Source organism: Streptopelia decaocto (genome assembly GCF_964273445.1).
Source record: "Streptopelia decaocto genome assembly, chromosome: 1".
NCBI lineage: Eukaryota > Metazoa > Chordata > Aves > Columbiformes > Columbidae > Streptopelia > Streptopelia decaocto.
Genome location: NC_138663.1, coordinates 85,444,718 through 85,683,341, shown reverse-complemented (window position 1 = coordinate 85,683,341; position 238,624 = coordinate 85,444,718). Strand labels below are relative to the sequence as shown.

Below are 238,624 nucleotides of genomic sequence, written 5' to 3'. Positions count from 1 at the left end.
AAAAAAAACACGTTCAGAATTATCTTTGCCTAACTCTGATTTGCTCAGGTTACTGAGTATACTGGTAACATGGGTAGTCTCACTGCACTTTTTGTAAGGCATTTGCTGCAAATCCAGTTATGTTTCAAATAAGACTGACACTTAAGCTCTTTCCTTCCAGGAATGCCAAATTGGTGTTCAAGTCAGTCCTTGCACTCCTTGGACAGCCATGTGAACGCGAAGTGCCCTGAATTTGAGTTAATCACGTAAACAACCTTTAACCTCCTGTCTCACAGGCAAATTGGCATTTGTCCCAGAACTATTAGTACAGAATTATTTCCTCTTACCTGTCAGTTACCTAGAAAGCAGACTAGTCACTAGCTGGGCAGGCATCAGAAGGGTCTTCCTGTCAGCAGGTTCCTGCAGATCTTCCGTGTTCTCAGTCTCCGGGATCTACCAAGTTCCTGCAGTTGTCATGGTCACCCTTGGTTCTCCAGCATGTAGAACCTGCGGCTCAGTTCTGTGGGCTGGCTGCATGAGTAGTGACAAAAGACTGCTGTAGCTTATTTTGGTCTCTATTAAAAAAAAAAAAGAAAAAAAGGCATTAGGAATTGCATTGCTTTGCATTGGCCTTAATAATATTTTTTTTTTTAAATGCCAACATATGAATAGACATAAACATGTTAGATGCTGTAGAAACAAGTAGACTAGGGAATGATGGGATGACAGGTGTATTTATTGGGCTGGGACATGGGGATCAAATCCCACATCTGAGTCCCACAGTTCACTGGAACGATGTGCCCTCTTGCAGCCACTGGTGTAAACTAGCCAGATACCAATATAGACACGCTCCCCAGCTCCAGAGCACCCTGGTGAGAACCGGAAAATCACATGAAATACAAAGGTCAGAAGCTATAGCAATATTGTCCCTCTTGCCTGTCCTCCCTGCTATAATACTCACTGAAGGTTACAGGAGACAGAGGCAGCAGCTACGGCATTAACAGTAAATATGACGTGCAGTCATGCATACTGTACGTGATTCCCCCGCCACCACTCACAGGTATGTCACTCACAAATGAGAATGGAAAGAAAAAAACATAAACGGATTTCTACGCAGGCTCAAGGCTTTACAAGTCTGCAGTAAATCTTGCAAATATATAAGATAATATGTTGATAATACTGCAGTTAAAGAGATATGAATGAGTGAATGGAGGAAACAAGGTGGCCATAAAACTGTCTAAGTACTGTTTTACCTTCAGGCCATGCTTTTCCACTACAAGCGGTTAAACTTTTTCCTTTGGGAGAGACACGCAGCCACCTTTCTGAGCCAGAAGGTTTGGCAGTCAATGACTGGGCTGATATGGTGGCTCCTTCAGTGCATTGCAGCCTGTCTTCTGCTCTTTCCTGGCCACAGCACTGCCTGGTCAAGTGAGCGTGGAAGGTCAGTGAGTGGGGGTCTGCAGAAGGATGCAGCAAAAACTAAGAGGGGTTAAAACAGCTACACAGTGGCTGCTGCCTTAAGCAGCTGGTTGCTGCTCTTCTATTCCTGGCAAGCAACTATTTTGGTGGCTGCCATGATGACCAGGCTGAGAGAGTAACCCCGCTCCCTCGCTTCTGAGGCAGTGGGATTGCTCAGTGCCGAGATCAGTGGAGTTTCCATTCTCTAAGGGACTGCCAGCCACAGGAGGCTCCAGGCTCCTACACATGGTGCTAGTGGAGTGACATGAGTATAGTTCTTGCTTCTAGAGCCTGCAGCACCCATCAGCCCTTTGCATCACCACAGGCCAGGGGCTGTTGCCCCAGGCTACTTCACACAGGGTATTGCTCCTTGCCTTTGTAAGCAACAGGTTGTAAATATCTGTGATTCAACAGGAGACCACTTTTCTGGTGGTGTCGCAAGCTCTAGAATTGGTGTGCCAGCATCAGAGGGGGAAGGGTTTTTACAGAGGAAACTTGTTAGCACCAGAGAGGAAAGAAGGACAATAACCTATTTGAGTCTGAGAAAACTGGGGCAATCGGGGACTCGTCTGCCAAAGCCTTTTCACTCCACAGTCATTGCCAGGATGTATCAGAGCAACTATTCAGTTCTACTGCAGACCCAGCAAGGATCTGGGACACAGCAGCTGCAACTTCACAGCACCTGAGTCATTAAGCACCTGCAATTTATCCAGACTTTGCTGGATTTTCAAGAAAATTTGCAAATCTTCTGCAGACCCCAATGTTTCTTGCTTGATATGGGACAATGATGACTCCTCCCCTCCTGCTAGCCCCAGGTTTTGCTGGACCCAAAGCAGGGACCTGTCACTTGAGAGCTCAGAGCCTGCCCATCCCTGCAGAGCTCAGTCTGTGTGCAAGTGGGCTGGAATTCAGGGAAGTTGCAAACACATTTCTGGCATTCGTCTTGCAGTATGGGGTACACCACATTTAAGGGACGTCAGATCAAACCACCACTACATTTCTTATAAAAAAAAAAGTGTTGTTGCTTTGGTGCTTACCTTGTGTTCAGGGACAAGCTGACTCCCAGAACCAGTGCATTCAACTTGAGATGCATCTGCCTGCAGCTGTCTTGCCAGGAGCATGAATACCCTAGCAGACTGACTCAGCTGCTTCTGGATGGTTGAATGTGACCAGAAAGTGCAGAACAACATCCTCTGAGACATCTTGCATGTGGGATGGACACGTGCTCACTTCCCATCCTCCTTCTCTTTCCCACCCCTCTGAAACATTCACAAACGCAAAGCTCCATACCCTATCACATCCAGCACACGGAGGGGCTGGCTGTGCACACACATCCCGCACTCCATTTGTACACAGGCAGCCCATCTGAAAGCCCACACGAACAGCGCATCCCGTGACTCTTCAGCAGTCACCTGTGCTTTGTGGTTTAAAAGGCTGGTACCAAAGTAATCCCATTCCCCATGAAATGTGTCACTCAAGGCCATAAACCAGGGGAGACTCTCCATTTGCTGGCATGCCCCAGAGAGCTGGCCCAGGTACAGGGGTGATGGGACTGCCAGGCAGGATCACCAGAGCATTGCCCTCGAATCAGCACCACCCCTGGGTTGCAGGTATCAGGTGGAACTAACATACTTGGGTAACCTTACCTCTCCTGCTTCCAGCATCAGTGCTCCATGCTGAAGCCCCATGCCCTCTTTTCATGGACTGGATGTAAAATGGTTTGTAAAGCTTTCTGGCTTCTTAGGTAGGGAAGAAAGGGAGGAAGGGAGGAAAGGGAAGGAAAGGGAAGGAAAAGGAAGGAAAAGGAAGGAAGGAAGGAAAGGGAAGGAAGGAAGGAAAAGGAAGGAAGGAAGGAAGGAAAAGGAAGGAAGGAAAAGGAAGGAAGGAAGGAAGGAAGGAAAAGGAAGGAAGGAAAAGGAAGGAAGGAAGGAAGGAAAAGGAAGGAAGGAAAAGGAAGGAAGGAAGGAAGGAAGGAAGGAAAAGGAAGGAAGGAAGGAAAAGGAAGGAAAAGGAAGGAAGGAAGGAAGGAAGGAAGGAAGGAAGGAAGGAAGGAAGGAAGGAAGGAAGGAAGGAAGGAAGGAAGGAAGGAAGGAAGGAAGGAAGGAAGGAAGGAAGGAAGGAAGGAAGGAAGGAAGGAAGGAAGGAAGGAAGGAAGGAAGGAAGGAAGGAAGGAGCAAATATTTGAACTGTGACTTTTGTTATTTCTGCAAAACACTTTTCTTCTTCTAATTTTCTTCTTTCCTCAAAAAACAAGCAAACAAACACACACCACACAAAACCAACCAACGAACCAACAGCAGGCAGCAGAACACTATCAAGTTTTGACCCAATTGTTTTGTGCAACAGTAATGAAGAAAGGGAAGTTTAAGGTGTTATTAAACTCACCCAGCACACTCACAACTAATCCTGTACTGGGGTACAATCCCTCCATTCCTCTCCCCTGACAAACTTTCCTGATTAGTTTCTGTCTTCACACCCAGGCTGACTTCTGCACCCTGGTCTCCAAACAGTGACCTCATTGCCTTGTTCAGCTGGTGAGAAACTACAGTAAAATGGGAGAGGCAAACAAAGGTGGGGGGAACTAACGGCCAGAAGATTTAGGAGGAATGAATCTGCTCCTTGCCATCTCACTTCCATTGTGCGCCTGAGCTTGAGAAAGTGCAAGCTGAGCCTCGATGAGCTCTTTTCTGTGTCGGTTCCTCTGGAAACTCAGCCCAGCCCTCCAGATGGTGCCTCAGGACAACCAGCCTGCAAGTTATATGCCTGCCTAGTACTAGACCCACACTCCCACTGCAAATCCCATAGAGTTAGTGCTGGAATTCACACACCTTCTGCAGCAAGAGCTCTTCATTCCCAGGCCAACCAGCACACCAAGATATAAATATGAAAAACAAAAGCCTGTATTGTCACCGAGCTGAATTTGTGTCAGCCAGCAGTGTGGCTACTGCTAGTTCATCCTCATGCTGATTAGAGGAATAGTGTTAACAGCACTCTGCCTACAAGGAGTATGTTCAATATCACTATAGAATGCAGCCTTCAATACCCTCCTTTGGGATGTGTTTCAAAGTGTCACCCTGTTTCTGACCCTGACAGATACCTCCAGGTCCTGGCCAGCAGCAGCTCAACTCACATTTATCTTCCAAGACACTCAGTAAACACCTTTGTGTCCCTTTTCTTTAGAGGAAGGGGTCTTGCTGAGCTCACCCTGAAATATATCACCCTGGACAAAAGGGCTGAAAGGTTAAGAAGCTCCAGGGGGTGGTTCAGCAGAGAGCTGGGGGCCCTGTGCCTGCCAGAACAAACACTATAAAGGCAAAGAGGGGCTACAGACTGCATCTGACACAGATGCTGCAGGTTCTGCCTCGCCTCCCACAAGCCCTGGGATAAAAAGAAGATGCTGAGGTTCCAGTCGTGGCCTTGCTCGCTTTTCCTCCTCTTAGTTCTGCTCTCTGCCAGAGTTCAGACTGTGTCCTTACCAGCACAGAGGCTACAGGTAGGAAGGACTGGGAGAGCACTGAGGGAGGTTTCAGGAGTAGCGGGGCAATTTGGGAAGGTCATGGTCAAACCTAGAATAAGTGGGGGACCCAAATTCCAGCTACCGGAAGCTACTGTTTATTCTCACTGCTCCCTCACCTCCACTCCAACAGCTTCAGCTCTTGGATGACTGTGTCTTTATAACCCAGCTCCTAAGAAGCACCAGTATTACAAGGGAGCAGACACACAAAAGCTTTTTAGTGAGCTCTGGTCTGGGGCAGGCTGTCTGTGGGGCTCCCCATGTTGCCTGCAGAGGCTTTAACGGTGAAGAGACTAGTGCTATCTAACTCTGCCCTGTGTCAGCAGCCACCAGAAATTATGGTTGTCTCCCTCATCGTGTGCAGTGTTCTGGTTCTGACGTCTCAGAGGGCAGGCTCATCCTGCTAGGTCAGGATTTTCACTCCTAAGTCAGTACTACCCTCCAGTAGCCCCTCTTTAAGGCCAAGAGCCTGTCAGGATGCCAGCTAAGGGTTTCTTCACTTGGGTAAATCATTAACCCTCAGCAATTACAGCAAAAATATTTTGGCTTTCAAATCTATCAAGCTCTCTCTTACCCAAATCCTAACCTGAGCTCCAACACCTTGCTTTATGTCATCCTGGGAAAGCTACAGGGAAGTAGTTAGGACGTGAACTAAAATCACAAGACTGATGCTGCTATGACTCACCACTTTCTACTCCTTGCTGAGGATGCCCGTGTCCGCTTCAATTAACTCGTTACCGGAAAGAGCTGCACAAAGGCATCTTCAGCCTTAGCTCAGCACCCACGTGAGGGACAGATGTGGAACGGCTATTGCAGGCTGCTTCCCTGGGCAGCCACGCCATGCCTCTGCTGTGCCCAATGCACCCGCCGACCCTCGCCTCCCTACAGCCAGAGGCTGCCAGGGGTGTGTGATCAGCATGTGCCCGCCTGCACAGATACCCTAGAGGATTCCCAGTAGATGGAGAGCCCCCCTTCCTCACACCTGCATCCTCAATGCTGCTGCTCCTGTATCCCACTCATCTTCAGAGGCAGGTATTTGTGCAGGTCTGTCCTCCCCACCACCCCTCTGGACAAACAGAAATGCCACACAGCAGCACACAGAGGTGCTCAGCATCAGCAAAAGGAGCAAGGACTGAAGTCTGTTACCTTTCACGTTTGAGGGGGTACGGTTTGACAAGACCATGGCAATCTGCACACAGGCAGAGGCTCATAGCAGCTGCCTCCCTGCTCTTTTGGACTGCAAAATCATTTCAGACTGCAGGAGCTGCTGGTCTAGCCATTCCCTCTGTCTGGACGCAACATCACGCGCACAAAGCCTGTGTGTATTGGCACCATTTTATGTCCTGCCAGAGCCTGAGGGAAGGTGTAGGGCAGAAGAGTACAAGGGGGTACAAAGCTTATCACCAGGAGCACAGGCAACTCTACTCTCACCCCTCTCTCCTCTCCATCCCGCTTTCCCAGATGCTCCTTTCCCAGTTGCTGCCCCTGGAGCCTGAGCCCACACTGGCTGAAGAGGACACGAAGGAGGGGTCCAGCTTTGGCCCTCGGTTGCTCTCCTCCACGCTCCCGTTCCTCCCGTCTGGGGCTAGAGCTGCCCGTCCCTCTCTCTGGCGCAAGACCCTCACCAGTCGCAAGTGGGCACTGCCTGGAGATTGGGCCTGGAAGGCCATACCCAGGGGCTGCTTTGGGCTGAAACTGGACCGGATCGGGACCTTCAGTGGTTTAGGGTGTTAGCTCTGGAGGGGTTCTGAGGTGAGACAGCCAGCTGTGCGGGCTTGGCCAGGCGGGCAGCAAAGAACTAAGGGGAGATGTGAGAGCACGGATGGGGGGGAGTGATGTGGGAGCGAGGGTCGGGTCAGACGGGCAGGCTGTGGAGCCCCCACCTGCCTGCAGCCGGGGCGAAGGCTGCGACGCGGGACCCTACGTGCTAGCGGGGCCCGGCCGCGGTGCCAAAGCGGGCGGGCTGCACGCCGCTGGGCGGCTCACCGGCCCTGCTTCTCCGCAGCCGGAGGAGGATACCCAGGCGCCCGCAGGACCGGATTGAGAACCAGCACGGCGTGCCGGCGGCTGAAACCGGGAAGCTCCTGCCCCGAAGGAGCACGGCGGCGGCGGGGAAGCAGCGCGGCGCTACGAGGAGGAGCTGCCCGGCTCCGCGGCTGCCCCTAGGCCGCAGGACCCCTGCTCTGCCGGCAGCCCCCTCGCCGTGAATGAGGACTCGCTTGCTAATTAAACGGAGCTGTACTAATTGCTGCGTGCGAGCTCGGCGGCAGCGCCCCCGCGGGAGGCCATGGCTGCCCCCAGGCCGGCGGGCTGTGCGGGGCCGAGGGGCTGGCAGCGAGGAGAGGCCGGACCCGGCGGCAGCGCCCGCCGCCCCCGGCCTGCAGGCGCTGGGCCATGTTGGGTACGCGCCGCCATTGCGGGTGGGCCGGGCGGCACGCGCGGCTGCAGCGCGGCGCTGCCGGGGCCGCGGGGGGGGGCGGCGGGTGAGGGATCGACCGCGGGCCGGGGCGGAAGGGCCGCGTTGGCTCATCCCAGCCGCACTCTGCCCCCCGGCGCTGCGGTGTTTGCCGAGCAAACACAGGGGCCTCCTGTTTGCGCAGAAGCTGTCCCCGAGAGCCCCCCGCGGCGTGCTGCGGCTGGGGCACCACGAACCCCGGTAGGGGCTTGCACCCCTTCAGCCCTGCACTGGACCATGAGAGCCGTCATCCCCTGGCCTTTAAGAAAAGGTCGTAACCTCAGCTGGGGCTAAACTTAGACACCAGCCCCTCAGTGGCACCGGGAATAGCAGTGGTATAAGGAGAGTTGGGTTACGTTCAAGCTGTGTGACCCATCTCTGGACCCCCTTCCCGGTGCCCCTGTGGCTCCCCCAGCCAGCTCCTCCTTCCTCATCCTGGAGCCCAGCTCAGCTGGGGGGACAGGCCTGTACCCATCACCCCCTGACAGCCTGGATCTGCATCCCCACCACTCCCACGCTTTCCTCTGGGACCCCCTCCCCAAGAGATGGAAGCTTTCCAGTGTGCTCTGTGCCTTGTGCCTAACATGGCTTTGTCCCAGCACACCTGGGCTGGCAAAGCCAGGGGGATGCAGCCTGGCGTGGCTCAGGGAGTGAGCGTGGCACGGGGGAGAGCAGGATGGGCAGCAGCAGCGGCCATACAGGGAGCGCTTCTCCCTCGCAGGTGGCCGGGGAAGGCGGGCCGAGGCGGCAGACGGGCAGGATTTCCGCCGTCACGTCCCGCGGGTAGCGGCAGTGCCGCAGTGCCTCATTAAGATGGTGCTCACGCTGCGGCGCGTGGCCTGCCGGCCCCAACCAAAGCACGCGTGGCTAAATCCCCACCAGGGGAGCCAAAGACAGGCAGGGAGTCCCCAGCCTGGGGGCAAGAGAGCTCCTAGCCAGCACCCGCTGCCTCCTAGCGCTGGGGGAATGGGAGATGCTTGGGGAGCTGCTGCTCCCTCAGGGTGTCTCCAGCATCTCTGCAGCCCCTTTGCCCTTGCTGCCATGCTGGGGGAACGGGTCGGGCTGGGGAGGCGTGCAGGGCGCAGGCTGCAGCTGGGGGGGGGTCTCTCCTCCGTGAAACAGCACGCACCACTGCCCCGGTCGCTGGCGGCAGCCAACCCCTCACCGGAATGGGAGCCTTTCCCGCCTCCCCAAACAGGGGCCCGGCCGCCCTTCCCTGTCCTGGGGACACCTCCCAGCCGCAGAGCGGGGACCCGGCGTCCTCCGGGACCAGAGCATCTTTCACCAGCACCACCATCACCCTCACCCCCCCGCCCAGGGGTGGCTCGGAGGGAAAGTGCAGCGCTCACCCCCGCCCCGCGGGGACCTTTCCGGACCTCCCCTACCCGGCGCGGGGCCTTTGTTCGAAGGGGGGGTCGCTCGGGGGGACCGAGGCAGCCGCACCCGCAGCGCGGGCGCACGTAGCCCGGCCCGGCCCCCGCGCTCCCATTCGGCGCCGGCCCGGCGGGGCGGGCCCCAGACCTTCCCTGCGCGGCTATAAAGGGCGATGAAGCGCCACTGCGCCACCTTCTCACTGCGCGCCGGGCCGGCTTAGAGGCAGCAGGTAACGGGCGGGGGAAGCAGATGCGCGGGGGCGGAGAGAGGGGGTGGGGAGGACCCCCACCACACACCAGCCCCCACCCATCGCCCACCCGGGGCTGGCGCCGCGGGGGTGGGCCGGGCTGGAGGGGGGTGCGGCGGGCGGCAGCCCCCGGGCGCAGCGGCGCCGCGTGGCGGCGGGGCCTGCGGGCGCAAAGGCGTTGCGAAGCGGAGCGCCGTAAGATGGAGGCGGCGTGGGGCGACTGAGGGGGCGTTGGGGGGGAGACACACACACACACACACACACACACAGACCGCCTTGGGGGGAGCGGGGGTGGGTAGGCGTCGCGGGTGGGGGGGAAGATCGCCCCGGGCGGGGGGCGGTTCGGAGCGCGTCCACCTCTCCCTCCCTCTCCCCCCGGCGGTGGGCGAGCCGTTAACGGTGCGTGGGGCGGGGATGCGAGGCGCGGCTGCCGCGGGCGGTGGCCGGTGACCCGCCCCCCCCCCGCCCATCCACGCTCTGGGCGCCTCACCGGCCGTCTGTGCCCGCAGGAACATCCCGAGGAAGCAAAGATGGTGAAAGTCGGAGTCAACGGGTGAGCGCCGGCGCTGGGCTGCCACAGCGGGAGGCGCGGGGGGGGCAAGGTCGCTTCAAGGGCGGGACGGGGGGGTGGAGGATCTGTATGCCCCCCGATCTTTCTCAATCGTCGCCCCCATGCCGGGCTGAGGGGCCGGGGCAGGGCGGGCTGCTGAGTCACTTCCCCCTGCAGATTCGGGGTGACTCACCCCGGAAGCGCTGCTGTTCCCCGCTTGCTCTGTCCCCCCCCGGGGGTCTCTGCACCCCTCCGGCGGGCTGTGGCCCCCCACCAAAAGGTCACCGGGTGGATCGTGTGTCGGCATCGGCCCGGGGGGATGTGACCTTCTCCCGCCGGGCTGAGGAGTAACCAGATCCCCAGGGCCCTCAGTAAATTTAGCTTGACCTTTCCGGTGCAGGGTCACTCTTAATCTTTAACTGAGGCACCTCGGCCTTTGAACACGGCTGCTGGGCTCCCTCCCAGCCCCCTGGGCAGGGAGTGGTGGATGCTCTGGAGGGGAAGGCAGAAGGACCTGCCCAGCCTAGCAGGTTCCCTGTTGCTCCTCCTCACCCATGTGTCTCTCCCCAGATTTGGCCGCATCGGCCGCCTGGTCACCCGGGCTGCTATTCTCTCTGGCAAAGTCCAAGTGGTGGCCATCAACGATCCCTTCATTGATCTGAACTACATGGTGAGTTGCCTTACAGTGCCCCCTTGGGGCCTCTCCAAGTAGGTCTCCTCTGGCTCTGTTCTAGTAGCTTCTGAGGAAAAACAGGTATAGGATGGAGGCACAGGGATGAGAGGTTCAGCAGAACCAAGTATAGCGCAGCAGTTGGACAAGGTCACTGAGGAGGTGGGGAGCTGGGACTGGGTGTAGGTAGAACAAGGGTTGGAGAGATGGCAACTGAGGTGACTGATCTTCCTCTCTCCCTTTCATTGCTAGGTTTACATGTTCAAATATGACTCTACTCATGGTCACTTCCGGGGCACTGTCAAGGCTGAGAATGGGAAACTCGTGATTAATGGGAATGCTATCACCATCTTCCAGGAGTAAGTATCTCTTTGCCCCTTTGGAGGATGAAAGCAGGCTTCTTACAGAGCAGCTCTTACAGTTTTGTCGTTCTGCAGGCGTGATCCCAGCAACATAAAGTGGGCAGATGCTGGTGCTGAATATGTTGTGGAGTCCACTGGTGTCTTTACCACCATGGAGAAGGCTGGGGTGAGTATGCTACAGTGGCACACAGGAGAAGGGACCACTGCTCCTGTCTGTCAGGTGCATCATCATGTACAGAGTTGCTCAAGCTGGGAAAGAGATGGGGCTGGGAGGGAGAACAGCTTGTCTGAAGAAGTGAGCTGTTGGATGGATTCGGAGTTAATTTAATGTTCTGTTTTTCCAGGCTCACCTGAAGGGTGGTGCTAAGCGTGTTATCATCTCTGCCCCCTCAGCTGATGCTCCCATGTTTGTGATGGGTGTCAACCATGAAAAGTATGACAAGTCCCTGAAAATTGTCAGGTGAGGAGAAAGGAAGATGTGTGGGGGTCTCATATCACCTCTGTAGATGCCTCTGGCTGATAAGCCTTCCTCTTTCTCTTCCACAGCAATGCCTCTTGCACTACCAACTGCCTGGCGCCCTTGGCCAAGGTCATCCATGACAACTTCGGCATCGTGGAGGGTCTTATGGTAGGTCTGGAACTTCCTGCTCAGGAGGGGCCCATGTGAGAGGAGGAGCATTTTTATTCCCTGTGTCCCTTGGGGTGGGGGAAGGTGCTTGGGATGCTTCTTCTGGAGAGTATTGGCTACGTTCTTACACCAGTGCTCTCTTCCTGCAGACCACTGTCCATGCTATCACAGCCACACAGAAGACAGTGGATGGGCCCTCTGGGAAGCTGTGGAGGGATGGCAGAGGTGCTGCCCAGAACATTATTCCAGCATCTACTGGAGCTGCTAAGGCTGTGGGAAAAGTCATCCCTGAGCTCAATGGGTGAGTGTTGTCCCTTCTTGGGTGTCAGGAGGTGGCAGCCAGTGCCTCGCCAGCTCTGACCTGTTCCCAGCAGAATGGAGGGCTGGCAGAGGGGTGCTGGATGCTGTTCCGTGCTGACTCATGTCTTGTACAGGAAACTTACTGGAATGGCTTTCCGTGTGCCAACCCCCAATGTCTCTGTTGTGGACCTGACCTGCCGTCTGGAAAAACCAGTAAGTGTTACAAACAAGACCCAACAGCCTCCAGATCTGCCCCTGCTTCGTCTAAACTCTTTTCACCTGGAATTGCCATCTCTGTATTTATCTCTTCCCTAAGAAGATTTGATCTTGGTGAAAATAGCACCTGCCATGGTGCTCCCATGTGTCTCCTCCCCTTCCCCGGCAGACATTTTGTGTGACTTGGCATCTGACCATCTTAAATTTATTTCTGCTTAGGCCAAGTATGATGACATTAAGAGGGTAGTGAAGGCTGCTGCTGATGGGCCCCTGAAGGGCATCCTGGCATACACAGAGGACCAGGTAGGTAACTCGTAGTCTCTTGGCCTGTGGCTACTGTTGCTTACCTTTTTTTTTTTTTTTTTTTTTCCCTGATGGTAGCAGCTTTGTATCCTCATTTCTGGATCAACCATATGTATTACAATTTCCTCTCTGTTCCAGGTTGTCTCATGTGACTTCAACGGTGACAGCCATTCCTCCACCTTTGATGCCGGTGCTGGCATTGCACTGAATGACCACTTTGTCAAGCTGGTTTCCTGGTAGGCACTGCCTTGAGGGTGGTTGGGGAGGCTGACACAGACAAGTTACAGACTTGTATCCTGTTCATCACTGTCAGCTGGCCATATGGGGTGATACATAAACCCCTGCCAAGCAGGGTGGCTCCAACAGTAACAGTCTTTTGTGGAGCAAGATTGCTTTTTATCTGAAGTTACTGTAGCCTTGTCCTTACCCTACTGGAGGGCATATGGGGTGCTTGCAGCTTGCTTTCCTGGAAGTGGATGGGAAGTTGCCTAGTTCAGTTGTGTGGGATGGGGCAGAGGAGCAGGAACAATTGAGGAAGGAGATGCAAGGAATGGGTCAGTCCTGACAGCACTTCTCTTCCTGTCTGCAGGTACGATAACGAGTATGGATACAGCAACCGTGTTGTGGACTTGATGGTCCACATGGCGTCCAAGGAGTGAGCCGAGCACACAGCCCCCCCTGCTGCCTAGGGAAGCAGGACTCTCCTTTGTTGGAGCCCCTGCCCTTCTTCACCACCGCTTAGCTCTGCATCCTGCAGTGAGAGGCCAGTTCTGTTCCCTTGTCTCCCCCACTCCTCCAACTTCTCCCCGAGCCTGGGGGAGGTGGAGAGGCTGATAGAAACTGATCTGTTTGTGTACCACCTTACATCAATAAAAGTGATCACCATCTGAAATGCCTTATCTGTCAGTGGGAAATGGGAGAAAGTGGGGGGTAACAAGCAAATGTAGGTGCCTGTTTAAGATGGGCTCTGCCAACCTGGCTGCAACTGCTGGGCCAGGTCTTCTAAGCAGTGGCACATGGACACGGGCTGTGAACTCAGGTGGCAGAGACATGGGAAATGCTGTAGGAGCTCTTAGGACAGCTGGGGTCATCATGCACAGGCATGGCACAGCCCTGGACACCTGACTTGCAGGAGCAGTGAGTGCCCATCTTTGGGCTGCAGTGAGCAGAGCTGTGGCATGCAGACTGGTGAGCAACCTGTGCTGGATGCAAGAAGCAAGATTCCTGCCCGTGAGCCAAAGTAAGGTGTGGTGCAGGGCTGCACTTGAAAGACTACTGCATGGTGAAATCGAAAGCAGCTCTGCTGCTCCATCTGCCTTGTGGCTCTCTGGATTTGTTTGATGTAGGCAGAATGAAGTGCCAAGCAGCTGACTTCTTTTGCATTTGGTTTGGCAAAGGGGCACAAGAAACTAATTATTTCTTCTCATTCCCCTGCCTTAGCATAAATGTTACAAGGAGGATTTTTCATTTGCTTTTACCTCTTGGAATGAATCAGCTTGCCCTAGAGGAAATGGCTGCCTAGGGACGTGTGGGAGGCCAGTGGTAGCATGGTGGTAGCTGGTCTTAATTCTGGATTAATTCTCTGCAGAAGGAGGGGCCGTTGCAGTTAAGCTCCCTGAGCAGCAGATCTCTGCAAGGTGAGTGTCAGCCCTATGTCAGGGACGTGTTACCTTCTGGAAACTGAAATGCTGCTGGCGAGTGACCAAGTCTTCTATAATCCATGAGTACTTGGGTAGAGAGAAGATGCACTGCACAGAAACATGTAGCCCTCCATTTTTGGCAGCTCAGTTTACTCTCTTGGTGTGTCATCCCCACCCTGACAGGCAGGGTTGCAGCTTCAGACTCTGATCTGGAGCAAGGACTTGAAGCTAAAGGACTTAAAACTCCCAGGACTGGGGTACATTGGACACAGTTTCTTGGAGCTGCTTATTTCCAGTGATAGGGCTGTGTAAAAATTAAATGTTTACTGGGCTAGAGGGCAATGACTCAAACCTGCTCTGCAAGGACAAACAGGTTGAATAACCTGGGCCTGGCTAGGAGCTGGGACTCTGAGCAGGTTGTTAGCTCTGGGACAGCAGCAACACCTGCCTTATCCCACAAATGGCCCCAGGGGAGATCTGGCAACTCTGGGGTTAAATGGGAGCTGCCTGATGCTTGTGCTATCTGGTGATAGCCCTCCTGCAGAGTTGGGTTTCTGCTGGGGAGAGGTGCAGCCTGTGGGCTGTCGGGCTTACAGCGTCTTGGGTTGGTCCTATCCTGTCCTCAACTGCTGTGCTTGGGTGCTTTGAGCGACTGTCCTGTGCGCTGCTGCTGCCTGCACATTTGTGTGTGAGCCAGCGAGTGCCTTGTTTGATAATCTGGAAGTGCAGAGAGGCTACTGGAACTCCTCATTGTGGGGGAAGCCTGTTTTTCCATGTAAAGAGATTTATGAACTGAGTTTGAAGTAGGAGCAGTTCACCAAGACACCTTTTTCCTCTAAAAAGCCTTGTTTCCTGAGAAAGATAAGGCTGCCTGGAAATTCACCTAGAGCAAAGAACTCAAGAGCGCTTGTTATTTAACAAGAGCCCTATGTAACTGGAGATCAAATTGCTGTGAGAACAAGCAAATTCATACAGCCTGGGGGGTTAGCTGGCAGAAGAGTATGTCATCTCAGACGAACAATTGTTGAGAACATCTCAGACAAAGGTTCACTGTGTTTTAAAATGCTATTTCAACTGGTTTACAATCTTGAAATTCCTGGAAAAATGATAATGGTATCTAGGTGATGCAAGCCAGGAATCACAAAATTTAAAACATGGTTGCTTTTATACAGAAACAGGGTAAGCACACACAGCAAACAAGTCGTGCAGCCTTTGGACTCCCTGGAGGGCTTGGTTTCCTCTCTCATAGGCTTCCAAAAAAAGCACAGCTCTTCTCAATCCCCATTTTGTGTCCAGACACTGTGCCTGCAGATGGCACCACAGCAAGGCCTCTCCAGACAGATGGAAAAGCCAGCTCAGTGGCCAGCCTGTCCAAAAACTGCAACCCTGTCCTAATTTTTTTTTTGACATGCATGGCTGCGGATGGCACTGGGATAAAGATGGGAGATTTGCTGTGGCAGCTGCTTCTCTCCCTGGAGAAGTTTTTCCCTAATGAAGGAGCTTTGCTCTTAGAGTATTTTTAAGGAAAACTGATAGAAGTGCTTGGTCAGGGAAGGCAGACGTTCAGGCAGTCATAAAGAGGCTCTTGTTCAGCAAAGGAGCTAAAACCACTCATGCTACTCTGCTGGGATGAACTGGCCCTAAGAGCAGCTGGGACAAGCCAGAATCCATCCTGGTTTATGAACGCCTTGCAAGGGGAAGATACAGAAAGATGTTGACCTTGCCAAGTGCTCGACTCTGCCTTCCTCAACTGGCCTGGCACCAGGGCTGGCTGCATTGGGCCTTTGGGGGAGAGGGATGCACCTGAGAGGCTGCACCCCATTGCAAGGCTGTGCCAACACAAAGGTTTCCAGGCAACCCAAGGGACAACTTCTCTGATGGGAAGCCAACCACTTCTAGGGGTGGTAAGCTGCACCTCTTGTTTTCTTTTTTAAGACAAAAAGAAAATTCAAGTGATGCTGCTTTTTAACAGATGCCATTCAAAAAATGCAGGTTCCTGACTTGAACTCGGGGTATGCAAATACTCATAGAAAGCAGGCATTGAAAACAAGCTGCCTACCTTTGGGCAATTGTACTGTATACACTCTGCAAAACCCAATAAATTGTTACTTACTCTTCTGAGCTGAATGTAATTTCTTACTACAAGACAGCTAGCTTACCTCCATATATTATATCTTGCTATAAAAGTGTCCTCTTCTTGAGGGAGTTATTCTCAATTAAATGTTTCTAGAAGAAAGAGTAGTACTGGATTATACTTTACTGAATACAATTTGCAAAGGCAGCATTCAAAAAGCTGAAGCTGTAGTCGAATATAGAAGAAAAACTTATGAATACTAGCAAATTAGAGACTAAAAAGGACAGAGGAGCTTTGGGGTATTGCTAGACAAGAGAATTTTTTTCCTCAGCAGCAATAAGACAAAGCCACCGTTGCAAACTGAAGTGTCAGGACTTGAGAAGATGTCCATGACCCAAAGGGCAGGCACACCCTCAGTACCAGGTGGCCAGACTTGGTCTCCAGCACAAAATGGGTGAACAGGTAGCCATGCTATAAGTAATTAATGACTCACATCAGCTCCCCTGTGATGAAAAACAACTGGATTTAGGGGAAAAAAAAAAAACAGACTGGCAAAAACCTTCAAAGAACCTGAACTGCCATGGGACAACTCTCCATGCTGAAACCTTGCGGCTGGTGGTGACTGAGAGAGAAGGTGCAAGTAACCAGCATCTGAGGACACTGCCCGAGGGTCATTTCCATTCAACGCCTTCAGAACAATTTGCTTTGTTGATTATGAAAAATGATGTAGGCACACAATACTGAATCAGCCTTGTAGAAAGGTGCAGAAAGATCTTGTGACCGGGTTATTAAAAATTATGGGTAAAATTCAAGGTTGCTAAGTGAAAAGTAATACATGCTGGGGTGGGGGGGGGAACTCTGACATTGCAGGTCTCAAAGCCCCCCCCACGTAATGTTGCCCCAACTCCCCACCAAAAGAGCAACCTTTGTTGGCCTTGCTCTCGAGTCCTGGGACAGAAAAAATATAGGTGGTTTGTAATCTCTGTAATCAGCTTTTCAGTTACGAACGTGGGTACTGATTTAGGTGCTGGACCCTAAGCAGACACTGAAATCTCACTGAATTCATGTGGCCCCCAGCTCCTAGTATGCCTTCCTCAGCCTGACTACACTGCCATCTAGACCATCATCATGAAGTGACTTTAGACAGTGGGCAAAAATGCTCACTCACCTTCCTCTTTTAAAGACCAAAAATAACTATACTTTTCACTCTCAGAACATTTTTCTCCAGCCTGGAATCATGGCTAGGAGTGTTTTTTCCACCTACTCCAATTTGTGATGCAAAGCAGGACAAAGCACACCAATGTCACATGGGCACGAAAGATGTTTAGATACCGTCAGCTTCAGCATCTGGCTGGGAACTTGCATGAGTTTGCTTGTGAGCTCTGCTCTCTAAGTCTTTCCAAACCTCTAGTTGCCCTGAGGATGATGAGTCACTAGTATTTCTTGCTCTTAGACGTATCTATACATAGCTTAAATATTGGTTATATATGTATGGCAATATAACCTATCCTTTGACTCTATTTTAAAATACATTTTAATTTCTCTTGGCATTTTTGACTGAGATATTTACTCCTTTTGAGAATCTATATAATTCCTACATATCAAAAAATGGTATCAGTTTTGGCTGTCAATTCCTTGTCCCTCCATAAATCTGTGCAGCTTTTTTCTATTCCTCCATGATTTCTACTCTCCTCCCTTCTCCACTGATTTCTCATTGGTTTTCGTACATGGCTTGTCAGACTAACCACTGACCTCATTTGTTCACCTGCCTGCCTTTTTTAAATGTTTTCCCCAATGCATTTAAAAATTGACATCAGCAGACCACAGATTTCAGCAGCCAACACTTCTTCATCACCACTCAGGGTCAGAGTGCTTTGCAAAACACCGTTTACAGGAACGCAGCTGCAGCGCTGTGCTCATTCCCAGCACCACTCACTCCCTCTCCCCATGCAGCCTCAGGCTCTGTGCGGTGGCTCCTTCGCTGCTGCGGCACCCCGTGCACCTCTCTGCTGCTCTAGGTCATCTGTGCCTGGAAATGTAGAAGTGTTTATTCTGAGAGGATCCTGTCAGGGATCCTCCTTAATTGCTAACGGCCTGGAAAGTGCTTCATCATTCCTCTCTGACCACATTCTGCTCTTTCTAAATGCAGAACAGACATATCTGGTGAGTATATTTTTTTTCCCCCTCATTTTCATTTTTTTTTTTCCAATTTCAGCCAAGAAGAAAGCTTTATATTACTGCTAGTATTGATTTTTCTTTAAATATATCAACTTGTTAGTGTCCTTAGACATCCAGCTATTGTTACTTCTTGCTTGAGGTGATAGGAGTAGCTGAAGATCTTTTTTATACAGCTGAATTATTTTGTTGTCCCTCTATTCCTTTTCCTGCACCCACAGTTGCTGCAGTTGTTACAAGGTTTATTTTAATTAATTAAGGTCAGGCTTAATTATTTTTTTATTATTATTTCTAAGTACTGTTGTCACATGGCCACCTATTCAAGGAAGTAGTTTACTGAAAGCTATTTTCTCATGCCTACTAAATCACAGCTTTTTGGATAACTGGGAAAACTCTCTTATTTCCAAAGGTCTCCCACTTGATCACACTTTTTTAATACTTCCCCCAAACAATTTTGTAGTAGGAAAAGGCTACATGACACCACGCAGTTCTTTGTTATGGCATTTTTGTCCTGGGTAATATCTTGATTTGTTTCTCAGTTGATCCATTGTCTTTAGGCAACCATCAATCCTAACCCAGTCTTCATCTGTCATAAGGACATCTAAGATCATTGCCTTACATGGGCATGCCATCATTTGTAAATTGATGAGAAACTCTACATGGCACAGCATATTCTTCAGTATCTCCAGCCAAGGTCTCCCATGACAACATAATTTTCCTTTTCACACAAAGCAGAGAGGTACTTAACAAATAAATCACTGTGTTTTGTTTGGTGATTCAGGAATATATAAAAGATCCTTCAAGGCCTTGACAAAGTTGTGTATCAAATCATGTTGTTTTGCTGTTAGTTCTAGAGTGAATGTGATTTTTAGCACAACTTGCAACCCCAATTCACAATTGTTCTTGCCTATTCCACTTTTACCAATATGGTGAGCTAGCAGTTCTACAATGTATCTGTGAACATTAAAAATGTCAATTAAACGCATTTCTTCCTTCCCTAAGAACTTCTGTTTTCTCTTGCACCTTGCCCAGATGCAGTCTGCCATGGAAGGTGAGAATGCTACCTCTTCCCATCTGTTGTGATACTGGTTTGACTTGGTCACAATACTTTTAGTAGCCACTTGAGCTCATTTTCCATAGTGTTGCCTTAGTACTTTCCCAGCTCAAGCAGCAGCTCTCCCACCTCCGAAATCTATACTCCCCTCTGCCAGAGGACTACGACATCCTCTCCTTATTCCTGTCCCAAGACAAAGTGGCCTAAGCATTTAGAAAATTCACATGTAAAAACACAGTCTCATACACCCAGTGGAAGATTGCCAGTGGTGACTGCACTTCCCTAAAGCTGTCTGTAGCCCACCCCTTTCTCCATGCTGTTTTACTATCACTCCCAGCGTTTACCACTGTGCATAGGGTCTTGCAAGATGTCCAAGGAGACAGCACTCCACTGTGTTCTGCGTTAATTCTGACATATCCTCTCAAAAGGAAGTTTTTTACCCTCAACCAGAGCATTTGACATCCTTGATCATCATCAAGTTCTGAGACACACTGTGCCACAGGTACCCAAGACAGCAACAACCATAAACATATAAAGAGTATAGCCTTTCGAGAACAATCAAAGCTTTTGTGGTAGATGTAGGAGTCTTAGGAGAGCCAATCTCCTCGTGCAAATCTAGAAACAAGAACATCTTGCTATGCAGCTTTGATCTCTCCTACTTCTTGGCTAAGAAACAAGATAATCAGGTTATCAGGGAATCAAAAGTTGCTCCAGCAAAAGCTGTCAGCATCACATTTAGGTCCACCTAAAGAATCCTGAAAGGGGAAAAAAGCTAACTCAGACAAAGCAGAGTCCTGTGGGACAGATGACTAAGTGTCTTCAGCAAAAGGGTGCTGGGTGGAAAATACAGGACCTTAGCTGAATGGAGTGGCAAATCAGATTCTTTCAGTTCTGAGATATGATCTAAAATAGATGGGATCCAGGAATGAGAGATGGGAGGAAGCAGGCTTGCTTAACACAGGGAAGAAGAACTGGACTACTTAATGCTGATGGAACCCTCTCTAGAGCCAGTAAGAACATCCCACATCCACATAGTGAGGTGCAATGAGGGCGATGCTCTCTGTCCTCTGTGTGGGAAAATCTGCTATTCATCAGGAAACTCAAGGGGCCTGGTCTCAGAGTTAGCTTGCCATACAGTGTCATCTCTGAAGATGAGGGCTCACCTTTCAAATGAGTCCTAGGCGACTTCATTAGAGAAGGGACAGGGGAGGCCACTCTGCATGCCACAAGATCAGAAACACATTCAGCAGGGAACCAGGGCTCACTTCTGCAACATGCCTGGCACCGCCTGTTCTGATCGCTTGCCAAGAGGCTGATCTCAGCACATGGAGCATGCAGAACTGCATCTCCCACCCCAGCTCAAAGGCTGATCGTGCCCCTTATCACCTCATCGAGGTGGGATGATGACAAGAGGATCTGTCCCAGCCTGGGGACAGCTCTTGCCTCAAGGGAGGGTTTTTGTGCCACTCCTATTGTCGATATACAAGTTGTGCCAGTCCAGATGTTGGGGAGTAAGAAGCCAGAGCAACTACTAGTATGTTCTCAGACTGCCCAAGTAAGTTTCAACCAACACAGACTTATGTAGGGTGGGGAAGCTGAAGCAGCCTGCCTAAATGTTAAGTGGGAGGACCTCACTGCCAATCCAGAGAGACATAATCCTAAAAGGATGGTCTTGGAGAGATGTTCATGGAGGTGAACAAAGAGCAGCCACCTCCGAAGAGTCCCGAGATGGCTGCTGACAGAGAGACTACCCAGATGCATCCTGTCATGAGACTCCATTCAGTAAGAGACATCTGTGCTTGGGCTGTACTTGGGCAATAAACATTGCTATTAATCCACGGACGCCAAGTGAGACAGGACATGCCAAGGTATGCTCTAGTGCACCAAGGACCACAACAAGCTCAGCTGCAACATGCTCATGGCTAAGCATGGTCAGCTGGAAAGGGGAACTGACCTGTTCCTCCAAAGTTCATTTCATCATCATCATCATTTCAACTCATCAGCTGGGTCAAGAATAGGAAAAGGCCTCTTCCATCCTTGGCCAAGCTGCCCCTGCAACCAAGACTTGGAGAAAGTTTACGCCAAACAAAGATTTTTTTAATAGGCTGGGGTCTAAGGGTGAATAAGATACACAATTATTTCCTGTGAGATGAATACAGATGAATACAGTAGGTGTTCAAAAGATCAAGCAGCTGAGGCCCAGGTCTTCACTAGTCAATTTCTTCTGGTATTGCTTCCTGAGCCTGGTGTCTTAGGAAAGGGCTGAGGCTAGGGAAGTGAGAAGAAACACAGCACTGAACAATTCCCAGATACCACAGTTCCCAGCAGGGCTCATGGTGGAGAAAAGCAGTCTAGATACTCCCCAAAGAACTGAGAGTAGCCCAGAGAAGACTTGGATAAATGGAAGGTCCACATCTCTTCATATTCAGCTTCAAGGATATGGGGTCACCACTGATGGATGGAGAGATGCAGGGGAGATGGTCCAGCTAACACTGGAGGTCTTGGGCTGTGGTTTCCATGCCAAGAAACTGCTGAGGCAAAATATTGGTGCTGTGTGTTCTGCCTTTGAGATCTCACGGGCTTTCACACTGGTTGGAGAATGGACCTTACTGCTGGCAATACAGTTCACCAGAGAACTGTATCTTGCACATGTGGGCAGAGGAGATCTTGGTTTCACTGTAAATGAAGTCCTGACAAGCAATGTGGGACTGGGGTACCCACATGTCCTGGGACACGGGCGTCTGGCAGCACTAGCTGCTCCTCTGGGCATCTCTGCTTGAGGCAGAGGTGATTGGTCCTTCTGTGCTTCATGTTTGAAATTTCTCAGCGTACATGCTCTACAGTCCTGTGAATTTCTTAAGCAGTACTGAGAGGCCAAGATATGCATGTCATGGACCACACACAGGGGAAGCCAGACTTATCCAGCCACTCAGAGAGATCTCCACAGCAGAGAAAGAACAAAGTGTTGCAAAGAAATGTATGGGAAAGAGGATTTGCATCAACCAAAAGAGCCTCCAGGCAGGATATAAAGTGATCCCTGAGCTACTGCATGTGAGGCATCATCACTAGAAAGAAAAAGCCCAGATTAAAATATTTCTTCTGACTTTGGCCCTTTTAGGAAGAAAAATAGGGAAGAGGGGAAAAAAACTGAGGCAATTGGGCAAGGCTTGGAGGTGAGGTGCATGGAGAAGGCCCTGTCCCAGGGCAGGCAACAAGGCACAGGTCCTGTGCAGCCCCATGCTGCTGGAGCAGGGGAAGCACCCCTCTGCTGTTGTCCCACACCTGCTGCTCCCATGAGGCACTCATGAGTCAGAGCCTAGGCACAGCAGACCATTGTCTGATTAACTGCAATTTCCCTGAGCCAGCAGCAAAGCCCCAGCTGTGCCCTGGCCTGGAGGGTTTCCTCGGCTGCTGACTTCTCCTGCCATTTGCAGGGTCTTGCCTCACCACCCTTAGCTCAGCCTTTGCTGAAACGCCAACACGTGCCTCAACACGTCTTGCAGGCACCAGCAGAGGACCTCACCTTGCACAAACAATGACCCCCTGCACTGCGCTGTGAGGATGTGCCCGTGCTCACAGCTCAAGTGCATGGCAGCGTTAGCTACCCAAGCCAAACCGACGGAGACAAAGTGTTGCATCCCCCAGTCCCCATTTTATCTACCTTACCTAATCTTAGAGATGATCCAAAAACTCTACTTGCCATCTACTTTATCCTTCCTTCAGGAACGTTAATTAGGAGCATTTTTCTCCGGAGCTTCACCTGCCTTGGCTGTGCAGCCTGGATCCACTGGTCAGCAGATGGTGCCAGAAGACAATTCCTCTCAGCAGGCTGCTCGCCCCATCTTGCGACCCTGCCAGGCAGCAGCCTCCCATCACTGGAGAAGCAAGTGCAACAGCCACCCAAGCAAATGCTAGAAGAGATGACAGGACAGGGGAACCCCTGCTGTGGTTATGCCAAGGTTGGATGTGGGACTGGAGGCAGGCAAGAAGATGCTCTGGGATGTCCTGGTAAAAAGCTGACGTGGCAGAGGAGGCCAGGCTCTGGGAGAGGAAAGTCCGCAGGTGTGAGCCGCGTTCAGCTTCGTTTTCCCCACAGGAGCCAAGACCTTTCCAATCCCTGAGCCTCAGCATCGGTGCTGCTCCATGGTCAAGAACAAGGCAGCTCACACAGCACCAGTGTTACACATGGACAGCCAGTGGCTCCCAGAACAGGGATCTTGCCACTGTCCCATCTGCCAGCCCCATCTGGCACATCCAAGGGATGGGAGTGTCCCATGGGAGGTCCCCATTGATGTGGGGTTGAGGGTCCAGCAAAGGACACCCCCTGCCTTGAGCCGCACGGCGCCCGCGGCAGCACAGGGAGAGCCCACACCTGGCGAAGCTGTAGAAAAGGAAACTGTCCCATTTAATGACCCCTCACCCCCGTAACACAGAAAGTGAGCGTGCCGCCAACGCACGGCAAAGCAAAGTGCACAGTGAGCGGGACTCGGCCCCCACCCCAGAGGAGGCAGGGGGGCTCGGGGTGCCCTGTGCGGCATGGGGACTCCAAGCTGGGTGCCCAGCCAGCAGCAAGGACGGAGAAAGCCCGGGGCTCGGTCCAGTTGGCACCAGTGTCAGGTCCAGTTTGCAGGGAGGTACGGCTCTCGCTCGGCTCCGTGTGGTGCAGGGAGGGCAGGGGGTGGGTCAAGCGTACCAGGATGGAGACCGGACGAGATGGGTCTGGGGGGCTCAGGGAGAGGTCCTGGAGAATGCCACCATGGCAGGTTTGGAGCCTCCCTGCCCAAACCACGGTTTAACCAAAGCAGGGGAAGGGAATAGAGAAGGAGCTGGGGGCTGAGCAGCCCCAGCAAGGGCCCTCAGGTCTATCTAGCTATTCCCATGTGCAGAATATCCGGCAGCAGGGGGGCATGGGGTCTGCCAAGCACCCCAAAACAGGAGTGAGCCTGGGCAAGAGATGTTTACCAGTGGCTCCACATCCCTGACAGTCTCTCTCAGGTGCAGCTCAGGCACCCCTGTGCCAGGAGGGGGGTCCAAGGGAGCAGGGCGTGCCCTCATTATCTGATGGAAGCATCGCTGGGGGGGTCACGGTCGGACTCCTCGCTCTCCTCGTTCGGGGCTGACTCGCTGTTGGAGGCCGGGGTGAAGGCAGGAGACTTTCTGCAGAGAAGAGTAAAGGGCAGCAGTCACAGCACTGGCCAGGGGAGGGAAAGCACCCAGTTTGGTGTGGGCAGTGGGCACCAGAACAAGGAGAAGAGAAGCTGAAGTGTCCCTCTTACTCCCTTGAGACATGTGTGGGTCCATGGGAATCCTTGTATGCCAAAAAGGGTGTCCCAGAGAACACTAGCCAAGAGGTCCAGAGCATGAAGCTAGGGGAGGTGGAAGAGGGAGCAGGGCTCAGAGCAGGACACTGTCAAGGCAGGTGAGGCTAGGGGTCAGTGAAAGCCCACCACCGAGGTCCCCAGCCTGGAGCCACCCTGTTTTCACACACCTGTGGGGACTTGTACAACATCCCTGCACAACAGCAGCCCCTCTCTCCATTGGGGATGTCTGGCTTCACCTATCAAAACCGACTCCTGCACACAGTCCACCTTCTGCCGAGGTGGCACCATGGAGTCTGGTCACCACGAGTCCAACAGCCTACAGGAACTCTCTTCTCCCCAGACCACAGCAGGGCAGGGCTACTACCCTGTGCTTCAGCTCCCACCCACCACCACACTGGCTCTGGTCCTTGCCCAGGGAGCCCTCATGCTGAAGCTCACCTGTCCCCAGACTGGGTGATGAGCCGCCGGCAAGTCTCCATCTGCACGTCCAAACCTCGCTTCATGCTGCACATTTCCATGTACTCATGCAGGTGCCGGTTCATATCGTTCTTGGCTGTGGCCAGCTCCAGCTGCACAAGGAAAACAGTGCAGAGATGAGCCCGGGGCACAGTGCAGTGCAGGGCAGAGGGCACGGCCAGACCTGAGCCTGCTGTCCCCCATTACCAACTACCTGCTCCAGCACGATGTCTCCATCCCCTGGGGACCCACTCCCTCACTTCCCATCCTTCTGTGCCATGTCCTCCTCATCTCCTCCTCCTCTCACCTCTATTTGGTCGATGGTTTCCTGATACTCCTTCTCACGGCTCTTGAACAGCGACTCCGTGTCCTTGATCACCTTCTCCAGACTGTCGTCCTGCTGTTGGGGAGAGCAGATGGCATGTTTAGAAGCATTCAACATGAGGAACCAAAGGCAGAAGAGAGAGAAATCAGAGAAAGAACTAGCAGCAGTTGGAAAAGGGGAAGAAAGAAGAGCAACGTAGTATAAATAACGCACGCGTCAGCCCTGCCAACACAGGGTAGAGACTCAGGATTCCCCATGCTGGGCACTGAGCACATCAGCCCAGAACAAGCCCAGCTAGTGCACAGAAGCTCTGGAGAGCACAGACTGTCCCCAAGCATGATACATCCGCAGGGGATGGCAGAGGGCCAAAGATGTGGGACAGTGAGGGCTTTGGCCAGACATTGAGGTCACTGTTTGGGCTGTGCTGCTGCATAGTGGCCAGGTGGGCTGGAGAGCCTGAGCAAGGGACCACCAGCCAGAGAAGGTCTCCTTTTATGAGAGGGCTACAGCTCTCCCTGCATGTGTGGGCTGTGCCCTCAGCACATCTTTCAGGCTACACGTCCCTGGTCTGTCTAACAAAGAGACCTTCATAAGGATGCAGTAATGTATTCATGTAGAGGAGATGGGGTGTGGTGGGGAAGCATCTGTACAGATTTACAAAGGATGGAGGGGCTGAAGTCTGGTCTTCGAGGGAGCACCTTCCCAGTTTCAGGCAGAACCAAAGTGTCTCAATGCAGGGCTGGATCCCTGCAGGGATCTGACACCACCGTTACCTCCCCCTGCACCTCTGCAGCTGCAATGGCGTATCCAGAGAAGTCCTCCCAGAGGAGCAGCGTTTCTTCTGTCTCCTCCCACGTGAGGCTGTCACAGTCATCCTCAAAGTCATATTCCCTCCTAGGGGCAAGGGAACAACACATCAGCACCCAGCAGGAAAACCATCGGTGCTGAAAGCCTTGCCCCAGTCACAGACAGGGCTGCAGCACTTGGAGGTCTGGCCAGGGTGAGCACAAGTGTGCCCAAACCCAAGAGCTGACAGAGAAGGGGCTGGCTTCATGGTCAGGAGCCCCAGCAAATTCAGGTAGGGACTCCTGAAAGGCAAGAAGGGGGGCAAGAGGAGGGGAGCTGGACCAGCTCACATCCATTGCACAGGTGGGCTCAGGTCTCCTGGGAGGTCAGTCCCACCGCACCACAGAGCACACGGTGTATGTACCCCATGGCAGCACCTCCCATTTCACCCTCCCCCAGGCACAGGGCCCACAGCCCACCCCAATCCTGGGCACTGGTGGGGAGCCCAGTGCCAGAGCCTCGCTCAATACTGGTGGCAGAAATGTGAAGCAGCCGCACTCACAGCTGGTTCAACATCCTCTGCATTTCCTCATTGATACTCATGGCCGTGGTCTCGTCCTCCTCTTCCTCGTCAGGCTTTCGGGAGGCATCGCTCTCCGACAGCGAGGTGTCTTCGTCACTGACCTGCTTGCGCTCCCGCTTCCGCCCCACCGAGGCTGGGACCTTAACGGGAGACAAGTGCAGAGACTACAGAAACGAGGCCGGGTCCGAGGTCGGGAGCAGGTAGTTGGGAGGAGATGGAGGGGAAAGGAATGGTGGAGGGACAGAAAGGCAGGGAAAGAGAGAGAGAAAGAAAGAAAGGAAGGAAGGAAGAAAAGCGAGAGAGAGAGAGAGAGATGGGCTCATTATGATCAGGTTAAAGATGGTGCAATGGATAAAACATGGTTTTAGCATTTTCTAAAATTAAAACTAAGCAACTAAAGATGGAATCTATGAACCTGATGAGAAAAAACAATGTGGTTTTACTGCAGAAAAACTCAAATTGCCCACCACCCCAGTCCACAGACAGGGAAACACAGTGACAGAAACAGGAAAAAAGAGACAGAGTCTGAAAAAGGTGACATATGTCAATATTTACAATCCGACCTTATTTAAAGAAAGTTTAAAATTTGTATGCTTTCTCAACTGAATGGAACTAACCAGTTGCTTCTGTAGGGACAAAGAGAGCGGGACAGAAAGGCAGCAACATCCAGAAAGAGAGAAGAGACAGAGATAGAAAAGAGAGACAGAGAGAAGATGACGGAGAGGGGAAGGGGAAGGAGAGAGATGGAGTTAGAGACAGACACTCAAGCAACTCATCTCCCTCCTGCAGCTGCTGCCCTATCACTGAGGGGTCCCTGAGCCCAACACAACAGGTCAGCAAGAGGTTGAGGGGACTTGTGATGCCCAAAGCAACATCTGGAGCTTTCCACCTCCTCTCCATGCCCTTTTGCCTGGTCCTCCCAAGAGAGGCAGAGAGCGAGGGACCGCAAGGAGTAAGGGTGAGGGTGACCAAACGTCTCCCCTGGCAGGGAGCTGGTGTTGTCTCTTCTACCTCCTTTGGGAACTCTCCTCCCCAGAACCGGTGGCTGAGCCTGGAACAGCAGCAGGTGCTTCTCACCTGAAACATCTTGATCATGTCCTCACAGTTCCGCTGCTGCGCCACGTCGCACAGCTTGGCAGTGATGTCAATGCGCCGGCAGATGTCCATGTCCACCTTCATGGCCTTCTCCTGGATCTTGGTGTCCAGCTCTGTGATGTTCTGAACCCATGGCGCCACAGAAGGGGGACAAAGAAGGAAGATTGGGCAATGCAAACAGCAATCAGAGCCCCCAGGCTCTCCCCCGTGCTGCATGACTGCACCTGGACCAACTCTGCCAGACCACCTCTGTGCTGGATGTGCCCCATCAAGGAACTGCTTTTCTACGCATCCCCACTGCTCTGGTAGAATGCTGCTGCTGGGTTGGAGAGGGGTTAGGGACTCACATTGCTCATCAGTCCTTTGAAGACAACAAGTTCTGCCTTGAGCTGCTCCACCTTCATGGCCAGCTCCTCCTGGCAGGCTTCAGCCTCTTGGGCTTCCTGTCCCGGGCAGAGGGAGATGTGCAGATCAGCATCAATCAGTGTGGGGCAGCTGGGGTGCAGGGGTCAGGGAGGACAGTGATGCTCACCTCCTGCAGCTCAGTCACCCGGTCCTGAAGCTGGACACGCACCGTGTACTCCTCTTCCCATCTAGGGAGACAAACGCTCTGGTCGGATCCCACCAGCCTCGCCTCGCTGGCTGCCAGAAAGGACGGAGCAGCAGCTGCTCACCCCAAAGCTATCTGAGAGGGGGTGATGACGGCACCGGGGTGGGAAGGACAACATGCCCAGGAATGCATCTCTGCTTGTTTCCAGACGACAGCAGCTGTCAAACACCTGTCAGCCCCACCCACACCCAGCCATGAACCCCTTCCCCGCCATGCTTTCCGTTGTCCCTACCATGGGCTGGCCCACAGCTGCCTGCTCCACAACAGGGAAGCTGGGGACACCAACTGCAGGCTCTGTTTAGCAGCTGCACTGCATGGCCTGCCATGCTGGTGCTGGCCCGTGGCCCAATGTAGCCCACCGGCCTCTCCATCTACTCCCAAACCCCTTGGCCTCAGGTCACATTCTGTTCAGCTCCCACACTCAAGAACAGGCTTGCAGACGTTGGACAGCTGCCCCCACCTGCATCATATAAAAACACAGAATCATGGAATCATAGAATAGTTTGGGTTGGAAGGGACCTTCAAAGGTCATCTAGTCCAACCCCCTGCAATGAGCAGGGACATCTTCAACTAGATCACGTTGCTCAGAGCCCCATCCAGCCTGGCCTGGAATGTCTCCAGGGATGGAGCATCTACCATCTCTCATGGGCAACGTGTGCCAGTGTTTCACCACCCTCATTGTAAAAAATTTCTTCCTCCTGTCTCACCTGACTCTCCCCTCCTTTAGTTTTAAACCATTACCCCTTGTCCTATCACAACAGGCCCTGCTAAAAAGTCTATCCCCATCTTTCTTGTAAGCCCCCTTTATATTGAACAGCTGCAATAAGGTCTCCCTGGAGCCTTCTCTTCTCTCAGCCTGCCTTCTCAGCAGAGGTGTTCCAGCCCTCTGATCATTTTCATGACTCTCCACTGGCCTATCTCCAGCAGGTCCACATCTTTCTTGTGCTGAGGGCTCCAGAGCTGGACACAGTGTTCCAGGTGGGGTCTCACCAGAGCAGAGGGGCAGAATCACCTGCGTCATATTTGTGACCACATTTGTGTGTCTGCAGTCTTGCAGTTCAGGCTGTCCCGAAGCACAAAACCCCAACCTAATACCAAACCATGTTACAGTGTGAGTGGCCATGATGTGTTTCATGATGTGATCTTCTGCCTGTACTAGTGCAGGGGGCTGCCCTGCACTGGGCCAAGCTACCTGGGCAGGGGCACAAGTCTCCTTGGCAGTACTGCCACATAACATGCTTGATTAAATAACACTGTTTCATCCTACAAGGAAACAGGATGGATTGTTCCAATTTATGCCAGGTTGGCCAGTGGGTACTGTATCAGGCTCTGCAGCTTTGCAAGACTGAGCTGCAAGGTGCCCAGCCTTGCTATACAAAGACACATCGCCTAGCAATTATTATATTGTGTTTCACTGCATGAGATCATCATTTTGGGCCATGCTGCGGTGTTGGCTCCATCCACAGTCTGTTGGGAGGCCACCACGCTGTACTGCTCTTTGCTAAATGACTATCCCATAGAGCAGACGGGTTGGCATGCTCTGCGATGCGGAACGGGGCAGGGCTGCTGCAGTCTTACCCAGCTCCTGGCTCTTCTGGGAGAGCCAGATTTCTCTGAGAAAGCAGGATTTCTCTGGGAAAGCAACCAGAGATGGGCCCTGCCTGGTGCTGTGATCTCCAATTTCTATTTAATGCTTTCAAGCAATGACACAGGCACTGCAATCCTGCATGAGGAGGTGAAAAATGTCTCGCTTACATCAAGTTTGAAAAATAAATCCTAAGTTCTAGGAGACCAGAAAGCATATGAAAAGCCCTCACACTTGTTATCTTGGGGTATCAGGACAATCTGGTGACGTAGGAGAGTCCCGCCTTATGAATTTCCAAGTTCTTAAGGCTGGCAACGCTGCTGCTTACTCAAACAAGGAGAAAGTGTGCAGTCCTCGTACTGGTGTTGGCTCCATCCAGCAGCTACAGAAAGGGAGTCAAAGGGGGTTCCCATCCCTTTAGGGGAAGAGGAAGATGAAGAAAGAGGGAAGGAGAAAGTTAAAAGGTAGAACTGCCCTTATATGGGAACTGTTCAAACAAAGCCTCCCTCCCCGGGGATAAAAACGCCTTCCACCACATGAAAAAATTGTCAGCATCTTTCTCAGCGTGGCACTTCCTCTCTCTTTTTTGGTCCCCGCCTCCCTCCGGGTCTCTATATAGCCTGGACTTACTGGGGAAGTAAAGCACAGCTGCAAATCCTTGGAAGAATTCATTTCACACGAGTCCTACAGAACATGTGTGTGAATCAGACAGACGCCAATTTAAAGGCAGGAGGCAACAGCGATTTGCCCCACAAGCAACAAATCTGCACGCCCATCCCTTACGAGCCTCTCTCCCGATCACCTCCTGCCTGGCTCCTTCTTCCCTGCTCCCTCCTGCAATGCACCACTCCTAATAATAACCCGCCTGCAGCACTGTGCCCGCAGCCCTGCACGGCCACAGCCGCTGCCAGGTCGCTGCCAGCTGGAAGCAACGCTGCCCCACACAACCCCATGGCCACTGGCGCACGCCAAGGGGAGACTCACGTTCTTCCTGCACTGCTGCAAGGCAGCAACCTGCCCAAAGGCTGAAATACAGGAGAAGGTAGAGAGTGAGGACAGGAGGGTGCCAGCAGCAAACAGACCCGGACATCTCCTTGCCAGTGACAAGCGAGCCCTCCCCAAGCTGGGGAGGTGATCAGATGCAGTGCTGTCCCTCCTCCAGGTGTGGCACCTCAAGAAGTTCACTTAGCAAAATAAACAGCCCCCTACATCTTTAAAAATCCTGTTCACTGCAAAAGGCACTGGGGTGCCTTACCCTGCGCTGCACAGCTAGTGCACACCGGTGCTGCGGGGCACCCTTTGGGCTGCTTGGGGCTTGAAGCTGCACGTTTTCCACTCTCACCCTGTTTGAACTTCAGTCTTAATGGTGAATGCCCTGACACCCTGCACACCTCCTTGGAGGGCAATTACAACAACAAAAGACCTTCTTGTGGCCTTTCAATATAGAAAGGAGGCTTATAAGAAAGATGGAGAGAGACTTTGTACCAGGGCCTGTAGTGACAGGACAAGGGGCAAAGGTTTTAAACTGAAAGACAACAGATTTACATTGGACATAAAGAAGAATATTTTTAGTTTGAGGGTGATGTGATACTGGAGCAGGTTGCCCAGAGAAGTTGTGGATGCCCCATCATCGGAAGTGTTCAAGGTCGGGGCTTTGAGCAACCTGATCTAATGAAACCTCACAGCAGGGACTTGGACTTAAAGGTCCCTTCCAACCCAAACCATTCTGTGACTCTAACACACTGTGCCATAACACTACTCAACCCACACCTCCAGTATGTCCTTGCAGCATCCAAGATAAAAACTACTTGGGAATACAGATGTAGCAGACAGCACAAACCTGATGAAACTCTCGGATCCCCAGCACTTGATGGGTCTGCATGATACTCACAGGCACCCTTTGCCCCCCACAGGCCACCTAGCCTCAGTCTGCTCTCCCAAGTGGGGCTCGTGTGAGCCCCTCTCCTGCCGCTGCATCTCTTCTGGTCCTGCACTATTGCCCCTTCACCCCTCCTAGAGCCCAGACTTGAATTTCAGGCCCGGCACATCTCCTGCTGCACCGCTCTGAGCACTATGGGGTGCATAGTGGCAATGCTGCCCTGAAAAAAGCGCAAGCTCAAGCACCCAAGCTGTGGGCCAGAGAACCGGGAAGTCCTCTGTTAACATGATCTCTTCCCTCTGCCCCTAGGCAGGTGGCAAAGGGATGATACCAGCCACACTGTCCCCACAGCAGATAAGAGCCTGCCATAGCAGGGAAGTCTCCACTGCTGGGGGATGTCGGTATCTGCCCGCAGCATGGAAATGGGATCCTCCTGTCCCGTTCCCCTGTTTGGGACCTGGCTGCACCCGTCAGAAAGTTCCGGTGCTGGAAAGGGTCTGGGGGTGGGGTCTGCTTTTCCCCAGCTCCTGGTAACACAGTCCAAAAATAGATCCCACCAACAACATTGGCCCACAGCAGCTCATGGTGTCCCCCTGCCTGCCCCCAGGGTGCCCGCTCCCTCCATCATCACCCCCCTGCAGCCTTCCCCAAAGTCCGCTTCCCAGAGCAGGACAACCCCCAAAAGCTCTCCTCTGTCCCAAAGTTACAGCAGCAACAAAGCCAACTTGTTCCCCACTGGCTGACCTGCTTTGAATAGGTGAGGCTTGAGCCCCCTGTACCAAATAAGGTGCCTCCAGCTACCCGATATCTGACCTGAACACAAGGCAAGGAGGCCCAACCCTGAAGAAGGAGCCTGACCCCTGGCTTAATAATAAAAGTCCTTAGGTACACACAGCAATCGGTGGGAAAGAAGAGATGCCAACTCCTCCTTTCCATGTGCCTTGTCCAGTGCATTCAGAGCATCTGACAGGCAAGTCTGCTCAACTTGGCCTTATAAATCCAAAAACATAAGGTGTCATATTGGATTCCCAACCTTGATCTTGGCACCAGAGCCCACCAGGTCAGTGGCATGGCCCCTGTGGCTAGAGTACACTCTTTTGCCCCTTTGGGGTACATAATCAGTTACTTTCTAAGTGCTTCTAAAGCATCATAAAGTGACTTTTGAAAAAAAAAAAACAACAAACAGTCACTACGGTGGTGTCAGTTGCCAGTGGTGGTCTCACCCAGCCCTGTTCTCTGCCCCGCACCCTGCCCAACTTCATCCTATGTGCAGATCTGGGAGCAGCCTCGGAAACTGGCTTAAAACAAAAGCGCCGCCAGTATGATGCGAGACCAGAGACTGCCCCACATGGGAAAGAAGAACCAGCCAAGAGATTAGCTTTGCATTTTGTTTCGCCCTTCTCCCAGGCACATGCCAAGCCGCAGCTATTTTGGGTTGGGAGGAAAGCCCCAGAGGAGTAGGGTGCTCCTGCACAGTTTGCTCCTGTTGAGGCACCAGCTGGGAGACCACTAGGGAGGGAACAGGCCCGGAGAGTCAGTCATCCTGCTGAGGGGCTTCTCAGTGCCATCTGACATACCCAGAGCACCATCCTCCTCCCAGCAGCCTTTTCCAACCCACCCGGCTCACTGCTGCACATCCACCTTCCTCACCTACTTTCTTGCTGCTCCTCCTTCCCGAGTGTTTCCAGATCCCCTCCCTTTTAAAACGCTGCTCCTGGAGTCACGTTATTTCTTCCCCACTTGGAAAGGCATTTCTAGTCCCTTGCACCAGGTTGATAAGATTGAAAAAGGCACAGTGAGCATCCCACGGGGGTTCAACCACCAGGAGGCAAGTGAGGAGACCCAGGCATAGGCAGATGCTTTCAGGAGTCCACATTTTTGCCTTACAAACTCCCTCACCTCAAACTGCTGCCTGGAGCCCACACTCACAGGCAGTCAGACCAGGGCTGCCTCTCCACCCCTGCCTGCTTCTCCCGCACCGGTACCCGTTGTACAGAGCCCCGCAGCTTCTCCAGCGATGGTTACGGTCCCTCGGGGGACGCGAGTCCGTCCCCCTGGCTCCCGCCGCCCCTTCTCACCTGCGCTTGTACTCGTCGCGCTCCCTCTTCACCTTGGCCAGCACGTTGTAGAGGGCCCGGATCTCCGGGGTGATGGTGTCGATCTGCACGCCCACCCCGTCCGGGTGGACCCAGGAGACCCCCGGTCCCTGCACCAGGGTGGTCTCCGGTCCCGGGCCCAGCCGCCGGGCTTGCGAGAAGGACCAGATGGTGCCGGGCATGAAGCGGGAGGCGGCCGAGAAGGGAGGAGACGGCTGGGCGGGGGCGCTGAGGCGGCAGCCGGGGGAACCCAGCGCCCGGGCCGGCGACAGCCCAAGCCCCAGCCCCAGCCCCAGGGTGCGGATGGGGCCCACAAAGCCGGTTTGCACCGCCTGGTCGCGGCGCGGGGGTCCGCGGCCCCGGCTCCCCCCGCCGCCGCCCCCCTCCTCCAGCGCTTGCTGCAGCTGCTTCTCCAGCTGCCGGTTGCGCCGCTCCAGCTCATGGACCTTGGCCAGGAAGCAGCGGAACCGCAGGTTCAGCGTCTTCAGGACGCTGATGTTGGAGCCCAGGTCGTTGCGGAGGGCCATGGCGGCGGGCGGTGCGGGGAAAGGGCCGGGGGGCGGCGGGGCGGCCAGGTCCCCCGCCAGGGGCTCGGCGGGGCGCGGGGCGGGCGGCGGCGGCGGCAGCTCGGGGCCCGGCAGCCCCTGCTGCTCCTGCGGCAGGAGGAAGAGGTTGGGGCCGAAGAGCGGGTTCATGGCGGCGGCGGGACGGGGAGCGGGGCGCGGGGGGGAGCCGAGCCCGCCGGCGCCAATCAGGGGCCCGGCGGGGGCGGGATGCGCCGGGGGGCTGCGCCCGGCCGGCCCCGGCGGCGGGGGTGCGGCTTCCGCTGCGGCGGGGATGCGGCGGCAGCGGCGGGGCCGGAGAGCCGCTCCCCCGCCCGGCCCCGCGCCCCGCCGGCCAGCCCCGGGCGGAGCGAGCAGAGGAGGGGACGAGGCAGAAACAGGAGGGGACAAAGCGGAATCCTCCCTTTTCTTTCCCGTCCCGTCCCCCCGCCCTGGGGGGCGCGGCTCGGCTTCCCGGCGCTCCGCTCCGGCGGGTTTCGGGACTCCGCAGGGGAAAAGGATGGGGAACAGGCGGGCAGCGCGGCCACGTCTAGCGGGACTCCGGCCGCAGCCCCCGGTGGGCACCGTCCGGCCTCCGCGCTGGCAGCCCCGGCGGCAGCAGGGAGGGACCCCGCTCCAGCACCGCAAGCTGAAGTCCCACCGGGCACTGATTCCCGTCATCAGCCCAGCATCAACCCAGTGTGTCTGTGCTTTCCTGGGTTTGAATAATTATTGGTTTTTGCATAGCCTTTAGTGCTTTCCCTTATGCCCCCCCCCCCTAAAAACGGCATAACTTTCCCTCTTGCACTCTTGAAGCCCCCCTTGTTACCATCACTCAAGCCCCCCTCTAAAAGCAGTACTGCTCCACCAGCAGCACGCCTACCAAGAGCTGCCACCAGACAATGGCGAGCCAGAGGGCAGAGGAGGTTGTGTGGAGGCAGCCAGCCTCTCAAATATCATGTTTGGCTTGTGACTGGCTTTCTTCTTCGTTGTTCTCAAAGCAGCCTCAGGTCTTGTTTCCTGCCTGCTATTTTAGCCTTCTTTAGGTCTTTTCCTATAGTGTCTTCCTGCTCAGCCTGACCTCAACCCTAGGTCAATGTTGCAAAAAGCACTGGCATGGTCCCTCACCCCATTTTCTGGTGGGAGGAGATGGCACACAAATTGATCAATACATAAACATTTATGGACATGGGCACCTGTGTGTCTGTGTGCTCCTGGCCCATTCCCCCAGGACTTCCCCTGCGCAGCTGAGCATGGCACTTGCGCAAGCTGGCCTCTGAGATCTCAGCCGAGCTTTTACCAAAGGATGAGCGAGCAATGGGTTTGAATTAAAAGGAGAAGCCCGGTGTTGCACTACATTGAACTCTGTGGCAGAAGGCAGACAGGTTCCAGTGGGGTAGTGTGCTGCAGCCCTTCCTTTGGGATCTGAGGTTTGGCTCATTCCACACTTCCAGAAACTTCCTGGACCCACTGAGGATAGCCAGCTTTGCTAGTCTTGGCTGGAAGTCTGCCTATTGCATTTTTCCTGCTGCTTCTCCTCCAGGCCTGCAGGGCTTCTCCATCCCTCCATTATTCTTCTGCTTTCCTTGCCTGGGAGCAGACTGAATGAAATTGGGTCCCCTCACCTGCTTTGCTGTGTCCAGCATCAGTTTTGTCCTGTGACCTGCCTGTCTCCCCTGTCCTGCCCACAACTCTGGGCTCCCTGCAGCAGTTCCCACTTGCATTTATAACACCTCCTCTCCTGCCAGTAACCTGGCTGCATCCTCTCTGGCACACCTGTGACTGCTGGAAGTCATAACTGGATTTCAGTCCCTCCTATATGGGCTTAAAGTGGGCAATGGAGTGAGTTTTCCTTCTCCTGTCACCTCCTTTTTAATGTTTTTTCCTCTTCTTAAGTGGCTGTTACCTTGCTCTGCCTCTGAGCAGAGAGGCCAAGCCATGTCAAACAGTGCTTTTGTCAAGGGAGAGGAGGGCACAAAGGCTTTTCTCACAGGGGCTGCAGGAGATCCGTGTCTTCCAAAAACCCTTGCTGAAACAGCAGCTGGTAAGGAGCCATGCTCCCAGCAGCATTACTACCAAATCAACAGTCAGGGAAAAGGGAAGGACAGATGGACAAGAGAGATCCTGGTCTAGAAGGTTGCTTTGAAGCAGTGGTGGCAGCTCTGGACCTCCCAGCACATGCCCTGGAAATTGTCACTGACTCCCTCCTGCTTGTTGCCACGTCCCTTCACCTTCCCCCCATGCTATTGCATGCACAGCAACCCGTGTTTCCTACCAGCATCCTCCCTGCTTGCATACCCCTGATTTTACTCCCACCTGTTTGCAATCCCCTCCTATCGCAGGCAGGCAAGCAGGGTCAGGCAGCGGGTGATCTGCTGCCGTGTGCAGCCAGTGGGGAGCATGGGCGAGAGCAATGCCAAAAAACATGGGGCAAGCCCTTCCTTAAGCTCTGCTTGGCCTGCTTCTGTCCTGCTGGGGAAACTTGGCAAGCAGAGCTGATTAATGAAATGCCAGTGGAGGAAGACATTGCCATCCATCAGGACAAGCTTTTTCACCAGGAGGCCAGCGCAGCACTGGAGCAGGTGGTGGGGATCTCCATCCTTGGTGGTTCTCGGGACTTAGCTACACAAAGCCACAGTGATGTGACCTAGTGACAGTCCTGCTTACAACAGCAGGCTGGGCTACAGACCTGCAGTGCCTCTTCCTGCTAACACTCCTGCCGTCTCCTGGAGATGACAGGACAGCGTGGAGCCTTTTCTTTTTTCCCCCTATCTTCCCTTGCTCAGGTTACTCGCTGGGAGGGAGAGTTCAGCGGCGGGCTGTGAAGATGATTAGGGGCTTAAAGCATCTTTCTTATGAGGAGTGACTGAGAGAACTGGGTCTGTTCAGCCTGGAGAAGGCTGAGAGGGGATCTTACCAGATTTCTGTAGCTCAGGTCAGGTACCTGTGTGTCTCCAGTTACTGACAGCACAGTAAGAAGAGATAGAGCCTCTACCATTACCCTTCATATCAAGCCAGATTCCCCAGGTGGCCAATCACCTATCAAAATCATGAGCCTTGCCTAGTTTTAACATCCATTGCGAGTTTGATGCTCAACTCCTCCCAGATCACAGAACCTCTTACTAGCTAATGCATCTTCCTTGCAAAGGTGTGTCATAGGTGAAACCTGTTCAAATTCGCTCCACAGCTTTCTTTGAGGATCTTTTTTTAAGGCATAGGTCACATTAGTGTGACCCACCTCCCTGCTTTTCTTCTGTCTGAGTACCCCAGTGCTACCTTCTGCTTTGCTAAGCTGGTAGCCCAGAGTTAGCTGCCTAGATTTGGGTGCAAATGGGGAGAAACTGGCACAGTGGAGCAGCTGCCAAGCGAGGCTCGGTGATCACCACACTAACCAACGCACAAAAATATCCCTGTGTAACAATAAAGGAGGCAATGGATTTTCTTTTACAAAACCCCTAAACACCAGTCCAGGAGGGAGATTTGTAGCCAGGTCATGTGTGTGAAAGCAGTTCTACGTACTACAGCCAAGAGCCAGGGACCTAACTGGCCTTACTTGGCAATTCCCCATTGACTGCAACAGGCAGGTAGGACTTGCAGACATCCTCTTTGGGGCCTCTCCACACCCTCCCTAGTGGGGATGGACAGCTTGGAGGAGCAAAACGTACTTGCGGGAGCATGGTCATTTGTGGACTCAACCCCTACAAAAGCATATATATCTATGGGATGATGTGCAACAGAGTGTGTACTCAAGGATTTAAATTTTATACCCAAGACCCTGAAGTGTGCAGTGCAGGACTTCAGTCCCTTCCTCTGGATACAGCCTGACAAGGGACAACACAACCACAGGCTGCGGAAAAGACCCTGACGTGAGACAACACAACCCAGCACGGAACAGACATTACAGCATATGACATCACTGGAATTAGTGACTGACTCGTATTGGAGTCTCTTCTCTTTCCATTATGCACTGTTGTCCCCAGAAGTCTTCGGTTTCCTTCCTCTGCCACGCCAAGGGTGCAGCAGCGCAGCACCCTACCCCTGCCTCTCGCTCCCGCTTTGCAGAGGTGAACTGGAAGCACTCTAGAGCCCGGCTGGTAGGAGCTGCCAGCTGGCCATCTTAATTGCATTCTGATAAGGATTCTCTGATAGACTCATTCCTCTCTGTTTGGGGAGAACGGTTTGAAGAAACTACATCTAATTCAAGATCTTACTGTGTGCATGATATTTCTCCCACTGTGCCAGCAGTCATTAACACAGATCCTCACCTCTTCCACGCACCTGGTTTGTTTTGCACACTTCTGGCCTTGTTTAGTCTAAAATAACTTTACACCATGTGGCAACTCTATTACAGAATTGCTTACCCATTTTTTTTTTCCCTCCAAGTTATTAAATGCCACTCGGGTAACATTTGTGCACAGCACAGTGGAACAGGTATCACAACATATTACACCAATTTCTCTCAACTATCTTTTTATTTATTATGGCATTTTTACTCCTCAGATCTGCTTTCAACCCCTGCTTTGCCTCAGTTCTTGCTTTGCTCTGCCTTTCAGATATTCAGATAATGTAAGGCTGAGAGAGCTGGGGTTGTTGAGCCTGGAGAAGAGAAGGCTCCAGGGAAACCTTATTGCAGCCTTTCAGTACTTAAAAGGGGCCGATAAGAAGGATGGGGACAGACTTCTTAGCGGGGCCTGTTGCAATAGGACAAGGGGTAATCATTTTAAACTAAAGCAGGGGAGATTCAGGGTAGACGTGAGGAAGAAATTTTTTACAATGATGGTGGTGAAACACTGGCACGTTGCCCAGAGAGGTGGTAGATGCCCCATCCCTGGAGACATTCCAGGCCAGGCTGGATGGGGCTCTGAGCAACCTGATCTAGTTGAAGATGTCCCCGCTCATTGCAGGGGGCTGGACTAGATGACCTTTGAAGGTCCCTTCCAACCCAAACTATTCCATGATTCAAATACATTAAAGAAAGGTACTGAAAGCTGCTCCAGTACTCACATTTTCTCAAAGTCTCAGCTTTTAGGTAACAGAAGATTCCCAGAGTAAGAAGGCAGCTGCAAACACAAGTCTAGTGTGACCAGGAGCCTCGTACCAGAACACAGAGGGAAGCCACCACCCTTCATCCCCAGCTGCCGCACACCCAGTACTGTCCCCAAAGCTCCGCTGCAGCATTTCAACGTCACACTCAACACTATCTCTGAGCAGTGATAACTGCAATGGCTGAAATAAAGAGCAAAAGAAGAGTGAACCGCCTAAGAGAGCTGAAAGTTTCCTCTGTCTCTCCCCACCTAGAACAAAAGGTCTGCAGGCAAGCCAAGTGAGTGGGATGATGTTTGGTAAGAAAGAAAAGTTTGACTCACATGGTTAAAGCAGCATCTGTTCCCACCTTGCAGAGGGGACTGACATAATTTGCAGATCCACTAGGAACCAGACATTGGGATCGTGACCAAGAACTTTCTATCCCTGCCACTAGGGTTATCAAGATAAACTGGTTATCAAGCTGAGACTAAACACTAGTGTAGGAACCTCGATAGGTGGCAAAGCGGGACAGGTCAGCAATCACTCCTGAAATGACAAGCTTATGGCTTGCCAGAGGTAAAGACCCTTCTAGATACAAGTCACCCTGTAGGTGGAAGGTTAGCATGTGGCTCCAGGTTTGAGATTTATCCTAAAATCTTGCATTTCATCACTCCTGAGGAAATCTGCTAGGACTGGAACAGCAATAAGGCTGGAGGAGCAGAGGCAGGGCTCAGCCTACCTGGAAGCTGGTGTTGCCACAAGCAGTGCAAGCCTTGTACAGTGAGGACGCAGCTGAGGGATACGAGGTGCTTGGCAGAGCTCATGACTCACCTTGGAAGAACTAAGGGCCAATGCAGCAGCCACCTCCTAAGCTGGGTCTGACCGATGGTCCATCTAAGCCCAGGACTCATTTTCCAGGGTATGATGAGGACAGAGGGGTCTGTGACAAGGGCACGTGAGCAGGAATTCCTCCTCACAGTGCTCTTCCAGCCTCTTGCAGTTCACAGCTCACAGATCTTCTGAGTCTGTTGGGCTTACCAGCCCTTACAAAACAAGTTTTTCCCTTGTGCATACAGCTGGGTTTTCAACCTGCATGAGCTTCGAGCATCCACCATGCCCTGCAGAAAGGAGTTTCACAGCTACCTTTGCCTTTGGTGCATTTAGGGTTTGGGGTTTTCCTGTTTATTGGGAATGAGCAAGCAGTTGTTTTCCATTCATATCCATGCCACTAACAGTTTTACACACCATTATATACCATTACATCACTTCTTTCCCCATGGTCTCTTTTACAGGCTTAAAGAGAGCTAGACTCTAGCTGTTCCTCTCACAGAAACCCTTCTGTAACTTTAGTTGTATCTGTCATCCCTGAACGTTTCCCAGTTTTACAACTCTTATTCAGATGGAGGGCACTAGAAATGCAGCATTGAAGTGTATGTACAGGGAGGCAATTTTATAGAGGGAGGCAATAATTTTCTTGATTTTGCTATCTAATAGTTCCTTTCCTAATAGCACCTAGCACTTATTTAATTTTTCTGAATGACCCCAGAAAACTTCCCTCTGATCCTGTATGTTAGGCAACCCAGAGACCTCACCACACAAACCTGGAGTAAGACAGTCGCATACAGAGGCTCCTCCTTGTCCTAATTCACTGGAGAAGTATGAGGAAAAAGTAATTTTCAACTATAAGGATATTTGGCTAATGGCTATTGAACACAGAAAGACAAAGTCTTTATTTATAACAAGAGTTATAATAAATTAAACAGATAGATACATAAGCCCTAAAAAGCAGATGATAACACAGGCTGTAACAAAGACCAGGACTCCTGAGGCACTGACAGATTGAATGACTACAGAAACCACTCAAGTGCAACCTCAAAGAGTTTCAGGCAGAAACTTCACAACTGATAAGAAAGCAAAATTATTGCGGGCTTCATGGGAAAGAGCGAATTTATTGCGGGATGCTTGAGGGGAATTGTGGGAGTGTGTGAAGTTTATCATGCAATGTTTTAAGGAAGATTGTGGGAGTAAGACTTGCTACAGGATGTTTAGGGGAAGAATTAAAGAAGGGGAAAAGGAGGCAACAGACTAGATCAGGGAGAAGAGAGCACAGGAAGTGGAAAGGAGGAATAAATAGACAGGGCCAGGCACAGGGACTGGCTGTTGGTCAGTGTGCCTGTCTGGCTGAGCCCTTCACCTGATTATCACCATCTGTCCCGGCCTGGTATTAAACTAATCCCAGCCATTTCCTCTGCACGCACACACATTTGTGATCTGCTTGCAAACTGCAAGCTGGGCAAGCCCTAAGTAGGAAAAGAGGTCTGAGAGCCTCTGGACAGAACACAAGTCTGAGGACAAGCCAGCAGTTATTCCTGAAAGTGCACGTATGCAACCAACAAGCACACTCCAGATCTGATGGGACAGGGAGCAAGAATAGAATTTGATCTATTTTGCCATTCATGTTTTGCAACTGCTGTTTGTGTTTTCCTGGGCACCTGCCACGGCATTTTCTTCATTTTTTGCTAATCAGTCTGCATCTGGTTGCATCTCTGTCATCTGTGCCTGTGTCTGAGGGAGTTCTGGAGTTCACACTCAGCCTCGCCACTTGCTGAGCCTGGGAAAGCAGCAGCCTCACATGTAGCAGACCAGGACAGAAAGGACTCCCTAGATCCTACAGTCCACTGCATTCAGCTGTCCTTAGCACATCAATTCTGCCACAAACCCAAAGATTGGTGAGGAAAACGAATCAATGGAAAGCTTCATGTGAGCTAAGACACGTGGCAATTACACAGAAAGGAGTTATACCTCAGGTCTGTTACACACCCAGCTCCACGCACACTTGGTAGAAAGCTCACTAATGAATTATCTCCAGAAAAATGTTTATTCACTGGAGAGTATAACCAAATAAGAGAATATCATCTCACAGTGATAAGGGAAAGGGACCTTGGGCTAACACTTAAAATAGAAACAGCCCAGAATGCTGCTTGTTATGTCTCAAGGAAAAGCAACCACATCTAGGTGAACAAAAAAGGAAAAAAAAAAGGAGGTGATCATACAGCTCCAGGACCAGCAGCAACCTCTGCTGCAGTCTGGGAGGCCAAGAACCAAGAGAGCAGTGACCTGGATTAGCACACAGCGACAATCAGGAATAGGGGCCCGCAGAGCACTGGCCTAGGAGCTCCAGCACTGCCCTGCTGAAGCGCTCTGCTGGCAGGCACCACACAATACAGCCCCCACCCAGGCAGCCAGGATTTCAGCTCCCGCTGCTTCTTCACAAACATCCACATTGCAGAGCGCAAGAACAGCCACCAGAAACGCCAGAACATTGGATGGGAGTGGAAGAACCAGACTTGTACAAGAGTATAAAACTTTTAATGGGTCAGCGCATCAGTCCTTGATGCGGAGGGGAAGCAGCAAACGGGGCCATCACTGTTGCAGGCACTCAGAGCTGCAGAGATGATCTGCAAAGAGCAGTTCACAGTGGTACCTGTGCAGCTGCAGCAGCCCCTGGCCTTTGCTCTCCAAGGAGGGGACCAACACGTGGAAAAACAGTTCCTCTCACTGTCCATTCGATTTCACTTTGTGCTTCTTCCTGGTAGGGACTTGAGAACGCATCATTTTGGGAGAAGGCCGGCTAGCCTTCAAGGGCCTCTTCTGTGCCTGCAATGAATGCCTCTTCTTCAAAGCAGGCTGTGGCAGCTTCTGCTCCTTGTCAACTTTTGATCCCTCAACTTTCTTCTTTTTTGGCTGAGGCTCTGGGACAGTATCAGGGACAGTGGATGGAGTTGCTGCTTCCACAGCAGGTTCTTCATCTAAAACGAGAGAGAAAAGTGCTGTAAGAAGAACCCACAAGACTTCTGCCGGGGAAGCAGCACATGAGAGCAGGTCCAGGCAGCTGAGCTGAGCTCCAGCACTAGGTTACCTTTTTGTGCCTGGGGAATGGCATTAGAGAATTTCTTGAACTTGGCAATGAAGAACCCATCCATATTGTGTGTGTGGGGATAGAAACGCCGTGTAGACTTGAGGGAGGGGTGGAAGCGACGTTCCTTGAACCTGGAGAACAAAGTGGGGAGAGAAGTGATAAAATGCCTCTACTCAAAACAGCCCACCAAGTCACCTGTGCAGCTTGGGACCTGGCACACACCTGGTGAAGCCTTCCTTGCCAAAGTCCAAGCCTGTGGCCACCAACCGAACATTGCGTTTCTTCAGGGCATAATCCACAACCCACTCATTCTCCTCCACCTGCCAGAGACTAAGCATTAGGATATGAAGCTCACCGGTCCCCTGAGCAGGGGATGACCACAGCAGAGCATGAAAGGGACCTACCATGATGGAACAAGTGCAGTAGACAATGTAGCCCCCTGTCTCTGAGGCAGCATTGACCGAATCTATAGCACTAAGAATCAGCTCCTTCTGCAGGTGAGCACAGCGCAGGATGTCTTTCTCATCCTGAAAGAGAACAATAGGTTAGGATGCCAGAGGCACAGGGAAGCACCCTAGGCCTCTGTTGTGGGTGAAGGGATGACAGGAGAGAAAAGCACAAATGATACAGAAGATTCTGGAGTCTTCTGCAGAACTAAGCTCAAATAAACTAGCTCTGGTACAACATTCTGAATAGGAAAGAGAACGAAAAAAATCAGAGTCCGTATTACAGGCATCTCTCAAGAATAAAGCTGCTCTAAAGTCCTTCCTCTTGACTCATACTTGAATCTCCACCTTGTGTCCCCACTCATCACTTACCTTGTTGGTTTTGACAGCAGGATCCTTGGAAATGACACCTGTTCCACTACAAGGAGCATCAAGCAGGACACGGTCAAACCCTCCAAGCACCTACAGGCAGATATATATTTGGAATTATGCTCACAGATGAAGACTCAGAACAAGATCAAAACTACAAGGGGAACCAGAGGACCGGGAAGGCAGGAAAGATCCCTCACTACTCCCTGTCCACCCTCCTGTCACCATATCAAATAACTAACTCTCCCCAGCAGCTCTGCTCATCCTCCCTGTGACAAGTGGCTCTGGAGAACACAGCTTCACTAAAGGTTCAGCACAGCATCTCTAGGTAAGAACACCCTGGTGAGCCAGCACAAACGTACCTTGGGGAACTGGCGTCCATCGCAGTTACTCACTACAGTGTTGGTGACCCCCAGCCGGTGCAAGTTCCCTACCACACTACGTAGCCGCTCGGCATTGCTGTCATTGGCCAAGATCATACCCGTGTTCTTCATAAGCTGAGCTGTCAGAAGGTAAAACACACCAGCAAGGGGCTGAAAACCTCCTACGCTTTTGCTCGTAGGGACAGCCACCCAGCTCCTTTCCCCAAGGTCAGTTCCCCTCTGTTCCCCCTTTCTGTACAGACCAGTGAAAACTCAGCACTTCCCCGAACATCCCTCCCAAGCCTCCCACCTATGGCTCCGGGGTGGTACCTATGTAGCTGGTTTTGCCTCCTGGGGCACAACACATATCCAGGATGCGTTCGTTCTCCTGTGGAGCCAGAGCCATGACAGGGAGGAGACTGGAGGCACCTTGCAGCATGTAGTGCCCAGCCAGATACTCAGGGGTGGCACCTGGGCAGGGAAAGCAGAACAAAAGATGATGACACATGAAAGAAAGGGAGCCACCAAGAGCAGGTCAGCTCAGCCCTATAACAGCAAGGGTGATCTCACCGATGGGCACAGAGGAGTCATAAATAACAAGTCCTGTTTTCGACCACTTCCCCAAGGGGTCAAGATTCACACCACGGTTGATTAGAGCCTGCAAGACAAGGAGATGGGACTGAGACAACCTGCCCCAAGTGATAAGTAGTGCAAGAGGCAACCACAGGTTCCTGCTCACCTGTGCCAGGTCCCGTCGCCGTGTCTTGAGTGTGTTGGTGCGAATGGTCACAGGACGCGGAACCTCATTGGCTTCCAGGAAGTTTATCAGCTGGATGAAAGAAGGGACAGAGAACAGAGATGAAAACGAAGACCCAGAGAGGCAACCAAATCCTCATCAGTCAGCAAAGACATGGACAGGACAAGAGCCTACCTCAGGGAGTGGGAAGATGTCCATGAGCTTCGTGAGCAAGAAGTCACTGTAGGAATAGTAGGCAGCCATGTCCCGGCGCAACAATGCAAGGTACTCCTTTCGCGTGCGTCCTTCCTCCCGCTTCACCGCAAAGTCCTGCAGCACCTCCATGTTGCCCTTGATGCGCTGGTGAATGATGTGCAGGTCAGGTGGCTCAGCAGGTAGAAAGACCGTTAAGGAATTAAAAGCAGCCAAGAAATTCGCACACAGGCTCTCTATGAGCACAATCGATCATGCAGGACTCCTGTGACACAACAGCATCCGCACCAGACAGGCCTCATTGGAGTACGCTTTCATCAGAGCTCAGCAGAGGGGGGCATTCAAAGGATGGAGCTGGACAAAAAGGTTCACAAGGCAGAAACTATGAGATATTTAAAATAACTTGGTTAGTTACTTTAGGTAAACAGAAAAAACCTGGGAAAAAAGATGACCAAAAAAACCCTCTTTCAATATTGAAGACATTACCTGTATCAGAAAGCAGACTAAAAGTTCCCCAAAGGCAACTAAGGGGTAGAGAGGAGAACAAGAAGAGGCAGGATTAAATTGTACTGGGGGCGGGATTTTGGTTAATCACCCAAGACCAAGCACTTTGGATACCAGAATTTCTGTCATCAGAGGCTCTTGGAATGGTTTAGACAAACACCTACCAGGCAAATCAGGGTACACAGGAATGAAATACGTGATAAGACATCCACGCGCATTTGGGACTAGAAAGGAAATTGGGGCAGGCTCCAAGTGCATAACAGATTTCCTAACTGCTGTACAAAAGTGCAGCGTTGTATGCTATCTATTAGGGCAGCTCATCTAAAAATACCTTGTCATGCACAAGACACTGTTGATAAGCAATACTTATGATAAAAGTCTAAATGAAGTTCTCTAGCCATATCCAGCCCCTGTGCTGCTGCATGCATACAGCTTACAGATGTCACAGATAAAAAGGATATCCTCCCTCTCAATCTGTTCATTAGTTGGCAGTTTAAATTGTTCATCTATATCCAGGTTGATCTGCAGATCTGGGCCCTCTTCTTCCTTCTGTCCCGCTTTCTGCCTGCTTGCCTCCTCTGCTGCTTCCTCCTCCTCCTCTTCGCTATCATCCTCACTGAAGCCTCCCCTAAGGATGAAGAACAGGCTGGGTGTTTTACACAAGAACAGTATCATACAGACAGTTCACAACTACCATTTCTTAGATGCCAGAGAAGACAGAATAATGAACAACACAGGCTTCTCTTCTAACCAGGAATGACTCTGCAGACTGGCAATGTTCTAAAATCCTCACCTGTCAGGCTTCTGCTTCAGGGCAGCTTTTTCAATAGGCAGCAGCTAAAGAAAGACAAAAAAATTAAATCAAACGACACCCCCAGGTGCCCTTTTACTCCCCACCATCTGGGAAATTTATCTGCTCTGTTTTAAAGGGACAACAAACAAAAGCACCAAATGTTACACTGGGATCAGTTGCTAAACTCAAAATTGTGCTTGTGATATAGGAAGAAGGTGAAAGCTCTATCCCACCTCACCATCCACCCCCAGTAAAGTCACTCTTTTTCCCCAGGCCTGCTGGGTCCTTTCAGCCAGCAAAATCAAGTATTTCTTGTGTAATTAAGGGTAAAAACCTCCTACCTCTTCTTCTTCTTCTGAAGAGGCACCATAGTCATCTACCATCTCCTCGCTGCTCCCATCCTCTTCCTCCATCTCCCAGTTGCTCTCTTCTACCTCACCATCGCTGGATAACTCCATGTTGTTTCCTTTAGATGGGATTTTCTTGGCTTTGGCTGGAGCCAGCCATTTTGAATTGCCATCACTGAAGCCAGAGCGGCCACGAGGGGTTTGTCCTGCTGTCTTTACAACATGTTTCTCCTTCTGTGGGGATACCTGTTCCTCAACTACAGACAGAAGAAGTGGTCAAAAATTAGACACTATTTTCAAAAGCAGCTGTACTGTTTTTTTTCAGTTGTTATACAAAACAGGTCTTCAGCCTAGTCCAGAACTGCTTGTCCAAGAGATGGGACTACTTGCTCTCCACATCAGTTTTCTCAATCATAAACAAGAGCATGTTCTCACCTCTTCCCTGATGAAACTTTAAAGAAACCTAAGTAGAATTGCCATAGAAAAACACAGCTACAAAATCCTTGTGGTATTCACTCTAGACATATTATAGTACTCTCCTTCCCAAATCTTTGTTTCTCCTTTCTTCTTCCTACCACAACAGCTTCTGAGGCTATGTAAAATGTAATGCAGCAAGTATAAAGGCCTCAGCTGCCCAACCTGCCTGCAACAACCTCACTGTCAACGCGTTTCAATACCTTTTACCTGTTTGCTCTTCACACAGCACTGCCGCCTGGTACAGCAGGGAGCAGAAATTAGGAAAAAAAAGTTTAAAATAATGAAATGCCACCTGTCCCGTACCACAAAAAGGAGGCCGAGCCGGTCGGTGGTGGGGGGGCGGTGGGGCACCCCGGGGGACAGCAGGGCAGAGGGGCTGCCAGACCCGACCCAGCACTCACCTGCCGCCTCTCGCCCTCCTCCGAGCGGCCTCCTCCCCGCCGCGGCGCCGCCCGCTCCCAGTCGCCTCTTCGCAGCCCTGGATCGGGAGAAGAAGTGGCGGTCAGTCCCGTCCCGGCCGCCCCCGCGCCCCCCGCCCCGCCGGGCCGCCCTTACCTCTTCCGCCCGTGGCTGGACAGCTTCTTCTTGCCGGTCTCGGGCTCTGAGGAAAGACACGCCGCGGTCAGGCGGCCCGCTCTGGCGGCACAGAGCGCCGCGAGGCGGCACCAGGCCAGGCCGGGCCGGGCCGGGCTTACCTGGTGGCAGGAAGCGGGCCAGCTCCACCTCAGCCCCCCGCTGCTTGCGGGCCTTGCGCCCGGGGCCGCGCTTCTCCTTCCTGGTGGGGTCCAGCTTCCGCCCCATGGCGCCGGGCACCCTCCGGCCGCACCGGGCCCGCCGCCACACGTGCCAGCAGTCCCACCGCCCCGCGCCGGCGCATGCGCCCGGCCGCGGCTCCGCCCCCGCTCCCACCCATTGGCTACTGCCGCCGCTCCTGCTCGTTGAGTGGCTCGGCAACAGGAACGTCAGACTCCCGGGCCAGCCGCGAGGCGGAGCTGCGGGGTGATGGCGTCACAGGGGATGCACCGGTAGGAGGCCGAGCAGAAGGCGGCGGCAGCAGCTCGACGAAGGGCAACAGAACGGGGAGGGAGGCCGAGGTGGCCCCGCCCCAAAGGGCGGCCGGGCTCCTCCTGAGGGAGGCTACAGACCCCAACGCTCCCTCCCGAGCGGGGAGCGGCCCTGCTTCCAGCCCCGGGCATCCGGGTGCAGCCTTAGGGCCGGTGAGGAAAAGCAGGCTCTAGAGAAGGAAGCTTGCAGCATATACACGGAGGAAGAAAGAATTTATAGACTCATGGTATACAACAAACCCTGCTGTACACAGGAAAAGGACGTTCCTGACTCCTCAGGAATCATGCAGGGATTGCTGAGGGTTATCACTGAGGTATCACCGTATCACTGAGGGGTGACCTCAGTAATGTTCATAAATATATAGAGGGGGAGTGGCATGAGGATGGAGCCAGGCTCTTCTTGGTGACAACCAGTGGGTTCAAACTGGAACACAAGAGGTTCCACTTAAATTTGGGAAGTGGGAGAAGTACTTACCCCACCCCTCTTCTGTTAAATAGAGGCAACAAAATAAAATACAAGGAAACTTTATTTTTCAGTTTACCAAGGTTTTTCTCTGTTTTTTCTTTTTTTTTTCTTTTTTGTTTGTTTTTGTCTTCAAGCTGCTTATTAGTGGACAAGTCCAGTCAGTTTTTGTATTAAAAAGGATCTTGATGGAGGTAGCTTTGTCTCTGTCCTGGCTGTTGCTTGGTCTCACCTGTGCACTCTTCTTAGTAAACAAACTCAAAATAAAATTAAAAACAAAAACTGGAATTCCAGGCGGAGGCAGCGAGCAACGCAGCCAGGTTCTCCGTGTAACAGACATGGCGCTGTGGCCTCCAGTCACTATGTACAGAGTCCATCATACATCCCCCTCTCTCCTAAGCACACTCCTTGCTCCAACGGGCTGGCTGCGGAGGCAGGAGATTCTTCTCCTCCCTGAGACCTGCGCAGCAGCTTCCATGGAGGGAAACAGCACCCAGTCAGGAATGTCAGGCAGAGGGGTAGAGTGTGAAGGGGGGTGGGGCGGGGGAGGGGTCACTTCAGCTTGGCTGAAAGGTCAACAGCACTGGGCCAGTGACTCACTGCTGCTGGGCCACCTGTGGGGTGAGAGAAGACGATCTGAGACTCAATGGCTGGTCAGTGGGCCTCAGCTTTCCCCATGCGGTCCCCACTCCCCCCTGAGAGGGTACGCACTTGTTGGGGAGGGGGTGGTGGAGGGGGCTCACTACTGCGGTTGGCCAGCCGGCTGAGGATGTTGCGCTCGGACATCTGGAGGCGCACTGCCACAGGGGGGATACGGGCAATGGTGGCAGGCAAACGAGTCACATCTGCCTTCATGTCACTCAACAGCTCCTCCAGCTGCTTCAGAACTGGAAGCAAAAGGGACATCTGTTCAGAGAGAAAAGGGACGCCCCACAGGGAAAAGACCAGAGAGGACAGCGATGCTGAACACCTATCCCAGCCTATTTAACATACTGCATTACCTTTGTGCAGCACCGCGTTGGCTGGTTTATTCCCAGCCATTGACTCCTTGGAGAGGTGCTGGTGGCTCTCAGCCAGGCATTCCACCTCTGCGAAACGTGTGTTCAGAGCCATAGATGGATGAGATGGGTCTTCTGACATGTTCAGATAGGCAGCTCGCCGCAACTGCTCCTCAATCACCAGTGCTTGCTCCAGGAGCTGCAAGATGTGGCAGTAATGAGAAAAATTCTTTAAGCAGTTGCCCAAAAAGCAGCGTGTTTGCACCCCAGTCTCTCCTGATCCAGTTCTTCACTATCTCATGAGGTGAGATCCTGCAGCTGAACCTCCTTCCACCAGCTTCTGTTTATGTTGAATAAAGCCTAAAGAGCCCCAAACAACTAAGGACTCCATTAGGCTAGGCCAGGTACAGAAAAAAAACTAGGCTACATCTAGTTTAATAGAAGACTGCTATAAATTCTGCAGGATTCTCATTCCTCCTCAAATTCTTTTTAAAGACCAAGTTGATTGCTATTTTACTTTCTTTATGGAGCAAAGGGAATAGAGCTTTCTCTTTGAATCCAAGTGAGAAGTATCCCATGCTCATACAAAGCCTAAAAACTGTTAAGCATGCAGGGACATTTGGAGAAATCAACTTGAATCCTGTTAGTGCAGAACTGATTGGACAGACTACTCTGAATTAACATTTCGCCCCAAGACTGAGAACTACATGGCCTTTATTTTAGCTGGTCTTAAATCACTCCCAGAACTAAGCTACAGACACTCCCAAATAGGCTGCAGTAGAGACCGAAGGAAACTCTGTTGCACACCAAGCAGAAGCTGTGATGGAAACAGACACTTAAGCCATAAGCCTCCTGCATACCCGTTTTCAATAAAAAAATTGGAGAGCACTGAATGAAGCTCCCCAATACTAGTTCTAGAGTAAAGGGAGCTCCTATCGTGGAGCTACTGCATGATCCTGAGAGATATTGCTTTATTCCCTCACCTCTCGTTCCCCCTAAAAAGAAAGGCACTGCAGAAGGCTTCATTTTCTTAGCAGAAACTCAGAACAGCAAGCTCTTGTTCTTAGAGGTCCAGCTGGCTGAAAGACCCTTATCACATTGAAGATAAATCCTTACCTTAAATCTCCTTGCCAAGAACTTATTCTTTATTTCCAGGAAGTTACCCCTGTTCATCTCACCCTTGAAGGGTTCATTGAGGATGGCGTAACGTGGATCATTCTGAATATCCTGCCAACGGGCATAGCCATGACTGAGATGGGATGAGCTCAGGCAAACAAAGGCAATGTGAGAACAAGGGAATACACAGCCCAGGCAGATGCAGTTCTCAAGAGGGGGTGGGGAAAGGGGGTGCAGAAAGGGGAGGAACAGGAGCCAAGGAAGAGGAATGAGAACTATGTCCTGCTAAGTCTTAACTATGCTGGCAGGAAACACCTCCTCCCACCATCCCTTTCACTCTTGTGAAAGAAGATAAAGCACTCTCTCACTTAATGTTCTCCAGTCAGACCCAGAACAGTCACCTTCACCGTGACAGCTTATGTACATGGGGAGAGAACTGGCAGAGTAAGGATACTTGATAATTCCAGCAAGGAGCCAGTAGTCATGCCGCCGATGCCAGATCTCATAGGTCTTCTTTGTGACAGTTGCAGCTCGCTCTTCGTTCTGCCACAGGGAGTGTAGTTCTAGAAAGGCAAGAGACACCAGAAGAGTTTAAAGTTATTTCACAAACACAAGCAGGGGCATATAAACAAGTTCAAACATATAAAGATTTCTCATACCAGTGAAGCCACCATCTGCTATGTTGAACATGAAGCGCTGCTTTACTCCCTTCTTGTGCCTTTCATCTACTGACTCTTTCAGCATCTCTCCATTCTGCAGCATCACCACATCTCTCTTATCATCATCCTTTTTCTCATCTGTATACACAGGAAATTATTAGAAAGAACATGGCAGATACCACAGCAAGTTGGACCCACAAGGAATCCTTGCAGGAGAGGAGTTAAGGAAGAGAATAGAACTATGATCTCATGACTCGCCTTTCTCATCCAGAGTGATTATAGGAGGTTCAGGGGGATTCTCAATAGGTGTTCTGTCTTCCACTTTCTCCACATCAGCTGCAGGAGAGAAGGGGAACATGAGATGTAGGGCAACATGCAAGCCCAAGGTTTTGTTCTTCAGCCTGTGAAACCTACTACTGTTCCCTAACTCCTTGTTCAAAGCCCTGGAGAAAAGCCCCACTAATTGTCTACAATTACACCTGTTTCTTTACAATGAAGTACTGAAGCAAACAAGATACAACTTTAGGAAAAACAGTATTTGAGGAGGAAGTGGGGGTTTAATTGCTGTTCAAGGTATTTAACAGTGTCCCTAGAGATACCTTTGCTTTCTACTTCCATTGGCTCATCTGGTCTTTCCTTCACCTCTGGTTCTTCTCCTTTTTTTTCATCTGCTTCTGTGGGGTTCACCGGGGATTTTGCTTCCTGTGGTGGTGTCTCCACAGGCTGGACACATTGCTGAGGACAGAAACCAATGAGAAGCGAGGTGAAGCAGTGCATGGAAACAGAAGACAGTCACAGCAGTTTGGAAAGCAAAGATGCACAAAACCGTCAGGCCAGTTCTGAGGACCTGAGAATTATCTTTAATTATAATTCCAAGAACACACCTCTGTCTCAGCAGCTTAACAACACAGAAGAGGGGGCAGAAGCAGAGACATTTGCAATTGCACAAGGCAAACAAGCAACCCAGCACTCACCTCCATAGGGACCTCTGATTCAGTAGCAGAGGCACCGAGTTCTTTCTCTGGCTCAGATGGCTCTCCTTGCTCCTTTGCACTGGCTCCTTCTTCTACTTTTACTCCTTCTTCTGTGTATTACCCACCACAGAAAAGCACAGCAGACAAAAGAAGAGAAGCCAATCAGTAAGGTCTTCCCCTCACTGTTACTAAGCTCACATCCCTTTGCTGCCAGAGATTAGGCCCATCAAAATAGGACCAACACCACTCAAGATGACCCCCCCTTCCCTTTCCTGTTCAGTACAAATGCAGGGCTTCTCTTTTTACTGATGTCAGATTATCCAAGGGAAGTTAGTGTCCTCTCTTGCCTTTAAGGGCTCACACATGTCTTTGGCAACCCTCCTAACATGAGAGGTAAGTTGATCTGCGTCCACCCCAAAGCCCCACCACCACAGGTCTGGTGAGGGGAACAGCCAGGATGGGGTCAGGACACAGGACTGTGCAAGAGAGCTCTCACCAGGTGGAGGGACAGGGGCAGGTGTATTTGGTTGCGTATCCCCTGGTGTTGAAGGAGTTGGAGTTTTGGGAGAGGGCGAGCTTGGCTGTGAAAGTTTCTTGTTCTCCTCTATCTCTGCTAGTTCTGGCATACTCCAACGGCCATTCACATGCTCAAATTCCTGCACCTGCATGAGATAGAAAGACATATCATTGGAAGTCATACAAAGCTCATTCTCAAACCAGAAGTGACAGACTACTTGGCATACAACTAAAATATGTGTGAAAGGAGATGTAACTCACTAGCTCAGGACCCCAGTGGCAAGTTGTATAGAGAGTGAAGGCTCCACTGGTCTGCCAGGTACCTACCTTTTTGCGTATAAGAGACATGACCCCAATGCGAGTAAGGACATGCTGTCGAGAAAGACCTTCCCGTGGGACCCCATCTGCAAAGGTCTCTGCACCATCAGCTCCAGGTTCACATAAATGACGCATGAACAGAGAGACATAGGCCCTGGAGCAGTTAAGAGACAAGCAATTAGACTATAAACCACGTTAGCTAGAGACAGACATTATCAGATCCCTTCCAACATACAAGGAAAATCACCCCGAGACTCCTAATCTGTAGTAATACAAGTTCTGGGGTTCCAACCTCCTTTCAAGGGAGAATTTCCCAACAGAATTACTACATGCATAAAGGACACACAGCTGACTCAGAATCTTGAGCCAGAAACAACCATAAAGCCAAAAAAGACTCAGGGACAACATTCATTACATGCTTGTGTGGCCATGCTACTGCTCTAAAAGTATTTGCTTTTGATGACTGGCAAGTTGAGTCCAAGGAAGAGAACTAGGAACAACCTCCTATTCTCTCCCCAGCTTGTACTTCATTCCTCCACAAAGAATCAACTAATACATTAAGGAAATTATGTCATTGCTAAGGAAATGCCAAAAAAAGGCTCAATTCCATTTCTTCCCCAAAGGGATCAGATGTTGCCAACCTTCCACATCCCTGCCTACTGCAGACTCACTTGAACTCTTTCTCTGACTTGCCACGGAGGTCCCGAACAAGCCACTGAGTGGTGAAGGCATCCTGAGGTGGCATTCCATAGCGCATGATAGCATTGAGGAAGGCTTTCCGCTGGCGGGCATTGAAACCCAAGACCTAGAATGGAGAAGACAGACAGATATGGCAATGGCCATATAGAAGCAGCTGGGATGCAAACACCTACCCTGGTACTACTTACCTCAATGTTCCCTCCCACACGGGCAAGTAAGGGAGGCAGAGGCTTATCCTTATCGTTTCTCAGGCCTTTGCGGCTAGGCCGACGAGCTGCTGAAGAGAGAAATGCAGCTAAGGAGAAGAGGCAATGCACAGCGTATCGTTGTGTGAATATTTTCCTTGCAGAACAGCACCAAACTGTATAAATGGCCCAAATCAAGATCCAGCTGTTCCCACACTCTGAGTAAGTGACCCAAGAACTCTGGCTTCACCAGAACTTACCTTCAGACCTCTCATCGAAGTCCTCGTCTCCTTCTTCAGAAGCAACTGAATAGTCTGACTGATTATCTGACTGGTCATCCTGCCAGTCTGAAAGAAAAACAGCATGTGAGCCTGAGACGCTACTCCGTTACTTCCCAGCAACATATACTTTCACCCATTTCTCCCCCATGTTCCTGCAGATTTGTACCTCTGTCCTCCTGTGAGCCATCATTGTAGTTAACTTGCTTGCGAATACGTTTGCCCTTGCCCAGATTCCTGGCCAGATCCTCCTGTTGCTGTTCATAATGGTGACGCAGCAGTTTCTCCCAGTAATCAGGATCCACTGACTCCTCCTGCTTAATGATCTCCCGTTCAACCTCCTCTTCCTCCTGCCACAGAGAGGTAATAAATTTAGAGCCCTACACTCCAAATCCCAACCTAAGTAGATTTATGCCTGTTTGCCCTTAAAAGTGTCAGAGCTCAATTTGCTTAATTGATCCTACATTATTCAGCAGAAGATACTAGCTGACATCCACCTCATACTCACCCCCATCTCCTCTTCACGAACCACATACTGGGCCACTTTGAAGGAGCTGAGATACTCATTCATGCCCTGAAGTTCTGTATCTTCTGTTTCATCCTGGTTCCGATCCAATAGACGCTCAATTGCTTTGTCATCATAGTGGATGACACTGCTGTCCTCACCTTCCTTGTTATCCCCTGAGGGAAAAGAATAGACAGAGCTCTCATGTGGATCTCAAGGGACGAGGGAAAAGGAATGACACCCTAGACCTCTCTGAAGGGCTATAACCAGCACTGTGCCTACAGTTGCTCACTAAATAAGGAGCCAGACCTCCCCATATCTTTCAGTTCTACTCTCAGGCACTCACCCCCCTCAGTAGCCTCATCCTTGAAGAGCTCTTCAGTGCCAAATTTGAGAATGTCATCAAGTTCCTGTTTGGACATGGAGCCTGTCTTGGAGCCCAACCCTGGTCTCACTACCAGATGAGTTAGCATCATTTTCTTCTTGGCCACCTGAGTGATACGCTCCTCCACTGAGGCCCTTGTCACAAAGCGGTATATCATCACTTTCTTGTTCTGTCCAATTCTGTGTGCACGACTGAAGGCCTAGAAAAGAGATGTGCTCAGAACAGTTCAGAGCTATACAAGCCGTAGTCTGATACGCCCCACCTACCTCCAACAAATTTCCCAGTTGCCTTCATGTTGGCTCTTCATATTAGTGAAGGCTGGGCCCTAGAAGAACCCTCCATGCTTTCATTTCCCACTCTACCCATCCTCATTGCTCTAATTTTTTATATTTCTAGAAGGAAAGTGTCACATTCCTTCACTCCTCCTGATCATTTTGTTTCTCTGCTTCCTCAGGATTACTCCATAGTGAGTGGTCTCATTCAGACTCACCTGGATGTCATTGTGGGGGTTCCAGTCTGAATCATAGATAATCACAGTATCTGCTGTGGCCAAGTTAATACCAAGACCCCCAGCTCGAGTAGAAAGCAGAAAGCAGAACTGCTGAGCACCAGGAGCTTCAATAAAAGGAGAGAACAAAAGTAAACAAGGGAGAGCGCATTACTCAAACAAGGATTTGTATCTGATCCACATAACTTTGGGTGGCGGAGGCAGAAAATCACTCCTAATTTAAGATTCCAGGAGAGTAATGGAAGACTTGGGCCACAACAACCCCATGATGACCACTAAGCACATACTAGGCAACAGTTTTCCTTTTGCAGAGAAAGTCAGAAACTCCGTACCATTGAAACGATCAATAGCCTCCTGACGCATGTTCCCTGTGATTCCTCCATCAATCCGCTCATATTTGTACCCTTCATGTTCCAAAAAGTCTTCCAGAAGGTCCAACATTTTAGTCATCTACACATCAGAAAAACACCACCACAGAAGAGTGAGAGGCAAGGGTATACTGAATCAATAGCCTGCTTTCTCAGAGAAAGAATTCCCAGCCTTAAATTTTTTCCCCCATATACCTGAGAGAATATGAGCACCCTGTGACCTCCCTCCTTAAGGTTCTTCAACATCTTCTGCAGCAGCAACAGTTTTCCAGAGGCTCGAATAAGAGCACTACCATCATACATGCCATTTGGCATTTTTGGAGCTTCCTGAGAAGGAAAACAGAAAAGGAGTAAGGGGAAGAGGAAGAAAACAACTTGAAGGGATGTAGCTTGGTCTTAGCGTCTGGCTGTGTTCATCAGATGCTGACTCATTTCTGGTCATTCAGCATGGCACAACCACAACATGTAGCACTACTTATAAGAAACATCAGTGCCACCCTGTGCCTCTTTTTTTGCAATTTGATTCCTAGATGCCCTCCTCTTTCTTACTGACTTAAGTCCATTACTCTTATTGTCTTCACTGTCTTGCATGAGTCACAAGATAGATTCTACCTGTCATACAAAGATACTGGAAGAGGAAAGGCCTTCCAGCATTTTCGGTCTATACAACGACAGGATAAAAAAACAGAAGCAGAAAGAGAGGAAGGGGAACTCCCTCCATCCTTCATTAGGGAGCTAACCAGCTCCCTGATAACAGCCAGCGGGCAATTGGCATACACAGAATAAGTGATTAGACATACCATAGCAGCCACAGGGAAGAGGTAGGGGTGGTTACAGCACTTCTTCAGATCCATAACAACATTAAGCAAGGAGACTTGGTTACCACCACCCCGTGCGTTCAGCGCCTCAAAGTTTCTTGTCAAAATGTATTTATAATATTTCCTGAAAAAAAAAAAAAAAAAAGACAACTTAGACACTCTTCATGAGAATGACTAACATACTCTCTAGCTGAACTCTGCACAAGTCCTGGCATTACCTGCCAGCTACCTAGGCTCTGCCAGTGACATTCACCACCTCTCTATCCCTTAGATCAGAGCACAGGATTAGTCCTCCCTCTGCTGTAGTGGCAGCAAGAGATCTTCCTCCTATCCACTGCATAGAAGGCCCTATAGTGAGGATGAGGCTGTTTTAGCATCCTCTTTGAAACAGCAGAACAGAGCAAGAGTAGTTCAACAGCAGGTGCTCTCTTCATCCCCACACTCACTTCTGCATGGGGCTCAGCTCCACTCTGACAATGAGTTCAGTCTTTGACGGCATATTCTTGAAAACATCAGCTTTGAGACGCCTCAGCATGTGTGGGCCCAGCATGTCATGCAGCTTCTTGATCTGGTCTTCCTTCGCAATATCTGCAAACTCTTCTAGGAAGCCCTCCAAGTTACTGCAAAGAAACAGACACTCAGAAAGAGACACAAAGGAAAGAGAGAAAAAAAAAGAACAAAAAACAAAACAAAAAAACAAACAAACAAAAAAAAACACCAAAAAAACACAAAAAAAAACAAAACAAGGAAGAGAATAGGAACAACAAGACAGGCAGGCTGACTTGTGCTGCAAGACATACTGGAATCTCTCTGGTGTCAGGAAGTTCAGCAGGTGGAACAGTTCTTCCAGGTTATTCTGCAGGGGAGTTCCTGTAAGCAGCAGTTTGTGCTGGAGGGAGTAACCATTCAGCACCCGGAAGAACTGGGAAGTAGAGAGCAGAGGAAAAAATGGTGGGGAAAAATCCCAAACCAACCAACAACACCACAAAAAAACCCCAACCAACCAACAAAAACCACAAACAAAACACACAAACATGTCAAAGATTTTTTAAGTCATAGGCCTACAAAAAAAAAAATACTCTAGATAAAAAAAGCTGACATCAAGCTATGGTTCAATTTGGAGGACATCAGCTGTTTGGACAAGAGCTCCAAGTAGTTCACATTCCAGTCAGGGTCACGAGACTGATCTCATTTGGATCATTGTTCTGCACAGCTAAAACATGACTGCAGCAAATCCTACAAGCCATCAGGTGCTGGTAGGTTTCCTTTGCTCTGGTAAGTTACAAGCCCTTTCAGACCACCAGTCATTTCCAGACTGCCATACTATGTATTTTTTTCTTGCTAAATTAGTGTTCCAGATTCTTACAACCACACTGCCTTGAGAATTCTAGAAATAGCTAAGTCACTCTTCCTATTCATAGCAATGCTGGCAATATTCCAGAGCTCTGAACAAGCAGAGGAGAAAAAGAACTAAGGGTTTGCCAGCACATCTTCAAGGTAATTTGTGCTGGTTACAACAAAATAATCCCAGATATAAGTAGTGAGCAGCTGAAGCACTGAACTGAAAAGCACAAGTGTATCATGCTCACCAGCACAAATTGACAATAAAGCAGTAATTTATATGAGCTTGGCCACTTCTTTGCTTATTTTACACTTCACATAATACAAGGTCAGACTTAATGAAAGTAGCTTGTAGATGGCAAACAACAAAAAACCCCACAAACAGAAAGAAGAGAAGCCCACTATCACTTATGTTTTGGTTATCACACCAGAATGATCCTTCCAGTTGCCTCCATGGGGGTTTATCTTTCTACATAGTTATAGTCAAAAACCACTCTCATTTTAGAATAAAATATGGAAGTTACTGATTATATCTGCAAAACTTTGGTAGATAACTGCAATCTGCCAAGAGTGTTTGGCCTGTCTTGCAAACACCTGAAGCTGTCCTTATGGGCCAAGAAACTGCTCTAGAAAAAGGTAGCCTTAATGGTCTTATTGGATAACCAATTCTAACTATTAGTCATAATGTAACCTTGAGCCTTTACATCCCCTTTCAATTAATGAATATCACTAGTAAGCATTCATTACTACTTCCAATAATTTCAATGCTAAACATAGAATGCCATCCAGTCTTAGTACCTATAATAAAAAATAGATCCAGAAATTGGACTGCAAGAACAGCTGTGATGTCTTGGAAAGACACCTCACACCAAGATCCAGAGCAATTTAAACAACAATTTAAAAAAGAGAAATAAAGAGCCAATTTTGTCTTACACAGTCTCCAAAGCCCTATAGAACTGTATGTCCAATAACAATTGTTTTTAGCATATTGAGTACAACCCAGCTGAAGACAGACAAATCAATACCCGAATTAAGGTACAAGGACTTAGGGAGGGGCTGAATTAAGAAAGTACAGTCAAGTCTATCGAATTCAAACAAGCTTAGTTAAGGTGCAGTCTCATATGAAAGCAGCAATGTAGATTTCAGCATCTACCCAACCATTTTTTAACACTTCTGCCCACCTCTCCCATTTCTATAACACCCAATTAATTCTGCTACAAAGCTAAGTGAATGCAGAGAGCAAGCCTACTCTGGAAGCAGGATAACTGTGCTCATGACACTTTTTTTATGCTCAGTATGGTACGCCTTTCCAGAAGAGAGGTGGTACAGATATATTATCTGCTTTCAGATAAGCCAGTTTGTATTTGAGAGAAACAATGACATCCAGGTTTTTCTGTTTACCAGTGTACACTAAATGCCTACTCACCCAGAGAGAAAGCTGTTTTAACCAGTGATATGTTGTCGTGGTTGAGACGGACAAACGACAATATGTGAAGTTGTTGTCAATGACAATCAACTTCCAAAGGAAGGATGTTGATTTTTTTTTTTCTAGTAACACATCATATTTACTATTGAACAAATGACTAAGAAACTTTTGTGCTTAGGAGCAGATATCTAATCTTTTGAACACCCACTGCCCCTTCCCCTCAGTATATGCACCATGCCAATAAACGGCCTGTGTTTCCCTATACCTTAGACTGGTTGTTCTTCAGTCTGTGAGCTTCATCCACAATGAGACAGGCCCAGTCAATAGAGCCCAGTATGGCCATGTCAATTGTGATCAGTTCATAGGAGGTGAGAAGCACATGGAACTTCACAGCAGCCTCCTTCTGCAAAGGACAAACATGGCAATGGCATCAGGGAATGCCCCATGACAATGTAGATATAGCATTTCTCTAAGTTATTTTGATGAACCCTGCCTGATCAAACAGCACATAAACTTTTTACACCCACAGATTCCTGTCATAAGATTCAAAATACAACCCAAACCATTCTATCTTTTTAATTTCCCATTATTCTTTTTGTAACACATGTAAGTCTTCTCAGCTCCCTCAGTACCTACTACTTATGGACAGTTGCCAAATATTGTAACAGAGAAGTTAAACAAATAATCAGTGAATAGAGGCATGTTACAGAAATTAGATTTGGAGGAGTTGCTCATCAAAAAGCTAAGACTTAAAAAGATAAGTAGTTTATTGTGGAATTTTAAATTACTGTTAGCACTTAATGCAGTTCAATTTCAAGGGAAGCAAAGGAGTCCTGTTTCTCTGTCACACAAAAACCTTTAACTCTCATCTTGCTTTTACTAGGAAGACTAAAGTCCTACAAAAAACAACCACCAAGGATCAGGCTCTTCCTTGCTGTCTGGACACAGAATGCCATTTCTCAGATGTCTCGGTATGGCCTCACTGTCAGTCAGCTCCTCAGAGAGATTAAAATGTTCATACTTTTTTGTACATTTGCCTTTTTTCATAGAATGGCAACTCAGAGATTGACTTAGATCTGTCAAAATGATGCATAACTTCACAGATTAAGTAGGAGAGAGAGAAGGACTTGCCTAGGGTCACTATTACCTCAGCCAACTCAGTTTCCAGTACTGAATTAGTTCAGACTGGTAGGAGTGTTTAAACAGTCTAGAGCATGAGTCTAAACGCCCACTAGTCACCAATTCGTAGATATTTCTCCTTCGAAACTACAGGTATAATCAGTTCCCAGAGACATCAGAGCATGTGAATCTCAGCTGCTTAAAGCCAGTCTAGTGCATCTCTCAGTTCAGGCTAGTGTTACAGCAGAGTTCTGTACCTTCATTCTGGATGCTTTTTTGCCTCCACGTATGGCATTATCCTCAAAAGTGAATTCGTTCTCACGGATGATGGCCCGGCTGTCTTTGTCCCCAACATAGGTCACTACATACATATCTGGGGCCCACATCTCAAATTCTCGTTCCCAGTTGATGATTGTGGACAGTGGGGCACTCACCAAGAAGGGACCCTTTGAGTGGCCCTATGAATAGAGTCAGTAAAAACATTAGATGAGTGCAGCCACTAACACAGGCAGAATCTCCCTGGGTAGTGATCTCCTAGCTCTCACCTCTTTGTATAAGGAATACAGGAACACGGCTGTCTGCACAGTCTTTCCCAAACCCATCTCATCAGCCAAGATTGTATCTGTGCCCTGCGCCCAAGAGAAGCGCAGCCAGTTCAGTCCTTCCAGTTGGTAGGGATGTAAGGTCCCTCCTGTTACATCGAGGTACTCTGGTTGCCGGTCATATTTCACTGTTGGCTACAGCAGAAAGGAAGAGAGTTGACATCCTTTACCTTAGCTAGACAGCTACCAAGACTCCCTTTCCAGTCACCCATATATTCCCTAGTGCAGATGAAACTTCTCAACCAGACTAGCACCAGACAAAACTCCCAAATGGCTAAAGGTATCCACCAAAAAGCCTTTTTTTTTTTTTTTTTGGTAAAACCCTTTCACCAAGAGCCAGCCAGTGTCTCACCCAATGGAGAAGGTGAGCCTTTGTCTGCATGCTCTATAACCCATTAATTCTTTGGGCCAGGAAAGAACTCAAAACCATATGCTCTTGAGCTTCCTGCCTCCCTCCCCAAAATAAGAAGCTATACCAGATGACTCCTAAGCAATAAAGAGTAACTTACATCTACTGTGGGAGTCTCAGGGGGCCTTTCCAGTTTCCGCATCTTCACTTTCTTTAACTTCTTACCAGGCCTGCCCTCTTCACCTCTCATCAGCTCCCTATGCAGAGACAGAAGAATATGCAAGTTTAATGGCTTTTGTAACACTTCAAGGGAAAACTATTGCAAAGAATACAAGGGCAATCACCCAACTCAGATAAATTCAAGAGAACAGGGCTGGAACCTTCATGAACTGGTGCAGCAGCACAAGGTCCCTGCCCAAAGGAATAAGGAGTCAGCAGCAAGATGATGCTTCTTGGCTATCTCCATATATTAATCCAGTTAGTGATAGGGGTTGACATAGTCCAGTATTTTCTCTTGAGGGAAGAGAAAGGAACACCACCTCTAGATACTTCTCTTACCTATGATTCCAGTAGCCTTGCTTGTAGAGGTCATAATCTTGGATATCCACATCCTCACTTTCCCAGGATGCCTGGTCATAGGGTAGGTCCCTCCATTTAATTAAATAGTGGACATTCCCCTTCTTATCCACACTGCAGAAGAAACCAGTAAGTCTTAAGCACAGTGAAACTACAGTATTCACCCACTCAAATGGGAGAAGGATCCCTTAATGAAGCAACAGAAAAACAATGTTTGTCATACCAACAAAAGAACTTCCTCTCTTTCCCCCAGTCATACTGCAGTTCAGCTCATTCACTCTTCTTTAGCCCTGCTTAAAGGTCTTTGTCGAAATCCTCTTTGCTACTTCCCCCTACCTATGATTAAGGATCCTGTGGATCATCATCCACTCAGGCTTGATCCCGTAGCGATAGAAGCGCTCCTCCATCTCAGCATATTTGGGGTCCTTGTTTTTTCTCTTTCGACTTTTCTCCTCTTCCCCTCCAAAGTCCCCTGAGGGTGGCTCATCCATATCATTTTTGCGCTGGTAGTTACGAAACATGACCTGGCAGTGCAGCTCCAGCTGGAGTCAAGACAGAAGCAGTCAGTAGGTGTTTTCAGTCCAACTATCTAAAAGGTTTTCCCCCAACTATCCACCCTTATGATGTGGTTAGAGCCATCCAACTCACCTGCAACTCTGACACCCAGGAACAGTGCCAGTAGGACATGCCCTGCCATTTAACAAAGAACTGCCTTTCAGGCCGGCCCTCCAGAGGCTTAGGCGGAGGAGCATTAGGGTCTGCATCAGGTGGACGTGGTGGTGGGGGACCAACTGGGGGCTGACCCCATTTCCAGATCAAGATCTTCTGCACTTTTCCTTTCAAAGCTGGGCACTGAAAAGTTAAACCGAGCTTGTTATATCAGACTGCTCCCATTCTAACATACAAGCAACTGAGGAGTAGAAACATACAGAGTTACAGTTCCCTTCCTTAGTTATAGTTTTGCTATGCAGATGGTATTTGCTTTTTGGATCTGGAAGCTTTTGTCCTCTTATCTCCAGCATTTCTTTGAGCTTTCTCCAGTTTGTTTGGGTTTTTTTGTTTTTTATTTTTCCTAGGACAACCCCAAACTGAATTCAGTATCTCAATTTAGTTGTTTCCCCAGGGCCACACCAATTCTGTAGTTCTACATGAAATACTGAAATTGCTAGGCTTGACAAGCCCAGTAGCCTATCCAACCACAACTCTAATGAAAGTTTGTACAGAAAACATATCCCAGCACAGGGATATGTCCTGAAGCACCTTTTTTGGTTCATCATATTAACAGTCCTTATCACCGAGTGAAAGCACCTAACATCACTTTATAATACTTAATTTCAAGAACTTCCTGGAAAAGGGTCGCATTTCTCTCAACTATCTACTACAAAAGGTCTTGGCATTACAGGGCTTATTGTGCGAAAAGCCTGTTTGGCTCAGCATCAGTTTAAAGTATTTTTCTTAAGCACTGAATAGGCTCACACTCATTCTCCTGCTTCTACATCCATACAGGATCCAAGAAAATTAATTGAGCCTTGGCATCCTGGACCCAAAACTGCCCAACTACTTTGCACATGGGCAGACCTTATGAGACTCAATGGCAGGACTCTGTCCTGCCTGCTGTCTGGAGACAACAACCAATCGACAAGGCACAATCCAGCCACAAAAAGCCAGGCCTTGATGTTTTATGACAAAAGTGGGAGAGAAGATAGAGTCTTTAGAGGACTAAGCACTTCCAGGAAAATGATGATCCCAAGGCATTAGGTCAATTGTCTCTTGTAGCAATGAGAATGGTACAGGCAGAAACTCACAGTGCAGCGAGGACACAGCCACTCTCCGTTGGGAATCTCTGGCAATGGGGGATTCAGACAGTGGATATGATAGGATGAAGGACAGGCATCACAGCACAGCAGCTCTCCTCCATCCTTGCAGACTCTACAGAACTCCATATGGTGGTCATCCTCTTCCTCAGCATCCCCGACAACATCCTCCAAGATTTCCTCACCCTCAGAGTTATCCTCCTTTGCTTCCCACTGAATGCCCTCTTTTTCCTACAGGAAAGGGAAATCAGAACACAAAAAAAACAAAAAAAATCCAAACCAAACAATCATATATTTATGATTATTTTATTACCCCTAAAGAACAGCCCCTAGTCACTTGACACCCCCACCCCATGATCTCTTGCACAGTCTGGAGAAATCCAGTACTCACACAGTGTGGGCAGCTCCATTTGCCCTCTGGGGCTTTCTCCATGTCTGGGTCCAGGCAAACCATGTGGTAGGCACGAGGGCAGGTATCACACAATATAATTTCTCCCCCCTGCTGGCACACCTCACAGTAGTCCTGGTGATCAGTCTCATAGCCATCCACAGCCACTGTGGAGTCCTCCTCACCTACAGATGGTGATGAGGAGTTACAGCAGTACAAGCCACAGGTACAGACTTCCTACAGTAAGGAAAGGTGCTCTCCCAACAGCCTACATAGTGATATAGAGAAGTAGAACCCAAAATTCTTGCTCTACCTATATAAGTAAACACAGGGCAGGGAGAAAGAGCTGGAACAGGAATAAAACAAGGCCCATTTTGCCTCCTTCCACACATGAAATTAAAAGTGTAGTTGAGGCCAGGAAAACTCAGCACTCTGTCTGTTCCCCTACCAAGGTGAGAAAGAACTCCTAAAAAACTTTTCCTTATCAAAAATAATTCACAAACAATTCTCCTCCCTCAAGTATGTTGTTAAACATTTGAATTCTGCACAGACACTCCTCTAATATTCCTACATTTGACTATGCTTCTGTCTCCAACTGACAGTAACCATTGGTACCTTTCTTTTTCTTTTTCCCAGCTTTGAGTTTTTTGCGACTGCGGCTACTTCGGCTTGTAGATCCATCTGAAACAGAGTAGCTATTGATACTGGCATCATCGAAGTCTGACTCCACATCCAGATCATCATCTTCACTCTGAGATAAGAAAAAAAAGCTATGCTACTCAGGCACACATGCTGGGGGCAAGCAACCAGACACAAACCCCAGCATTTCTATTAGGTTGGTGCAAAAGTAATCGCAGTTTTGGACTGTGAATTTTAAATCATTATAAGTAGGTTCTAACACATCTTTATTAATCAAAATAGGAACCATTGCAATCCACATGTTTTTGCCAACAAGAAATGAATTTGCTTATTCCTGTAGCATAAAAATCCATGTTTCAGGATTTGTCAAACTTTTGGAAAGCATTTTCTACATCCTGCTGGCTGTAGAAGCATTGTCCCTGCAAAAAGTTGAGATGCTTGGTGAATGCGGCAGATGAGGCAAAACTTCATAGCCCAATTCGTTCAACTTTTGAAGCACTGGCTTTGTGACATGCAGTCGGGTGTTGCCAGGGAGAAGAACTGGGCCCTTTCCGTTGACCAATGCCAGCTGCAGGCAGTGCAGTTTTCGCTGCATCTCATGAAATTTGCTGAGTAGTCTTCTCACATGGAATGGTTTCACCAGGATTCAGAAAGTTGGAATGGATCAGACTGGCAGCAGATCACCAAACAGTGACCACAACCTCTTTTTGGTGCAGGTTTGGCCTTGGGAAGTGCTTTAGAGGTTCTTCGCAGTCCAGCCACTGAGCTGGTTGTCACCAGTTGTCATAGAAAATCCACTTTTTGTTGCGTGTCACAATCTGATCCAAAAATGGTTCGTTGCTATTCTATTGCATAGAATAAGAGAAGACAACACTTCAAAACAATTTTTTTTTAATTTTTGGTCAGCTCATGAGGCACCCACTTATCAAGGCTTTTTCACCTTCCCAGTTTGCTTCAAATGCCAAACAACTGTAGGATGGTTGAGGTTGAGTTCTTCAGCAACTTTATGTAGTTGTAAGAGTATCAGCTTTGATGATTGTTCTCAAATGGTTGTTGTTAACTTTTAATGACCAACCAACCACTATGCTCCTCATCTTCAATACTCTCATGTCTTTTGCAGAACTTCTAGAACCACCACTGCACTGTGCGCATTCGTTAGCAGTTCCTGGGCCAAATGCTTTGTTGATGTTGTGAGATGTCTCCACTGCTTTATGACCCATTTTGAACTCAAATAAGAAAACTGCTTGTATTTGCTTTTTGTCTAACATTTCCATAGTCTAAAATAAATATGAACAGCAAGTAATAAGTCAGCAGCAAAACAAAATAAAGCAAGAAAAGCAGATTAAAATGATGCATAAAATCACCACATTTCAGAATGTATTTCAATATCAAACGGCACATTTCAACAGTGCAAAAACTGCAATTCCTTTTGCACCAACCTAATAGCACATCATCACCTCCTCCTCAAGTCAAGAAAGAAGCATCACTTACCGATGATCTTTTACGTTTGGAGCCAAATCCTCCCAGTTTGATTTTCAAAGGTGCCACCTTCTTTGTTTTAGGTTTCTTGATATCAGGAACACGAGGACTGGCCTTTGGCTTCCGACGGGCATTGGGTCCTGGGAACAGAGAAGCCTGCAAGTTAGAAAGACTACTGCCTTGACATCACTCACTCTCTACCACCCCATCAGATTGTTCACCTTTGCCCTCCTTTGTCTTGGCTTTCCTGAGTGGCACATCTACAGGAGGCTGTGGCAGGACGGTATCCACATTGGTCACCATACTCTCCACTACTGCAACAGCTGCCGCTGCAGCAGCTGCCACAGATGCACCTGAACTTCCTTTGAAGGGGTTGTTTGTGCTAAACTCCCTCCATTTGGCTCCCAGTACCATCATCATCTTCGACACTGCTATTTTAGGGTTCTTTGCTGCAATAAGTGGCCTGTGTACAGTTAAAGAAGGAAAAGTTATTGAACCACCCTGAAATCTAGATCGTTATTCCACCCCACCACCACCCCCATCAGCACCTCTATCTCAAACTACATTCCTTTCTTATCTCTGATCTCTATAGCAAATGAATCTCTCCACTCCCATCCTTCACTCTGTGGAGGATGCAAATGCTCAAGGGCTTGGAAAGCAAAATGGAATTTAACATACTGGGGAAGAAAGGGGACTGCGACTGAGGACTTGCATTATCTTGACCACTGAAAACAAAAAAAAATATGTGGATCAATTATTTTACTGTTGCTTCAGTTTTTGCTCTAGGTAGGACATTAGTGTCCCTAATGTACCCTGAGGTTCCAAAACCAAGGAACTTAGTCCTTGCCCAATCTCTTTTTTTTGCTCCAGAGTCCGTCCAAGTGCAGGCTTGTAGTTTACCTGACAAACTGGCTGAAAGCTTTGTAGTTGGTGAGAGTGCGGTAATCCTCCTCTGTGAAGATATGATCAATATCCTCCATGCCCCAGTCTTCCAGGAGCTGAGCAGATGACTTTGGCTCCTGTGCAAAGAGAATCACAACAACTCTGAGAAAGACCTCTAGTTCTGCTGTAGGAAAGAGCAGAACTTTACACATCTACTGACGATCCAGTCAGTCATGATCAAGGGATTTTTTTTTCCCCCATCCACTTATCACTGCCATAGGATACAGCCTCAACAGAACATCAGTGGTGGTGGAAAAAGTCTTTGGCTTCAACATACATTCTAGGTGTTTAAGGCAGAAGAGGGGAAAGAATGCAAGGTGGAAAAGTGGTCAACTCAAACGGGTCTAGAGAAGGAAGAAGAGACTTAACAGCCCCAAATCCACATGCCATCAGAAATGGAGAGCACAATGATCCCCAAAATCAGATACATGGGAATGAGAAGCAGGCAGTCAGCATGGTAGCTTCTCACCTTTGAGTCATCATCTTCTTCCTCCTCCTCTTCCTCCTCCTTGCGCTTGGCTTTATTTTTCTTTTCCTTCTTGGGCCCTAATTTCTTCTTTTTCTTCTTTCCAGGAGTGTAGTCGCTGCCCTCACTGTCAGAGCGTAGAACCTCCTCTTCTTCCTCCACAAACTCATTCCCCTCACCAGAGCTGTCCCCCAGCTGGAGAGGGAGGGAGAGAGAAGATCAGGCAGCTGTGAGTAAATACCCTAGATAAACCACTGCCCTCTCCCCAGGCTCTAGAGGGTTCATACAAAGGATTGCTGCCATAGGCCAACAACGACAGTAAGCACCCTCACACCCCATATATCCCCATTTCAGTGTGTGACCTTAGAAATCCTTTTCCTTACCTCCTTCTTCTGACGCTTGCTGAGCTTGGGCACTTTGGGTTCCTTTAGTTTCTTGGGCTTCTTCTTCTTCTTGATTTTGGGTGTCTCAGCCTCTGACAGAAGCTCTTCCTCAGGCTCTTCTTCAGGCTCTGGAGGGGAAGAGGTGACATGTCTCATTCAAATCCCATTCCTGCTCTGCAGCATAGCCCACTTCTCAGAGACGCTAAACTTGTCTACATCTTGTTACATACTTACAAACATAAAAGGGTTTGCAACAGCTTACTCTGCTACTGTTCACAACAGATACTAGGTAATCATAAGTTACCACTGCACACATGGTTTCCGTCTCCCTCCAAGACCACCTATTTCCACAATATTCCTCCTCCAAGCAGAGTTGCACTCAGATCTTGGGGACCAGAAGTTTGACATAGCCCATCAAAAAAAGGAAATAGCATAGCATAGATGGCCACATCTAAAGGAGACAAAACAGTGAATACATTTGAGAACCTGACGAGGATACTGTTTCAGTCCTTGGGCATCCAGCAAAGAAATCCCTAGCTATTCAGCCTCTTCAGCAGTAGAGGGTATCCTACATATACAGGCCAGTAAGCCACTACTTTCCTCCTCCACAGGAAAGTTGTTACTCAGCAACTCCGATAGGGATTTGACACAACCTTCTCCCAACCCCCTTCTCTCTGCGCCAACAGCTAGCAAGCTCGCTGCCCAGCCAGACGAACACATGCCAGCTCCCCACCATGCAGGCTCCCATCTGTGCACCCCCCTTCCCTGCCTGTCCCCCGCCCGAGGGGCAGGGGCAGCCAGACAGCCCTTCCCTTTGTGGCAGGCTGCTCCTGCAGCCCGGCCACCCACCCTCCCCCGCCGCCCCGCCCACCGCACACAGCCAGAGTCACTCCTTCTCCCTCCAAGGGAAAATGGCCTCCTGACCACAGGAGCTGGGCAGGATGGAGGAAGCCACAGGTCAGAGGAGCTACCACAGCTAGGGGTGAAATGGCAGAGGTTGAGCCCTCCGAACCTGGGCTCCTGTGGCTGGCCACTGACATATTCCCAACCAATGGATGCCTCTTTGCTCCCAGGGTCCTGCAACATCAGGTCTTCCAGGGATCCCACTTCTTCTCCCCCCAGGCTCCAAATTAGAGTCTCTGGGGTCCCATCCTTTTCAACATATCACCTAAAGCTCTCCAGTTTGCAGGGATTTAAACAGTCTTTCTTCATCAAGATTTTCCTTTCAAAGCTTACTGACAGTCCCTTTCTGCCTAAGATTTCAGAGGTGCCAGAAACCCCTAGACTCAAAGCTTCAGAAAAAAATGCTGAACAAACAGAACCCCAAAAAGTCCACAACATTTTCCCTTTCCAGTCGCAACATTCTTCTTACATGACACTACAACACCACACCACAAGTTAGCAGGAAAACTCAAACCTGTCTTACAGTCCAGCACATCAGGACGTAGATTATTCCTTTTCATAAAAAAGCAGAGCATCCAGATGTATGTCCACAGAGCAATTCATCAACCGCAGCAACAATAAAAAAAGCCCAAAACAGAAGAGTACCCAGGGCTCTAACCCAAGTCTCATATTGATGACAAGGATGCAAACATGAGGGGAAAAGGCAAGGTACAAAGACTACAAGAAAAGCAAAGGTGAACAAGCAGCATGGAGCAAAAACCAAGAACAAGAAACCTCAATAATTGGGTGTGGTAATGAAGGAAAGTGGGTCACGCAACAGCCCAAGGCACTTTGCTCTGGACATCAGCCGGTCTAAGTTCCCAGATGAAAGAAAGTCAGACACCCTGCACTTTCACATATTACCCGCCCCCCTGGCCTCCATTCACAAAATATGAAACTCACAGGCATTTTGGTACCTCATCAGAACTGGACACTCTGCCTCCACCCCACAACACCTCCTCAAAGCACAAGCCCCAACAACCTGCAACAGCTTGGAACAAAATTGGCTCCACCTGACACAAAGCCACGAGCCTCGCACTTCATATTAACCCTACGACTTGGATACCAAAATCAAAAACACATACATGACTCATAGTAAAAAACTGACATTCCCCTGCACATCTTTTATTTCACATATTCAGCTTGAGACCAGCCTCACCCCCATTTCACATGCATGCTGTGCAGGTTCTCCATACCTAGATGCTGGGGGATAGCGTTGTTCAACAGGATCTCCATCTCATCATCATCACTGCCCCCTGAGCACGGCGACGGAGATCCAATGCCCGATGCCATGTCCTCCAAACTAAGGGAGGCCTGGGCTTATACAGGGCGTCGTCTTCTTGCCAGTCAAGCCAGCACTTCATTGAAAAGAAAAACAAAGTTATAGTAGACCCAAACTCAGTTTTCCCAAGCAATAGTGCTACCAAGAGGATCCATGAGAAAGCTTAGACAGCAACTTTGCTGGATTTGGAGCTTACAGAAACACTGGCAAGTACCAGCTTAGAGTTGTGATGAAACAGGCTTTGAAGACACTAGATATTAAACTGAGTCAGCAACTCATCTCCGACGAGGACACCAAAACAGATGTCCTACAGGAAAATTCTCCCCTCCTCCGCAGCCGGGTGCCCGCGGTTATTTCAACCTTGGGCTGAGAGAAGGTAGCAAGGCGAGGAAGGCAGCTGTGCTTACGAAGGAGACCTTGGGCCAGCCGGAAGGCTGCTGGCCAGCCGCGGCAGGGAGCGGGCAGCCCGCTCGGGGCCCGGTACGGCGGACAGCGGCGGAACTGGCGCTGCCGGCAGTGCCCAACTCGCCCGCCCAAACTTGGCGCGCCGGTCCCGGGCTGACACAGCCGCGGCCGGAGAGGCAGCCCGGCGTCGCCCTCACGCTCCTCCGCCGCCGGCCGCACACAAAAGGCAAGGGCAGGCTCGGCGGCGCCGGCAGCCCCGCTCCGCTGCCCGCCGCACCCGCGCCCCCGCCCGGAGCGGGGCTGCGCGGCGCAGGGCGGGGGTGGCGGGTGGGGGCGGGGGGGGCAGCGTCTCGGCGGGCCACGGTCTCCCAGGCGGGGGCGCGGGGCGGGGCCGGGGAAGTCCGGCTCGCATGCGGCGAGGGGCCGCCTCTCCCCAGGGACACGCACCGGGGCGGGGGCCCAGCGGCAGGCGCCGGCCGGGGCTGCGGGGACCGGTGGGGCCGCCGCTCCTCGGCGCGGTGCCGAGTGGGGGAGGGGAGAAACGTCCTGCGGCCGCCCGGGTAAGGCGGACGGCGCGGCGCCGGGGGGAAGCTGCGGCTGCGGGTCGACGAGGAGCGCGGCGGTGAGGGGCGCCCACGCGCAGAGATGCCCCAAGAGGCGACGGAAGGCCCTGCCCGCCCTCGTCCCTTCCCATATCCTCACCCGGCTCCAGACCCTTGCTCCTCTCTCACCGCCGCTGCTGCAGCAGCTGCTGAAGGGAAAATGGCTCCTACCCCGGCACCGCCTCTTAAAGGGCTAAAAACCCGGCCAGGCCCCGCCCCGTTCCCGCCTCCATCCCATAATATGCATTGGGACCCCGGCAACAGGCCCCGCCTCCGTCTCCCCGGCAACTCCCCCCCCCCACCCAGAGGCATCCCATAATACTCACCCTCCCCTCAGAACTTCCCACTCACTGCCCGGCCCGGCATCCCATAATAATAACCCCTCCCGCCGAGAACATCCCATAATACAGCCCCCCCCACACACATCCCCCCCTCCGAGAAACATCCCATAATACTCCCCAGGCTCGCACCCCTTCTTTCCGGCATCCCATAATACTCCCTCATTTCCCCCCCCCGCCCCTCGCTCGGGACCCCGCACCGGGCAGCGCGGCCCGACATCCCATAATAGACACGTCCCTCGAGTGGGGAAGGGAAGGGGAGGCGGGGGGGGGCACACTGTAGTAACCCCCAGAACATCCCATAATAGTCACACCGCGGGCGCGCATCCCATAATAGTCACCCCCCTCCTCCCCCCCCACCCGCCGCCCAGGCAGGCATCCCATAATAGTCGCCGGGAGCCACCGTCCAGCCAGGCATCCCATAATACCCACGGCCGCCCGCCCCGCGGGGCTCGGCCGCGCCGCCACCGCCCCCCACAGCCCACCCTGGCTCCCGCCCCGCCCCGTCCGCCCCACCTGCCCGCTGCCCCGGGGCCCTGCCCGCCGCCGTCAAGGTCCAGGGGCACGGGGCCAGCCACGCAGCCCGGAGCGCTCTGGCATCGCCCGGCCCCTGCGCGCTGCCCGCTGACACAGGGCCCAGGCGGCCCGCAGCGGGCACCACCCTCCTCTGGCTGGAGGCGCCGGGCTCCCGCCGTCGGCCCGCGATCCTGGGGCTGAGCGCCCTGCTCGCTCCCCTTCCCCATCCCGTGCCCCGAGGGGTGTGTATGGCCCCTGTGGCACATTTTTGCCTTCATGCATGCACAGGGCTGAGGCCCACAACACCCCATCCCGCACGCTGTGCCCACAGGGCCCCTCCAAGGCTGCCCACCCCCAGCCCGTGACACCCCGCAGTGCAGCCACCACCAGCGTGTGTGTGGGGAGCCCGCGGTGACTTCCGTTGCCTCCCTGCCACACGGGCGGGCCCGCAATGCGAGGCCTCCTCCTCTCCTGACTGCTGGTACCTGCAGAACTACCTGTACCCCAGGGATAACACGGCATCTCCATGTACTCCATTCCTTTCTCTCCCCCCATACCTAGCACCGCATGCTGGTCCTTGCTGCGGCCCTCCACCGGGAAACTCATCATCGCTTTATACAGACTTGAACAGTCCATAGGTATAAATACACCCCAATTATGCACATGCGACTGTATCATTAATTTCCCATTAAGCAAAATCACATCCCATAGTGCCACCTATCCCCCACTTAGCATCTTCATTGCTCATCTCAACAAAGATGCACAGCCCTGTCCACCTCTCTCAGTAAACATGTGGTTGTCAATAACCGCCACCGTTCTCCTCAAAAAAATGCCTCCGCTGTCCCGTGCCTGGTGGTGCCCATGCACGCTCCATCCCACCACAGTGCAACACAGACATCCCACAACATGAGTGAAGGATTTACTGCTATAGACCGCAACAGACCGTCACCGATCCTGTAACACAATCTGTGCTTTGGCTGCCAAACCACGCCAGAAAAGTCCACACGTACACCGGGCACACAGGTATTTCGTAACACCACCCCATCACCTGTACCGCACACTGGAGCATCTCAGACTACCAGCGAACTCTCCCTCCCTGCCTGTGCAGCTCCCAACCACCCACCTCTTTGCACCAGCACCTCTTTGCGGAGATGTGGTCAAGTTCTGCCATCTCGCCTGTGGGCTCATCACTGCTGTGTGCTCCAGCATGGTCCCGCAACAACATGTGTGCAGGCATTTCACAGCATGAGCTGCTCCTCCTGCACATGTACTTCCCACCTTGCCAGCAAAGACTAGACAGTACGTCCCAAACCACCGGTGCGTTATTCACCTTCTTGCACATACATTAATCCCACTAACCCTCCAGCCAGCTGTGGTACACACACATGTGCTACCCCTGTCCGTATACCTGAATGGTGCTGCTGCTATCATTTATCTCAGCTCCACAGAGGAAAAGCAGTAGGAAAGAGCCACACTACTATTCCAGAGATGCTATCCATCCTCTGCATGGATCAAGCATAACAGAATATCCAGCACTACAAAAACGTATGGTGGATAATGCCACCACCAAACTCACGCAGACCCCCGCAGGACTTTTCATGCCTTCTTCTGTGCGCTGGCAGGCAGAGAGACATGCCAAATTCCTGTGCTGAGCAGCCTGGCCCCACCCAGCAACCACCAGACTCTGCGTGTACCTCTTTCTCCCGATGGTTTGGCTGTGGGGTGAGAGGTATGACACAAGCGAAGACCCTGCAAAAGGAGTTAGTTATTGGGCTGTCTCTACAGGTGTTCCCCAATGCTCTTGCCGGCAGGGTTATGATCTGGAGAAGGCTGTTTGCTACCGGTTTGGCAACATATACACCAGAATCTCAGTCACTAAAGAGCCAAGTTTCCCAACAAGCCACCGCTTCCCTGAAATCTTTCTCTGTATGACACCTGAACACGTATTTATCATGAAAGCCCCCAAGGTTCCCCACCTCACCTCCAACTCCTTTTTCTTTGTAACTTGAAGTTTCTCAGTCAGCAGAAACCCTGATTTTCAGTCTAAAAAAGTCCATGCAGGATATAAATTATTATGATTAAGGTAGTTTTATTGTTTGTAAGGACCAAGTAGATTAAATGGATTTAAAAAAAAAATGCAACTTCTAAATGTTTCCATTTGATAGCACTATGAGATATATTTCAAGTTGTTTGGCTACTTTAAACCTGGAAGTTGCCCTAACTTACCTGGTTTAATTACTTACCTGGTTTAACTATATCTTCTGAATTTATAGCACTTGGCTGGGAAACAATTACAGCAAGATCCGTGTAATACTATCTTCCTCACCTGCTGATAGTTGTCAATGCCCCTAACAACCCCACAGCACACTGGGGAAAACACCCGCAACATCTCCTTGCTTCAGTGCTGCAGCCGTGCTGGGGAAACCCAAACTAATCAGAGGACCCTCCACACACCTCTGCCCATGTCTGCTTCTGAGGGTGAAGTGGGCTCCATACCACCACAGCAACATCCTGGTGCAGCCTCTAAATTATTTCTGTAGTATTGTGTGTGGTCTGGGTCACTCAGGGCTCAGGTCCCAGCCTGGGGACCCAGGAGAGAGTCCTGCTCCACCCTTCTCCCTCCCCTGCCCAGGCTTTTATCAGGCCCAGGGCCCTTTCTGGGTTTCACTTTCCACGGAGAGTTCTCCAAGGTAACAAGAAGAGCAAAGTGTGACATTGTTTCACCTTGGTACTAGTTCGGTGTTTTCACTCCTGCATTGATGGAGGCCAGAAACCTCCCGTCTGGGTATTTCAGTGCTGCCCAGTGTGGGAGGCAGGGGTGGTGGGGGGAAGGGACTCCAGAGCATTTTGGAACCGCGACCTTCCAGGCTAGTGTGAACTGTTTGTGTGTAGGACACAGATAACAGACTATAAGCATGGCTTGCTGCTGCTGTAGACAACGGGATCTTAGAGATCAGCTTAGGGACTCTCAGGTTATTTTTTGTATTGGACTCCGTGCCTAATAACAAAGCAGAGGAGTTAATGGGATTAGGTGCTGGATGATGCGATGCTTCCACGTTATTGCTTCATTTGAGTTCTGGGATATAGACATACTTCTGTTCTACTCTTCTTCATTTTTGCTGTTCCTCTGACTGAGGATTTCTTTAGCCTGACTGTAATATCTGTTTTGTCAGGTTACGCACAACTAGTAACATGAAAAATATCTTTCAGTATCTGTGTAAAACATCCATAAACGTGATGGTGTTCCTCAAAGGCTGCAGATATATTTCACCTCTTCTTTTAACCTAGTACATTTCACCTCGTCTTTTAACCTAGTTGTGACCATTTGTAGCTAACATGAATGGACTCACCTCTTGTGTTTTCTGTTCAGCAGCCCTGTAGGCTCTCCTGACCATATTGATGCATGTTTCTGCCAAGTAACCTTGAAGATCTCAGGATTTCTGAGAAGTCTTGCCTTCTTCTTTGGTAAGGCAGATAATTTTGCTCTAGATCATTTTGAGAGGGGAGGGGTATCAAACTCTCAGATAAGTAACTTTTACTTTGAAATTAGTAACAAAATGGTTCAAACTTTCACTCAATATTCAGTTATTATCCCAGACTCTTTGTCTCTTCACACCCCCTCACAGCCCATTTTAAACTATCTTGTGAGAAACCTGTGTCCCCAACACTGGCCAAAGCGATTGTCCTGAATTCTGCAAGTCTTCTCCAACACTGCAAAGCTCTCTCTTCTGCCCGAGATACTCTTCTCCACTTGGAGATTTCTGCAGAGTCTCCATGGCAAACTAAGGAAATCTAAATGATCCATTTTCATTGTTGCTTTCTTCATCGTGCCCCCACCCCCATTCTATTTTAGTTAGTTAGTTTGTTTGTTTTTCACAGAGATCCATAAACTTATTTGTTTAGCACAATGGAAGTATCTTTGCTTTGGTGTCAGACATAGAAGTAAATGACACAAGAAATAGTCTCCTCATTGAGCTCCTCCTGTCATGTCCAAGAAGATGCAAACAAATGCCACTGGAAGGAGGTGGAGAGAGACTTGCACACAGAGAATTTGGGAGTATACAAACCACATTAAGACCAAGAACTACTGAACAGACAATGTGTGCTATTCTGAGAACAACATGCTAGTGTCAATGGAGGATCCAGCCTCTCTAGCAGCCACCTAGGTGAGGAGTGCCCATGTGCCAGCATGACTCTGCATCTACTTCCCGTTAGAAGAGCAGCAGTTCAGACTTCGCTCTGCACTCATCATGAGCTTCGTCTCCTGTTTTGCCAGGAGAAGGAGGGGGCAGGGTGAATGGCGCGGCTGTGCAGCCAGAGCTACACCACGTCAGCCAGTTGTGCAGGGTGCATGAGGCAGGGCTAGCAGCAGGGAACGAAGGCAGGACGAGAGAGATTAATAGAGAAGACTGGGGATCGCTCAGCCCTCTGTAAATCTGATCTCTATCTCTCTATGCTTTGCTGGTTTGCTCACTTTAAAAACATCACAGACACCTATAGCTAAGGTTACTTGATATTTTCCATCACAAATCTGTTTTCAGTTACTCAGAACTTTGAAAGACATCAGACATTTTCCATGTTTATCTTCACTTTCTTTTTTTTTTTTTTTTCTGAAGATGGAGGCATTTAGTAAGATGTAAGAAACAACATTTATTTTGCAGTTGTAAAAAATTGACCTTGCAACATTACCAGGCTTTTAACATATAATTTTGTTTCTAATGAATAAAGAAAGCTGGAAGAGATACCCAAAAGTTAAGGATTAGTTACCATTTTTAGGTTCCCATTTCCCTAAAATGACTTAGATGCCCTGATGTCTTCTTCATGAAGCAAACACTTAGGTTCAGTCAGAGAAGCAGCAAGTGTGGTCTCAAAAGCACTGCAATAATGGCCTATTGGTTCGAGCTGCCTCTATTGCAATTCTGCGATCCCTATTTTTGCATCCAGTGTTAAAGTTGGTGTGTGCTGGCAAAAATCACTAACACTGAAATGCGTCTCTTGAGTTCAGTTAGAAGAAATACTGAAAAAGCAGGCTGGGACAGAGTTCTCCTTCACCTCCTACCTCCAGCTGGACCCGGGAGAGGCATTTTCAGCGCTGCACCTGGCAACAACTGTGGTACAGGGAGCAGTACAAGCAAGCCTAGAAGCTGTGTACTCCATTTGACTGGGTATGAACCCCACTGCTGTTCAGCAGAGCTGATGGACTTGGGTTTGCTTGAGAAGGACATATGAGACCCAAATCTCAATGGTGATACCTACTAAGCCACCTTCAGCTCAAAAGTGGCCAGAGGTTTGCAAAGCTGCCAGGGCCATCAGTGTCTGGAGGGGGTTTTCTCTTCACAGTATCACAGTATCACAGTATGTTTGGGATTGGAAGGGACCTCAAAAGATCATCTAGTCCAATCCCCCTGCTGGAGCAGGAACACCTAGGTGAGGTCGCACAGGAACATGTCCAGGTGGGTTTTGAATGTCTCCAGAGAAGGAGACTCCACAACTTCCCTGGGCAGCCTGTTCCAGTGCTCTGTCACCCTTACTGAGAAGAAGTTTCTTCTCAAATTTAAGTGGAACCTCTTGTGTTCCAGCTTGATCCCATTACCCCTTGTCCTATCATTGTTTGCCACCGAGAAGAGCCTGGCTCCATCCTCGTGGATAATAGCCACCCACGGGAAATGCTCCATAGCAACCACCCCCCACCCCACCCCCATCCCCACTCCGTGGAGCAGCCATCCCTTTATATTTTTATAAACATTAATAAGGTCACCCCTCACTCTCCTCTTCTCCAACCTAAAGAGACCTGTCCTGCATGAGGCAATAGTCAGGCAGGTAACTTGGGGGCTGCACCCTCAGTGCAGAAACCATTGACCACGTCAGGTTCCGCTCTGAGATTAACTAGTCAGGGACATGTATTGCCTTGTACCGTGCACTGCGCGTTTCTCGAAGTTGCCAGCTCCAAGCTTCGTAACACTTGGACTTAAGTGGCAAGCTTTTTCTTAAAGAAGGTATGTTTAGGACCAATGTTTAAGCGCCTTTCTAACTTGGGGGGTCACTGGAAGTGCAAGTCATTGGGATGCTCTGGAGCCTCAGTTTGAAGGGCTGGGTTTTTGGGGTTTTTGTTTGGTTGGTTTGGTTCGGTTTTGGTTTTTTTTGTGTGTGTGTGTTTTTTGTTGTTGTTGGTTTTTTTATTATTTTTTCCGTTCCTCGACTAGGAAGGCAACAGAACTTGCTCCGGGAGCGAGCAGAAGCCTGCAGGCTCCTGAAGGCAGGAGCCTCACCATGCTGGGGACCCCGCCAAGGATTCCTGTAAAACCCACGCGAGGCTGGCAGCCATGGCCCCCGCCGCGTTTTTGCCTCTGTACCTGATGCGCCCCTGCACCCGCATCCTCCCTCCGCGCCCGTGCCCGGCTTCCCTCCCCCGAGGCGCGGCGGGGCCCGGGCCCCGAGCGGCGCTCCTGGGCAGCCCCGCCCCGCCCTGCCGAGCCGGCCGCATCCCATAATAGTTGACAAAGGCGAGTCCATCCCATAATAGCCACCCACGGGAAATGCTCCATAGCAACCACCCCCCACCCCACCCCCATCCCCACTCCGTGGAGCAGCCATCCCATAATACCCTGCCGGCTTTATTGGTTATGACTGCTGAGAGAATCGGGGGGGGGGGGAGGGAGCTGAGGGGCACCGGGGCGGGCGGGACGGGGTCAGTGGCAGGAGGCCCTCGGGCGGGCGGTGGGACAGGGGGCAGCGGGGCAGCACCGCTGAGGGGTCCCAGCGGGCACCGCCGGGACTCGGGCTGGGGCCGCAGCCTCCACCCACCCCGCCCCGGGCTGCACCGCCATCCCATAATAACTCCGTGCTCCCCCTGCCCGCTGCATCCCATAATATTTCCCAGGGAGGCAGCCGGCCGAAGGTACAGCGGCATCCCATAATAGCCCTGGGCACACGCACGGGGAACGGTGCCATCCTATAATACTTCTCTCGTCCCCCCTCACGCCGGCCCTGCCATCCCATAATAGCCGCCTGCCCCCCCCGCTTCCTCCGCCTTATGGGGCATCCTCATCCCATAATACTCCCCCAGCGGCAGAGGGCCCGCCATCCCATAATACTCCCCGCCACCCACCTGCCCCCCTCCGGCCGCGGGAGGCCTCGCCATCCCATAATAGCCACGGCTCTCCCGCCCCCGTCGCAGGAGGCCTCGCCATCCCATAATACCCGCCGCTTGCTCTCCCCCCCCGCCCGCTCCCCTCCCCCCGGGCCTGCCATCCCATAATAGCGGCGGCTGAGGCCTGACCCCGTGGGCCGGACCCTGGCGGCCCCGTGGGGCTCGGCTGCCGCCCGCCCGGGCTCCCCGCACCCTCATTGCGCCCCTTCCTGCTCCCCGCTCCGCCTGCCGCCACCACCGGCTGCCTCACCCCAGCCTGGCCACCCACATCTGGGCTGGCTTCACCCTCTCCTGCTGGCCCTGCCCGTGTGTGCCTGGGCCCACTGCTGCCCTGGCTCTCCAGGGCTGTCTGCCCCAGCTCCGCACCTTCCCAGAGCCTCACCGGGGTGTCCCCCACCTGTGCCAACCCACCTACCCAGCCCATGGCCTGTGCTGCCCCAGCCTGGGCACTGCCCGCTGTCTGCTCACCACCCTCGAGTCAGCAGAGAAGCACGAAACCAGAGCGAGTGCCATGGTACAGCAAGGTGGTCGTGTGCCCACAGCCGGGCTGGGTGGAGGCCCTGCTACCCTGGGCTCTGGGGCTGTGCTGGCACGGTGTTCATGGTCGCCCAGCTCTGACCTAGTTTGCTGGATGCTGTGCTGCCATCCAGAAGGCTCCTCACCCACGGCCCCTGTGTGTCGTGTTTCGGTCGGCTCACAGAAAGCCTTGCACTCCACTCTCATCCATGTTAGCAAGTGTCTGCTGCGGTAGCTATCTTCTCATCTTGTCCTCTGCTCACATGAGCATATTTTACTCTGGACATCGTTTTTACCATAATCTTTGGGTTTTGCTTTCAGCCCCATAGCTGCTTTTGTGTCCCTGTTGTCTTTAATGTTTATTAGGAGCTCATGGTAGTATTTCTGAGCTGCTCAGTGGTTTTACTGGGCATATTTGTGACCCATCCTTACAAGCATGGCTCAGCACTTGCAACATTCTTGTTAATGCCAGCAAAAGTATCCCAGTATCTAAGGGAAGAGTACAAAATATAAAGCCCAAAAGCTGAAATAACAAGATGTAGGTTTGTAGGCAGAAAGGAACCAAAAACTGTAACTTCCTCCACCATGAATGGAGGCTTCAAACTTTGTGGATTGAAAGTATCTAGGTGAGCTGGGAAACAGTAATAGGGACTAAATCATCTTTAAAGTCCCTTCCAATCCAAACCATTCCATGATTCTAAGGTAACAAGGTGTTTCCTTGCTGCTAAGTGGGGTGGGATGCTGCAAAAACGTCCACGTCCATTCGGTCAGATCCCCGCAGAACAAGCATGGGGTTGAGATTTTAGAGCAGAAGCAGCAAGTTGAGACACTGCTGTGAGGAAAGGCGGGAAGAATTCTGTTTTCCCAGCAAGAAACCTATTGCTGCTGCTCCAGGAGAAAGGCTCTCCATCAGCCCTCATCCCGGTGAAACCGGAGAAGTGGTCTGCCAGGAGCATGCCCACAGCTGCACGCCCGCTAGCAGCCCTGGCACCCGTTACTGGCAGCACTGGCAAGGTGTGGTCCCTTTTTGTGGTGGCTTTCTGGCGGTGGGTGCAGGAGCCCCCTTTGCAAACTCCATGTTTTACAGGGTGTCCCCCTGTGGTAGATCTGTTAACCGGGAAAGAGTTTGCAGGGTAGCACAAGCCAGTGGAGGATGCAGCCTGCAAAGTGCCACATGTTCTCTTCTGCCGGTCATACATGGTGTTTGCAGATGATCTTCTGGCATCGGTTAGAAACAGGCAAGCAAGTGAATGCGTGCAGCACTCCATGGTCCTGGAGAAAGAGCTCCGGACTTGGAGCCTAGAAGCACTGAATCCTTTTCACAATCCTTCCCGCTTGCTGGTGTTCATGTTTCTATGCACTAAGGCATCCACTAGGAAGTTCTCTGGTCTGCATCCTCGGCAAGATAGCTGTTGCTTCTTTTTCATAGGGAATAACTGGAGGGCCAAGCGAGGTCATGTTAGGCTGAGCTAACACAGCAATGTAGTTTGCAATGGATGGTCCATACTATACCATCTGCATGTGACCTGTTTAGATCAATGTTACATCAGTTTAGTAAAACATTGAGAATGCCTAATGCAGAGGAGGAACTTAAACTGCTCCAAGTCTGGCTATAATTGCATAGCTCTGTGGTTTGGACACACATGTGGCAGAAATTCATCGCAGTTTGGGTGTTCCTGTCCCCTGGGTGTCCACTACTGACCTACTGCAGTAGAATTTGCTCCTCTCTCGGCTCTGGTGGCAGAGCAGAAGATGTACATGCTTGTTACCTGCTCCAGCGTGAAGTCCAGTACTTCACGGCATGACAGCTGCAAGAGGAGGTGTGAGCTAAGATGGTCCAACCTTGGTGGCTGTGCACGCCACTTTTCAGAGCCTTCCTGCCCTGCCAGCAGCCATTTCCTCCTCTCCCCTGCACACCCTCCCTCCTTGCCTCCCATCCTCCTCCCTATTGCACTATTCACAGAGAAATAGGGCACCTGCTACGGCCGGGGCTGCTGCTCCAGGGAGCAGGAGCCATGTTTCTGCAGGGGCCATGGCTGCTGCACAGCGCCTGCCCACTGCAAGCAGGCACAGGAGGGGCACTGGCGTCCTGGGCAGCAAGCCATGCCAGCCTGCAGGCTCTCAGTTTGATTGCACTAAGTGAACAGGTGCCTCATCCTTTAAGAAGTCACCAAATTTAATCATGCTACTTCGAAATGTTCCATCTTAGGTGAGGCTCGAACATGTCCACATTAGCCATTTCTAGGGGTGTAATAGGACTGGTTTAAATGGATTGATTTATACTGGTGACACTGCTAACAGACCAACTATATTATGAAAACCTGCAGGTTTCAGGTTTGCCCATCCCTCTTTCCAAAGAAATGTTGCAGGCTTTGTGTGTGAACTAGCTGTTTCCAGCTATCAGGCCTCATTTCTCCATCTGCCTTGCAATTCAGACAAAGCTTCTGACAAGGCATGGTCTACAGCAAAGCAAGTGCTGTATTCCTGCCTTATTCTGAAGTGCTAGGAACAGAGATGTGACTGATACCAGAGTGGCAAGTTCAAGCTGCAGATTTTTGCAAGGAGAAAGTTACCAGCTGAGCTGGAATTAGACTGTCTGGGCATTCCTACTGTAAACTATTCAGTTACTTATAACTTTTACAATTGGAGTTGAAATTTTCCATTCTGGCCGTCTGCCAACATCTGATTTTTTTTTCTAATTTTGTTTTCTTTCTAAATATGGCTTCAACCTGAATGCTTAATCTACTCAGAGAAAAACATTTTGGTTTAGACTGTTAAAGTGTATATTAAAAAGAACAGATCTTTACTATGAACTACTCCAGCCCAGCTGCTTCAGAGGGGGAAGCTGAAGCCTACAAAGGAGAGCTGTCCTTGCATCAGAGCTACACTGCTCATTATGCCCAGAAAAATCCATGTGAAATTTTGGTAAAAGATAAGCCTTCCAAAAAAATTTTTTTAAAATCTGGTTCACACAGGCTCTGTAGGAACACTTTAGACTTTCACTGTGCAGTTCTTCAAAGTTCTTCCTTTACTGACCGCTATCTCACAAATGTGGGATGACCGTATGTGCATGTTGTAGAGCTGCAGGGGAAAGCCACCCATCTTCTGTGTCCACTGTCCTGCCAGAGCTGCCAGAGCAAGCACCTGGTTGCTGCTGAGACTGGTCTGGGTCCAAGAGGGTCAGGTGGGTGCAAGGAGGGCAGCAAGGCCCTTGGAGAAGTGAAACATGGAGAACAGATGAAGTCAAAGAGCCTAATGATACTAGAACTGATGTGGGGGTTAAGACACAAGGAGTTATTGGAAAAAAAAAGGGGTAGAAAAGGGAGAAAAGAACCTTGGCTGGCTGAACAACATGACTAGGTTGAAAATCAGAGTACATGGGATTAAAAAAAAGTCAAGACATAGCTGTAGTAGAAGCAGGGCCTTGAGAGAGGGAAGACTAGGACAAGATGAACAAGCAAGCTAGTCTTGGGAGCTGTGGAGAAAGCAGGAGTAAAGAGCCAGTGAAATGAGGAGAGAAGAGGAGCTAAAAGTGCTGAGAAGGGTCTAACAACACCAGACCTAGAGATGGGAAAGAACAAGCTATGATAGACTCATTAAGGAGCCAAAGAGCAGGAAGAGCACTTAAACAACCAGGCAAAGAGATTTGACGCAGAAGGGTGGGCAAGGAGTTGGCCAAGCAAGCACCGGTGTCTATCCTGTTATAGGGGCATAAGGAAACGCACAGGTTCCTGCATTTTGTCATTCTCAAGTCATGATTCAGTAATGCTGAGACTGGCAGCACTGCTACCATGAGGTGCTAAAGGAGAGAAGGGAAAAGAAGTAAGATGGAGAGGATTCTACAACAGCTTCTGAGCTGCCATTCTCCACATGAAAAATCACAAACAAGTTAGTCCTAAAAAAGATCTGCCTCCTTCACCAGCTCATGAATGACATCCTGAGACCTCCTGGTCCCCACATCTTCATCTGTGCCCTTTCCGGACTCCTTGGTAATGTGACAGAAACTGAACCAAATGAATGAAGACTCATCTGTGTTAAAATCTTTGGTTAACAAATCCTATACCTACTTTTTTTTTTTTTTTTTTTTTTTTTTTTTAGTGGGGACGTGGCGGGGAGGGATTTAGCAGACCAGATAGTGCTTCATGTAAAAAGAGGTAAGGTGCTCCCAAGGTCTGTCCTCTTCCTAATTCCTACATGCTCTGCCCACTTCCCCTTATAATTAGCATACTTTCCCTCTATGCTGTCTTACTGCCCACACTGTAAGGGGTTTCACCAGAACTGCTGATGGGACAGGTGACTGGGATGCCAGAGCTGAATGGGGTCCATCCAAAATCTGTCAAAGGCTGCAATTCTTCTCCTTTACCCATCCTCTTCAAAAACTGTGATGCCATGGAGGATAAAGTAGGACAGGCTGTGAATGACTGAGCCCTACTAGGTGTGGATTCCTAGACATGTTTCTTTACAACACCAGCTATGTTTGCTGACAGACATCGTCTACTTGAAGTAGAAACAAGAACAACATTAAGAAAACCCCCAGAGCTGCACATGGGAACAATGTCAGATGTTAAAGTTGGTCTTCAAATGTACCTTCTTTAAAACACTTGTTTTGTCAACAGCCAGATAAACTCCAGCTGCCAGCCAAAACAAGGACATTGCACCTTAACAAAGATTCCATTTTACTTTGCAGTAGTTGCTTGTACAACCAAGTGGAATTTCTCTGTAGTTTGCCCCCTTTTATGGTTGTTCAGGTTTTATCTTCAAGATTATAGCCTGTGAATCACTCCCTAAGCTATTTGGGGAAGGAACTTGAGATGGATTTGGTTCAGGTTTGTCGCAGGACAAGGAGTATCAATGGGCACTCATGAACTACAGGAGACTGGGAAGCTGTAAGCTCCAAGTAGCTGCGGGTTCAGACACAGGCAGAGCCCTGTCTCAGATTCCAAAAGCATCCATCGCTCTGGCATGAGTCCAAAGAGCCAAAACAAAAGGCCGTTCTGGACATTTTCCCTGGCATCCAAACACAGAGACAGTGCTATGAAGATCCTGTGTTATTGGTAGGGTCACTGTGCTGTCAGCATCTCAAAATGTTCATTTGGTGGGGAGCACCAGCATCTTCGCCAGTAGGTCTCAGAGCCTTTTCTGTTCCTCTCAGGCTTTGTTGCAGTGCAGTGTCTGACGTCTCACAGGCAACCCTGGCAATTTGAAACATAAAGCAGGACAGCTACCCTCCAAAGCACTCAGCTGCTAACAGGAACTCTGCATGGGGAAGAGCTGTCTGTCAGACTCTCCGATCCCCAACCACCGCCCTGCTCAAACCCACAGGCAGGAAAAGCAGTACAAAGCTCAGGTGGATCACACCATCAGCACTGAGGAGGTTATTTCTTAGGACCACCAACGCCACCTCTGTGCTAAACCCAAGCTGGTAGGAAACACTTTTTCTTAAAATTATTTTTTATTTTATAAATTGGTGAAGACTGCCCCTTGCAGAGGGCTACAGAAGTCAACCCTAGGACAGAAATAGAAGTGGTGAAAAAGGCAGGCACAATCAGCTTCCTCCCATGTTTTGTAGTCCCTGGGAAGCTGCTCTCCCAGCTGAATTATGTTTCTGATGCAAAGAGCCTAAGGTTTTTGGGAGAGTAGTTTTTCTTAGTACTTTCAGACTGTGTGTCTAGAAAATGACACGAGGAAGGACAGCATGGAGGGAACGGAGGAGCACAAGGTCAGGTTTGAAGAAAGCAAAATGGAGAGTTGTATGTATGATGGGAGCCTCCCAAACTTCAAAAATAGCTCAAGTGATGAGCCTGACCATCTCCTTTTGAAGCATTGATGTCATCCTGCCTGTGGCAATGATCTACTTATCTGATTGATGATATATTGCTCCTGGCAGTTACCCTGAAACAGTTAAAGTCAGTAAATACCATTTCTAAATTAAGTATCCAGAGAATTTTCCTATTGCTTCTCCTGTATTCAATTCTTCCAAGTCACAGTGTCTCACACACTGGCTTTGCTTTCCCTCACCATTAGAAAGTACAAAGTGCAGAATGACCCATGTCACCTTTTTATCCATCTTACCCTTTTACTTTCTAAATTTCTCGCTTGTATTATGTTTGAACTAAGATGGCATTTTCCCATTGATTATAGCTGTGAGCCCTTTGGCTAGGTAATAAACTTCATGTAGCCAGCTGCCAGATCTCACGGGTATTTTGCTGTCTGTCACTGTGTTTTTCCTAGTTCCCCACATCACTTCCCTCCTCCAGAGGCAGGTCCTTTTGGAGCACCAAGTGTGTGTGTATTGGTGGTTCAGGTTATGCTCCAGATGTGCAAATAAGGCAACCAGGTTAAGAAGACAACCTCTGATTCCCAGGCCAACAATTACCCGTCTCAATGCACTCCAAAACCAAGCCAGCTTGTGGCAGTGCTGATCTTTTCTCTGCTTACAAATTATCACCAATAATTTCACCAAGCACTAATGAGGCATCCTTGCTATGGCTGCAGGAGACTGTTGCACATCTCCCAGATTCAGGTCTCTGATAGCATTCCCACCGCCCCTCTTGCCCCTCCAGCTCGGCAGCCTGCTGGGCACACTGCGAGGCTTTTAGTGGCTGCACAGCAGCAACTGCTCTCCTTAAGACACAGCAGCATGTTTCCCCAACACTTCTTTTTTTTTTAACCTCCCTCTCCCCTCTGAATAGTCCATACCCGTAACCAGAGAGTCGAGCACTGCAATCATGCAAATTGTCCCACTGGGTTTTTTGTAATGCTAATTATATCAAATGCATGCTCATCAATGAGAACGTCTAATTCCCCTTGCTCATTATCTAGATGTCGCATGCTGATATAGAAGCATCTGAAAAAATCCATCTCCTCACCACACAGTGTTTGTGAACCCCTTGCCACCACCTTTGCAGCCCGTGCCTTTGCCCCAGAGGCCCCAGGTGACACTGGGCATCAGCATATGCACTAAATTGTCACCAAAACCCACCACTCTTTTGCCCCTTCTTGCAAAGGTTCTCAGCTTGAGACTTTGGTGTTTGATTGGTAGAATTTCTTAGGTCTTGTATTTGTGACTGAAATCAGTAGAAGCGAGGCAAATAACTTAAATGTGCTATATAGCACTCTGAAAAGTGACATCCAGAGTAATTCAGAACGTACATTTTAGCTGCTAAGTTTCCTGCCTATAAAATAGTAATAATATCATATTGGCTTATGGGCCCCTTGTGAAAGAAGTTAAATCAAATTTATGAAGCTGTTGGATGTGGTAATGATAAATACCACAGAAAAGCATGAGAAGATCAGTAGCCCTGTTTGCAGAATGGAGTTCAGATATGTGCAGTAAACAGCTGATGGATTTGTATATGTCATGTGGAAGGAAAAAAAAAAAAAGCAAATAGCTACTTTTTATTCTCTTTCTGTGAGCCGTGTTCTTCCTACGCAGGGAACAAAGAAGGGACTTCGTGGAGAAAACAATCTGTCATTGTGTAACCAAGGACAACCGTGACACCTATACACCAGGAGCCCACAAGGAGAAAACCAAGTGTGGCATTTCTGAACCCAAAGTGCAGAGCTTCAAAACCTTTTTTTGTTGTGTCTTTTTAATTTATCTTAGGGCTCCCTAAATGTGCAAGTTCAGCATTTGCCAGGCTCTGATCAGGTAAAACTCTCACAGAAGACACTGGCCTGTCTTGCCCCATGAGGGCAAGATTCCTTTAAAATGCTTTTATTGTTGCTGCTTCTCTATTCTTCATCTTGTAATGGGGTGTTGCTGTCCTGACAACAAAATTAACTTCCCTCCCCACCTTGGTGCCGGGGAAGAAGCACTCACATCTTTAATTCCTTCTGTTTTACAGCTGCTTCTCTTTACTACCACTTTTTTTTTTTTTTTTTTTTTTTTTTTTTTTTTTTTTAAAAAACTGCTTTTTCCCAAAGGCTGCGCGGGCTTGAGAGGAGGAGAGAGCAAGACACAGGGCCGTGCCCTGCTGCATGATAACGCAGGGCGATCAGCCCTGACGGCCGCAGTCCTGGGAACGAGCCTCCCGGGTGGAAGTGCCGGCCAGGAACGCCCCGCGGACACGGGGTCCCACTCGTTCCCAGCCCGCCCGGGGTGGCCGGGGAGCTGAAGCCGCCGTGGACGCCGGGCTGGGCAGGGTGTGCCTGTCCCGGTGAGCCCCGCCGGGCTGGGGCTCGACGGCCGCGTCCTCTTGGGTCGGCCCCGCTGCTTTGCCCGGTGCAGCGGGTGCGGCTGGGTCCCCGGGGCATCTCGGAGGGCGCTGAGGTCCCCGTCCTTCCCCGAGGTCCCGGGGGTGGCGGTGCCTCCGGCGCGGTCCCGCGTCGGCCGTGTGCCGGGAGCCCCCCGCCGGCGAGACCCGCCGATTCGGCCCCGAGGAGCAGCGCTATCGCCGCCGCCGGGGGCCGCTGTTGGCCGCGGAGAGCCGGAGCCGGGCTGAGCGGCGGAGCGGGGAGCGCAGCGGAGCGGCGAGGGGCGGCAGCAGCCGCCCCCTCCGCCCAGCCCGGGACCACCCTCCCGCCGGCAGCGGCCCCGGGGCGGGGGGTGCAACCCGCCCCGCCCGCCGGGCACCGGGGACCGTGTTCCCCTTTGTATCGACCACCGAACGCTCCGAGCGCGTCTGTGCTCGTGTGCGTGGTCACTGAGGGACGTGTAGCTGCAATCATAGGTAAGCTGTTTTGGATTTGGAAATTCGTTTGTTGATTCAGATTTAAAACAAAACAAAACAAAACACCCAAATCAGAAAGCAAACAATTATGTTGGTTGCAACAAAGTTTTTTTGTCACAAAATATTAATTTTGGTGAAAGCACCCCACTCATTTCAGCTAGTGCTGGCTACGTCTGGTTCTGTGTATCTTACCCACTATACAGGCAGTCCTGGGTTCCTAGGAGGGCAGAGAACAAGAGACTGAAACCCTGCAGGTATCCCTCTGAAGCTGGGACAAGCTGTTCCAGGTGTCACATCATGCTGAGGGTTTGGTCCGGACACCTGAGTCCATTCCTGACGCAGTGACAGTGACAGGTTGCTTTATAGCCCAGTGATGTCTGTACTGTTTTTCTCAATCTCTTTCTCTCTCTCTCTTTTTTTTTTTTTTTTTTTCTTTCCCCTCCTGGAGTCAGGAAAGGTCTTTCATCATCACTTTGTGGTGAAAAGTTTGATCCTTTCCCTCTACCCTCTGCCCTCCTGGGGAAAAGTACTTTCTTGTTCCCTTGTATTTCAGAGACTGAAGCGGAGAGTGACTGACTGTGCTTCAGGGGGTAGTATGTGCAGGGCAGGGAGGTTTTAGGTTTTACAGCTTGCATGGAAGACTACATCCCTGCGGCCTTGTCACGGTTACTGTCTGAGTGAAATAGGTTAAAGCAGTGACAGCTATGTCTGGCCTTAGCACATCCATACTCCTGAATATCCTCGAACAAAATGAGCAGCATTGCAGGTTCTGTAGTGACATTACACTATTTCTTATTATTTTTGGGACCCCTTAGAGACCACTGTATTGCTATGCAAGCCAAACAAAAAATTATCCACAGCCAAAGATCTCCTTGAGTGTAAGAGCAGTGACAGCAGATGACATGAAAATGTGGGAAACCGCAAGGAAACCCTGAGATTATTTTGGTCAGCAGGGTGTACAGTGGTGTCAGTGCAGCATCAGCCTGGCCTCTGCTGAGATTCTGTTAGCATTGCAGAGTACAAGAGTTTGAAAGAAAGGCTTCAAAAAGAACTAATGAAAAGCAAAGCTTAGCCTGACTGCTCTCAGCCATGGGATCAAGGCCTCCGGTGCAGCTGGAAGGCAGGGAGGGTATGCAAAGTGTGATCCAAGCGAGAATAGCTCCAAAAGGGAATGATAATGAAGAAGCTGGAAAAATGCTTGGGATATCAGATCAGCATCTAAACCATCGGGTCAGAGAATCATACAATTATTTAGGTTGGAAGGACCTCTGGAGGACATCTGTTTCCAGCGGGGAGGGGGTGGGGGGGGCAACCTCTGAAGCCCAGAGCAGGCACAGCTTAAGTTGCTCAGAGCATTTGTAATACAAAATATATGTTTCCTTGGAGGGATACATCAAGCAGTGGGAGACATACAGCATACATACATCAAGCGGTGGAAGGAATATAAGCAGTAATAAAAACAATTTGAAGATTAAGTCTGGCTTGTTCTGGGACTTCTGAAACATCTTTTCAAATTGACTTAAAGAACCCAGAGCATCAGTATGTTTCTAGAAAATATAAAATACATTTAAGATCACGATTAACAGTCATAAGAATATGTTTCTACATTATCCAAATAAGGAACCATTTTCAGAAGTGACTGGCATATCTGTTCTGGAAGTCAAAAGACTTGAAATCCTAATATATTTATACATTTTTGCAGATACCCTGTCTGATCCATATATTAACAGAATAAGTATTTTGTGCTCCTTTGCCATGTCTCTGACCTTTCACTTGTTTAGTCTTACTTGAAAAGAAGACATTTGTTTAATGTTCACATCTGCGGATGACACCAAGTGCAGGCAAGCAGCGAATGGTGTCCTTTACCCCTGACGTACTTAGCAAGAATACTAACGCAAGAATTATTGCAGTAGGAAGTAGAGGGTCAATTACACAGGTTGAAAAGGCTTTGCTGAGCTTACATTCCCATTTAACTTTCCTTTCTTGAATACCATTGCTTCAGGTAGCTTTTTCCTGTTGTTTTAAACACAGGCTTTAAAGCGGTTCCATTTTGTAGCAATCGTTATTGTTGGACACCGTCATACCCTAGGACTTTCAGATTTGGTTGTTTTGTTGTTGTTGTTGTTTGTTTTATACATACTCATTAAACAGAAGCTATAAAGCAAGATAGGGTAAATGACTCATTTCACTGAGAGTCAGTACGTGCGTGTTCACTTCTTTATCACCGCATGATGGAATAAAAAAACCTCAGCCTAACAAAGGCAAAAACGCAGAAGACCTATCTAACACTGATTCTCTCTGGTAGACAGGGAGAACACCCCAAATCCCTTCCAGAATCCAAAGCAAGTGAGCTAGACTAGGATCTTCAAAAATGAAACAATGCAAGCTGAAAAATATTGAAAATCCAAAGGAAAAATGCAACACCCCACGCCGGGCACACTATTGTGTTTATAACAATTAAGGAAAGCCTTCAGAAACCCAAAGTCAGGAACTTTTCTGCTGTGTGTAGCATGACCAGCAGCCCCCTTTATTGTTAAACTGTTGATGAGATTCATTAAGAGATCAGCTTTTCAGTTATTTATAGTTTTGTCAAAATATTTGAGCTAAAATTTCCTCTGCTGGAGGTGGAATATTTATAAAATGTTCCAGGTAAAAATAGTTCTGCTATTTTCAGGAATGAAACTATAAGAGAAGATGATTTTTTTTTTCTTTGAGAAGTTCTGTGTTGTGTTTGGGGGAGGATACGGTAACTTTGGCAGAGGAGCAGCCTCTTCCGAAGGAGTGGCATCTGCCACCTGACATTTCATTCATATTTGGCAAGCTTGCCAAGAAAAGATGGAGCCAGACTCTGCTTGTAGTAGCCATGAGAAAGCACAAAAGGCAACAGCCATGACTTGCAACAAGGCAGCGTTAGGAAAATCCTCTCCTAAGGGCATGTTTCAGCACTGGCGCGGGTGCCCTGAGAAGCTGAGGCACCTCCATCCTTGGAGGTGCTCAGAAGACACCTGGACAAGGCCCTGAGGAACCTGAACTAGTTCAGGGTCCTGAGTGCATCCTCCCTGCTCAGCTTGGGGCCAGGTCACAGACCATGCAGCTGAGGGCTGCCTCTTCCTTCTGAGGATTTTGAGGAGAATTTCCAGAAAGCTCTGCTGGAGCTTAAGCCAGGGCTGACCCCCTGCCCCAGGAGCTGCTTTTAAGCTGGTGCTCTTGCCCTTGGCTCCTGCCTGAGCACTCTTGCCTGTGCCTGACCATGCATTGTGTTAATCCAGATGCATTGGTAGATTTCCTGGCTTGACCTGAGACCTGTCTTGTCATGATGGACTTGTCTGGCAATCTCTGGACCTGTTGCTGATGCTGACTTCTTAGATTGACCTTGCACCTGCCTCATCACCACAGACTTGTCTGACTATCTGGATTCTCAGCTGAACTCAGCTGCCATTCCCTTGTTTGCCTTGCTCAGGGGATGTGGGATGGGGCCCTTGCTGGGGAAGGCCCTTCCTCCTCCTGCCTTGGTACCATGCCTGGCTCTTAGCTGCCCTTCTTTTAGGGAACGGCCAGCCCCTGCTGCCCCCAACAACCTGCTGTGAGCAGGGAGTTGGGGTAGAGACCTCCAGAGGTCCCCTCCCACCCAGATCTTTCTGTGAATCCGTGACAGTGCTCTAGCCAAGTTAAAAGAAAAGACAAAAAACAACTTACCTGGACAGGGAAGAAAACATAGCAGTGAAGACACTGGATTGATGCTCAGGTGTGTGGAATGTTAGGTCTGGGGAAGGGAGAAAGCACCAGAGGAGCAGGGACAAGGAAAAGGGTCTAGGAAAGAGGAAAGGGGAGGAAGATGTGGCAAAACACAGCAGTGCAGTTTCTGCAGTGTCACTCCACTACCTCATATATCCCAGAAAAAAAAAAAGATAACATAAGACCCTAGCAGAAGGCATGCACACAGCTCTGTTTCCTCTCCAGCTGCAATGATTCACATTCACAAGGCAGTCCTGAATTTTCAAAACAGAAATACCTGCTGCCCCACACACTCTCCTCCTCCTCTCTCACTGCATCTCTCACACACCATTAGATGTCCTTCATCTCCAGTCATATTTCAAGGCTGGTCTGCTGGTGATGCATGGGCTGAGAAATGGGACAGAGCTGGCTTGCCTAGGGCATCTGTCTCCCAAGGCAGCCTGTGGCACAAGGATCTCTCTGTGGAGAGGCTCATCATCTTCCACAGATCTTCTCAAGGACCTGCTTCTACAGCCATCTGTAGTAAAAGAGAAGGTCTTCGAGGGAGACTGGAAAGATGAATTTTAAACTCTGTGTCTCTTAAACTGTATTGCAACACAAAACCATGATGCATTGCAATACATTTATTCCTGCAGCAGTCATGAGGTAGGGACATGAAAAAAGATTAATTGCTAATTCAGAAGCCTAAGAACCAGGACATCCCTCTGAACAGCATTTCTCCTTACTATTCCTTCAACATTTTCCAAAAACCCCAAAGATATGCCATAACGGACCCACTCTGGGATAGCCTGAGTCCTTCTGGAAGCCACAGTGAGGCTGTCTTGCTGCACGGGTGGAAAGGCAACTCTTGGTCACTAGCAGGAGTGAAAATAACTGTGGTTTCTAGAACTGCCTGTGTACAGCTGGATCTCTTGCTTCTGGGGAGATTTATAGGGCTTTCGCATACAGTGCTGGCTGAAAAAGCATGTACAAATAGTGCAAGCAAATACATATCACCACAGCCTCATTCTGTGACATCATTTGTTTTTAACACTGAAAGTCACTCAGACTTGAAATCAATCACCCTGTGGCCGAGCGACAAGAAAATGCAAACCACTAATGTCAATGTGAGCTTCAGAAACGATGACAGTATTAGTATCCTTCTCTTTTTTTCTGGGGCCATTATAAATGCTGGGTGCATTTTTAGGTATACCAGTGTTTCCCAAGCCATTTTGCTTTAGGTAAATGTATAGCCACTGTGCTGCAAGTGTGTGTATACAGTTGCACAAGCACATTTGACATACTCACTAAAGATTGTTCTACTAAGATCAGTGATTTCTATACAATTAGGAACCTATTTTCTGCAAGAGTAGTGAACACACTCAGCTATTCTCCTTGACCCCAACAAGGACTGATAAATGCTTCAGCCCTTTCAGAAAACTAAGACAAGCTGGACTTAAGACTCAAATTGAAGTACCTAGTTAAAAAAAAAAACAAACAATAAAGTCTCCCTCAGTCATTATTACTAAATTCCTTCTGTCAGCAGCAAGTACTATATCTGTGCTCTGATTATCCCCAGAACTGCTTCATGTTCCTGTGCAGCCAGGACGTGCTCAGGCAGAATGGACTCCTTCTAGGAATCTGTGCTGACCAGACCTAGACATATTAGGTTTGTTTCAAGTCCTTGTTTCCCACTATGTTTCCTGTATCAAAAGAGTCAGGTGGGACCATGTCACCAACATCTCTGTTTATTCAAAACAACCTTTCGTCCTTCAGCTTTGTATCACCGTGTTCACCCACATACGTTCTGCTGTGGTCCCTCGAGCGGTTTGCTAAGTCACCCCGGGCTGTTTCACACAGTCTTGCTGTGATTATTGAAGGGGTGACTCAGCAATGGCATAACCTTTCTATGGTTATATTTCCGAGTCCTCAATAGGCCCATTCAAAAATACTGCAGTAGAAAGTGATGGCAAAGGTTCATCAGGACGGATAAAATTTTTGGCTGGCAACTCTTTTACTTTTGAGACAGCATGGTCTCGGGTTGACTTATTCTCCACAATCTGATTCTTAAGAGTCCCTGTATCCGAGTCCCAGGTTTGTCCCCGCCGCAGTTTCTTAAAGGTGTTACGGAAACCCTCAGTACTGAAGTAGTAGATCAAGGGGTCCAGTGTGCAGTTCATGCTGGCCAACAGCATTGTTGTAATTAACACTTGGCGCACAGAGATCTGTGTTTCTTGCTCAACCTCAATCACATGGGCCTTTATCAGCCCATAAACTGCCAGGGTAGTGTTGTAGGGCACAAAGCAGATGATGAAGATGACCAGATTGAACAAAAGCAGACGGATGGTTTTCTGCTGTCGCAGGGTCTTTGTCTGGCTGTCCTTGCAGAGCTCCTGAAAGATCCGAATTGAGCAGTATGTCACACAGCCGAGAGGCAGGAGAAACCCCAAGATTTCAGCCAGGATAACTAGGGGGAAGAGGTTATTCTGCCACATGTTGTCACTAAAGCTTTCAAAGCACAGATAAATGGTCTGGTTCTGTACCTCACAGTGGTTTTGCTTGTGGACTATGGCTGTGGGGATGGAGCCCATGAAGATCACAACCCAGACAATCAGGCAAAGGAGCTTTGCCACCTTGGGGCGTCGCAGATGCCGCCAGCGAAGCGGGTGGACAATGGCAACATAGCGATCCAGGTTGATGCACAGGAGGAAGAGGCAGCTACCATACATGTTGATCTGGAAGACGGAGCCAGAGACCTGGCACAGAGTGCTACCAAAGGGCCAGTGGTGGTTGGAATAGTAGTAGAGTCGCAGTGGCAGAGGGAGTGTGAAGGTGAGGTCGCTTATGGCCAGGTTGAACATGTAGATCATCACCACAGACTTCAGGCGCAGGTAGCGGATGAATATCCATAGGGCCATCACATTCAGCGTCAGACCTGTAATGAATATCAGGATGTATCCAGGCAGGAGGAGGTGGTGGTTGAAGCTGTAATCCTTGCATGTCTGAGATGCATTGGAAGCTGACATGCCCAGCGAGGATCAGGGGAGGGTCTTGCTGAGATGGCTGAGCCTGCTCACGGGCTAAGGAGGCACAAAGAAAAGCACCAAGAGAAGTCATTCCCCTCTAAGAAGATAAGGGCTGGTCATTCTCCTCATCTGCAGCTGGGAGGTAGATAGGCACATCTCTCTCTTGACTGGTGCTGCTTTGGATTGCTGGTCAGTGGTCATCTAGCATGAATGGTAATGTGGTCAGCTAGAGTCAGCTTCTGCCTCTAGTTCAGCAGTTGTTTCCAGTGGTTATGGGGTTGCTGATACAATGAAGCCTCATTGCCAGTTGTTGATTGTCAGTACAGTTCCTGGTCAGAGTGGAAGACCAAGACAGGAGAGTTTAAGTTAGAGGAGAAAATATCTTAAAAAGTCAAAATCTCACCATGATGGCTTCTGCTGTAAGAACTCACAAAGAAACCAAAAGACTAAGAAAAATGGACAGTAAAAAAAGTAAGTAATTACATGGCAGAAGGAGCCAGAGCACAGACAAAGTAATTGTTGGACAGAACCATTTATTGCTCAGCCCCAGAAAATGCATGTTGCTTGTGTCATTGCTGAGAGCACATATATACAAGAAAAGGGCAGCACAAGAGGACATGGGGAGAGTAGTCAAGGCAGCTCCAGAAAAAGAGGAAGAAAGCAAGCAAGCAGGAAAAGAAGTAAGCAGAAAAAAAAAAAAAAAAAACAATGAAAGGGAGAGAGAGAGAAAGAGAGAGAGGAAGAGAGAGAGAGAAAGAAAGAAAAAAGAAAGAGAGAAAGAGAGAGAGAAAGAGAGAAAGAAAGAGAGAAGGAAAGAAAGAGAAGGAAAGAAAGAGAGAGAAAAGGAAAGGAAAGGAAAGGAAAGGAAGGAAGGAAGGAAGGAAGGAAGGAAGGAAGGAAGGAAGGAAGAAAGAAAGAAAGAAAGAAAGAAAGAAAGAAAGAAAGAAAGAAAGAAAGAAAGAAAGAAAGAAAGAAAGAAAGAAAGAAAGAAAGAAAGAAAGAAAGAAAGAAAGAAAGAAAGAAAGAAAGAAAGAAAGGGTTTTGAGGGAAAAATGCTGACTGGAAGGAACTTTAAAAAAGCTGCATAGTATTCTTTTATATCAGAGAAACAGGACTTTGTATATCCATTGCAGATAAGAAGAATTATACTACAATCAGACTTGACTCCACCCTAGCTCCTTCCCCCCTGCAATGACTGCAGACTGAACAGACTGGTGAGTACCTTTGTCTTGACTGAGACTGAGTGAGACTGAGAGTCTGTGAGAGAACATGACCTGCTCTAACATGTGTGCCCAGACCAACAAGGTGTCAGGTGAAGGTGATTTGTCTTCACAAACAAGGTATTTTTATCAAGAGGTATTCAACAACCACCTCTAGTGAATATAACGTGTAAGCGTGGTCCATACTGTTTGAGATCACTGGTCTATCTACAGCTAGTATTCTATCTCAGATTGTGGATGGTGAAGAGATAATGGCATAAGAACAGTGCAACCATGTAGTTATGCTCCCTCAAGTTCTCTTTCTGCTTCCAAAATATTGTAGCTCAGGGATTTCCTGAGCCAGAGGTGACCTATTTGTAATCAGTAGTCCTCTGGCAACATTTCTTTCATTACTTTTTTCCTGTTACTTTTGGGTCTGTGTAAAATTTACCATCTACAAGATCCAGTGCCAGGAGTGCCAATGACTTCCACAGCTTAATCACATTCTCAGGTGAAGAACTGCTTCCTTGTACTCATTTTTGAAGTATTACCTGCTAGATTCAGTTCCTAGTTTTAGTGCTGGAAGACACAGTGGAAAAAGAAAATTCCCTATTCTCCTTCACCTTATCACTGCCGATTTTATAAATGTCTACCATATTCCCCCCCCAACGACCTTTTTTATTTTTTGAGGCTAAAGGGTCATTGTCTTCACAGTTGTTCCTCACAGAGGATCCTTTCTGTCCTTGTTGTCCTTCTCAGAACCTTTCCAGTTCTGCTGCAGCCTTTGTGACACCCGTGGTGGGGTGCTCAAAACATACACAATGTTGATGATGTGGATGCACTGAGCTGAGTAGGCGTAGATCTTGTTTGCAGAGGGTAATGGTCAGTTCAGATTGTTTTTTTCTCATCACATAGCTAGATGAAATTTCAGTTGTTATTTTAAGGCCAGTCACTCACATTTCTCTTAATCTCTGCAGTTCTTTGCAGCCAACCCTCATCTTCTCTAACTTGAATAATTTTATGTCTCCAACAGATTTGTTATTTCATTATTCATCCCTCATGAATAAGTTAAACAGGTCAGGCCTCAGCACTGGTGTCTTAGAACTCTATTGGGAAAACTGAACATCTACCCTCATGCTCTGTCCTATCTTTTAGGCACTTTTTATCCAGGTAAGAACATTTTCTCTAAATTTTCTTAAGCACCACTGGTGAAAGCCCTTTTGAAAGCCTTTTTGAAATCCACATGGGTCACTGTTCCTGTGCTTGTTGACTCATTCAAAGAAGGACTGTGAGGCACAGCATCCCTTTATAAAAGCCATCAAGACTCTTCCCCAGTAATTAGATGTGACTGCATGCCAATTGATTTTTTCCTTTATTATAGCTTCTACTAATTTGCTCAGCACAGACATCAAGCTCCTTGGTCTGAAATTCCCAAGGAGTGTTTTTTCAAATTGTATATGCTAGTGAGCCTTTAAAAGCAGTTTTAAGCAAATGTTTCTACACCACATTTAGTCAGGTATTTCACCCTTCAGTTGTTTTTGGACCTCTGGGGTAGAAGCCACGTGGTGTCAGACACTGCATCTTGCTTCTCCACAACCATTCCTACCACCACGTTGATCAGAGACAGGCCTTTGATGCATTTCCCTGCAAAGAGAGTTTCTGCTGTGAAAATCTTCCAGGCTTTCCTGCTATTAACATCAGTGCAAGAAATCTGTTTAGTTCTTTGCTGACCACCACGTTTTTTTTTTTTTTTCCTGAGTGGTCTTTCCTTACATACCAGCCCTTCAGCCTTCTAGATACCAAACAAGAGAGTTCTAAGTTGACAGCAAAGATCACTGAGAGTGGAAAATAGATTGGGGCTTTTTGAGGGGATTTTGTTTTTTTTTTTTTTTTGTGGGTGGATGGAAACACAGAATCAAGAATTCACTAGCGGTGGTGTTATTGAAGCTGAGCTGATAGTCTCAAATCTGACATGACAGATACAGATCAAGATCTGAGAGACCTGAAATGAGATGCATACATGCACGGTCTTTGGGAAGATGAAGCTGTGGGGATGGAGCATTTCTTCACAGAGCTCTGGAGGTACTGTTTTGACTGTCCCTCACTGAAGAGGAAAGCTATGGGTGAAGCAAGCTGCTAGCAGGGAGACAGAAGAGTTTAAACTGGTTGGATTATCCTTGTTGGTTAATGTCAGAGAGCCACAGGCCATGTTCTTTGTGGCTGCCTCTAAAAGAACCTCAAGTACTTGTTGCTCTACACCAGGGGCTTCAAGCTCATTTTCACCGGGGGACACGTCAGCCTCGCGGTTGCCTTCAAAGGGCCGAATGTAATTTTAGGACTGTATAAATGTAACTACTCCTTTTGAAGGCAACCGCGAGGCTGACGTGTCTCCCGGTGAAAATGAGTCTGACACCCCTGCTCTACATGAAAGCTGCTGGGAGGTCTCAAGTCATCAGCTGTGTAAGCAGGCAATGGTACCACAGCTGAATTATCCTCCTCTTCATTAAGAGAAGCTGTCTTGAAATCTTGAAGGAACTTTCTGTTTGGTGACTGGCCTTATGTGGCCAGGGAGGTGGAGGAAGCATCTTTGTATTTCTCAGTGAAGATCAACATGAGCCCTGAAAGCCATCTGCTGAGAGCATGGCCTTTTCCCCAGCAGGAACAGAAAAGAGCAATTCAAACTACAGATGTTACCTAGCCAGATACTTCTTTCTGTTTTCAGGTGGAAAATGAATTTGTAACTAGTATTCTTGCCCTGGGAGTGGCACAGAAGAAATTACAAAGACACAACATATGTGCATGTGTACATGTGTACACACACACGCACACATACACTGTAATCAACCGCTGCAGGGCAGAAGGAGCTGCAGAAACCAGAAGGAAGGGAAAGCACCAGTGAGGGAGGAAGAGGTGCTGGTATAGGTGTGAGATGAGGGCAACACTGACTGCTGTTGCTGTGGGAGGGGAGAGGAGAACATGATGCTGGAGGATAGGCAGACAACCCCCAAAAGCCTGTTGAAAACAATGCACCACCATGCCCTCCCCCACATCCCCTCCTGTGACCACCCCACTCAGAAAACAGCCATGTGCCTCCTCCAAGGGCTCAGCGGCTGCCCAGGGCCCCGGCTGGAATGGGGTGCTGGACTGAGATGAGCGAGAGCCTCATACCAAGGTGGCATCTTGCTGCCTGGTCCTAGGCATGTCACAGAATCACAGACTGGTTGGGGTTGGCAGGGATCTCTGGAGATCATCGAGTCCAACCCACCTGCTAAAGCAGGTTCACCCAGAGCAGATCGCACAGGAATGTGTCCAGGCCGATTTTGAATGTGTCCAGAGAAGGAGACTCCACAACCTCCCTGGGCAGCCTGTTCCAGTGCTCTGTCACCCTCAGAGTAGTTTCTCCTCATATTCAGATGGAACCTCCTGTGCTTCAGTCTGTGCCTGTTGCCCCTCATCCTATCGCTGGGCACCACTGAAAGGAATCTGGCCCCATCCCCTCCTCCTGACTCATCCATCCATCTCCTCTCCTGACTCTGCCTCACCAATAGCCGCTGCGAAAATGATGGAAGAGCACGGTGTGGTGGGACACAGGGTTACGCACAGGGTTGAGAAATGTGGTGGAAAAAGACATCTAGCAAATCTTGCTGAGCATGCCGCGGGGTCAGTGTTTCTGAGAATGACTTGTCATTTAAAACCTGGAAGACTTTGGGGCTTGCCCTGGGGATGCAGACAGAGAATGTGACATTGGAGTGCAGAGCAGTGCAGCTGAAAATACAAACTGCACAAGCTCATGTAGTAAATCTGAAACCTAGAGGAAATAACAGAGTGCACGAAACCGCAAAAAAAAACATTCAACTTTTTTTTACAAATTGAAAGCATATTTTTTCATAAATGTGGATGCTTTTTAGCTGCTGTAGGTGATAATTAAGCCCCACTTTTCACCTTTTTTCTAACTAAGAAATTTGATTATTATGGTGATTAGAACTGTGAAGACATGAAAGACTTAGGATGGCTTGTTTTTAATGAGAGGTACACAGCATCAAAGCTGAGACCCCTGTATTTAACACACAAGGTCTGATCACAGTGCTACTGCCTAGACCTCAGAAGTTTAACCTCCTTCTTCCCATGGAAGAGGACTTCCATTAAGAGCACCTTGGCAAGTAAGCTCTACTGGCTGCCCGTGCATTTATAGCATCACAGGATCCCAAAGAAAGTCTTCATTTGAATAAACACTGCGATTTGCACCTCTTCGTTCACCCGGCAACTGAAGTGGCATTGAGGGTTCCCCTGTGCCCTGTGGTCAGGTCTGGCAGCACATGGGCAGCAGGTCACAGGGACCAGTGCCCAGCGTGCCCAGACCATCCAGCTCTCCAAATGTTTCCCTCTCACCTCTCTGCTGGTGTAGACCCAAGGGTGCAGGCAGGCTTGCTGGGTAGCGATCGCTGTCACTGCAGAGGTCTTGATCCAGACACCCAAACTGCAAGCAGCTTGAATCAAAACAGAGCCAGACAAGGTCTTTGGCTGCTTGCTCATCCGAATCACAGCTGTCCCCTACTGTGCCATGGCTGGTTCTATGCCTGTCGTGCTGCAGTTCATCTGCCCTCCTTTCTCACTTCCTGATGCAGTTTTGTCTGGCCATAAAGCATGAACTTTGCTATCCAAAGCTGATAGGCTAAAACACATATTATGAAAGCAAACATAATAATGAAAGAAGGAACACCCAAGTGCCCTTGCAACTGAGGAGACCTGCCCTGGGTCATAGTGCCAACTACTTGCTCATCTTTGCCCCCATGCTAACTCTGACCCCCCCAGGGCTGACAGGGGAAAATTAAAACACCCCCCTCCCCAGAATATTGCAAAACAGGAGGTTGAAGTGAAATACAGGAAATGAAAGCAAAGTTGATTTAATCTCTGGCCAGTGCAAAGGCTCAGATCCTGTCACTCCCATGGGCTTGGGCACTTTGGGGCCAAGTCCCTGCCTGGGGTGGGACCAACCTGCACATCACTGGTGTGTGGCTCTGATTCAAAAAGAACCAGTCTCTGAAGAGGTGCCCACAGCAGGCGAAGGCGTGTTTGCCACAGACATCAGTCCCTGTCAATAAAGTCTTGCAGGAGGCACAGCACTAGGAAAGTGCAAGAGCTGATTTAGCAGGACATCTGTGACGTGGCACTGCCAAGTGCAGCTGGGAAGGGATCTGGCCCTCTGCAGAGCCCATCTGGCACTCTGTTCCTCCAAGTCCAATTTCTGCCTTGCCAGTCCCAGCACACCTGGAAGAAGACACATGTCATGGGGACACTCCTAATCCTACTGTTGTCCTTGCCCAGGAGCAGCTGCCCCGAGAAGGAGCCTGTGGGCTCTGTCTTTCTCTGCAGCCCTTGCAGGCTCCTCTGCCTGCTGGCTGCTGCTGCTCGTGTTTGACTTTCTCACTCCCTGCCTCCCTTGTTCTGCCATAAGTGTCTCCTCATTTAGGGAGCGACACGCCAGGGGATATATGCTCTTGCTGCTCATAAATCCTTGGAGGGTACAATAGCACCCGAATCACTGACCTCACCCTGCTTCTTTTTAGTGCCTCTTTTTTTAAACCAGACCCCCTTTCTCACTTCCTAGTTGCTGGGATCTTTGTTCTCATACCTTTTTGTGTCTCTTCAGTTCCCATCAAGGCTTTGGGACTGATGAAGGCTTGCAGATATACCTGGGGGGTGTTGTTCTCCCTTTGCAAACAGATTCTCTGACACCGTCTGTTGTGAACTGTCCCCTCCCAGGCAACCTGCACGCCCCGCACACACATGTACACACCTGGCTGAGCTGTCCTGGCTTTACCGTGTGTGTCAGAAGAGGAGAACACAGTGGCACTTAGCCTCGCCTGTGAGCCTACACTGCCCCACAGCATCCCTCACCCAGCCAGGTTCACTCACCTCACTGGGTCTCGGTGCATCAGCTTGCAATCTCGGTCTCCCCCTGCCCAGGTGGGCTCACACTTTTGCCCCTTGCTGTCTTCTGGAGGCTCAGCTAGTGGGGAAGAGCAGTGCAGCCCCTGGCATTTCCTCACCACTGTCTGAGTCGGCAGCAGGTAGGACCAGATTACTGGAGTGTGTGTCAGAGGCTACACCCTGATGCTGCAGATCGCAACATGCCTGCTGCCCCAGGGTGCTGACTCCAGAAAGCAGGAGCAAGGACCCAACAGAATGAGGGATGCGGGAAGCTGGGAAGGCAAGGAGGTGGAAAGCGTGCTACCACAGAGGGGCTGCTCAGGTTCAAAAGGATGACTGATAATCCCCAGTGCTCTTCAGACCTCTTTGTGCAGGGAAAAGTCAAGGGCACAGCAAAGGGGTTAACCCACATGCAGGACCATGGTGGAAAAACCATAAGCAGGGCCAGAGCAGCCATGTTTCACTTTCTGAATGATTCAGACAGGAAAAGCAGAAACCTCCAAGCTGCATGAGGAGCTTCACCTTCCAGGATGATGGGGCCAGCCAGCACTTCCCAGGCCTGCTGGAGAAAGCAGGTTTTTCTCCCAGGGTGTTTCAGCTGCCTGGTCACATATCTCACATTTTCCTGGACTCTCAGGGGCTCTTAAGAAACTGCTACCCACTGAGAAGAGGGGCAGGCACCCCATTATGCCTTCTTAGGAGAAGGGCAAGGATTGTTCCTTTTGCCATGGGGAAGAAAATGAGGTGGGCAAAGGAAGAGCTGCCAGGGAAAGAGTTAAGAGACTCAGGGAGTAGTCGGGCTGTGTCTGTTTGCCGTAAGTATGTGGGCTGCAGGGTAGAAAAGAAGAATCTCTAGCCTGGATGAGGCAGATGAGGGAGGGTCTTCAAGGACAGCGGCTGAGGATGAAGAAGGCAGTGGGTCTTCCCCTCTCTGCTCCCATGAGCTGTCACTCCAGGGAAACTCTTCAGCTCCGTAAAGGGTTGGTGACAAAGTGATGACAAGCCGGTGGATCTAGCGACAGCTGCTTGGTGATGCCAGGTTTTTCTTGTGTGGAAGGCTCTGTCTGCTGCTGGCTGGGTCTTGGGCTGCTTCCTGCTGATGAAGTGACTTGACTGTGCAGGAAGACAACCAGATCATCTGCTGACAGGACAGCAGAGACTGGGGGTCTGACACTGATGCCATGTGAGCTCCCGCTGATGGATGCCCGTTCCATAGCCCTAGTTCAGAGCTCTCCCACAATGCTGTCTGAGCTGTAGGTAGGGAACAGCACTGGCGTGGATGCCCCTGCAGGGGACAACCTGCAGGGTTTCTGCTGGCTGCTGTGTCTCCGATGCTGCCAGGCACACTAGGGCAGCCCATGGTCATTGCCCAGGGCAGGGACTACCTGTGCTTTGCGAGAGCTACTGTGAGAGCGACGGTTGAGCACAAGCAGTGGGAGGTCGCAGGAGGGCATTCAGGCGGCTGCTGCACTGTGGCTGAAGGTGGAGTTTTGCCAGGGACAGGATGGAGATGGCGTGGCTGTACTTGGTGCTGGTCCCTGTGCAGCACGTTCTTGCTGTGGCCTGGCTGTAAGTATGCTTTGTGCTTGTATTATTTGGATTGAAAAGTCACCTGGGGAGGGGCTGTCGCCCAGGAAAACAGATTTGAGAGCAAAGGGTGGAAGAAAGAACCTGGGCAACCCAAAGGCAGCACATTAGGAGGGACGTCTCTAGGAACATAAAGAGAGAGGGATGATGAAGCTGAAGAAGTGAAGACCAGGGTGGGGAGCAGGAATGTCCAATTTGGCATAGACAAGAGGCAGCACATCCCCTTCCCTGCCCTGGTTCTGCTCTAACATAAGGCTATAGAGGAATAGTCCTGCACAGACCCGGCCTTGGCTCTAGCCTCTCTTGCCACTGACTCTCTCCCCTGCCTATGAGCTATGAGCAGGGTCTCTCTGGCTCCCAGTGACAAGGTGGCAGGATTCTCCCTGACAAAGCACTCTGCATGGGAATCTCAGCCCCTGATGTCCAGCACCATGGCTCCCCTTTCACTTCCCTTGGGGGCTGCTGACTTCTCCCCCTCAATAGGACACCCAGTTCAGGAACTGAGGGTGCCCAACATGAGGGCACTGAGCCAGAAGAACCCCACAGAGCTGTCCCCCTTGCTGGCTCCAGGCCTTGGGAACTGCAGCATCCTGACACTGATTTCTCCCAAGCAGTCCCTATCTGAATACACCCTTCCTGCATGCAGTCACAGCCTCTTTCCCCACCGCCATGTCCTATCAATGCCTTCCCCCTCCACAGACTGGTGCCACTTCTTGCCCCACTGCAGGCACGCGGGAGTCTGCTTTCATCCACACCGTCTCTGCTGCCAGCATTGCCTTTGCTGTGACTCGTGCCTGCAGCTGTGGGGAGCTGGAGAAGTGTGGCTGTGACCGCAAGATTCGAGGAGTCAGCCCAGAAGGTGAAGGAGGAGGCTGGTGGCAGGGAGGGGGTGGCAGAGGAGAAAATCCATGGGGGAGACACTCGCCAGGGGGTGAGGGCACCTCAGCCCTTTGGGAGTTCCTCACAGGACTTGTCCCTCTTCACCTCATGGTTGCTTTCCCTCTGCAGGTTTCGAATGGTCAGGCTGCTCTGATAAGCTGTCTTACGGGATTGCCTTTTCTCAAGCCTTTGTAGACAACCCTGAGAGGAACCGTGGTGTGTCCTCCAGCCGAGCACTCATGAACCTGCACAAAAATGAGGCTGGGAGAAAGGTAAGGGCAGGAAAAAGGGCTGGGAAACAAGCCTGACTTCAGGGGCTTTTCCCTGGCTAGATAGGGCATGGTCCAGGCTGTTACCCCAAGAAGCAGTTTGGGGCAGCCACAGGTTCCTAGAGCAGGTCTGTGTCCTGCTGCCTTTCCTCAGCCCAGCACTGTGCTGCTCACACCAAGCTGGCTCCTCACCTGTACAGAGGGGGGTCCCAGCCTCCCCTTATCTGCTTCTGTGCAGAGTCATTTTCCCCACAGAGCCCATTTGTGATTTACCTCCCTTGGAATTTTCTGCAAAGGAAATTAGTCTCACTGCCCCTCCAGTCCCTCCTGAGCAAAGACACCATCCTCTGTAAGGGCTGCTGTAAGATCTGGTCCCTTGAGCATCCTCTGGCTCTGGGCAGATCTGTTCCTCTTCCCCACAGTCAGTCCCCTTCCCTGAGGGTCAGAGCAGGTCCCTGTCTCTTCCCCTGCCTCAGGGATTTCTCTTACAGACCCAAGCCAGCCTGTTTCCAACAGAGTGGATCACCTTCTGTGTTATATTGGCTTGGCTTAAAAAGACTTTTAATGTGCCTTCCTTTCTTTCCCTTCCCTTGGGCTCATCCTGCCCTCCAGCCCCACGGGAGATCTGTAGGGGAGCAGTGCCTGCTGGGGTGCCCGCAGGCATGGGAGGTGTAGAACAAGGTGTCTCACATCTGACTGGCAGCTGCCTCCTGCTCCCCAGGCTCTCCTGGCCCACATGAAGGTGGAGTGCAAGTGCCACGGCATGTCTGATTCCTGTGAGGTACGCATGTGCTGGAAGGTCATGCCTCCTTTCCACAAAGTGGGCAACATCCTCAAGGAAATATTTGAGGGGGCGACAGAGGTTCACCCCAAGTGGGTCGGTTCCCGCAACCTCCTGGTACCCAAGAGCTCTCGCTTCAAGCCCTACACTGCTCATGACCTGGTCTACCTGTTGGCCAGCCCAGACTTCTGTGACCGGGACCCCCAGCGCAGTGTCTTTGGTACCTCTGGCCGCCAGTGCAACCGGACATCCCTGGCCATGGATGCCTGTGAGCTCCTGTGCTGTGGCAGGGGCTTCCAGAAGGCCCAGGCGGAGGTGATGGAGTGATGCAGCTGCAAGTTTTGCTGGTGCTGCTCCATCAAGTGCAAGCAGTGCTGGCATCTGGTAGAGGTGCACAGCTGCCGCTGAGGGAAGCGCACCTGGGCGGTGGGAGGCTGAGGGGGGCTGCAAGGAAAAGCCCAGGGAAAGACATAGCGGGGCGTGGGGGAGACACACAGCCTGAGAGGGAGCAGAGGACATGTGAGGTTTTGCTGCCCTGACGGAGAGCAGTCCCTGGTGCTGGGGGAGCCATCAGCTCCCGGGTGTTCCCCACATAGCATGCTCTTGACAGCCTCTTTGGGCTTTTTTGTGGTTTGAATTATTTTTCTGGATGGAGGGTTGGAGGACACAAGCCCAATGAACTCTTAAACCTTAGAAATAAACCAGCTGGGATGGAAAGCAAATTGTGTATGTCAACTCCTACCTCATGTGCTGCATTTCTGACCTGGAGGGTGCCTGGGTCTGCTCCCTCCCGTGGGCTGGGAGGGGACAAGGTCACACTGAAGTGCTCCTGCTCAGCAGCCATGGGCTGCAGCAGGTGAGAAACACCAGTGAGAGGAGCGGGGGGAGTGGGACCCACCCACATGAGAGGGGTCACTGAGAAGTGTAATAGAGCAGCAGCATCAGAGAGAAGGCAGCAAATTAGGTTTGTAGGGTAAATGGGTTCTTTATATAATAAGACTCATCCTTGGGAGATCTGTCGGCTGGTATATGCCTGCAGGGCCAGGGAGGCAAGAGATCGCTGGGGACTTCAGACAAGGACGCTTGGGCCACAGGCTCTAAATCCAGGTTCCCAGGGCTGATGCCTTCTCTGATGCTCAGCGCTCCTTTGGCTGGAGAAAATGTTTTCAGGAGTAGTTCTAGCAGGTGCTACAGTGAAATGCTGTGGAGTGAGGCTCCCCTCATGGTGTGCCACTGCCGCTCACACAACACAGGTACTCAAAAGGTGAGATGTGGCCATGATGAGCTGGCTGGCCAGCAAGAGTTTGGGAAGAGCTGTCCAAGTCTATCCAGGCTCTCTGCCCCACCACAGCCCCAGGGAACCTGTTCTGGAGCCCTGAGCTTCCTGTGCATCTCCCCACTACTGTGCATCACCCCTTGGTGAAGCTGAGGTATCTCTGGCGCCACAGCCGCACCTCCTCCTCTCCCTCCTTCTCACTCAGCACCCGGTACGTCTTGTTTTTGTGGCAGCTGCGGCGAGAGACCTGCAGGGAGAGCCTGAGTTCATACAGGATTTCGCCCAGGGAAAAAGGACCCCCATGATGGATGGCATCTGAAGTCTGGGATGATGGGGGCACCAGAGGGAGGAGGGGAGAACCAGCTGGGAAGTGGGAGGGAGAGGATGATAGTTGCACTGTGTGCTTCCTAAGATACAGCTAGTCCTCTGTCCTGCTCCCGTGTTTTTTGGCTTTTGTTACCACCTAGGAAGCACCTAGTAGGTGGGGGAGACCCTCCCCTGCAGGGATATACAGGGTTACTCTGACAGGTGGGAGGCTCCCCACAGCTCCTCTGTCTCAACATCAGTGGCTGTCTCCCCTGCCACCTCTTACAGTGTCTGTACAAATCCCACCACCTCAATTACATGCCAACTGCACTTGGGTCACTATTTGTCACCCCCCCACCACCCCCTGCCAGCCACACCCAATTCTGTTCTACTGGAAGCAAAAAGCAGTGGGCCAGTGAGTTCTGCAGGGACTTGGTGCTGGCTGTGGAGGGACCAGATACGGAGGAGAAGACTGTGTAAAGGGCAGTGCTGGCTGCTTCTCACCCTCTGGTTATAGAGACTCAGCTGGAGACATTGGTGGCTCTTGAACGCGCAGTAGCTGGGGTGCTGAATTCCGTCTGAGTCACAGATCTGGGGAGATGGGAATGAAAGCCAGGGAATAAAGAGGAGGGAAGGGATGGGAGCATCCACTGGGCACCGACCTGGCTCGGGGCATCTCTGTCTTGGAAGGTAGTGTACTCTGCCTTCAGCCACAGGGTCACACGAGGGTCCTCACAGCTGTGGGTGGCTATCCGGCTGCACCAGTACTCCAGCCTCAGGCCTCTGAAAACCTCCATGCCATAGTACTCTGAGGTCTCTGGAGAGTTGGTCTGCAATGGGGTGGGATAAAGAAAGCCGTGCTTCTTCCTTCCCTTTCCCACCACCCAGTGCAGGCTCCTCCTCAGAGGCCAGCAGGACACGCAGCACGTTCTGTACCATGTCTGCAGCGTGGTACTGGGCTGAGATCTGAGGGTTGATGTAGGGGATGAAGCCGCCTGCCTTGCAGTGAACACGGTTCAGGATTTTGATGTTCTGACACTGCTCCTTCTTCAGCGAGCAGAAAGCACAGGCAGGGCAGAGGTCGATGTGATGCCGTCCGAGGCTGTCACACACCTAAGGTGGATGCAGTGGGGAGGTCAGGAGGGAAGGAGGAGAGTGAGGAGCTCCCTTATCCCTGGCTTGGGCTTCATCTACCTAGTCACCCCGGTCAGCTTATCGCAGGAGGTGGCACCTGAAAGGACAGTGCTGGCGAGATCTGGCTGCCAGAGCATTGTGGTCAGCACTGCAGGGAGCCCTGCACACAGTGGGGGTCAAAGGTGGACCTCAGCATCTTTACCGAATCTCCAAACCCAAGGATCCTTTCTTCCACTTCCTTCCAGGCCTCGGTGACCACTGACGAGAGACAGTTTCCCTCCAGCATTGCATAGCACAGGATTGTCACTGCCTCGTTCTTCTTCAGGGCTAAAAGGCTGACAGAGAAAGGGATGGAGGAAGTCAAGTCTTGTCTCTTGTCACAAGCTGAAGAGATAGATAGACCTTTAGTTAAAAACTGAAAGGGTGGGAAAAAAACCCTAAAGCATAGCAAAAAACTCTTCCCAAAGAAACCTTGGACTCTTGGCCAAACTGCATGGAGGAATGGGGTATCCGCAGAGTCTGTACATGCCTGTGTAACACAGAGGCTACAGAGGGTGTTTGCATTTGGGTGCACATGGGAGGGACTGGACGAGGAACACAGCTCAAGGAACTTTCCCAGGGGCCCTCAGCAGCTGCTGCTTAGTTTTGTTCATCCAATTGCACAGCAATGAGATGCTTGTTAGAAGTCTGCTCAGTGTTGGTCATGGGGCAGCTCCATTTGAATCTGCAGTATGTAACTAGTAAGCCTCCCTCCTGGTTGAGACAATGTATTTGACAAAAAGGGGAAAAATACAATGTTAATCCAAACTGTTACGGGAAGCTAAAGGTAGAAAATTCGAAGACAGTGGCATAAGGACAGTAAGAATTATTTTGCAACTCTTAGGAACAGTAGAAATCATAGACATGGTACAGGACTGCTATGAGAGAGGAGCGGTGTAAATTATCAGCCATGATGCAAAAGAGGTAAAAATGGTCATTAAATATTTGTCTTTCACATCTGGAAACAAACCCAGTGATAAATAAACAAACTTTGATCTGGCCAAAAGTAAGAAGATGAGGGCAGGAATTGCTCTTAAAATCTATGCATGGGCTAACCTATTTGAGAAGTTTTCCTAAGAGTAGCTGAAACTTCTTGGAGACCTTCAAATTAGCATTAAAAAAAATAAAAAGAGATGCAGAACCTGGATGAAGGTCATGAAAATGAGATTTCCTAAGGCCTGGAAAACTTTCTCCCAAAGCAAGAAGCTAGAAAAGCTTTATTTAGCTGAGTGTCTTACCCATGGGTGGCCACTCAGTCAGTCAGTACTTTTACCAAGGTGGGGATCAGCTGGAAGGCTCTCTTCATCAGCAGATGGAGGACAAATGACTCTTGGTGACTGGAATTTGGGGTGAGAGCCATTCAAACCAGAAATTAGCTGCATGTTCCTGACATGAAGGGTCTCTAGCATGGGAGCAGCTGATGGGTGGTTTCTTTGCAGCTCGGAGACTTCAAAAAGATATCTCAAATTTCTCTTAGGAGAAGGGTTTGTAGCTCAGCCACATAATACTGTTTTTCCTCCAGGGCTCACCAGGCATGGCTCCACATCCCGTGCTGAGCAGGAAAGCCAGGGCAAGTGATCAGAGCAATTGCCAGGCCTAAAGGCTAAAAGAGATCAACCTCCTCATTGTTAAGCTCTTGTGATTACGTGGTGTGTAAAGAAATCGAGTTGTAAGGAATGACTGCTGTTCACAGGTCAATGAACATGCAAGAGGCATGCACTGCATGCACAGGAACATGCAGATGCTTGGCATTTGCACGGGGTTTTGGTGTGTGCTCATGTAAGAGAATGTGAATGAGCATCAGGGCTACTAATAGGAAGAAGTTCTGTGGAACCTCCTTAATAGATCCCTGGGCCCTGCCACAGACCGTGGATGAAGGAGCTCACAACAAGTAATCTGCACTTGCAGCACGTCAAAAACAAGTGATCCTGTACCCAAACAGTTCACACTAACCAGTAGTAAATGAGTGTGTCAGGATATCTGAAGGCACCTCTCTCACTTAGATAGAATCATGGAATCATTATGTTTGGAAGAGACCCCCAATGTCATCGACTCCAATCATTAATCTAATGCTGGCACTAAACCACGTCCCTAAGAGCCTCATCTACATGTCTCTTAAACACTTCCAGGGATGGTGACTCCACCACTTCCCTGGGCAGCCTGTTCCAATGCCTGACAGCCCTTTCTGTGAAGATTTTTTTCCTCATATCCAATTTAAATATCCCCTGGTGTAAGTTGAGGTCATTTCCTCTTGTCTGATCACTCATTACCTGGGAGAAGAGACCAATCCCCTCCATGCTACAACCTCCTTTCAGGTAGTTGTAGAAAGTGACAAGGTCTCCCCTGAGCCTCCTTTTCTCCAGGCTAAACAGCCCCAGTTCCCTCAGCCGCTCCTCATCAGACTTGTGCTCCAGGCCCCTCACCAGCTTCATTGCCCTTCTCTGAATCTCTCCAGCACCTCAATGTCTGTCTTGTAGCAAGGGGCCCAAAACCGAACACAGGATTTGAGCTGCAGCCTCACCAGCGCTGAGTACAGGGGGATGATCACTCTTCTAGTCCTGCTGACCACACTACGGCTGATACAAGCCAGTATGCTGTTGGCTTTTTTGGCCAAGATACCACAAGAGAACCTGGAAAATCTTAATCACAGGAAATATAATGAGTGCTAGATTTTTTAATAGACCTTGCAGTCGAACTTTTTTTTATCACAATGCAGCTGAAGTTGTTCTAGCTTGCATCGAAGCAAGAGAAGATGTTCCTTCAACACACTGTCCTCTGATGTGCTGTGGGCACACTGCAAATATCATTCTGTGGGTACAAGCATGTGAACAAATCTCTGTGGTGCCAACCCACAGCACATCAACCACATCCACTGATTAACTGAGGACAGCTGAAAATGCGGAAATCTACATAGTGCAAGCCTGTGCATCTCTTGCTACAATGCACCACAGCATGACCAACCTGGTTGGAGGTTTGGGGAAGGACGGTCTGAATTCAGAGAGGATAAAAGAATGCAAACCGAGGACAGCAGCGACAGATACCAACACTTCCAGGCAAAGCTGGAAAGAATTAGAATGTGCCAGTGAAAGAGAGAAACAAAGCCCACCCAACCTGCAGAGAGCACTTCCATAACTTGTAAGATCCTTTATGTCCACTCCTCCATCCCATGGCTCCACATGATCCCTTTTTTCTGTTTTGTTTTTATTTTTATTTGTTTCCTCTGTAAACATTCAGACCATTTAGGATACCAAGAGGAACAGGAAATCTGAAATTTAAGCAAAATGTCTGTGCTTATCCCACTTGAAAATCTTGTATAAGGTTGTTCATTCAACCCTCTCAGCATTTTTCTGTGACTGGGACCTGGACATCACTGAGAGAAGAACCAGTGACAGGCCCCAAGGAAGAATGAGTGACAGCTCCCAAGGCACACCTAGCATTTCTCTTCCCTAAAGGATTGTTCTTTCTGTGGGGATTACCTAACACTGAAAATTTCTCTCTTAAGCAGTTGTAGCCCAAGAGAACAAGTGTTCAGTCTGCTTTGCTGGTAAATCTGTGACAGCCTAAGGGAGTCCCTGCAACCACTCAGATGCTTGACTGCTTCAGCACAGTAGGATCTTCGCCTTCAAGATTTGCTAAACTGGCTGGGTCATCTTGATGTGACTCACAAATTTTAATTAATGACCTTGATAGTATTCTCCAAATTTATCTGAAAGGATTTATCCACAATTATGTCATTATTGGCTATTGTTCCACTACTTGCTTATTATTCCGGTGGCACATTGTGATTTGATTGCTTCTTCATCGCACCAGGATGATCAAGCCAGTAAAGTGAGAGGCACATTAACAGTAATTAAAAATGATATGAATAGCTCTGATGTTTTCATAACTGAGGTAGAAAAAAGAAGAAAACTGTCCAGCTTGCTGTACTTTTTTTTTTTTTTTTTTTTTTTTTAAATAGCAAATAAATAACAACCTGAGGCTTAGAAAGCAACTGCTAATAAATGGGTTTAACAGCCTTTGCTTTCTGCAACACATATAGGAGTCCCATAAGTGCAGCCTGAACAACATGCAAATAGAGGATTACAGGCAAAAGAGGCAGTAAAAGGGAACTTTTTCTAAAAAGAGTGCTTCCATAAGTAGCTCATAAGTAGCGATAAAACATCTGCTGAGTGTTGATGACCTACTTGTTCAGAACAGACACAAAGTCAGATGTGGGAGCCTTTCCTGCATGGCAAACTGTAGATTTATAGACCATGTTTGATATCATTAGCTCAAGTAGATCAGAAAGTCCTGCATCCCTGTGTACCACCTACTGACACTTTGCTGTTGACCATATGTGTAGATGCACATGAAGTGTGTGCATAACATAAGCTCACCCACCCAGGAAACTGAGACCTGCCTTTAACCTGAGGTTACCAAGAAATCCTGTTGCTCTGTCACATCCATTTCCTCCCCTATCTCTGTTCTCCATCTCTTCTGTGAGGCTTTCTGACCTCAGAGTTGCAAATGTATGAGTTGGTTTACCACCCTGGGGTGAGTGAGATGCATCTACATCATCCACAAGTGACACCTGGCTCCTGAAAACAGCTTGTAAGTGTCAGGGGAATGGGTCTCACTCCACACCACCAGACCCAGGGATGGGTCCTGGGCTTCTCCCTCACTTGCAGGCACCTGCAATCATAGAATCATTTTGGTTGGAAGAGGCCCTCAAGATCATCGTGTCCAACTGTTAACCTAACACTGGCACTAAACCATGACCCTAAGAACCCCATCTACACATCTCTTAAACACCTTCAGGGAAGGTGACTCCACCACTTCCCTGGGCAGCCTGTTCCAGTGCCTGACAAACCTTTCCATGAAGAAATTTTTCCTAGTATCCCATCTAAACCTCCTCTGACACAACTTGAGGCTATTTCCTTTTTCCAGTTGCTATTTGGAAGAAGAGACCAACACCCTCCATGCTGCAACCTCCTTTCAGGTAGTTGTAGACAGTGATAGGGTCTCCCCTCAGCCTCCTTTTCTCCAGGCTAATCAGCCCCAGTTCCCTCAGCTGCTCCTCATCAGACTTGTGCTCCAGACCACTCATCAGCTTTGTTGCCCTTCTCTGAACTCTCTCCAGCACCTCAATGTCTTCCTGTAGCGAGGGGCCCAAAACCGAACACAGGGTTAGAAGCGCAGCCTCACCAGTGCCAAGTACAGAGGGAATCCACAATGCGTGGCCCTAGGTGCACCCAGGGTCTGTCCCTGGTTCCTTTCCTGGTGATATCCAGTGCCCCAGCATTGCTCTTTGGTGCATCCAGCCCCTCTCCCACTGCTGCACTGGGGCTCTGTGTTCCATCACAGAGGCATCACAGGCAAATGGTGCAGAAGAATCTATGGGCCAAGATCAGTAATTGCTCAAAGGCAAAAGGAGAAAACTTCAGATAGAAGCCCATCTTGCTTTAGAATCTCAAGATATGGAGTGACACACATAGACCCTGCTTCAGCGGTATCTCTGAAGCGTGCTGGTTAATGACATCACCTCTTCCTCAACATAATGACAAGGATTTGGGCCATTAACTTTCAGCTGCTGAACCTCCCCAGTAGTGGCTGGCTGTGTGAGGTGGGGTGAATACCTGAGGCAAGCAGAAAAGAAAATAAGGAGCAAACAGCCCCTTTCAGCACTTCATAACTTCTGATTTAGGGGGGTTGCTGCAGGAAACTAAAACCACTAAGGAAAAAGTCATTCTTAACAGCTTCAGAAAGAAAAAGAGATCTTGGCCTGCATGTCAAGAAGGCAGGCAGGCTGGCTTAGGTACCTGACAGACCCAGTCCAGCTGGTAACCCAGTGCAGGAGCTATTGGGAGAATGGGAACTTAACAGCTAAGGGCTTGGGGGGCACAAATGGTGGGAAAAACTGTATTTGGAAAAACATCTCTCCTGCTGACCCTTGGAATATTGCAGCCTTTTATCTCTGCTCACCCTAGGACACTGAGAGACCTCTGCTTTGAGAGTCCCAGAAGCCTAGGAGCATTCTTCTAGCCTAGCAGCAAGAAGACAATCTGCCTTGTCATGACTTCCCTTTCACAGCTAGCCATGCACAGTAGCAATATGGAGGCACTAAAATGTGCCGTGGCCTCTCTAAATGTCCAAAACATACTTTAGCATCATCTGGAAGTGACAGCTAGTTCATGAAAGCAGCTGAGAAATGTCAAGGTCCCATCCCTCCTCACCAGACCCAGGGTAAAAAAAAGTAATTGCGAGTGGGTGATGGTAGTTCAAAATGAGAGGTTTTTTTTCTGGGGATGGTATTTTTTAGTGAAGGGTCTGGTCTTAAAATTAAAGCCTCTGGGCATGAAGTACATGAGCATCACATGGCTGCTTGGAGGAGTAAAGCAAGAGGAGGAAGGTGTAGCTGCCAGGAAGCATTGGCTTGGCCTTGCTGGGGAAGTTGGGCTCATGTGAACCAGGAGTGTCTGCACACAAATACCAACAGGATGAGGTCTGTATCCGGGACAGCCGTGATGCTGACAGGGGCGTAGGGGTCATAGCAGGCAGACAACACAACAGTGGGAAGCCCTGGGAAAAAGGGAAATGCAATTCTTGTATGCAAACAGAAGAGCAGCTAAGGAAAGGGAGGTTGAACTTCTACATACCCAGCTGCAGAAACCCAGCACTGAAGGGTCCATGCAGAGCTGGAGCATGTGGATGGTTTAAAAGGACACTGAAAATTGCCACAGAAAATGAGAGCTGCATAGGTGTTATAATGTAAGAGCTACAGAGCTCTTTTTAGCTTATTGCAAGACCGAATCATGGTATATAGGTAACTTTGAGGAGAAGGAATACAGGGAAATAAGTAGCTCTTTAATCTTGGGGCAGAAAGCACAATAAAGACTTGAAAACTGAAAATAAGTAAGTGCAATAAGAGACATTCTCTCTCCCCTTCTCCCAAATGATTCACTCACTGCTAGCAGAAGGACCACAAAAGCCTTCTGCAAATTTTTCATCTTGTTATACTGCTACCTTTGCCCTGTCTCTCTCTAAAGGTCACAGTTAGCTTCATTGGGTAGTATGAAAGCCTGAAGAGCTACCAGAGCAGCTGCCAGAAACAGGGGTGAGTGAGAAGGGATGGATGGACTTAAGACCCTAGGGAAGACAGGCAACCCTGGGTTCGGTGCCCCTCACAACCTTCTCACCTTGTGTTCAACCAGGTACCGAATGGCACCTGTGTGCACTGACCAACCCCACCCAGCACTGTTCCTCTCGCTGGCATGCCTCCAAGCATTTTGCCCCTTTTTTAGGTCACACTTTGAAGTCCCTTTGAGAGGAGTCAGGATGTGGCAAGCAGCAAAGCTGACAGGTGCACTCTATCTCGCCTTTTTATCCTCACTCGTGTTTAAGCTTTGCTTAGCATGATTGATGGGGCTCCACTGCCAGGTTACACACACACAGTCAGCATTAGTGTCTTTGAGAAACTCTGCAGCAGAATAGCGGGCGTCATCTGCAATCACAGCAGTCTCTCAATAATCCCAATATAACTAAATCAGAGCAAGGCTCATTTTCAGAGGCAAGGAAAACGAACATATCCTCAGTGAAACATCATTTTGCCTTAAAGTACATACACCAGGGAAAAATTGCCAGGCAGTAAAAACCTCCAATAAATATTAGGAAGGAGGATGACATAAGTTACAGACTTGCAAGGGAACAGCTATAGTTTTAACAACATGATGCAATCCATTTTTCCATGCAGAAGTGGGATCTCTGGCTCAACTGTAGTAGTATGCAATGCTTTTAATAGAAACCACAGATGTGCAATCATGCACAAAACCTGTGTGCTTACAGAAACATCACTAGCCAGCAACAGAGTGAAACCAAAATGACTTCTCCATGAAAACCACATCTAGACAACATTTTTTCTTTCCTCTTGGCAAGCAAAATAACCTTTGCATCTCAGTCAAAGCAAGTGGTCTTCAGCCACAAAGTACTAAAGGATCCAAAAGTAAATTTGAGAGCAGGCACATTATCCTTTTGCAGGTCTTTTCTGTTTTGTCTCACCAGCCCAAGCTGCTTGAGGACAAGGTGAATGGATCCTGACAGATCAGCTGAGAAGAGCTCAAGATGCTCAACAAGCTCCTGAAGCATCACTAGGCCAGAGGAACTAAGAAGGGTACATCAAAGGATTGCAACAAGCTGGACTGTTGCAGAACCCTGTGCTGAACTGGAATGCATCTGCTTCCAAAGCTAGAACAAGGAAACAGAAACCCTGTGGGAAAAGCAATGCACAGATCCAGGGCACAGAGAGGTGCATGTGCTCTAGGAGCTGCAGTGGTCCTGCACAGCCAGGAGCCAAGGTCTGTGCTCCTGGCTCTGTTTCCCAGCCCAGGGCTGCTTTTGCTCTACCTGGATGAGGACAGAGCACTCCTCAGGGTGCTCCTCATGTCAGACTGTTTTGAGAAACACCTGCTTCACATTGCGTGCAGAGAGGTGAGGAGCACAGTGAGACATGTTTACTTCAGCCTCTGAAGGACCTGTGTTCACAAGGAAACTATTTCTGCAGGACATCCAAACCCCTGGGAGATGTGAGCTGGGAGGAGGAGGAGTGCAGAGGAGATTGCACGCTGCAGATGGCCACAGTGTGGGGATACATGTGCATGGGATAAAGCCCTGCCTGTGGCTAAGGCCCAGCCTAAATGCACTTTGGTCAGGACCCACGGACAGGAACAGGGTCTGTTATGATAGGACAAAGGGTAATGGTCTTAAACTAAAGGAGAGGAGATTCAGGCTAGACACAAAGAAGATTTTTTTTTTTACAATAAGAGTGGTGAAACACTGGCACAAGTTCCCCAGAAAGGTGGTAGATGCCCCATCCCTGGAGACATTCCAGGCCAGGCTGGATGGGGCAACCTGATCTAGTTGAAGATGTCCCTGCCCATTGCAGGGGGTTGGAGCTTTGAAGGTCCCTTCCAACCCAAACTATTCTATGATTGTGCGATTCTAAGACAGTTGTGGGTCATCACAGCCCTTGGGCTGCCACCGGGAACCACAGACAAAACAGAGGTACTTGGTTTGCGCACCTACAGCAGTGGTTCTATGATTTGGTGATTGTCAAGTGCTGGGCCACCCTCTCCCTGCTCACGCTGTGCTGGAGCAGCGAGTGTGTGAGGGACTCCCCAGGTACATATCTGCTCTGTTTGGGACAGCTTGCTCCAGAAAGCCTGCCTGCGCTCGCTAGGTGCTCAGAGCAGGGACATGAATGCTGTGGGGCTATCAGCCATTTTGCTTGTGGTACCCCAACAGGTGGGAAGATGGGTCTTCCCCTCACCTGCCATGGGGGGCTGTTTTCTGCACCCCTTCTTTGGTGTAGCCTGATGTGCTCCCTGGATCTGGCTTGATGGCGGAGTCCGGAGAAGAGCCTTCGGTGCCCAGGGACGTTTCCAAGGAGAGAGCCAGGTGGATCAGCTGCCAGGCGCTGTTCTGCAGGTGTTGCTCCCAGGCTTGCTGTGTCAGGGGAGGGGATCCCAGCCTGGGAGGCACAGGGGCAGGGGCAGGCTGGACTGGCAGGGCTGGTGGAGGCATAGGCAGCCTCTTGTCCCGCAGGGGTCTTGGCATCCCTGGCATGGCCATGCGGGGCTTCCTCGACACTGGGTTCTGTCTTGACAGTGCATAGGAGTACTTGAGGAGAGTGTCCACGTTGGCGTTCAGCAGGGCATCAGCGGACAAGAGAGAAGCCTGCCCCAGAGCTGGGGAGAGAGTGGGATGAGGGTCTGAGAGCACCTTTCTGTGGCCAGCCAGAAAGCTGCGTGGGGGGAAGAGTAGCTACAGGAGATCAGCAGGAGACCAGGGGCACCCAGTGCATCTCGGTGCAGCTGTACCTTCTTCCGTAGGGGAGCTTTCACCCATTGACCAGGACCCCACTGTGTGGAGTTGCTCCGTTGAGAGGAGAGGGTTTTTTGGAAGAGTCAAACTCGGACATGGGATTCGCTGAGTGGAAGGAAGAGGGAGAAATACAAGTCCTGCTGTGTTATCTTCCCTTCCTCCTCACCCCTTCCATCTCCCAAGAGGTACTCCCCCACGCCCCATCCCAAATCCCACTTCCCACCTTGATATAGAACTGGTGTTTAAAGCAGCGGTACTGGGTGAAGTGGCAGAAGGTCTGAAACCACGGCGCCTCTGGGAAGTCAGAGCAGACCGGCCCTGGAGAGGGGTGAAAGAGAGATGCAGGATGAGGGCAGGCTGCAGGTTTTGGCATCTACACCCTTGGCCTGGGAGTAACAAGAGATGGGGACCTCTTGGATGCCTATTTTCAGAGTGGCTCATGGTTGAAGGGAAAGTCAAAACTGTTTGCCCCTGAGTGGAGATCACAGCCTTGTGCTGTTATAGCTCCTGATCCCAGGACCACCTAGGGTTTCATCTTCCAGACCACCTAAGGTTTCAGTTTGTTCTACTGTTCTTCACGTGGTTATCTTCCCTTTTACAGAGACCCAAACTTCCTGTTTCTGGGATCTGATGAGGACCCTGTTATTAGTCCTTGAAGTGTTAGGAAAAAAAAGAGGCAAGTAGTGATGTGATGAGTTAAAAAGATGATCAGACCAGGCCTGGGAACACCAGAGGATACAGCCTCTTGAGGGCAAAATAGTTTGAGAGCGAGGCCAGCCCCTCCTTCCATGATCTGTAAACTCTCCTCTTCCACTTGTGTTTGCCCAACAGTTCCCTGTTTAACCAGGCAGGTATTCTGGCTCCCTTCCTTGACTTCCTACGTGTCAGGATGCTCTGATCTTGAGCTGGGAGTTGCAGCGTTTTGCTCCACCGCACAGCCACTGCTTGCAAAGGAGCATTGCTGCTGTTGAGCAGGGGAGGAAGTGCAACCATTTGCTAACGGCAGCGTTCACCTGACTCTCGTGGGCCAGGATTGCATCCCCAGCAGCACATACCGAGCTAGACTTGAAGTATTACAGCTTGAAGGGTCCTGTCACAAACCATTCCTGTAATGACACAGAAACTTTCCATTTTGGGGTGGACAGAGTAGAAAAAGTACAATTTAATTCCAGCATCTGGGAAGTGAAGACCCAGATAAAGTTTCCCATTGGCTGTCTTTGCTGGTCTCTTGTTTTTCAGTCTGGCTCAGCTCCCCCACAGCCTGTTGAACACTGATGGCATTGGCCTAACAAGCAGCTTCCCTCCTTTAGCACTGATCCCCATCTTCTCTTTTCTCTCAGCTTGTCTCCCATATGGAGATATTCAGCTTGGGGCCGTGACACCTCCCTGGGGAGCCTGTTCCAGTGCTCCAACACCCTCTGGGTGAAGAACCTTTTCCTAATGTCCAACCTAAACCTCCCCTGGCACATCTTCCTACTATTCCCTCATGTTCTGTCACTGGTCACCAGAGAGAAGAGATCAGTGCTTGCCCCTTCTCCTCCCCTTGTGAGGAAGCTGTAGCCCCACGAGGTCTCCCCTCAGTCTCCTCTTCTCCAGGCTGAACAAAACCAGTGACTTTAGCCTCTCCTCATACAGTTTCACCTCCAAACCCCTCACCAACTTTGTAGCCCTCTTCTGGATGCTCTCCAGTAGCTTTATATCTTTTTTACAGTGTGGCACCCAGAACTGCACACAGTGCTCCAGGTGAGGCCGCACCAGTGCAGAGCAGAGCGGGACAATCACCTCCCTGGTCCAGCTGGCAATGCTGTGCTTGATGCACCCAGGACATGGTTGGCCCTCTTGGCAGCCAGGACACACAGCTGGCTCATGTTCAACTTGCCATTGACCATAACCTGCAGATCTTTCTCCATGGAGCTGCTTTCCAGCATCTCGTTCCCCAGTCTGTATGTACAGCCAGGGCTGCCGTGTCCCAGGTGCAAAATCCAGCACTTGCCCTTGTTGAACTTCATGCAGTTGGTGATTGCCCATTTCTCCAATTTGCTCAGATCACTCTGCAGGGCCTCTCTGCATCTGAGTGTCAACAGCTCCTCCCAGTTTAGTGTCATTGGCTAACTTAGTATTCCCTCAAGTCCTGTGTTCAAGTAATTTATAAATACATTGAAGAGTGCTGGCCCTAAGACGGATCCCTGAGGAACCCCACTAGTGACTGGTCACCACCCCGACATAACCCCACTTACTAGAACCCGCTGAGCCCAGCCCATCAGCCAATTGCTCACCCACTGCATTATGTGTTTACCCAGCTGTATGCTGGACATCTTGTCCAGGAGGATGCTGTGAGAGACAGTATCAAAGGTTTTAATGAAATCCAAAAAGATCACATCGGCAGGCTTCCCTTGCTCAGCTAGGTGGGTAACTTTGTTGTAGAAAGGAATCAAGTTGGCCAAGCAGGACTTTGCCCTCCTGAACCCGTGCTGGCTGGGACCAATGACTGCATTGTCATTTAGGTGTTTTTCAATAACTTCCAGAATAATCTTCTCCACAATTTTGTGAGGCTGACAGGTCTGTAGTTTCTGGGGAGGGAGAAGCCCAGGACCTGTTCCTGGGCCTGGTGATGTGGGGTGGGACCTGTCCCCCGACACAGCTGCAGAAACAAGCAAGAAATAGTTGCCCTCAAGCTGCAGTCCAAATAAGCACAGTTGGCTGATCATTCAGTTCATTGACGTTCATAGCTAAATATAAAGACATATTTTTTATGAGAAAATTGTTCCTATTTTTTTTTTCTCTGAAGAAAAATACAACAGAAGTAGTCCCAAGTTTTTCAGCTGCACACATATAATTATGCCACTTAAATTCTCTGATGCAGGGGTGCAGGGAAAGTATGACTGCAGAGATTTAACGGGTGCTGTTGCTATGGTGCTTTCTGAACTGGGATGTTTCTTGGCTCCTGAAATGTTAAACACTTAAGAAAGCAGCTTATCAGCTCAAGCTTTCTTAAAGGCCCATGAGAGCCCATGAGCCAAGCTTCTCTGTTAAACCTCAGATCAAGCTGGAAGAAGCTGGTCAGGTTGTAAGATGAACTGCTGGGAAGAGATAATGAGCTTCAGTGAGCTTCAGAAAACTGTGGCCAGTTTTTTTTCCCTGCCACTCCACCAACAGAGATGTGGAGAGACTGAAGAGCTCAGCAAAGGGCCACCAAAGTGCCCGTGGCTTTCAGAACCTGACCTGTGAAGAGAGGCTGGGACAGCTGTGCTTGTTCAGCTGGGCGAAAAGGAGATGGGGAGGTGAGTTAGTGGCAGCCCACAAGAACCTGAAGAAAAGCTACAGGATGACAAAGTCAAACTCTTCTTGGTGGTGCCAGACAACACAAAAAGGTAAAAACTGCGAACTCCTGCTTGGGAGATTAAGAATGGCCATTAGAAAAAGCTGTTTCCAGGAAAGCAGTGCAGCGCTGGAATGGACGCCCAGAAAGGCCACAAAACCAAACTCCCTTGAACAAAGCCAGGGTGCCCTAGTGCTGGGAGTGTCCTGCTCCCAGCTGGGCTTTGGGCTAGAGACCTCAAGATGACCCATCCCACCACCCCTCCCACAATTTTGTGGCACTTCGGGGGAGAGAAGCATCTGGTGCTGCTCCAGCTGGGGCGAAGCCCATGGGGGTGAGGTGGGGCACCTACCTCTGGGGACAAGGCCATGGTTCTCCCACTGGTCCAGCCGCAGGATGGCAGGGCTGCGGCAGCCACGTGCCTGGCGCAGCCGGCAGAACGAGACCGCCTTCCAGGGAGGCCACAGCATGGCAAAGAAGCGCTGGTACTCGCTGTCTGACAGGGGGCTGCCTGGCGCAGGAGGCTGCGTCGGAGCCACAGAGGACGCCAGCAAGGTCAGCAGCCCTGGGGGGGGAGGCAGGATGCGCTTAGCCCTCCCTAATGGGGACAAGCGGTGGGGGGAAACAAAAGAGCGGCTGGAAGGGGGGCATGCTCCTGTCTGCTGGTGCTGAACGGGGTTGCTGGGATGGGCTGGCCTGAGGTCTGCCTCCATCACCCCTGCTTGCAGGGCCCTAGGGGACCAAGTAGTCTGGGGAAAAAGGGGAAAAAAGAATGAAAAAGGAGAAAAAAAAAAAAAAAGAGAAAAAGAGAAAAAAGAGAAAAGGAGAAAAAAGAAAAAAGAAAAAAGAAAAAAGAAAAAAGAAAAAAGAAAAAAAGAAAAAAGAAAAAAGAAAAAAGGAAAAAGGAAAAAGGAAAAAAGAAAAAAGGAAAAAAGAAAAAAGAAAAGGGAAAAAAGAAAAAATGAAAAAAGAAGAAAAAAGAAAAAAGGAAAAAGAAAAAAGAAGAAAAAAAGGAGAAAAAAAGAAAAGGAGAAAATAAAGAATGAATAAATATAAAAAAGACACAAAATAAAATAAAAAAGAATTAAAAAAATGAAGAAAAAAGAAAAAATAAAATAAAAAAATAATTTTAAAAAAGAATTGGATTATTTGTGAGCTTGGTTTGGGTTGGAGGAGGTGTTCTGATTTGTTTATTTTTATTTTTTTCCCCACAAAAGCCCCAGGCTCACTTGCCTGGGCCTCTGGCGTCCCCCCCATGGCACGGCCTCCACTGCCCAACCCTGTGAGCTGCCTTCTACACCATGTGGGGCTTGTGCCCCTCCCAGGGGACATCTCTCCATCCTCTCTCTTCCCTCCAGCTGGGGCCCCATCTCTCCTGCCCCAGCATCTTGCCAGGCCTGGCTTTGCCTCTATGTCCCCTCCAGCAGCCTCCATCCTCCCCGGGGAGAGTGGAGCCAAGGGCTGTCATGGCCAGTGGGGCCAGCAGGGTGGTCTTAGCAGAGATGTGGGGCGGGAGCAGTGGGTGGCAGCAGCAGTAGGGGCTTCAGGCCTCCCTCTAGACTCATCCCCCAGCTCTGAGGTGGCCCCAGGAGGGTGGCTGGGGGACGAGTTGGGGGTCACTCACCCACCAGGCAGGGCAACCTCAACATGTCTGCCCCAGGACTCAGCACCTCTGTCTCACTTGGTGGCCCTGGCAACGGTGGAATGAGAAGGGGATGGCATAACAGCCGGGGAGGCAAGGCCCAGGCTCCTGTCTGTGGGGTGTGAGATGGACACCCCGAGAAGAAGGAAGAAACCGGGGACAAGACAAGCAGGAGCCAACCTGGGAACTTCTGCCCCCACTCGGGGACATTGGTGGTGGCTGGCAACAACCTGCAGCAGCACTAGAGACCTGGCCAGGCTACCCCTGGACTGAGGGCACCCCAAAAGCAGTACCTTCAGGATACCTTGCACCCCAAAGCAACAGGTGGTAGATATCAATGCCTCCTTGGGCTTGTTTGCGATGGCTTGTATTGGAAACATTGTTAGTAGCTATCCTCCTACCATGTTCTCTGGCAAGATAGCTTTGTCCACTGTATCCTTGGTGTTGCAGTTGCTGGCTCCTAGCAACTCTCCAGACTTCTGCAGGAGAGAGGGGACAAAATCTATTCCTGTTCCACCTGCAGGGATTGAGACGCACCCCGTGCCTCCCCAGGGAGCATCCCAGCGCCGTCGTGTTTCAGGACAGAGTGAAAAATGGGCTTGGTCTCTCCTGGGCAGTCGTCTCGCTTTCTGAACACCCAGCAAGTCCTGGAAGTGCCAGTCTGTTTCCTTCTGCCTCCGGGGTGGGTGCCTTGATCCCCACTCTCTGCACATTGAAGTCTTCCCAGGCAAAAGGGGGAAGAGCACAAGCAAAAGAGGCTTTGGGACCACCAGCATGGAGGTGCCCAGGGCCCCACAACCTGATTTTGAGGGACACTCACACCCCAATACCCATGCCTTTACTGCAGAGAGCAAAGCGCGGGGCACAGAGGCAGCAACCCATGTGTGCAGCCCATGAATCACACCCAACACAGCGCTCCCTGTGACTGGGCACTTTTCTGACATGAGAGGGAAAGACACGACCGTAACCATCACGGGCACGCAGCTGTCAGGGTGGCTGGAAAGAAAATGCTTGGCACAGCAGCTCCAAGAACTGCATCCGTCAGCAAAATGCAGGGTGGCGGAGAGGTTTTGTGTACCCACCGCATCACCGCCCAGCCTCAGCTCGGCTGCAAAACAACACCCTTTCAGAACCAAAGCGGAGCTGCAGGAAAAGTGGGCAAAGTTTTTGACGGTGTAGCAGGATGCTGCTGCAGAAGTAGCTTCTGTCACAAATCCCAGGAGATTCGAGCAGCTCTGCAAGGGCTGCAGAGAGTGCTGCTGTGGATGCGCGGGCTGCGGTTGCAAGGCTGACGCATCACCTGCCAGTGCCCTAAGCGACCATACAGGCTGTCAAGGTGAAAGCTCAAATCACTCCAGCCATGAAGTCCATTAGAAAGGTGTCTGGCAACAGCACGTAGCTCTGCAGGTCCTTGCAGGAAACAAACTGTAGTTTGCTCTAAGATGTCTTGTTGGAAAGTAATGTCTCTGACAAGCTTGAAGCCCAACCATTTAACAACAGCACTGAATTTTAGGATGTTTTTGCAGCTTCTTAGAAACACAGTGAGCAGGGGACATTTTCCAGCTAGCTCCCATGAAACAGGCAACACTGCTCTGACTTGCAAATTTTAGCCAGTTCTTGTTCTTCCAATCCTTAGCCTGAGACATACTGCTTATTAGCTGACTTTAGGTAACTCCAGGGGCTTCAGCTCCCCAACTCTGTTAATTGCCTCTGCTCCCCAGTGACAACAGTGTTGTCCTGATTTGAGCAGCTTCCCAAGGGAACTCAATGCTGACCTGAGTGGCTGATGGAAATGCATGACCTAGGACAGCACACCAACGTGGCGTGTCACGCGGTATTATTAATAATGTCTGGCAGGTGCTGGCTACACAGCCTGCATCTGCACGTGCCAGCAAGAGCTTTATGGTGTGTGAAAATAGGAAACAAGAATGAAGGGACCAGAGTTCTCAGACATATGCTGAGAACTCAAATATAAGGCAGAAGATGAAGGAGCTGTCAAAGAAGTCATCCTTGGTTGATGCTTCAGTAGCAATGCCTGTGCGGGCCTACAGTATATTTCAAAAGAAGGCAGTCAGTGATGTGAGCATGGGTTGGCTACTTAGCGCTTCTCATGCGCTGTGACATACCTTGGATTTGGTTCAGGTTGTCAGAATCCTTCAGGGAACTCTTAAGGTCTACAAGTGCATTGAGGAGCCAGCTAGTCTGCGATGAGCACCCAGCTGGATCAGGAGACCACCAGTGCAGGAGACAATGCTGTGTTGATCAGCTAGGTTTGAACCAGCTGGCCATGGGGTACTCGTGTTTTAAGTTTCTGCAAAAAAAATACATCATCTTTGGGGAAGAGATGAAAACAGGAGGAATAATAGTTTGGACAGGACACAAAAGCACGGCAAGCTGGTGGGAGTCTGTTCCCCAGTGCAGCATCAAGCAATGAAAGTCGTCAGTAATGCACAGCACGAGGGTGATATTAGTTCCAGTATTTTCTGATATCTGAGGGTTAACTTGGCACCTATATGGCTATACCACCAATGAGGCATTACAAGCTGTGTAATTCATACACTGAAGCAGATTTGCAGACTTGTTTTCAGAGCCACCACAAAATGGAGTTTCCCGCAGATGGTATTCACGCGCCAGCCTGAGCTGGAAGAGCTGATGTGCGCAGCTGTAACCCCCAGGCCCACAGCCTGCCTGATTCCAGCAGTGGGGATGTGTGACAGCAGGATAACAACTCACTGCTGTTACAAGGAAAGGAGCTGCATTTTCCGTGTCTCTATCCAGTTGCCGTGTCAACTCTGAGCTTCGGAAGAGCCTCTCTGCTTTGTGAGGGATTGCCCTTCAGCAGACAAGTTCCCCTTACAAGTCAGTCTTGTTGTTGTCTTCAATACCTGAATTATTTCTTAGTATTTTCTGTTCTGCATGTTCCTCTACAAACACCACCACCAAGCAGCATTGTCTGAAAATCTCTTGAAAACCCCAGGACTGTGGCTCACAGACCCTCCTTCTTGCTGCAAGGGTTATATTGTCGCTTCCTTCATCAGGCTGATAGAGAACATGACAGGATCAAGGTGAGTGCCCAAAAATAGCACTGTCTTGGACAGGACATGCTGATGCAATGCCCCAACCCTTTGTTTCCCCTCTACCTTGTGCAGGTGCATGGTGCACAGCCCCTCAGACCAGGACAGCCGGGGGCCATGAACAGAGATAGTAAATACAGCTAGAAGTGGCTCACCTCACCTCAGCAGCACAATGCCAAGCCAGGCATAGAATCATAGAACCATTTTGGTTGTAAGAGACTTTTAAAATCATTGAGTCCAACCATTAACCTAACACTGTCACTAAACCATGTCGCCAAGAACCTCATCTAGATGTCTTTTAAACACCTCCAGGGATGGTGACTCAACCCTGGGCAGTCTGTTGCAATGTCTAACAACCCGTTCAGTGAAGAAACTTTTCCTAATATCCAATGTCTCCAATTGCCTCCCTTGATGCAACCTGAGGCCATTTCCCCTTGTCCTATCCTATCCTATCCTATCCTATCCTATCCTATCCTATCCTATCCTATCAAACAATGGACCAACGGGGTGACTGCAGAGCCAGGTCATGGAGGTGTGTAGCATGATTTTTCAACATGCACACTAGCCTAACTCGCCAAGAAAAAAAGCACACTGAGGCACACAGAGCACTTAACTGAAGAAGGAACGATGTCTAAAGTTTGTTAGACTGTGTCAGATCTGTGAATTAGATTGTGGGCAGCCGGGGGGGGGGGGAAGATATCTGATCAGCTCAAGAAGCACATGAAGACAGATGCTACAAAGATTAGGTGTGAATTCCAGACTCAGTGCTTTGTCAAGCAACATCCCTAGAAAGCATGTGTCTTAAATAATCTGAGTTGTAAGCAGAGATGATAAGAAAATGCTTCCAAATCCACCTGTTGTGGAAAAAATGTGATTTCAGGAAATTCTGGTCAAAATACCTGAATCTGTTTTCTCATGTTAGCTGGAGTGCAAAAAAATCAGAGTACTGATACATTCATAATGGTACTGTTAACTGCAACATGTTTGTGTATCAATATGTTGTTAAAAAGAAATGCTAGGCTCTTTGCTTATGGAGGAGGCTGTGAGCAATTCTGCTTGTGTAGCTGTTAGGATGGACTACAGAAGGGGCCAGCAGAGCCCCTGAGAGACACCAGGTTAAGTGTTCCTTCCACAGCACTGAAGAAAAGGGAAAACTGTGATATCTGCATTTATTAAAACATACACCCAAGAGAACAGTGGCACTGTGAATGGGTAGAGAAGGGTATGCAAAGCCAGTCACAGTTCCCCAGCAGCATCCTACCTCGTCTCCTCCATGGATGACAAAATTCAACAGCAATGGGCCCAGCTCTCCTTGGGTTCCTCTCCTTTCTCCAGTCAGGCTCACTTTCTTGCTGGATCCCAGTTCCCAGGGCATTTGGTTTTGCTCTGGTCTCAGCAACCCGCATTCATTTGGCAGCTCCCAGGAACCCAGGCTTGCGCAGGTGCCCTCACACTGTGCTGGCTACGGCTCTATTGGTGATATCGCTGGGTCTTACTTGAGTGTGCAGCAGCATCGAGCAAGAGCAGGCTTGCTCTGGTCACCTCAGGAGCGGGACAGCACAGAGCAGCCTCCCCACTGAAGCCGTGCTGGCACTGTGTGGCAGTTGCACATCCGCAGGTGAGACCCGGAGCCTCCAACAGGGCAGTTTGATGGCTCTGCAGCACCTTTTGTGCACCACTGTGCCTTTCCCTACACACACACCAAGACTGCTGACAGTCACATCTTCTCTCTGGGACATCGTGTCTCCTCACATTCACCTCCCACCAGCTCAGGGCCAGGAGGGGTGAGACCCTCAGTCAGTAGACAGGGTCCTCAACAAAGGAGGTGCCCGAAGAAGCTGAGAAGCTTCTGGACCATGCTTGTAATGACTAGAGCCAGATCCAACCAGGCTATAAAAAAGGGCCCCCACGGAAGGCCCGCTCTAAGTGGTCTTCTGGGAGCAGCAGGTCTGTGAACTGGAGCCTTGCCCTTAGATTGGGGCACCATCTAAAGAGAATTCCTGGGATTGGGAGCCCTCACCTTCTTGAGTGAGCCCTTGCCTTGAGTGAGCCCTTGCCCACCTGGGTAAGCAATTATTTTCTGCTGGGTAACCTTGAGTGAAAGAGGCCTCTAGTTCTGTTTTTTTTGTGAGTGCATGTGTGCACACTGTAGATCATTATTATTCTTATGTGGTCATACAATAATAGTAATAATAATAATGATAATAATAATATTAATAATAATGATAATAATAATAATATCCTCAAATGGTATCTGAACAATGGTATCTGAATTTTATAGTGTTGTCGGAGTGCTAAAGAATTTGGATAAATCCCGTTTCTAGTTGGTTTCTTAGCTAAACTGTTCTGGCTAGAATAAAGTCTGTCTGGAGCTTGTTGCCTGTCTAAATTGACTTTTGGGATGCCTCTGTGACAGGCACCTACAACCCTCTCCTCATTGCACATCTAATCTCCTCTCCCCACAGCCCTGTCTGTGTGCACAGCACAGGCCCTACCAGCAACCATAAAGTCACAAACAAAGCCAGAGTTTTGCTTGTGACTTTATGGTCAGAGCCAGAGTCCAGCTGCCTGCCCACAAATCAAACATCCTGGTTGGGGGAATCTCAAGGAGAGGGGGAAGGTGGGACCAGTGTTAGTCTGAGATGTGGGACAAGAAAGCTGCTACCCCAGTGCCTATGGGACGTGGATTTAGATGTCCCCCAGTGCTGCATCTGGGGGATGCGAAGCTGCATCTCAGGAGCATGGCTGGGCTGCCTGTCACTGTGGGAGGAGTGGACAGCCCAGCCAAGAAGCCATCAGAGCCATTGCACAGCAGCCAAGTAAAAGTACTCTTCCAGGTCAGCTCTAGGTCTTCCATGAAGCAAAAGCTACTTCCAGAGCCCAACATTGAACACCTTCATCCTGGTAGCTATGGCCCTCTGGGAAAAGCCCTGTGGGTACCAGCCCACCCACAGGAGGGCTGAGATCTCCTTTTCCACAGGAAAAAGCATTAGAGAGTGTGCTGATTTAAACAAAAATGATACGAATTGCTGACTTTAATCGTAGGTTAAATAATCTTCATTCTGCTGTTGTGCTTTATTTTGGTAGGTTTACTGTCACTGGCTGAGAGCTATGCGAATATGCTGATAAATATAGACTTTACATTGAAATTGGCACTCATTTAAACTTGGTGGATATGATAATCTATTCACATTTATATAAGCACTGTGCAGTTATAAGATGCATTAATTCAGCTACTTAATTTACATTTTGTTAGGAAATAGTCAATGAAGCACTTTTTTACTTGTCATTTAGAAAATGGAATATTTAATTGATTGCAAAAACAGCATTTAAAAATGGATCATTGAATTAATAATACAACCTAAAATGGAGTGAATTCATAAAAGCATGTTTGAATGAACTGCTCTTGTCTTTTAGGCAGGCTGGTTTAGCGCAAGAACAACCTGAACTGATCACAAAGGTAGATCTAGTGTGAGCAGGAGCTTGGACTACAGAGCTCCAGAGAGCTCTCTTCCCACCTGCATCTTTCTGTGGTAACTGAATGAGTTCTTCCAATGACCAGATCATTCAGGCTTTTGGAACATGGAAACCTCATGATCTGACACTTTTTTTTCTTGCTTGTTGTTGATGTGTAAAAAAATAATTCCGGTCTTTTCTCCTCCAAGCCTGGTTTTCAGTTTTGAATGAATTATTCCTTTAATAGCAGTGACCCAAACCACTGAAATTAAATTGTACACGTGCAAAACCAGACTGAAGTGGGCAACTTGCTGAGTATTTTTTCACACTGGGCTTTAGGAGCTTAGGTTTGCCTGTTCTTAAGACTTCAGCAAAAATGTCTTTTTTAAACGAAGACTTAAATTTCTTTTCTGTATTCAGAAGAATAAACATAAATTAGCATAAATGAATCAGAATGTCTGACTATTTTTATAAATGAAAAGCATTTTATTTGATAAAACCAGTTATGTTTCTTCTGACACTGTAACTACTCGGCAAGGGAGTTGGAGAAACTTCCTTCAGTTGTCTTTGTAAAGAAAGACAGAACATTTTGTTCCCTTCTGATGGTCTTTAATTCTTTAAATGCTGCAGCCTTCCTTGCTTACTGCTGCTGCTTTAGAGCAGCAAGGGATCGCACGCTCCCCAGACGTTGCCACTCAGCTTGTCAATGTCTCCACAGTTTGTTCTCCTGGTTCACTTGCCGGGGAAAAGTAGAGCCATAGTTGATTATACAAAGGGCAATGGCTCAGAAACTGTCAAACCAGACAGGTCTACTTTGTGCAGGGCCCTTGGTCTAAGCTCGCTCAGAAATTTGAATAATCACGGTATGTGAAATGATCTACTGATGAGCACTGGTACACGACTGCTGTGCCTTGCCCTGCACCAAGAGAAATGAAACCTCAGCACTCCTGGCATCCGTTCACACAAGACTGTTCACTGTAGTTGCATTGTGGTTTGGGCTCAGTTGCCTCGATGTCCTGCTGTGCCTTGGCTGAAACAATGGTATGAGGTTTAACAAGGCCAAGTGCTGGGTCCTGCACTTGGGTCACAACAACTGCAGGCAGCGCTACAGGCTTGGGGAAGAGTGGCTGGAAAGCTGTCTGGCAGCAAAAGGATCTGTGGGTGTTGATCAACAGCCAGCTGAACATGAGCCAGCCGTGTGCCCAGGTGGGCAAAAACGCCAACAGCATCCTGGCTTGTATCAGCAATAGCGTGGCCAGCAGGACTAGGGAGGTGATTGTCCCCCTGTACTCGGTGCTGGTGAGGCTGCACCTTGAATACTGTGTTCAGTTTTGGGCTCCTCACTACAGGAAAGACATTGAGGTTCTGAAGAGAGTGCAGAGGAGGGTGAGGAACCTGATGAGGCGTCTGGAGCACAAGTCTGATGAGGAGCAGCTGAGGGAACTGGGGCTGTTTAGCCCGGAGAAAAGGAGGCTGAGAGAAGACCTTATCACTGTCTACAACTACCTGAAAGGAGGTTGTAGCATGGAAGGTGTTGGTCTCTTCTTCCAAGTAACAAGCAATAGGATGAGAGGCAGTGGCCTCAAGTTGCACCAGGAGAGGTTTAGATTGGATATTAGGAAGAATTTCTTCATGGAGAGGATTGTCAGGCATTGGAACAGGCCGTCCAGGGAAGTGGTTGAGTCACCTTCCCCAGAGGTGTAGATGAGGTTCTTAGTGACATGGTTTAGTGCCAGTGTTAAATTAATGGTTGGACTTGATGATCTTGAGGGTCTTTCCAACCAACATGAGTCTATGATTTTATTCTATGATTCACTTAGCCACGTGAATGACAAGGCACCCTTCATCTCTCTCCTTTCTGGGACTTGGAGAAAGTGCCATCCATTTCTCTGTAGATGTCAGAAGGGACCAATCCTGCTGTAATCTGTAACTACCACTTCCCAGCCATATATATCTGCATATCCACAATGAGAAACAACCTAGGAAGACCTGGTCGTAGGTTTTTTTTCTTTTTTCAGCCAGTATAAGCAAATCACCTCTTGGGTATGTTTTTCTTCTCCCCCACCAACTTGAGATCTCTGGAGTGATTTGGCCAGCACTTGATTCAAGCCTTAAGATCGTCAGCAACATCACCTGTTGCCACACAATTGCTGCTTCTTATTCTAGCTTGCTCCGCTACAGAGCGTCTTGCTAGTCAGTACATATTAGGTAGGTTTAGGATTCAGGACCAACAGCAGCCCTGCTTTGAAGGGGAAGCTGGACTAGATGAGTTCCAGTGGTACCTTCCAATCAGTGTTTCCAGTTTAAGATATATATGCATATGCAGTAATAGTCTCACAAGAATTCATCCCTGGTAATCTAAGTGAATACCACCAAAACACACTCCATAATCAAGCCTCATATAGTCTCCTTAAGCACAGAAGCCTTACGTAATTTTTTTCAGCAGACAGGAACATACTGCCCAGCGCACAGCTCTGAGTGTATAGTTAGGAAAATAATACCTTAAGAGGACTTATTAAAGGCTGAATGTTGCTGTGCTACAGGGCTCGTCTAATCGCTTGCAGATCCTGAGGGATGGAAGCTTTCTGAGTGCATCTGCTCACTGGGAAGTGGAACACTTTGCTGACCAGCCTCAGCAACCACATTTGCCCAGCTACCTAGGAGTGATGTCCACAGCTGGGACAATCACACCTGGACAAGGTGCAATTTCTCCAGCTCCATTTTAGTAAGTGTTTATGTTGCACTGACAGCAGTTGGAGGAATTCTGCAAGCTAGTCAGTTCTTTAAAGGTGTTCATGATTACTTTAGCTTAGTGTATCTGCTTTAAAAGCACTTCACTTTTAGGTGAAACAAAACTTTTCAGATGCCATTACCACTATGGCAATACAGGTAACTATTAACAGTGATCTTAAAAAAAAAAAATTAAAAGAAAATCAAGCAATTTTTGACTGACCTTTTTTGCCACTTCCAGTCAAACTGAGTTTACTTTTTGACCTGGATTTCTTGCTTGTTTTAAAGAGAAACAATTTACTTCTCTGCTGTTTCAGTATTTCACATCTAGACCACTATCGCAGCCTTCTTGACATCATTAGGGACCTGCACAGACCTGGCTCTTTTTCAGCCTTTTAGGCTTTCTCTAGCAGTCCAGAGACTGACAGAGAGCAGATCACAGATGCCTTCGGGTGGCTTTCACAGGATGACAAACACCATTTACTGAAGACTGCTGATCAAAAAAGCATTCACCCCAATAGATTCTATTTAAAATCCTCCTTACTGTGTGCCTAGGAAATACATCATCCACATATGACACCAGCACCAACACAGAATAAATATTTACAGAACACTTCCCCCTCCTCTCATTACAAACAATTCTGCTGTCTGCAGTTGGTAATGGACATGTGCCACGTTCAATTATATCAAAAACAAAAGGCATTCTAAAAAAAGCTGCTTATGTTTCTAGCCTTGGCACTTACAGGCTTTGTTCCCACTGGCTTCATTTTTGTACTTTGTAATTTCTAGCTTGTACTGATTCTTTTATTTCCTCCATTTGGTGATTAAATATCACACAGTTACTGCCCTTATTCCCTCTCTTCCAAGGTCAGTTTTTAGTTTCCTTTCAGTGCATTTATACTTGTAAACCATTTAAAAATTCCCAATTTGATCCATATTTTTGTCTAAATTCCACCTTCCTGTAAGTCAGAGCATTGCCTCAGCTACAGCAAATGTCCCCTGAATGCTCCACACCGCTGGCTGAAGCAGCCCTTCGTTGGACCGACGCAGGATGCCATGGCAGGGGCGTAGGCAAGTGGAGCTTCACGCCTAGCACTCCATGACATTTTCTCACACTGAATCAGAACCTGGCCTAGGCTTCTCTCATGTGTTTTGCATTAAATGTCATCAGAATGCTCCAATTCTCGGTGTCCCAAGACGCACAGTGGTAACCCTGCACCCAAGCTATAGTCCGAAACCAGGAGTATTCTGGTCTGCCTCAACCCTCTCATCGTCCTGCACTGACTTCAGAAGACTGGAAATGTGTATTTCCCAGGCTTTGTTACAGAGCCACCACTGCAAACACCTCTCCAGCCAACAGTTCCTAGACAGCTTGCTGCCGTTACAATCCCATGTCTCACCCCATCAAAATCAAATCACCTACAGGAGCGTTTGTGTCCTTTGTCACCCTTGCACTTTGCCCAAAGTCCATTTTCAAGTTCAGACCACACCCTCCCTTTGTTCTGTTAGTTGAGCACCCAGCTGATCGCTGGACAAACCCCAGCTGAAGAAACTTTTTTTTCTTGTGCCACAGCTTTCCAACCCACTGGACCTGGACAAGCTCAAGAAGTGGGCCCAAGCAAACCTCAGGAGGTTCAACAAGGTCAAGTACAAGGTCCTGCACAGGGATTGAGGCAAACCCTGGTATCAATACAGGCTGTGGGATGAAGGGATTGAGAGCAGCCCTGCAAAGAAATACTTGGGGGTACTGGTGGATGAAAGATTTGACACAAACCAGCAATGTGCACCTGCAGCCCAGAAGGCCAATTGTATCTTGGGCTGCAACAAAAGCAGCGTGGCCAGCAGGTCGAGGGAGGTGACTCTGCCACTCTGCTCTGCTCTGGTGAGACCCCACCTGGAGTCCTGTGTCCAGCTCTGGAGCCCTCAGCACAGGAAGACATGGACTTGTTGGAGAGGGGTCCAGAGGAGGCCACAAAAATCAGAGTGATGGAACACCTCTGCTGTGAGGACAGGGTTAGAGAGTTGGGGTTGTTCAGCCTGGAGAAGGCTCCAGGGAGAACATATTGTGGCCTTTCAGTACTTAAAAGGGGCTGATAAGAAAGATGGGGTAGACTCTTCAGCAGGGCCTGTTGTAATAGAACAAGGGGTAATGGTTTTAAACCAAAGCAGGGGAGAAACAGGCTACACATGAGAAGAAATTTTTTACAATGGGGATGGTGAAACACTGGCACAGGTTGCCCAGAGAGGTGGTAGATGCTCCATCCCTGGAGACATTCCAGACCAGGCTGGATGGGGCTCTGAGCAACCTGATCTAGTTGAAGATGTCCCTGCTCATTGCAAGGGGTTGGACTAGATGACCTTTGAAGGTCCCTACCAACCCAAACTCTACGACTCTATGCCACAGCATCTCCTGTTATGAAGACTGTACCACACACAAAACTGACATCTTCCAGGATTTACTTCCTTATGTTTAACAAAGGAAGCCCCAGGAAAATGGTTTAAGACAATCTGGGGACTGAGATCCAGACTGTGGTAGCGGTACCACAAACCATATGAACCATAGTCTGGGTAAGAACTTGCCTCTGTTTTTTTTTTTTTTTCTGTGCAAAATGGGAACTCGAGCATCCCTTCTGGAAGCAAAAGCAAAGACTGATTCAATGCTAACTCCCTCAAACAGAAGACTAAACACCAGCTTCTGAGGTGATGGCTTTGACAGGGTCCCTGTATAATTAAAAGGTGGGAGTAGCACTGCTTGCCACCTACACAGTCCTCTGAATGGTTTTAATAATGAACCCTGAAAAGAGCTTCGGCTTCATGAGTACAAGAACAAAAACACTCCACTGATCCTCATACAAGTTACCTACGCAAGGAAAACATTCACACGCTTCAGGTGAAAAGCTTAAACCCTTCAAAATAGCAGAGAACAAGCAGGAAGAAGAGTCTCAAGCTCATCAATCTCCAGGCTATGCCAATGAAGCAGATAAAGGGGAGCTTCAGTACAGATCATCTCCTCAGTTACCTGCAGACACTACAAAGAGAGACAGCAATTGTTTTGAAGCCTAACACATTATCTTAGTAACAGCAGCTGGAGTTTCTGGCAACTAGGTGATCAGAGGTGAAAGTGAGCCACTGCAGAGCAACTTCTCAGGATACCTGGAACACCTATCCACAGTCTTGATTTGTCCTGACAGCTTATTTTCTCAGCTGTGCTGCCAAACAGCCATGGTGAGGGCTGGCCTTCTATAACCTCCACCTCTGCTCACCTCTGAGAGAAGACAACTGATGAAGTACATGATCCAACAAAAATGTCAATAAATGTCCACCCTCTTGTGGTGCATGACTGAAGGGGCAGATATTTTTCACAGCCACTAGAAAGCTTAGTAACCGTTTGCAAGTATATTAGGTATATTTTCAGGCCTGACTTAGGCAAAATGTCACTTATTAACGCTGTTCAGGATTGTTGCATGAAAAGCTGTATCACATTAATCATTTAGAATAAAAGCAGAGCAGAGAGAGAAAGACTTAACTAAAGAGACCAATTGCCACAGTTTACTTTGGAGGTGACAGAGAGGTGAATGAAGCATTTGTTTCAATGAACTTTATTTAATTTTGTATTATACAAGTGGGATCTGAATCCCCAAACTTCCCATCATAGACATAATGGAGAAGCTCCACCGCACAAAAGGAAGGGAGAATTTTGGAGCCAGAAGACAGGCTAGATCAAGCCATTTCTCCCGTGTGGTCAGAAATTCTTCCTCCTTCACACAATGTGCTTCCCAGACCAGCAGGATTATCCCAGGAATAAGAGAGACAAAGCTAGCTCTAAACACTCCTCTCTCCTTCTGTTCCTCCTCTCCCCAACAAAAGAGGCTGCTCAATACCAGTAGTGGAATGGTTAAAGATAGGGAGTATATTAGGTTTTCAGTTTCTCAACCAACCCACTAGATTAAGAAGTGGCCTGGTTACTCCCTCTCTCCTGAAAAAGATCCAGAAAAATCAAAGACCTAAAATGCCAAAGACTTACCTCCTTTCCTTCCCCCATCCCATAGCCTTATCCTCTCAGCAGAGAGTAGGCAATGAACTCTGAGGAGGCTGAAGGAAAGCCAAGGAAAATCAGGGGCTACCTGAATCCCTGGGAATCTGGTGGCTACCCTGGTGCCCTCATTCACTCCCTTTGAGGTTCAGAGACCTGTTTGGAATAGTACACAGAGAGGACCTCCCTTAGGGATTCGGAAGCAACCAGGGATACAGAACACACAGGAACCGCTGTGAGGGTACACACCATTCCAGGGATGGCCCAAACCACAAACAGGGCAAGACTCCCCCCAGCCAAGGCCCCAAGGGCTGGGGGAGCTGGGACGAGGCCCTGGCAGGGGGAAGAGAGCTCCTGCAGCAGTACTGAGGGCTCACAGGATTTTACTTCTTCTTCCTCTCCTGGGAACAGCGAGGGCAGAACCTGGTAGAAAGGGAAGCAAAAAGCCAGCATTTACGGCATGATATGAACCTTGAACATACAGTCCCAAAAGACGTATTCCAGGGTCCTGGACAAATCTTTAATTCAAGTTTTCCTTATAAAGAGGTATTCTAACTGTGTCCCTCTGCCACCCAGAACCTCCCCTTTCTAAAGACCAATGGCCCATCCAGGTTGCTTGTTCACTCACCATTTTCCTCTTGGTTTTGTTGTCAGACCCACGCAGGCAAAATGAAACCATTCAATGGAACACTGTTGGGATGGAGAGCAGCTGGTTAAAAGCGCAGTTTTCTTTGAAACCATTGCTTCCCAACATTTGATCACAAACTCCTAAATCCATAGCAGTGATCAAGGAATGAAGATTCACACCCAGCCTATGCATTATTTGCAAGGAGAACTCCCCTGCTCCCTTGCTAAGTGTGGGGGCAAGAAAACAATATGTTGTTTTAAGGAAAACCCTGAAGAAAGATGCACTTTAACAGGCCCTAGACAAGCCACCCTTCTTCCCTTCCAAACTATTGGAGGTAAGCCCTCTTCTCATCCCTGCTTGCTATATCAGGCCCCACCCAAGCAGGACGAGACTCTCCATGCAAGACTCTCCCCATTCCCTTCTCTCTCACTTCAATCAAGTGCAGGTTCTTACATCTGGGTTGTCACAGCCAATCATCTCCCCATAGGAGACCTGGTGGCAAAGGCAGTAAGTAGGCTCATTGGGATCCACAGGCATGTCCAATACATCTGAAGGGTGCACATTTCCAAAGGTGACTGAAGGCATCCCATACTCTGTGCTACTGCAGGACAGGAATAAAGTGGGTCAGCAAAATAACTGGGTTTGAGTCCCTTCATGTCTCCCAAGACAATGCCTTTGTTTGCCAGGGACAGCCACTTCTCTTTTTTTAAGCACATACACCCAAATCACAGAATCACACAGAATCACAGAATCAACTGGGTTGGAAAAGACCTCAGAGATCATCGAGTCCAACCCTTGGTCCAACTCTAGTCCGTTTATTAGATCATGGCACTAAGTGCCATGTCCAATCTCAGTTTAAAAACCTCCAGGGACGGCGAGTCCACCACCTCCCTGGGCAGGCCATTCCAATGCCTGACCACTCTCTCTGTAAAGAATTTCTTTCTAATATCCAGCCTAAATTTCCCCTGGCAGAGTTTAAGCCCATGCCCCCTTGTCCTATTGCTAACTGCCTGGGAGAAGAGACCAATCCCCACCTGGCTATAACTTCCCTTCAGGTAGTTATAGAGAGTGATGAGGTCACCTCTAAGCCTCCTCTTCTCTAGACTAAACAACCCCAGCTCCCTCAGCCTCTCCCCATAGGTCTTATGCTCAAGTCCCTTCACCAGTCTTGTTGCTCTTCTCTGGACTCGCTCCAGCACTTCAATGTCTTTCCTGAACTGAGGGGCCCAGAACTGAACACAATACTCCAGGTGTGGCCTCACCAATGCAGAGTACAGGGGAAGGATCACTTCCCTTGTCCTGCTGACCACGCTATTTTTGATACAGGACAGGATACCATTGGCCTTCTTGGCCACCTGGGCACACTGATGGCTCATGTTGAGCTTCCTGTCAATTAGTACCCCCAGGTCCCTTTCTGTCTGACTGCTCTCCAGCCACTCTGCGCCCAGCCTGTAGCTCTGCAGGGGGTTGTTGTGACCAAAGTGCAGCACCCGGCACTTGGCCTTATTGAACTTCATCCCATTGGAATCAGCCCATTTTTCCAGTCTGTCCAGATCCCTCTGCAGAGCCCTCCTGCCTTCCAGCAGGTCGACACTCCCTCCCAACTTGGTGTCATCAGCAAATTTGCTGATGATGGTCTCAATCCCTTCATCTAAATCGTCAATAAAGATGTTAAATAGGACTGGACCCAACACTGACCCCTGGGGAACACCACTAGTGACTGGCCACCAGCTAGATGCAGCCCCATTCACCAGCACTCTCTGGGCCCGGCCCTCCAGCCAGTTCTTAACCCAGCGTAGAGTACACTTGTCCAAGCCATGGGCTACCAGCTTTTGCAGGAGTATATTATGGGAGACAGTGTCAAAGGCCTTGCTGAAGTCCAGATAGACCACATCCACAGCTTTCCCCTCATCCAACAGGTGAGTTACCTGATCATAAAAGGAGATCAGGTTGGTCAGACAGGACCTGCCTCTCCTAAACCCATGCTGGCTGGGTCTGATCCCTTGTCCATCCTGAAGGTGCTGTGTGATTCCATTCAGGATGATCTGCTCCATAACCCTGCCAGGCACTGAGGTCAGGCTGACAGGCCTGTAGTTGCCAGGGTCAGCTTTGCAGCCCTTTTTGTGGACTGGGGTAACATTGGCCAATTTCCAATCATATGGGACCTCCCCAGTGAGCCAGGACTGTTGGAAGATGATGGAGAGAGGCTTGGCAAGTTCTTCTGCTAGCTCCCTCATCACCCTAGGATGGATCCCATCTGGTCCCATTGACTTGTGAGAATCCAGATGGCTCAGTAAATCACCAACTATTTCCTCCTGGAATACAAGGGCCCTATTTGGGTTCCTATCTCTGTCAACCACCTCCAGACATGAGTTGTCCTGAGGGCCACCTGTCTTACTGGTAAAAACTGAGGCAAAGTAGGTATTAAGTACCTCAGCTTTCTCCTCATCTTTGTTAACTATATTTCCCTCAGAGTCCAACAGAGAATGGAGATTTTCCTTGCCCCTCCTTTTGTTGTTAACATATTTGAAGAAGGACTTTTTATTATCCCTGACAGAATTGGCCAAATTAACTTCAAATTGCACTTTTGTTTCCCTGATTTTTTTTTCTGCATGATCTAGCTATTTCCATAAATTCTTCATAAGTAGCCAGCCCTTTTTTCCACAGTCGGTAAAGTCTCTTTTTATTTCTGATTTCATTCAGAATCTCCCTGTTTAGCCAAGCCGGTTGTCTTCCCCGCCGGCTAGCCTTTCGGCACACTGGTATAGCCTGTTCCTGCGCACTCAAAACCTCCTGCTTGAAGCATGTCCAACCCTCCTGGGCCCCCTTGTTTTTAAGCATTGTTTCCCAGGGTATGCTCTGAACTAGACTTCTGAATAGGCAAAAATCTGCCCTCCGGAAGTCCAGCGTAGAGGTCACTGAAGTGACCTCCTTTGCCCTTCCCACCCCTGAAAGAATTAAAAGGTCTCCTTCCCCTTGCTTCCCAAGAAGGGCCAGGGGACACACTGTCTGGTCTGGGTGGGGATCAGATCCTTCCCAGGGAAGTCCGGCCAGGCGTTCCTTGGTCTGACTTGCAGTGATGCTCCTCATTCCCACAAATCTCATGAACACTTACGTGCGGACAAGCTTCAGTTTCTTTTGGGCAGTTTTTGGTGCCTCCTCATCAGAGTTCTTCCCTTTAGACCGAGCACGGGCAGCTTTCTTCTCTTTTTGGGCTCGTCCCTCTGGTAAGAAGAGAAAAAGGTGTTGCATCTGCCACCCCATCAAAATAGACACCTGACAGTAACAACCTCTCCAGCACTAAAATACTCTGGAGTGTATATTGGCTCTGGGCCATACACCCCATCTAAACTTTATCTAGCAGCCTTGAATATGCTCACACAAGAGGGGCCCAGGTCACCACCATCTTTTTACCTGTCCTTCAGATTCCAGCGTAACAGTCTTTGATCTGTACCACTCCAGTGCCTGCCTTCATCCCCACCACTTCCATAGTCACTTGGCTGCTTCCTGTATCAATCTGCAGCCCAGTGGTGGTACTCACTCTTCTTGCCCTTGCTGGAAGAACTGTCATAGTCACTCGACTCTATCTGCTTCTCCTTCAGGTCTGCTTCAAAGCGAGCAAGGTCTGTGTCCAGCCGCCGGATGTGCTTATCAACCTGCAAAGATGATAGCGATCAGGAGTTACCACAAAACAGAGCACAAAAGGCCAAAGAGGAGAGGGCACGGGGCTTGTACTAAGAGCTGAGAATCAAGTCTGGGTAGGGTCTAAAAAGGGACATCATGGCCTTCCAAGTTTGGTGGCTTTAGTACAGTTTTTCATATGATAAGCACCAGAAATTTCCCTTCATACCATCTCGTAGGTCTGCATAGCCAGCTGAACCTTGTCATCCCCAAACTCCTTGCATTTCCCATAGGCCTCCTGAATTTGCTTGAGAAGCCCCAGTTTTTCCTCTGAAGACAAAGTCCGTGCATTGCTGATATACTCCGTGGCCAACTTATCGATCTCTGACTTGAGGTCTGAAACAAGTTCAGCATTAAATACATAAATACACATACATAGTCACACACTACAGGGCCCTCCATCAAGAGGCTGAAGGATCAGAGCAGCTGTACACTTCCTCCCCTGCCCTGAGTATCTCCATGATAAAGGCAAAGGAAAGGCTGGTCAAGCTGCATATGAGACAAGCTGTCTTGTCAATGAAACCATCTCTAATCATAGAGCCATTTTGTTTGGAAGAGACCTTTAAAATCATAAAGTCCAATGATAACCTAACACTGTCAATAAAACATGTCCCTGAGAACCTCATCTACGTGTCTTTTAAACACCTCCAGGGATGGTGACTCAACCACTTCCCTGGGCAGCTTGTTTCAATGCCTGACAACCCTTTCAGTGAAGAAATTTTTCCTAATATCCAATCTAAACCTCCCCAGGCACAATGTGAGGCCATTTCCTCTTGTCCTATCCTATCCTTACCTTCTGTCCTCTGATCCAGATCTCGCATGAGCTGGAAGTTTCTCTGTAATTCAAATGGCAGGTTCTCAATACCTGCAGGGAAAGGAAGATACATGGAGAAGTCAGGTTCCTGTGATGCCAACAAAGGAACAAAGCTAACTCGACTGATAACAACACACACACCAGTCCAACCAACCCCCTTTCCTGGTGCACACTGGTGTGCTTCTATTTGTTGTCAACTCCAAAGGAGACAGACTATAAAAATGTTATGTATTTAATCCAGAAGCACAGTTCTATAATGCGTACTAGCTCACAGAAAACTGCTGCCATGTAGAAAGGCCTACATTAAGAAAGCAAAAAATGAAAATTTTAGTGAAGTCAGTCATTATAATACAATGTATCCACCCAAGAACTCCATTCAGTAATGAAAAAAAAACTAGTACAACAGCTGGTAAATAATGCCATTTAGTTATTTCTATGCAAGGATGTCAAAATTAAAGTTGACAAAATGCTAATTCGCTGAAAAAATAGTCCATTTTAATGCATCCATTTTACATATAGGGGACAGGGAACAGCAGTCCTAACCCTTCTCACATGTTCCTTGTTGTGCTTTTTGAACTGTAATCTCAGTGTGGTCTGTCCAACACCTGGAAGGATGCTACACATTGTGAATAATAAATGCTTGTAGGGCTCTGATGAGCAATGTGAAGTTGATAGTCAATTAATTTTCAATGCACTGTGCTACTCACCCCTCAGGCATCACCAGATGCTCTACTGACAAAGCTGATGAAAAGAATTCTCATTTTTCCATGCCTGTATAATCAAATTGAGATCTAGTGTCACGACATTTACCTGAAGTCCAAGCTTGATTGTTGTCACCTTTATATCTAATATATATAGATTTTTTTTTTCATTTTTTTTTTTTAAAAAGGTATGGGGAAAAGCTCTTCAGAGACACAACACAAGCATGTCTGCTTCCTGAAACCACTCTCCAACCTGTGGAGAGTATAAATGAAGGTGCGTCCACCCATCACCAAAACTGTCTAATACATCAGTGCCAACAGCTGTCTCACATGTTTCTACAGTAGAGACATTTCCCTGAAAAGCAATTAGCCGGCAGGGAAGGTCTGTATGCAAGAGGCAGGTTTTAACAAGTACTACACATGGGCCATAAAATTAATTCCTATGAGGTGAAAAAAACTGTGGGCCTCATTGTGCTCAGATGCTGTTCCTTTAACTTATTTTTTCCCACAAACAGAGTATAGTAAGTTACTTACAGAATCCCTGTAAGTAACCAAGCTATTGCTTTGATTTCTCTTGCCACTTGTAATTTAAATACCTGAGAAATGCTCAGGTGGTAAGTGTCCTTAAGTACCCAGATACATAATCACACAGCACATTCACATTGCCCCCCTGCATGCAAGAACAGCTAAGAGTGCAAAATCAAATTCTCAAAACTTTACTAAGCAGCAAAATTAAGGCTGTCTGCACAGTCCTAAACTCAATACTTCCATGTTTGTCCAGCATGAGAGACTTCAGACAAGGTTCAAACAGCCCACTACCAAATTATACCCCTATGGCTCAAAAAAGCATCTCATAAGACAACGGGGACACAATGTTGAAAATTATCACTGCCTACAATGGGAATTTATGGCAGGAATGAAATCCAGCTTAGGAATCTCAAATTCATACATTCTTCCTTCCTGCCATCCCCAGCCTTGTCAACTCCAAACCTTTCAATTTGTACAGCAAATGAAACATGGCCATACTGCAGCACACTACTTTTCATTCCTCTCCAAAGCACCCCCTGCAGAAGACAAGACAGGTATCCTCTAGAGGAAAAGAGTATTTGTTCTTGCACTGCACACAATATGTTGAATTTATACTGAGTTTATCAATCCTGGAAGATCACAACTTCTAAATTCTTGACTTTGTAGTTTAAAAAAAAAAATAAATGCAATTTATTTTTATCTTCTAAAATGGAAAGTCAGTAAAAGCACAAATTCCACCAGGTACAGCCAGTTTTCCCCCAGCAGGTCTAGAAATATTTTAGAACGTACAAGTATCTGAGCTGGCACAAAAACCAGCAGGATGCAGTTCTCTGGGCAGAAGGACCCCACACAAGGTTATGACTGCTTTTCACAGTGATGTTCTAGCAGCAGGAGAAACTTGGTTTGCTTCTGCCATAGAACCTGAAAGGGACCATGCTCTAGTTTTTACAGCCATTACTGTAAAAATCTGCCACCCCCCCGTCACTAACACCAGCACATACCCTCCTCTGGAATGCCTCTGCCTCTGTGTGTCCGGTCTCATCTTTTCAGCCCGGGACATCTGTCCCCCCAGAACTCTCTCTTCCCATGGCCCCTTCCCCTTGTCGCCAGCCCCCACAGCCAGGCCGGGGGCTCCCCTGTGTCCCTGCTGCCTCCACAGGGCTGCCGGCCCAGGCAGAGCGAGAGAGGCTTTGCCCAGCCCTGGCTCTGGCCAGGCAGACGCTCAGCACAGACACAATCAGCGGAGCATTTACCAGCCAAGCAGGAGCAATGGTCTTGCAGGGGCTCATTAGCTGGTGAGGTTTCCACGGGGACTGATGAGACAAACCCCTGTCATTTGAACTCCTTCCCTGCCAAAACCAGGAAAACAATTCCCTAAGACCCCAGCAAAATGTTTCATTCTGCTGATCTATTATTGGACCAACATTCTGTAATTGGTTCATCAATAAACTGAGAGAAAACGAAACAAGTGACAGTATACAGTGACTTTATAATCAGAACTGTTTTTAAGATGCTATATCTATTTGACTAAAAGTGGAAAGAAGCTGAGTACACCACTACAAATTATTATCCAGAGAGAGCTTGGCAAAAGCAAAGAGCATAAGAAGATAAAGCTGCACCTAGGAAAGTTTTAATTGAGCAACAAACTATTTGCATGGTATATAGTTTAATCTAACTATGTGGAAGTTTTCTACTATCTGTAGTTTAACTCAAAAACTCTCATCTACTCTTAAAAAAAACCAGTGATGCTCTGCACCACCGAATTTATCACAGTGGCCAGAACACTTGCTGAAACTACTTGGCCTGTGCTGTACTGGCTGTAAGACATCACCACCCCAACAGTCCCATTAAAAAAAAGAATAATAATAAAAAAAGTAAGATTTAAGTTTCCATTTCCTCATTCCTACTAACACACCACAACTTTCCCTCAGCCTTTCTAAAAACGTTCATGTTATTTATGTAATTTCATTTCCTCCTGAATTTTGTAATTTCATTTCCTCCTGAATTTCTGCTTTTTCTTTTACTATTCCTTCTTCACATGGTAAGATGCACCTAAACTTTTCATGACTACATATTAATACTATATATTGCAAAACACCCAAATAATTCTCAGATTTTGAAATGGATCATAATAAAGGAAAAGCACCCCACAGACATCCTTGATCACTAGAGGACAGTGAAGGGCAGGCACTCTGTCCCAGACAGGCAACAATCTGACAGTAAAATAGAAAAGCCAGGGTCTCTTTCAGCACAAATGGCAGAGCAATGAGAGGAAGAGGAGGATGGTGAAGATGTACAGTGAAGAAAGTGCTAGCAAGGCCAGCAACTTGGCCCAAAGCCTGGGCTGGCACTAATGCAACCAAGTTCATGTGCACAGACCCACACCGAGCCAGGTGCAGCCCCACCGCACCCCACTCACTACTGTCACCGTGTGATCACCCCGCACAACACCGGCACAGGTCTCTCATCGAGTTTTTCCCATCCCTTCCTCTTCTTACCTTGTTTTCATTTCTTATCAGAAGTTAAAAGTCTCTCTACCTACCTTAGTCTTTCCTCAATTCTTATCCCTTCACTACCCCTGTGGTTCTTTCATCTCTTTTATTCTCCTCTTTCCTTGTCATTCCTTCCCCCATTCATTCTGCAGCCTGCCATAACCACGCTGTCTTGTCCCTGAAGAATCACGCACTCTCACTCTCCAAAAGTCAGAATCTATCACCACCCTCCTTCCCCTCCGGTTATTATTATCTTTTTATTTATTTATTTTTAGAAACACATGTGGGGTGTCAAGTGTAGGCAACTGATATTTAAACTTCAGCTAAAAACTCAGATCTTAACTGTGACATAAACACACAGAGAGCAAGCCTACACAACCTGGTAACTGTCACTACGCTTCGTTATCCCACAGCATGTCTTTTAACTGTGCCGAACAATGGGTTTGTACTGTGACAATGTCCAAATTCCTAAAAAGAAATCCATCGCAACAAGCACTACACAAATACATGGTGCCTTTCCCGAGACATCCATTCACCCACTACGTTCAGATGCATGTTTAAATTTATTAAAAAATGTGAAAATACATTTTGAAACATAACCACAGTTGCTTTATTGAAAAGTACAGATTTCAGCAAACACTTTCAACACCACATTGCTGAAGGTAATTTAAAAAGGTCCTGCTTGTGCCAGGGACTCCCACAATGAGAGAGTAAGTTCTTTGCCCCCCAAGACAGGAAACTGGCTGGGATCTTGCGAAGGAAACATGTAGGACTTTTCAGTAGTCTACAATTCTCATAATTCCGTACCATTAAGCATACTGCAAAAAAAAAAAATGGCTTACAGCAATCTTCAGGAGCTTCCTTGTTTCTCCAATAGGGGGAAGGATGCCTTTTATAGCCCTCCATCCCTTCTTATAGAGGGTATAACTCTTTTAAACTGCTGCTTCTACTCTGTCCTGTGTTCTCAGTTAATTATTTACCTTCCTATGCAGTTTACTGAAATCGGTACATGAGCATAATATATACCTTTCTCTCTATTCATAGATGGCTCAGCCTTACTGCAATATATGCATCCTAACCTGTAACATTATCCTCCCAATAGCTCTGTAAGGGATAATTCTACTTATATTTTTACAAACGGGGTACTCAGGTGTATGGTAGATTGACTTAGCCACAGGCACCCAGGAATTCTATGATCAAGACATATACACTAAACCCCCGGACAGTGCACATGAGTCCACCAAGGTGCATCTACTTCAGGTACTATCCAAAGTAACAGGTATCAGTCAGCAACAGCAATCAATGCAACAGCAACAGAAACCTCATAGTCACCCAAAGAGTGGACCCTTTCTCCAAGAGGGAGGGGCTCTTTTTGCCATTTTCTTATTACATTGGTTCAATGCTACAGCACTCACAGCCAAGACAGTAGGCAATGTTTTTTAGTCTCAGAGAAGGGATCTTCATTGCTGTGTTAAAAATCAACCTTGACTTCAGAAGCTTGGAGGACCTGGAAGGCTGACATGTCAAATGAGACTCGCAACAGCCCAGGCATTTCAGCCTATTCCAGATCTCCAAAGGCAGGGACTACCACCAAAGGAACTACAGGGCTGTTTGTCAAAATAGTCACGTCAGATTTACTGTTAGATAAGTGCAGAAATGCATAGGAAATGCAGTATGCTTTATCTTGTAAAGCCATCTTGTATCAGCTCTTAAATAACAGTCAACAACAAATTCTAAATAAACTGATCATTAACAATAATAAAAGTATTAGCTTAATGTAGGCTGTGCCAGTAGCTTTCACACAGAAACAAATGATGCCTATGAATCACCAATTCTCTCCCCTGCATAAGATATTTTGTAATTTTCCACAGATCACGTGTGCTGCATCACAGATGCAACTAATCCAGTGTCTCAGTAAGGTGAAAGGCATCTTTCAGTACACCAAAACTGTGTTGAATATAGAAATCATTTATTGAGAGATTTGCATATCTGAAGTATGATATGAGAAACTTTAGAGGTAAGAAGAAGAAGGTATGCCTACGTGCTACATTTGGGAGGGGATAAGAGTAATGATGGTGGGTAAAGCGAGAGATAAAAGAACTGCTGGGGAATTTGGAAAGCAGACAGGGAGTAACAGGACTGGGAAGGAATCAAAGGCTAGCCTACAGCAAATGCTGACATCACACCCATGCCCTCTAACAGTATTCAGATAACAGTACTCATACCTTCATTTGATGAAGCTATTCAGAGGAATCCAGACAGATGTAGCTATTCTCATAGAATAAACCTATTTTACTGGGTCAGCTAATGTTATCAAGGAATGAAAGGACATTCCCATGCCAGCTGTAGGAGAAAGACGACAACTTCCAAAAGGGGGTGTGCTGTTGCTCTGTGCTTATGCTGGCATAAATTTTCTAGCATTGACAAGCCCTGAACTGGTCCAACACTATGTGCCTATTGGCACATGTGAACAGAAGGAGCAAAAGAAACTCGATGCCTCCCTTAGCAGTATAAAAAAGGGGAAAAAACAAAAAAATATTACTACACGGCACCATGTTAACTTACCAGCTCAGCCCTACTCATCTAAGACTGCTGTTTCCACCATCCTCTTCACTGAGGCAGATGTGTCCTAGTGTCTGCTCCTGGTGGCCTCCAAAACAACTGAATGAATATCGAGTAGCCATCTGAGTAGACAGGCCAGTGACATCCTCAAGCTCACCAAGGTTACTGGCTGTCTGCTGATTATTCTCTCAAGAGTTTAGAGTTCCTCTGAGGTTTGGGGTGGGGAAAGATGGAAACATTTTTTATTGTTTTGTTACTATTCCTTACCAATATTTTATGCTGGCATTTATTGCATAATAGACCAATTCATCCACATGGAAATTTGAAAGCCCTTCTGGTCTGGCACATACTTCCCAATGGAACAACATACGCTCCCCATTCAGCAGGGCAAATAAAGCAACATCCTCATCAGTCCAGGCAGGAATATATATGATGGACACTGATGGCTGGAACTAGGAGGGAAGGTGCCGTTGGATTGCTTCAGAAAGCACACCCAGAAACATGACCCTTCCATTCACCTCAGCCATCTGAGCAACTGGCCAGACACGACCTCAGAAAAGCACAGGTGGGCGAGCAGGCAGGTCACTTCATAGTAAATTCAGGCACCAGACAGCTGAGGAGAACACCCTGGTTCTGTTGTCATTAAAGACAAACTTGTCCCTAAGTATAATTACTTTATTCTGATACCCACTAGGTGGGTGAACAGAGATGCACTGATGGTAGAAAATATATATAGCTTCACAGCAGTTCCCTACACTTATGGCACATTCACATATAAACCAAGACTTGTGGAAAACTATTTGGGATTGTTTTCTGAATATATGTACTTCAATATATGTACTTCACAGAAGCACTGTGATCCTCTCAAACATTCCAAACATGAAGAAAACTCAGTGTTTGCATCTCATCCTTTGGAAAATCTGTATTAGTCACCCTTCCTTTCTCCCCCTCAAAGCCTCCGCTACAGCATTTCTAACCCAGTATGAGAGCAAATACTGAGCCAAGCACAGTAATTCAAGTTTGCGCAAGCACAAACTCCTCTAATGAGTCTTCATCCACATTCAGTCTTCTCATCACAAAACACTGTTTTCTTCCTTCTTATTCTTCCTCTATTCCTTTCTACATCTCTAGCTCCTTTGCACCCATAGTTTTCTTCCCCTACTAAAGCTGCACTGTTTTTTTGGTGTGAGGGAAAGTACTTCAGTATCTTGCTTTCTCCCCTCAGAAGCAGGCATAAAATGATTTAGAGACCAGAAGGAGGGCAGTATTTGAAGAAATTTAAATCTTTCCATGCTTAACTTCAGGCACTGAAGAGAACCAAGGAATGAGCTGTGCTCAAGGAAGAACAATTGGGAAGAAGAGAACTGGAACAAGAAACATTCTTCTCCTTCCCCTTCACCAAATCCTTTGCCTTGGTAGAGTGATTGAAGGGACAGCTTCAGTAGGATGAAGGAAGGTGATCAGAGCAGGTAAGGTATGGAGTTCCTTTGTCAGAATGTTGAGCACAGAAAGGATATGCATATTTTTTTTTCTGAAAAAAACATCTGCTAGGAGCACAATACATTTCAGACAGATATGCTTTGTACTTAACAGTTTAGAGCGAGGGCAGGGACCTGCCTAATCCTAAATCTAAACCCAGTTTCAAATTACAGCAAGGACTTGAAAACTACTGAAATACCAGACCTAAGAAACTGCCAGACACCTTTTACTAAGAGAACCGTTGTTAACTTGGCTATTCCACAAAAATCTCCTGGAAAATACTTTAGGTGTTCAAAGTAGAGGACTCAAAAACTTATGAACCGAAACAACTGAGGCTGCATGCATAGCTTTGTCAGATCACTCATGCATTTTAACATATAGTTTTTAATTACACAACTGCATGAGATTTTTGTACAAGGCACTTATCTCTCTCAGTGAGCAGTGATTCAAAGTTTTGGTTTATTATCTTTGCTCAATACAGAGTCACGCATACATGACCCAAATCTCAATCTGAAAATTGCCTCAGTAATCAGCTTTCCAAGGCGTTCATTATTGTGACAATAGAATGCTTTTTCACAACACTGCTGCAGAGTAGCCCACTTCCCTTAACAATAAAATGGAAGTCAAGAGATTTACTGAGGCAAAGAGATTAAAGCCAAGAAGGCCAGCTAATTACAAACACACCTCTTAAAATGTCTGAAAATGCTACATAGCCACACTTTTCAGAATTATCTGTTTAAAGCAGACTTCAGTTGCAGCTATGAGCATTCTGCACATCTGCTCCTCCGACTACAAATTTTCACTCATAATTTGAGGGAGGCACAATAAAAAGCGTGGCCCCCAAAATAAACACAAACCTCAAACTCACTTTGTCAGAATGGTATTTAACTGCCTCGAACATGAGGCCACATTTTCTCTTCCTACAATCTTCACTGAATTAATTATATACCTTCCTTTCTTCAAAGATTGGAAGAGGTCCTACAAATGACTGCCCTCTTTCATCACACACTCCTCATTCATTCCCTGAGCAGATCCAGCCAGTAAACCATGGGAAAGAGAAACTCTTTGGGAGGAAAAAAATTCACCTGAAACCTCTGTCTACATTAGCACTATAATACTAAAAGAACTGACTGGGCCTTTTTTGGTAAGAATACACACATCATTAGTGAAAATAATTTTTGAAGTGATTAAAATATAACTTGCATTAAATACTCGATGTAGCATCAGAAATCATCTTGCATAACAAGCTAGAATATGAAAAAACAACAACAACCCAAGATATGTAAAAAGTACTTTAAATGGCTACATAAGAATTTAGAATGCATTACAAACAACTATCAGCAGTAGCTGCACCACTCATGCAAATCACACAGGAAGCAGCTTTTGATCCAACAAAAGGAAAGTTAGTCACTGGGAAGCCAGATACAGACAGGAGGAACAGGAATGGAAGGAGCTGGGATAGCAAGAGACAGCCCAACTGCAAACAGATACTTTCCATTAAGTCTTATGCAGGGTAACACATTTAGGAATGAAAAATGTAAGTGACAGATAAAGGATGCTGGACCATATTTCTAAGAAACAGAAACACTGTGTCATACCAATAACATGGTACATAGTTACCTGAACGTGAGCTCCCAGTTGAAACACAATGGCATACCCAACAGAACGATAACCTGCCTTTAGTTAGTACCATGAAGAAGAGTGGGTACTAAAGGACTGTGTGCATTTTCAGAGGGTCAGAAGTTCAAGGAGGGTCTCAAAAGACTAGAATAGGCTTAGAGAAGAACAATACAGCTAATTAGAAAACTGAAAAATATGTTATCGCAGGCAATTTTTTTTGTTGTTGTTAAGTTACCAGAAAGAAGGTTAAGGTTTAATAAATTACAATCTACACAGGCAAGAAACTTTTAAGAAGAGGACACTTCAACATGACAGGTAAATGGCACTAGAGGTGCAATGACTAAATACAGGAACTGTGAAAATTAACTACTGACAAATGTCACAAAACTATGATAGGAAAACCTACCAGCAAGCTAACTAACTGAAGACTGAGATGGATGCTCTTTGATTGGAAGTATAAAAATTCATGTGATGTGCATTTCTGAAAGAAACTCTAAATTAAGCACAACAGCTCTCTTACAGTTAGTTAGCAAAGGGGAGCAATGTTGCATATCACAGTATCACAGTATGTTTGGGATTGGAAGGGACTGCAGAAGATCATCTAGTCCAATCCCCCTGCTGGAGCAGGAACGCCTAGATGAGATCACACAGGAACATGTCCACGTGGGTTTTGAATGCCTCCAGAGAAGGAGACTCCACAACCCCCCTGGGCAGCCTGTTCCAGTGCTCCGTCACCCTCACTGAGAAGAAGTTTCTTCTCAAATTTAAGTGGAACCTCTTGTGTTCCCGCTTGATCTCATTACCCCTTGTCCTATCATTGTTTGCCACTGAGAAGAGCCTGGCTCCGTCTTCATGGCACTCACCTTTTATATACTTATAGACATTAATAAGGTCCCCCCTTAGCCTCCTCTTCTCCAAACTAAAGAGACCCAGCTCCATCAGCCTTTCTTCATAAGGGAGATGCTCCCTATACAGGACACCAGCCAAAACTGAAAAAGGCCTTACAAGCACTAAGAATAGGCAAAAAAGACTAAACTATTGCAGTGAGGATTACTTTGCTCTTCCTAACATCTAGACAGATTTTTTAAAGTACTTTTCAATTGTGCACATTACTATTTTTTAAAAAACAAAACACCTCAAAAATGACAGTCTACACCCCCATATTAATATTAGCTTTCAACGAGACAAGATTCTCTACTTCAGTTGCAGGACCACGCACCTCAGCTGACAGAGAAAATGAGAGTTTGTAATTTTCTCTGCAAGCTTGTACTAGAGAGGAACAGAGGAATCTCCAGGGAGTTCCTTGATTTTAGCTGAAAGTTATAATGAGATCTACAAGTGTTTAGCTTTGTTGGGATCGCTTTCAAACCACCATGCCTTTCCACCGCTTCCTTTCTCTCTGACATGGTATCTGCCATACCTCTCCATGCTCAGTGCTGCATCTTTCGATCTCTGCCTGCCATTTACAAATCCCAGTCTTTCACTCCTTTATCTTCACACTGCAGCTCTTACTTAAATACGCTCGTGCTTTCCCAGTAGGAGAACCCTGCATCCTTCCCACACACTTATTCCTTGTCTGTCCGCTTCTTTATCTTCTTCTCTGGCCCCTGTCCTCCCAACTCCTGGCCATCTTTGCTGCAGAGTCTCAGTCAACTGCAATCCTCCACAATTGAATGATAAGAGCAAAAGAACATCTTTGCTCAGCAATGCTTGCTCCTCTTTAACAATCTGCCTCCTCATCCAACTCTTCCTCCTGGCTTTTGCATCCTTCTTCCTCACAGCTCCTAGATCAATATACTTGCCTGTTCACTTCCAGCTTCTCTTCAACCTTTCACAGCAAAGCATCACTATCGTTCTTGGACTTTCTTAATTTAATTCAAAAGACATTTCCTAACGACAAAACGACCACTGTGGACGCAAGGAATGAGACCTTTTGTCTCCATATTGACACTTAACTCTGTGCTAAAGGAAACTTAGAGCAGCAAACTTCTGAAGAACCAAGCTCCAGTGTTTCCAAGCATATGCAAACAGATGTCAGGAGATTCACCTTGGCCAGGTACAGCGAAGTAAAAGATACACATCCAGTACTACCATGTAACTACAGTTACACACACCACCTCATCAACACAGTCCCCCTTTCTAAGTGCTGACACCAGATCAGAAGGAAAACATGAAAACAGCATTCATCAAAGAACAGGTTATCAAATCTTAACCCGTTAGTACATTCCTTCAAAAACAACTCCTTTGATTAGTCTACTGACTATTTTAGGAACATGGGGGAGAAAAAAAACCCAAACATAAAGTCTTATCCCCAAAGGTCTGTGTTTGACAAAGTTATAAGCACCTTAAAGCAGGATGATATCACAGGACAGCTCAGATAACGTTACCAACTCCGTTAGCATTTACAGAGCTCCTCTTTGACAGGCAAAGCAAAACTACACTTTTAAAGTGACAGCAAAGGAAGCTTCCGAAACCACATCCCTATAGGTACAAAAGTTATCTTTGGCTTGGTGTTTCCCCCAGAAAAGCCACTGACAGCCAAGCCGCCGCTCCCGAAAGGTGCCTGGAGCGGCACCGGGCTCCTTCCCGCGGGCTCGGCGCGGCAGACTTCAACGGTCGCGGCGGGGCCGAGACCCCGCGGCCGGCCCGGCCGGGCCCTGCCCCACAGCGGAGCTTCAGCCCGTACCGTTCCTAAGCGGCCCGAAGATGCCTCTACGCGTCCGGCAGCGGACGGAGCGCCCCCCGCCCCGCCCCGCCCCAGGGCCGTCACAGCCGGGCCGGGGACAGCCAGGCGATGCTGCCGCCCGGGAGGCTCGGGGCGGGCCGCGGGCGCCCCGGGGACCGGTCAGTCCTTGGGCAGAGCTCGGCCCCCGTGGGGCCCGGCCCCGCCCCGCGGTCCCTCCGTGCCAGGACGGCCCCAGCTGCGGCCCTCGGCCCCGCCCCCGGCAGCGCTTACTATCTAGGTAATGCTCCAGGTACATCCCCGCCGCCATCTTGGGCCCCCCACTCACGGGCGCTTCCGCCGGGAGCCGGCGCCCACCCGCTACGCCGGAAACAACGCTGCCCGGCGGCGGAAGCCGCTTCCGCCCGCCTTCCCGCGCGCTTCCGCTCTCGCCGCCATTTTGGGCTCTGCGGGGCTGCCCCGTTCCCGTAGGCACTAAAAGGCGGAAGACGGGGGGGCTCCGCCGGGCGTGCCGGAGCCTTGCGGGGCCGGCCGGGGCCGCTCCGCTGCTGGTTGTGGAGAGAAGGAGGCTCAGGGAGCGGCGGCGCTGGAGCCCGGGGCTGCCTTGATCCGTCTCCTCTAGGGTAAATACCTGCTGCCCTCATCTCCGCGCCAAAAGAAATGGGCTGGTGCTTTTGGGGGCTACAGACATATCTCCTGGCTTCGGATAAGGTTGAACAGCCCGGCTGGGCACTCCTGCTGGATAACCGGAGTGAGGAAGTGTTGTGAGGCTGTCACAGCGCTGTGGCTTTCCAGTCGGCGTGTAACTCGCCTGCGATGAACAGCTGCTGCCCTATTACAGACAGACACTGTCTCTTCTGCAAAATCATTGTGGTACAGACTTAACATACCTAACACACCAAGAAACCAATGAAATTAAGTTAAAATTGGGACCACGCTCTTCTTTCTCCATCTTGCCAGACCCCCTTTCATGACCACGCACCACAAGTCGTTTCTAGGCGAGAGATCTCGCTGTGGAGCTCAGGAACCTGTTCTGGCCTGTCCTTCGCTCACCATTGCACATGAGGTGCTGTGGTACTGTGCTAGGTCAAGAGGGCGAGGTGACACATCCGATTACAAATTGACTTAGACAATCTTATTTCTTGTGGTCCCTAAGAGTCTGCAATACTTGGGATTGTTGTTTCAAGAGGTGAGTGTTAATTTAGCATCCTCTACCGTTCAGGAGGCACTGGGTTTGTTTGGCAGATGTTCTGTTTCATCTGCCTTTCTCCTGCCCACTCTTTTTCCTGACTCGGTCATTGCTCAGGACTGCCTGTTGCTAGCTTCTGGCTATAAAAAATGACCAAACTTGTTGCTTCTTTTTCCTCCCAAAGATCTTCCAAAGCACCATGCCTTTATTTATATGGATATAATGGGATTAAGTCTTCCAGAAGCCTACAAAGCAAGACTGAGAGGCTGTTATAAAATGAATTGCAGCTGTTTGAACTATCAACCAGCTTGCTGTTACACTATTGTTACTTTAGAGATCCACTGTGTTCTGAAGATGCAGTGTTTTCTAGTCCTATAGTCACTTAAGTTATTCATGTAATATTTTTAAATATTCAAAACATTTCCTATTCTTTTCAGTTTCCATGTGAAGCAGCTGGCTTCAGTTAGCTGAATGTTATTGTTAAGCCTCACTTTGGTTTTAAAGTACTTCAAAATTCTTGTATAAATTGCCCCACATTCCTAATTAAGAAGGATGTGGCTGTTAAAAAAAAAAAAATCTCCTCCCTATACCCTGTCACAGTACTAAACCAGAATCCCCCAAATGCATCCTGCTTGGAGATACCAGGCTGAATGGAGCTGATGTTAAGAAACAGGCGTTCTTAGACATCACCAGTTTGGTTAAGAGAATCCTGGGAATCCGATCTTGTCATCCAAGCCAAGGCTGGAGAGATGTGAAAATACTAGACCACTAAAATGGAAATATTAACACAAGCTCCCTCTGGCCTTGTTGCGACTGCTGATACAAAAGACAAGGAAATAAAGAGACACTTGCCTAAAATCTAAATGGTAAACCTCAGTAAAGTGTACAAATGTATCTTTAACTTCATTAACTGCCACCATGAAGCTGGAAAACAAGGGGGAGGGGCAGTTTTGCCTGCCTGTGTGGTCTCATGGCAGTAGAAACTCTTCCAATCCAGCAAAAGCTAGTTTCCAAGCTCTGAATCTAGAAAAGTTTGCTGTCTCTCTAATTTTGCTTTCTTTAGAAAGCTGAGGCACTGAGGTTCATGGAGAAGTGCATTGCTCAGGATTCCAGAAACACCCTCACCTGCAGATGGAGTGTTATCACAATAGTTATTTGGTGAGAGGTGTGAGATTTTTTAGAGTAAACACTTCTGCAAGTGAAAGTTCTAGCATGGACACCGATGACTGTACAGGAAGATGCTTCTCCAACTAGAACGTGACTATTTCCGTCTACCCCCCATGCAGCCTCCTAAATTGACAAGCAGGTAACTGTTGTATGCCAAGCCCAGTGGTTATCACACACCACCCCCCACCCCAGAGTTTCCTACTTCAATGACATCCTGGTAGACCAGTAAATACCTCCTGGTTAGATGAAGGACCCGACTGATCAGCAGGTGTACTGCCCAGGCCTACACAAAGTGAAGCTAAACAGCCTGCTGAAGTAGTCTAAAGCAGTGGTTCTCAACTTTTATTGATCTACAGATGTCTGTGTATTTCCCCTTGGAAATGTAAACACCTGCATGCCAAATTTAAGCCTCCAGCTTTTCAGTTACCTTACAGACCTCTCAGATGTTGTCCAAGGACCACAGGGTGAAGGCCAGTGCATGAGAGGAATCCTTATGCATATCCCAGCAGGCAGCCTGCAGCTTCAGGGTCTTGTCTGGTTCCCTTTTTGCTGTAGAGGTACCACATTCAACATCCCCGGTTCAGAGGTCCCTGCTCTGCATTTCCTTCTCTTCAGAAGAAGACTAGATGTACTCATACTTCATGTTCATAAACATCAAACCATTGATCTGCAGCACATGCCCCCAAAGTGGTTAATCAGCTTCAAAAATGAAAGAAGATGCCAAAGGGCCCAGATTATAACTGTGTCCACATTAAAAAAACATATCCTAATTCAACAGCAAAACTAGGCATAGACTCTAGTTCTTTGGTGTCATGATTTCTTTTCTTGCAGTTTTTTTTTTTTTCCATTCATTACATAGACACTACATGAAATCGAAATGTTTGTTGGACCAAGTTACTACATCTCTCTAGTACTTTGGTGTTCTACTATACAGAAACAAGAAACCATGCACACAAATTTAATCTGTTGTACCTGAAATGACGATTGAACAGGTACCTATCTTGTAGTTAGGGAAACGTACAGAGCAATTTCATTCTATGTTCTGAAACTGCACTAGTAAACTTGGGCAGCTTTTGGGTACATTACCTGCTAAATATTAGAAAAAAATCCTAAACATGATATATATCCTTTAGTTGATATAAAGATGATAAAATAATCAATAAAAATATAGAAGACAGGCAGAATCTCATAATTATATTCTATATTAGGAAGAAGGTTGGATGATGTAGACAAATCTGTGAAGTAATGAAATATTAGCTATTGCCAATGGGATTTAAGAAGATGTTTAATTCTAACCATTAAATAAAGCGTCCTAGAAGTTGCATAGCTAGAAACTCACAATCAATAATCTTAAAAGAATTATCTGGCGAGCAAATGGAAGTAATGGGCTTTCTTTTCCAAACAACTTTGGAGTTCTGAATGTGTTTCAGAAGACAAACAAATACGTAGAAAGTCTCTGAAAAGTAATTGGGATCATCCAGGTTGCTGTAAGCCAGTTAACCTAACACTGATTTGGCAAAATTACAGTGTAACTGATATGGGTTGCACTCAGCTAAGAAAAGAAACATAATGCTATTTGTTTTAACATGAAGAACTAAATATCCTTTTATGGCAATGTAAGCTGGTTGGCTCAAGATAACCATCTACGCCTGAAGTAGCAAGACTTAAAACTGAACACTATACAGCCTGGTCATTCATAAAGGAAGACGAAAGGCAATAAGTGGGTACTACATGATGGAGCCAAGCCTTAGTGTGAGATACCGAAACCAGCTCTATTTAATTTAGCTGTTTGGAAAGATGAGTCCAGTGACTCGATCGTGGCCTGTAATTCATTACAAAGAAAAATGACTTCTTATAGCAGAAGACCTTAATGTAATGAACAAAGGCATAACAAGACCCTACGGATTAAAGAAAAAAGTATTAAAATAGAATGGCAGTTTTAATGGCAGTGATAACCAACAAGAAACTTTAATAAGGGACATGGTTGGTCAACCATAAGGCTTTAAATTATGAAAGTCTTCAATCTTTCTTGAAGATTTCGGCAATACTATCATTAGTCATGGCCAAGATTCAGTTACGGTTTGTGGGTGACTTCTAAATGGTTTCCAGCCTACATGATGTTTCCTTTTAAAGCAACAATAATCTGCAAAATCCAGTTAAGAACACAACCGATTCAGTAAAGGACAAAAAGTGCTACCACCTTCCAGAAAAGATACAAGATGCAACCTAATACAGAACTCCAGAGTCATTGTCAAGTCTTCTTGGGTACAGATGTACAGAAACAAATGGATTGGCATCACAAAAAAATGCAGAGTCAAAGAATTCAGGAGTGGAAGGACCATAGGATCTTGTTAGAGAATCTTCCACTCTTGTGAATGGGAATTAGATAATTGAACCGTTGTTGGCTTGAGTGCACAAGGCTGAAAAGCTGCAGACTGACAAACCTGAGGCTTCATCTCAACAGGGAAGAATTTTCTATAGATGTTACATTTTGCATCTCACAGGTATCAACTATAGTTTTTAAAACACATGAAGCACCCTGAGTATGTTAAACAGCCTCAGGACTACAAAGAGGAAGACCTAATCCAAACTCAAGTAAGTGACAAAGATAATGGAAGTAAGGTATCTTCACAATTATTTCTTCACCAGCAACAGGTCTCTGAGTAAACAGAGAAATAATAAATTCTCATTGGTGAGGAAACAAAAGAGACCTGGGATAAAGTGGCATTTCTGAAGGTCGATGGGAAAGTTCCTTAGTAAAAATCATGAGCTTCTTCCTCAGTGACAGTAAAAGCTACAGGAGCAGCAGCAAACTGCACAAATACAAGCAAGAATACCTTTGAAATAACTGGTAACACAGGAATTGTACAGCCTTAAATCTACATGGATCCCCATGCTAGGTAACAGATTCCAAGAAAGGGAACGATAGCAGACATTAGAAAACAACACATCAAACCAGTGACCAGGAAAGGCCATTTCAAGCACCTCAAACATATAAAATGAAAAACCACTGCAAGAAATTGCAACTTGGGAGACATTCCCCAGGGAATTCAACCAGTTGGCAAAACATCTTTCCAACTTTTAAAACTGTAGCTTTCTTAATACAAGAGGCTGCACCCAAAAGAAGTCAATTTTTCAGACTTCACGGTGTTGCATACAAGACAATAACTTGAGTGTAACTGGCAATTTTGCCCTCTTCACATGGAATATGGACATGCAAAGGAGAGCCACAAGCAATAATAAATCTGTACTGAGTCTGTGCTAATTTCCAAGGTGAGCAAAACAATAAACCCAACTGTCCATGAGAAAAAATAAATACAGTAGAAAAACGTGAATGAAACTGCTGTAAGAAAAAAATACTATGTGGCAAAAAAAAGCTCTAATTCCACAATCAAGAAAGAGGACAACTTTTGGTAAAAGCTCATCCTGGGGTCAGTGAGAAAGTCTGTGGGCAAGAAGAAACAATTAAAAAAACCCCTGAAACATAACACACAGAAAAGGGGAAAGCCAGACAGTATAAATTAGACATTATATAACAAACTGGTAAGGAAAGTTTTGTGGCTAGCAAAACTACAGGAAAGGGATTTTGAATCTTTCATTCCTTTAAATAAAAAATTAAAAAAGTAAACTTACTAATAGTACTGATCCATGCTAGATAAAAATGGTGAAAATGGTAGTGACACAGAACAGCGGGTATCAGTCAAACACTTCCAGTTTCATATTCAGAAAGAAACAGGATGTGCTAGTCGTACGAAAATAGCAACTTCTACCAGTACCTTAGTGTCAAAGTAGGAGATTAGACAACATCTAGTAGGGATGTGCATTTTTAAGTCAGCAAAGAAACAGGAGTCCTAAAAGAGTTCACTAACAAGCTCTCTAGCCCATTGATTCAGATTTTAATTAAACTTGGGATATTAGAGAAATGCCTTAAGACATTCATGACAGTATTCCCAAAAGGCAAGTGAAATGACTCAATATCAAAATTATTGAAAAGCTGCTGAGATGAAGAATCAATGAATGAAAAATAAAACAAATAATCCCAAGATTTTATGAAATATAGATTTTGTAGAAAAAAGAAAAGAAAAAACAAACCTTAATTTCATTTTTAGATGACATAATTATAGATTTGGTTTAACGAAGGGGACTGCATAGGTGCAACATACTTGAATTTTTGTAAGGCATTGACCTAGCACCATAAGTCAAAAAGGTTTACTGTACATAATCACATACTAAGAGGATTAAGACATGCCTAGCCTGCAAGTCTCAAAGCTAATAAAAAGCTGCACTGAATGATGCTTTTCAAGTTAGTGTAGGTCAGATGCAATATAGCATTTGCAACCTGGATCCAAAAGTAAAAAATAACAACTGATACAGTTTGTGGGTGACAAAACTGAGAAAGTGACGAGTAACCTGGTCCACTAGTAAACCAGGTCCATTCACACCAACTGGATTTCAATACAGCCTCACGTTACATATCAAGGAAATAAGGACTCAGACCACACCTGTAGAAAGGGGGGAACACTATCACGGAAAGCTGAGACTTCAGATGGTCTCGGGGTCACACCAGACAGCAGCTCATGTGAACTCCCATGTAACGCTGAGAGAAAAGGGCAAATGCAATCCTCTGCAGACTTAAGGCAAAGGGCAGGGGACATTGTCCATGGCACTGGGGCTCGAACACTCAATTCCAGAATGAAGGCTTTTACAAGATACTGAAAAATTTCACGAGATGTAGAAAGAAGAGACAACAATAATTCATGGGCTGGAAGAAATCCCTTACAGTGGAAGATTTAAGGAGTCCCATCTATTAACTTGTCAAAAAGTGGATTGAGAAGTGGTATTAGAGTGTTTAAATACCAGTCCAGGGGAAAAAGTCCCACGGTGCTCTAAGGCTGTCTGAATCAGCAGGATGGACATATCCAGAACTAGTAACTGGAAGCCAAAGCCAAACAGATCCAAAGAAGAAATTGGGCTTAAATATTTAAACAGTGAGAACACAAAGCCCTGGCAGCAGGATACCAATGGAAGAAATTCTCTGTCCCAGTGCCTCAAAATCAAGCCAATGCATTTTGTCAACACATAATTCAAATACACATTACTTCTTGGGGCTCAATACAGAATAAATGGGTTGAAATGTCACCTGTGAAATGCAGGAGTCAAATCAGACAGCTCTTCCTAACCTATGGATGTACAAAACACTCCAACCGTTTGCAGCCAACCCTGGTGACTAAACACAGAGGAAGAGGTTTCTGCCAGGGGCTCTACAGGTGCAGAGGGCAGCAGGCAGAGTTCCTCGCTCTCCTTGTGCCCACCACAAGGCTGCCCGAAGGCAGGAACGTGTCACCCTCACGTCCACCCGCACAGCCGCCTGGGACTCAGGGCAGCAAGTTGCTCGTGCAGTGGTCTGGTGCAGGGGGAAGGAACACACGGCATGGGCAGGGTGCTCGCAGCAGCACCTTCAAGGAGCCTTTTACACCAATTTATTTCTATACAAGGTGGTTTAAAAAAAAAAAAAAAAAAAAAAAAAAGAAGCCCCTATTGTTTGTTCATACAGAAGTCTGGGATTGCTATAGGCTTTGGGTGGGTGAATGATTTTAAATCCCAACAACGCATGCTTTTTCCCTTGCCTTCTCATTCTCTTCCGAGTCAGCCTCCATTAGCCAAAGAAACTAACAAGTGACACACAAGACTAGTAGTCATGTGGACCATTTTAAAAAAAATAGGGAAGGAGAATTGAAGACGAAGAGAAAGGGAAGAACAAACAAAGATTGAAAATAAAAATTCGCCAGGATAATGCGTTTTATAAACACAGAGATAGAAACAGTTACAGCAAGGACAGAGCGGGCCAGGGGTGGGGAATAGATATTTATATATATATATATATATATATAAATTCAAGGGGCCTTCAGTTTATTCTTGTTGGCTCCCCCTTCTCATTAGATTGGTCTCTCTGCGGGGACTGGCATCCCCTTCTCTCCGCTGTCCACCTTTTAGGGATTCTCTCCCATGACCAGGGTCCAGAAGAGGCCACCACTGCCATGTGAGTCCAGCCCGCCTTGGCAAGAGGGAGCCAGGAGAGCGCTCCGAGGGGAGGCAAGCAGGAGAAGCTAGCCTTTCCCTGCCTCCTGCTGGCTCCTTGAAAAGACCGGTCTATTCCTCCTCCTCCTCCTTCCCTTTGGGAAACCGGGGGCAGGACAGGCGTGCGATAGTCAAAACTGCTGTTGTTCCGCCTTTCAGGAAAGGGAGTAGAGAGAAGGGCGATGATTATTTTGGCAGTCTCTTACCCTCCCTCCAGTTGCTTTTTGGTTTGTTGTTGATGCCTGCAGGCTTTTCTGAGGAGGTGGGGGGAAGTGGGAGGGAGAAGAGGAGGAGTACAAGCTGCTAGGACATCATCCATAATGGGCAGGAAGAGCAATGAGCAGGAACCCACATTCCTACAGGGCCTTGGCCATCATGCTGCTCAGACAGCTGGGAGAGAGAGGCAGCAGCCAGTTCAGACAGACTCCTCTCTATTGCTCTCCACCAGGGGAGGAGGAAGAGTGCAATGCTCCACCGCCCTCGGGCAGTGCAGGCACCTGTCCGGCCCAGGGAACATGCCTCACCTCTCCCTCCCCAGCACCAGTCTCACCTTCCACTGGGGAGAAGGAGGTTTCTCCCATCCAGTCCTTGGGGCAGGACGAGCGACCCCTCCTCCCTCTCATGAGCAGGAGGGACGGGAATGGGTATTTCTCTCTTAGACACTCAAGGAAATCCTCAAAGAACCCCATCCAGCTGTGAACCCTGCCACATCCTTCTGTGGCCTGCTGAAAACATGTGTCCGAGCCCCTGTACATACAAGGACCGTCTCTCCATCCCATCCACTATGCATGTCTCAACACGCACCCCCCTTTCATACGCATTCTACAGTGAGAGAGAAGGCAAAATGGGGGCCTTTCTTTGGGTTTGAAAGGAGGGGCTCTTGCATGAGGAAGTGATCCCAGCACAGGAAATGGGCTCTTGCACAAGGAAGCATCCTCCTACCAGGCAGGCTGTTGCACAGAAGGAACACCCCCTTGAGACAGGCTGTTGTTCAAAGGGCTGCCATGAACAGGGTTACATGGCCAGAAGAGGCTGTTGCAGGAGGAGAGGCCGGAGACTGTTGCACAAGGAGGGGCCGCTGCACAAGCGGTGCCCCTGGGCGCAGGCTATGCACAAGAGGCTTTCTGCTCCCTGGGTTGAGGTCTCTCTAGGAGCTGGAGAGGTGCTCCACTTGGATGGCGCTGGTGCTGACAGTGAGGCAGATGTCCTTGTGATGCTCTGAAGTCTTGTAAGGAGTCAGGTCAAAGGAGCACTGGGGGGGAGGGTTGGGTTGGTTAGTGTCTCCAGAAGGGCCTCCTGCTGCCCCCCCACCCTGCGGCTGGAAGTGCTGCTGCTGCTGGGAGGCCTGGGCTTGTGCCTGAACCACTTGCTGCTGTGGGTCAGGGATGTTGTGTTTCCGCATGTGCTTCATCAGGTATGTCTCCTGCAACAGGAAGAATGGCGTGAGAGGAGGGGACAATGTTTGCAAATGCCAAAGCCAATGGGGAGGAACATGACAGCTCAGGGGACTGCTCCCATGGGACCTGAAGGAGCTACTCTCTAAGAACTGTGTCTACTTATGCTACACCCCAAGAACAGCAAACACTCACCGAGGTGTAGGCCCGGCTGCAGATGGAGCAGGTGTAGACCTTGGCGTGTTTCACTGTGTGCGTAGCCAGGTGTACCTCCAACGAGGCAGCATCCGTGTATGCGCGGTGGCAGTTGTGGCACTTGAAAGGTTTGTCTTTGTTGTGCTGCCGTCTGTGGGACTGGTAGGTGGCAGCGGGGTGGAGGAAAGAGAAAGCAAGCGCAGGGAAGGAAGCAAGTATTAATACTGGAGAAGACTTTCCCTCTGACACCCCTTTCAGCCAGGCCCCAAGCTCCCCAGGCCCGCATCTGCTGAAGGAGGTATGCTTGGTTCCTAGCACAGGGGCAGAGTTCTCCCTCCAGCCCATCCCATCCTCCCCACAGAAGCCCTTTTTTCTTAGGCTTCTGAAGAGCAGAGTCTCCTAACTCTCCACAACCCCCATCTTCTTAGTCTCCATGCAACTCAGATTTCTGTCTTAGCTTTTTCTTCTTCTCTCCTCTCCTGCCTCACTATACATTTTCTCCCTGCATCTGTCACTGCCCTTCAGGGCAGGATCTGCTTCAAGTGCTTGCAGGCATTTACAGCTCTTTGCCCTTTGGGGCCCTACAATTCCCCCCCTCCAGGATACTCCAACAGATCACATCACCTCTGCTTTCCTAAATCCCTACTCTTATACCCTCCACTTCATTGTAAAAGAAACAAAATCAGATACCCAGATTTTATTCTGCATGACATTTAGCAAATATCTTGCCCCAGCTAAGTTAGAAAAGCCTGCAGAACAGATGGAAGGAACTTTACCAAAATCTTACTCCTTTCAAATCAAGTTTACAATTTTACAGGATGCAATTATTTACGTGACTTCTTTGGGTCACTAGTGCCACAAAAAGCCAGGAATCGCCCCCTGCCCAGGGCTTCAACAGCTTTCCTGTATTCCTTCACAACTAGTCTCCCCTCCCACCTGATAGCCATGTTTGCCAATGCCACTGGAAAGGAGGACAAGCCCAGCCCCTTACCTGCAGGTTGGAAAGCTGGGTGAAAGCCTTTTCACACCCAGGGTGGGCGCATTTGTAGGGTCGGTCCCCGGTGTGGATACTGTTAAGGAGGAAGAGCACAAACGGGAGGCAGTGAGCAGGCAGGCAGAGCAGACTGCCAGGGCCTGATGCTGCAATCAAATCTCACAGCCACTTAGGAGAGCAGGGATGGGAATGTTGCCTCCAGATGCTGTTCTATGTGGACAAAGAGAGCTCTGCCCAGCTCCTGTGTCCAGCCAGAAGTTAGAGAAGACAGGTGGTCAGGCAGCTTTCAGAGAGTGACTAGGACTGAGGAGCAAGAGCCTACGAATGCCTGACCAGCTCAGCATGTGGGCCACCTGAAAATGGGATGGGAAGGGGTCTGGAGGTCCAGGCTCCCTGCTCCAAGCTCAGGAGTCCCATATGACCAAGAGAAATCTGTTCTCCTGCTTCCACAGCACCAAGAAAACAGCTCTGTTCCTTCTCAGGATAGGCACTCACACACTTTTCCTTTTACCTTGTCAGGCTGAGATCACCTACAGCACGCATCTGTCCCTGTCCCCCTGCAATGCCAGCAGAAGCTTCCACACACTCAGTCCAACCCCCGTGGTGCCAGGCTGGGATCCCCTATGGCCAATGCCTCTCTCTATCGCTCTCTCTCTCTGTGCCCCCCGCGGTGCAAGACCAAAGGATCCCCGGGGACAGCACGTGCCCACCTCAGCCCTGACGCGGTCAGTGTCTCTCCTGCGCAGCCTCCACTCCGTCCACTCTGGTGAGCCACCTCCTTCTGTGGGTGCAGCCGGCCGCATCCCCCGCCCGCCCCCCGCATGCTTGGCGCGCGTGCTCCACACGGTGCATGCCGGCAGCGTGGGGGGGCCAGGGCCAGGCCCCCAGCCTCCTCTGGCCCTTACCGTGTGTGCTGCTGCAGGTGGGAGAGCTGGCGGAAGGCCTTCTGGCAGTAGCGGCAGGTGTAGGGCTTGGCCCCCGAGTGGATGCGGAGGTGCTGGGCCAGGTAGGATGTGTTGGCGAAGCTCTTGGAGCAGTGAGGACACTTGTGCGGCTTGACAATCGCCGTGTGGAGCTTGGAGTGGATCCTGCCGAAGAGGAGGAGGAGCAGCAGCAGTTGGACACGACCGCCATCTGGCTAGTGCTGATGGAATGAGGGCACAAAGGGGGTGGGACAGCACCACGCTATCTGCTACATGGAGGTAACTCCGAACAGGGCATGAGCTCGCTCAAGTCTCAAACCGTGCTCCCCTTGGATTCAAGAAACCATGGTCTGTCCGCACCGGGGGAGGATCCAGAGAGAGGAACTATAGAGTTTGGACTGAGGGGCATTGGCAGAGCTGTGTGTGGGAAGCCCACGGCTGAAATAGCAGGGGGGGCTGCAAGCCTGGACTGAGACGTTTGGCAGAACTACGCTGGGGTGACAGGGAACAGTCCTCCTACGCCCACTCTACTCTCACTCTGACACAACCAGCCCTACCTTCTGTCAGAAAGCATCACTCCATCGCAGACACCCTTACAGTGAGCAACACTAACCCCTGCGCACACCCAGCCCCTTCACAGCAAAGTGACAAGTCTCAACGTGTTGGATACCACCACTGCCAGCTTGTCGTCTACGAGACCTGACCAGCCTGCGGAAAACAGCAAGGTCTCCCCAGGCAGTCGCTCACCAAGGGTGCTGACAGCATGCTGGGATGACGGCAACATGCAGCGCGGAGGGCCCCCAGCCTCCGCTGGCCCTTACCGTGTGTGCTGCTGCAGGTGGGAGAGCTGGCGGAAGGCCTTCTGGCAGTAGCTGCACGTGTAGGGCTTGGCCCCTGAGTGGATGCGAATGTGCTGGGCCAGGTAGGAGCTGTTGGCGAAGCTCTTGGAGCAGTGAGGACACTTGTGTGGCTTTGTCTCCGTGTGGGACTTGGAGTGGATCTGCATCTCCGACTTGGAGTAGAAGGTCAGCGAACACATCCGGCACCTGGGACCGGGGCGAGGGGAAGAGACAGTGTCACACGGGGGGGACAAGCCCCAAGAGGTATCATCTCTAACTGGACGCGGTCTTCCACAGTGAGTGAAGAAGGGATGTTTTCTCACTATGTGGTTCTAGGGAGGTTTTACCTGGGACATTGTGCTTGGCTGCGAGTACTCCATTCCCAGGGGGACAAACTTAAGCTAGACACTGGCAGAAGAGACCAAAGGAGACTTTGCAGCCAGACAAGTAAAGGTCTTAGAAGAATCAAAGATGTTAATTTATTAGGCTTACAGGGGAGACAGGGCAGCACTTTGGAAATTTTCCAACAGCAATCTGAAGGAGACAGGAATAATTCTAATAATTCCCAGACAAAAACCACTTTGTTCATCTATGATTTATTTCAGTCAAAAAAATGCTGGAAAACCTGGAAGTCCCAGGTTAAGGTTCATCTTCATAATAAAAGTTAAATCCATGTGCTGCAAAGTCTGCAAAAGCAGTTATGACCAAACCTATTTAACTCTACTCCCATTTTTGCAGAAAGCACTTGAGCACGTAGAATACAAAATGCTGAAAATAACAGCAGTGCTGCATTCCTAGTGGGCCTCACCAAGATATTCTGGATATCAAATGTGGTATTTCACTGGTCTAATGGGCTTCCATCTTTTCCACCTTACATATGTGATGCAAAATGTTTTATCTATGAGTTTGGACCTATCTGTTCCCATAATGTTCAGAAACATACTTGGTAACAGACAGACTCTTCAAACAGGAAGAAGCAGTTGGCATCTATCTGCTACGGTTGCTGTTGTTAAAAATTGTTCCTCCATCGTGACACCAGGCTGTTAAGAGAAGCTTGCGCTGTTATACAATTCAAGATGGTAAAAGCTTTTGTGGTTGAAAATTTGACAGAGAGGGGCTGCACCCAAGTTACTTTTTTTTTTTTTTCCAAATGTGTGCCAACCAAGGGGCACAGTTAAGGTTTCTCTGACTTAGTTTTTTCCATTTGCAGACTTTTCAATTAAATAAAACAGAATTTGCACTGAGAGAAAAAATGCCATCCAGAAGAAGACTGGCCAACATGAATTCAACTTTCATACTAGGTAGACTTACGTTTTTGTCTGGGAATTTCCTTAAGTTTTACAAGTGCTTACAAAACTGCTCAGTGACATAAGTCTCTGCAGTGCCACAGAGAGCTGATCCTGCTCTTCCCCATATCCATGTCCTCCCAGGAGGATACTTCATTACATCTACTATTGTGACTCTTGACAATGGAGCCAGAAGCTTTATGAAGTGTGCAGCCTGATTAGCGTATGTAATGTTGGCAATATTTATCCAGCACCTACCTTAACTTCCACAAGCTCTTCCAAGCCACAGCTTGATTTTAAGCCATTTAACTGGCAGCAATGCCTCCCCAGCAAGCACTCCACCACACACCTTCTGTAACATTTTTTTCTTCTCCATCACTGTTCTTTTACATTCATTATTATCTCTAACAGTTGTTCCCACGTTTCTTACCTTAATCTTTCTCTTAATCCACTTTAATTGCAAGCCCTAACAGAACACGTAAGCTAAACACATCCTTACATAAATCCCCCCTCACACACACAACAATCCCTTCTGGTACCAACTAACAGAAGCTATATGGTCATTTATCCCTAGGTCTATTAGAGATATGAGGAGTAAAAGGGAACATCAGAGTTATATTTTTTTTAAAGTAGCTCTTGGTTTATAAACCAAATTATCTCCAAACACTTGTGCAGTTTGTTCCAGATTTTCTGACATGTTTAAAGCTAGACTTGAATACACAATATGCATTTTGCAGTTATCAAGTCACACTTACAGGACGAGGATTATATCCATTAAAGCAGCAACACTAGAAAGAACTTTGAGGTGAATATTGAACTGAAAATATCTCTGAGTTGCTAAGTCCAGTGCCCTGCTAATACAAGCAATTATGGCACAATGCCATGCGTGACTTTTATCAAGCTCCTTCTCAGCAAATGCTTACGTCCATTACTCTCAGTTAAACTGTTCCACAGTATCAGTCCTCTTATAAGGAGCCATTCAATTGAGAACAAGCTCCTGGTGTGATGCTGTGCTAATATGGCTAACAAAAAAAAGGGGAATAGCAGGTATCATTTTTTTGTAAACAGGAATGGTGTGACTATTCTTGCAACAGCATGTCTAATTCTGAAGTCCACGTAATCAACAATCATTGAAAAATGCAGTCAAGTTCAGCGAGCTTAAAGAATGACAGCATATGGAAAATTGGCTTCACAGTAAAGATTTGCTGAGTCCACTCTACTTAGGTTTGGAGAAGACCTTAAAAGACAGCTTGGTCAATACCCATATAAATCTATGTAGGGAGAAAAATATCAATTACTAGGGGCTTGTTTTATGAGCAAAGAAAGGTGTAATGAAAAATAATAATTGACAGTAGAAATGTAAAAAAAATATAAGAGGAAATATTCTCATTATTGGAAAGAACTTAATGCATCTTAGGAACAATGCTTGGAGGCCATAATATGGTCTCAATCACCTGGCCCTTACAATCAATATTTTGAAAATCCAACTACCTTTCTGAAAGTAATACCTTTCTAAAAGCTTTGCTCTTGTTTAAACACAATGGTGGGCACCAATCTCTTCTGTGCCATACACATGACTATATTTTAAGCAGTCTATTCTGTTTTGAAAAATTCATGAACTTTACTATGTCATAAAGTCTAAGTGGTCCCATGCATTAAATACGTACTGCCAAAAAGCCATCTACTTTATTTTCCATAACTTCCGCCTCCTCAACTTTCCTTTGCTTGTTTGCTTTGTCAGGTATCTGCCTTCAGGTCAGAAATTCCCTAGAATAAACTTTAATGAAGAGAAACAGACTGAACATCCTTTTCCTTTCCAAAATAAAATTATAAAGAAGGTATTTCAAAACCTCTCCAGCACTTGCATAAGAATGGAAGATATATCTGACTGCTAGCACCCCCCCACCCCAAAACCAAACCCTTCTTGTCTTAGTTTAGCAGCTACAAACATTCCAGTATTGTTTTTCAAACAACATTTAAAAAGTCCTTGCAAGGACTGATTTTCTGATCATCTAATTATCATCAGCTCTGAGAGGGCAAGAATGTTAGGTAGCATTAACACACTCATGAGCCCTGCAAAGTTAAAAAAAAGCCTTGGAAAACAGAAGAAAGCTGCATTTCAGAGAGTTTTGTATTGTGTGGTATCAGGCATTTTCAAGGGAACAAATGATCCATTTAATTAATGGCTTTGCATTCTGCCTCAGACAACACCCAATATAAAAGGTGACGATGCAATCAGCCCTCTAGTGGGCAAATAGGGAGTAAAAAAATGTTACATCTATATGGATAATGAGAACATTGTATCTGACACTAGCAGTGTTGCAGTATTCTACTTCAGTGAAATTCTCCTTGCTGGGGAGAAGAAAAGCTGGGAGTGCTTCTTGCTAAGCATGAACGAAGTGCTATATGAAATAATTGATTTTTTTTTCTCCTCTGTTTAATATCCATTTTTAATCCTTTTTTCGTCACTGCGCTTCTAAACTACACTGTATTCCTTCCGAGAGCAAGTAACAGAAATGACCGCAGCATTCCCACTGACAGTGTGACACAACATCGCTACAGCTGCTTGTTAGGGCTCTGCAAATTCAGACGGTCTAAGAGAACATATTCTTAACAACACAGAGGTGTATCTCTCCATATAAATAGTTAACTTAGTACCCAGACATATGCCAGAGATCCAAAGTAACCTCTTTAATTGTTTATAATACTTTCTTTTTATAGGGAATCTGTAAGGCAGTAAAGTGAGACATTCAGAGATTGTTCGTGTCAGACAGAAACACCCTCAAAAATCATGAAATGCCAGTAAAAGGTGGATGTATAATTCTGCTCCCATATGAAAGTCATCATGATGAGTCATAAACAAAATGATGCTTATAGCAACTAGACTACAACTCGGGTGGCACACAGTGCCATATTTTTTTCCACTTTTCATGGAATGTTCTGCCTCATTCATCAGATGCTGTTATGAGATAAAAATACCATCTGAAATACCAGCTCATTGTAAAATTTGCCTAACATGGTTTAACAGCATTTTTCAATCAAGTGCCTAATTAATCAGTATCACATTTGTGAAGAGCTTTTACATGGCTTTACATGAGAGTTCATTCAAATTCCTAGTATCTACTGAGATTAGTCTTAGAAGTTAATCGAGCCCTTGCTCCTTCTGTTTAACTACAAATACAAGTCAGACCACAGTTAAAAAAAAAAATCAAATCCAGAAGGTCTGAAGTTAAACCAGATGATAAGAGTAAGTTTAGGCTGTCAGCAGTTAATTTAACAAAAAAAGAAATGTATTGCCTTTGCAATGCAGAGTTAATTAAGTAACTAATGCAAGCATAGCACAATCGTGGATGCAGTTCATGATAAATGCTAATTTAATCCTAGCATTCCCTGATTTTTTTTTTTAAAGGTGAAGTTAAACACTTTCTTGCTAATATATTGTAAGAGACAGGGGAAAGGAGACAGAATTAACACCCATGATACAGTTACAGAACTTGGATAAGACCTACATAAAGCCAGCAAGCATGAAGATGCCAAATGAAAGCACAATTATATCCCTGCTGCCACATTTCTAGACCCAGCACCAACTCCTGTTCAGAAGTCAACACTACGCTTCCATTTACCAATTTACACTACTTGGCACGTATACTATCAAATCTATCAGCTACGCTCAAGAGATCTCAGTCAACTTATTTCCACAGTCCTTCAGTCAGTTGGTGGCTTGATAAAGCTACAGAAAATCATACTCTCCTGGCAAAGCAGCAAGTGTTTTTAAATGCTGGCACTTCTCCAGTTTTCAGATTTCACAGAATCACAGACTTGAGGGCATTCCTGAGTATTGTCCATTTTTCCAAATAATCTTTTAAAATTACCAGACCCAGAATTTTGTGGTATTTCAACATGCTTCACAAGTTGCCTGTCGTCTTGTAACAACCCCAGCATTTTTGCTTTCAACAATTGCATTCACCCTCTTCTGTCACAGCGTTGCACTGGGAGCTCACACCATGTCACTTAACTCTTAAGTCTTTTTCACAGTCACTGCTTTCCAGGATGCTGTTTCCCCATAACCCTTATCTTTAGATCAAAGACATTCAATAGTATCCAACCAGGCACTTTTGTTTGATGCTGTTTTCCACTGTGTCCAAACACCTAGGCCTCAATCCCCGACTACTAGAGAAGTCACTAAGTATTACCCAAAGGGCTCAGTCTTCCATTGGGCTGTATTAAAATACATTTCGCTTTAATTGTTCTCATTTAAAAATCACATAAAGCTTCTCTATTTTTTTAGCTATCCACCAGCATTGCTTCTATCTGTAAATTATCAGGCACGACCTTCAAATCATTGAACAGCATCAGGCCTAAGACCTTGTCTACCAATTTTTGAAATCAGCCACCATTAGCAAAAAAAACCAACAAAACAATAAAACGTAACAAGAGGTTTCCTATTATAGTGATAACATGCAAAAGCTAAAATTAAAATACAAAAAGGCCCATGAGAAAGGACTAGCAAATTTAGAAATGCCAAAACTAAGGTCATCTATGTCATCGTAATTTGGCTCCACAATGCAGGTGTGTTCCGATATACAGCCTTATTGACTGTTTCCACAAAACTGCATCCGTATTACATTGCACAGACAAATACTTAACAAGCAAGTGTTCAGTTTTTTCATCACCACTCTGTGTACAGCCTCAAGCCTCGTCAACCACATGCAATTCCAACCTCATGAAACAGCATCACTCATCTGCTGTATCCACGACAGAATTATCAGTGCTCCATAAGCACTCATCTAGACCCACAATGTCTCTGTTTTATTTTTTCTAAGGGAAGGGAGTGAAACACAGTAAGACAGCCATACCCATTAATTCCAAGTGGCCAAACTGATACTTGTGACCCCTTTTTTTCCTTTAAAGGAAAATTCACACTATATACATTCAAATCACTGCTCCTATAGATTTCTAGGCTACAGCTATGAGATGCAGTGCTTCTGCAAAGCAAAACAGGGTCTGACATGTAACAGAGGACTATTCAGTGGTACTGGAGAAGAGATTACAGTTTTGTCAACACTAAATGTTAATTATTTCAGGATAACTGTCTGCAGTCACTTTAAGCCCGTGGCAAATGCAAATCCATTGTAGACTAGACCTAAATCATATTTGCATTTGCTTCAAGGCAAGATCATCTGCAGGCCTGAACCACATGGCTATAGGATATTATAGCAAATCTGTGTCAGAGGCAAGTGTAATCTACAGTTCTTCAAACAAATCAAATTACTCCCCCAAATCATCCTTCTCTATTCTGCAAGCCCATGTCAATATATATGTTTTTTGTCAAACACTCCTTTCAGGTTCTATAAGTACCTATGCAGGATTCTGACAGAACATCATGTACACAATTACTATAATCACATAATCAAGGATAGTACTAAAGTGCATTGACTCAATAGGGCCAAATTAAGGTGCGATCAGATAAGATGTGTGACAGAATAGTTTGGAAGTTCTCTCTCCCCAGCTGAAACTGTAACTGCATCCCTCATTCCCTTGCACACACTCATTCCATTGACATACAAGTAACATGTGCTAAAATTAAAATTCATGACTGCAGAAGTTTTACTGTTAATTCCTTCTGCTTGGCACTGTGATGAACTAAGCACATGCATACACACACACAGAGTTACAATATCTCAGGAGAAGGGAGAGAATTTACCATAACACAAGTTTTTACCTTATTATATCCTGAGGCATGTGGTCAGTCTTAATTCTGACATTTTCTAACCTCCAGGCACAGCATTCATAAACAAAGCAAAGCTTATGTGTACAAACGGTGTGTGTTTATATGGATGTGCATGTGTACCTGTCCTCCTTAAGAGTTTTGAGATCACAAGCCAATTTTGGGCACATCTGGAAAAGGGGTAAGGATCCTAAAGTCACCACAATTGTCATAAAAATATGCAGCTGGGGAAAGAACAGAGACCCTCCTGGAGCCCCTGGCTGAGGGAAAGGCTAGTAAGCTCACCCTTGATTAGACATCAGAGAATCCACACAGGAGAGAGCCGCTGGAAACCAGGCTTCATTAGTTCCGCTGCTCACGGAACTACTTGTTAAAAAAAGCAAACAGAAATTCCAACATGTGGCATCATACTGACACCCACACTGGTCATCAGCAATCTTAAGATCCACTGCACAGACCCCTGCCACTGCAGCTAGGATGATAAATGATAGCAATGGGAGTTTGTCACCTTTTTCTAGCCTTAGAGGGGGATGAGGTTCTTTCCCAGAGGAGGTCACATTCTTGTGCTGACATGAGATACACAGCAAGATTTAGGAATACTGGGTTGAATATTTCTAGGCTTTGGAGGGAATGTGGTCAAACTTTCTGCCTGATGCTTCAAACTTAATTCCCCTTTTGCCCTTAGCCTTCTAGCCTGTTGCAATTCCCTCTCTCCTGCACCAAGACCCAGGCCCCAGCAATGGCTCTTTCTTTTTCCATGTTCCCAGTCACTTAACATCTGTCTCCTCTACCTCATGCTTCTATTTGTGTGTCCACATCCTAAGCTCTTGCCCACATTTTTTCTAATTCTAGGTATCAACTCATTTTCCAGCCTGCAGCAGATCTGCCTCCTTCTTCCTCCCTTCAGTCTTGATCCTTCATAGCTTGTCTCTGTGCCACCTCTCCCATACAAATAGACTCTGCATCACAACCTCTCCTGCACTGCCCTGGTTTGTGGGCCTTTTCTCTCTCCTCCTTTAATTCCCATCTCTGCTCTACCAAGTTTCCAGTCTTCCCAGATAAAAACAGCTCCAGGCCCTGCTCATTCTTGTCCCAACTACATTTGAACCAAGCAGTGTCTTCTCACACCTTGCCTTTGTGCCCAGAGTGGGTAGGCTGCTGTCGACACTGGGCACAAACTACTCCCTTCTGAAGCAGAAGGAGCAACTGTGACTTGAAGCAAAAGCACACCTGGCCCTTCAGACTAGAAGATGCTTATTGCTGCAGAGAGAATACACATGTAGTCCAGCCTCGTATAGAAAATGAGTGAAGTTAAGAGCGTATTTATCTCTTCTGCGGAGACAGCCTGGTCAATACCTGGAGTCATGCAAGCCTCAAAAAACCTCAAGGAGGATATAATCTTTGCATACTTCAATTACCAAACTGTAAAGCATCTCACAGTGTGCTTGAGAGATTTTTTCCAAGTTTACAACTTGGCCAAATTTGACCTTGTTTTCAGAGATATATTTTCCTTACAAAAGCCATAGTCACCAGATTTCAAATCTATTCAAAACCATGGGAAGTTCACCAAACAGCAAGGCTAAATCCAGTGCAGGGCAGAAAAGCTTAAAATGAGGCATGTCTGAGAACATATCTACCTGCTGTATTCAAACCACTGGCTCCCCTTGTGTTGCTAATTTCCTCACTAAAGGGGACCCCCATCCAGCTTCTTCACATTCTACAGCTCAACTCTGCTTCTTGCTAAGCCTCCTATGGCTTCTGTGCACTTTTCTACTCTGGACTCTCAGAAACTTCCTGCATCTCTCAGCTGCTTATCGTCTCCCAGACCCCCTGCTGTTCCCACAACCTAGTGAAAACAGTGAAACTCAGAACTAGCGGTGGGGAAGAGACAGCTTGTTGGTCAGAGCATGATGGCAAGGACCCTCTCAAGCCCACAACTTTTCTGTTTGTGTGCTCGGTTCCAAAGCACAGATTGCAAAACCATTCCATACTATAAACTGGTATTTGTCCTAGCATTTACAAGCTTAATACTGGAAACAAGTAATGCCTATAAAGAGCTCTCTTCCTTTTACAAAGAAGAAACTACTTAGAGAACTGTTTGTCAGAGAGAACTGATGACCTAGCCCGGACAGGTTGAACCAATTCATCAGTCATGTTCACTGATCACATCACAAACTTCTAAAAGTGCACAGGTACAGGCACCAAAACAGCACTAAGAAACAATACTACTGTCTCCAGGATACATGGTCACTCTCTGTTCCTCAGCACCTCATTAAAGTACTGAGAAGTTGTCACGTGCTTCACACTAGCAGCATCTTACTAGAAAGACTCCTGTTGCTGATCTCATTTTCCACAGAAAAAGTAAATTCTACAAAAATGTCAGGGAAGATTAACAAAGAGCTGACAATGAATCCAGACAAGACTGAAGTGACATTACTCATGAAGGAAAATGCTTCACAAGGCTGTGTTAGATGCTGTCTGTCCCCTGCAGGTGCAAGCATTCGCTCTTCTAATAGCACAAAGCAAAGCACCCAGGACTCTGCCAGACTAATCCTCAGGCTAGATGTCCAAGATCTGCAAGGAATACAATCATTAGCAAAAGCCTCACACTTTTTCTTGCAAAGAAAAGCCTAGTCACAAAAATTCTTGCACCACTTTCACAGCAGACTGCTAATTCATTTCTGGACATGATACAGCAGCAAAACAGCTGCCGTCTGCCGGAGCAGGAATCTCTACATTCAGTAGAGAGTGGGATGAGCTGCAATATGAGCATCACCTTTGCCCTCCAATTCCTTCCAAGTCTGCCTTGCTGTGCTGCCCATTCAAGGCCTTACTCTGTCTTCACTGATACACTAGGAGCCAGGAAATAGGGAAATCAGCCACCTGCCCATGCACTCAGACAAGACAGCTCACAGAGCTCAAAAAAGAAACTTAAACCAAAAAATAATTACATCTAACAAAATAATCACAGGCTTTAGGAATTAGGCATTAAAAAAAAAAAAAAAAGGAAGTCATATTGATCAATATAGTACAACTTCTTTCAGGCTAGCTTGTCTAGCTTGTCTTCAGTGTATCATCATAAGAATCAGTGAAATCATACACAGATGTATGAATACCACAAGCGACTCCTCCTTCAGCCCCAGAAGAGAGCAGGAGCTGAATGAACCTCACCCACAGTCTTAATTTAGCTAGGATATGGCTGCATACTGTAGTAACGGGAGCCGCCCAAATCATCCTCTAGAATGCAGAAGGAACCCAGGAGTCCTCAAATTTTTAGCTTGCAAGTCTATTCATATGTACTGTATTTCACAAAGGTGTTCTCTCCCACAGCTCCAAGAGAAGATAGCGTATTTCTTTATTTTTTCAACAATTATTTTTAGTTCCAAACTTGCACATTGAAAGCATCAGCCAAAGAGAAGATCCCAAAAAGGGCAGAAGTACTCCTTGGTGGTTTTCAATAAATCTCAATTTAGCTATCTTGCACCTTAGCTCTGCTCAGAGGAAGGCCTGCTTGGGATGGAGGCTGGAGGAAGAGGCAGAGATATCATACTCAGATTAAACATGAAGACAGGAGATCTTCCTGATTACATGTTCCTACATATTTTGTTTTTTCCTGCAAAGTCTTTTTCACGAGCTGTTAGATGGACTATGTGTGTTCATAAAGTTTCTGCTGAGTCATTCCACCTGGTCTTGGGCATTTTTTTCCAAACTTACAAGTAAACAAGGAGCTATAATTAAAGCCTTGATTCAGCTTTAATTCTAGCGTTCACTGCCAATTGTGTCCCCTGTAAATACATATTTAACAGCCTAATTAGCAACCCAGACTGCAAGCAGCTTGAGTAGTGTGGAATTGTGGCTATGGCCCAAAATAAATGGTGGGATTACAAATAGCAAGCTACCTAACACTCCCACCCCTCTTCACCATACGCTGATTATATTTTCAAATTGGAAGAACTGAGACATTGGGTAAGATAACAAAAAGGCTGATCCAAGCTCTGGTTTTGTACCCCTTTAACTGTATTGCTTTAAAAATGTAAACATTTTTTAATTGCTATAGTTAAAAATTATATAGTGCCTGGGGTGGATGCACTGACTCTGTGTAGATGCCTTCATCCTGTTATGACTTAATTCCAGAAACATAAGTAAATCTGGACAAAAAAGAAAAGAGGGTCTAGGATCGTTAAAGGGAAATTGAGCCAGGATCATGGGCACATAGCAGGGTAGTGAGCAGAGTAAGGGACCCTCTCTTACATCTGTTTCCATCTGGTTACTACTTTGCCTCTTACTGATCTTAATCATCCCTCAGAAGCACCTATCACTAAATCACCCATACGTGCTCCTGCTTCCTAATTAACACAGACGATCCCACTCCCTTCCTTAACACTTGCCTGCTCTGTCCAGTTCTCACCTTTTCTAAAACACCCACATTCCTTATGCTCCGGTTTAAGTATTCCCTCGTAGTTAATCTCTCCCTTTCCCACCACTCACTTGTAAACTAAAGCCACATCCCTCCAAGCTCAGAAACCCAACCTCAGGGCTCAGAACTCTCTCCCCTCTTATCTGATACCCTTCAGGCTCAGAAACACCCTTGCACCTAGTTCAGAAATACTTTTTTTTTCCTGTTTTGTTGGGAATGCTGAAGTAGGAGATCACAAGGGGCAATGCACACAGGAGGAGACACTATCACCACAGTTCACTTCCTGCTCTGTGTGCCTCCAGTTTGTAGCCTTTACACTGGACAGACTGGAGTCCTAATTTGGGGCACTCGGGCACACCAGGGCTCTCAACTACACCCGAAGTGTTCCAGCTGCACCAGACAGTACTGCATTCTGCAGTACACCAGCCATGCTACCTGGCTGCGGCATCAAGGATACGGTTCAGCTTCCATAACCTCCTGGTCATTAACTAGCCTAGTAACGTTAATATTGGCATATTCAGGAAATCAAGGTTGTCCACTAAGGAGATTCTTAGTTTTGGGTCAACCAACCAGCTTGCAAACATTCCTGATTAGAGACAAAACCCAACTCTTTCTGCACCTGAAAGATTGCCTACTCAGGGACGCTAGAGGGAAAAGGCAGAGATCTCCTCTTCCCCACGTAACCCTCTAAAGGGTTAAATACACCCCCATCCCCATGCAATGTTACAGTCAAGGTTTAACCTCACTCCCCACCTGTATGTCTTGCCATCCTTGTGCTGGTCCTCATCGTCCTCGTTTGACAGCACAAAGGGGTCGCTCATCTCTGGCAGCCCCGACTCTTGCAATCGTTTCTTCTTCCGGCCCCGGGGCGGTTTGGGGGCAACTCCCCCACCCCCGCCACCGCCACCCCCACCACCTTCGGAAAGGGTGGTTGTCCCTTTCTTGGACAGGTCAGGAACCACCTGGAGGGCTGCCTGGGAGCCAGGTGGTAGCGCAGAGACAATCATAGGAGCTGAGATGGGAAAGGTTTGGGCAGAGGAGGCTGTGGTCACCAGGGAACCTGATGGGGAAGTTATCACCAGACCAGGACCTGCAAAGAAAGAAAGAGGGAGGAAGTCAGTTATTACATTTCCAATTACATCCAACCTCCTCATGCCACAGAAGCAAGCTTTATACACCTATTTTTGACTACAGCTCAAACAGAAGAGTAGCCTACACATTCCCAGTCTCCACTGCTGCAAGCCAAACTTCCATAAAGAGGGTGGATGTATGGAGTGTATAGAGATTCACAATGAAACTAAACCAAGATAATCCACACCATCGGTAAGGCTAGAATAATCTACAGCCTGAAAAGGATTCTCCAAGACCCTCCACTACCTCATTCCCAAGTCTCCTTCATATGTTGCCAAAGCCTTTGGAGTCCCCTACCTGCTGTCATGAGCCCAGCAGACTGCACTGGTACCACGGTGATGTTCTGAGTCACAGGGGCTTGGCTGTGTGGTGTCAGCTGCTCCGGCTTGGTGTCTGAGTCCATAGAGATACCAGTGGGTAGGGCCACAGAGGTGGGTACTGTCAGCAAGGCAGGGTAGTGGGGGGGAGCCAGGCTGCAGCCCTTCTCTGTAGGCAATAGCTGCTCCTTCATCTTATTGATAAACATGGTGTTCTCAATCTAAACAGGTGGGAAGGACAGCTTTTAGAATACCCTGGCACAGCTTCTCCCAGCAGTTGACTGAGCAAGAAACGCAACAGAAACACTTATTGTGCATGAACTTCTAACAGGAAGCAAAACCAGCATAATAGGTTGGAAGACAAGGATCTTACCTGTCCCGAGACGGTGGGCACTGCTGGCCAGAAGTACGGGGAGGAGTTGAAATGAGATTCTTCCATCCTAGCTGGGCACAGCAGGGAAGAGGAAGGGGAAAGGGAAGAGGAATGGAGGAAAAGGAAAACAGACAGACACACATACGAAGAAAACATTAAACCTGAAGAGATTCCAACATGGAACTGACTCAGTCTAATGCTGTGACAGTTCCTTAATCTCCTCTTTCTTACTCGAGCAACTTCTCCCCACTTCTGAGCTATCTGCCCAAATCCAAAAATTATTTTCAGGGGAAAAAGTTGTCTGCTATTCCCACAGATCTGGTTCCATCTCAAATGCCTCTTGCCCAACAGTCCTCCATGCAAAAAAAGGGTTGACTACAAACCCACAGAACACCTCAAAATTTCCCCGATTATCATCCACCCAAGTATGTGGCATAAATGATGAAGTCTGTGCATCTGCAGCCAGGCAAATACAGCTGGGACACATTTTTACTGTCACAGACAGGCTGACCCCACAAGCAGTGAAAATTTTGGACATTGCCTGTCCCTCCACCCCAGCTCAACACTAAGGACCCAGATGGAGCAAGGGGACGTTAGCATTGTGTTACACAGGAAGAAAGACAGGCAGGGAGAGGGAAACAGACTTGCCCAAGATAACAGACAGCCACAGCAGACCAAGAAGTCAAACTTAGGGCTCCTAACTTCCTATTGCTCTGAGCAGCCCAGCCCACTCTCAGAAGAAACCCAGAAATATCAGACAATATTCCTGATAGACAAGATCTTCTGCTCTCATCCAATAAGACTTGGCAGTAGGAAAATAACCTGACTGCTCTGCCCCTGAGAGACCCTATTTCCAGTGAGATCATGTCACAGCTCTCTATTACCTATTTCATTCTGATCTTTGGGACAAGATTCTGCAGGATTCTGTCCCCAGTCAAGTGTCTGTTGCTCCATCTTAATTTTCCAGCAGCCAGGGGAGACCAGATAGATACCAAAAGATAGCTCTCTGAAGACAGAGGGGTAATCTCTTTAGGAACACCTGGATGAAGAAGCCTTTTCCACTTTAATCCTTACATTCCTCTGTGTAATACCATTAGCAGACAAAGTTTGTTACAGTCATTAAAATGCTATTCAAAACCTAAATAAATTAACAAAAGATTATTTCCTGAAGCAGAAGATGCACCTATTGCTAAACAAATACGGCAAAATTTTTAGGTAAAATACATGTGATAAAAACTATGCTCAGAGAACACCTTGCAGAGCAAGCTCTTGAGAGAAAGCAACCACTGTAAGTTTCTCATGCAGCTACCTGCAAATTGTCCCACTCCTATTTCTGTTATGATGTGGCAGTAGTCAAATTAATGAGTAAATATTGTTTCTGAAGGGCCTATCTCAATCATCAGATAAGCTGAGGAGCATGCCCCGAGTAGCATGAAACACTTTCCAGAAGTATATTAGGGCAGAATAAATACAGGCAGAATTGCTGCGTGCGAGCCAAAACGCAAAGATAATTTTCCTCTATGTAGAGAAGCAGTATTTAAATGAACCAAATTACCTGATAATTTTGTTTTTATGAATTGCTCATGCAACAGCAAAGCCAAGTATTCCTGCCTCACTCACTCACTACAAATCAACCAATAAACACACTTAAGGATGAATTATTTACCTTGCGTCGGTGGCACGCAGTCAGACTGCCAGCTGCCTGACTGAATTACTCTGGATTTACATTGCTGTGATTCAATCAGAATCTGATGCAGCAAGACTCTTCTGTTCCTCTGCTTTTTTTCTGAGCCAGATTAATTATTAAGTATACTGCCCACAGCAAGACCCTATGTGTGTAATGCTTAATTACATAACTTTTTTCTTTCATAGGGTGAGCACTTATGAATGCATTCTTGGCAATTAAGCACCACTTGAATCAAGAGGAGGGGTTTGTCTGGAATGTCAAATTTAGGTTTGGGGGGTTTTGTTTGTTCGTTTTTGTTTTTAAAATAAATCTTTATTAGCTTGGCCTCCACATCAAAAACATCAAAGTGAAAGTGATTTTCTGTAAAAATGTAGAAGTCTCACATAATTATCAGATGCATTTTCCAAATAAACTTTGTAAGTGTTCTCGACTCCCTTGGATTCAAATGCAAACTTCAGGAGTTAAACAGAAAGATGCCAATTTAAACAAAAATCTCACAACAGCCTTCTTATTTAAAGAGTAGAAGTTATGAAAGGCAACTCCATTTCCAGATTCTAAAATCCAGACTAGCACTCAGAGGGGTTGTTCGTCTCCACCTCATCCCCTGTCATAACTTCACAGAGCACCTAACTTTTGTTTGCTCAGTTTACAAAGTATGCAAGTCAAAATAAAGCTCTGACTGATTCTCAGAAGATAATGTTAATCTCTCTTAGAATCTACCTCATCATCCTGAAATCTTCATGCTTGAAAGGATATCAGACCTCAAAACTTTTGACTTGAAAGGCTGAAGTGTGATGAAGTTATAAGAATGTGGGAGAAAAGGAGAAATGGTATAAGAGTCGAAGCTTTCATGCAATTTCACTAGCAAGCCAGTCTTCCAAAGGGAGAAAACAAAGATAAGATTCCTCCACCAAACTACTGCCCTAATACCCATGGCTGTCCCTCCCCTGCCCCACTTTTAGGCTAAAGGATATTTTGAAAACATGCACCCCTATTCACAGCCCCCGCTTTAATGCGGCTCACACTTACTTTACCAGAACTCTGCACGTAACCCTTCCAATTGCTCTATAACTACCAGACATGGGCTGGAGCTTCAACCCTGTACCACAGCACGTTCCCACTGCAGTGCCTTCATCATCCCAGCTTCCACAAACAGGCCAGAGATGGGACCTTCTTCCTATTCACCAGTCTAGTATCAGACAGATGTCAACGTACCCTCCTGATATAAACCAAAAACACCTTCTATGTACAGACCACAAATGTACATGCACCAAATAAACAACCAAGTGAACCAGAGAACTCACAAAGGACAAGGAATCTGGAGTTTAGATCTGACAGTACTTCACAGAATCATGTACTTAACGTGCTGGACTTATACTTCTTTGCAGGTCATCACTTTAATAATAAACAAACAGATAAAAGCACATGCAAGTATACGGTGAGATAGAGGCTGTGTTTCTGGAAGGGATAATCAAGGTTGGATATGCAGGTATTTAGAGGTTGACTTTTAATTTTTGTAGGGTGCTTTCTGTTTGTTTGTTTGGGTTTGGTTTTTTTTTTGTGGTTTGTTTTTTTTTTCTCCAGATACCTAGCTTTTAATTTCTACTGAGCGTAAAGTTTTCAGTTGACAAATGGCCCCAAATGCAACACTCAGGAGTGATTTACAATGTTTTATGCCTGTCCAAGATCTTCATCCAATAACAATGAACTTTTATGCTCAATTGCTGCAAAATACTCAGGATGCTGAAGGCCAAGCAGGCTGTTTGATCAAATGCAAAAATGTCTCCACAAAGCTTGTAAGCACCAAAAAGTTCAAGCGCTGTTACACCTTTAGAACATATGGATGTGCATCAGGAATATCCCAAACATGCTGGACAAAGTCCTGAATCCCAAACCCACACACCAGAGCTGGAACAACTTTGGTATCGTTCCCTGACACATGCGTAGTCTCCGCCCCAACCGAGTGAGACTCTGTCAGAACAGGTGCCTGGCAAGGGATATACCCTGTGCCTCTGCTCCTTCCAGGCAGTCAATCCCCCCTCCTGCACCCTGGAGCACAGGTGACTCCAAGCCCACAACCTGCGACCCATCCAAACCCATCTCCCCCAGTGTGGCCGTCGGGAGCCCCCAGGGCGAGGGGCGGGGGTCACTCACGCAGCTCCGGGAGCTCCTTACCCCTCTCACTCTCCCTCTTCTTGCATTTCTCCTCCTTCCAGGGCCGTCTCTGCAAACAAACCGCCAGGGTTACGGGGGCGCCCGGGGCCCTGCATGACAGCGGGCGGCACAACGCGGGGCCCCCGGAGCCGCTCGGGAGCGGCCATGGGCGGGGGGGGAGGGCGCTCCCCACGGGAACCGGCCGGGACGGGGCGGGGGGGCCGGACCCACCTCCCCCCGCGGGGCCCCGGGCGCACACGGCGGCGGCGGCCAAGGGTGGGCTGCGCCGCACGGTCGCTCCCCGCAGCGCGGGGTGGGCGAGGCGGGGCCGGCGCGGAGCGCGGCTCGCCCGCGGCGGAGCCCCCGGGCGCGCTCTGCACCCGACACCGGGACGGAGGGACGGACGGGCGGGGGGGCGAGCGGACAGACAGACAGACAGCCCTCCTCCGTTTCCGCTTCCGGATCGCTTCGGCCCCGGAAGTCCCACTCTCCCGGCCCTCCCCACCCCCACACCCGCCACCCGGCAGATTACCGGGCACCACCCCCCAGCGGCGACCCCGACCCCGACTCCAGCGGCGGCAGCGGCCTCCTCACCGGAAAGAGGAGCTGTGAATCGCTTCCGGATTAAGGGGCGGAGCGCGTCTCAGCTCTTCCGGGGCGCTGACCGGAGCGGAACGGCGTCATTGGCGGCTTCGCTTGAAAAAGAGGCGGAGCGGCGGCGGTCACCGGCCAGGGCTCAGTTTCCCGTCAGCGGCGTCGTCGCGGGCGGTCGGACTGGAAGCGGGGACCGGGCGGCAAAGGGGAGAGAGACAGGCGCGCGCGCTTACCGGAAGTACGGGGTGCCGGCGCGCGGGGAGGCCAGGCTGGAGGAAGGGCGGAAGTGGCTGTGCCGGCGGGGTCGGGCGGGTGAGCGGCGTCCCTGAGCTCGGCCGCGAGACCCACTTCCGGCCCAGGCGGCCTTCCCGGCGTGACGTGCGCGGTGCGGGACAGCCGCCTCATGAATATTCATGAGCGGTCATTAATAAGCGGCCCCGCCGCCCCACAGGCCCGCCCTCGCACACCCGTGGGCACGGCCCCGTTACCGGCTCCTGGCCGAGGAGAGTCGCTGGGTCAGCCCGGCGGGGTGGGACAGGTTGGTTGTTACAGATGAGGTGGCCCAAAGGCTCTCGGGCAGCAGCTGGGGCAGCCCCTGCTTGCCCCGTCGTGTGCGCCGCTCCAGCGCTTCCCGGGCTGAGCGCTGGGCGCCTTCGTCGTGCTGACCCAACAGAAAGGACTTTTGGCAAACTGGTTTTCTGCCAGGTGGGCTGACTCAGTTCCAGAAGGACAGGGAACTGCTGGAGAGAGTCCGGTGCAGGGCAACAAAGATGGTGAAGGGAGTGGAGCATCTCCCTTATGAGGAAAGGCTGAGGGAGCTGGGGCTCTTTAGCTTGGAGGAGACTGAGAGGTGACCTCATTAATGTTTATAAATATGTAAAGAATGAGCGTCACGAGGATGGAGCCAGGCTCTTCTCGGTGACAACCAATGATAAGATGGGGGGTAATGGGTTCAAACTGGAACACAAGAGGTTGCATTTAAATTTGCGAAGAAACTTCTCAGTGAGGGTGCCAGAGCACTGGAACAGGCTGCCCAGGGGGGTTGTGGAGTCTCCTGCTCTGGAGACATTCAAAACCTGCCTGGACACATTCCTGTGTAACCTCATCTAGGTGTTCCTGCTCTGGCAGGGGGATTGGACTAGATGAGCTTTGGAGGTCCCTTCCAATCCCGAACATTCTGTGATTCTGTGATCTCAGTTCCATGAGGGCTATAGGGAGCAAGCCCAGGCATGGAGGGGCGTGGGTTAACCCTCTTTCCATAGTTGCAAGACAGTTCATGTAACCATACCCAAGTACTTTTCTCTTTTTTTTTTTTTTTTTTTAAATTATTTGTAATCATTCACAAGTTGACCCCAGAAAAGGCTGCGACTCACCCTCATTTTCACTTGCTGAGAATTCAGTTTCACAGGTTCAACACGCTTAAGTTTTGGTTGGCAGTTTCCCCTCTGTCTCCCATGTGCTGGCACTACCAGGTATTGCTGTGCAGTGTGAGTTACTGTGCTTGAAACAGTAGTCAGTCCATTGAGCCTTGGTGATGGTCCAGGAGAAGGTGTGAGGCTGCTCCTGGAGAAGATGACACAGAGTCACTCCACAAGATCACTAAGCCAGGCTGGCTGATCATCGCACCAAATTTGAGACACCCCACAAGATCACCAAACCAACATGGCTGTTGCAGCTTTGCTCTGTCTTAAAACTTTTTGATATCATCTACTTTATTCCACTGCTCATAGCAGGGCTAGCTTTGGCACTGGACTCACCTCCCAGGTCAGGCCGGGATACCTTCCTCACCTGTGGTGTTGCTCACTGGGCACTTGGCCGAGCTGTTTCAGTACTCTGACTTAGGATTTTTTTTTTTTTTTTAATTGTTATGTGGGTTTTCTGCCAGCTTGACATGCTGGAACAGCTTTTTCAGAGCCAGTGTGAGTAAGAGGGTGGGACCAGGGAGAGCATGACTGTAGCAGCCAGCGGTTAGATTGGCTTGGGCGATCATGAAACCACAACATCCGGAGCAGTGGGCAAAGGGGAATCTCCTGGCGGCTGAAAGGCCGGTGGCTGGAGCCACAGCACCCGCCAGTCCCCAGAAGGTGCTGGGGCACTGGTCATCCCCAGTAGCTCAAAACTTCCTCCTGGGAGGAGCGAGGATTAGCTCTGTGTTCTTCAGCAGGAGTCACATGAAGGCAATTGTTGATTTATTTAAATAAAAGGAGTTGGCAGCCTAATCAGTTTGGAAATTAATTTCCTTATTAATTTGGGGGTTTTCACTTGCTCATGAATATTCACAAATGCTCATCTCTTTTTTTTTTTTTTTTCCCTCTATGTAATTTATTTTTGTGATTGTCAGATCACCTTTGAAGGTGACATTTCTCTCCTCATTCTGCAACACGGCAAATACATTCTATCTTATGCCTTGGAAGCGGAACACCGGCCTGACGCTGATTCCTCTTTTGCCTCTTCTTTGCCCCAGAGTCTCCTGTAGCCTCTCAGCTCTCCTCCATTATCTCATGCTGCCTAGAAAAAAATAAGACTGAGTCTCCTCTGAGAAGAGGGCTGGCCTAGGCTTGATAACTGGGAGAGTTTGTCAAAATGCCCTATACCGGACAAGGAAAAGCCTTAACTGCAAGCTGAGGAGTGGGACAAAGTGGTTAATTTTTTCTTACCGTGCTAAGAGCTTTGTGCTCCCCCTCCCACCCTGTGCTGCCAAGCACCCTTCAGTAGCACGTGAGGCAGCGTGACTAACATCTGTCACAGACACTTGATTTCTCTTATCTCCTTTCCTTAGGAGGAGGCAAAAATCAGAGAAATACAGGTGTGTGTCTCTGGAGAGTACAGCTGATCTCTTCACCCTCTTTCCCAGCTCTCTATTGACCCCTTTTCACTTGTCCTACCTGCCTTTACTCCTTCTCTGCACCAAGGCAGAGTGTCCTGGCTCTCACCGCAGGTTTCTCCTGGGTGAGGTGTGCCTGTGCCCTACGTGTCTGTGCTTAGGGCTTCTGGCATTTCATAACATCTACCAGCTGCGCTCAGCTGAGGACTGTGGTGGGTAAAAGCCCACATACAGTCTCTGATGCTGGAGGTGGGAGGAGCAGTTTGGGCAGCAGGGGTGTGAAGAGGTGCCATCCTTCCCTGCTGCTCCGGCATGGGGGTGAGCTTGGCCAAGAGCCAGCCTCTGGGGAAGTGGCAACATGCATGTGGCAAAGACCCCCAGGCCCAGTGGCTGCTGGCTCATTTCTTTACAAAACTAAGCTTTGGTGCAGTCTCCATCTAGACAACTTCTCGTCGTTCATCTCAGGGCTCAGAGCACTGGAGGCAGGGGCTGCCGTGCTGCACCAGCCATGGGATTTGCCCAGCAGCACTGCCAGCCTGGGCTAGTAGCTGGAAAGGGGGTGACTGAGAGAGGTTTACGATTGTGTGGCAAGAAAATAAGCCAGCAGCAGCATAAAAGTGACTGCAGGAGGTAAATGAGCCCTGGAGGGGATGGTAGGTGGAGGTTACTGGGGGCTCCTTCGTGGGAGCAGAAGGATGCAAGCAGCACAGCCAGGTGCCCATTGCCCACTGAGGGCACCACCTCCTGACAATCTCAGAAAGAAAAGGTGTGGAGAAAGGCAGCTGAGCCCAAAGTTACCACAGCAGTTGCTGTCTCACAGCCTTTGTAACAAACTCTTCTACAGAGCTTTGACCCAAGAGGGTGGCAAACACACACCTCCACACTGGCTGCCTGCTCCATCTCCCATCCTTATTACCTCCTCCACAGCCACATCTGACTATCACGTTCCCACCTCAGCTCTTTCCATTTTTCAGCTCATCTGATTTCTTTATCTCTCTCCTTCCTCTCCACCCTAACATAAGGCACCCACCCCTGGGCCTTCAATAATGACTACAGACCATCCGCTCATGTTGCCACCGTATGCTCTATGCCTTTTGTCTGCTGTCTGTGTGTAAACTGCCCTATTCACACGGGCCGTCCCATTATTACAGGTGGTATTTTGTGTCATGGGATCCTGCTTGGCTGGCTTCTAGGGCTGGTAGACCTGTCCTGACGTGTTCAGTAAATTGCCTCCAGTGGTACCTGAATTAGTTGGGGGTACGTGAGCAGTAAGCAGAGATGGACAGATGGGCTTGGAAGGTGTGATGTTGTAGTGACACACATTTTAATGGTGGAGCCTGTTCATTCTGGCTGAAATTTTCATCTGCTTGTGGGGCAATATTAGGTTTATCCTGAAGCTGGTATTTTAATCTTGTGAGTACATTTCTCAGCAAGGCGTGTTGTCCTCACTCTTTCAGAGAACTGACATCTTTTTGGCAATCGGCTGATTAAATCCCCTGGCAGCACACAGCAGAGAGCATTTCAGCACGTCATTCCTGGATTTTTTTTTTTCAGCTGCATGGAAGTAAATTGCATCTTCCCCTGCTCAGTAACTTCTCTGGTTAGTGTTGTTTAAGGTTTGAGAAATACACAGTAATGAAGAGTTGTAGTGTGTGTTATCCTGCGCATGCTTGTTTGTCTCAATCATAGTGTTTTCTTGGCATCTACTCTCTTACAAGCAAGGAGCAGAAACCACACACTTGGGATACACTTTGGAATTAGAAGCATATACAACAATGATCTGCTGCTTTTTCACTGAAAGAATTAGGTTGCTCTAGAACTGAGGGCACAGGGGTCCCTGTTGGGTAGGAATGTGGTAACCCGGAATTGATCAACCTTAGCTAGAAACTGAGTTCATTTGGCTGTTTTAATAAGGGCAGTTAGTAACCAAATCTTCTGACCAATAAAAATCCCGTAATTTGGAAGGAGGAAAAAGTGTCACTGGATGTGTCAAGACAGCCAGAGGGCTGTGCCTGAGGAGCTTCAGCAGAGGGCAAAAGTCACAGTCACATTAGAAGTGCCCGAGGGGGATCTCTCTGGCATGGTCACAGCCAAAGTACACAAGACATGTGCAGGTAAAACCTGTTCCAGTGGGGTGATAGCTTCTCCGTGGTGATAACCCGAACAGGCTTAAACAAAAATCGATTTTATTAGATCACCACAAAAAGTCTCAAGAAGCATTTTGAACATGATTCAGCAGTGAGCCCTTTAAGCAATGGAGGAACTCTGCAGCTTAGGCTGCATTAGCAAAAGTGTAGCCAGCAGATCAAGGGAAATTATTATTCCCATCCACTTGAGAGTTGTGAGGCCCCACCTGGAAGATTATGCCCAGGGCTGGCTTCTCAGAATGAGATAAATATTGACAAACAGCAGCATGGCCAGCAAAAGGACCCCATGATGGAAACCTGTAGCACACAATGCACAAGACAAAGGCTAGGGGAGCTGAATTTATTCAGGACAGAATGCTAGGGGGGCATCTAATCACTGTCTGCTCCTACCTGAAGGAAAGTTGTAGAGAAGATGGAGCCAGACTCTGAGAAGGGGCACAGATAAAGGACAAGAAACAATAGACATGAGTTTCAACAAAGCGTTCTTCCCCTTGAGGGTTGTCCAGCAGTGGAAAAGGTGCCTAGAAATTCTGTGGAATATCCACACTTGGAGATATTCAGAAGTTGTGTGAGCAAGGCCCTGAACAACCTGGTCCAGCTTTGGAGTTACCCTGCTGTGAGCAGGAGATTGGACTAGAGACTTCTGGAGGTCCCTTCCCACCTGATTTTTTTCTTTGGATCTGTGATTTTGTGCTGCTGATCTGTCATGAGTCATTGTTCAGTGTCTTTATAACGTTGTAAGCCAGAATGGTAGTATGCTTGCTTGGCCCTGTGGAAATGCATCTATGCTGACAGCAGTGTTATCATCTGTAAAGCCCTTTCATGTGAACATCTCTTCTCCAGCTAGCTTGCCACCCTCTGTATTCTTACTCAACCCATCTTACTTCTGTTCCAAGTGCAGGTGAATCTCCTGACAGTAGGACCTGTTTGGTTTGGGGGTAACTCCCTAAGCTGTGACATCCATGTTCTGAACAGCAGCAGTCACCAAAATGTCATTGAAAACTATATTGCAGGATCTAGCAATTTTTTTCCCCACCACTACCTTTGCCTCTTCAGAAGCAGAGAAACTTTAATATCTCCTTTACATTCTTGGCTTAGGTGTCTGCACGTTTCTATACAGTCAGATAATCAGTAATGAGTTTCAGGGGATCTCTGTTCTCATTCAGAAGTTACACAGCCACTTCTCAAGTTCTCCCTTTTTGAAAAATGCACCTGTCTGCCAGCCTGAACTGCAGCATTTAATCCCCCAGGAGAGCACAGTGGTGGGTGCTTGGTTGATGCCACATTCAGTGCTCACCACAGTGTTGCTAAAGCACCTCTGGGTCTTTACAGCTGCCTCGTATCGTTTCTCAATAAGAAGGATGATGCTGAAAAAGGTTGGAAAAGAGGATAGAAGAAAGGGTGGAGAAGAGTAAATTATTGCATTAGGGCAGAGGCAAAACCCAGGAAGCTCTACCGTAGCAAGACTGGAGCTCACCAGCTCAACTCTGTATTTGTGTTTTTTCAAAACTGGCTGAGGAAACTGCAGGTTTGGGAGCACAGATTTGCAGCATATCCATCAAATTCAGGGTAAGCATGCCAGGGCTGGAAAAAGGGAGCTATATTTCAGGAAGAGAGAAAACAAAGTACTCTGGGCAGCTGCAAACCCATTAGTCTAGTCTCAACAGAGCATAAGGTTAAGAACAAATTACAGAAGGAAAACAAAATTAAAGCTACAGCAGTAAGTGGAAAATGGAATCAAATACAGAATGGGTTTATCAGCAAAAGCACTGTATGCCCTTAACTTGATCCTTTTCTTTACCTCCTTTCCCTTACCTGGATGAGTAAAAAATAAATCTGTAAATCTAATCTAGCTGTATTTCAGTAGGGCATTTGATACAGTTAAAGCTGGAAGGCAGCTAGATAGGCTGAAGTGAAAGGAATTAGTAGGAGAATTTTAGATGGGTAAAGTGCTGGGGAAAGGCAGATGACACGTGGAGTCAAAAGGGAACTGCCACCATGGAGGAATGTTACTGGCCTTGGGAATCATTCTGCTTGCAGTAATGGCTCTAGCTCAGCAAAAAAAGCAGCATGAGAAGGAAGTTTGCTGAGTAAATGCATTTAGAAGAATTATTCACAATCTGGAGGGTAGAAGTGTGAGGTCCTGCTCTTTGCTTCTGCTAGCAGTCTTTTACACACAGAGATTCACTAGTTAGAAATGACAGAAGAAAAGACAGATCTGGGTGCATTCATCATTCACAAGATTATTATGAAGCTCTGATGTGACGGGATCACAAAGACAACAGCCTTAAAGAGATCATTACGTTAATCTTATTTAGGATGCTACGTACAATTTGTCACCCATATTCAGGAGTGGGCTTGGGGCTGGCAGCAGTGTGGGGGAGACAGAATAACAGAGTCTGTCTCTGTGCCTCTTCCTGCTCTCCCTGTGAGCAGACATAGAGAGGGCTGGCTTCTTTAGCTTAGCAAAAGGCTGAGATGGGTGAACTTCTCTCTAGAAATCCATTTTACATACAGGAATATGCCAAGCAAAATGAGCCAGTATAGAAGGGAAGGAGTTTGGCCATGATTGAGTCCGGCAGTCCTTTTCTCTTCAGAGTTTGGCTCTTTTTGAAGCTGCACAGATTTACCTCTCTCTGCAATTTGCTGTGCTTCTTTGGCAGGCAGAGCAGGTTAGCACAACAAGCATAGCACTACAAGAAAAGAGGTGCTGAACACAGGCCCACAAGCCCACATTTTCTTGCTCCATCCCCCAAAGAGTTTTTCCTCAAAGTATAAGAGATCAGTCCAAAGCCTTGTGTTCTCTATAGAGGTGACTGCTTGTTGTTTCTTCCACATAACAACCTGCTCCCATAAGCTCTCTGAGGAAGGAAATTTAAAACCCAGAGCCAAAAGGGTTTAGTCGTGCTGGTTTTCAACATCAGAGGGATAAGTGATGGGTGTGGAACCTGGTTTACACCTGGACAGGGTTAGTGCTGGTCTAACGTCTGATTCCGGGGGACACAGTGAGTACAGCTTGCTGTGGCTTGCTTCTGCCAATGATTTCTGAGGTTTATTTAATTTAATTGGGGGAAATGAAATTGGGACAAGACCTTGGGCAATCATCTAATTCATCCTTCTGACCCAGTGACAAGATTAAGTAAGCACAACTCATGCCTGACAGATATTTGTTGAACCTGTACTTAACAGCCTCTAGTGACAGGGCTCCCTTGGCCAATCTAGTCCAGCATTTTATTGCTTAATACTTAAAAAGCTTTTCCTACCACACAGCTTAAGCTTTCACTGATGAAAATGAATCTGTCGATTTCCATGGCCCCATTGGAAAGTGCCTTTCCACTCCGACAGTGCAATCTCCCCAAAACAGCTGCATACACTTTTTGGCAATTGCCTGCACCTTTTGGCAATTCCTACTGTAGTGGGTTTTTTTTTCCCATAGTTTGTTTGTGAGACCTTCATGCCTTTTGCTGTATCAAAAGCCTTGAAGTCGAGACATATCACATCTACTACATCCCCCCGAGTCCGCTTAGGCCGGTTACCCTGTCAGAGAGCGAGATTAGATGGGCTTGACGTGATCTTCCTGATGAACTGATGTTGGAGGGTTTATTTTCAGGTTTGAAGCACACACTGGAGGGGAAGCTAGTTCAGACATACAGCTGCTGCCTGACAAGGATGAGAAAGGGATGGGTGGAGAGCAGCTTGGGGCTGCAGCAAGCTGAAGGGGCAAAACCAGCCAGGATAAAATGTAGTGCTGGACAAGTAGTCTGCAATTCTGGGGATAACAGAGTCTGCCAGGAGCCCCTTGGGTAAGTGCCAAAAGCCTGGAAGGACGATCTACTACAAGTGTTTTAACAGTCTGTAACATCAGGGATGCATCAAGCCTGTGCACCGTGATCCCCTCTGGAATTCATTAGACTCAGACACACTGAGAGGTTTTCAGAGTAACAGGACGGGGCTGCATCACTCTGGGCGGTTTTTTGGGTTTTAGCAGCTCTTGCCTCTTTATTGCGTCCCAGAGCTTTCCCAGTGTCTGGAGCAGAACCCTTTGGGCAGAGCTACCACATTTCAGGTAAACACAATGTTCAGGGAAGTAATTTTTCAGATGTGTTTACAGCATCATCGGGAAAACTCACCAGCTGCCTTGCTTCCTCTCGCTGTACTGCAGACAGCTTATCTCCCTGGATTACTTCATCATCCTCCTCATGTTGTAGTTCCCAAAGAGCTAAGCTCAGCAGCAGTAGGTGTTACCTAGTCACAGCACATCTTGCAAGCTTTCCACTGTTTCTCAACCCATATCACATACCTGGACACTTCTTTTTCCCCAGCAGGCAAGGCATGTAGCCATATAATGCGAGGGGACATTCCTGATAAGAAGCAGAGCAAGTTACAGACAGTTTCTCTGCCATCAAGTCCTTCTTCCCTAAACAAACTCCATCCTTCCCTCGTTCCACCTCTCCCTGGGATGGGGAAGTCACCCTGCCTTTGTTGCAAGAAGGCACAACTGTGGACAGCCTCAGCCTGTCATCTCCTGAGATAGTCTCCCAGAAGCCATGACTGTATTTGTGCTACAGAGTACACAGTCCCAGAATGCAGGGCTGGGAGGGGACCTGCAACCACGCATTCTGTCACACTGCTGGTGCAGTTTTAGCCCTATCCAGCTACTACTGCTACTGCCTGAGACAAAGCCCAGGCATGGCTGGTGGGACCATTCCCAGTCAGTGGTTTCACAGAGGCTGAGGTTGGAAGGGAGCTCTGGAGGTCACCTGGTCCAACTTCCCCCTGCTCAGGCAGGGCCACATAGAGCCAATTTCCCAGGACTGTGTCCAGGTGGCCTTTGAGTATCTCCAAGAAGGGAGACTGCACAACCTCTCTGGCAACCTCTTCCAATGCTCGATCACACTCACAGTGAAAAAGTGTTTCCTAGTGCTCAGAGAGAACATTCTGTGTTTCAGTTTGTGCCCATTGCACCGCTTAAAAGACCCTGCCTCCTTCCTCTTTGCATCCTCCCTTCAGGTATTTATACACACTGATAAGATCTTCCTGAACTCTCTCTGCTCAAGGCTAAGCAGTCCCAGCTCTCTCAGCCTTTCCTCATAGGAGAGATGCTCCAGTACCTTAATCATCTTAGCAACTTTCATTGCATTCTATTCAGTATGTCCATGTCTCTCTTGTACTGGGGAGCCCAGAACTGGACACAAAACTCCAAATGTGGCCACACCAGAGCTGAATAGTGGGGAAAGATCATCTCCCTTGACCTGCTGGCAATACTTTGTCTAATTCATCCCATGATACCATCCACCTTCTTTTTTGTCAAGGTCACATTGCTAGCTCCTGTTCAACTTGGTGTCCACCAGGACCCCCAGGTCCTTTTCTGCAAAGCTGCTTCCCAGCTGAGTGGCACATATATTGGTGCATGGGGGTCTTCTCCCCCAGGTGCAGGACTCCACACTTCTTGTTGAACTTCATGAGGTTCCTGTCAGCCGATTTCTCCAGCCTGTTGAGGTTTCTCTGGACGGCAGCACAACCCTCTGGCATGCCTGCTACTCTTCCCAGTTTGGTGTCATCAGCAAACTCTGCCCCATCATCAGCATAATTAACGAAGCTGCTGAATAGGACTAGACCCAGTATTGCCCCCTGGGTTACAGGGGGTCAATACGAAGTACTGGCCTCCAACTAGACTTTGCACGGCTGATCATTACCCTCTGGCCCCAGCCATTCAGCCAGTTTTCAACCCATCTCACTGTCTGCTTACCCAGCCTATACATCAACAGCTTGTCTGTGAGGATCTTATGGGAGACAGTGTCAAAGGCCCTGTTGAAGTCAAGGTAAGCAATATCCACAGATCTCCCCTTGTCTACCAGGCCAGTCATTTCACTGTAGAAGGTTATCAAGTTGTTAAGCATGACTTCCCCTTGGTGAATCCATGCTGACTACTCTTGAATTATTTTCTTGTCTCATATGTGCCTGAAAATGGTTTCCAGGATTAGCTGCTCCATCATCTTCCCAGGGAACGAGGAGAGGCTGACCAGCCTGTAGTTCCCTGGATCTTCCTACTTGCCCTTCTTGAAGATAGGAAAGACATTTACTTTCCTCCAGTCTTCAGGTAGTTCTCCCAGTCACTATGATCAATCAATGATTATGAAGAGTGGCCTTGTGATGACATCTGCCAGCTCCCTTATTACTTGTGGGTGCATCCCATCAGGATTTGATGTGGTTCTTCTGTTTCAGAGGCAAGCAGGTCCAGCTGCTTGTGTCTATGAGTGTGATCTGTCTATTTGACAGAGCACTCTCCTTTTCTAATTTTGTACACTCCATCTTTATGTTCCTCACGCTCCACAGTGCAGTCATGTTTCTGGGTAGTTTTCCACTATTTAAGCTGAGCACACGATAGCTGCAAACTTGTTCCTGGGGCCTCTTGGTGGACCCAATAGCTGAGCTCCCAGATGTCTCCTGGTGGGAGCAACTCTAGCTTTAAATATGGCTTTAGGAAATCCAGAATTTGTGAAGTTTTCCTGCCTAGCCCCTCATGCAAAGCAGCAAGTCCCTGGGTCAGGGCAGGTGAGTCCGGAGCTGCAGCCAGTCGTGCTCTGCAGGTTCAACTATCTCCTTGCCACTCCTTGGTGGCTGAGCGACTCCTCCCAGATGGGCTGGCATGATGATCTCTGTATCCTCAGGGCAGTTCTCAGGCTCAGGTAGCTGCTCAAGAGTTCCTAGAAAACCTTTTGCATCACTGCTGGGTCTCATTTTAGCAAGATTGCTTGTGTTTTCCAGGGACTCCCTCAGCACCATGGTCACCTGGGGCTTCGTTTCCTCCAGCCTCACAGGCAGAGTGAGCATCTGTCACAGAAGCCTTTTGCTGACTGGGGAGCAGCTGCCACTTGAGAAATCGCTCAGTGCTCATTCCTTCTCTCCCTTTTCTGGTGTGGAGCCCTTCAGGCCTGACAGCTGACAGCCCAAGCATCCCCAGAACATCTCCCATCATCCTTGTCATGGCAGCCAGCTGCCCTTCTGGTTCAGCAAGGGGACCATTCTAGGCAGAGGACAGGTCCTGCACACAATCCACATGTAAAAAACTACAGAAAGTAGGCAATGAATTTAAGAAATGCGGCTTGACACACCAACACTGCTGCAGGTCAGGAGTACAGTGCAAAGCCTGGCTTGTCAGAAGAACACTGAGCAAGCTTGTCTAGGGCAGGACCTGATTTGTGGCTGCACTTTGTACTGAACCTACTGTAAGGCACTGCTTAGGAGATATGTACCCAGCAGAAAAGACTGTAAGAAACTTTTTTAGACATTCGGACTTTCTAAGGAACTAATGGTTTCATGCAGCAAGGAAGGTGAGCTGGAAATGGCAACAGCATGGGTAACTGGGGAGGGATGTAGAGAGGGAGTGCTTCTGGCCAGTCTTTGCTTCTGTGCTTGAAGCTTCTGCAACCACCATGTAATCAAAACTGCCAACATTTTTGGCCCTGGACCTTTGTGTACTGTGCATCTCTGTGGCCCTGCTGGCAATCCTGGCCTGAATTCCCTGCTCTTAGTATGGAGAGCCTAGGACAGGACTGAAGCTTATGGCAACCTCCTGGCATCCTTCACCTCCGCCCTTGACAGAGCAGCCTCCGTGGTAAAAACAGCATGACTGCAACTGCAGGAAATGGCAAGCAGCTCGCTGCTGCAGGAACCGTGTGAGTTCTCCCCAGCTGCAGTTGAGCCAAATCTGCTGGCCTAGCTAAACATGCTGCTGGAGATGGCCCTCACCTACCCTGGTGACTTTGCAGTGCAGTGGGTCATGGCATGCTCTCTGTGAACGCTGGTCTTTTTCTCCTCAGAAAACTGATGCCACATGGCTTACCCCTCAGCTCATCCCTGCCAGAAGGCTTTTCCTTTCAGTGGTGTTGCAGAGTGGAGAGTTCCTGGTGAAATTGTTAACCCAGGATGTCCTCCCAATTACATATAATCTCCTTCTGTCCTTGGAAGTGTTGCACCGTGGACACAAACACTTTGCCTTTTGTCACAGAGAAGGGAGTCAGGCATGCCCCCGTGCCTGCCCCCAAAGGATTGGCTCTCCCCTCCTTGCTCACCCCCTCCAGTGCTCACAGCCCTGAAACATGTCCCAGGTAATGCTCCCTCTGGTCACAGAATGCTTTATACTTGGCACAGTGAATGCAGAAGAAGAGCAGGCAGTCTCCCTGGCAGCTGCCAGCTCAGAAGGAGCAGAAGTAAGGTTGTCTGGGCATGTACTTTAACTCTAAATGCCCTGTTTTTCCACAAGTTTGCGTTTTGATGAACATAATGTTCTGGGAAGAAATGAGCTATCACCAAGCAACATTAACTCTGTGTTAACAAAGAGTTTTGACATTGAATTCAAGCCTGAGGACAATGCTGGCACAAGAATGAATTATCACAAGCTGGGCCATGGGTACACTGAGGTTGGAAATTAGAAGGAGCTTCCTACTTGCCAGTGCAAGGTTCTGGAACAGCCTTTCAGCAGCAGCAGTGAGGCCAGAGACTGAACTTGTTTTGGGACTGGAAGTCTCTGAGCAGGTGTATGCAATGGGACTGCCTGCGACAGGCTGGGAGCTCTCTTCCAGTCCTCTCTCCTTATGCAATTGCAGGACATTTTCATAACAACTTTGCTTTTAATGCAGCACAAGCCAAGAGAGCCCGAGGCTCACCTGGAAACGATGTCGGCTGTTTGGGGCTGCGGCATGGTGTCCTGGGGATGCTGCAGACAGTGCCGCCGTCGGGCTGTAATTACCCAGGGAGCACAGGATGCGCATCCTGGACACCTCCAGTGCCTAGAGAGATAGCACAGAAATTGGAGGGGACAGCGTGTGACAGGCAGCTCCAGGACTGATTGCCTCCGGTGATGGCTGGGTGTCTTGCAGATCTGAGGGGATTTCTGATGAGCAGAAGAGGCATCTTCCACACTGCAGCCCAGAGGAGTGTGCGCCCTTGTGAGCTGGGCACTTAGGAGCTTTCAGGCCAGATCCTCTATTGTCTTTTTCACTCATTGTCATTAACCGAGGCTTAGTACCCAGCCTGGGCCAGGGCCCATTGCTCACCCCTTTCCCAGAGAGGCCAGTCAGTTGGATGAGACCAGCTTGGCACAGGACAGCAAAAGGAGATGAGGGAAGGGGGTGCCCCAGGAGCAGCTGTCAAGAAGAAAGATGACAGCAGCTCTCCCAGAGCAGCCACAGGCTGGGTGGTACAGTGAACCAAAGGCATCTGCCTTGGAGCACCTCCTGCCTTGCTCCCTCCCGCTGGCAGCCCTGGACACCAGCAGCCCTGGACACCAGAGCCCCAGGACATGGTGCAAAGCCCCCAGGCACCCCTGCCTCCTGGCACACATCTGCACTCAGCCGCCCAAAGCAGAAATCCTTGCATGAAATACTTCTGTGCCAGGTCACAGTGGATTATACAAGCTGGAGATGAAATGAGAGTTACAGAAAGCTTGGTGGTTGACTGTCTCTTTTCTGTTTTTTAATAGAAGATTAAAGCATTGCCGGAGTGGCGTCTACATCATCTTCAATGATAAAGGTTAGGGGTTTCAAGCCTAGTTGCTGACTCATAATCAGGCAGAACAGAAGAGGAAAAATTAGCATGAATAATGTTGCTGAAATGGCTTGTATGTGTTTGGAGATTAGTGTAGATATTGTATTGCTGCCTGTGTTATGGCTAGTGTGTTTAGTAGATGTTTATAGCCAAATCTGATCTTTTTAAGAACGTGGGGCATGTGTATGTAGAGCATTTGCCTATATTTGCAGATCCACTGCCATAAAGGGCAGAACTTTAAAAAACAAACTCCTCCAGAGAGCAACTTCACTTCCTGACTTGGTAACACCAGTGTTTTTTTCTAAGCCTAGATGCCTTTGTACATTTTAGTGAGCTATTGAACCGCTGGATGGCATGTTACCATCCAGAGTCTAGCCTAGCTCTGAAGGGCTTAAACATTGCTCCCTGATGAGAGCTTGTCTGCAGACTCTTCTGGGACACGAGTTTGGTGTTCCACTTCCCTGTTAAATACTCGCTCCCTGACTGTGCTAACCAGCAAACTCAGCAGAGGCCAGGAACGTGACCTTCATCTCAGCTGCGTCACCTCCAGTGCACGTTGCCTCAAGATCAAGGCTGAGGCAGGCGGGGGAGGCTCAGGCTGCTGCTCCTGAGATAACTGGAAGGATCAGGGGAGCTGGGTGAGCTGCTCAGTCTAAACAATGGCTTCAGAGTTAGAGTTGTGATCATACTCAAATTAATTTAAAAAATGCACAGTAACACAAGAAGCAATTTGCATAAGACGTCACATGGAGTTGCATACAATTTCGCATATTTAAACAAAACACAATAAAGCACAGCTCAGGCGGGGACGTGAAATCATTTGTGCAGCAAACCGTGCAGAGAAACGACGTACAATTATCACAGAAGAAGAAAACAAATGACAGCACCTACCCAGGATGCAGAGTCAGCTCAGAAGTTGAGAAACACCAGCCACTTCCTTCATCCACCATCCTGATAGATGCTTGGATTCACATCATCATTATATGAGTATGTGCTACTTTTCCACCAGACCCTTCTGGTGAAGAGGATGGTGCTTGCTGTGTCACGTCACTACTCACTCTTTCACATTTGCATCCTTGGCTTCAACTTTGCAAAACACTTTCCTCATGCATCATTCTTTCTGAGATTTCTAGTGCATTTATCTCCAAGTCTGAGGGACTCCCCTCTCATCATGCACCACTCCAAGCAGTACTGTTCTTGCCTTTTAGTGATAAAGGCCAGAAGCCAAAATGCTTGCTATAGGAGCCCAATGGCAGACCCTGACAGCCTCGTTTTTGGTGGTCTCAGTGCTGCGCATGTTCAGAGTAGAATCCCTATAGCTTAGCTCTTAGTGCCCCAATAGATCACATTATGTGGACTCCATCTCAGCTCCTGGAAAACGATGACTGAAGAATTAACACTAGAAAAGGAAGCTGGCAAGAAAAGGCAGCAACAACCCATAAGTGGGAATTCATCATCTCTCAGAAGGAACATCAGGAAAGCTGAGACCTTTAACCCTGTAAAAGGGACTTTCACCTCCCTGACCTACATTTTATGACAATCCTGCATCTCTGGCACATAGGCTGGCTCCGCACTGCAGCAGGGAGGCTGAACAATGAGGGCTGAGCCATGAGCATGTACCACTGCGTCTGCTTCCCCTTCCTTCCCCAGGAGGCATGCAGGGGAGGACCCAGCTGCTGCTCCTGGGGCAGCTGGAAAGATCAGGGGAGCTGGGACATAGGGATCAGGCTAAACAAAGGCTTCAGCATCAGCAACACCCTGATACCCGTGAGCTTCCAGACTCCTGCTTCACCCATCTCATCTTCATTTACTCAGCTCTTTTAAAGCCCCCTAGCTCTAAATTTCCATCCTGATCCCTTCCTCTGACTCTGCTTCTCCTTCCTGCCCCATCTTTTAATCCTAGCCACAGTTTCTGGCTCTGCCCACTGTCTCCTCATGCTGCTTTTTCCTGTCCTCCCTCATAACTCTTTTCTTTAAGGCATGTGCTCAAATGCTTCAGCTCCTTGTATTTTCATTAGGCAATTTGTTTCTCTCCACAGGACTGCCTGAGCATCAGCAAAGAACTGTCACCAAAACCCTGGAAGAGGCACTGTTATGCTTAGTCACCGTTTTGTCCCAGGCCTCCTCTAACTCGCAGGTACAGGTGGAAAACCTGTACTTTCCTTATTTGCTGCACTTGGAATTACTGCACTATGTCAGTAAGCTGACCAACATGAGCAGCTACAAGAAATGCCCATTTAGCCAGGACTTTTTTGATCTTCAGTTTTGCCATGGAGGCCCTGCTGCTTGGAATAAGGGAAATCTCTGGCACATCTTGCAGCTCCTGCTGCGTATCCAGCCAACGCAGGGTAGCACTAAGCAGAGCCTTGGACCTCTTCTGCATGACATTCACTCACATGCAGTATGTCAGACAAGAAAGGAACTGGCAAAGCAAAAAAAAAATACATCAGAGAGAAACCATTTCAGTCTTAAATAAATGGTGTCACCAAATGAGTCTGAATCAAAGTAATGAGACTGACACAAGCCTTCACTGTAGGTGTGTTTAACTATTGCATTCATGTTTTGGTTAATGAACATATTCAACCAAAGCTGTGTGTGCTCACAGTGCACTACTCTGGTTAGATTGATTCCCCTGACACTAGCTGAGGACACTCACCACTGACTGCCCCTTGGTTTCAGAAGGGTTCAAAAAGCTCCTACTTTTTGGGTCACTTTACCAAGACTTGGATAGTACCTGACAGAATCACAATGCCTGTCTGAGTATCCTTCCTCAGGCAAACTAAGTGGGAAACCAACCATCTCTTCAGCCAGACCAGTCTGTAACGCAGATTTGACCAGTGCATACTGTAGACATCACACTATGTTCCTCTGGCATTTAGAAAATGAGTCACCCCAGGCTTGTTTGCTTGCTTGTTTGTTGAACCCTCATGGTATGTTCAGGCATTGATGGAATCTGGGCTTCAAACTAGACCGGCTGCCCTAGAGCATCTGCTCTTCTGCCACTGCAGCTCTAACTAGGAGGCACAGAGATGCAGGACAAGTCCCCGGAGCAGACACTGGCATTTGTTTCCCTGCCAGATCCCTTGTGGGGATTGATCTGAAGTTGAAGATGGTTTTGCTTGTATTCTGGTCACTCCCAGAGAAAGCTGGGCTTTGGATCGATGTGGAATGTGTCGCTGAATGGTCTATTATTCAGTGAGTGCAATGTGCACTCGGAGACACAGCAGCCCTCAGTAAAGATTCAATTCTGCCTCTGAGGATCAAAGTGGGAATGAACCAAGGGAACTACTCAGCTCCTTTACGTGACACTGCAATCAGTGGTTGCTTGTTTCAGGGCAATTCTTCACGGCACTTTCAAGTTATGTGTTGCTCCTAATTAAATGGCCATTTACACAGGCACATCCCTTTAGCAGGGTGAGGAGATATCTCTAACTGAAGCTGTATTCCCCTCTACACTGAGACTTACACCTGAGTCAGCACAGCTTGTCCATGCTGCCGTATCTGGTCCACACCACAGCCCCAAGGAGCACAGGGATGCCTACAGCTCCACAGATGCTTTCCCACCATTACCCTCCTGCCCATGGTGTGGGGCCATGCTGCGAAGGCACACAGAAGTGGCAATAACCAATACGACAGGCCCAGGGAGGAGGGTAGAGCCAGAGCAAATGGAGTCCCGATTTCCAGCCTCAATTCTGGAGATGATCCTTGGAGCAGAGGAGGCAAGCTTGTTGCCAAATCCCTGCATTGACTGGCATTTCCAGCTGACAGTTGCTTGAATTTTTTTTTTTCATAATGGGATAATTTATTGCAGGTTATAGAAGGCACTCAGCTGGAGGGAATCCCAGCTTTGGGAGATGTTTTCATAACGTTTTTTTCTGAAGTACTCTGTTTCCCAGGAAATCACAGTGGTCAGCAATATCTCATGCTTGTTTTTGACCACTTGTTGGGGTGATTTTCGTGTGTCTTGAAATGGTCGTATGGTTTTTAGGTGTTCTTCTTTGATTTAAATGACCTAATCCATTCCTCCCATCTCTGCTGTCCTCATTTAGCATGCACCTCCCCATTCTAGCTCCCTGACAGAGAACAGAATGCTGGTGAGATGCTAGGGAAGCAGGCGAGGCTGGAGACTGGGATGGAAGGGAGATGCTGGGGAAGGAGGCAGGGCTGGGACCAGACTGGAACGGAGAGAAGCCAACATGGGCAGGTGGGCAAGAGTGATATAGTGGGGAGTGGTGATGGGAAGGGACTAGATCAGGGAATCGGTGTTTCAGGAAGCCAGAAGAAAAAGGGGCAGCTCATGGACCTTTTCCCATGGGGCAGAGAGTGAGTCCCGGTGTAGAAAGGGAACATCTGACCAAGCAACTGCAGCCTCAGCCTGTGCTGAGAGGGCACCAGAGGAAAAGCATCTGATGACAGAGAAGTCAACAGAAAGGGCTGAAGCTCTGGCTGGAAGGAGGTGAGATTTGTGGAAGACATTTCACTGAGTGTGTAAATCTGTAATTTCAGCACAGTGACAATCTATCACTTCCTTGGTCAAGTCTCTCCAGCCTGCCCAGCCCCAGAGCCACTATATGTGGTTGACTGGAGAGGGTCGGTCGGTGGGGGACAGGTGACCAGTCACCTAAAGCAACACGGGTGAGGGACTCCCTCCTCCCAAACTTGGCACAGGGGCAGAAGAGATATTGTTCAGCCTCTCATGCGTGCATGCCCTGGGACTGCCACTGCAGACATGTGTCTGCTCTCCGATGGGCCTGGAGCCACCTCCAGCCAACAGAGATCCTGCCCAGAGCACAGGGCGCCATGTGGAGGGGTCTGGCTCTGCAGCAGGAGATAGTCCTGGGTCCTTCCAGTGAGGAGAGACCTCAGGACAGAGTCCAGTGTCAGATCTGGTCTGGGGAGCCTGCTCCTTCCTCTGAGAGTAAAGCAGTAGATCAGGGATGCCTCCAGTGCCTGAAGGACTGGGACAGTGAGTGGGCAGAGGAATTAGGGGCTGGGGCCTGTCTCCAGCACCCAGAATTGCTGAGAAGCAACGCTTTGGAGTGTCCACTCTGTCTGGTGCTGGTCTCTAGCACCCCCTCCGTGCCCTCCCCATCACCAATCACCACCAGGGCTTGTGAAGTGAGGAGTTGCAGGAGACAAGGATGCTTAATTACAGAGCAGCCCTGGAAACCAGCAGCAGCAGCGGCACTGTGGCCAGGAGGGGAGGCAGCAGGGCTGTAAATAGAAATTGCGGAGGCAGCTGCAGGGAACAGTGAGGGAGGCTTCTGCGCCTGCATCGCTCCATCTACCTCCTTTCCCTTCAGCTTCTCTCACCTCTCGGGCTCCCAGCACAAACCAGTGTGTGACAAGCAGCCTGAAAGCATGTCTGGGAAGCAGCAGCTCTGTAGGCAAAACAGCTGCTCCAGGTGGAGAAGTGGGTGTGTGAGGCCGCAGCAGCCTCCTCCATCAGGGGCCACCTCCCATTGAAATGTGTGAGGACCTGTTTGACCAGTGAGGAGACCAAGGTGAGACGGATGCAAAGCCCTTCTACTCCCTCCAGAGGACACTGTGGGATGGCTGATGTCTGAGTCCCCATCCAACTGGGGTCTGCCCAGGACAAAGTCCCTGTCATCCCACCCTGACATCTCCATTATGTCCTCTTCCACAGCAGCAAGAGCTCTGCTTTCAGTATTTTGCAAAGGTTTATTTAAAAATGTTGAAACTAACATCCCACAAGAATTGAATATTTCACCACGAGGAGAAGAGAAATCCTACAAAAATATATATCACAGCGCACAAGGGCAGGGGAGGGGGAAGAGCGAGACTCAGTGTGGAAGCAAGAGGGAATACGGAGGGGAGGATGGGAGCCACGGCAGAACGAGACTGAATGGCAAAGGGAGAACAAGAGACAAGCGGGGAAAGTGAAACAGCAGGAGGGAAGAGATAATCAGGAGGGAGACCATGGTACAGGACAGGAGTGGGAAGTGGGAAAACAGTGGGAGAGGGAAAACGGGAAAAAAAGGAGTAGAGAGCCAGCAGTTGGTAAAGGATGGGGCCTCCTCTATGGTCTTGCCAAGGCAGGGCCAGGACTACAGTGAGATGTCAGCAGGGGGGCAAGCAGGGACCTAGAGTTTGGCCCAAGACATTTTGTGCTGCAGGACTTGGCTCTAAGGCTGTGTCATAGACATGGTTTGTCAGAGTGAAAAAAACAAACCCACAGTTTAATTCAGAACAGTCAGAAGGTGATCGTGTTTGAGAACTTGCGGGGAATGAACAAACTGCTCCTTTCCAAGCATTTTTCTTTAACGGGAAAGGGACCAGATTTGCAAGGGCACTTAGGTGCCATTGAGGAAGAGGTAGATAGCCCTCTCTGAAGCTGTGGGATGCTTGGCTGGATGTGAGTCCCTGGAAACTGGACCAGAGGAATGGTGTGGAAGCACACACACACTGGAGGTCTGCTCCCCTGCATATGAGTCGCAACTGACCGGATGGGAAAGCCCCAGCAGTATTTGGGCTTATGGTCATGCTACTTTGCTGGGTAACAGAGGGAGTTCCAGTTCCTGCTCCAAAACAATACAGGGCAGAGAGGAAGGATTCTTCTCCAGACCTTCCCTCCTCCCCACTGTGCTCACAAGGAGATCACCCTTGTGTTAACAAAGCCAGGTCCCTCCAGGAGCTCAGCAGAGACGCGATTCCTTCAACTCACTCAACCCACCTGGACGTTCCTTTTTAATTGCACAGAAATGTTGGGCAGGCTCAGCCCAAGGCTACAAACATTTTAGGTCAGTTTCCCCTTACACATTTCTCCCTGTAAAATTTCCACTGGAGAAAAATTAATCCAGATCTTTCTCCTCCAGCCAGCTAGAAGACAGGGAAACCTGATATGCTGTGTCTGAGAAGGGACTGGTCTCTGCCCTGGCTTGCTGTCAATCTGTCCATATGAGCATCCCACTGAATATCAGCTTGGGCCAGGGGAGAAACTGCAGGCATGCTCTGGCACCAGCCTGCGTAGGGGAAGATGGTTTATAAGGCTCCAGCCATGGAGAAAACAGGTCCAGTGAGATTATTTATTGACTGGAAGAACGTTGTATGTCCACACTTTTTGAATGTTTTTTTCCAGGGACAAAATGTAGCAGTGAAAGTTTGGGCGGGCCAATGAAGTTGTTTCCTATATCTAACCTGTTTTGTGTGAAAGAGTGAATGACTGTCATAAAAACGTATTTGACTAGAAAAATTGGTCTTGGAAAAGATACTCAGCATACCTAAACTTCCGTCATTGTATGAGTTTTCCCTACTGCATTCCTCAGCTTCCCCCTTACCACAGCATCCACGGAAGGTTTCACTCCCTGGAGATACTTTTAACAGAAACAGAAACATGTTAAAGGGAGGAAAAAACAAACAAACAAACAAACAAACAAACAAAACCACCAAAATCTGATTTGTTTGCAGAGTTTACAAAAACCTGGCCAGCAGAGCACAGGGCTTCCCCGCATCAAGTGTTGGAACACGTTTTCAGCATGGGTCCTGCAGTGCCCTGCCGCTCGCTTACAGATATCTCCACGCAGACTGTGGAAAGGGAAAGTCCAAGGACAGCCCTTGGAAATGGTAGAGTCCAAACTCTGGCCTTGTTTCAACAAGCACTATCGATCAAAGAGCAATCTAATTAATCTGGTCTGGAAGATTACTTAAACCAGTTCAAGGCATTATATTATAAACCGCCAGAAACGAGCAGTGCAGCCCCTTGCAGCCTGGGCACGGATGTCCTTCCCTCCCCATGGCTGATGTGCCAGCCAGAGGAGGAACAGTGCCACGTGCCCTCAGGGGACAGTGGTGAGCAGGGCAGCAGGCAGGAACAGCCATCTGCCCCCTTCTCTGTCCCGTCCAGCCGCAGCTTCAGTGTCCACCAAGGCCTTGAACAGAGCCTGAATAAGGAAAAGGCTCGGTAATAGATTGATCTGTGATAAAGCCCTAATAACTCCTGCTATAAGTGGAGACTCAGCCTGTGCTTAGACTAGAGACCTCCAGAGTCCTTTTCCACCTACATCTTTCAACCTTTCTGTGCTTTTAATAAGCCAGTAATTTTATTTGACCTGTCATTTTCTCCAAATCTCTACTGTTTTTGTGAAGCTTATTGCAATTTACACTTGCATTTAAATGTCCTTCATGGTGAGCCAGATGGGACCTGAGATCACCTAATAGTTCAGCTGGGTAAATGGGCAGAACCAGGCCTCTTATGCAACTCACTGTGCTTTGTCCTATAAAGAATAGGTTTTTACTGCAGAGATAAAGGATGAGAGGGACATTTCCTTTTCTCCAAGATGACTTTTATCAGAGACCTCGTATGGTGCTTTAGGGGCTTCTAATTGTGGGTGAGTTTCCTGTCTCCGGACACATCAGTCCAGCAGCTGAAGGTGTTTGTACAGTATACAGGCAACCTTACCTAAATCTGCATCATTTCAGCTCAGTTGCTATCAATGTGGTGTCTGTGAATTACTTTGAAGGTGTCCATGGAACCTAAGAGAGACCTACCAGCAGTAAATTACAACCCTCCAAATGTTCCCAAGGTAAACTCTAGATTGCTCTTTGTCATCCCAGGCACAGAGAATCACATCTGCTGCTTGTTGCCTGTGGCATGAGTTTCTGAAAGCAATTCTCTGTCTCAGCCTGGCAAAACTTAAGCTCCTCATGCCCAGCTATATCTGCATGACATGTTTCAGCTGCTTCAGCTGTACCCCAGTGTACAGGACACTTGCTAAATAACATGATGGGCAGAGGGTTTTGCCTCAGATTTTCTGAAGAACAACACCACAGACTGATGTTATTCAGAAAAATCTTACTGAAGGAGACTGAGGGGGTTGAGGGTGACAGCAAAGAGGCTTCCAAGAGATAAAAATATTTGGAAAGCTAAAGGAACCTTTTCCAGCTTTAACTGGCAAGAAAAGTGGTGGGGGGAGGAACTGAGAGGAAAAAAATGGGGACAGAGAGATGAAGAAAGACACAAGCTGAATAGAAAAAACAGAGTAGTTCTAGGCAGAAACAAAGTGGAAAAATGTGAATATCCTCCATATGGGGGGATGTAATGTTTCCTTCAAGGAAATGGGTTGCTGAGGGGGCTCAGGTGTTGTTTAAGCCTCTTCTTCCCAAACTTCACCCACTCTTGGAACCCTTGGGAGGCCAAGGCCTCGGGAATAGAAGAACCTGCCGCCATCTAAGTCCCGGCTCAGGGGAGACCGAGCCCTGGCGTGCAATCCTGCAGCAACTGAACTCCAGATGTTCACTTCAAAGCACACGACATGGGAAGGGACACACAGAGGGGTTAGGCCCATGGGGACAGGGGTATACCTCTTCACCTTGCCTACCCCCAATGTCAGGCATGCACTAGTGAAAGAGTCACGGAGATCCGACTGTGTGTGTGTCTCTGCGTGTGTGCTAGGAGAGGGGCTGGGGACATCAAGATTTCCCACCACCACCAGCTGTCTTCCCTCCCACCATCCTGCTCTCTCATCACTCCGTCCTGCATGGGCCAGGGGTGGTCCCCAACCTTCCCCCAGCAGGAGGCTAAGGAGGCCCAGCTTGTCCATTTGCCCAGGCATGTCCTGGTGGAGTTGGTTAATAATGGTGGTGGCGGGCCGTGGCACAAGGAGGTTGTTTTTTTCCTGGGGTAGCAGAGGTGGCAGGAGTCTGCACTCGCCAGCTGTGACAGGAGGGTGGGGGGAGCCAGCTCTGCTTCTCCCAGTGAGCATCACAGGTTCACCAGTGGGATTCTGGGGGGAAAAGGGAATTGGAAATTAATTAGCAACAGGCATTTATGCTGCCCCACTGCCCCCAACGACACCTTTCCCCTGCCTGTGCCCCTGCCCCCACCACCTGCCACCCATCCCAGCTCACTGGCCACTCACCGGTTGAGCTGGAATGCCGTGCTCTTCCCATGGCCGCCCAGTTTATCCACACCCTCCTGGCCCTGCCTGGACTCCTCTGCCTCGGGTGTGGGGGCCAGGGAGTCACTGTAGGGTCCCAGGATGCTGACAGTGGCGGGGGAGAGGTCTGTGAGGTGCTGCTGGCTCTCCTGCTGCCTCCCACCACTCTGCTGCCCCGAGTGACGCCGGCGTTTCTGATTTCGGTCCCAGCTTTGGAGAGAGACAAGGGGTGAGGTAAAGAGTGACCCCTCAGATAAGCCCCAGCCCTCTGTGACAGAGAAGTTTGTGGGACCCCGCTATGCTCAGAGATGGAGTCCAGCCCGTCCATGTGCCAAAGCTCACAGGGGCTTGCAGCACCAGGTCCGCACTCTTGGGACAAATGGCTCCCAAGCCCACCGTCCTCCTGCCCACCCACCTGAAGATACTGGCATGGTGACAGCCTCCATTGGCCAAAACCCCACTCACCAGAACTTGAATATGATCCCAGTGGCAACCAGGACAATAATGATGGAGATAGTGATGGTGACATATAGCTGGGGGTCCACACCTGCGAGACAGAGGGCGACAGGGGGGTGTGATGGCCACCCCCACCAGTACCTGGGGGGGGCAGCAGTGCAAGGGGAGGCTCTCATGAAGTCTGCAGAAGGAGCTGCTCCTGTGGGGATAGGGGGGCCAGGGGGAGGCAGAGCGGGGAGAAAGAAGCAAAAAGCAGATTTACCTTCTCCCCGGGGCCCAAACAAGAAGGGCCGCAGGGTGGCTGGGGTCTCACGCAGGTTGAGCCCCGCATTGTGCAGGAGCGAGTGGGAGTTGGGCTGCGCTGTCGCCATCCCGTGTGGCGAGACAAAGGTGTATCCCAGCGGTGGAAAGCCTGGGTTGGCTGAGTTGGTGTCCCCTCCATCCTCATCCGACACTGTGGGGCCCCAGACAATGGCCCAAGGGTACTGGGAGGAGGGCATGCCGTCCTCAAATCCGGAGGGGGTGGCGGGGCGAGCCCCCGCCGCCTGGCGCCTCAGCCGCACAACATGACGCAGCTCTCCTCCCCGGGCAGGCAGGGAGCGCTGGCGCGGCAGGGCAAAGCGAGAATCCCTCTCTGGCAGCGAGGTCCTGTCCCAGATGCAAATGGGTCGTGGGGCTGAGGGGCTCCGACGGGAACAAAGAGGCCGAGGGGCTGCTGGACCCCGAAGGCGAAGAGACCAGACGCCAGGAGGAGGGATGGATGAAACCAGGAGGAGGAGATGCCAAAGCTGCAGGGAGTGGATGCAGGAGAGGAGTGGAGGCATCCTGCTGTGGGGTGGGGTGGAGGAAGAAAAGAGCCATATCTGAAATGTCTGCCCTGTCAAAAGGCAAAGCCCAGAGCAGCTGGGAGCAGCCTGTCACCCATGCTCCCGTCCTCTTCCCTCCTTGCCGCCAAATGCGGGAAGCTGGGAACCTACCAGGCACTGTGCTCCATCTCAGATGCAACAGTATCTTTGCTTAGCGAGGATCCTGTCTCATCTTCTTCACTGGGAACCAAAAGGGAGAGGTGTCAGTGCCCCCTCACCCAGAGGCGACCACTTTCTCACCAGAGGCAGGGCAACGGGGCACCGGTGCACCCACACATGCACCCACTCTGGCTCTTGTGTTCCCCCATGCCTGCATGCCCTCCTGCACAGAAGTGCATCATCCCCCAGACCAGAGCACTGCACAGAAACACATGCATTAGCATTTGCACACAAAAGCAAAGGGGTAATCTCTGGAGCACAGGTGCAGAGGTACATGTGCAGGTTCCCTGGGGATTCTTCTGTCTGAAGGCCAAGAGGGGGATTCAGCATCTTTATTTGCTTATCGTTGGAACAAGTTTGAATCTTAATTCCTGTGTTTATTTATAGTAGTAGAGTGTGTAATCCATTTATTAAAAAAGAGCCTCTTCATTGTGTGCCAGAAAGAAGGAGCGAGAGGGGAAGCACGAGAGTGATAAACTAAGAAGACTGAGAAAGAGAGTGAATCAGCGAGAAAAGTCCAGCCTTACTAAAGAATTTAAGAGCAAAAATATGCTTATGAAATATTTAGTATTTACTTTCCTCTTAGCTAACACGGAATTACCTTCCAGTACTCCTTGTCCAAGTGTCCTCCGTGCTGTCCCACCCCTCCCTTTCTCCCCTGTTCTCCCACCTCCTTTGGCTGAGCAGCACTAGGCAGCAGTGGTAACAGAGAAAGGGCTGGTCCCCCCATTGGGATTTCTGCACTGGCCGCACGACACCCTCCGGCACCAGTTCGTCAGGCAGTAGCACAGCTGCCCTTCATGCTGCCTGCCCCTTCCCTTGGCTGGGCACAGCACAGCGCCGGCCCTTCCCTGGCAGTTGTTCTGTGCCTGACCCAGGATCCACTCTGCAGCAGAGACCGCGTGCATGCACACACACATACACACACAAAAATCATTCAAGATATTGAGCTCATTCCTCAATCCTGAAGAGGAAAGCGTGAATGCCAACAACCCACGGTTATGCCCTTCTGTGGCTGTCGGCGTGGAGAAACAGGGATGCTTGGCCAAGGGAGTCAATGCAAAGGCCAACCACACACCTCCAGCCCTGAGCCAGATGTCTTGCACCTCCCGGCTCCTAATGGGTTACTGTCATCTCCTCCTGCTCAGCCCATGCCCTGAATGAAAAGTGCAGCCCCTCTTGAATGGGAGGCCTCCTCTTGCTGAGGAAAGAACCCATTGCTTGCTGTGGTAAGGGGACTCACACTCCCCGATGTACACCTGAGCAGAGGGGCTGGGAAGAAGGGCACCCAAGAGTGAGTAGCTGTCTAGCTGCTGCTGCATTAACTGGGGATATTTTTAGTTTCCTTCTGTTAAATATTTAAACAAAGTTCATAGAAAAAAAAAATGAATTGTCGGCTAATGTGCCCTGCCCTTCCCTCTGGGGCAAGATCAGTCTCTGGAGGGATCCTGAGATGAAGAAGTGGAGGAAAGAGCAACTATTCTCAGCATTTCTTTGTACTTTGCTCCTGAACCTCTAAGCCTTGGAGGGGACTCAGTATTGAAATGCAGCTCTGCAGAGAGGCAGCAGAACGGCGCAAGTTTCTTCCGAAGCCAGCGGCTGGCGAGATCTTGGCCATCTGGATTATGATCACGATGCCATGGAAAAGCACGTCTGGCAACACAAATCCGTGACAGAATTTCTTTTGGACTTTAGAAAGGGAGGGAATTCCAAGCATCGAGGACCTCCTTGTGTGAGTCCCTGGACTAGAGGGCACACAAACCTCCTGAGTGGTTTCGAGGTGGCCTGGAGGGCCTGGGGCCATGCCTGTGACTCACCACAGGACAGTAGTTCCGTGGGGTGAACAGCCTGCTTTGTTTGTAGCACAGCATTCTCAGTTACAGCTCTGGCATTCAGGGGCTGTTTTACATCAGGCAGCAGGAGATGTGGATCTGGACAGTGCCACCCTCGGAGTAGAGATCTCCAGGTACTGGTCTCATGGGGGAGCGTGGTATTTTTGGGGTGCATGAGTAACTACTAGCACTCCTTCCAGCATAGGTGGCTCTACAAGCAGAAATGTGTCTGGATGCAGATGAACAGTGTGCTGGGTCACACAGCTCACTGTGGTCCTCACACTTGTTAGGATGCCTTGTAATGGAGACCTCATTGTACGTCCCAGCTGAGATTGTGAGCTCCAGCAACAGCACCACATACCATGGATTCCCTGCATCTACAGTCTGGGAATAAGAAACCCTACAGAGCCAAACCCTGGCTTCACATCCAGTAGTCTGAATTTCAGCCCTACGGAGCAGGTAATGGCTGTAGCTGAGGGGAAGGAGTGAGTGCCAGCACTGGCTTCCTCATGTACACACAGTGGTGTGGAAGTGACAGCCCAGATGTCAGGTGCAAGCTTCAGACATGAGATGCTGCTGTGCACAGGTCCTGCTGCTAAGAGTGAAGAGCAGGTGGCTCCTGGTGCTCCTATTCCAAGGGCAGCTCCAGGTGAGTGCAGAAACGAGGCAATGTCAGTCCATCTCAGTCAACACATTCTGATTTGCTAATCATGTAATGGATGAGACAGAATGTGTCCTGCACTAGCACACCCAGGCATGGTTGTGGAGGAGAAGCACAGAGGTGTCTCCCATAGCATGAGTTCTGTGAGAACAAAGGAAGGTTTCAGGTGTGAATTCCAGGCAGTGAGGGCTGGACTCCACTGTCCATGGAGCGCTCATGTTCAAAACAGAGCACGGATGTCCCCGTGGCTTATTGACAAAGCAGCAGACAAAGCGTGTCTGGGGCACTCTGCAGTTAGTCACCAGCAGTAGGGATTGTGACCCGGGCATAGACCCTGCTGCGTTGGAGGGCAAGTGTAACAAATGCCCTTCATTCAGTTCTGTATGCAGCTCCCGATGCAGATGCTGAAGAAACTGGTAGATTTTTCAAAGAAGAGAAGGTGATGACAATTCTCTTACTACCTGGATGTATAAATCTCAGTATGCACACACCTTACACCATTCAAGAGGCCTCTGTGTGCCAGAGCAGACTTTGGATTTCTGTACCAATACAATATGGCATGGCTCTTGCTTTCAGATATGTTTCCCAGGTCTAATTGTGATAAAAACAGAAAGGGCTACTCCCAGGGTCCAAAGATGGACCAGTGTATTTTCACTCTAGGTACAGAGCCTTCATAGCAGTGCTCCAGTCCTGTGATGCACAGATGACAAAGTGTGAATGACAAAGCTATTTCCCCAGGGCACTTCATTGAGCTCAGTTTTTGTGAATCCTGGTGCTTGAAAGCTGTGAGTAAGAATTACACTGCTCTTTGCTGCTGCATATGGACCACACTACTGGTCCAGACCAGAGATGCCCCAGGGCTAATCTATTAGGAGCTACTCTCATTGCATTTGCAGGATGGATGCACAAATCCCGCTGCTGTTCCTCCGTGTCAGGGACCCAGCTGCACTTCCTCCCTCTTTGTAAGTCATGGACCCTGCTGGGACGTGAGAGAGCAGATCTCAGTAGCCATGCCCTGAAGCATGTATCCCAGTTCACCAAGGGAGCTGGGAATTTACATCCTAACTAATGGCTAGGAGCAAAGACTGCTGCACTCCTGCTCTGAGCAGGGAGTACAGATTAAACCCTGAATGTGACACCCTAAGCTCCAGAGTTCAGATGCTACTGTGCCCCAGGGAAGCCCTAGGATTCACTGCCAATAACTCCTTCTCTGTGTTTGGTACTCTTGTATGCCATGGTCCCAAAGATAAATCCTATCCAAATATAACAGCTGTGACAGGAATAAAAGAGCCGAGGTGCCAGCCGTGGACAGGCAATACCTGCACTGTAGCTCCCTCACATCAAGTGCAATCTGTAACCTTCTGTTACAAAATGCTGAAGTTTGACAAATTCAAATGAGGAACAATACTATTAATAAAGAGGGTCAAACACTAGCACAATTCACTGAGGCAGGTGGTGTATTCCCTACTGCCTGGAGCCTTCACATGGCTGAATTTCTAAAAGAGACGCTACAGTTCAATCATAAGTTATGGGCTTGAAGCAGGAAATGAAATTGGTGAAATTCTCTGGCCTGTGCTCTGCTGTAGGTCAGACTCAATGATCAAAATGGTCCCTCTGGCCTTAAAATCTGAGGATGTCACAGCTTTCTCAATGCCTACCCGAGATCAGCTCCGATTGAAAAGCAATTGGATGAAACCGAGCACACACAAGCCATGCCAGTGAGAAGTGGGTAGAGTCTCCTTCCATCCGGGGATGGGAAAAGAGTTGCACCCGATTCTGTCTGGCCCGGCTGGCGGATGATGATCTATCTGTATTTTTGTAACATCTCGAGCTTGACTGCTGTGATACTGTGCCTCTAGGAATGAAGCCGTCTGCTCTCAGAGCTCTCCAGCTAGTTCAGAATGCAGCAGTCTGTTTGCTCGGCAACTCAAGATGACGGGAATGCATCACCGTGCCCCTCTGCACCCCAGATCACCTCGCCTTTGTGCGCAGAGTCCAGTTCAAGGTCTCCAAGCCAGCATTCAAAGCCCAGCATGGGACAGGCCCCAGTGACCTAAGCAATCAATCACCACTCCTTATGCAGCGATGACCTCACGTGACGGATATATTCTGCTGGAACAATGAAATTGCCAACCAGTTTGGGGAGAGGGGGAAGGGATGGAAGAAGGGGAAAGAGGCCCATGACCCCGATGAACAGAGCATTCACAGGAGCTGGGCCAAGATTATGAAACTTATTGCCAGCTGAAATAACGCTCGCCATTAGCAACCCCGCAGCACTGAGGGCTTCATGCAAATCCTTTCTTCGCCCAGCTCCCCCACGGCAACGATCGCACTCGAAATAGTGATAAAAAATCAAAACAAACCTGAAGAGGACCCAGCCCTCCTCACAGAGAACGAACGCTAGGTTGGCTGTCATTTTTTAGCTCCCAGCTAACATGAAGGGCTACGGTGACAGCTTCCAATATATTGAGACTATGATGTGGGACTGTGGAACCTAGCAGCTATCTCCAAGCGCTGAGCAGAGTGAGTTTAGGCACTGGCAGTGAGACCCACACACACACTGCCTGGTGCCCCAGGCACCCCATGCCAATATTTTTCTCGATGGTCATACACATCCCACCGTTCATGGTCCAAGAGGCAGAGATGCAGTCATTATCAGTTTGGCAGCAGGAAGAATGAACCCTGATGCTGGTGAAAAGGGGTTATATTTACATGCTGCTATATTCGGCTGGGTGGGGATGGGGAAAGGGAGGAATCTCAGAGTAGCTGCTCCAGGGTGGCAATTCTGCTGCACTCAGACGAGTTTCAGCAGCTGGGAGTGATAATCCAAATGTGGGTACCCTGGGGTAGGAGATGCCAAGCACATCTGGGGAAGGAGTTCCCACCGTGTGTGGGGCCATGGACAACAGCTCGCAGATCAGGCTGAATTTGGGGGCTGGCAGTTTGAATGCAGTAGCTCATTATCAAGCTGCTCTACTTGATGTCTGAGGCTATGAGGGTTGGTGGCAGCGCCCAGAAGGATCCAGCAGGACTGTGGAGGGGCTGATGCTGCTCGCCCTGTGTCAGTGCGGGTCCTGCAGCGTTCAGGGACTGCCGGTGGGAATTCCTGTGCCAGGGTTCCAGGGCCAGCACTTATGGGCTGGGTATGGAAATCCTAGGCTGGGGCAGAATCCAGGGCTGGAAGGGTGATGGTGCATTTGGACATATAGCTAGCTATGGAATGGGTGTGTGAAGCCCATCAATGATCCTCTAAGCGTAAGTCTCCCTGCATTTGGGAACTGTGAGCGTGGCCCCATTCCAAGCAGCGCTCTAGGATGTCGGTCCCCTGCCATCTAGTGCCTGCCTGCAATACATGTCATGAGTCTGCCAATCTTCTGGCTCCCAGTTTCCTACTGTTCCCGGGCATCCAAGTGCTCCAGGTGCTGAGTCTCTACATCTGAATTGCTCTCTCTTGCATGCTGCACCCTTGGCCAGGCAAGAGGAGGGACTGACCCCTCCGTTTCCTTTCTCCAGCTGCGCCAATTTGGCTGAAGTCGCCTTGCTCAGTGCAGGCTCCAGTGCTCCAGCACAACAGGTCTGTGATGGAGCCCAGAGCCGGAGGGCAAGAGACAGCGATGCCTGGGCTGTGCCCCCTCCCTCCCAGACCCTCGGGCACCCCCTGCCCCAGACTGAAAGAGAAGAAGGAGGTGGGAAGGAGACGACTAGAAGGCGATAGAGCACCTAGATGGGGAGAGGGGAAAGAAAAAGAGGTAGAAAGGACACAGGGAAGGAGACGGGGAGAGATCACTTGGAGACGGGCAGGCATCCCTCCCTGCACCTCGTCCCTGCAGCTCTATCCCCACCCGGTCCCCCAAGCCCGGGTTGAGAGGATGAACTTACCTTGCGGGGAGACAAGTGGGGCGCAGCCGGGGCGGCGGAGCAGGAGCCTGAGGGAGCACAGCTGCTGCTGCCGGTGCCTCTCATGGCCAGGACGAAGGAAGGAGAGGAGGAGGAGAAGGAAGGTTTGATGAGGCTGAGCCCTGGCTGAGGGAGAGGGAGCGAGAGATGCCTTGAAATAAACAGCTGCCGGGGACTGGTCCAGCCCCTCTTTCTCTCCCTCAGTCTCTGTCTCTCTCGCTCCCTGCCTCCCGTTAACCCCATGGCTGCTGGCACGGGCGCGTCCGGCACCGTCGCCCCCGCTGCAGCCCGAGGGCCGCGATGGGAGAGCCGGGCGGGGGCAGCGGCCGGGCGGGGGCACCGCGTCCCCCCGCTCCAGGAACCCCCTGCCCCGGCGACCCGGTGCGAAGGCTCCTCCCGCTCCCGGCCCGCCCGCGTTGCGCTCCCGCAGCCCCGCGCCCGCCGCCCGCCGGACCTGCCCCCCGCCGCCCGCCGCCTCCCCGCCGCCGCTGCCCGCTCCGCTCCGCTCGGCTCCGCTCCGCTCCGCTCCCCCGTCTCGTCGGTTATTTCGGGATCTTCACAGGAAGCGATTAGGTTGCCATGGAGAGAGGTGTCTCCAAGGGACCCGTCGCTCCAGCTCGCTCCGGCGAATGCCACCCCCAGACGGGTCCGTCCTTGGGGGCGGAGGCCCCCCGGGATCTCCCTCCCCCGGGCCGCCTCCCCGGGCTCACCTCCGCCGCCGCCGCCCCCCTCCTCTCCGCCCCGCAGCAGTCCCCTCGGGGAGATGCCATCCCCCGGCCGCTCCTCGCTGCCGCGACGGTCCCGCCCCCCGTCCCTTCATCTCCGCATCCATCATCCCCGGGCTTCGGGCCCCCGGGCCCCCCTGCGCGCCACGGTACCGGGGGGCGACAGGCAGGACGCAACCCGGGCGGGCGGCGAGGTCCGGTCGAGCCTCAGGGGCAGAGCCGAGACGCCCACGCGTGGGCCGGGTGACACAGACCGGTGCTGTGGGAGCGATAGAGGATCCGTCCAAGGTGAGTTTCCCGGTTGAAGGATCACCCTCGTCGTCTGAACGTGTCCTCAAGTTCGTTTCTGCCAGGGATCAATGGGGGTGCGTCTCGAAATGGTAGGGATGTGACAGCGAAACTAAAGAAAGAAGCTGATGTGCCTTTGAGAGGCTGGGTGTTTTGCAGGGAAGATCTCCCTCCACCATCAAGTACCAAACAGAAAGCACAGTCCAAATTAGAAGAAAGCAGCTGAACAACAAACGGAGAACAGAAGAAAGTCAACAATAGAAAGACAGTTTCCACTCTGGGGTCTGAATTTCCTCAGATCTTCAGAAAATGTAAAACTTTTCATCATAAAGCAATGAGGGAAGACTGTGGCTGACCCTGGGGGGAAAAAAATAAAATAAACACCAAAAAAACAATGCAGAAAGAAATAGTAGACACAGCACTGTGCTGTAAAGCAACCTGCAGCTGCATCAGGCATGGACACAGATGACAAATGGACACACAGTACCAAACCCGAGCATGGTAGGATGCCCGGAACAGGTGATGCCACCCTCGGACAGACACCTTGAGGGGGCTCAGTCCATCGGCCTTCGTCAGGCCTCCTGTGAACGCCCACAATAATGAACCAGGCTGATCTGAGCTTTCCTGTGTTGGGACGTTTGAGCCCCGCGCATGTTTTTGTAAGTGTGTTTGGGAGAGTCAACAGGTTTTTTACATGTTTGGGAGTAATGCCAGTGTGTGTTTGGATGTATCAGCACGGGGATGTGGTTGTGTAAAGGCTTATGGTCACTAGGAGGTCATGGTGTGAGAGGACGGCACTGCCAGGGAAGATGTCACGGTCTGGATTTGTGTGAGACATGGCACCATTGTATGTCAACAGGCATGAACACGGCTGAGCCCCTCGGCTTTTGTCCCTCCCACATACACAGGGCTTTCTGTTAGAGATTATCCAGGCTTCTGTCACATTCTCCACTCTTTTCATCTCTAGCCCTCCCAGGCCGTGTACAAATGATCTGTGCAAAGCTCGCTCAGCGAGCCCTCGCACACTCAGCCCAAGCGACCAACTGTACAATGTGGCCAGGGACACAGCAGTGTAGCATGAGCCAGTATCCAGCTTTTCTTGCCCTCTGTGCTTCTCCTCCTGCCGTCTCACCTGGGAGTAGCGGACAGTAGAAAGCTCTGGAAGGGGCTACATCAGCCACACGGGCTCTTTCTGACCTTTTCAAATCCTGACGAATGTGTTTAGTATAATTGGGAAGCACAAAACAGACGAGAAATTTCAACCGGGGAAAGGTCAGTTAAAGGGCGAAAATCCAAATGACGCAAACACTGAAAATCCCCCTGAAGAGCTAAAGTACAGAAGGAAGCAAAATGAGCCAGAGATATGAGAGAGAATGGGGAGGAGGATGTTGTACAGACCAAGGGAACCCTGGGAGATGTGGGGGGGAGTCAGGAAAGCCATCAAGGTGATGGGAACAGTGGGTGCAAGGGCTGATGTCACTCTTGCATCACTCTAATGTGATACGAAGGGAATGGCTTGTTTGGCTTGGAGCAGAGGCTTAGACAAGCAGTGTGTCAGTTGGAGGTACAGGGTGGTCTCAAGGGAAAGCTAACAGGAAATTACAGGAAAATTTGAGGGGGGCTATGGAATCAGGTGGGCTGATGGAAGAGCATTTGGGCTGTGGAATGGGGATACAGGAGTGGTGCTAAGTATAAAGCATTACTCTGAAGGTGTTAAAGTGAGGGTGACGTGGTGATGGAAAGAAGAGGGAAATGTAAAAATTATCTCTGCTGTGTATTTGGCCAGGATTTGGACCAGGACCAGTGTACGTTGTGTGAGGACAGCTAAGTACCTCCCTGCCCAGACATACCCAGGAAGGATATGAGGTTGTTATTTCTGTCTAGCAGAAACGCTTTTCAATGATCGCGTACAGATCATTTGCAGCCAAGAGTCCTGAGGCCAAGCAGCTCATTGCTGCTGTTTTTAGCATTGTTTCCTTAGGGCAGAAGGACCCGTGTAGTCACCCTGCTATCTGCAGAAGTTTGTCTGTCCGTCTGTCTGTTAGTTGCCATGAGTTTCACAAAAGAACCAGAGTCTAAAAGGTAAATAAGCTCCAATAAGTTGTACGAAAACCAGTAGCCTGACAGAGAAGAGATGCTATCGGTACCATGCTGGAAGAGAGCCCATAGCCATGCTGCTGGACAAAACCCCACTGGTCAGAGAAGTCCGGACAGCAGGCCAAAAGAATTAAGCAGAAAATACTGGGAAAGCTGTGTGTGTCAGAGAGTAGTGGAGCAGGAGCCCAGCAACAAAGAGGATGAGCAAGGGGAAAGGACTTGCAGACATGGCAGCCTTTGGAAAGGGTGTCATCAGGATACCCTGGTTGAAGGCATGGTAGTGGGAAGCATAGAACATATAGGAAAGAAATCTGTAGAGAACCCGATTTCCTTGGTCCTTTTGCTCACTGAACAACTGGTTAATAAGCTCTGGAATACCAGAGACATCCCAGAAGACTGGAAGAGAGCCATGCTGTGCCAGTATTTGTAAAGAGCAAACAGAAGACCTGAAAGTTTCTAGGCAAAGCAACAAAGAGCTGATATGAGATTCTCCGGTTAATGCCAATCAGCATGATTCGGAGGAAACTAATCTTGCTGCATAAACTTGTTTTGTTCTTGTCAGTCTTTGATGTGACTACAGGTTTGTTCAGAAAAGGTGATGCCTTAGATCTATCCAGGCTTCTGGAAGCATTAATATCCCAAAGCATGCTGATGAGAAAAAATAGCATTATGCAATGCTAACAGAGCAGGAGGTTAAGTGAACGGGTTAATTCCATTTAACTACTTGCAAATGCAAAGGGGGTCATCCCTGGAAGTCTGCCATTGAGTGGCAGTGTTTCTTACGTGGATGCCCAGGAACAAGACCAGGGTCAGGTATGACTCACCATTTTATTCACTGCTTGGTGAGCAGATATAGGTCATTCTGAAACAATTTACTGAGGACACAAATATTGTTAGAGTGTTAAAAATAATGAGGATGGGACCGGCATAGAATGACCTACTGCTCTCGGTAGGGTGGTCATTCTCATAAAACTTCTTATAAGATAATTGAGAGCAAATTGTGTGCCCATGAACAGGCAAAAATATCCGTATCTAGTGAGAACAACTTCCAGTCCTGAAAAGCAGTGATCTGAAAAGTATTTAGGCATCATAACAGCCAGAAAACCCAACACAAGCCCAGCAAGCTGGGCTGCAGCAATGGATCTGAACTGATCCCTGGCCATGCAAAGACAGAAGTAAGGAAGAGAAGTGAGGAGATGATTAAACCTTTCTCTGTGTCTGGGTGAGTCCCATGCTGGAAAACTGTACACTGCTTCATGGTCCACAGTTTTAAAATAACTTGGAATTAAAGGTAATCTGAACGCTGGAGATCTCAGCTATTTAAAGAGGTCAACCCGTTTAACGTATCAAAAAGCAGAATAAGACGTGACTTGATTGCAGTACCACTTCTTTCCTGGGGAAAAGTCTACCAGGTATTCTGGCAGAGAATAACAAGAGCCAGTCACTGGAGAGTGATTAATCACAGAAACGAACTACCAAGTGAAGTACAAGATCCTCTCTCTTCTGGAGCCTTTGAATCACGACCCAAGGCCTGTCTGGAAGACAGTTCCTGATCTGCAAAATCCTGAGGGCTGTGAGAGCAGATCAGATGAAGTGTTACCACGCATTTACCCTCTTTTTAGTAAGCAGCTGATATTGGGCCTTTAGGTGTAACTAGGTACAGGTTTTATGACCCTGTGCATGTTAGCCTAGTACCAGTTATAGGGTTAAAAGCCTTCTGGATCGTGTTGGTATCTAAGCGATTCACCCCAGCCTCCTTTGTCCTTACGGTGTTTTTGTCTCAGAGTCTGGTATTACACACAGCTGTGAAACATCATCTCAGAAAACGTGACCCTAGCTATGTTTGGAGAAGGACTAGGAAAAAAGTATCATTAGCCTTTTGACAAGTTATTTTGATTCTGCAGTGGCCAAGAGAGAAACAACCTAGAATGAGACAGGACAGCTCTATGGGCTTTAAAGTGGGACAGTGAGCATATAAGAAAGAAGGTGGATCTACAGTAAGAAGAGAATGGTGTTTTCTTTCTGGAAAGATCAGAGCGAGATCAGAAGAGAGGGATGATGCTAGCGGTGGTTACAGTGAGGATTAGAAATCCCAAACATTCAGAAATAACAACGCTGAACCTCCCCGTGTCACAAGATTTATCTTAAAATTATGTAATGTTGTAAAGACTTGCTTTCATCTGCACTCTTCGCCTCCTATTTTCAACTCCTTAGGTTACATGAAAATCACATTTCACAGTTTCCCTGTGACCATACAGATAGGCACTTGCCTTGTGAACAAAGTGAAATCATGGGAGTTAACAACTCCAGGAGTCTGGAATTTAATCTCAACACCCGGCACTCTGATACAGGGAGGAGGCAAAGACTTTGCTAAATTATGAGGATGTTACCGTGCACTCTCACAAGAGCTTGCATATTTTAGGTAGACAATGGCCTTCTCCTTTGGAGAGCTCAGGATCTGATTCATTCAAAGGACTTCCTGGTCTCTATCCTTGGTTTAGCTCTACGCAGGACAAAGAAGGAGCAGACGAAAATGTGGGTCACACAGGACACAGGACCTAGGGGTTGGAGTGGAGAAGGAGGACAGAGAGAGCATCATGTACCTCAGATGCTCATGCTGCCTGGCTTTATCTGACTAATAATGAAAGGCAGCAAGCATGTCAGAGAGTGTGAGAGAAACAGATCAATAGAGAGATAAAACTGAGATGGAAGGAGCTAGTGAGGGGGTGGGGAAGAGAGTAATAAAACACTACAAATCAGCCAGGTTACATTTTAAGCTGATTTGAACGCACTCTGTGCTGGTGTAAATGAATACAGCAGGTGTAAGGTTATGGTGAATCAAACCTACATACAGAAAGGGAGAGTGCAAAGTGGGAAGGAGATAGTCCTCCTGCTACTTCTTTAATCCTGCTGTGTGGAGCAGCCCAGACCTCACTAGCTCTGATGATACGGATGGATGGCCTGTCCCCGTTGCCCTGGGCCACCATGGTCTTCAGCCTGTCCTGGAGATGTATCTGTTGGGTAAAATGTGTCTGGGTCATATTTTACTCAACAGAGTGCAGGAAATGCTCCTTACCACCTAATTCATGGAGACCATGGGGCAGGACAACTTCTGGCAATGCCCCAAACCAGTGGGTTGGGGGCACTTTTCTAGGAAAGATGAGTGACTGTGCCCACACGCACGTACCAACAGAAGCTGACCAGAGAAGCCTCTTTGTTCAGTGACAGATTTTTGAGGCAAATGAGACTGAGACATCCCAAAGCTAAGGAGGAGTCAGAGTGTGTAAATGAAAACGTGCTCTGCCGGAACAAACTGAGGGTCTGGGTATGTTCCCCTGTTGGGCACCTCTTTGCCTCCTTGGCCCAGGCATGCAGAGCCATTTTCCTCCTTCTGCCTGGAATTAGTTTTGAGTGACTTCCACCTAATTCTAGTGGCATATTCACTAATGTTAGAAGTCTGGTTTTCCACACTGACCATGGCCATCCACACTGCTCCCTTCTTCTGTCAGTAGCCTCAGTGTGGAGACCAAGCACTGAAGGAGCCTCAGGGACGGAAGGGACCCTGAGAAGGGGTAGGAACAATATGTATGGCTGTTCAAATGGGCTTGGAACAGCCTCTCACTGGGAGACACAATGATCTAACTCCCCAAGGCAGACATGGGTGGTATTTTCTAGCTCTAAAATTGTGTTTGGAGCAGTACAAAACCCCAAAGGAGCCTTTTCCACTACTCAGCCACAGCAGCTGCATGAGAAGAAGTAGAGTCAAAGCAAATGATGAGAAGAGAATTGTTGATACTGGCAAGTGAATCCTTAACAAACTTAGACTTTACCCAGATAAAGATTTCAAGATGTTACGCCTGTTTCAAGATGTTACGCTTGTAGAAGTCTGGCAAAGCACAAGTCAACTGCATTTAATACATGCTAAACTGATCAAGCTGAAGACTGATTCTCTGGCTGGCAACCATATGCTAGAGTGGAAACTTGCCCTGACAGCACTAAGATTTTGACATGCTAAAACCATGTTGCCTGCGCAGACTATATTGGGCTCACATCAATTTGTTGCCTCTTTTGCTTTCATTAAAAATCATCACTGATTTCCAAAGGAGCGAGCCATGAGGAAGCCGGTGTCGGGCTGGAAACTCTTGGCCAAACAGCTTAATGCTGCTTATCGAAATGCATGTTTGCTGCCTGTGCTCCTCCCAGTCTCCCTCACAACTCACCTCCACCTACCACATGATTTATACAAGACAAGAAGAACTATGACGTTTTTTTTCCAAAATGGCCCTCACTTTTTAGTCCCACCGTTGTAAAAACAGCTCTTTCACCTAGCAAAGGGAAACGTGCCCTCAGTGATGCCTCCTGATCGCATTAGACTTACTGATTTGCCCACAAAGAGATACTTAAAACATACCATAAACATTTCTACCCTTGTGGAGTGTTTAAACTATCTTTTTATGGCCATACTCTGCCTGCAGCGGGGATGCATTTCTTTATAAGTGCGATGGTTAATGATTCAGCAGATAGTAAAGCAATTTTTTTTTGTAAAAATGAATGCAGTAGAGGAGGGGAGGTATGCAGGGATTTAAGAAATGCACAGTTTAAATACACAAGGACAGTGCCTTGCAACATAAGATTTTTTACATTTACATATCCCCAAAACACTGCCCAAAATAGTGAGATCTTAATGGTGTGAAAGCAGAGCGATGTGTAGGCACATACAAGGTATTCTATGGATCTCTTTTAATTCTGGTGTGGTACTTACAGAATGTATCATTGAAATATGAAAAATACTGTGCCATATAGTAGTGTATCTGTTTTCTCATCAGTTATTTTATATATATATATATATATATATATATATATATAAAATATGCATATATATTTAAAATGCATATATTTATACAGTTATATGTAGAGGTCTATGAGAAAGATGGGGACAGACATTTTTGCAGGGCCTGTTGTGATTGAACAAAGCATAATGATTTTAAACTAAAGGAGGGGAGATTCAGACCAGACATGAGGAAGAAATTTTTCATAATGAGGGTGGTGAAGCACTGGCACAGGTTGCCCAGAGAGGTGGTAGGTGCCCCATCCCTGGAGACATTCCAGGCCAGGCTGGATGGGGCTCTGAGCAACTTGATCTAGTTGCAGATGACCCTGCTCATGGCAGGGGGGTTGGACCAGATGACCTTTGAAGGTCCCTTCCAACCCAAACTGTTCTGTGATTCTATGATTTTAACATAAATATTGTACAGCTAAGGGGCAGATATTCACCAAAATGTATCAAAAGAACTATAAACACACTGATATTCATGCTGCATCTGTGACGCCTAAGCCCACTGCAGCCTGTTGGATGACAAGGCAGTTCATCGGATATTTTCGACACAAGAAGGGTGGCAAAGAGCAGAACAGTGATCAGGAGCTAGCAGCAAGGAGGGTAGGCCATGAAAAAGTGGTGGAGAACAGAGATGACGGCCAGAGGGCCGCCGTGACCAGCACGGTGGCCCCTGTCAGCCCGGGAGGACGCGGACGAGCCCCAGCCTGGCAGGCACCGCCGCCCCTCGAGGTCCAGGAACGCGAACCCGGCCGTGCCACGGCAGAAGGGTCTGCCCGCCCCGGCCTCACGCCAGGCCCCGCGGAACCTCCCGAACCGCAGGGGTCCCGGGGCCAACGCCGGCGGCGCGCCGGGGCGGCGCTCAACTGTCGGGGTGGCGACGCGCCCGCCCCTCCGGCCAGCAGAGGGCGCCTTCGCGGTAGGCCCGCTTCGCTGCTCGGCCGTGTGGCCGACCAATAGAAAAGCAGCGGAGGCGGGCCGTGCCGCTGCCTCTCCCAGTCGGAGGCCGGCGAGGGGCTGCGGGGTCGGGCAGTGTCAGCACCCGGAAGTGGGCGCTCTGCAGCGGCGGTGCCATAGACAAGTGCTGGCGGGGCGGGCCGGGGCCTGAGCCGTGCGGCGGGTGGCGCCCGGCGGCGGGGCCGGGTCCGGGTCCGGTGTGAGAGCGATCGCGGCGGGGCCCGAGCCCCGCGGGGTGGCGGCAGCAGCGCCATGGCGGCCGAGGGGAAGGTGACGGGGCAGAGCCAGGAGCAGTTCCTGCTGCTGGCCAAGGCGGCCCGCGGCGCCGCCCTCGCCAGCCTCATCCACCAGGTCCTGGAGGCCCCGGGCATCTACGTCTTCGGGGAGCTGCTGGACATGCCCGCCGTCCGGGAGGTGAGACCGGCCCGGCCCCCGCGGCCCACCCCTGCGCGGCAGGCCTGCCGGGCCCTGCCCGCGGCCCGGGCCGGGGGGCGGCGGAGCCTGACCCCGTGTCCCCGCAGCTGGCCGACAGCGAGTTCTCCTCCGTGTTCCGCCTCCTGACAATCTTCGCCTACGGCACCTACGCGGACTATCTGGGTGAGGCCGGGTGGCGGGGCGTAAGGGGGCTCATGGGCCCTTTCCCTTCCCGGTGATGCTGGTCCCTCGGTGCGGAAAACGTGCCAGAGCCCCGAGGCGCTGGGGCCCCTCACCGAAATATCCCTGTGTCTCTGTCACTGTGACCCCACAGGTTGTGGTTTCAGGCCAAGGCCACAGGGGTACCTGGCAATAGTTAATGCCCCAGTTTGCCATCTATGTGGGAAATTTCCAAGAACATCTTGACAAAGGCATTTCAGAGGGGCAAAGGGAAAGACTTGGGTATCCACTGGGATGTGCAGGCCTGCATGAATAAGGCATGGGACAGCTAGAGAGCGTGACTTGAGGCTGAGGGGGAGGAAAGCCTGCTCAGAAGAGGTCTTTTGAGCTGAGAACTAATGTGGATGGCTTGGCAAGATGTAGCATTGCTTGGGAGATTGATGTGCAGATACTTTGGGTGTAGCGTAGATGCCTCTGTGCAGGGCTGGGAAATGGAAAATGAGGCATAAATTCTTATACCCTGTTCTTTTCCCTGACAATAGCTGAAGCAGCAAACCTCCCTCCCTTGACAGAGGCTCAGAAGAACAAACTGAGGCACCTGTCAGTCGTCACTCTGGCTGCCAAGATCAAGGTAGTGGTCCTATTTCTCCCCGAGTTTTCCCTCCACTGAGATTGCCTCATGCTAGTTACTGTCATGTTTCCACAGTGCATCCCTTACTCAGTGCTGCTGGAGCAGTTACAGCTGAAGAACGTCCGACAACTGGAGGACCTTGTGATTGAGGCTGTGTATGCAGATGTGCTGCGAGGGAGCTTGGATCAGCGGAACCAGCGCCTAGAGGTGGATTACAGCATTGGGAGGGACATCCGGAGGGAGGAGCTGAGCACCATCAGCCGCACGTTGCAGGAGTGGTAAGGAGGAAGCCCCCAATACTAACACCCAAAAAAGGTTGCAGGAGTGGCTGGTGGCTTTCCCCGATTCCTTGTGTGTCACTGGGGGATAGCGTTGTGAGGTGGCATACTGAATCCCCTTCCTTTCTACTTTGGAAAGGAATTTTCCAAAAATAGTTTTCCAAATCCCCCTGCTTGTTGCTGGAGGGGTGATGAGACTGCAGCAACCTTTGCACAGTCGTGGCTGCTGGCAGCAGGCTTTCTGAGTATAAACCTGTAGCCCCTAACCTAGTGCCACCTTGTTATTTGTCCCCCTCCTAAGTAATAACGTCACTACATTATTACATTGGACTCCAGTCCTTTGTCTTCCCTGCCTGGTGTAGCTGTCACTTTCTGGTCTTTTTGGTCTCTAGAGTTGAAATGTGTCACTTTCATGTTTCCTTCTATGCTGGCCTCTTCATTTTTACATCTTCTCTCCAGGTGCCAGGGCTGCGAGGTTGTCTTGTCAGGCATCGAAGAGCAGGTTAGCCGGGCCAACCAGCATAAAGAGCAACAGCTGGCACTTAAGCAGCAGATAGAGAGTGAGGTGAGTGGGCTGAGGAGGGAGCAGCCCAAGCCCCTCACTTTGAAATAACAAGAACCGATACTCTGTGGTTGTTACGGTCTTTGCTCGAGTAAGGTGTTAGCATTTCCCTAGGCCTGACCCCCCAGGGGGTTGTGCCTGAAGAAGAATCCTAAATGAGCTTAACATTCCTCTGCCTTTGCAGTGCAAAGGTCTGGATAGCTGTTAGCTCTTTTGTTTGACCTGAGCTTGCAGCTCTTAACTCCAGGCTGTGCTTTATTAAAAAAAAAAAAAAAAACAAAAAACAAAAAACAAAAGAACACAACCAAACAAAAAAGAACCCCAACAATGACAAAAAAAACACTAAACCAAACTAAAACCCTTGGGAAATTCCTTGGTTCTTGCTTTTCTGCTGTTGCAGGTGGCAAACCTGAAGAAGACAATTAAAGTGACAACAGCAGCTGCTGCAGCAGCCACATCACAAGACCCAGAACAGCACCTAACAGAACTCAGGGAGCCGGCTCCTGGCACCAACCAGCGCCAGGCGAGCAAGAAAACTTCCAAAGCCAAAGGGTAAGGAGTGGGGGTAAACAAGCAGAGCCCCTCTGTTCATAGGAGATGAACTGAGGGGAGCCCTGTTTCGGAGCAGTGAGGTTGCTGACTGCAGGGTCCTGCTCCCTGGACAGGGAGTGGTTAGAGATGTAGTCCCAGCTGAGCTTTTCTCCTGTTAACTTGAGGGGGAATCTCTGCAGCTCTTGATCTGACTCAGAGTTTGTAAGTCTTCCTTGTGTTCTCCTCTTGCGAAGAACATCAGCTGCTTTTCTCTGTGTGCATTTAGAAAAGGAAATCAGGGATGAGCCTTAGTGTCCACTCTGAATTTTTTTTCCCTCTCCCCACAGGCTCCGAGGCAGTGCGAAGATTTGGTCTAAATCAAACTAGTTGGATCTCCCTTCACAACTGGGAGGGTGAGAGGAAGAGATTTGGGGGATGGAGGGGTCACAAGGGTCCCAGGTGTGATGCTTCTAAGCTCTTTTCCAAGATCCATCTTGCCAACTAGTTCTCCTGCATGTTTGTTCTCTTTCCTACCTTTTTTACTGACTTCCCAGGCAACGTCTCGCTCCTCTTCATCACAGCATTTCACACTCTAAGCTTCCAGTTGTATGCATTGCTGTTTTCCCTACCCCTTAAGTCCCCATCACCACTGCCATGTGTTTCTCTCTTTGTCTCTGTCTTTTGACAGTTCAATTTAAAGAGCCATGAAACTGTGTCAGTCACCTTTGCAGCTGCAGGGCTTCACAGAAGCTTGGAAAGGGTGCACTGGCGCTCAGCAATCATTTTGGCTCTATGAGACCCCTGGGATACTTTGCTCCAGGATGCAGCTGCCATCTTTGATTGTTTAACCTTTGTTTTACTAGGTGGGAGGGTAGTTTTTGAAGGGATTCTTTTAAAAAAAATATATAAATATGTTATAAATATATATAAAACAATAAAAAATATAGGTCTATGGAATATGGACATATCTGTACAATGTTGTGCTCCTGTGGTGGTGTCTCTTTGTCTCATACACTGATTCTGGATGTTCCAAAATAAGCTGTGATACTGAGAGCCTCTGTCCCATTTCTGGGTGGAATATATTCTCAAAATACTCTTCCAAAGGGCAGTGCCACAGTAGCTCAATAGAGCTGGGATGAGAATCTCTAAAGCAGGAATGAGTCATAAATCTTACTTAAATTGTTTATTGTGTGATTGATTTGCATCCAGAATGTTCAAAAAGGTACTTTCCACGTAGTCTCAGAGAAAGGTGCAAAGACTGAGGAGAAAATTCATATTTGTCTCAATACTATGTGCCCAGTGATCCTGGACAAAATGGAAAGGGATGTGGGAACTTGTCTGACAGAAGGTTGAAGGTTACAGAGCCAGTGCCCACTGGGGTGAGTTTTCGTGGAATAGATGCTGCTTAAGCCATTCTTGGGTCATGTTGGAGTCTGGTTGAAAAAAAAAAAAGAATCCTGTGAGATGCCTGGAAAAAAACCATCAGATTCTTCAGAGGATGCGTGCTTGAGTCTGGCTCGAAGCCGAGTCAGTCAGATGCGAGTGTCGCGCTGCGGTTCCACCATGGTGTACGCTGATGTAAATGTAAATTGACACCGTGACTCCCACCCCAGCTCGGTTCTGCCTCTTCCCTTGTGCCAATGCTAAAATTTGATTCCCTGAGCCTTGGTATCTCTGCGTGAGCAAACCACCGGAAAATTAATCCAACAAGGGAAACTCCTGATCGTTGTCTGCACGGAGACTTTTTCAGTTCACTGGCCGGGGTGAATTTTCTTCTGGGTACTGTGCAGACAAGCAGGAGCTGGAGCTGAGGCAGCGGAGGTGGGAGCAAGCCTTGGTTAGGGGAGTGGAGTGCAACCATGTGTTCTGTGGCAGCAAGGTGTGAGATCATCTCAATACTCAAAACACAACAAAATTGCTGGTTTGTGCAATATTGCTATTTTACTAGTTCTGGATGCTGTAATGCTGCACCAGCTTTCAGTGGGAAACCCCTGTCACCTGAACCCACTAACTCACAAAACTCCTACGTGTGTAAGGTCAGAGAGCAGGATGCACCAGCCGGCTGTGCCAGGGACAGGGATGTGCCCGGCTGTCCTGGGGTGACTGCAGTCACTGGCTGAGGTCACCAAGAGCTAGGGCAGCCCCACACCTTTTCCCGTTCGTGCCTCGAGGCATCCAGCCCTTCAGCTGCAGTCATAGGCGTGGAGATGCCAAGCAGAAGAGCCGTGACATCCAGGCAAGAGCTGCCCATCTGGCTGCAGGAGCACATAAGGGGGCAGCAAAACAGGTTGTCCCAACCCACCTAGAGAGGTCTGCCTAATTTGCAGCAATAGGGAGTCTACTTGACAAGTCCTGTTTTCCATAAATTGCAGGAAGGGCTTGTGACAACACTTTCAGCTTTTGCTTAAATTACTTTGAGCCTTCCTCCCTCTGCATCGCATCACCTTCATCTGTCTCTGTGAGGAAAGTCATTGTGCTTGCTGCATTTGCAACTGTCTGCAAGCAGCAAAAATGTCCATGCACATCACAGTTTCCCTTGGATTGGGACTGGGACTGAGTTGCTGGCAGGGGAGGTGATACCTGGCAAGACGGGAGCACCTGCCAAATGTTTGGGCCTTCATGCCCCTTACAGAGGAGCTACTGGCAAAGCTGTTGGGATGTGATGTGAAGGAGAGAGGAGAAGGGCTTGGGATGGAGCTGAGCAGCCAAAGCGCACATCCTACCAGCCTCCCGAGGTCCAGTGGAAGCAGGGCTGGAGTGGTGGCACCTCCAGGAAGATCTGAAGTTACCAATAATGGATGAGGGTATTTGTGCCCCACAGGAATCCCACTGCCTAAGGAAGAAGAGCTGTAACAGGTCTTTGTCCTGAGTGTCTTGGCTTCTCTACGACCTCTTGGGCTTTCGTAGACTCATAGAATAGTTTGGGTTGGTAGGGACCTTCAAAGCTCATCTAGTCAAACCCCCTGCAATAAGCAGGGACATCTTCAACTAGATCAGGTTGCTCAGAGCCCCGTTCAACCTAGTCTTGAATGTGTCCAGGGATGGGGCATTACCACCCCTCTGGGCAACCTATGCCAGTGTTTCACCACCCTCATTGTAAAACATTTCTTCCTCATGTCTAGTCTGAATCCCCCCTCCTTTAGTTTAAAATCGTTACCCCTTGTTTTATTGTTGTTCTTTGCTCTCTTTAACCACTCTGTGGTACTAGGTACAAAGGATCTTTTTAAACACCCTGAATCTCCAGTGTAAACACAGTCCCCAGCCAGCATGGAGAGCTCCACACCAGTTGCATGGGATACATGGTCAGGCAGAGCAGCACCTGCACTCCGTACACACACTGGCATCGATCTTGTGAACATAAATACCTGTGTGCAGCTGACAGCAACCAGAGCACAGACCAACACAGGGTTCTGCGGGGGCTTGCCACACCAGCCCCAGGCTTCACTGAAGCCCCAGCCTCGTATCCTCATGGCTAAATCACAGCCAGTATGAGTCTGTCTGAGTGCTTCTGCCATGAGTTTGTGTTGTGGCATCCAGCTTGCCCCTCTCTCTGAGGCTCAGCTCCCTGGTAGCAGCATTTGCCAGGTGCCAATTTTCTTATTTGCCTCTCTTGAGGCTGGTTGTGTTGTGGATTTCAGAAGAGTTTGGGTTTAAATGTATTTGATCAAGGGGCATCTGCACTGCTCTGAAAGTCTTCCATTCTGTTTACTTTGGAAAGGGCACAGCTTTTAAGACCTCCATTAAGAAAAAGGAAGCAGAGGTAGCAGATAAAATTACTTCAGACCTTTGGTATGACTGAAAAAATTAATGAGAGATGCACAGTGCAGAATGAAAATATTGCTGCAAATTGTCTTGCCAGGTGGCAAACAGTGGGCAGGAACATAGGTTTCCCTTTGCCCTTCACCTAAAAACCACCCTTTTTATTTTCCTGTTCACTTCAGCCGTGACTCAATTTCAGTCAGAGAGGATGTGAAGATTAATTAATTTGTAAATAAATTAATTTATTTTTTTTAATTTTTTTATTTTTTAATTTTTTTAAATTTAGGAAGATGGCAAGAGTGAGATAAGTACTGATCATTATTATTACAAGTTTTCATTTTAATTTTAAATGTGTTTTAACCCTGTTTTTTTCCTAAAGAAAAGACTCAGAAAACTGACCCTGAGTAGAGCAGAACAGAAATACTTGGACACACACCACTCTAACTTCTGGCAAAGGAATGAGGTTTAGGGGGTTGTAAAAGAGAGGGTATGGAGAAGTGTTCATCACTGCTTGAGGAGCAGGAGATCTGCCAGCATGAGCACAGAAAGTGTAACGATTCTTGTGCATGATTCCTTGCAACCTCTCTTTGGGTATTATACATGGGACTTTCACATCTGGATGCAGAAAAGGGAGGAGGTACGACAGGACCTGAATGGCTCTATCGCTGATGTCTGACTTTTGCCAGTCAGCCTCTGCCAAGAGGTAACCATGGATTCTTGTCAGGAATTTGGGTTAGTGATGGTAACTCTTATTGCATTACTGGGGGCTCAATTTCTTCTGGGGAGCTTGCTGCTCCTCTTCTTGAAGGCGGTGGGCTTGTCAGATACAATGGTGCCAGCAGCCCAGCGTCCACCATGGTGCCCACCTGTACCTGGTAGAGTGGGGAGAAGCGTCACTGCAAGCACCCTGTGGGACTTGTCCATGGTTCTCCCCATCCTCCAGGGGTTTGTTCTGGAGGACTTGTGAAGGCAGAGGTGGTCTTTGTGCTTAACAGCCCCTGGCAGGGCTCCCCTCAAAGGGAGCCAACATTTTGTTTATGTGGGTTGCTGACGCTGCCCTTGCCTCTGTCCCCTAAATTAGAAATTTAGGGGGTTGGTTTTTGTTTGTTTGTTTATTTTTTGACAAACAGGAGGGCTGTTGTGTATGAAAGCATTTGTGCATTCACCCAAGGGGCATTTGTGTACCTCCCCTCAAAGGCTTTTTGTGGAAGGTGGGTGTGTGACAATCTGGTCTGTTGGGTGGACCGACATGGATGGACAGATGGCTGTTCAGATCTGCTTCTTGCAGGGCCATACCTTCATAGAATGTCCTTGGGTTGGAAGGGACCCACAAGGATCATTGAGTCCAACTCCTGTTCCTGCACAGGACAAGCCCACAGTTCACACCATGTGTCTGAGGGTGTTGTCCAGTCTCTTCTTGAACACTGTCAGGCTTGGGGCCGTGACACCTCCCTGGGGAGCCTGTTCCAGTGCTCCACCACCCTCTGGGGGAAGAACCTTTTCCTAATGTCCAACCTAAACCTCCTCTGGCACATCTTCCTGCCATTCCCTTGGGTTCTGTCATTGGTCACCAGAAAGAGGAGATTGGTGCTTACTCCTTCTCCTCCCCTTGTGAGGAAGCTGTAGCTACCATGAGGTCTCTTCTCAGTCTCCGCTTCTCTAGGCTGAACAAAACAAGTGACTTTAGCCACTCCTTATATGGCTTCTCCTCCAGACCCTTCACCAGCTTCATGGCCTCCTCTGGACACTTTCTCGCAAAGGCTCCGTGCTGACAGCAGCCATTGATGGTTGCACCTGCCTCTTGCCACGGCTGGACCAGGACCCCTGGGACGAGGCCCTGGCTCTGCAGGACTACGGTGCAGTGCAAGCTGGAGTAGTCAGAGGAGTCCCATGGTCCATGTCAGTAGCCGCAAATGCAGCTCTCAGCTCACTGACATCCTCCTTGTCTCCTTTTTACCCCCTGGAACAGTTACTCATTTTCCTTCTGTGACCTCTGTCCCTCTCTGCCATCCTCTCCATGGGTGTCTGTCCATGTTCCCACCTGCAAGGCTCTTCTTTCCTCACCCCTTTTCCTAGTAGTAGCCGCTGCTTAGCTGCAATACTCAGAAGAAAACAACTGCTTTCTCTACTGGTTCCTCAGCCACCCATCTCTTGGGTGTTTCTCTTCAGGGCTGCTCCAGTTTTCGGCACACATTCCTGACAGTGCAGCATGGAACGGGGCTGGATTTTTATCTGTCTTCTCTACAGGTGGCAGGCTCTGCCACTGCCAGGGAAAGGAGTTCATTTGCAATAAAATCCTTTGTGTGATGTGCAATTATATTTGTATCATGATTAATTCAATAGTCACTGAAATGTCAGCTGGATTCGAGAGCTCTGACCCCTATATAGGTAACAAGAACATCCGGAATTTCTGTAGCACTTGTGCATGCATTAAAAGCAACTCTAAGCCCTCCTGCTTTGAGACACAAGTGAAGCCCCAGCCCCTTCAGATCAGGAGGAAATGTTTCTGGGGAGGTTTTGCCCTATCTCCTGCAGGTTTCCCTGCATCTGCTTCTGAAGCATTTAGCACTGGCTTTGTCACGTGGGAAGACGGATGATCTGTTGTGTGGGAGCAGAAGTGAGAAGGAGGCTCCTGGTGACCAAGCGTGATCACTTCATGGTGCTGTCTCATAATCCCTTGTGAAAGCTTCTCAAGTGCCAACTAAAACTGGTTAATTTTATTGTCCCCACTAGTCTCCCTGGCAGGCTGCCTCAGAACCCATTGCCGTAGTGGTTAGAAAGTTGTTTTTTTTTTATTTCCAGCTTAAATGTATTCATAGCTTGTCTATATTCTCTTGCTCCTGTGCCAGTGTGACTTCAGCTGATGTTATTCTTCCTCCCTGGCGTTTATTCCCCTTAAGTACAGACTTCACTTTGCTTAACTAACCAAACCAGCCCCCTTCTGCATTGTGAGTTCTCCATGGCTCATGAGCTATCCAACAAGCTTGCTCTTGCACTTCAAAGTAAGCTTTCTTGGCTAAAAATGAGCACAGTTCTCTTCCACAGGTGAAGTCTGATGAGCCATCTTGCATAGCAATAGTAACACGTACCTATAGCTACTAGAAATGCCTCCCGGATTGTGTATGTCTTCTCGATGCCTTGGTAGGTGCTTACAGTTATTATATGAATCACTGGTGATCCTGAGTCTTTCTTCTTTTCTGCTGCTCGTAATCAACAAGGCTCCAGTTTACAGCTAAGAAAGTCTTGATTTTAGGTCCTATGTGCCTTTCCCCTTTTTCTTTGTGCTACTAACTTTAGTCTCTTTGCTAAGGCATCAGCAGATACCTTCAAGGCCACCTATGTGCTCCTGTGTGATACTGTCATACAATTTGGCAAAGTGTCTGGGTTTTATTTATTTACTCATGCATTTATTTTTTTGCAGTCTTTGTTTTCCCTTATTAGTAAGGGTTGGATATCATGAGGCTAGCATCTCTACTTCCACCTGATCATTATGGCACCAGCAGTTGGAGATGGATGGTCTCTATTCTATTCCACTTCCTTTGTATCTCTGTTCTTTTTTTTTTTCCCTTCTAAGTTTGCATTAAGTGCCTTTAGGATTCTAAACCCAGCCAGCCAAAACAGCCAGATGTGAGGAGACAGCAGGAATAATAATAATAATAATAATAACCCAAGTGGAATTTCCTCATGGGACCATTTTTTGAAGGGCTATCTTTAAAAACTAAAATTCTAGGAAAAAAAAAAATAAAGTTACATTTAAGAGGGAGCTGAGAAATAAAGTCACTTTTTGGGAGTGTTTTGGAACGTAGAAAAATGTTGCAAACTCAAACAAGCAATTTTAACCTAGACCCTGCAGTGAGGTCTGTTTTAAATCCTGTTGTTCCAATACTAGAGTGGCTGCCATGCGAGTGACATTTGCCTGTGGGATTTTACACTCCTACCCCATGGAAGCACACATTTGTTTCCCAAACAAACTTTGTTTCCTGCAGCTCCCTCTGTGGTCTCATGTGCTTTCAAGTCCCTGTCAAGTCACCAGGTCTCTTCTTCCCCTTTCCACCCTCCCCGGTAGTTTAGCACTGTGCCACCCTGCTTCCCTCTCTGATTCATAGATTCTTGAAGCCTGAAGGGACAGGCCTAATCACGGCGTTTGGCTTCTCGAGTGGCCAAGAACCACCTCACCCCGTTCCTGTACCTGCTCTCCAACTTCTCTTGGAGACACCTCATCCAGGTCTGGAGTAGCACAAGCTGGAAAACCCAGGTATCCTCTCACGTTCACACTCTCCCCTGAAGGTTGGCATCTCAGTTCCAGTTCCATCATTAGGTAGCTGCAGGTTTTCTGCTGGGCTGAAGAGCCCTCTGCTGTCAGAAGCCTTATTCCCATAAAGGTAACACCAGCCCATGCAAGTGGAATGACCTCAAACACAAGTCACGACTTCATGTTTATCTTGTAGTGCCAGTCAGTGCTTCCAGGCTTCACGTCATCCTTGTTGCTCCCTTCTCAAATTCTTTTATTCTTTAATGCCTTTTTTAGCGTCCTTAACTCAGATTTCACAATGGTTTCACTATGGTGATACAGGGGAGAAACTTTACCTCCCTTCTTGGTGGACGCAAGCTGGTGCCTCCATGTGTAACCCATCACCACAGCTGAGGAATTACTCATTTACTTTGTTATCGCCCAATCCCCTAATTCTTTTTTGGAGTCACTCCAGAGTTCCCAGAGAACAGTGTTCCATCTTGAGAGAGCTCAGACTACATTTATGTCCCCGGATGAATGTCTTTCTGCTTTCACTGCAGCCAGAAATACTTACTGTTTATAAATAAACACCGCACCAACAGTTATGGACTGCTCTGCACATCTCATCTTTCTCCATCATTTATCACCTTTATTGTCCTCTGGGTCCTCCAAAAGCTTCATCAACACTGGTTTAATACCTTCTTTCTGATCATTAATTACATTACTAATGAGCATTAGTTTCAGAACAGCATCCTACTCAAAATAATTTCATATCCTGGGGTCTCTTTTTCCCCTCATTACTTGAAATCTATCAGTGAACTAAAATTTATAATATTGGCCCTTTTGTTTTTTATTTATTTTAATCAGGGAATAGTCTTTTGTGGCTAAGATAGATACCTTGTGCTGATGTAACTTTTAAGTTGCTATAGGGTCTTTGTTAACCCAGTTCATGATTTAATCAGAAAATATTACAGCTGTTGGACAGGAACAATTTTGAAAAAGTGAGACTGAAAAAAATATAAAAGCAAATACATCCATTTTTATTTTTAAATTTATTGCATTTTTGATGTCAATGCCAGTTTAACTGTTTTACAACTGTGCATATCTCGTTTACTGTTTACAAATATTGGCACAAGGCTATTTCCTCAGTGTTATACAATGCTTTAAAAAGTGCAGTGAAAGGTACACAGGGCTTCAGGGCTACTGACAAAAACATTTAAAGATGAAGCTCCCGCTAACTTTAATGGCTCTTATTTTCACGATAAATTTTCAAATATGGAAAACTGAGTGTACAACAAACCAACCCCCATAAGTTTCTATTCTGTGTGTAGCTCATGCCTTCTCATCCAGCTTAAGTCATCCATCAGGTTTTCCAGCCTCTCTCCACCTCATTCTGCCCCCCACCCTCTTTAGACGCCCCTCTCCCTTTTAAGCAGGGACCTTACTTGCTCTAAGACCCAGACTTGCAAGACTCAGGAGTACCACTGAACCACATTGCTTTGGTGCTTCAGCTACTCCCGTCTGAAGGTGGCAGCTGTGGAAGGAGTGAGAACAGAGTTTGTCTCTATCGGATGGAGAAGGATGACTTGGAGCCAAACCCTGCACATCTTGAAAAAGACACTGTTTGACTTCCACATTGGGAACATCCAATCCTCTTTTTCTCCATCACAGACATCT

At 48.6% G+C, this 238,624-nt stretch overlaps 12 protein-coding genes across 31 annotated transcripts; 4 read left to right on the top strand and 8 right to left on the bottom strand.

The window, feature by feature from the left end:
• Positions 1-4,831: 4,831 nt before the first annotated feature.
• LOC309453034 (C-type natriuretic peptide 2-like) lies at positions 4,832-7,357 on the top strand (the record flags this gene model as incomplete). Its single annotated transcript, XM_082076127.1, has 3 exons — positions 4,832-4,930; positions 6,413-6,703; positions 6,957-7,357. 2 exons carry the CDS (start codon positions 4,832-4,834, stop codon positions 6,683-6,685), a joined length of 372 nt encoding a protein of 123 aa, XP_081932253.1. The 3' UTR covers positions 6,686-6,703; positions 6,957-7,357.
• Positions 7,358-8,918: 1,561 nt separating this feature from the next.
• Positions 8,919-12,948, top strand: GAPDH (glyceraldehyde-3-phosphate dehydrogenase). Its single transcript, XM_082057230.1, has 12 exons — positions 8,919-9,009; positions 9,537-9,580; positions 10,148-10,247; positions 10,500-10,606; positions 10,685-10,775; positions 10,954-11,069; positions 11,156-11,237; positions 11,387-11,538; positions 11,672-11,750; positions 11,973-12,056; positions 12,195-12,292; positions 12,646-12,948. The coding sequence occupies exons 2-12, from the start codon at positions 9,558-9,560 to the stop codon at positions 12,713-12,715; spliced, it is 1,002 nt and encodes a 333-aa protein (XP_081913356.1). The 5' UTR covers positions 8,919-9,009; positions 9,537-9,557; the 3' UTR covers positions 12,716-12,948.
• A 10,433-nt stretch (positions 12,949-23,381) lies between these two features.
• IFFO1 (intermediate filament family orphan 1) lies at positions 23,382-34,628 on the bottom strand. 3 transcript variants are annotated; one of them, XM_082066791.1, is made up of 9 exons: positions 33,718-34,628; positions 28,098-28,158; positions 27,913-28,008; positions 27,548-27,688; positions 26,450-26,634; positions 25,875-25,995; positions 25,084-25,176; positions 24,759-24,889; positions 23,382-24,156 (listed from the first exon to the last, which is right to left on the bottom strand). In XM_082066791.1, the coding sequence occupies exons 1-9, from the start codon at positions 34,428-34,430 to the stop codon at positions 24,054-24,056; spliced, it is 1,644 nt and encodes a 547-aa protein (XP_081922917.1). In that variant the 5' UTR covers positions 34,431-34,628; the 3' UTR covers positions 23,382-24,053. The 3 variants fall into 3 exon arrangements, with proteins under 3 accessions (XP_081922917.1, XP_081922918.1, XP_081922919.1); XM_082066792.1 differs by having other exon boundaries at positions 25,887-25,995; XM_082066793.1 differs by having other exon boundaries at positions 26,450-26,610.
• Positions 34,629-42,655: 8,027 nt separating this feature from the next.
• On the bottom strand, positions 42,656-48,347 carry NOP2 (NOP2 nucleolar protein). Its single transcript, XM_082066770.1, has 16 exons — positions 48,164-48,347; positions 48,024-48,069; positions 47,870-47,946; positions 46,986-47,248; positions 46,645-46,688; positions 46,313-46,479; positions 45,330-45,529; positions 45,138-45,227; positions 44,969-45,056; positions 44,729-44,869; positions 44,399-44,538; positions 44,040-44,129; positions 43,626-43,748; positions 43,444-43,541; positions 43,222-43,352; positions 42,656-43,111 (listed from the first exon to the last, which is right to left on the bottom strand). The coding sequence occupies exons 1-16, from the start codon at positions 48,267-48,269 to the stop codon at positions 42,858-42,860; spliced, it is 2,058 nt and encodes a 685-aa protein (XP_081922896.1). The 5' UTR covers positions 48,270-48,347; the 3' UTR covers positions 42,656-42,857.
• A 694-nt stretch (positions 48,348-49,041) lies between these two features.
• On the bottom strand, positions 49,042-72,260 carry CHD4 (chromodomain helicase DNA binding protein 4). 2 transcript variants are annotated; one of them, XM_082076044.1, is made up of 40 exons: positions 72,178-72,260; positions 70,985-71,146; positions 68,847-68,974; positions 68,467-68,658; positions 67,956-68,074; positions 67,277-67,518; positions 67,068-67,195; positions 65,553-65,688; positions 64,941-65,122; positions 64,541-64,780; positions 63,384-63,587; positions 63,072-63,277; positions 62,718-62,849; positions 62,320-62,416; positions 61,754-61,945; positions 61,466-61,666; positions 60,355-60,492; positions 58,123-58,244; positions 57,769-57,942; positions 57,305-57,446; positions 56,700-56,831; positions 56,469-56,586; positions 56,119-56,243; positions 55,590-55,827; positions 55,247-55,419; positions 54,908-55,088; positions 54,721-54,807; positions 54,464-54,552; positions 54,248-54,381; positions 53,586-53,730; positions 53,239-53,404; positions 52,743-52,852; positions 52,368-52,503; positions 52,027-52,104; positions 51,769-51,906; positions 51,564-51,672; positions 51,110-51,242; positions 49,997-50,192; positions 49,707-49,882; positions 49,042-49,631 (listed from the first exon to the last, which is right to left on the bottom strand). In XM_082076044.1, exons 2-40 carry the CDS (start codon positions 71,079-71,081, stop codon positions 49,548-49,550), a joined length of 5,820 nt encoding a protein of 1,939 aa, XP_081932170.1. In that variant the 5' UTR covers positions 71,082-71,146; positions 72,178-72,260; the 3' UTR covers positions 49,042-49,547. The 2 variants fall into 2 exon arrangements, with proteins under 2 accessions (XP_081932170.1, XP_081932171.1); XM_082076045.1 differs by having other exon boundaries at positions 54,464-54,549.
• A 21,447-nt stretch (positions 72,261-93,707) lies between these two features.
• LPAR5 (lysophosphatidic acid receptor 5) lies at positions 93,708-101,893 on the bottom strand. 2 transcript variants are annotated; one of them, XM_082052075.1, is made up of 2 exons: positions 101,598-101,893; positions 93,708-96,338 (listed from the first exon to the last, which is right to left on the bottom strand). In XM_082052075.1, the coding sequence occupies exon 2, from the start codon at positions 96,007-96,009 to the stop codon at positions 94,897-94,899; it is 1,113 nt and encodes a 370-aa protein (XP_081908201.1). In that variant the 5' UTR covers positions 96,010-96,338; positions 101,598-101,893; the 3' UTR covers positions 93,708-94,896. The 2 variants fall into 2 exon arrangements, with proteins under 2 accessions (XP_081908201.1, XP_081908202.1); XM_082052076.1 differs by lacking the exon at positions 101,598-101,893 and adding an exon at positions 98,753-99,019.
• Positions 101,894-105,395: 3,502 nt separating this feature from the next.
• Positions 105,396-107,063, top strand: LOC309453028 (protein Wnt-4-like; the record flags this gene model as incomplete). Its single annotated transcript, XM_082076119.1, is given in 4 exon segments — positions 105,396-105,585; positions 105,735-105,877; positions 106,596-106,979; positions 106,983-107,063. Coding segments are annotated over 4 exon segments (798 nt in total).
• A 1,001-nt stretch (positions 107,064-108,064) lies between these two features.
• ACRBP (acrosin binding protein) lies at positions 108,065-123,841 on the bottom strand (the record flags this gene model as incomplete). The annotated part of the gene is made up of 9 exons (XM_082076102.1): positions 108,065-108,178; positions 108,742-108,828; positions 108,900-109,067; positions 109,174-109,350; positions 109,574-109,706; positions 118,712-119,129; positions 119,482-119,583; positions 122,937-123,149; positions 123,814-123,841. 9 exons carry the CDS (start codon positions 123,839-123,841, stop codon positions 108,065-108,067), a joined length of 1,440 nt encoding a protein of 479 aa, XP_081932228.1.
• Positions 123,842-137,035: 13,194 nt separating this feature from the next.
• ING4 (inhibitor of growth family member 4) lies at positions 137,036-155,116 on the bottom strand. 2 transcript variants are annotated; one of them, XR_014186679.1, is made up of 9 exons: positions 154,981-155,067; positions 142,622-142,693; positions 141,998-142,164; positions 141,689-141,803; positions 141,263-141,371; positions 138,601-138,748; positions 138,148-138,209; positions 137,769-137,942; positions 137,036-137,675 (listed from the first exon to the last, which is right to left on the bottom strand). XR_014186679.1 is itself a non-coding variant. In XM_082076174.1 (8 exons), the coding sequence occupies exons 1-8, from the start codon at positions 155,015-155,017 to the stop codon at positions 137,903-137,905; spliced, it is 750 nt and encodes a 249-aa protein (XP_081932300.1). In that variant the 5' UTR covers positions 155,018-155,116; the 3' UTR covers positions 137,037-137,902. The 2 variants fall into 2 exon arrangements, 1 of the variants encoding a protein (XP_081932300.1); XM_082076174.1 differs by having other exon boundaries at positions 137,037-137,942; positions 154,981-155,116.
• Positions 155,117-157,879: 2,763 nt separating this feature from the next.
• Positions 157,880-186,007, bottom strand: ZNF384 (zinc finger protein 384). Of its 15 annotated transcripts, none has more exons than XM_082076158.1 (12): positions 185,174-186,004; positions 184,601-184,649; positions 183,455-183,644; positions 180,739-180,805; positions 180,346-180,586; positions 179,671-180,007; positions 174,786-174,863; positions 167,469-167,693; positions 166,630-166,812; positions 165,722-165,800; positions 164,731-164,889; positions 157,880-164,564 (listed from the first exon to the last, which is right to left on the bottom strand). In XM_082076158.1, exons 3-12 carry the CDS (start codon positions 183,505-183,507, stop codon positions 164,289-164,291), a joined length of 1,698 nt encoding a protein of 565 aa, XP_081932284.1. In that variant the 5' UTR covers positions 183,508-183,644; positions 184,601-184,649; positions 185,174-186,004; the 3' UTR covers positions 157,880-164,288. The 15 variants fall into 15 exon arrangements, with proteins under 15 accessions (XP_081932284.1, XP_081932297.1, XP_081932291.1 ...); XM_082076171.1 differs by having other exon boundaries at positions 180,739-180,809; positions 185,174-186,003; XM_082076165.1 differs by lacking the exon at positions 185,174-186,004 and adding an exon at positions 185,112-185,143.
• Positions 186,008-209,414: 23,407 nt separating this feature from the next.
• On the bottom strand, positions 209,415-226,615 carry PIANP (PILR alpha associated neural protein; the record flags this gene model as incomplete). Its single annotated transcript, XM_082076085.1, has 6 exons — positions 209,415-209,436; positions 209,572-209,799; positions 210,055-210,136; positions 210,308-210,873; positions 211,023-211,091; positions 226,359-226,615. 6 exons carry the CDS (start codon positions 226,613-226,615, stop codon positions 209,415-209,417), a joined length of 1,224 nt encoding a protein of 407 aa, XP_081932211.1.
• On the top strand, positions 226,415-230,514 carry COPS7A (COP9 signalosome subunit 7A). The gene is made up of 7 exons (XM_082066920.1): positions 226,415-226,775; positions 226,883-226,958; positions 227,498-227,586; positions 227,662-227,864; positions 228,324-228,429; positions 228,827-228,978; positions 229,305-230,514. Exons 1-7 carry the CDS (start codon positions 226,614-226,616, stop codon positions 229,342-229,344), a joined length of 828 nt encoding a protein of 275 aa, XP_081923046.1. The 5' UTR covers positions 226,415-226,613; the 3' UTR covers positions 229,345-230,514.
• Positions 230,515-238,624: the final 8,110 nt, after the last annotated feature.

Excerpts from the sequence above, each read along its gene's own strand:
- GAPDH (XM_082057230.1), top strand. The coding sequence starts at position 9,558 with ATGGTGAAAGTCGGAGTCAACGG. Across the intron at positions 11,751-11,972 it reads CCTGCCGTCTGGAAAAACCA|GCCAAGTATGATGACATTAA; the intron begins GTAAGTGTTACA and ends ATTTCTGCTTAG. Across the intron at positions 12,293-12,645 it reads TTTGTCAAGCTGGTTTCCTG|GTACGATAACGAGTATGGAT; the intron begins GTAGGCACTGCC and ends TCCTGTCTGCAG.
- IFFO1 (XM_082066791.1), bottom strand. The coding sequence starts at position 34,430 with ATGAACCCGCTCTTCGGCCCCAACCTCTTCCTCCTGCCGCAGGAGCAG. Across the intron at positions 26,635-27,547 it reads ACATGATCAAGATGTTTCAG|TCTCTGCACTTGTCTCCCGT; the intron begins GTGAGAAGCACC and ends TCGTTTCTGTAG. Across the intron at positions 24,157-24,758 it reads ATCACCCAGTCTGGGGACAG|AAAGTCTCCTGCCTTCACCC; the intron begins GTGAGCTTCAGC and ends TCTTCTCTGCAG.
- NOP2 (XM_082066770.1), bottom strand. The coding sequence starts at position 48,269 with ATGGGGCGGAAGCTGGACCCCACCAGGAAGGAGAAGCGCGGCCCCGGG. Across the intron at positions 45,530-46,312 it reads TGAACAGATTGAGAGGGAGG|CTGCTGAGCCACCTGACCTG; the intron begins ATATCCTTTTTA and ends CGGTCTTTCTAC. Across the intron at positions 45,057-45,137 it reads GGCGACGGGACCTGGCACAG|GCTCTAATCAACCGTGGTGT; the intron begins GTGAGCAGGAAC and ends CTTGTCTTGCAG.
- CHD4 (XM_082076044.1), bottom strand. The coding sequence starts at position 71,081 with ATGGCATCGGGCATTGGATCTCCGTCGCCGTGCTCAGGGGGCAGTGAT. Across the intron at positions 65,123-65,552 it reads TGGGAAAAAGAAAAAGAAAG|GTGAGGAGGACTCCACAGTG; the intron begins GTACCAATGGTT and ends CACCATCTGTAG. Across the intron at positions 62,417-62,717 it reads CAAGGCTACTGGAATCATAG|GGAGCTGATGAGAGGTGAAG; the intron begins GTAAGAGAAGTA and ends GTCTCTGCATAG.
- LPAR5 (XM_082052075.1), bottom strand. The coding sequence starts at position 96,009 with ATGTCAGCTTCCAATGCATCTCAGACATGCAAGGATTACAGCTTCAAC.
- ING4 (XM_082076174.1), bottom strand. The coding sequence starts at position 155,017 with ATGGCGGCGGGGATGTACCTGGAGCATTACCTAGATA. Across the intron at positions 142,165-142,621 it reads TCTGGATCAGAGGACAGAAG|ACCTCAAGTCAGAGATCGAT; the intron begins GTAAGGATAGGA and ends AACTTGTTTCAG. Across the intron at positions 141,804-141,997 it reads CTATGCAGACCTACGAGATG|GTTGATAAGCACATCCGGCG; the intron begins GTATGAAGGGAA and ends TCATCTTTGCAG.
- ZNF384 (XM_082076158.1), bottom strand. The coding sequence starts at position 183,507 with ATGTCTGGTAGTTATAGAGCAATTGGAAGGGTTACGTGCAGAGTTCTG. Across the intron at positions 174,864-179,670 it reads AAGGATGGCAAGACATACAG|TTCCGTGAGCAGCGGAACTA; the intron begins GTGGGGAGTGAG and ends TTTAACAAGTAG. Across the intron at positions 164,890-165,721 it reads CCCAGCTTTCCAACCTGCAG|TCCCACAGACGGCAGCACAA; the intron begins GTAAGGGGCTGG and ends GCCACCTACCAG.
- COPS7A (XM_082066920.1), top strand. The coding sequence starts at position 226,614 with ATGGCGGCCGAGGGGAAGGTGACGGGGCAGAGCCAGGAGCAGTTCCTG. Across the intron at positions 226,776-226,882 it reads ACATGCCCGCCGTCCGGGAG|CTGGCCGACAGCGAGTTCTC; the intron begins GTGAGACCGGCC and ends GTGTCCCCGCAG. Across the intron at positions 227,865-228,323 it reads AGCCGCACGTTGCAGGAGTG|GTGCCAGGGCTGCGAGGTTG; the intron begins GTAAGGAGGAAG and ends TCTTCTCTCCAG.